The following is a 203,874-nucleotide window of genomic DNA, read 5'->3' as shown; positions in this document are numbered from 1 at the left end:
ACTCGGGGAGTCCAGCAACCACGGTGTCGAATGTTTTAGAGAGATAGGCACAGGGGCGTAAACTACCCCCGTGTTCTTGTGCCAAAACACCAGAAGCCACACCTGAGTGTTCATGAGTGTACAGACAGAAATGTTTTTTGTAATCAGGCAGTTCTAGTGCGGGAGCAGAACACAATGCTGTTTTGAGATGTTTGAAGGCCGCTACAGTTTCTGGTGTATGTGTAACAGGAGACAATAGTGAATCAGAATGTTCCACTACGGCCCTAAGCTGCTTATCATCATAAGAGCAGCATAAGAGCAGCCAAGACAGCCTGTTTGGTTGCAGGTAGCTGAGATGTTTTGACCACAGTTATACAATCATCAGAGAGCCGTCATTGTCCTTTGGAAAGAAGGAAGCCTAGATACTTGACTTCAGTTTGACAGAGCTGTAGTTTGGTTCTGGACACCTTAAAACCCTTCACAGCCAAGTGCTGTAAGAGATGACAGGTTGCAGTCCTGCAGCCCTCTTCTGTTTCCGATGTGATGAGTAGATCGTTTGCATACTGCAGGACATGGGAATCATCAGCTACCTGTAAGTCTTGTAATGAGTCTCTGACCACTCGTGAGAACACAGCTGGTGAGTCGATGTAGCCTTGTAGAAGATGAGTCCATGTCAGCTGGCATCCCCGGTGCGTGAAAGCCAACAGCGGCTGCATCTCCTCTGCCACGGAAACACTAAAAAAAGCAGAATACAGGTCCACCAGCTAAACCATGCATGGTGAGATGGAATTAGGGTTATGATAGTGTGTACATCAGGTACAACAGGTGAAACAGAGATGACAATCTCATTAATCCTACGTAAATCCTGTGTGAATATCCAGGTTCCATCTGGTTTTGGAACAGGATTAACAGGTGTATTGTAAGGACTTACACAGGGTTTTAATACGCCTTGATGTAGTAACGAATTTACAATAACATCAATATTGCAGGCTTTAGATTCAGAGAGTGAATATTGTTTTACTTAAACAGGATTAGAATGTTTCAACTTAGCCTGCTATGGAATACAGAGCACATGCCCTCTTTGCCCTTGTGACCCACCCAAAGAGAATCTGGCAGGCAACTCAACCTCGGATCTGGTGACTCAGAATAAGAAAACAGACAGAGTGAAACACATTGTACAGCTGATTTTGGGTGGTAAACTGCGGTTTCAGAAAGCAGAGACGTAAAAACCACTAATTTAGAGCCAGAGAAAGCAAGGGTTAAATGTAATTTGCTCATGAGGTCTCTGCCTAAGAGATTGAAAGGACACTCTGGCATGTTAACGAATTGAAGTTGAAAAAGTAATTTCGGATCCAAACATGGATGTACAAACAACGGTGGTGTTAAGTAACATAAGAGTAAGGTAGATGAGCTCTTTTTTAACCCTATTGGTAGTGATATCATAGTCTTCTTGAAACATATGGGTTATTTACTGTGTAAGTACAGTATAAATACTGGAGCTTAAGCTCAGGGTATCAGATCACTTCTGAGAATTCTCATCGGTGTGGATCTCGTGTGGTGGAACTGAACCAATAAAGCTGGACCCTTGCTTCCTCTCACTCACGGCTGGTGTCTTTTTTTCTATCTCCAACTGGGCTCAGAGGTAGATGTGAGTATTGGCTTCTATGTTGAATTTTAAGTGTTTTTGGGTAATAGGCTAAATTTGAGCCAACATTTGGCACCCCAGATGGGACTGGGCTAAGATCTATATGTCTGGAATCTCTCCCGTGGGACTTCGCTCTCTAAGCAACAGATAGGCCGTGTAGGAAGAAGGCATTGCAGACGCCTGTTATTTCAAAGCTCTGTTTTAGTGGTCTGTTGTTACGATTGGGAAGCCCCCGGGGTGGGAAGAAAGACTAAGTTGGTCTCCAAAAGAAACTTGAGTGAGTGAGAAGAGGTAAGAGAAGTGTAGATTGTAGAAGATTGTAATTTTGTAATTGTATAAGGTTCATAAGACTGTGTAAGGAAATTGTATATGTGTTGTGTGAGTGAAAGTCCTGCAATACCGCTGGTGAAAGATTCCAGGTCTGATATAGAGGCAGGTGGAAAAGGAGGCCTCAAACCCCAGAGCTACTAGAGCATTGGTGGGGACCCCTAATACCGCTGGTGAAAGATTCCAGGTCTGAGATAGAGAGGGGAATAAATCCTGGGCCCAGGTCCAGGTCGCGCAATACAGCGTGCCCGGTGTATGAATGGAATGTGTACTAACAAATGTGTGTGCTTATAATATATGTGCTTATAATATGAGTGCGGTGTGAGAGCGTGTAAGTTTTGGAGACAGGGAAAAATTTTGTATTAGTGCTCTGACCATGAGCTCCATAACTAAAGAGATATGTGTGTTGGATAAGCTTTAAAACAAAAATTAGTGTCGGGGAGAGTTGGGTTTACTTTATATGACTGTAAGCTTCATACATACGGAGTTGGTGTGGAGGTGCTTTATTTTATGTAATAAAATAAATAGGTGAAGTAGTGTAATAGTGTGGAATACAATGTGTGTATGTGAGCTTGCCGGCGTTGTTGATAGAAAGGGGTGTATGTGTGTGTTCCTGTCTGTTCTTATCTGCGCGTCTGTGTGGAAGTAGGGAGGAAGGGAAAAAAAAAAAAGAAAAAAAAAAGGATTCTGTGTATGAGTGCTCTGCAGAGCGCAGAGCGCAGAGCATTGTGAGATGCCTTGCGGTCTTCGAATGTTTTGAATCCAGTACATACTTTCGGTGAGTCGGCGAGACTGTGTGTGTTATAATTAATTTGATATCAAAAACTGCTGTGTATAATATTTTAGACTAGCAGACTGCCCACTGTATAAATAAGAACTACTAGACCTGTAATATATAACAACATATTCCCAGATTGTGTGATCCAGGAAAAGGAAAACTGAAGGGGGGGAAAGTGTGTATAGTCAGGCCATTATTGAGAAATGACTGCCACAGGGCCTGCACAGATGATGTCCCCAACTCAGGACAGGGAGAGCAGCCAGCTGCGGCATCCACAGGAAAACAATGGAGCCCGTGTAGTGAGGATACAAAACTCCGCAGGAGTAAACGAGATATTGACCTGGATAAAACGGGGTGTGCAAAAAGAGGCGGGTACTGGGATATGGCGCAGTGTAGAAGGGTTGTGTATAGCCCCAGTCAGCCTCCTCCCACGCTTAATCAAAGAAGCCCATGGCGTGGATCACACCAATAAGGCCGAAATTATCCGGAAAATCCGTCAGGAATGGTGGTCCCCTCAGCTGGCCTCTCAGGTGGACCAAGTGCTGAACGCATGTGATGTGTGCATCAACCACAATGTGCGAAAGAACCTTACCACCCCCTTAGGACATATTCCCCCGCCGACGCGACCGTTTCGGCATATAATGATGAATCATGTAGACATGGGAGCGGACCACCAGGTAGAAGGGAAACGCTACCTTCTGGTGATAGTGGACCGCTTCAGCAGGTGGGTGGAGGCGACTGCTACTAATGAGGAGGACGCGGGGTCCGCAGCTAAATTTTTATGTTGCGAGGTCATACCTCGATTCTGTATCCCTGATTTTTTGAGTTCGGACAATGGCATCCATTTCGTAAATAACGTCCTCAAGAATGTTGCATCTGCCTTGGGGATGGATTATAAGCTAGGTTGTGTATATCATCCTGAGTCCCAGGGTATGGTGGATCCAGGGTACAGTACCCTAACTAATAAACTGGCAAAAATATGCGATGACTCTCACCTAAACTGGGTCCAAGCCTTACCACTGGCGTTGATGAAGATACGATCACAGACCAATCATATGACGCACTTGACTCCTCATGAAATGCTCACTGGGCGCCCAATGCCTATGGCGTACACCCAAGGTCCATACACAGGGCCGTCTGTGGCCCAATTGGAGGGCGAAATGCAGGATTATATGCAAATTCTCACTCAAATCCACAGACAGTTATATTCACAGGTTAGAAAGGCAATCCATGGTGGGTACGAGGTACGGGAGGATGTACGTCAAGTGGCACCCGGGGATAAAGTACACATTCGTACGTTCAAGAGGAAGAGCCCCCTCGGGGCGCGTCGGGAAGGACCCTTCACTGTGGTCGCTGCAACAGCCACGGCTGTGAAAGTCGTGGGGAGAGATCATTGGTATCACTTGAACCAATGCGTCCGCGCCGGAGCAGGTACGGGACGGCGAGGACCAGCAAACCCAGGCCCTGCCAATACAGGGCAGTCCACGGAGACGGAGGTGTTAACCGACAGGGACAGTGATTCGGATGCATCATCTATGGGTCCGGCCTACGGCACTCGAGCCCAGGCTAAGCGGCGGGCTGTAGAAGTGCTAGATAGACCGGCCCCGTCTGAGGCCAGTAGCCTAACCGGCTCGCCGCTTCTCTCCTCTCCGTATGATGATATTGACCCTGTTATCTCGCCCCGAGTAGAAGCGGGTGTCGTAGCTGCCGGCCCGCGAGTAACCCGAGTTAGGGTACCTTTTTCACAGGGCTAATAGCATACCTGTTCTTTTTCTATGACCAGATGGCGATGTTCAGAAGGACTAATCATACCTTCATTGTATAATTTACTAATCATACCCCTGACCGCATACAGTTCCATATATGCTCCACAGCATTCTTTTAACTGTAGTTTGAATTCTGTGTGATTCCCTGTATATATAAGCGTAAATATATTCCGGTAAAAATTAAAATCAATCAGTATTTCTTGATGTTATCAGTCCGGAGAGAACTTTAATAATAGTTTATGTGTTGTGGGTTGTGCCACATAGTTTCTTCTGCACAGGCATCTTTGCCTGACTAATGATAAAATCGATCAGCTGACATGTGAACCTGTTCGTTTTGAGTGATGTACTTAACGAAAAAAAAAAAGAAATGAAAACCATGAAAAGTAAAACAGACCCGAGGTTACAGCCTCTGGCTGATCACAATGTGGTCCGTATCAGGCTAGGTCACATCCTCCCTGTTGAGATAATGTTGAGCCTAAACATTTGGTTTTAGAGAGCACTCTACCTTCATGAACTGACTGGCTAACAAGAGCTGGAATAACCATAACTAATTTGTGTATCGGTGATTCCTATACGGGTACGTGTCTGTACATTGTTAAGCAGTGTAAGTGTGAATTCTTCTGGCGTGTGGTATTCATGTTGCATAGTGCTGAATAATTTCTGCATGTTTTCTCTTTAAATGCTGGTTATGTCCAGTGATGTGTAATTAGTAAGATCAGATGGCAGTAGTAGTCTGCACATTTTTAACGCTCTGTAAGGTGTTGTACGCCGGTTACAGATGTGATATCTGAGTCCGTAACAGTAGAATAAGGTGGTGATTACTTAATGTGGAATTCGGGTTTTGCAGGGAGTACGAGTATCTGGATTAGGCAGCCTTGCATAATGGTTCCTTTTGCTGACATGTTGTGCTGATGTGAGTTTGGGAGTTAGCTTAAGTACAGTCCCGTTACAACAGTGTAGTTTGAAGTGAATTGGTTCTCTTCGGAACCGTAGATTGATGAATAAAATAAAGTAGTTGTGTAAATATCAAATATATAGGTGTGGGTATGTATGTGTATGTGTATGTGTGTGTATATATATATATATATATATATATATATATATATATATATATATATATATATATATATATATATATACACACACATATGCTATTCGGTGTGCTATGGATATGTCATACAAAGTATACGAGTTAGTATACGAGTTGCCGTATTTAAATAATACAAAGCAGTGGTCACAAACTCGAGAAATGGAGCATATACTGCACAATCTGTGAAGTGAATTGATAAGTCGTTATACGGTAGCTGAGAACTAGATGCAGGTGTGTGTGATCTGGGAATTGCAGTCCATGGCAGCCAGCCATGTTTGTGGACCGCAGTGCAGGATGGGAAATGTGGTTTGTGACATGATGTCACAAATCGTGACGTGACTTACTTACTATTTACGACTTCTTACTTCTTAATCTTCCGTGTTGTGTGCTGGGAAGCGCGCGGTATATATGCGGACCTGATTAGCGTGTAAACTGCTATCAGCTGGGAGCAATACAGACCCACGTGAATTCCCAACCAATGACGGAACAGGGAGGAGACATGACAAACAAACAAAACACACATGTCCCAATGTCACTACGGTCAACAGCGGAAAAGCAGGTGCTCGCGCATTCGCGCTTAGAGCACGCTGCTTCAAGGGGGAATCGTGACAGAACCCCCCCCCAAAGGCACTTCTCCCGGAGTGCCATGAGTCATCCCATTTCATTGGCGGCCCCAGCCCCCTGGGCTGAATGTCCCGAGCAGAGCCAGGAAACTGCACGGTGTTCTTGGCAGCGTAGGGAAGCAGAGCGACGACCTCGGCGGCGTAGGGAAGCAGAGCGACGACCTCAGCTGAACAGGGAGGCTGAGCGACGACCTCAGCTGGACAGGGGGGCTGAGCGACGACCTCAGCTGGACAGGGGGGCTGAGCGACGACCTCAGCTGGACAGGGGGGCTGAGCGACGACCTCAGCTGGACAGGGAAACAGAGCACTGTACTTGGCGGAGCAGGGAAACAGAGCACTGTACTTGGCGGAGCAGGGAAGCAGGGCGACGTCCTCAGCGGAGCAGGAAGGCAGGGCGACGTCCTCGTCGGAACATGAAAGCGGAGTGACGTCCCCAGCTGAACTGGGAGGCAGAGCGAAGTCCCCTGTAAGGCCAGGGAGAGGAGCGTGGGTCTCCGTGCGGCCAGGGAGAGGAGCGTGGGTCTCCTCGAAGCAGAAGGGGGGAACGCTATTTGCCATGGAGCAAGGGGGCTGAGCGACGACCTCAGCTGAACAGGCGGGCTGAGCGACGACCTCAGCTGAACAGGCGGGCTGAGCGACGTCCACAGCTGCACAGGGAGACTGAGGCTCTGAGGTCACTAGGTGAACCTTGGGCATGGGCGGAGCTTGGCTGGCCGTGTCGGCGGACTGGGGCGTGAGCGAAGCTTGGCTGTGCGCGTCAGCAGACTGTGGCGTGAGCGGAGCTTGGCGGTGCGCGTCAGCAGACTGTGGCGTGAGCAGAGCTTGGCGGTGCGCGTCAGCAGACTGTGGCGTGAGCAGAGTTTGGCGGTGCGCGTCAGCAGACTGTGGCGTGAGCAGAGCTTGGCGGTGCGCGTCAGCAGACTGTGGCGTGAGCAGAGCTTGGCGGTGCGTGTCAGCAGACGGGGGCGTGAGTGGAGCTTGGCGGTGCGTGTCAGCAGACTGTGGCATGAGCGGAACTTGGCTGTGCGCGTCAGCAGACTGTGGCGTGAGCGGAGCTTGGCGGTGCACGTCAGCAGACGGGGGCGTGAGCAGAGCTTGGCTGGGCGTGTCAGCAGACAGGGGCGTGAGCGGAGCTTGGCGGTGCGTGTCAGCAGACGGGGGCGTGAGTGGAGCTTGGCGGTGCGTGTCAGCAGACTGTGGCATGAGCGGAACTTGGCTGTGCGCGTCAGCAGACTGTGGCGTGAGCGGAGCTTGGCGGTGCGCGTCAGCAGACTGTGGCGTGAGCAGAGCTTGGCGGTGCGCGTCAGCAGACTGTGGCGTGAGCAGAGCTTGGCGGTGCGCGTCAGCAGACTGTGGCGTGAGCAGAGCTTGGCGGTGCGCGTCAGCAGACTGTGGCGTGAGCAGAGCTTGGCGGTGCGCGTCAGCAGACTGTGGCGTGAGCAGAGCTTGGCGGTGCGCGTCAGCAGACTGTGGCGTGAGCAGAGCTTGGCGGTGCGCGTCAGCAGACTGTGGCGTGAGCAGAGCTTGGCGGTGCGCGTCAGCAGACTGGGGCGTGAGCGGAGCTTGGCGGTGCGTGTCAGCAGACGGGGGCGTGAGCGGAGCTTGGCTGGGCGTGTCGGCAGACTGTGGCATGAGCGGAACTTGGCTGGGTGTGTCGGCAGACTGGGGCGTGAGCAGAGCTTGGCAGAGCGTGTCAGTGGGTTGAACTGGGGCAACCGGGTCGGTAGACTTGGGCGTGAGCAGCATTTGGTCCTTAGGCTGAGATATTAGCAGAGCTTGGGCCTCAGAGCCTGGAGGCTTGGCTTGGGTGTCAGCGCCTGGAGGCTTGGCTTGGACATAAGAGCCTGGAGGCTTGGCTTGGACATAAGAGCCTGGAGGCTTGGCTTGGACTTGGATCTCAGGGACTGGAGGCTTGACTTGGATCTCAGGGGCTTGAGGCTTGACTTGGATCTCAGGGGCTTGAGGCTTGACTTGGATCTCAGGGGCTTGAGGCTTGACTTGGATCTCAGGGGCTTGAGGCTTGACTTGGATCTCAGGAGCTTGAGGCTTGACTTGGACATCAGGGACTTGAGGCTTGACTTGGACATCAGGGACTGGAGGCTTGACTTGGATCTCAGGGACTGGAGGCTTGACTTGGATCTCAGGGACTGGAGGCTTGAATTGGATCTCAGGGACTGGAGGCTTGACTTGGATCTCAGGGACTGGAGGCTTGACTTGGATCTCAGGGACTTGAGACTTGACTTGGATTTCAGAGTTGCGCTCTGCATGAAGTTGCCTGTAGTAGTAGGTAAACGGCAGGGCAGGTTCGCCTTCCAGACTTACCCCCCTGAGAAGTTGTTCTAGCTCCTCCTTTGCCTCCGGACTCCCGAATCGCATCATGAATTCCCCCACAAACTGTTCTACACTGTCCAGGTTCCTACAGTACTTATCCAGTTTGAGCTGCACCCATTGACGGGCCGGTCCAAAGAACCGGGACCACATGAATCGGAGCCAGTGCTTCTCCTCTGGCTTAGGGTCTGACAGGCTGGAGAAATAGAATTGACAATCTACCAGGAAATACTCTGGGGCACCGAAAAATCCGTCAAATGGATCAGGAAGCTCCATAATTGTCCATTGTGGGAAGTGGACTGAGTCCATAGCAGGGACGGTGGGCGTTGACTTCCGGGTTCTGCGTCTCCTCCGTTCTCCTGCTGCATCCATGTTTCGGCGGAAGATTCTGTCACAAATCGTGACGGAGCAGAGATAAGGCGGATGCAAGTGCAGGATAACAGTTGTTTATTTGTAGAGACAGGCAGGCAGACAAATCCTAAACGTGATCCAAAACGTAATCCATAAACATGCAAGAGGTCAGGCGATTGGCAAACAGGCATACACGGGGCAAGGCAGGAATCTAGGTCGTTAAACAAAACAACACACGAACTAAGGCGAGGGAGTGGAAGCGGATAATCCAGCGCGAACTCGCTTATGGCTATGGCTATGGCTATGGCTCGAACTAAACTAACGCTAAACACTTACTTACTATTTACGACTTCTTACTTCTTAATCTTCCGCGTTGTGTGCTGGGAAGCGCGCGGTATATATGCGGACCTGATTAGCGTGTAAACTGCTATCAGCTGGGAGCAATACAGACCCACGTGAATTCCCAACCAATGACGGAACAGGGAGGAGACATGACAAACAAACAAAACACACGTCCCAATGTCACTACGGTCAACAGCGGAAAAGCAGGTGCTTGCGCATTCGCGCTTAGAGCACGCTGCTTCAAGGGGGAATCGTGACACATGAGTAGATTTAACACTACCTTAATATGGTCAAATACAGTTTAAATGAAATGGATACATTTATAGGACGAATCTTATGCCTTTCACAATTGGGCGCTCAGCAAAGGTAACAAATTGGTGGTAAATTGAAACAAAGTTCATAGATGATAAATTTTATTTTAGACTAAGTTAAATACATATTCACATTCCTCCAAAGTGAGCAACATTTAAATGTCATGTATGAAGGATCTGAGTGATATTTTGAGTGTGGTACAGTTATAAGTTAATAAGAGACAAAGGGGTACATGCATGTCTACCATTTAGACTAAACACTATTGTTGTATACATAAAAATAAACTCACTAGGTTGTTTTGAATAGAAATTAGGGGGATAAAAGTGACTAGAGGACTGTAACTACATATCTAGATCTCAACCTCATTTACTCTATTATTGGGATTATCACTCGTTGGCACAGATGGGATATTAATATGTTAGGTTAGTGTACACCACAAATTAGTAGACTAAAGGAATTTTGTTTTCCTTTCTCAATATCTTTCTGGTAAATGAAAATCAGGAAGGGATAAGAATGTATCTTTGCCAATTGGGTTTGTACGTTTAAAGTCAACAGATTAGAACTATTTTACAGATTAACTAAACATGAGAGTGGAAGACCCCTTTATGAGAGGTGTTATTCGTTTGATTAGAGCAGTAGAGATTACGTTATTAATTTTTAAAGGATTTGATAGACCAACATTATTTAATCTCTGCAGCAATATTTCCTGATTCACTGTGTCGAGAGCCTTTTATAAATCGGCAGACAGGGAAGTGCAGAGGGTACCGTGACATTGTTTTAAGACTTTCAAAACAACAGTTGTGCTGATATGTTTATATGACCTTAGACTTTTTGCAGACTGATAACATGTGAATGGTTCACTGAAAAGGCTTTCTACAAGGGACAGGAGGCTTTAGGATTGGACCGTAATGATCTAATATAGTGGGATGTCCCTGATTTAATAAGAAATAAAATAAAATAAATAAATAAATAAGAAAGCTGATTTCCAAATGTCTGGTATAACCCCGTTGTCTAATGAAAGATTAAAATGATAAATTAAAAGAGATGAAATAATATCAACTGCTAAGTTTAGAAATACAGACTCCACACAATCAGGGCCTTGTGATTTGTTTATATCGAACAATTTGAGTGATCTGTAAACATCAGAAGTCTTAATACGTTAAAAACTGAACTCCTCATTTCGAATTGTTTTTGAATGGCTTTCTGCATTATTAAAATCAGGGTACAGTAAATCACGATAAATATTCACCGTTTTAATAGGCCTAGATCTGATGCATAAATTGAACATTTAATGATGGGTTTTGCAGTTGTATGTTCCCAGTTGTCTGTCTCAAGTTTCCAGTACTATTGTCCTGTAAACAATATCTTCAATCGTCAGAAAAGGATGAAGGGACATGCCCATTTAGTCTAGCATTATTACAGCAAGCTGTGATAACAAATGCGATAAGTTTTGCAATACAACCAACCCACCCAGTAACCATTATTTATAGTATGATGTATATAGAATATATATATATATATATATATATATATGGATATATATATATATATATATATATATATATATATATATATATATATATATATATATATATATATAAGATGTCCCAACTGTAACCTGTAACTGTAATTCCATTCCACATGATATTATTATTAATCAGCGCTTTTTCCAAGTGACTGCATATGAGAGCTCAAGGCCGTTACTCCCCTTAACATGCCTAGATCAGTAGTACACCTGGAAGCGTCTCCTTCGGGGGCTGAGGGCTCCCCTGCGGTGTACTCCTCTGTGGTCATAGACTCCCTTGAATGCTCCCAAGGCCATCAGGACATGATTGGGGTCATCCTCCGCCCCATAAAAGCACAACAAATGTTCCTGGACGTTATCAAGTATGGTCTGCAATGGATCACTGATTGCTCACTACCGGACAACATCCTGAGATCCGGGTGTTCTTTGGACAAGCCTGACATTGAATGGACTTATGTTTTGCACCTGAACTATGGCTTGCAAACTACAACAAAGACTGTGTCTTACCTGTGACTGAAAGGGTTAGGCGCTGCTGGGGGGGGGTCCCGGCTCAGGAGAGTGGGGCGCTTTCAGGGCTGTAGTTTATGTATTGAAAACATTGGATTTGGTGGCACAAGGATTGCCAGGCTGGAGATGCTCTCTTGGTGCGGATCATTGGGAAAATTGCTCTCTCACACATCGATCTTACGTTCATCACACCAGGTCATTTCTATTTTGAAAGAACAGGATATGGGGATATGAGGTTAATCTATGTACCACCCAAACTGAAATTCTTAAACCTATTAGTGTGCCTAACACACCAACTGTAGTGTTGTAATTAATTCTGTGGAGCCAGTCACCAAGAACACTCAAGATTGCCCAGCCGAAATTCATATTTCCTTGAGCTTAAAAGTTTTGGGTCTGAAATTTCACAAACATTATGAACACCCTGTTCTGCCCAATTGGCTGAATTAAAAGCTATCACTACAGAGTGCAACCTGGTTAAGGGTAGAATTGTTAATATATATAAATATATAGATAAATACTGACGTGTAGGCCCATGGATTGTGTCGTCAGTTTGGAGCTGTTTGAATGCAATGTGGTTTTAGAAAAAGTGTTGGAACGCCACTTATCGAGCAAATAGTTTAATTGAATTCTGATGGTACCTTATGAACTCTGCACTCAACGGTGGAGGATCACCTGAAGTGTGCTCAAAATTATTTTTTTTCCTTGACCAGGGATAGGTCTGGCATACCCTGATTTGTGTTTGATGTAATTTGTGCTGATACTAAACATATTTCAGTAGATGCTCTACCTCTTGCACTAATGGCCTATCACATGCAGCAATATGTATCTAACACCGCATGAAATGCTTACGGGTCGGCCCATGTCTATGTCTGTTCCTTATTAAGGACTGCCACTGGAGTAAATGCAGATGAATCAAAAACATATATGAGACCACTAACTATTATGTATGAAGCTATCTATTCACAGGAAAAGAGCTGGGTGCATTGTTATGGGTGAGGCGTTACCACCTCAACGGGGGGAGGTGTTCACCCGGAGGTGGGAGACCCAGAGCAGCAAGAGAATGCTGACTACAGGGCAGCAGCGGACTACAAGAACAAGAACATGCTCAATCCTCCAATGACGAGATGGTGGGGAACACGTGAAGGTCCGGTACGAAGCTGCTGTGTACGAAGCTGCTGTGTACGAAGCTGCTGTCAACGGGGGGGTCTGCTAACTCTCAAGTCAGTGGCAGGCAGGATGAGAAGATGTGAAGGTCCATACCCTGGGTGTACGTGCTAGCCTAACCTCTCCCCAAAGGGTGGCTCTCTACAGTATGAAAAGTGCTTGAGCTGAAGACAACCAGCATTCAGAGAGATACTGCCAACAGAGACTGTCAAGTTGTATTGTTATGAAATGTTATAAAATGTTTGTGATATGACGCACTCAGGCACGAAAAGTATAATGGTGCTGTCGAGCACATAGTGCTGGCAGGGTGGGAATTTTTCCTCATAGGAGGTTTTTTCGCCCACCCCTGACTGCGCAGGATTTGTTTTTTTTTTTGGGTTTGTTTTTTGGGGGAAGCAAGACTCTGCAGGTCCCGACAAATACAAAACTGTGGGCTGACAGGCCTAGTTGAGAAAAATAGGGACATGTAGATCCAAGTAGTTACTGTAGTAACTAGCGACGGCAGTAGTAGTAGTAATGAATGATTAGGGGAACTCAGTTAATCACACTTATAATCGATGTAGGCAAACAAACGTATTATCAAGGCAGTTAGATTCGAAATAAGATATATATATAGTTGAAAGGAGAAGTAAGTTAAGGGTTAAGAGTTATGGCTAGGTACATCTACACATGTCCGGTGCAAAGTGGACGTAGGGGGGTCCTAAGGCCCATTCTCCAGCTGCCAATCTACTATGAGACCCCGGGGCGCACAACGCTAGCACGTCTCCCACCAGGTCTACAAAACCTCCTCAGCTCCTATTCGGATCAGTGTTGCGTAGAAGTGGTTAATGTAAGGGACCCATTTGAGTACGGGGACGGGCACAGGGATTATGGCTTCGTTAGAGTAATCCTCCAACAGCTAGCGGGGTACGGCCATGGCAGAACCAGTTCCTCCACAGATACCCGCTTAATTAAGGTATTGTATGAGGCTTTATAGCCTCAGAGGGGGGAAATGTTGTGGATAAAAAATGTCATAAAATAAACATGAGGGAGACCTAGTATCCAGTAAAGGGGAGAAGAAGAAAAGACGGGCACCAAGACACACAGAAGCGGTGTGAGGAGGATATTGACTGATATTGAATATTGAATTGGATTCACACTTTAAAGATCTTAGATCTTTAAGAGTAATACACTATGGTTTATTAGTCAAAAAGTCAAAAAGAAGTATACGAGCTGAGGAGTGCTAACACACTCACACACACACTCTCGTACAGTCAAGGGCGGGCAAGTAGACATAACACACACACACACACCCACTCTCTCTCACACACATACTACTATAACTTTATAAGAATAATAAAAAGGAGTATTAAGATATTATAAGGGTAATATCTTATAATAATAATATACATACTCTTTAAAAAAACAGAATAATAGGATATGTAGGACAGTAGAAGGGTAATATAAAGATATTATGAAGTAGGAAGTACAGTAAACCATTTTTCAAGCAGTATAACTATATATAAAATAGAGATATAGAGCAAATATGAAAATAAATTATAAACTAGAAATGCAGGCTCGCAAGGAAGGCCTTAATTTTAAGAGAGAACCATGAGGAGCCATTTATAAGGGTGGCTGAGTCAAGCTGCCCCCCCGCGAGGTAACAGTAAGACCAAGGTCACTCTAGATTGTTTTCTCTCTCCACTTTTGATTTTACGGGTAATTCAAATCCCTTGGTTTTGATTCTCTGGGTTACTGAAATCCCTTGGTTTTGATTTTCTGGGTTATTAGAAATCCCTTGGTTCTGATTTTATGTGTAATTTGAAACCCCTGGTTTTGATTCTATGTGTAAGTGGAATAGCCCTTTTTTGGAACATAAGAGTAAGGTAGATGAGCTCTTTTTTAACCCTATTGGTAGTGATATCATAGTCTTCTTGAAACATATGGGTTATTTACTGTGTAAGTACAGTATAAATACTGGAGCTTAAGCTCAGGGTATCAGATCACTTCTGAGAATTCTCATCGGTGAGGATCTCATGTGGTGGAACGGAACCAATAAAGCTGGACCCTTGCTTCCTCTCACTCACGGCTGGTGTCTTTTTTTCTATCTCCAACTGGGCTCAGAGGTAGATGTGAGTATTGGCTTCTATGTTGAATTTTAAGTGTTTTTGGGTAATAGGCTAAATTTTAATATGACGGAGGTCTGATGCCTCCGTCATACTTACTATCAGTAGATGAAACGGAGTCACAGTCCGTGTTCTCGTGAGAGCATACAGCGGCAGCAGCAAGATCAGGAGGCGGAGAAGAGAGAGATTTTTTCTTCCTGGTTGTGTGTGTGGCTTTCGAAGCGCAAGGTTCAAAAGAGCTGTGAAGAGATATAATTTGTAACTGGGGAGAACACACCATTGACCATCCATTCAAACAATCAAGATATGGAACAGTATATAAACCCCCAGAAATGGCTTCTACCCAATCACAAGGAATCATTCCCGCTGACGGATGAGCAGGGGTAGAGGAGGACCCTCCCATGCCTGGAAAAACACTTAACACTGAGTTTACAAACAAAACACTTAACATTGGACTTACAAACAACACAAAATACACTCCCTGGCAAACCACAAAAGCACAAACGGAAAAAAAAATACTATTTCTATATTAAGGCAATGGTGACGTTGCAGAGGAGCTCACAGAGTACAGATTATCCTAAACCTAGACAATCACTCCCATTTAAAGTTTCAGAAATTCACCACACCAGGGAAGTGAACAAACTGAATGATCACTTACCCCTGATTTGGAGAAATCCCACTTCTGACACCATTTGTAGGGATAAAGCAAATAACAGCTTCTAATATCCCTCTTTCCTCCGTCAGCTTTTTCAGCCTTTCTGTGTTAAGAGTAGAGTGTTTCTCTTCTCTATGCTACCACGCGGATGTGGTTTGCCTCATGTGGTTTGTGGTTTTTGCGGATGTGGAGAGAGTCTGATTGAACCACACTGACACAAAGAGTAGTCAAGAGAGACTTCCCTTTATTGCAGATTTCACAGAGATTTATATAGGTACAAATAGCCGGGGTAAGCGTACTGCTGTGTGGAAATAATATGGCAGTTAAACTGTCTGGCCACGTACGTGAAAAACATCTTAGGCAATACAAGAACGTTCAGGTTTGTGAACATATATGGTATGGTTCGCTTAACAGAAAATAGGAAGTTCATATGATGACATTTTTAATGGCATGCACACATCAGATAGGTTCAGAAAAGTTCATGAGACAGAAATTAAACTATAACCTAAACATACTTATACATATCTGAGGGAATAGAGAGTTTCCAACAGTCAGTAATCGTTTAACTTAGTAAAAATCTCTGGATTTTAAACAGCAGTTACTAAAAAAGTTGTAGCTGATTATTTTGTTTGTGAATAACAATAATTGACGTTTTATCGTTTTTGAGTTACTTTTTTAAAGCTACTGAAGACAGAAATCTGAATATGTGAATGTGAAACTAACTTTAACGCAGTCTCTTTCCTATGTAAGTGCAGTACAGAGAGGATAAATTACTGTTCGTATGTTGTACTGTATGTAATTAAATGTATTAGACAATCATAAAAACATAATACTAATGAAATTTCAGCAAAAGGATAGATTACATAGTTTAGATTTGCGAGTCTGCTCCCAACGTTCACCAAAAGATCCAGCGCAAAGTGTTGACTCATTACCGAACGACTCATCACCTGTAATGAATCCTCCTTCTTAAAGTGAAAGTGTTTCTCCCTCAGACTCGACTCCATTTTTTGGAGCGGTTGAAAAGTTTTTTTTTTTTAATCCTTAAGGCAGAAAAGGTGATATTAATGTCACACAACGAGGACTATTGACTAAAGGTGAGTTATTTCTTTATTATAAATGACTTTATATAAGAAGAATGATGATATGTTGTAAAAACAGCTGTAGGATATCTGCAGGGTGTGAGGTGCAGGTACAACTTTACCTGTAAACAGGTTTTTATGACGTATGTACTATATAGGCCTTCCTATAAAAACTTCCTCTCTTCAATTTCTCATGAATTAAACATTCAGAATGTTTGGGGAATATAGATTTATCAGTGTGGAACAAACATAATGTGTTTTTTTTTTAAATATATTTGGTCACATTTAGCGGTCTGGAAGCAGAAGTCATGGTGTGTTTAAAGGCTGTAAACAGGTGTTGTGTGGAGTGAAATCAGAGTCAGCAGAACCTGAACCTGAATTTGTAATGCTTGGGGGGAAATGTGCAAATTTAAGTTTTCTAAAATTAAAGCAGTTTCAAATTCAAAACTAACACCAAGCGATTCAGAGAAAAACATCCGGGATACACAGTAGTGATGTGTCGTTCATGAACGATTCGGTCATTTTGAACGAATCTTTAATATGACTCGGGAACAACGAGTTGAGTCAGTGAGTGATTCGGTCATTATTGAATGCGCATGCGCTGTAACATCCCCATAGGTTCTGTACAGGAAGTGTAGTGGAAAACAATCTTTTCAGCCTAAGCCAAAAAACTTTAGAGACAGAGGGTTTGTAGATGTCAAAAAGTAACTTAACTTTATTGAAACAATAAAGTGAGACAGTCTGCAGAGGGTCTGATTTGTACATGTACAAACATGTCTTTATATACCTCTCTGAAGCAGTAAAATTATCCCTAGGCGGGGCATTCACCTTTTCATTCTAGAAACAAACCAATGTCCATTGCCTTAACTAATTATTAAATGTCCATATGATGCCTTATATTCGTGGCGCATGCATAGTCAGTTGTATTTTTTTTAAAAAGCTTTACCAGACCAGGGCTTTTTACTTTGTCACATAATTTACCCTATATATATATATATATATATATATATATATATATATATATATATATATATATATATATGTATGTGTGTGTGTGTGTGTCCTCCACTAATATTGGCACCCTTGGTAAATATAAAGGCTGTGAAAATTTGTCTTTATTGTTTGATCTTTTCAGAAAAAGAAAATTCATAAAAATACTCTGCTCTCATGGTTTTCAAACAATGCAAACACAGCACAGGTTTATCTAACAAGAAAATCTTTGTTGAATATAGGTGTGCACCAATTATTGGCACCCCTATGAATTCATATATGAAATATATTTGAAGTATATTCCCATTGTTATTTTAAATTTTTTTTACTACACCTGGGTAGCTAGGAACAGGAAATTGTTCAAACATGACTTCCTGTTTCACAGGGGCATCAATATGAGGTAACACATAGGCCAAATTCCCAGAGTCATTCATAACAATGGGTAAGACCAAGGAATATAGCTGTGATGTGCAGCAAAAGATTGTTGAGCTTCACAAAATAGGAAGTGTCTATAAGAAAATAGCACTAGCATTGAAAATGGCCATTTCCACCACCAGGCCAATAATTGAGAAGTTCCAGTCAACTGGAAATGTTAGGAATCAACGTGGAATTGGACGTGTGTCTATATCGTCTCAACACGAAGAACGTGAAGAGGATGGTTCGGGTGGCTAAAAAATCTCCAAGTATCAGAGCTGGAGAACTGCAGAAGTTAGGCGTGTCTTGGGGTCAGAAAATCTCCAAAACGACAATCCGAAGTCATCTACATCACCACAAGTTCTTTGGAAGGGTTTCAAGAAAAAAGGCTCTACTCTCATCCAAAAACAAAGTTGAGCGTCTTCAGTTTGCCAGACACTACTGGAACTTCGAATGGGATCGGGTTCTATGGTCAGATAAAACCAAAATAGAGTTTTTTGCCAGAACATACCAGAGGTGATTTTGGCACACACAGAGAGGTAGCCATATGGAAAAGTACCTCATTCCCACGGTTAAATATGGTGGTGGATCTTTAATGTTTTGGGGCTGTTTTCTGCCAGAGGACCTGGACATTTTGTTAGGATACATGGCATCATGGACTCTATCAAATATCAATAGATATTAAATGAAAACCTGACTGCCTCTGCCAGAAAGATTGAAATGGGTGGTGGTTGGATCTTCCAGCAGGACAATGATCCAAAACATACATCAAAATCAACACAAAAATGGTTTACTGACCACAAAATCAAGGTCATACCATGGCCATTCCAGTCCCTCGACCTCAATCCCATAGAAAGCCTGTGGGGTCAACTGAAGAGGAGAGTCCACCAGCAAGGACCTCGAAATTGAAGGATCTGGAGAGATTCTGTATGGAGGAATGGTCTCAGATCCCTTTCCATGTATTATCCAACCTCATCAGGCATTATAGGAGAAGACTCAAAGCTGTTATCATGGCAAAGGGAGATAGTACAAAGTATTGACTAAAAGGGTGCCGATAATTGTAACTGTAACTGTATGTAGAGTATCTCACAAAAGTGAGTGTACTCCCCTTACATTTTTGTAAATATTTGATTATATCTTTTCATGTGACAATTCTGAAGAAATGACACTTTGCTACAATGTAAAGTAGAGAGTGTACAGCTTGTATAACAGTGTAAATTTGCTGTCCCCTCAAAATAACTCAACATACATCCATTAATGTCTAAACCTCTGACAACACAAGTGAGTACACCCTTAAGTGAAAATATCCAAAAAGTGTCAATATTTTGTGTGGCCACCATTTTCCAGGACTGCCTTAACCCTCTTGGGCTTGGAGTTCACCAGAGCTTCACAGGTTGCCACTGGAGTCCTCTTCCACTCCTCCATGACAACATCATGGAGCTGGTGAATGTTAGAGACCTTTTGCTCCTCCACCTTCCATTTGAGAATGCCCCACAGATGCTGAATAGGGTTTAGGTCTGGAGACATGCTTGGCCATCACATTCACCCTCAGCTTCTTTAGCAAGGCAGTGGTCATCTTGGAGGTGTGTTTTGGGTTGTTATCATGCTGGAATACTGCATACTGATCATGCTCTGCTTCAGTATGTCACAGTACATGTTGGCATTCATGGTTCGCTCAATGAACTATAGTTCCCCAGTGCCGGCAGCACTCATGCAGCCCCAGACCATGACACTCCCACCACCATGCTTGACTGTAGGCAAGACACGCTTGTCTTTGTACTCCTCACCTGGTTGCTGCCGTACACGCTTGACACCATCTGAACCAAATAAGTTTATCTTGGTCTCATCAGACCACAGGACATGGTTCCAGTAATCCATGTCCTTAGTCTGCTTGTCTTCAGCAAACTGTTTGCGGGCTTTCTTGTGCATCATCTTTAGAAGAGGCTTCCTTCTGGGATGAAAACCATGCAGACCAATTTGATACTCACTTTTGTTGCCAGCAGTTTAGACATTAATGGCTGTGTGTTGAGTTATTTGGAGGGGACAGCAAATTTACACTGTTACACAAGCTGTACACTCACTACTTTACATTGTAGCAAAGTGTCATTTCTTCAGTGTTGTCACATGAAAAGATATAATCAAATATTTACAAAAATGTGAGGGGTGTACTCACTTTTGTGAGATACTGTATATATCACTATAACATAACCAGACAGTTCAGATATAGGAGATAAGTGATTTTAATGCACCTTGCAAAAAAGTATTTAGGCTCACCAGTATTAAAAATTATACAAAAAGTGAAAATTGTTGTGAAGTTTAACTGTACATTTGTTTGTGTTTTTTAGGAGTGTGATCCATTCCAGCAGAAGAGATCAGACTCTTCAGGACTCAACTGTGTTTTTGTGCAAATTTTACTAATTTTCAAAGATGGAGACTCAGATCCCCACACTCAAAAACCAGTTAACCTACCATGTCATTGTATTCTAGTCATTAAATACTCATATTTATATCATGGTCTTTCTGAATACTCGATTCTGATTGCCTGGAAGGTGTGCATTCAATCTGATGAATTAGGGGTGGGCGATCTGACGATTTTGTATCGTGATCGATCTTGAAGACATCCACAATCTACTTTTCAAGTGAATTGTAGAGATTGTGACCTTTTTTGTCCTCATAATAATGTTAAAACTACAACAGAATGATTGCGTACTAGATGGCTGTGCTGATTGCCTAAATTATATGACGTGTCTCTATCATGCGTCTTTCATGCGAGACGTATTTGAAAAAACAATTCAACATGAGCTAGCAGCAGGCGAATGAGGAGCTGGTGTGAAAAAAACGATTCGACGTCAGTAATGTGGCAATGGTTTGGCTATGCGCAGTCAGAGATTTCTCAAACCTAAGTTATCTGTAATCTTTGTCGGGCAACCGTCAGCACTTCCGTAATACGACAAATCTTTTCAATCACCTTAAGAGGAAGCATCTGAAGGAACATGCCACGAGTGTGTCACACCTCGTGACGGAGCACAGATAAGGCGGATGCAAGCGCAGGATGAACAGTGTTTATTTTGAAGACAGTCAGGCAGACAAATCCAAAACGTGATCCAAAACGTAATTCATAAACAGGCAAGAGGTCAGGCGATTGGCAAACAGGTATACACGGGGCTAGGCAGGAATCTAGGTCGATAACCAAAACAAGAAACAAACTATGACGATGAACTGGAAGCGGATATCCAGCGCGAACTGACTATGACTATGACTATGACTATGACACGAACTACACTAACGCTAAACATTCACTTCTTATTACTTACTACTTAATCTTCCGCGTTGTGTGCTGGGAAGCGCGCGGTATATATGCGGACATGATTACCCTCGCAACTGCTAACAGCTGAGGGTAATCCGGACACACGTGACTTCCCAGCCAATGACGGAACAGGGAGGAGACATGACAGACATAAACAAAACCCACGTGTCCCAATGTCCCTACGGTCAACAGCGGAAAAGCAGGTGCTTCGAGCACGCTGCTTCAAGGGGGAATCGTGACAGAACCCCCCCCAAAAGGCACTCCTCCCGGAGTGCCATGAGTCATCCCACTTCATTGGCGGCCCCGGCCCCCTGGGCTGAATGTCCCGAGCAGAGCCAGGAAACGGCACGGTGTTCTTGGCGGCGTAGGGAAGCAGAGCGACGACCTCAGCTGGACAGGGAAGCAGAGCGACGACCTCAGCTGGACAGGGAGGCTGAGCGACGACCTCAGCTGGACAGGGAGGCTGAGCGACGACCTCAGCTGGGCATGAGGGCAGAGCGACGTCCTCGTCGGAGCAGAGAAACAGAGCACTGTACTCAGCGGAGCAGGGAAGCAGGGCGACATACTCGTCGGAGCCTGAAAGCGGAGCGACGTCCCCAGCTGAACTGGAAGGCAGAGCGAAGTCCCCTGTAAGGCCAGGGAGAGGAGCGTGGGCTGAGCGACGACCTCAGCTGAACAGGCGGGCTGAGCGACGACCTCAGCTGAACGGGGAGGCTGAGGCTCTGAGGTCACCAGGTGACCCTTGGGCATGGGCGGAGCTTGGCTGGCCGTGTCGGCGGACTGTGGCGCGGGTGGAGCTTGGCTGGCCGTGTCGGCGGACTGTGGCGCGGGCGGAGCTTGGCTGGCCGTGTCGGCGGAATGGGGCGCGGGCGGAGCTTGGCGGTGCGTGTCGGCAGACTGTGGCGCGGGCAGAGCTTGGCGGTGCGTGTCGGCAGACTGGGGCGCGAGCGGAGCTTGGCGGTGCGTGTCGGCAGACTGGGGCGCGAGCAGAGCTTGGGAAACTGGATCAGCAGGCTTGAACGTGAGCCCAGGGACGTGAAACTTGGCTTGGGCGTCAGAGCCTGGAGGCTTGGCTTGGGCGTCAGAGCCTGGAGGCTTGACCTGGACGTCAGGGACTGGAGGCTTGACCTGGACGTCAGGGACTGGAGGCTTGACCTGGATCTCAGGGACTGGAGGCTTGACCTGGATCTCAGGGACTGGAGGCTTGACCTGGATCTCAGGGACTGGAGGCTTGACCTGGATCTCAGGGACTGGAGGCTTGACCTGGATCTCAGGGACTGGAGGCTTGACTTGGATCTCAGGGACTGGAGGCTTGACCTGGATCTCAGGGACTGGAGGCTGGACTTGGATCTCAGGGACGTGAGACTTGACTTGGATCTCAGGGACGTGAGACTTGACTTGGATCTCAGGGACGTGAGACTTCACTTGGATCTCAGGGACATGAGACTTGACTTGGACCTTAGGGACTTGAGACTTGACTGGGACTTGGACCTTCCTGACTGGAGGCTTGACTTGGATCTCAGGGACTGGAGGCTTGGCTTGGATCTCAGGGACTGGAGGCTTGGCTTGGATCTCAGGGACTGGAGACTTGACTTGGATTTCAGGGACGTGAGACTTGACTTGGATCTCAGGGACGTGAGACTTGACTTGGATCTCAGGGACGTGAGACTTGACTGGGACTTGGACCTTCCTGACTGGAGGCTTGGCTTGGATCTCAGGGACTGGAGGCTTGGCTTGGATCTCAGGGACTGGAGACTTGACTTGGATTTCAGAGTTGAGCTCTGTATGACGTTGCCTGTAGTAGTGGGTAAATGGCAGGGCAGGTTCGCCTTCCAGACTTACCCCCCTGAGAAGTTGTTCTAGCTCCTCCTTCGCCTTCGGACTCCCGAATTGCATCATGAATTCCCCCACAAACTGTCCAAAGAACCGGGACCACATGAATCGGAGCCATTGCTTCTCCTCTGGCTTAGGGTCTAACAGGCTGGCGAAATAGTATTGACAGTCTACCAGAAAATATTCAGGGGCACCGAAAAATCCGTCAAATGGATCCGGAAGCTCCATAAATGTCCATTGTGGGAAGTGGACGGAGTCCATAGCGGGGACGGTTGGCGTCGACTTCCGGGTTCTGTGTCTCCTCCGTTCTCCTGCTGCATCCATGTTTTGGCGGAAGATTCTGTCACACCTCGTGACGGAGCACAGATAAGGCGGATGCAAGCGCAGGATGAACAGTGTTTATTTTGAAGACAGTCAGGCAGACAAATCCAAAACGTGATCCAAAACGTAATTCATAAACAGGCAAGAGGTCAGGCGATTGGCAAACAGGTATACACGGGGCTAGGCAGGAATCTAGGTCGATAACCAAAACAAGAAACAAACTATGACGATGAACTGGAAGCGGATATCCAGCGCGAACTGACTATGACTATGACTATGACTATGACACGAACTACACTAGCTAAACATTCACTTCTTATTACTTACTACTTAATCTTCCGCGTTGTGTGCTGGGAAGCGCGCGGTATATATGCGGACATGATTACCCTCGCAACTGCTAACAGCTGAGGGTAATCCGGACACACGTGACTTCCCAGCCAATGACGGAACAGGGAGGAGACATGACAGATATAAACAAAACCCACGTGTCCCAATGTCCCTACGGTCAACAGCGGAAAAGCAGATGCTCGCGCATTCACGCTTCGAGCACGCTGCTTCAAGGGGGAATCGTGACAGAGTGTTTCACTCAGGCCAGTACAACAACCCCACTCATCCCGAAACATAAACAGTTACCACTGACCGACGCATTAGAGCAGTCGAAAAAATACGATAAAAGCAGCAAATGGTAGAAAGAGGTGTCTGAGGCGTCACATTCTATCTGGCCAAGAATATAGTGCTTTTCAAAGCTGTGGACAATGTGGGATTTAAGAGACTGATGCACACTTTAGATGCACGGTATGACCAGCCAAGTCACAAACATTTTTCTCATACCACCATTCCCCATACGTATAGTGAAATCCAATTGCTGCACAAATAAAGCACGGCAAAAATACTTAATGATTACAACTTGAAGCTGAAACTGAATGTTTAGTTTTCTTAGAATGTGTGAAGGTGTCAGAATTTGAAACGTACATTTTGTGTTGTTTACATTTTACTACTGTAATTTTTTCTAGTTAAATTCTGAGTCTAGAAAAATCTTTTTATTTAATGGTTGTGTTATCTATTGACTGATTATAATGTTAATAATTAAAATGAAGTTTAACTCAATAAAAGTTAAAGTTGGACTTTTAAAATAAAATGAAAGATTAATGCAATATTGTATTTTAAATTGTGCAAATAGATAAGTCCATAGGTTTGTTCCGATCTGGTTATTCTCCATAATACATCTCAAAATTGGGAAGAAGATTGCAATTCAGATTGTAGTGATGTAAAGATCGTGATATGATTTTTTGGGAAGATCGCCCACCCCTACGTTGAATGCACAGATGGTTCCAGACAGTTTAATCAGCATTCAAAATTAATGCACTGCTTTAGACAATTGTAACCATAGATACATACAGTTACAGTTGCCTACTGAGTGAGACAGCTATTGTAAACATGTCCTAAACAGGTAATTTACACACATATCATCTCTCTCTCTCTTTCTCTCTCTAATAACTGTTATTAAAATACATTCAAATAATTGTAATCTTATCGAACTACTTTATCTCTGTGTGTGATTTAGAGCAGGCAAAATTCTAGATCTAATAACCCGTATTAATAGCTAACAACAAAAAAAACAAAAACGCTATTTTTTACTTTTGCTTTGTTCACGTTACCAAGTGTGTGTTTTTTGTTTTGGTTTCTCTCCTTTCTCCACACATGTATTGTGATTGGTTGTGTCCCTCATGTGTCATCATTGTCCACAGCTGTTTCTGTTTCCCCCTTTGATTAGTTTGAGTATTTAAACCTTTGTGGAACTTTGTATGGTGTGAAGTAATGTCCTGTGTTTATTTGACAGACATACAGTATCAAGCCTTTGTTTATTGTGTATGTTTCCCAGTTTTTGATCCTGTTCTGATTTTCTTGTTTTGACCTTTGCTTAGCCCAGTTTATGTTGTTTGTTTGTACATCAACAAACAACATGTTTTTGAATTCTGCCTTTGTCTATTGTTTTGGATTTGCCTGCCTGCCTCTCTTTAGAAGCTTTGACTGCAATTGCACTCGTCTGCATTCGCCTTTCATGACCGGCATTATATTGGTGGATCAATTATTTATTTAAATGGATTTTTTTCATTGAGATTGAGTTTTTGGCCCATTACAATATCCCTGTAACACCAGGGGACTATGCAACATTTTTTGATGACATACCTCTTGAAATGTGTATGCTGTGTAAATGTCAGATTCAACAATGGTCCCTGCCTAAAATAACTTATTTAGTAAGTTATAAGTTATAAGTACTATTTAATAGTATTTATGTTAGTAATATCTTTTTCTCCTTTCACTGGCATAACAGATCCATAAAAGTTTTATTTCAAAGAGATAATATATTTTTGCCTTTTGTATATTCATATTGGAATTGTTTTATAGACAATATTGTTTGTAAGATAAGGAAGTATCATTCAAGCTTATACACAGGATCAACCCAGTTAAACATTATTTAGTAAAACTTTAAAGATGATATTGATGCAAGTTGCTGCTTTTGTGACAGTTGTCCTTAAACTGTGGTTCATTTGTTTTGTCATTGCCCATTTGTTAGGCCTTTTTGGCAAAATGTTTGTGAATTTGTTGTGAAGACTGTTGAGTTTGTTTTGTTATGGAAACATTTGTTGTTTGGTCTCTTTGAGTATCAAAGAAGCAAATGCAGTCATGTTTATATGATAAATCTTATTTGTTTAGTGGCAAAATTCCATATTCATAAGTGTAAATTTTCCTGCAACCAGCTTTATGTACTTTTAAAATAGAAATATAACATTATATTGACTCAGTTCGATTTTCTATTAAGCAAGAGGCAATTAAAATTCTGATAATTTGTACTAATATTATTATATAGAAATGTGCTAAGCTCCCCCAGTGTACAAATGATTTTATTATATTGTTGATGTTTGTAAGTATATGTAACATGTGACCTTTGTTAACTGATTAAAAAAAAAAAAAAAAAAACGTAGCTAAATGGTACCACAGAAGTTGTTGGGGACATTAAACATCACACCGAACAGGAAAACTCATTTACTACAGCCTTGGGGTGTGTGTGTATGTGTGTGTGTATGTGTGTGTGTGTGGTTCTTTGCCTCCATGGCATGCTTTAAAATGATGTAATGCACACCTAGCCATGGATTATCCCTTACCTGAGTACTGTATAAATATGAAAGGAATAACTTAAGCAAAGTTTTACTGTTAATGAAAAGCTAACAGTCACCACTTAGTATGAAATAATGTTAGATTCAGTTCATTGTAAGTAAAATTAAGTTCTCATTAAATTAACAAGTTAGATAAAAACTGTAAAGAGTGTATATAATCACGAAAGGACTGTATATAATGTTGTGCAGTAAACTCCAGGGAAAGAAATCAGAATCACCAGCACCCAGCTGTATCTCCATGAAGAGTGATAGGTCTATGGATATTCCTCTGATGCTTAAAGATGGAGACTCCTCACTTCTACACAGGTAACATCTCCTCACTGTTAATGTTACTCCTAAAGTCACAGTTAAAGGGAAATTCCAATAAAAAATATATATATATATGAGGAAATTGTTAATAAGGAGACACCCCTCATATTATTTTGGTTATGGGTATTGACAGTAATCAGTAAGACTGGAGGCCTGTAATTTTTGTTGTTATAATGATTGAACAATTACCGTTGAAATATTAGTCATGATGAGAGACAGAAAGAATACTTGGTACTTATACCAATAGAGGGCGCTGATGACCAGTGGTAGGGGAAAAACACCCGCGAACGCACAGAGCTAGAACATCACTGCTCTGGGTGTTGAGCTGCATGGTCGCAGCATGTATTCTGTTCTTTAATGATTAATATGTCTTGTAATTATTTACATGTAAGCAAACGAATATGAACAGAATGAAATAGTGAGTTTTGTGTGTTAGATGAGTCGTGGGTTACGTGGAGAAGTTGGCCGTAAGCCCCAGTAAGAGATTTTTGGTTGTAGCATTCACTAGTTAGCCGCAGTGCTAAATAGGCTAAGGCTAGCAAGTGTGAAGTATGCAAAGCTAAAAGCATTAGAAGTATAGCTTGGACTGTTTGGTTTTGTATTCATCTGTGTTGAAATGTGGCATGGTCACAAAACATAAAGACAATGGTATTGTTTTGTATCTGTATTAATTTGTGTACATACTGTTCAGGTTGATTTTGTAACCGAGCAAGAACATCACTGCTCTGGGTGTTGAGCTGCACGGTCGCAGCATGTATTCTGTTCTCTCATTAATATGTCTTGTAATTAATTACAGAACATAAATTTTAAACATCATTTTAATGTGTGCAACAAATATCAGTGCCGAAACCCGGGATCAGCGGTGCCATTGAAGGGAAAGTGAAGCAGAGTCGACACACGAGCCATGAAGGAGCTGGAGGAACTGCAGGATGAGCTGAATGAGATCCTGGTGCAGTTAACAGTTGACCAATTAAAAGAGGTGTGTACTCAAGCAAAAGTCCCTACTGGAAATCAGGCAAGAAAGCACACGCTGATCCGTAGAGGATGCTGCTGGACATGCGTCAGTTTTAGCCAGTGTGCAGAAACAGTGTACAGCGCTACAACTTAGCTTTCAGACATCGACAAAGAATATTGAGCAAGAAATAAAATGGCTGACAAATAAATTGGCAAACCAGCAACCTACTCAAGTCATGGTTAGTCAACCAGTAATACCACCTGTCATTCAACCTCCTGAAGTGACCATAAGGCGGGACTTTAAAATTAATGGCCAGATTGGAGAGAGGCATCAGAGAGATAACCTGTCGTGCACAAATTTGATCCACCAAATTGACCTGGGAGTGAAAAAGGGGCACAGTGAGCTTGAGATTGTCGAAGCGGTAGTCAGAGCTATCAGCCCAGGGCTACACCTCCGGGACATGCTGGAGATAAAAGCAGATCTCACTCTCCCACAACTCCGGACAATTCTAAAGGGCCACTTCAAGGAGGACAGCTCTGTGGATTTATACCATCGGTTGATTAATGTCACACAGGACAGCAACGAGTCCCCGCAGAACTTCTTATTTAGAGCCATAGAACTAAAAGAGAGACTCCTAGTCTCCTCAAGGGAGCCTGGCTCAGAAGAACAGTAAAACCCCGATTTAATTCAGAAGAAGTTTCTGAGGGCAATAGGAACTGGACTAATTAGTGATAATGTCAAATATCAGTTAAAGAATTATTTAGATGACCCGACAGTCAAAGATGATATACTGATCATTAAAACCAACGAAGCAGTGAGCCTTGAGTGGGAGAGACATCAAAAATTCAGAAAGAGCAATAAAGAATTAGAAATACGCGAGTTGTGAAGGGAAATACAGCCCACACAAGAAGCCTCAGGAGCAGTGGGTGGACGGGATCAGACACCTTCAGCAAGCTTTAAAGGCCTGAAAACACAACAACCAGCTAATAGCAAGGAGACTGAGCTTTATGCAATGATTAAAGAACTGAAAAGAGAAATGGAAGAAATTAGGAAGACAGTACAGGGAGCTCCTAGATCTCCTCCGCAGGCACAAGTGACCTGGAAGTGGGGATGCAGCAACTGTAAAGCCAAGAATGAAGGAAACCAATGTGACCATTGCTTAAAGTCTGGACAGAGTGCTCATGTATCCAGGGGGTGCAGAGGTCAGAGGAAGCCCACAGGCAGAACAGACAAGGTCAACATGTCAGCAAATACAGTGACTCCTGCAGAAACACCACTCGGCACTCAGACAAGGCAGGAGGGGCCAGCTAGAGATGTCCACAAACTCATTACAGAGGGTATTATGTATTTGAAAGCAAAAGAGTCACAGAAGAATGACATAATAACTGTAAGCCTGCTATCCCCAAAACGCAGGTGAGAAGTATAGAGGAGATTCTGGGACCTGGGACACTAGATGGTAGAGCAGTGAACCAGACACCAATACCGTTCTCTGGGTGGGTGGAGGTAGAATTTGAGGTAAGGGTGCAGGACTAGTAATGTCGGTCCCAGTACTGATAACTGATGAAAAGGGGGTAGCAGAGGAGCCCATTATTGGTTTTTATGTAATCGAACATCTATTGGAGAGGGGAATAGAGCTACCAAGTGTAGTTACTGAGGCAGTCAGTAATGCGTTCTCTTTTGACTGCAAGAGAGCAGAAGTGTTGGTCAAATTGATAAAGAGCAGGGATGATGGGATAGGTGAAGGCACAGTCAAAATGGGGTGAGAGATGTTGATCATTCCAGCAGGAAAGACTAAAGCAGTGAAGTGTAGCGTGAGGTCAGGGGCGCTTCCAGTAACACAAGATGTACTCTTTGAGCCAATGTTAAACCCACAGTGGCCAGAGGGGTTAGGAATGGAAGAAAACGTAGTATGCCTACAAAGGGGAATTTTGTCACACCTGGCAATCCCAGTCACAAACAACACTGCTCATGATATCATACTTCCTCCACGAACCGTCTTGGGAAGAACACAGAGGGCCAAAGCCATATATCCTACAGCTGTTAGACCAATGGGAGCACAACATGCGGAGATATCGAATCCAAGTCCAGAACAAAGGAAGGAAGACCTCTGGGACCTCCCAGTTAACCTTGATCACCTCCCACCAGTGCAAGGACAGCAAGTATAACAGCTGTTGAGAGCAGAAAGTAGTGCTTTTGCAAGGGATGAGAATGATGTTGGGAGCATTCCATCGCTCCAACTCAAGATTTGCCTCAACGACTCCACGCCTGTCTGGCGAATAAATTTATCTCAGTACCAAAGCCACTACATAAAGAGGTAAAGGAATACCCTGAAGACCTACTGAACAGGGGCTGGATTCAAAAATCGAAATCTCCCTACTCCAGTACCATCATTTGTGAGCGGAAAAAGGATGGCAGTCTCCGCCTGTGCAGTGTTTATCGGGAGCTAAACAGGAAGTCCATCCCTGACCGCCACCCAATTCCATGCATACAGGATATGCTGGACAGCCTGAAAGGAAGTGCCTGGTTCTCTGTCCTAGATCAGGGAAAGCCATATCACCAAGGCTTCCTGGAAGGGTCAAGCTGCCCACACCATGGGGATTATATGAGTGGGTGAGAATTCCCTTTGGATTATCTTCTGCCCCTGCAGAGTTTCAACAATCAATGGAGGATTGTCTCGTCAGCCTCCGTGACGAAATATGCCAGCCTTACTTGGATGACAACTTGGTACACTCCAAGACATTCGAAAACCATCTCAAGGACTTAAAGGCTGTACTGTGTCGTTATCAGAGGCATGGTGTTAAACTGATGCCAAGGAAATGTGAGATCTTTAAGAATGAGGTGAGATTTCTGAGGAGGTTTGTAACCAAGGACGGACATACACTGGACCCAGCCGACATCACTCCAGTCCAGGTATTGAAAGAAAGGAAACCTGCAACCATTGGAGAGCTGAGGAAAGTCCTGGGATTCCTGTCATATTACCGGACCTACATTCCTAACTTTTCTAAAATAGCAAAGCCTCTCCATGACATACTTACCTTGGATAAGTCGGTGAAAGGAGATCCAAGACCAAGGACTGGGAGAAGAAAAGAGAAAAGCAGAGACCAACTGCCATCGTCACACCCAGTCACATGGTTAACAAAACACCATCAGGTACTCTGTCAGTTGATAGACTGTATCTCTCAGCCACCAGTGTTGGGATATCCTGACTTTAAACAACCATTTGTCCTTCACTGTGATGCCTCACTGGAAGGGCTTGGTGCAGTGCTCTATCAGAAGCAAAACAACAAGTTGGTGATGATTGCATATGGATCGAGAACTTTGACAGCACCTGAAAAGAATTACAACCTACATTCAGGAAAGGTGGAGTTCCTCACAATGAAGTGGGCAATATTTGAGAGATTCAGAGATTATCTCTATTATTTACCACCGTTCACTATCTACACAGACAACAACACCCTTACTTATGTGCTCACCACAGCCAAATTGAATGCAAGTACACATAGATGGGTGGCCGAACTATCTGACTTCCAATTCACAATCAAGTATCGCCCTGGTAAAGTTAATGGCGACGCAAACGGCCTTTCGCGCATGCCCATGGATATGGAGATGTACATGCAGAACTGCTCAGAAGGGTTGCAACGGGAGGTCATGAACAGTGTGACTCAAGCTGTGGCTGTTCAATTGAAGGAAAGTGGACCATGGCTGTGTCCAGTGAACATATCCACCCTGGTGACTAAGCTAACCAACAGTGAGTGGCAACCAGCCATAGCAGAAATACCCAGACATGAATTGGTGAATAGCCAGAGAGATGATCCAGTGATCAATAAAGTCCTGCAATACATGACCTCAAAACAGTGGCCCAAACAAGGAGAACAAGTTTGCAACAACGATGTAGCTGCACTGATAAGAGAGAGGCAAAGACTACATGTTGATGAGGAGGGACTGTTGTATCGGAAAACAGCAAATAGATCTCAACTGGTCTTACCAACAAAGTTCCATGAGCTGGTTTACAAGGAACTACATCAGGATATGGGGCATCTGGGAGTTGAGAGGGCGTTGCATCTTATAAGGGACCGCTCTTACTGGCCTCACATGCAGAGGGACGTCGAACACTACATCACCCAGGTATGCAGCTGTTTGAAAAATAAGCAACCAAATAAACCAACAAGAGCTCCGCTCACTGATATTGAAAGCACTTACCCATTTGAACTGGTGTCCATTGACTTTTTGCACTTGGAGAAGTGCAAGGAATGATATCATTATGGACCATTTTACACGGTTTGCCCAGGCCTACCCCTGCAGGAACAAGGCTGCAAAAACTGCTTCTGAAAAGATATATCGAGACTTTGTTCTGAGATTTGGGTTTCCCACAAGAATCCATCATGTCCAGGAGGGAGTGTTTGAGAAAAAACTGTTCGCCAAGCTGGAGGAATATAGTGGCGTCACAGGGTCCCACACTACACCCTACCACCCACAAGGGAATGGGCAGGTAGAGCGCTTTAACAGGACGCTACTGGCTATTCTCAGAAACCTAACGGAGGCAGCTAAAGCAGACTGGAAGACTTCCCTGTACAAGGTGGTTCATGCATTTAACTGTACACACAGTGAGGCTACTGGCTATGCTCCCAACTTCCTGTTGTTTGGTCGAAACCCAAGACTCCCGATTGACCTCATGTTTGGTTTAACAGCTAAAAATCAAAGCTCCTCCCACCAAAAGTATGCAGAGAAATGGAGAGCCCGAATGGAGGAGGCATACAGATTAGCCTCAGAATCTGCCTGCAAGGAAGGGGTACGAGTGAAAATGACAGGAAGTCCTATGGTGTTGACCTAGAACCTGGAGGCAGAGTGCTAATTCGCAATATGAATGAGAAAGGAGGGCCAGGGAAGCTGAGATCATTCTAGGAAGAACAAGTCTATGTGGTAACAAAGAGGATACATCCTGACAGTCCGGTGTATGAAGCCTGGAGAATGGCCAAGGACGAATTAGAATAATCCACTGGAACTTGCTGTTGTCATGTGACTTCCTACCTTAAGAAAAGGAAAAGGCACCTACTGAACCCAGAAAGGTTAGAAAGAAGACAGATCATCAAAAATAAAAGAACAAGGAACAAGAAGAGAACTCAGAAGATGAGGACGAATGGAGATGTATCATCAGACATACGCCAAGCAAAGAGGTCGAGGGTCATTTGAGTGCAGACGTATCCCGGTTGGATCCAAACAATGGAGTGGCCAGAGATGAGCATCTGATTGGGGAGAATTACACAGAACAACTAGTACCACCAGATGAAAAGGAGAGTGGGCAGGAGCAGCACAGGGAAATACTAGGTCCTCAATTGAAGATGAGCCATGTGGGGACAGTGACCAAGAGGAGACTGACCATTCATCTGTCCAAGAAAAAAAAAATATCCTTTGAGAATAAAAAAACAAAAGAAGTTGTTTACTTAACATAGATTGGGACAGCCTACGATAGCTGATCGATAGGAAACATGTGTTTGTTCTTTGTTATAAATAAGTTGTGTTCATAATGGGCTTATTATCTGTATAGGGAAGAAGTTACAATTAATATTGTTTTAGCACTAGGCACCTCACACTTGCTTACATCAGCAGGGTTATGTCACAGTATAAATAGGAAGATGCTAGACTATCCTGTTGTTAAAGGAACTTACTCAGTAACGATACAGATACCCACGCTAAAGGCAGAGGCAGTGGTGGACTGTGATCGTGCACAATGACAGCTACTACATACCTATGGCATGAACAGGAGGTAAATGCTATATGGGTTACTGGTTACAGTACAGTATTGTTGGTCTGACTCTTATTTGGTTATAGTCTATGTATATACCTCTGTGGTGTAATTTTGCAAGATTTCTAATGTGGTCCAGAAAGTGCCGTATGTCGGGTCACCATTACATTGTGGAGGGGAGGGTGAGAGGAAATTGTTAATAAGGAGACACCCCCCATATTATTTTGGTTATGGGTATTGACAGTAATCAGTAAGACTGGAGGCCTGTAATTTTTATTGTTATAATGATTGAACAATTACTGTTGAAATATTAGTCATGATGAGAGACAGAAAGAATACTTGGTACTTATACCAATAGAGGGCGCTGATGACCAGTGGTAGGGGAAAAACAAATAGAATAATGCAACAAATAGAATAATGCAAAGGTAAATAATCATGCAACACTGGTAGCTAACATTATGGTAGCTACTTATCCATCCATCCATCTTCTACCGCTTACTCCTTTTCAGGGTCATGGGGAACCTGGAACCTATCCCAGCATCGGGCACAAGGCGGGGTACACCCTGGACAGGGTGCCAGTCCATCGCAGGGCACAATCACATACACACTCACACACCCATTCATACACTACGGACACTTCAGACACGCCAATCAGCCTACCATGCATGTCTTTGGACTGGGGGAGGAAACCAGAGCACCCGGAGGAAACCCCCGTAGCACGGGGAGAACATGCAAACTCTGCATACACATGGCCCCAGCGGGAATCGAACCCTGGATGTCTGAGACAAACGTGCTAACTACTAAGCCACCGTGTGCCGTTAGCTAGCAATGTTACATGATTATTTACCTTTGCATTATTATTATTTTTTTATTAGAATTTTCCTTTAACTGTGACATTAGCAGTGACAGTTACAGTGAAGACACATTACCTGTGTTGAAGTGAGGAGTCTCTATCTTTAAACACCAGAGGAAGATCCCTAGACTGATCACTCTTCATGGAGATACAGCTGGGTGCTGGTGATCTTTTTCCCTGGAGTTTACTGCACAACATTATAGGCAGTTCTTTAGTCATTTATATATACTCTTTACAGTTTTTAACTAACTTGTTAATTCAATGAGGACTTAATTTTACTTACAATGAACTGAATCAAACATTTTTTTTACACTGAGTGGAGACTGTTGACTTTTCATTAACAGTAAAACTTTGGTTAAGTTATTCCTTTCATTATTTCCTATTCAGTAAATAATTTAGGTAAGGGATAATCCACAGTTAGGTGTGCATTACATGATAATAATGCATGCTGTGGAGGAAAAAGAACCACCTGACATGAAGCAGAGGGTGGTTGCCTCCACGGAGTGCATTACAATGGTACAATACACTCCTAGTCATGGAATATAAAGCTTATACCATGGTCACTGCCAGCATTGACAGGTTAACGCTGTCTTTACCCAGCAAACACAGAACGTTGCAGGGAGGGTTTTATTTGTAACAATCTAAAGAGAACTTATACAGAATGTTCTGTAATGGTTATTTTTAGGTGAATTTAGATAATTGACAATTTCTTCAAGCACTTGGAGATCCAGGGGTGGGGCCAGAGGGACACTGGCATCAGCTGAAATCTGATTGGCCCCTGAAGTGCCCCTGTCCTGTCAATCATCGCTGATCTACATCAGAGTACTCCATCAGCTGAGCTGGTTTGTTTAAAATTCAACCCACGTTTCTCTCTACTGCATTTCGTAATGGATGCTGCTCAGGCAGTGTGTTTTTATAGCTCTTGTCCACTTAAGCTTCAATGGTAAGTACTTATTCAACACTTTAACTAACGTCTCAAAGGACATAAGCGTTACTGTCACTTATCTTCTATTTTAACTAATGTTAGGAAGCTAGTTAGCTACAACAACACACTAGTTAAGTCTATTTCACACTACACAATTTTAAGCTGATTTGCAAGTGGCTGAGCTAACCAACAAAAACCTGGAGGCAACTCGGCAGTCAGCGCTCGCCAATCAGCAGTCGATCATTATGTGTGGATTACTCAATGACACAACGCCAAGGTATCGGCTATGCCAGACAGATATTTGGCATGCTAAATATCTGGAGCTGTTGGACGACTTCATATCCTGTGGTGTGAAAAGTGTCATCAAGTGTGATTTTACCCATTCATACACTATGGACACTTTAGACATGCCAATCAGCCTACCATGCATGTCTTTGGACTGGGGGAGGCAACCAGAGTACCCGGAGAGAACATACAAGCTGCACACACATGGCCACGGTGGGAATCGAACCCCGGACCCTGGAGGTGAGAGGCGAACGTGCTAACCACTAAGGGTGGCTACTTGTGTTGTTGCTAATTCAGTTATTTGGCTCAGTGTAATTGTGAAAGATCTACATTTGCTCTCGGCCTCCTGTTGCTCTTCAAATCAAACAAAAGCAACTGAAATAGTTTAACACAATGAATGCTTCAAATGGTTTCCCCAAATTGCAAAGAAAATGCAACTTATAATGACTTCTCCAGTCTCAAAATTATTCAACCCCCTGAATAGAATCCCTCACAGCAGCACAATATGCGAAACAGGTGTTGTCTCGAGCACACCTGATGCAACTAATCCAGGGCTTCATTAGTTGCACCAGGTGTGCTTGAGCTGGAACATATGAAATACCCAAGAATATTACTGAACTGGAGGCCATTGCTCATGAGGAATGGGCTAAGATTTCTCAGGAACGCTGCCAGAAGCTGGTGTCTGGTTATGCATCTCATTTTCAGCAGGTCATAACAGCAAAAGGAGCTCTACTAAGTACTAAAGATGCTTGCCATGAAGGGGTTCAATAATTTTGAAACTGGAGAAGTCATTATAAGTTGCATTTTCAGTTGAATTTGGGGAAACCACTTGAAGCATTCACTGTGTTAAACTATTTCAGATGCTTTTGTTTGATTTGTTCATTGTAAACAGCTGAAAGTCTGTAAATTTTGACAAACCAGATTTGCAATGGGGGTTGAATAATTTTGTTTGCAACTGTATACTTGACTCAGCATTAGTTTTATTTACAACAGTTAATGATTGTGGCCGTATGGCATGACCAAACATTATAGGTTTTATGTGTCAGCCGCTGTATTTTACTTCCCTGAACTGTGCAGCCGTGATCTAATGTGTGAAACCTATAATGAAAAACCTATAGTGAAAACTAATTAGCCAGCTAGCTAGTGACCATCCAACACTGCTTAGCTTTGGTTACTAGCTAATAAACTAAAGCCAACTTCACACTACACCACTTGCTCTCTTGTAATCAGGAGTCATGAAGTCATTTTGGTGTTCACAATACATGATTGCCCGACAACTCTATCTAGCGTAAAGAATACATTTTGTCGGGGTTCGAATTCGGAGTTCGATGGAGTAAGACGTGAAGTTGGAGGCTCCTGCTGATTTCGATTAAAATTGTAATTAATTTGCACTTTTTGGTGATATAATATATTTTGACTTATTCTACTTCTTTTCCTTGTTTGCACTTTTAACTTTGTGGCTCGTTAAAATGTCTGGAAAGAACACGAAAACCCGTGGTAGCATTCAGACACAACTGAGGCCTAGGGTGCGCGCCTCGAGCGAGCCCCCTTCTCCCCCTGAATCCGCATCCGCGTTGCCGAGCGGTGACCCTGATTTCGCTGCACTCAAGCTTGAGTTGCTGGCTTCACTGAGGAAGGACATTGCCAATATTTTTAAAAAGGAGTTCCAGGAGATTCTCAGGGATGCACTGTCTACTATCCAGCTTGACCTGCAGGCCGTGAAAACACAGCAGGCTAGTGATAAAGTTGCTACCGAGGCTACCATATCAACACTGAAAGGTACTGTTGGGAAAATGCAGCACGCTCTCTCCGGTTGCAGCGATGACATAGTTCATATGAAGACTACTATCGAGTCTCTCACTGCGACCGTGACCCAATTAGAGAATAAATGTGAGGATTTGGAGTCGAGGTCACGGCGCAATAACGTTAGGATAGTGGGAGTTCCAGAGGGCGCTGACACATCTACAACTGCTGCTGTAGCGGCCTTGTTAAAAGAGACGTTTGGTCTGGAGAAGGAGCCGGTTTTGGAGCGGTCCAACCAGACCCTTCAGCCGAAGCCCAAGCCTGGTGAACGACCACGAGCTATTGTGTGCAGATTCCACTATCACAGTGACTGTGTTGACATTTTACGCTGTACGAGAGAGATCCAGTGGATTAAAGTGAGGGATTTGACCATCTCCGTTTTCCCTGACTACACAGCCAAGATAGCCCGGGCCCGGGCCGCGTTTAACCAGGTTCGGTATCAACTTCGTGATATTGAGGGCGCTCGCTATGGAATACTTCACCCAGCTCGGCTTCGCATTACATATAACTGTGTCCAGAAGGACTTTATTTCAGCGGAGGAAGCAGGAGACTATGATAAACTCTTGATATCGGGGTGAACTGCATCACCTATATAGTGGAGTATTTTTTTACTTTTCTTTTATTATTTTTTTGCACTCGGCCTTCCAGCTCTACTGAATTCGGATTCTTATTGAAGATATCGTCGATGCATTACTTCGTCTAGATTTTGTGGACTCACTCCTCTTAAATCTACTTCTGTATTAATGTGCTTCTCTGTTTTGTTGCTCTGACTTCAGCCCTGAGATCAAACCCCTCACACCTGAGAGAATTGGATCTGTCTGATAATAATGTAGGGGACTCAGGAGTGAAGAGTCTCTCTGCTGTACTGGAGAATCCTCACTGTAAACTGGAGACACTGTGGTAAGATCATCTCTGTGATAGTCACATGACCTGCTCCTCAGTAAGACACATTCTCTAATAGTGAGACTGAAGCAGAAGTTTTAGGTTCATCATCAATGTCCTGAGGAGGAAGATTGTTTCTTTTTATTTAACAATAAATTATCAGCGAGTAATCTGGTTTTGAAAAGACATGAGTGTTAATCCTCTTCAGAATTAATGTTTTATAGCTTTATAATTTATCCATTGTATCTTTTAATTCATGACAGTGTTTGTTTTTCATGATGATTCAGGCTTTTACTTCCTTAATTCTGTAATAATATAAATATATAGAGAGATGTTAGATGAGAGAAACTTAATATAACACTCAGTATGATCATTTTAATTACCCTGTTAATTATAATAAACAGGTGATATTAAATCCTCAAGTCATTCTGAATAATAAAATCATTTTACAAACACATCATCTTTAAAATAATTCTTAAACCAAGATAAACATCTGTTGATGAAGAGTGTGTCATTGTGTCTCTGTACAGGTTGGAGTGTTGTGGTGTCTCAGATGAAGGCTGTGCTGCTCTGACTTCAGCTCTGAGATCAAACCCCTCACACCTGAGAGAACTGAATCTGTCCTGTAATAATGTAGGAGACTCAGGAGTGAAGAGTCTCTCTGCTGTACTGGAGAATCCTCACTGTAAACTGGAGACACTGAGGTAAGATCATAATTTTAAATCATTAATAATAAAACCTGTTCTAATCTTCATCAAAGTCATAATAATAGACAAACACATTCGCAGTCTGGCTTTAAAAAAGTACATGAACCAGTGAGCTAACAACTTCTCCAAAAACTATTTAGAGTCTGACCCTGTTTTAGGTCTGATTACGGACAGTCTGATCTTCTCAAGAAAGATCTGTTCATGTGAACGCTGATTAAAAAAGAGATTTTGTTGAGATGTGTGAAGCGGGGAAAAGTAACTAAAACATTTCTAAAGATCTAGTGTGTGTTACTCAGTCCACGATGAGAGAAACTGTCTACAATCAGAGGAAAGTCAGTGCTGTTGCTCCTCTGACTGACATCGAGAGAGTGAAGAGTGTATCATTGTGTCTCTGTACAGGTTGTTGGATTGTGGTGTCTCAGATGAAGGCTGTGGTCCTCTGACTTCAGCTCTGAGATCAAACCCCTCACACCTGAGAGACCTGAATCTGTCTGGTAATAATGTAGGAGACTCAGGAGTGAAGCTACTCTCTGCTCTTAAGGATGATGAACATTACAAACTACAGACACTGTGGTGAGTCATGAACTTTTTAGGTAAAATTGTGAAAAAATAAAAGACTAATAAATGAACCTGATTATCATTAGTTTGTACATTTCTCTTCAGTTCCAATAAATATCAGATTACCAGGTTAGGAAATAAAACCAGTTTTAGAAATGTCACTATATTCTATTTAATCAGATTTTGTCTAACAATTGTCTTTAATGCTGTTTCATGTTCAGTAAAGTGTGTTGATTTAAAATTCATGTGAAGGTAGAAGACAGGGAGTTAGACAGAGTCTACAAAATATCACAAACGAGTGCATGAGAGTGATTGTAAATGAACACCTGGTCTCCTTGTGACAGCCTGCTATCTCTGACTTCATACTGCTGCTTTTGTCTGAACAAGATGATCTCTGCTTTTCCCTGTTTCTGATAAGCAGCACACTTTCTTCTCAACTCTCATTAAAGCTAATTAAAATGATTATCTTTTATGACACAGATATTTTATTTACGCAGCAACTTTACTCACTCTGACACTTCTTCCAGCACCCTACCTCCACACCGTGTCTTCTGTCTTTCCTGTAACATTCACCTCGGCTTCTTCTTAAAGTCTGCACTTAAATATAAATGTAGAACAAGAGCTAAATGACACAGTAGTGTTCATTATTTAAAAAACTCCAAAGCCTGTGATTGGATAAGAGCAGTGATGTGATGGGTAAATATCTGCTCATTTTCCTGTTAGAACTTGTGGAAGTTCTCATTTGTTCTCGCTAAATGTTATAACACAGATGTTAGTAAGAATGGAGAAATGTAGAATGATTAATTATAAACAGGAGATGATGATGTTTCTCTTGGAGCAGAGATGATTACATGTTGATCATGAAGCACCACAGTCCAGTTTGTGGTTATTAATTCACATGTTTTTCTTTTATAGACAGGGTGTGATGAACATCTGTGGATAGGAACAGTGGACAGGAAATGTCCAAATGTCCAGAAAATGGACAGGAACAGTTTTAAGACATTGGTGGAATTTTTACCTGACAGGATTGGCATCTGAGAAGTTTATCTGAGGAGTTTATCTGATGAAGCCTCTAGGAGACTCACTACAATTCACATTTTTCACTTTGTCCTTTGGTTAATTAATGTAGCAGTGCTGTTTTACTAAATATCAGCACTCTTGGAACACTGCTTATCCAATCAAATTAATGGACCAGAACTAACTGTTGTATGATAGAGTTTTAATGGTTTATGTGATTTTTCTGTGTTTATGTGAATAATATTTGTTTACTAATTGTAATGTTTTAATATCTTTACACATTGACGTGGCAAACAATCTTTCCAGCCTAAGTCAAAAAACTTCAGAGACAGAGAGTTAGTATATTTTAGAGTTAGTAGGGATTGTAGATGTCAAAAAGTAATCAAACTTTATTGAAACAATAAAGTGAGACAGTCTGCAGAAAGTCTAAATTATGCAAACACACACAGCCCTTTTTATACCTTTCTCCACAGCGTACTCATCTTATTATTATTATTCATGTCTATATGTTATCTTAAATTTGTGGAGTATGTGCAGTTAGTTATTTTTCTTGAAAAGGTTTTATGAGGACAAGTTTTCTTTTTAAAAAAAGGTTTCATTCAGAGAGAGTCTTTGTTTTTTTTTTCTCTCTCTGACCAACACTCCCTTCTTATGTCTCAATGAGTTTCTGTTTGTTTTTATCTGCTGTCCTAGCTGATATCTACCTCCCTTCCTGAGGCCCTCTCCTAACTCATTAATTGGTGTCCAGCCTCAAGGTTATTTACTTACAAAAGCAGTTTCAGCAAATATCTAATGCCAGTTTATTGCTGTGCAGAAAAGTGCAGGCTGATACAGAAAAACAATTATTATACAGTAAGACACAGAATTCATCTAACTCAATACAAACTACAGATATTGCTATATTATCTTCTACAGGGTTAGTTATAAAACTCTCTGGTAATTTAATTTAATTTAATAGCCTGAATTTCACATCTAATATTTTCAACTTGATCAATGAAAAAAATCATTAAATCTTTGCTGCTATATAATGATTGTGTCCCTGTTTCTGTGGTGGTTTTATTCCTAGTTAATTTTGCTACCATGTTGAATAGAAATCTAGAATTGTTTTTGTTTTCTTCTATTAAGGTGGAGAGAGAGACTGATCTAGCATCACTAAGATACTTTCTATAGTTCAGGAGGTTCTCCTTCCATGCTGTTTGAAATATTACCAATTTGGTTTGACACCATTTACGTTCTAATTGTCAAGTGGTCTGTTTTAAGGTACGCGTTTGATCATTATACCAGGGTGCTAGCTTTTTCTCTCTGATTATTTTTCTTTTGAGTTGGAGCCAAAAGAATAGCACAAGATGTTGATAGCACAAGATGTTTCCAGTGCAGTTCTTCACTGCAGCTGGGCCTGCTTGTCGAGTAGGCTGCGGATCTGTTTCTAGATGGCCTCCAATTCCAACAGCACCACGTGCAGCTCGAGCGAGTCCTCAACTGTATTCGAAGGTGGAGAAACAACAGACATATTTGCCTTCATAAACAGCGGTAAATGAGAGAAATGTGAAATGTAAACAAGGCTAGCAGTAAGGTGATGCTAGCAGGCTACGAGCTAGTCGCGGATGTTTGTAAGATCCAATTAAATCTTAGCAACAGCGCAACGTTATGATTGTTTTTATCTAAAATGGTATCTGTGATATTTGTAAATGTTATAAAAGTAAAAAAAATAATATTTTTAAAGTATAGAAATTTGGAAAAGATAGTGTTAGCTCGAGGGACACTGCTTCCTGCAACACTGGTTTTTCTGAGATTTTGGCAATGTACTCCTTACACAGTGGGTACTTAGACCCCAACAATTCTACAGGAGTGGATACCATCTGTCACACTTCGAAATAACAAAAGTACTTAAGCCTAGATAATCAATCACCCTTTTTACTGCCACAGGAACCCCAACTTATAATTTATCTGCCCCAAATCTTAACACTTCCTCGAGCCAGTCTGAGTGACAGATGATGCTCGTATCTGTTTGATATAATTTTTACCACAATTCCCCCTAAAGTCGTGTGTTTATCTGATGACTCAATTCTACCCTCTGCTGTTTGTTTTACCCAATAAACTTGTCTCAGTATTGGGGATGCCTCTATTACTGGATCACTTATAATCTGTCCAGGTTCCCCTCTTCCTGTTTGAAAACCTATTTCTTCCCCTAATCTGAGGTATGGCTCAACCTGGGGAGCTATGGATGCCCAGGCAAAAAACCACAGAGACTCAGGTTGAAAAAATTTGTCTAGCGGTCTTTCCAAATTATTAAATGTCCAGCTATTTTCTATCAGCCTCCACCAATTAACATAGGGAAATTCTTCTTGTACTTCTGTTAGATTTAATATGCTAGTTATTTGCACCAAAAATGTGTTTTTTCTTTGCTCTGTTAAAGGCTGCCTCGACCCTCAGATATCCAAATAAAATCGCTCCTTCCAGAAATGATTACTGACTCCCTGTGTTTCTTTGAGCAATGTAATTAACTCTGCTTCCATACAACACTTTAATTCTTCATTTAATGTGCTTCTGTAGTTGAATGAGTATGTACTCTCATGTGCACGCTTTCTTTTATACTCATAAATGCTCAGCACACCAAAGTGATCCCTGACCTTATGCCCACAAAAATTAAACTTCAGATGGCAGATATTAATCTTTCCGCCTTTCTGTATGGCTTTTCTTAATATTCGGGTGGTGAATGGAGAACATTCTGGTACGCAGGGATTAGCCGTGGCATACACTAATCGGATTGATTAAAGCCAAGTTATATTAGTGAATTATAATCCCAATAATGCAGAGCTGAAAAGTATAATATATGCGGCTGGTATCTGGACATTAAATTAACCCCTTCTCTATTACTGTTGCCCAACTCCAGCCCTAAAACCTAACCAGGGATAACAGGCACTTAGATTAGTGGATAAAAATGTTGATGTCTTACTTTCTTTATTTTCTTCCCTGATATTAATTTCCTTTGCATCAGCCTCACATCAGTTCACTAAATTAGTGACACCCAAGCTCAATTAGTAGAAATGCAACAGATCATGAATTGTTCAACAAAGGCTGTGTCGTCCCTCTTGATCACACAATCTACATGTGGGTATGTGACCGAAAAACCTGTGCATCCAATTTCTGGAAATATTTTTTATATATTACAGGGTTAGAACTTCTGAGTGATCTACACACAGGGCAATCAGACAGATGTCCAAAATATTTACAATGCCAAGTTCCCGGCTGCTTCACTTTTTTTTTTTTTTAATTTAAGTTAATATTGATACCAAAGCAATTATTATAATACAAACAGTTCCACTGGACTCACATCCTCACAGTCTGATGTAATCACGCAAACAAGACTCAAACACTCAATGCAAAAGCAGAAATAACTCCCAAAGTTCTGCGTCACCCAGCTCAATCTGAAGATCACACACACACACACACACACACACACAGCGTGTTTTTTTTTCCTCGTCTTTTCTCTCACTTTCTCTTTCACACAAATGCAGGCATGCACACTCAGACAAGAGCACACACCGGTTCATGCAACATTCACACTGTCTCCAAAACTAATTTTCAGAGCTCATCAATCACACCTGTCTCCTTATTTATGGAGCACATTCACATACACACCTTATACTAGTTCTAGTTCAGTCGCATGTAATAACAGAGTGATATCTTCCTAATGTAAAGCTCCCGGAACGCTGTTCCTCACCTAAGTGGAATCTTGCTTGGCATGGAAAATCCCAACTCCCTCCACCACGCACTCACTAGGGAGAGTATAACAACCGTGCAACGCTGTAGTTTTCGAACCCCACAGGACCACGAACCTTACCACAGGAGAACTTCACTCAAAAATGAAGAGATCAGGCATGCTGATTCAACAGATTTGTTGCGTTCTCCTGCTCAGATCAGTGTGCAGTTTACAATACCTTGGGTCAGTGACGATTGATACGGATCATGCCCACAGAGAGCCGTGGATGGACCAGAACCACCAGAAGCTCACTCAAGAAAAGGCGACAACGACCGTACAGCCCCCAAGTTAGGATCAATCACTCAACAAAAATAATTTACCACACATAACATTTAACAACACAAGAAGTACACCCCAAATGTTTCACACTTGTACACGCCTCTCGCATGACCTGCTTAGAATTTCCCAGGCACAATACTTAATTTAGTTCTGCCTAGAACTTCACATAAACACTTAGGTCTCCCTAGAAATTCACATTACAAAAAAAAAAAAAAAAAAAAACAATTTCCACATATAAATATAAAAATACATAATATAAATACAATAAAAATTATATATATATATATATAGTAAAAATACATAATATAAATATACACATCACTCAATCATTGAGTTGTTGTGATTTGAGGATTCACCCCAGAGGTAAATAAACATTTAAAATGTTTATAAAAAAACAACAACAACAACCTCCACCTACAGACCTTGGCATTTCTCATTGGTCTGTCAGGGAGAGAGAGAGAAATATATTGCTTTAAATCCATTTTGAATGATATATTGTATATTGATAAAATATATAGATTTATATTCTACTAGCCCTTGTCTAGAGGACATATTTTGGGCAAAGGCTGATCTATTGCATTTTAGGGCCTTTATGATTATGCATAATAAAGAAAACAAAAATAAAGCTGGTGAGTAAATAAAATGTAATATTAGTGGCTGTGTGAATCATGTAACAACTTACATTTGGCTGGAACAGGTTTTGACACCTGTTTTTCTTAATTAGAATGAACTCTGTCATCATCTGAAACAAAAACATTTTAGCATGTTTAAATAAAAAGGCAGTTCACAAACAGAATTCATATTTAAAGTCCATAGTTATAGAATTATGAAAGATGAATTAAAGCGCCAAAATACAAGTTGTGTGTATAAAAAATACTGTAATTAACATTTGTGCTCTTCACACAATGGGTTGGCTTGGTTTTTAATTGGAATTTTGTTTACATTTTCATTAATCACTTCAGTACAATTTTGAAAATCTCAAAACTGAACATTGGTAACATAGCTGGCTGTTCCTTCAAAACCGGGAACTATGCTTTATTATTGTGTTCAATTATTGTGAGAACTCAATGAAAACTTTTGGTTTAATCACAGAAAAAGAATAATCTTCTTCTTTCAGTTTATTAATAGATTTTAGCAATCAGTTAATTTAATAGCAATCATAACAAAACAAGAAAAAATGTTTCAAAATGCTCTTCAATGTGCTGACTGAAAATAACTGTAAAGTGCAGTTGTTACATTATAAATAGAATTAACATTATCTAACCAATACATAATGTGTGTAATATCTATCCAGTGTGTAATCAGAAGGTGGGGTCGATGAAAACTGTCCCCAGGTTACATGTCTATTTTCTTTTTATTGTTTATTAGGTAGAATGGAGTATGCAGTTAATGATGTGTACTGTTCCAATTGTGTTAAAACATTTCATGACTTAATACTTCAAAAGTCATTATTTTCCCCTGCTGTACACTGCTGTCTTCTGCATGTCCTCCAGACTGGTTTTCTTAATTAAAAAGAATTTCCAGCGGCTCTTACAGTATGAATAAAATGACCTTTAAGATGAGATCATGAGGATTCTTTCTGGATTTTTTCCCTTGCAGTCTTGTCGGGCTTTTATACTGAGAAACATACACACACTTTTACATACAGTATATACTGAGCTGTGGCTGATGGTAGAGACCATAGCTGCCAGGTTTCTATGATCTACTTGGTACTTACTATGAAAATAGCTCCAAAGCCATTAAATCACTGTAAATGTAAAAACAAAAATAAAAAAATAAAAAAAACAACAAAAAAACCCTAATCATTTTACTGTAAGTGATTTGAACACTTACCATCTGAGGAGATTTCAGTTTTAGCCTGAAATCTCATTGTTTTTTTGTGTGCACTCTTTTTATTTGTTATGATATAGGATATGAGATATATTTTTGTGTGTGTGATGATAGTCAGAGGACATTGTGGTTATAAGTCAGGATTTCAGCAGTGCAGCAGCTTGTAAACGGCTTGGAAGTGACCACTGGTTAACATGGATTCATATTCTATTCATGCTTCCCACTTATACTGATCAGTACTTTCTGTGTCAATGGCTGAGCAGTAGGTCAATTCACAGTATGCGATTTGTACATTCAAACACAAGAGTGTTTTAAGAAAGATATCTTCAATGACTAGTACTGAATGAATGGAAATGTTTTATCATGTACAGCAGTTTCTTTTGGGTGGGAAAAAAATCTCAAGTGAATACAACATTATGTAAAATCTCATTTTGCAGCTCAGTGGTTAAAGTCCAGCTATGTGTATAGGATGTTTATTTTGCCACATTTGGTTTGTTTTCTATAGAAGGTGAAAGTCATGGTCTCATCCTGTCTATGGCAATAATAAGCACTTTTTTTTTAAATAATATATATATATATATATATATATATATATATATATATATATATATATATATATAAACACATACTACATGCCCCCTTTTTGTTGAAGGGTAAAGAGGAATAACATGCAGAGGTTGTATGATGATTGGTCGAAAGGAAGGACATAAAATGAGACCAAGGTAGTAAGGTTACTATTTTACTGCTTCTTTGTACACGTGTATAATACAACAGGATTAAGAGGGGGGCCTTTCCACAGGACAACCAAGGTAATAGGCAAGAACTAAACAAAAAGAAAAGGGTGAATAGAAAAATAATATGCTACATACAAAGATTTAGTGAAGAATACCTAAACTCATCATACAATAGGACAGCAGTGTATTTAGTAGAGATGCACAGATATAAAATTTCTCAGCCGATACCGAATTATTCAGAGTGATATCAGCCAATACCGATAATTCTGCCTTTTATACCTTGTTTTAAATTAATGATTAATTCCACAAATCTGAAGCAAATGCAAATAAAAACTTTATTCTCTCCATTTCAACAAGTTGTTTCACAGTAACTGGTCTCATAAACAGAAAACACATTACACACATTAACATTAACACACTAACTATATTCTGAAGATTAAAGTAAGATTATTAATTTATTGAATGTTATTAATTCATATTAACATTGACTGAATTCTAAAAAACCTCCTGTTAGTCTCACATTCACTCTCCACAAACAAAAGCATTTCTACTTCATCACTGATCATCAAACTGGTAATTTATAGGCCTAATATAAACCTTTTTTGATATTAACTCATTAACTGCATGTGAAATATACTACTCTACAAATATATTTTCTGTGCAATATATACTACTTTTTTTGTCATCTTCATTTAAACCTTTCAACGGTGTACTGGCCCTTTAATTCAGCGCGGGGCGGGTGCAGAGATTACAGAGTTTACAAACTGCAGTTTTGTCATCATTCAACACAAGAGACATCTTTACACACAGCACCAAATCCTTGTGTTTTCATTGTGGGGGGAAAAGAAAATAAAACACTCTCTTCTAGCCCAGTGTGCAGAGCCTCGGAGGGTGACACCAAAAGAGCTAACAAGAGAAACAGTGTAGATATCAAAGTGAAAAACACTACACTAACTTACAGAATCACAAAGTGCAGCTCAAACCTCTGAGAGTACAATAAACCTTACACACACAACACAGCGCTCTCTTAATGTGACTCTCTGACCAGTCTCAGCCTGTTCTAGTCTAGATCTGACGTTGAGTAATCCTTCTTCTTGCTTCTTCTTTTTGTTTTTAATGGCGGTTGGCAAACTAGTAAAGGTACATTACCGCCACCTACTGGACTGGAGTGTGGGCAGTAGATTGGCAGGGAAAATAATTAAAATAAATAAATAAATAAATAAATAAATAAATAAATAAATAAATAATAACAGTAATAATAATAATACTAAAATTAAATAGAAAAAAACACTAATAATAATAACACCAAAACAATACTGCATAAATAAAAGTAAATAAAGAGATAAAAAAGCTATATACTAGTTATTCATACTATAGATTACTAAATTCTCTCACTTATACCAGTACTTTTAAAATAGTTCATTAGGGGGCGGTGCATTTCCCCAGATGTTTCCCCCAGCATGTTCTCTAGTGTCATGTTTTGTTTTCCAATCTGCATCTCTAGCTCAGTTCTTTCGTCCTCATATCTTTTGCAGTCTAACAGAATGTGTTTCACCCTGCTATGCCCTTGTAGATTTACCCAATATGCCAGCATGATCTTAACCCTCCTGATACACAATGGCATCTCTCCTGTCTCAACCTGTAATGCAGTCACTGGTGATGTTTAAATGCTCTAGTACAGATCCGAAGTGCTTGTGCCTGTTCTACATCAAGCTTTTTAAGATTTGATTGTGATGCTGACATATATTCTAGGCAGCCATAATCAAAGGCGGCCCTCTTAAGAGCCTGATATATATTTATGAGCGATGCCCTACTTGCTCCCCACTCTCGCCCGGACAGACATCTCAGAACATTACTAATCTTTTTACATTTGTTTTTAATTTTATCAATATGCAGACCCCAGGTCAGCTTACCTATACGCCTACCAAAATAAGGGTCCTTAAATAATCGGGTAACTCCCACCCTATTGGTCTGCCGAAGCCACACCCCGAGCAGAGCCAATAGGATAGTTAAATCACTTATCATGTCACATTAGTGAACAACTCATTAGTTAACATTAGTAAACAATTAGTAAACATTAGTAAACAACACATTAGTAAACAACAATTCTCTGGATTTTAAACATCAGTTACTAACAAATTTGTAGCTGATTATTTTGTTTGTGAATAACAATAATTGACATGTGTTATCCTTTTTGAGCTACTAAAACTACTGAAGACAGAAATGTGAATATGTGAAAGTGAAACTAACTTTACCGCAGTCTCTTTCCTATGTAAGTGCAGTACAGAGAGGATAAATTGCTGCTAGTATGTTGTATTGTATGTGATTAAATGCATTAGAGAATCATGAAAACATAATACTGATGAAGTTTCAGCAAAAGGATAGATTAGAGTTTAGATTCGCGAGTCAGCTCCCAACGTTCACCAAAAGATCCGGATCAAAGAGTCGACTCATTCCTGAACGACTCATCACCTGCAATGAATCCTCCTTCCTAAAGTGGAAGCGTTTCTCCCTCAGACTCCATTTTGTGGAGCGATTTTAAACTTTTAAAGAAACTAAGGCAGAAACGGTGATATTAATGTCACACAACAAGGGCTGTTGACTAAAGGTGAGTGATTTCTTTATTATAAATGACTTTATATAAGAAGAATGATGATATATTGTAAATAAAACTGGTGTAAAATCAGCTGTAGGAAATCTGCAGCGCGTGAGGTTCAGGCCTTTCAACTTCCTCTCTTCAGTTTCTCCCGAATTAAACATTCAGAAGGTTTGGGGAATATCATTTTATCAGTGTGGAACAAACATCATGTGTTTTAAAATATATTCCGTCACATTTCTCTCAGTTGCGCTCGAAACCGGAAGTTATGGGTTGCGTCGGAAATGGTGAACTACACAGTAGGAGAAAAGACAATAAACAAACATTAAAAACTCACAAATATCCACGTTTACATTCTCAACTTTATTTACACACAAACAGCAAAGTTGACAGTTTGAAGAACCAGTTAATTTAACTTCTTCTTCTTTAAAAAAAAAAATCGAAAAATTAGTTAAACATTTGAATAGTTAAACATCGAAAAACTCGTATTTTGTGCATGTTTGGTGACCTGTAATTTTTTTTTTTTGTATTGGGGCGTCTTCACCACACCTCCAGAAATGACCATTTTACAACCCCAATTCCAAAAAAGTTGGGACGTGGAGTAAAATGTAAATAAAAACACAATGCAATGATCTGCAAATCTCATAAACCCACGTTATTCACAATAGAACCTGGAAAACATATCAAATGTTTAAACTGAGTAAATGTACCATTTTAAGAACAAATAAGGTAATTTTGAATTGGATGGCTGCAACATGTCTCAAAAAAGTTGGGACGGGGCAACACAAGGCTGGAAAAGTAAGTGTTAGTAAAAAGAAACAGCTGGAGGTTAATTGGGAACAGGGCAGTAATATGATTGGGTGTAAAAAGAGTATCTTAGAGAGGCGGAGTCTTTCAGGAGTAAAGATGGGCAGAGGTTCCCCAATCTGTGAAAATCTGTGTCTACAATTTGTGGAACAATTTCAGAATAATGTCCCTCAATGTAAAATTGCGAAGACTATGAATATCTCATCATCTCCAGTACATAATATCATCAAAAGATTCAGAAAATCTGGAGAAATCTCTGTGCGCAAGGGACAAGGGTGAAAATCCATATTGCATGCTCATGATCTTCGGGCCCTCAGGCAGCACTGCATTAAAAACAGGCCTGATTCTGTAATGGAAATCATTGCATGGGCTCAGAAACACCTCCAGAACTCATTGTCTGTGAACACAGTTCTCCGTGCCATCCACAAAGCTGGTTAAAGCTCTATCAGGCAAAGAAGAAGCCATGTATGAACATGATCCAGAAATGCAGCTGTCTTCTCTGGGCCAAAGCACATTTAAAATGGACTGAGGCAAAGTGGAAAACTGTTCTGTGATCAGACGAATCTAAACTTGAAATTCTTTTTGGAAACCATGGACGCAGCATCTTCTAAAGTAAAGAGGAATAAAGAGGAGAGAGACCATCCTTTTTTTTTATCAGTGCATCTCTGAAGGTATGGAGGTGCATTAGTGCCTGTGGAATGGGCAGCTTGCACATCTGGAAAGGCGACATCATTGCCGAAATGTATATACAGGTTTTAGAGCAACATCTGCTTCCATCCAGATTCCATCCCATCCTTACTTTTGAGAGACTCTGCCTCTCTAAGATGCTCTTTTTATACTCAGTCATGTTATTGATCACTTGCCAACTAACCTCCAGCTGTTTCTTTTTAAGTAACACTTACTTTTCCAGTCTTTTGTTGCCCCTTCCCAACTTTTTGGAGCAAATTCAGAATTACCTTATTTTGTTCCGTAAATTGGTACATTTACTCAGTTTAAACATTTGATATGTTTTCTATGTTCTATTGTGAATAACATGTGGGTTCAAGAGATCTGCAAATCATTGCATTGTCTTTTTATTTAAATTTTACCCAGCACCCCAACTTTTTTGGAATTGTACGTCGCGATACTGAAACCCCTGGAATTTAGTGAATTTCAACTGATGGACACTACGTGAATCAAACATTCCCATAATGCAATGGGCTGGTGCGGACAAGCTCAGAAAAAAAAATTGTGTTGGGAAAATGCGTGCCGGCTCTTTTCAAGTATTAAACCTTAAAAGGCCCAGATCAATTTTTGGGAAATCTGACTCCTGTATTTTTTGTTTTTCTAACATATTCTAGCAGTCAGCATCAAGTGCCATATCATTTTAAACAGGATACATTTTTTTTTTTTATCAATCTAGGTCATTTAAAGTGCCAAAAAAAAAAAATCTCTGAGAATGATTGAATTATCTAGTATAATATTTAGAAAAATGCCAGAAACAACTTGTGTTGTTTTTTTTTTTTTTTTTTTTTTACTGTGGACTCAAACAAAACCACCTTTTTTCTTTATAAAGTTATACCTGGATGTTTTAGACTTCCAAATGAAATTTTGTCTTCATCTAACATTCCCTTAGCAAGTTATAGCCATTTATTACAATATTATTCTATGAATTTTTTCAATGAAAAAGGGTATTTTATTTACTGAAAATGTAGATGTGTCCATAAAAGAACATGAACAAATGCAAACGGTATAACAAGTAGTGAAAACTGTCTTGTGCAGCGAAAATACAAACAGTGCAAATGATATTCACAAATACAAATTGAGAAATATACTAGGTGCAAATGAAGAACTGGTGCATATAATTTTCACAAACTATATGAGAAGTATTTACATAATATAACAACCAGAACTGGATTCAGTAGGGACAGTCCTGAGGTTTTATGTGTCACCATGTGACCCCCTGCTGCTACGCCACTAAGCAGCAACAGCTGTTCCTGTTTGGCTCAGAGGAACCAACTGCATAGGACAGTGCTAACATGGTGGAGGTAGTATGTCCGGGATTGTAGTCATAATACACACACATACTGATTAGTACGTACTGTTTCAACAGCTGTGCAGTGTGTCTCTGTCACAGTACACGATTTCAGACGCAGCTGTGGTGTGTTTATAGCCTGTAAAGAGGTGTTGTATGGAGTGAAATCAGAGTCAGCAGAACCTGAATTTGTAATGCTTGGGGAACAACGTGCAAATTCAAGCTCTCAGACATTCAAGAAGTTTCAAATTCAATGACTAAAAAAATAATAATAAACACTGAGCGATTCAGAGAAAACATCTCTCAGAAATGCTCAGAAAAAGGAAAGGAGCCAGGCTCTAATAGAACTCAATCCTAGCCAATCACAACACACCTGTGAGCTCATGGAGGCGGGGTTCATTTATTAGTCATATTTTATAGTGATGCATCAGTTCCCCTGAAGTAGAAGGTAGAAGCTCTGAGGATATGTAGGTAATTTTTTCTGCTCATCGAAGTAAATGGTTTCAAAATAGTTTAAAGCACCTTTTCTACATTCAGACACTCAGTTGTGATGCACAATAGTGTTTTAAGAAAGATATCTTTAGTTTTGTGACTAGTACAGAGTGGATGGGAGAGTTTTATCATCTACAGCAGTTTCTTTATGGTGGGGGAAATTCTCTCAAGTGAATACAACAATGTATTGTGTAAAATCCCATTTTATAAACCCTAGGATGTGATTTATAGTATAGTACATTTACACATTATATTATATATTATATTTGACATTTAAAACATAGTATTTGTATAAACACTATTATATTACATGTTATATAATCTGATTCCAAGGGAAGTGTTTTTATATAATGCTGAGTTAGTGATAAAAGTTCTGAGGATAGTGGTTTGTGTGAGCACTGTGAGAAGGATGGTTCAAGTGGCCAAAAAATCTCCAAGGATCACAGCTGGAGAATTGCAGAAGTTAGTTGTGTCTTGGGGTCAGAAAGTCTCCAAAACTACAATCCGAAGTCACCTACATCACCACAAATTGTTTGGAAGGGTTTGAAGAAAAAAACCTCTACTCTCATCCAAAAACAAACTCGAGCGTCTTCAGTTTGCCAGACACTACTGGAACTTCAAATGGGATCGGGTTCTATGGTCAGATGAAACCAAAATAGAGCTTTTTGGTAATAAACACCAGAGGTGGTTTTGGAGCACACAGAGAGGTAGCCATATGGAAAAGTACCTCATGCCCACGGTTACATATGGTGGAGGCTCTTTAATGTTTTGGGGCTGTTTTTCTGCCAGAGGACCTGGACATTTAGTTAGGATACATGGCATCATGGACTCTGCCAGAAAGATTAAAATGGGCCGTGGTTGGATCTTCCAGCATGTATTCTCCAACCTCATCAGGCATTATAGGAGAAGACTCAGAGCTGTTATCTTGGCAAAGGGAGGTAGCAAAAAGTATTGACTAAAAGGGTGCCAATAATTGTAACTGTATGTAATACCACTGTAATATAACCAGACGGTTCAGATATATGAATGGGGAGCTTGTGATTTTTTTTAATGCACTTGTCAAAAAAGGTTTTAGGCTCACCAGAATTAAAAATTATACAAAAAGTGAAAAATGTTGTGAAGTTTAACTGTACATTTGTTTGTGTGTTTTTTAGGAGTGTGCTCCATTCCAGCAGAAGAGATCAGACTCTTCAGGACTCAACTGTGTGTTTGTGCAAACTTTACTAATTTTCAAAGATGGAGACTCCTGATCTGGACACAGATAATGTTTCCCCACACTCAAAAACCAGGTAACCTACCATGTCATTGTATTCTAGTCATTAAATATTCATATTTATACCATGGCCTGTCTGAATACTAGATTCTGATTGCCTGGAAGGTGTGCATTCAAACTGTTGAATTTGGTGGGCGATCTGACGATTTTTGATTGCCTAAATTATATTTTCATGCGTCTTTCATGTGAGACGTATTTGAAAAACAGTTCAACATGAGCTAGCAGCAGGTGAATGAGGAGCTGGTGTGAAAAAAATGACTCGACGTCAGTAATGTGGCAAGGGTTTGGCTATGCACAGTCAGAGATTTCTGTAGTTTGTCGGGCAACGGTCAGCACTTCCGTAATACGACAAATCTTTCCAATCACCTTAAGAGGAAACATCTGAAGGAACATGCCACGAGTGTTTCACTCAGGCCGGTACAACAACCCCACTCATCCCGAAACAAACAGTTAGCACTGACCGACGCATTAGAGCAGTCGAAAAAATACGATAAAAGCAGCAAATGATGGAAAGAGGTGTCTGAGGCTTCACATTCTATCTATCTAAGAATATAGTGACGTTCAAAGCTGTGGACAGCGTGGGATTTAAGAGACTGATGCACACTTTAGATGGAAACAGGAAACGCGAAGTTTTCCCGAACAGGAAAACTCATCTACTACAGCCTTGGGGGGTGTGTGAGAGAGATATATATATATATATATATATATATATATATATATATATATATATATATATATATATATATATATATATATATATATATATAAAATATATATATATATATATATATACAGTGAGGGAAAAAAGTATTTGATCCCCTGCTGATTTTGTATGTTTACCCACTGACAAAGAAATGATCAGTCTATAACTTTAATGGTAGATTTATTTGAACAGTGAGAGACAGAATAACAACAAAAAAATCCAGAAAAACGCACATCAAAAATGTTATAAATTGATTTGCATTTTAATGAGGGAAATAAGTATTTGACCCCTCTGCAAAACATGACTTAGTACTTGGTTTAAAAACCCTTGTTGGCAATCACAGAGGTCAGACGTTTCTTGTAGTTGGCCACCAGGTTTGCACACATCTCAGGAGGGATTTTGTCCCACTCCTCTTTGCAGATCTTCTCCAAATCATTAAGGTTTCGAGGCTGACGTTTGGCAACTCAAACCTTCAGCTCTCTCCACAGATTTTCTATGGGATTAAGGTCTGGAGACTGCCTAGGTCACTCCAGGACCTTAATGTGCTTCTTCTTGAGCCACTCCTTTGTTGCCTTGGCCATGTGTTTTGGGTCATTGTCATGCTGGAATATCCATCCACGACCCATTTTCAATGCCCTGTCTGAGGGAAGGAGGTTTTCACCCAAGATTTGACGGTACATGGCCACGTCCATCGTCCCTTTGATGCGGTGAAGTTGTCCTGTCCCCTTAGCAGAAAAAAAACCCCAAAGCATAATGTTTCCACCTCCATGTTTGGCGGTGGGGATGGTGTTCCAGGGGTCATAGGCAGCATTCCTCCTCCTCCAAACACGGCGAGTTGAGTTGATGCCAAAGAGCTCCATTTTGGTCTCATCTGACCTCAACGCTTTCACCCAGTTGTCCTCAGAATCATTCAGATGTTCATTGGCAAACTTCAGACGGGCATGTATATGTGTTTTCTTGAGCAGCGGACCTTGCGCGCGCTGCAGGATTTCAGTCCTTCACGGCGTAGTGTGTTACCAATTGTTTTCTTGGTGACTATGGTCCCAGCTGCCTTGAGATCATTGACAAGATCCTCCCGTGTAGTTCTGGGCTGATTCCTCACTGTTCTCATGATCAATGCAACTCCACGAGGTGAGATCTTGCATGGAGCCCCAGGCCGAGGGAGATTGACAGTTCTTTTGTGCTTCTTCCATTTGCGAATAATCGCACCAACTGTTGTCCCCTTCTCACCAAGCTGCTTGGCAATGGTCTTGTAGCCCATTCCAGACTTGTGTAGGTCTACAGTCTTGTCCCTGACATCCTTGGAGAGCTCTTTGGTCTTGGCCATGGTGGAGAGTTTGGAATATGACTGATTGATTGCTTCTGTGGACAGGTGTCTTTTATACAGGTAACAAACTGATATTAGGAGCACCCCCTTTAAGAGTGTGCTCCTAATCTCAGTTCGTTACCTGTATAAAAGACACCTGGGAGCCAGAAATCTTTCTGATTGAGAGGGGGTCAAATACTTTTTTCCCTCATTAAAATGCAAATTAATTTATAAAATTTTTGACATGCGTTTTTCTGGATTTTTTTGTTGTTATTCTGTCTCTCACTGTTCAAATACAACTACCATTAAAATTATAGACTGATCATTTCTTTGTCAGTGGGCAAACGTACAAAATCAGCAGGGGACCAAATACTTTTTTCCCTCACTGTATATATATATATAGTATAAGCAGGAAAATCCAGAGCTAGAAATTTTAATCGTTTAATGCACTCCACTTCGTGTCAGGTGGTTCTTTTCCTCCACGGCATGCATTACAATGATGTAATGCACACCTAGCCATGGATCATCCCTTACCTAAATTATTTACTGAATACATATGAAAGGAATAACTTAAGCAAAGTTTAACAGTTAATGAAACTCTAACAGTCTCCACTTAGTATGAAATAATGTTAGATTCAGTTCATTGTAAGTAAAATTAAGTCCTCATTAAATGAACAAGTTAGTTAAGAACTGTAAAGAGTGTATATAAATGATTAAAGGACTGTCTATAATGTTGTGCAGTAAACTCCAGGGAAAGAGATCAGAATCACCAGCACCCAGCTGTATCTCCATGAAGAGTGATTGGTCTATGAATATTCCTCTGGTGTTTAAAGATGGAGACTCGTCACTTCGACACGGGTAACATCTCCTCACTGTTAATGTCACTGCTAAAGTCACAGTTAAAGGGAAATTCCAATAAAAAAATAAAATAATACAAAGGTAAATAATCATGTAACGCTGCTAGCTAACATTTTGGTAGCTACGTGTGTTGTTATTAACTTCAGTTATTTGTCTCAGTGTAATTGTGAAAGATCTACAGTTGCTCTCTGCCTCCTGTTGCATTTCTTGGTGAAGTTCTTCTTCTGTATGTTCTGGCTCGAACATGTATGGTTGGATGGCACTGTGTAACAGTAATAATAATAATAATAATAATAATAATAATAAACTTTATTTTATTTTTTATAAAGCGCCTTTAAAAGCAGCTTCTCAAAGCGCTGTACACAAAATAAGCAGTACACAGAAAAATAAAACATAAAAGTTAATAAGAAGTCCAGAACAATGCTAAATTTATCTGTCGCTGAAAAGCTGATTAATTCATCTGGTGTCACACGGCTGGATTACTGTAATGCCGTTTTAGCCGGAGTTTGTAAATCCACAATTAACAAATTGCAATATGTTCAGAACTCTGCCGCCCGGATCCTGACGGGAACCAGGAAACGTGAACATATTACTCCTGTTTTGAAGTCCTTGCACTGGCTCCCGGTCAGGGTCCGTGTCGATTTCAAGATCATGATGTTGACATACAAGGCATTACATGGCTTGGCTCCGCAATACTTATCTGGCTTATTAATCCCTTACACCCCAAATCACAGACTACGCTCCTCGCAGTGTAATCTGTTAACTGTTCCACAAACACACCTAACATCTGTGGGTGACGGGGCTTTTTCTGTCTACGCTCCTTCACTCTGGAACTCTCTTCCTCCTGAACTCAGGGAAGCCCAGACTCTTGGCATTTTTAAAGCTCTTCTCAAGACACACTTTTTTAAACTTGCATTCGACTGCTGATGTCTTTTTATGATTGTTTTATACTTATTTTTATTATTAATGTTGTTGTTTTTGTTCTTATTAACTTTTATTTGTTTTATTTTTCTGTGGACTGTGATTTTATGTACAGTGCTTTGAGAAGCTGCTTTTAAAGGCGCTTTATAAAATAAAGTTTATTATTATTATTATTATTATTATTATTATTATTATTATTATTAAATTCGATATTTAGTCACAAATGTCCCCTTCAAAATGCATTAAGTGTTCTGATATTCCACTCCTCTGGAAATTAGTAATTAGCCATAAACTGAACTGAGACACCATCTAAAAAACGCTAATCTGCTTTGGCTATGCTGAACATCCCGCCTCCTAAATTTTAATTGGGCAGTCTAACTTGATTTACTTCTAGCTTTCGAACAAGCCCAAACTCGACATGATTGACCACTCAGAGGCTGAGAAAATCAAGCGCGTAATCAGCACAACCAAACCTTTTACGCGTGCATCCATTGGTCTTGAGTTGTGTGTCAGCGGGTACAGGGCAATCAGCACAGCACTACAGGGCTGTGTAGAGAAACTATCAGGACTATTCGGACTTTTTGTGTGAAATTACACATTGTGTAACAGAGTTCATGCTACTGCCATTTGTTTTCATTTTGTGCCATTTGGAGACGTTTGGTGCCTTTTGGAGATGTTTGGTGCCTTTTGGAGACGTTTGGTGCCTTTTGGAGAGGTTATTTTGTGCCTTTTCTAAAAAAAAATGTTTGCTGTTTCTAGAAGTCTGCAATTTTTAAAGGCTTTGTGCCATTTTTATGAGCTTTGTGCCATTTAGAGAGGTTTTATGTCATTTGGTGCCATTTTGGAGAGGTTTTTAACTGTGTTTGGATAACCTTACACACAATATTAGTGGTTAGAGATAACTTCCTCATATTTTGGGTGTTCATGGAGTACTTGGGGCATGTTTGAGACCAGGAATGGGGTTGATATCAACATTTGCTGTGAAGATATAACATTTGTGTTAAAAGTAAAAAAAAAATGTATAATTAAAAAAAGAAATTCTGAATATATTGCCCCAGGTAGGCTAGGTAAAAGAAGAAATACTTGAAATAACGGGTAATTCTTAAAGTCTGAAGTGTCTACTTTCATATGAGCCATTAACCACTACTGTGGTGTGTGATATCACAAAACAAATCAATGCTGAACACAGGTACCCCCAAAACAGACAAAAATGCCATTTTTTGGCTACCGGTAAAAGAGGTTAATCTGCACATGGGGAACCGATATTAAATTACTGTGATCAACACCAGTATGGAGCAGTTTGTTGGTCTTATGTCGACAGGTAGGGACAAAGATGTCAGGAGAGGATGAGACGATGGATATATTGTTTAGGACGTAGCAATCCAGCGTCTCGACTGATTCTGTAAGAGTCTCTGGCTAGGCAATAAGAGCTCTGTTTTAAATTTAAAAGCTGGCGTGTAGTGTACCTTAGGGCCATGGTCATTGACTGCACACTCACAAGGCCAAGGCGATGAAACTCCGTAGCGCACTGTGAGCACAAAGTCATACAATCCACACACGCAGCTGAACCGAGGCGTTGATTCCGTATTGCACGCTGCAGGTTATTCCAGGTGGAGCACAGAAATAAAAACAATAGTCCAAAATATATAAAATGGCACCACCACATCGCAATCCTAACGGCACTAAAAACAATATAACTTAAAAAAACTCACAGTTATTTAATACAATATGACGTAAAATAACAAACGAAAACAAACAAAACAGTAACAGGAGCAGCAGCAAAACGTGCCAGCGTCCCCTGTCAACCAAAACTGGAAATGATCTCAACTCAAAAACACTCAAACTCACTTCATTCTCAAAAGCACTTCATTCATTGAGTAAAATCTTTCACCTGAGTAAACTATTCAGTCTGTCTAGGGTTGGCAACCATCCACACCTTATAAACAGGATTGTCCTGTATTGAAAAGAGAAATGCTGCATCCTTTGTTGAGTTAATATGTGACCTGATTTGTCACACTTTTTTATACCCATCATTTCATACATACACTGAGTCTACACAGTGGTGAGAATAATAATAGTGAATAAAATCAAACCAGTTTCATAAAAAATAGCAGAGAATCAGAATCTAAACCATTGATATGGGACAGAGAATAACAGACACACACTGTGCACATGAACATCATCATTGTCCTGGCTATGAAGTCTGTGGTTCTGAAAACGTCTTCCAAAATAAGTTTTTATACAAAATTATGTCTGTATTTATCTCTGTTTAGAAAACATTACCTGTTCATTCATATTGATTTGTTACATCATTAACAGCCTACAGGAAATAACCTAGAATACCTAGAATTAAAACAGGGCCAGATGAGCACTGTGTTTTCTGAATGTTAATGCACTCAAAAATAATTATTGTAGCAAAATTAAGGTAAAGGTTTAGACTATAGTGTTTAAGTGATGTCTGTTATAGTCTTTAACAGCTACAGTTTTTGTTCACAGTGTTCCACAGAGAGCAGGAGACAGAATAGAAAAGAACATCATCACAGATACAGGGTAAGATCAGAACCAACAACATGACTGTGACACTGACACACTGGTATTATAAACCCCTCTGCTGTTATTAACTACAGTGGGATTAGATTATAGAAAATAGTTGGACCCCATGTCTCACCTCATCTTCCTACTTCACCATCTCACAGGCACGACCCAGAACCTGCTGCTGTGAATGAATTCCAGAAAAAGTTGAAATTAAATCTGATGAAGAAGTTTGAGTGTTTGAATGGAGTGATAATAAACCTGGGAAACCAAACACTCCTGAACGAGATCTACACAGAGCTCTACATCACAGAGGGAGACAGTGGAGAAGTCAATAAAGAACATGAGGTGAGACAGATCGAGGCAGCATCCAGGAGAACAAGAACAGAGGAAACACCAATCAAATGCAACGACATCTTTAAGCCCTTATCTGAACAAGACGAACCCATCAGAACTGTGCTGACAAAGGGAGTCGCTGGCATCGGAAAAACAGTCTCTGTGCAGAAGTTCATTCTGGACTGGGCTGAAGGGAAAGCAAATCAGGACATCCACCTCATATTTCCACTTCCTTTCAGAGAGCTGAATCTGATGAAGGACCAGAAACTGAGTCTGATGGAGCTCCTTCATGTCTGTTTTAATGAAACAAAAGAAACAGAAATGTCCAGTTTGGAAAAGGTTCTGTTCATTTTTGATGGATTGGACGAGTGTCGTTTTCCTCTAGATTTCCAGAACACAGTGAGAGTGTGTGATGTAACTGAATCAGCATCAGTGCATGTGCTGCTGATAAACCTGATCAAAGGGAATCTGCTTCCCTCTGCTCTCATCTGGATCACCTCTCGACCAGCAGCAGCTGATCAAATCCCCTCTGAGTGTGTCCATCGAGTCACAGAGGTACGAGGGTTCAATGACCCACAGAAGGAGGAGTACTTCAGGAAGAGAATCAGTGATCAGAGCCTGGCCAATAACATCATCACACACCTGAAGTCATTAAGAAGTCTCTACATCATGTGCCACATCCCAGTCTTCTGCTGGATTTCAGCCACTGTTCTAGAGAGAATGTTGGGTGAAGCAGAGAGTGGAGAGATCCCCAAGACTCTGACTCAAATGTACACACACTTCCTCATAATTCAGACAAACATCATAGGAGAAAAGTACTCAAAGAAGCAGGAGAGTGATGAAGAAATGCTTCTTAAACTGGGAAAACTGGCTTTTCATCAGCTGAAGAAAGGGAACCTGATCTTCTATGAGGAAGACCTGAGAGAGTGTGGCATTGATGTGAGAGAAGCAGCAGTGTACTCAGGTGTGTGTACGCAGATCTTCAGAGAGGAGTTTGGGCTTCACCAGAGTAATGTGTACTGCTTTGTTCATCTGAGCATTCAGGAGCACCTCGCAGCTCTGTATGTGCACCTGACATTCATGATGGAAAAGAGAGATGTTCTTATACAGCATCAGGCCTCCAAATGGTGGATGGAAAAAATGACAATCTCAGAGGTACACAAGAGTGCTGTAGATCAGGCTTTAAAAAGTCAGACTGGACATCTGGATCTTTTCCTTCGCTTTCTTCTGGGTCTCTCACTGAAGTCCAATCAGAAACTCTTACAGGACTTAGTAGCACAGACAGGAAGTAGCTCCCAGAGCATAGAGGAAACAGTTCAGTACATTAAGAAGAAGATCAGTGAAGATCTTCCTACAGAGAAATCCATCAATCTGTTCCACTGTCTGAATGAACTGGGTGATAATTCTCTAGTGGAGGAAATCCAACACTACCTGAAATCTGGAAAACAAAGTGAATTCTCTTCTTCACAGTGGTCTGCTCTGGTGTTTGTGTTATTGACATCAGCACAGGATCTGGAAGAATTTGACCTGAATAAATATACCAGTACAGATACGATACCAGAAACTGTTCTTCTGAAGATGATGCCTGTGATTGCAGCCTCCAGAAAAGCAATGTCAGTAAAGCTGAATATAACTGTTCTACTGTTACAGTGTTAGAACGAGAAACTGAAAACACTTTGACAAACATCTACTTTGGGAAATAGATAAATTAGAGATTAAAAAATGCATAAACAAATGATTAAAGAACAGGTGAAGAACAGGTATTAATTAAAAAGGATCTTAATATTATGATTTATTATTACCACAGTAATGCTGGTTTTATGTTGGATATTTGGAAATCTTGTGTTTTTATTTAAATAAACCATGGCAATTTCACACTCACATCTAGAATCTTTAATTTTATCTTTGTAGTTTGAAGATTTCTTTTCTTCACGGTTTTATACAAAATTTTTGTTATACATGAAGTGGAATTACACAGACGCATGGTATATAAAACTATGTTTATTGCTGTAATACAAAATTACAGAGAAACACACATAAGTACCGGTAACAAGGCACAGGTGAGAAGCATCACGCGTTCACTGCCAGTTTCCTTGCCCACTCTCTGTCCACATCTGATGCTCAACCACGCCCCCACTGCCACAGTAGTATTCTGTTATAAAGGACTGTATAACTTACTCTATATATTTTAGCAGAATTCATGTTTTCGTGTCATTTTCAATTTTTCCGGACCCGGCCATCCAATTGATGTAAAAGAAAGCCTGATTCATCAGACCAGGCCACCTTCTTCCATTGCTCCATGGTCCAGTTCTGATGCTCACATTTTCATTTTAGGTGCTTTCAGCAGTGGACAGGGGTCACCATGGGGACCCTGACCGGTCTACTACGTAGCCCCATACGCATCAAGCTGTGATACACTGTGTGTTCTGACTCCTTTCTGTCACAGCCAGCATGAACATTTTCAGCAATTTGTGCTATGGTAGCTCGTCTGTGGGATCGGACCAGATGGGCTAGCCTTCACTCCCCACATGCATCAGTGAGCCTTAGGCACCCATGACCCTGCTGCCGGTTCACCGGTTGTCCTTCCTTGGACCACTTTTGGTAGGTACTAACCACTACATACCGGGAACAACCCACAAGACCTGGAGATGCTCTGACCCAGTCATCTGGCCATCACAATTTGACCCTTGTCAAAATCACTCGGATCCTTACACTTGCCCATTTTTCCTGTTTCCAGCACATCAATTTCGAGAACTGACTGCTCACCTGCTGCCTAATGCATCCCACCCCTTGACAGGTGCCATTATGACAAAATTATCAATGTTGTTTACTTCACCTGTCAGTAATTTTAAAGGTATGACTGATTGGTGTACATTACAGCACAGTGAAATACTTTTCTTCATGTATCCCAGCTTGTTAGGAAGTTAGGGTCAGAACACAGGGTCAGCCATGACACAGAGCCCCTGGAGCAGAGAGGGTTAAGGGTCTTGCTCAGGTGCCCTACAGTGGCAGCTGGCAGCTTGGTGCTAACACTGACAGTACCCCAAAATATTTCCTAATAGCACCTGAAAATGATTCTTAAGTCACCTGCTTTCATAACAACTCCCAGAATTCCACACCACAACCAAACACCTGCACTGAACTCCATTTCCCAGCAGCACAAGGAACTACAAACTTCACCACATGATCAGTCACATGACCCACTTCCCAGATCACGTTCACCTGATTACTAACTCAGCATTGAGAGTGCCCCTGTTACTAGTTAGACTAAGACCCTTTCTTTTATGGTGATTTTTTTCAGTTTATTGTATTCAGGAAAACTCAGTAGATAAAATAAAAATGTATTAAATAGGAGCAACATGCCATATCCTCTTCATGGGAAATCTGAGGTAAAAGGAAATAAGTGATTCACTCTGCTCTTTAGCCGTTCGGACATGATCATCACCTGCCGCCTGCTCCACAGTAAACTGTACAGTTTGAGTGTTCAGGGACAGGACTGTATCCCTTCTCACACCTGTACCTCCACAGACTCTTGTGTTTCACTGGGAATTTGTGTTGAAGACAGTTTTTAAGAACCGAGTGACTGAGTTTCCGTAACCAGGGCAACAATGATGTTGACATGCAAGCTCACACTGCACATGTATATTCTCTTCCTGCTATTTCTTGTGAAATTGGTTTCATTTTATTCACTATTATGTTTCTCACCACTGTGGAGACTTAGTGTATGTATGAAACGATGTGTACGAGAATACGGAGCAAATCACATCCTGTATTAACTCAATAATTTTATTTTTTAATTTTATTCATTTTAATTACATCAACAAGTGGAAGTAATAAAGTGTAAAAATTGACACAAACTAATTCATTAGTCTTTTTTAAATTTATTTATTTTTTACTGGTTTTGGGTCTGTTTCTACTTTTTCTGTGTGTATTTGCCTAATTTAGTACCTAGCGTATAGAAAGAAACAGCCCTGGTGATGTTTACAGCAGATGTATTGATGTTTAAAAATTAGATGTTGGCTGGAGTGTCCCTTTCAGCATATTATCTAACTTGTGTTTGTACTTTTAGCATTTATGAAAATGAGAAGGTTCAGTGAGAGCTGTGAGGACTTGTTTGATAATTTGCACTGGTGTTAGTTCATTATGTATTATTTTATTTCCTTCAGTATCAGGTGTGATTCACTTGGAGTGAGAAGTTGGTCAGCTCTGGTCTCAGCACTCAGCTCAGAAACCTCCAATCTGAGAGAACTACATCTGACTGTGAAAACACTGGATCTGACTGGGAATGAACTAGGAGACTCAGGAGTGAAGAGTCTCTGTGCTGGACTGGAGAATCCTCACTGTAAAGTGGAGACACTGAGGTAAGATCATCTCTTTAAGAAGCTGCATTGAGTGACGTTGCTCAGTAACATTTCTGCGTGGTGTGTATCCGTGTAACAGACTAGTTCAATAAAGAGTTTACCTTCTCTGAAACAGACTCCACACCGTGTCTTTTCCCCCTGACTCTCGTGCACTGTAATCAGAGGATATAATAAGATGAGATGTGTTTCAGTTTGTGTTAACACTGGAGCACGCTGTCAGAGTGGAGATTGGACTCATCTGAGAGATGAAGAACAGAACTGCAGTTGGTTGAGGAGTGCATGGGGCAACGCCAAAACAAAGTCATTTTAACTGTGATAAAAACAAAATGATGTCTGTGTCTGTACACGTCATCTTTAATCACAGGAATTAGAGTAGGCCTGGTTTCCTTTTTTCACTCAAAATCTGAAGACTTTCTGAATGAATTTATTTAATAAAAATCTGATGGGGCAGTGGTCCATTCTGACTATTTCTTCTGTTAAAATCATCAGTTGAATAAAATTATTTTAAATATCACCACAACCAAATAATAATCCGACAGTTATAATGGTTCTCCTAATAGATTTAAAAGAAATCTTAGCTGAAACAGTTTGTGTGATTTATCGGTTTCTTCTGAAACAATATTTTGTCCTAATTTCAGTTCTTAGATATTCCCTCATGATTTAACATCAAAACCTATAAAAAATGTTATGTTTGAATAAAAAAATTCTATGTTTGCACTGCTAGGCCTGTAAATGTTACCAGTTAAGCACAATAAACCTATTGGTCTCTGTCTGCTTATGTAACTACGACACTTCACAGGGTGAATCTGCACAATTCCTCACCTGTTGTAGTCTATGTAGACTAATGTTAAAATGTTGAAAGGCAGTGCAACACGAATTTGTTTATGTTTGTGTTGTTATTAATTGAAAGCTGCCCAAGATGTGTCATTTAATTTCACATAGGCTGCTGTAGCATTTTGGATCGCTGTAGCTGGTGTTTCATTGAAATTGATTTGTAGTTGTCTTTAATGAGAAAAGCTCCTGTAAAACACAGCAGTGCAAACATCTCTCATTTTATCAGCCTATTTTCTACAACTAGTTTCATTTTGTAATTTTCTGTTGTCTGTGTGTGTGTGTGTGTGTGTGTGTGTGTGTGTGTGTGTGTGTGTGCTACATAAACAAGTGACCAAATGAACAAACCTATCGAGTGAAAGACTTTCAGCACTTTGGCCACTTTTTGCAGTCACATAAGTTCTTTTGAGTGACTGCTGGCTTTTGAGTATTATTTTCTAACCTGTGCCCACCCTGTTTTACCCAGGCCCACCCTCTATTCAATTTCTGGCCTCGACACTGAACAGTGGTAAAGTTTTGGTCAGAAACGTAAGACATTTTGTAAATAATAAAATACACATGTTTGATAGTAAGTGAGTTAACGTTACGCTAACCGCTGTGTGTAAATACATAACAGAACAGTAATTTAGTACACCATAATGATTAAAGAAATGATTTGATAAAAGTGGGACTATACCTCTACAGACACACGACGGTTGGTGACAGTGAATTTGTGACTTTGAATACCTGTGTGAATGCGGTGCCAAAGAGTGACGTCATCTCAGTGAATCAAATCTTTTCTCGAAAAACATTCATTTACTGGCCCTTTCTGTAAATTACATCGTTACACCAATACGTGTGAAAAGTGATCGTCTTTCTGTGTGTTGTGACTCATTGAATCATTTACTCAACTGATTTGTTAAAAGACTGAGTCATTCACGACTAAAACGCGTCTTATTATCCTAAAATGAGCGTTCCTACATATCTACTAAAAGAGTGTTTAAGCAGTGTGTTTTTCCCGCTCAGAGCAGATCTACCATCTAATGAATTTTGTCGACTACATAACCTGAAGAATATTTTTTATTTAAATGAAATAAGAAGTCGTCCTGCAGGATAGATTAAGTACTTGGTAACTTTGTTTTATTGTCTCTTGTGATTGGTCAAGAGAGGGCAGAAAGTCCAATATGAGACACGTCGTCATCGTAGCAAATAAACCAAGATAAAAATCTGTTGATGAGTGTGTCATTGTGTCTCTCTACAGGTTGAGTGGTTGTTATGTCTCAGATGAAGGCTGTGCTGCTCTGACTTCAGCTCTGAGATCAAACCCCTCACACTTGACAGAACTGCATCTGTCCTATAATAATGTAGGAGACTCAGGAGTGAAGAATCTCTCTGCTGTACTGGAGAATCCTCACTGTAAACTGGAGATACTGAGGTAAGATCATTTCTCTGAGAGTCACATGACCTGCTCCTCAGTAAGACATATTCTCTAATAGTGAGACTGAAGCAGAAGTTTTAGGTTCATCATCAATGTCCTGAGGAGGAAGATTGTTTATTTTCACTGCACACTGATGATTTATCACAGAGTCTTTGGGTCAGATGTACGTATGTGAGAAGCTGCAGCACAAAACGTGACTTGATGCGACTGCAATGTATCTGAAATTACTGTGAAATTTACTAAAACATTGTAACTAATCACACAAACTGCACCTGGGACACAAACTAAATGCACCGTGTGTGAGCTGAAGGTTTAAAAGCAGCAGTGAAATAGAAATTATCTAAAAAATAGAATTTGTAACTAAAACCAGAAGTTAATGCCATAGGACTGAAAAAGTGAATAATTAAATAAATCAAATGAGATTTTTTAAATAAAAAAAAAAGTGAGGTAAAAGCACTTACACAAATTTCAAGGTACAGCAACAATCCTTTTGTTGTTGTTTTTATTGTTCTTAAAGCTGAAATAGTGTTTATTCTGTCAGTGAATGTTCGTTCAGTACGTCTCTGTCTAGCTGCTATGAACAGGGTTGCCAGACCTGTGTTACAGAAGCAGTTCAATAGACAAGCAGTATTAAAACCATGCAGTTTTCCTCAATAGTTCTTTCATTAAGATCCTACAATGGTCTCGTATTATTAAACATTTTGTGATAAATAAAGAATGTCTATGAGGAAACCCACTGACTCAAATACATTCATATAGTAACACAGAGCTGAAGTTGAGAACAGGATCAATAGCTGTGTGTATGAGAGGAGATCACAGTGCATGCTCACTACTGTATGTTTTAATATACAGATATCATTAAAATAATGAACGTAAAAATGTCCAAACTCCAATCCACAGGCAAAGAAATCAATCAATGCTGGTGAGTCAAAAGTAGCTCAATTCCTCATTAAAACCGGGGACCTGGCAACTGCTCCAACACACATGGTGCTAATTTACACCAGGTTTCAAGAGGAGGACAAAATAACGTGTAAAACTGACGACTGCTAATCTCACAATCTTTATTAAATTGAGCAGAATATGTAACTGTTACACTTCCAATATTTCTACACTTTTTTTTGTGATTTTTCCTCAAATGCACAAAAATCTCAGCACATCTGTCCCTCTGGCTTCATGTTATTCTTCTGTAGAAATTTTATTCACTGTGAATTTCACATCCTAAACCTGTAGAACCTGATGAACCCAATTTGCAGACATTTTTACTCTCCATTAGTTTTATAATCCAGGAATATTTTATTTAACAATAAATTATCAGCAGTAATCTTGTTTAGAGAAGACATGAGTGTTAATTCTCCTCAGAATTAATGTTTTATAAAATCAGTTCTCACTCTCTAGGAGCTGCTGCTTTAAGAAGCTGCATTGAGTGACGTTGCTCAGTAACATTTCTGCGTGGTGTGTATCCATGTAACAGACTAGTTCAATAAAGAGTTTACCTTCTCTGAAACAGACTCCACACCGTGTCTTTTCCCCCTGACTCTCGTACACTGTAATCAGAGGATATAATAAGATGAGATGTGTTTCAGTTTGTGTTAACACTGGAGCACGCTGTCAGAATGGAGATTGGACTCATCTGAGAGATGAAGAACAGAACTGCAGTTGGTTGAGGAGTGCATGGGGCAACGCCAAAACAAAGTCATTTTAACTGTGATAAAAACAAAATGATATCTGTGTCTGTACACGTCATCTTTAATCACAGGAATTAGAGTAGGCCTGGTTTCCTTTTTTCACTCAAAATCTGAAGACTTTCTGAATGAATTTATTTAATAAAAATCTGATGGGGCAGTGGCCCATTCTCACTATTTCTTCTGTTAAAATCATCACTTGAATAAAATTATTTTAAATATCACCACAACCAAATAATAATCCGACAGTTATAATGGTTCTCCTAATAGATTTAAAAGAATACTTAGCTGAAACAATTCATGTGATTTATCGGTTTCTTCTGAAACAATATTTTGTCCTAATATCAGTGGTTAGATATTCCCTCAGCAGTACAAACATCTCTTATTTTATCAGCCTGCAACCAGTTTCATGTTGTGATATTCTGTTGTGTGTGTGTGCATGCGTGCGTGTGTGTGTGTGTGTGTGTGTGTGTGTGTGTGTGTGTGTGTGTGTGTGCTACATAAACAAGTGACCAAATGAACAAACCTCTTGAGTAAAAGACTTTCACCACATTGGCCACTTTTTGCAGTCACATAAGTTCTTTTGAGCGACTGCTGGCTTTTGAGTTTTATTTTCAAACCTGTGCCCACCCTGTTTTACCCAGGCCCACCCTCTCTGTTCAATTTCTGGCCTCACCACTGAACAGTGGTAAAGTTTTGGTCAGAAACGTAAGACATTTTTTGTAAATAATAAAATTAGCCATGTTTGATAGTAAGTGAGCTAACGTTACGCTAACCGCTGTGTGTAAATACATAACAGAACAGTAATTTAGTACACCATAATGATTAAAGAAATTATTTAATAAAAGTGGGACTATACCTCTACAGACACACGATGGTTGGTGAAAGTTGAATTTGTGAATTTGAATACCTGTGTGAATGCGGTGCCAAAGAGTGACATCATCTCAGTGAATCAAATCTTTTCTCGAAAAACATACATTTACTGTAAATTCCATCATTACACCAGTACATGTGAAAAGTGATCGTCTTTTTGTGTGTTGTGAATCATTTACTCAACTGATTTGTTAAAACACTGAATCATTCACGACTAAAACGCGTCTTATTATCCTAAAATGAGCGTTCCTACATATCTACTAAAAGAGTGTTTAAGCAGCGTGTTTTTCCCGCTCAGAGCAGATCTACCATTTAATGAATTTTGTCGACTACATAACCTGAAGAATGTTTTTTATTTAAACGAAATAAGAAGTCGTCCTGCAGGATAGATTAAGTACTTGGGAACTTTATTTTATTTCTGCAGGAGGTGAGCAGCAGTCCTTCAGGAATTATAAAGTCCTGCAGGAGTTTTCCCTTGTGCAGCGAGTGTGCTGGGAATTCCTGCATGTTTCTATTGTACTGCTCCATCCTAAACCCTATAGGAAAATCCTGCACAGTTTGTCAGTGTGTCCTGCAGGATTTCATCATTCCAGGATTCCAGCAAACATCCTGCAGAAAATGAAAATCCTGCAGGATTCCTGTAGAGTTTTTTAAGGGAGCCACTGAACAGTGATAATGTTTTGGTCAGTGATAATTATATCTTGTGATTGGTCAAGAGAGATCAGAAAGTCCAACATGAGAGATACATCATCATCATAGCAAGTAAACCAAGATAAAAATCGGTCGATGAAGAGTGTGTCATTGTGTCTCTCTACAGGTTGTATAATTGTGGGGTGTCAGATGAAGGCTGTGCTGCTCTGACTTCAGCTCTGAGATCAAACCCCTCACACTTGAGACACTTGAATCTGTCTGAGAATAAACTAGGAGACTCAGGAGTGAAGAGTCTCTCTGCTGTACTGGAGAATCCTCTCTGTAAACTGGAGAAACTGTGGTAAGATCATCTCTCTGAGAGTCACATGACCTGCTCCTCAGTAAGACACATTCTCTAATAGTGAGACTGAAGCAGAAGTTTTAGGTTCATCATCAATGTCCTGAGGAGGAAGATTATTTATTTTTATTTAACAATAAATCATCAGCGAGTAATCTGGTTTTGAAAAGACGAGTGTTAATCCTCTTCAGAATTAATGTTTTATACTTTTATAATTTATCCATTGTATCTTTTAATTCATGACAGTGTTTGTTTTCCATGAAGATTCAGACTTTTACTTCCTTCATTCTGTAGTAATATAAATATATAGAGAGATATTAGATGAGATAAACTTAATATAACACTCAGTATGATCATTTTAATTACACTGTTAATTATAATAAACAGGTGATATTAAATCCTCATGTCATTCTGAATAATAAAATCATTTTACAAACACATCATCTTTAACATAATTCTTAAACCAAGATAAAAATCTGTTGATGAAGAGTGTGTCATTGTGTCTCTCTACAGGTTGTATAATTGTGGGGTGTCAGATGAAGGCTGTGCTGCTCTGACTTCAGCTCTGAGATCAAACCCCTCACACCTGAGAGAACTGGATCTGTCCTATAATAATGTAGGAGATTCAGGAGTGAAGAGTCTCTCTGCTGTACTGGAGAATCCTCTCTGTAAACTGGAGATACTGAGGTAAGATCATATTTTAAATCATTAATAATAAAACATGTTCTAATCTTCTGATTACGGACAGTCTGATCTTCTCAAGAAAGATCTGTTCATGTGAACGTTGATTAAAAAAGAGATTTTGTTGAGATGTGAGAAGCGAGGAAAAGTAACTAAAAACATTTCTAAAGATCTAGTGTGTGTTACTCAGTCCACAATGAGAGAAACTGTCTACAACCAGAGGAAAGTCAGTGCTGTTGTTCTTCTGCTTAAGATGAGAGAGTGAAGAGTGTGTCATTGTGTCTCTCTACAGGTTAGAGTGTTGTGGTGTCTCAGATGAAGGCTGTGCTGCTCTGACTTCAGCTCTGAGATCAAACCCCTCACACCTGAGACAACTGCATCTGTCTGATAATAAATAGGAGACTCAGGAGTGAAGCTGCTCTCTGCTCTTAAGTATGATGAACATTACAAACTACAGACGCTGTGGTGAGTCATGACCTTTTTATATAAATTGTGAAAAAATAAAAGACTAATAAATGAACCTGATTATCATTAGTTTGTACATTTCTCTTTAGTTCCAATAAATATCAGATTACCAGGTTAGGAAACAAAACCAGTTTTAGAAATGTCACTATATTCTATTTAATCCGATTTTTCTAACAATTGGCTTTAATGCTGTTTTTTGTTCAGTAAAGTGTGTTGATTTAAAATTCATGTGAAGGTAGAAGACAGGGAGTCAGACAGAGTCTACAAAATATCACAACGAATGCATGAGAGTGATTGTAAATGAACACCTGGTCTCCTTGTGACAGCCTGCTATCTCTGACTTCATACTGCTGCTTTTGTCTGAACAAGATGATCTCTGCTTTTCCCTGTTTCTGATAAGCAGCACACTTTCTTCTCAACTCTCATTAAAGCTCATTAAAATGATAATCTTTTATGCCACAGATATTTGATTTAAGCAGCCACTTTACTCACTCTGACACTTCTTCCAGCACCCTACCTCCACACCGTGTCTTCTGTCTTTCCTGTAACATTCACCTCGGCTTCTTCTTAAAGTCTGCACTTAAATATAAATGTAGAACAAGAGCTAAATGACACAGTAGTGTTCATTATTTAAAAAACTCCAAAGCCTGTGATTGGATAAGAGCAATGATGTGATGGGTAAATATCTGCTCATTTTCCTGTTAGAACTTGTGGAAGTTCTCATTTGTTCTCGCTAAATGTTATAACACAGATGTTAGTAAGAATGAAGAAATGTAGAATGATTAATTATAAACAGGAGATGATGATGTTTCTCTTGGAGCAGAGATGATTACATGTTGATCATGAAGTACCACAGTCCAGTTTGTGGTTATTAATTCACGTTTTTCTTTTATATTCAGGGTGTGGTGAACATCTGTGTGTGTGATGAAGACTCCGGTGTTCCTGCATTTCACTGTTGGGGAATAGAGAACACATTTATAAACACATCACTCATTTAATTATAACACATTAAACAGACTCAGAGACGTGAGAAGTGTGTGTTCATCATGCACAGTGAATCAGACTGCACACGATTCTACACTGAGTGTATAATGACCCCTGACCCCTGGATAAAATTCCCTGGACCTCCTTCTCATTAAAAAAAAACAAACAAACAAAACAAACAAAAAAAAAAAACTTGAGGGATTATTAGGAACAGCAGGTGAAAAAGCACATGACCTCAATCTGAACCCAGACAGTGGAAAAGAGAGCTAAAATGGACAGGAACAGTTTCAAGATATTGGTGGAATTCTCACCTGACAGAATTGACATCTGTGGAGTTTATCTGTGGAGTTTATCTGAGGAAGCCTCTAGGAGACTCACTATAATCACATTTATCACTTTGTCCTTAGGTTAATTAATGTAGCAGTGCTGTTGTACTAAATATCAGTACTCTTGGAAAGCTGCTTGTACATTATAATTAATGCACCAGAACTAACTGTTGCATTATATAGTTTTAATGGTTTGTGATTCTTCTGTGTTTGTGATTAATATTTGTTTAACATTGTAATATGTTTTAATATCTTTACACATTCATAGTAAAGCTGGATACATAATTAAAATTATATTGTATTTAAGCACTTAAAATGTATTGCCTAATTGTACGAATCAAATATATTTTTGAGAAATAAAATACATAACTGTACAATGCTATTATTTTTGTTGTTTAAAATTAACTTGAGAATTTCACAGGAATTTTGTAGCAAAATAATTTTTCAACAGTTCTTCAAAAATAAATTTCTGTTTCTGAGTTCTGTTTAACTCAGCAATTTTAGAGTCGACCTTTTGAGGAGACTCAACTGGGAATGAGTGTATATGAGCACAAACACCTTCTTTCTGTTGTGTATCTTTTTACATGCTTCCCTCTCTCATCTTTTCAGGCAGGTCAGTAGTGGAATCTTTTTTCATATGTACATTGTAGACTGTTTTTGAATAATTGAGAGCGTACTTAAATAAAATGCCTTGTACATCCTAACCTTTTCACCTTTTAATTCTGTGTTTTACTGTACAATAATTGTTCTTCTGTATCAGCCAGCACTTTTCTCCAAGCAATAAATTGGCATTAGATTTTCACTTTTGTAAGTGATTGGTAACTTTTGTAAGTGACTGGACAGCAGATAGAAACAGACAGATGCTCATTGATACATAAGAAGGGAGTGTTTGATCAAGGTCAGGGAAAAAAACAAAACAAAACAAGGACTCTGTCTGAGTCTTTTAAAAAATCTTGTCCTCATAAAACCTTTTCAAGATAAATAACTAACTGCACATACTCCACAAATTTAAGATAACATATAGACATGAATATTTAGTTGTGACAAAGAAGATTGGTCTGAAGAAAGGCAAAACCCTGTGGAGAAAGGTTTGAAAACGGGCTGTGTGTATTTGCAATTTGTTTTGTTTTTTTTAGATTTTCTGCAAACTGTCTCACTTTATTGTTTCAGTAAAGTTGAATTACTTTTTGACATCTAATAACTCTCTGCCTCTGAAGTTTTTGACTTAGGCTGGAAAGATTGTTTGCCACGACAGTCCCCACTAAGATATAAAATCACGCACGCACACACACACACACACTTTTCTTTAAGGTGCGTGCATTGTCAGGTGTGTGTGTGTGTGTGTGTGTCTGTGTCTACTTTTTCTGCTTTTTTGTGGCTCAGTTAATCAAATCAAATTAAGTCGGTTTTCATTATCTTTCACCAAGCATCGCTCATTACAACGAAATGCCACTTCTTCTTTAGTGGTGAAATGCTGAAACAACCATACACATCTACACAAAGTGCAAATACATAACAGTGGAAAACCATAAGCTATACAACAAATACACCACCACAATCCGTTCACAGGACAGTACACGCTGACTAGACACAACAGTATTCTTAAGTAGCCTACAACAGTGCTGAATAAAAACAAACAAACAAACAAAAAAAAACAAAGCAAAACCAAGCACTTATCTGTAAATTACAGGTTTTACACCTTAAGGAATCATTTATTCTTAATGACATCAATAAAATGCTGTTTAAAAAGTTTCATGCATCCTTCAAATTAAGAATAAAACAAAAAGTTTATCCAGTGAACAGGCCCTGAATGCATGCATGAGTTCAGAAGAGACAAGAGTTATAATGTGGACCACAGCACCATAAGGTGCACATTATTGGGCCTAAGATACACCGATCAGCCATAACATTAAAACCACATGCACACCTGATATTATTATGCACCTGGATATCACATTTGTCTCAGTTGGACACTCATATGCTCAGTGGTGAATGCACATATGTCATGGTTATGCTATCACATTCTGCAGAATTGAATTTTCATTAAAAATGTCTATAATAATATTGTAAATAAATTGCTATAACTTGCTATGGAATGTTAGATGAAGAAAAAAAAATCATTTAGTAGTCTAAAACATCCAGGTATAACTTTTGTTTTGTTTGAGTTCACAGGGAAAAAAAACACCAAATTGTTCCTGCCGTGTTTCTAAAATTTTTTGGATAAATCTTCCATTCTCAGACAAAAAAAATAATAATAAAATTGGGACTTTAAATGAGGTAGATTGAAAATTAAAGTGCTCCTGTTTAAAATGATATATGGCACTCAATGCTGACTGCTAGAATAGGTTAGAAAACTAAATACAGGAGCGTCAGATTTCCCAAAAATCAGTCTAGGTCTTTAAGGGTTAAAGACCGTGTTGCTGTTGTTTTTAATGAATATTTTTATGTTCTTAAACTTGTAAGTTAGTCAAGGGCAATCACTAATGTCATCTTTATGACATTCAGATAGGACAAGAGACAGGAGACTATCAACTCACTGCACAATGGGTTAATGGACTGGCAGCAGCAGAAGCATGGGGTTGTCTTAGAAAATCCATTGCAAATAATAGAAATGTCAAATTTAATTAAGTGAAATTATATTAATCTTAATGTTTACAATTCTTATGCACCCTGGCACTTATTTAAATATAGAATAAATAATGTATTTAAAAAAAAAACTTTAAACTTTAAAAACAACTTAAAACACATTTTCATACACAATCATATATATTTTATGAATTTTGACTTTTGCTATGCACTTATTTACAGCAATGGATTTATAAACACATTTCTAATAAACTGAAAAGCATGTCAAGCATTTTGTCTGTCCTTTCCTGCATGTTGTCCTTGTATAGTGTCCATCATGGTTTGCTGTGCTACATGGGATGCTCCAATTGCTCAGAGAAAGGAATATGAATTATGGTTTCCCCACTGACACGGAGTGGAGAATAAACAGTTGGCTCAAATCAGCAGGAGCAATCGAAATATAACAAAACATTACAACACCAAAAATTTGTGAGTTAATAATACTTAAATATACTTGCCACTTTTTCCCAAAGACCACGCCATGGGAAAGTTTAATGTTAGGTTTATTTAAAAAGGAACAGGGAGCCCAGACTCCTGCCGTTATCTCATGTTCTTAGTTGATTCTATTTTATTTATAAGTTTATTTAAATAGGGACTGTACAAAAAACATGATTCCAGTCAAAAGCTGGAAAATATGTATTGCACATAGAGAGTATAGCATAAACTAATTTGCATCTCGGCATCTTTATTGAGGAATATTTCACTAGCATGCTTTAATGTACAAGTTAATTAGATTCTAACAGTATGTGATCTTATTCTTTAAACGCCTTACTTTTTTAAAAGTACCTCAAAAATGGTCTGTTCTGCTGAAACTCTACTGCGCTGCTAGTTTTTAATGCTAACTTCTGAGAACTATTGAGAGGCTCCATGATCCGCCATTGCTGTAAAAAATGCACCAGTATTGCATGGTGCATTGCCTATGGGGAGCTCACTGGAAGAACGAAATGACTTGAAACCGAAGACTCAAAAGGTGAACTAATCATTTCTTTTTCCTGTCCAGAACCAATGGGGATGTTGCAGCACATGCGTGGTCATCACAAAATGAACAAACCACTCTCTGAGACAACTGATTGTTCCCAATTCATATTAAAGATTTGTTCAAAATGAACGAATCGTTCATGAATGACACATCACAAGTTTACAGGTGCAGACAGTCAGCTTCGCTAGCTCAGTAATGTCAAGGCCAAAAGTTCTTCACAAGGTTTACGTGACAAAAAGAGAGGATGGGGTTACAGTACATTTACATTTACATTTATTCATTTAGCAGACGCTTTTATCCAAAGTGACTTACAAATGAGAAAATACAAGCAAAGCGATATATCAAGCAGAAAACAATACAAGTGGTGCTACCATACAAGATCCATTAACTGAGTTCCAGAAGAAGCAAAGTGTGCAGAGTAGAGGTGTAAGTACCAGAGTAAATCTAATTATTTATTTTTTTTATGGGTTGGTTAGGTGTTCACGGAAGAGGTGGGTCTTTAGCCGTTTTTTGAAGATGGTGAGAGATTGAGGTTGAGGTTGGAAGTTCATTCCACCACTGAGGAACAGTTAGTTTGAAATGCAACAGTAGGTTGTAATGCTTTTCATGATCTCGGTAATGTTTAAATTAATCAGGTTGTGCAAATAAATTGGCAGTGAGGTGCAAAAGGCTGGAAAGTATATATTCCCAAATCAGCTAGATTTTCCTGGTGAGGCTACAGGGTCATTTTGTTCATTAGGAGAGTGGAGGTCACATTTCCAAAATTACACAATTTGGGATTCTGTAGCGTAATTTCTCAGTTAAAGCCCAAAGGCATTTGTCCATATTTTGTAGCGAACAACTAACCAACACTTTTTTTGCTCTTTTACAGCTTTTTGGTGTTTGTACTTTTTAATTTTTATTTTCCTTTGTTAGTATTAAAAAAAAAAAAAAAAAACTGTGAATGATTGTTGCTGTGTGTTAGTTGGTTTGTTTTTCTTTTCAATGAAATATTTGGGGGGAAAAAAAGAAATGTTCAGCAGAAATGTTCAGAAGAAATGTTTCAGCAGAAATGTTCAGTAGAAATGTTCAGCAGAAATGTATGAAGTATTGATGTAATGAAGATAAGGAAGCATACAAGTGCAGTTAAGAGCTTTTATTGAAGATAATATAATCCAAACGGCAAGACAAAATCAGCAACAAAGACAGGCAAAGGTCAGGCATTCAGGCAAATAGACTAGAGCAGGTGAGACAGATAATCAGAGTCAAGGACAAAACAGAACCAGAACCAGAATAACACAGCATAGCCTGGAGTAGTAATGACTAGAACAACTGAGTGTTTATTCGCAAAGGTATAGTGAATGAACAGTCTCTTTTAAAGTGTGGTGTGATTGTGAGTATGATTGGGAACATGTGATTGTGATTAGTATTCTGGGAAGGTGAACGTGTCTGTTTTTGTTGGGAGTTGAACAGATTCTCTGGACAGCATAAATTACTAGAAAAAAATAAGTTGTAGCTGATTAGTTTTGGTTTTGAATAACAATAATTGACGTTTTTAACCTTTTTGAGCTACTGATCTAAAGCTACTGAAGACAGAAATCTCAATATGTGAAAGTGAAACTAACTTTAACACAGTCTCTTTCATGTGTAAGTCCACTACAGAGAGGATAAATTACTGCTAGTATGTTGCACTGTATGTGAATAATTGCATTAGAAAATTATGAAAACATAATACTGATGAATTTCAGCAAAAGGATAGATTACTGGAGTTTAGATTTGCAAGTCAGCTCCCAACGTTCACCAAAAGAATTCGCTCAAAGAGTCGACTCATTGCCAAATGGTCTTACATCACGTCACAGTTTTACATTTACTATATACTAATCATGAGTGAGAATAGTGTTATTTTGGCTTGGATGTACAGCAATAACATTGATAGGTTGCTAAACAGAAAAATACATTTGTCAAAACTGGTTTCAAGATGCGTTGCTCAGTCTCGATATCAAGTTAAATCCAAAATGCACTCTCAGAGATTCTAGAAGATACGTTGGCATTCTTGGCAAAAAAATATATTGTTGAGATTTTGTGACGTGAATTGTAAACATGCTCCTCCCCATGTATGTAAATATTATATTACATAACAATCAATTTAACAAAACTTCTCAACAGCCCACTCACAATAACTGTTGTATATTTTTTTGGTTTGCTTTTCAAGAAAATTAACTATAGAACCAAGTATGGGACTAATTTTCCATCAAAAGTATTGCAGTCATGGATCAAAAAATAATAAGTGTGACTCAAACATTTAAAAACACATGTAGAGTATATTGTACAAAACTTGAAAAATAAATGCAAAGCTATCAGAATAGCAAACAACGTGGTCATGGATCGAAAAATAGTAAGTGTGAATCAAAAATGTAAAAATGCATTTACAATTACATTGCACAAAACTGAAAACATGAATTCAAACTGCACAATGGGATGTTTTTTCTATAGAAAAATAGCATCCAAATCATACTCATAGTTTCAACTCATCAACAGAAACAGCAATCCTCAACAGGATGGCACTCATGTCTCAACACGTACTGTGGCTTAGCTACATTAACCAGCAGCTTTCTTAATTGTTATAGTAGCTAGTGTTTTAAATGAACAGTTCTCCTTGGCAGAAATATTAATGAAGAAATTGAGCTTCATTCAGTGACATACATCAGAACTCATCAATCTTTATTTCATCATTGTTATTATTTTTTTCCATGCTACTGGTCACCACTTTACATCTGTCTGTGTGTTTAACAAATAAATAACAAATAAACCTATGGAAGTGCTTTATTAAAAAACAAAAATTTTCAGGGGAGCATAGCAAAAGTTCAAAATCGCTCCTACGCCCCTGCATCGAAGGTCACATGACAATGCTAACACATTAGATGTACTATGCACAGGATTGTAGTCATACCGTTTAGTACGTACTGTTTCATCAACGACCTGCAGTAGGTACTGTATCGGATTCGTATATATTGTCACAGTACGCGATTTCAGATGAGCTATGGTGTGTTTATAGGGTATAAAAAGGTGTTTGCATGAGTGAATTCAGAGTCAGAAGAACCTGAACCTTTTGTAATACTGGGAAAAAATGTGCAAATTCAGCCGTTTCAGATTCAATGACTAAAAAAAAAAAAAACATGAGGTGATTCAGTGAAAACATCTGGGATACTCATCAACAGTAAAGGAACAGGCTGTAATAGATCTCACTCCTGGCCAATCACAACACCTGTGAGTCATGGATGTAGGGCTTCATTTATTAAGGGAGTTGGGGAGTGTAGTCCATGGCCGGCCATGTTTGTAGGCCGCAGTGCTGGATGGGAAATGTAGTCACTGGTTTGCTGTGATATGACATCTACATTCAACACGCAGTTGGATACACAATAGTATTTTCAAGAAAGATATCTTTAGTTTTTTGTGACTAGTACAGAGTGGATGGGAGAGTTTTATCGTGTACAGCAGTTTCTTTAAAGTGGGGGAAATTCTCTCAAGTGAATACAACAATATATTGTGTAAAATCCCATTTTATAAACCCAAGGATGTGATTTATACTATAGTAATATTTACACATTATATTATATTTGACATTTAAAACATACTATTTGTACAAACACTATTATATTACATGTTATATAATCTGATTCCAAAGGATGTGTTTTTATATAATGCTGAGTTAGTGATGAGTTTCTGAGGATAGCGTTTGTGTGTGAGAGAGACAGAGAACTCATTCTGTGCTGTGTATTTGCCACTCTCATATATACAGAAAAAGAGATAATATACAGAAGGAGAGAGAGTAAATCCCATACGTCCACTACATTAGCAGGAGTTTTACATTAGGAGGGGATTTATCAGCAATTTCACACATAATCCACATAATCTGTTTTATTTTAAAACAGATACTTCCGATCCTTTATTCCAATTGGCTGAGCCGTGTTCAAAGCTGTTTAAATAACTTTATAAACACACACCTGTGACCTCATTACATCAGTATTACATAATAAATAAATTGTTCCAAAATGTCAGTTTTTGTTTGCATTTTTCATGCTAATAATACTAAAAAACTAAATAAAAAAAAAATCAAGCTGAAATGTGCACCTACTGGACTGTAGTATACCAGATTTTAAAGAGTGTATAATTTCAGTGTGCTGTGATTTAGCTGTGTCTGAAATCGCTCATGAATTCGGACGCTGACGTAAATACCTGTGTCAGAGAGCAGTCTATCACGGACATTATGGATTGTATCGTAAAACGGTAAAGTTAATTTTCTCACTGTTCATTTGTCATGTTTATTGTATTAGTTGATAAAGGAACAAAAACAACTGCTTGTCATGTTTATTTACTATTATGCTTATTTATTATATTTAATGAATAAATTTACTATATTTAAAAAATATACAATAAAACACTACTGTCTGTCACATTTATTTTATTTGTTTATTCTATTAAAGTAGAAAAAAACAATTTTCACAGGGTTTAATTTTCGTGGGGTTTAATTTTCACAGGGTTTCTTGTCAGTGTCCTCAAGCTGACTCCTGAGGTAAACCTGGTGTAAAATGTACTTGGTCTTGCTGGTTTTGGTTTTGCCGAAACTTCTTTTTCCTGAGGAGAAGAAAAAAAGGCGTATTTCAGAAAGCGCAACAACTTTAAGGCATGCTTTGTTAGCTCAAAGATGCCATCTATCAGGAAGAAAACATTAGACAAAACACATCCAGCTGTTAACTAAATAATTGAAGACTTGATCCTTCCAACTCCTGTAAGAAACAAATGCAACTAAAAGTAACTAATATTCCCCCCATCTATACCTAAATTAATTTAAAAATCATCAATACATTATTTTCTAATATGTATGTCAATACTGTACATACATGTGTTAACTAATATATGTGTACAATCCACTAAATTATCATTTATTTAATTATTTATATGATATTTTTCATATCAGATAATTCAAAAGTTACATTGCAAAATAGTAAGTGGCTAAAAATAAATACTGTGCCAATCAATCAGTAATCTGTATAATTTCATTTAGAAATATATTGATACAGATTATTATTAATTAATAAAAAGTTACACATAAATTTGTAAAGGTTGCCGCCTTCAGTGTTGCTGTCCGCATGTTTATTTTTCTTTTGCGTTTTATGGCCATCTCGCATTGGAGTATGGGAAATAGTGCGGTGGCGAGTGCACTGTAGGTATAAACAAGTGAACGGATGTAGGAAATGAAGTTGTTCACTCAGAATTTGGACACCAATACAAAATGTCCAACACCTGAAATAGTGCACTATATAGGAGATAGGGAGCGGTTTCGGACACAGCAAGTGTGTTGCTGCGTCTGTGTGCTGCTTGGCATCCATTATGCTAAATGTTGCTGAAGAACTACATTGCTTGGCAGAAGAATGATTATTTGTTATCAATAAATTAGTGCATTTTGATGCTGTGTGTTTACTTTATGAAACCTTGCCTGGTATATGTAATAACAGACTTATAAAAGCTTCGATAGGCCGTGATTTACAGTGATACTAGAAGGTATGGGGTTTTAGGTGCTCCGTGTAGTGCCTAACAATGCCCCTTGGCTGTTCTAAAATCACTGTTGTTCTAGGAGATTTGGATCTCAGAAATTTGTAGTCTCAATCCTGCCGTTATTGTGTCTTATTTCTTGCTTAATGTAAATACAAGCTGATATAATATGTCAAGTTAATACTATATGTTATAACTGCCTTGAAATATGTGTTATGACTAAACTATGTAAAGACTCTCAACCTTGACAGCTCGGGAAATACAATTGTGTCAGGAGAAAAAGAGATCCAAGAAGAAAAAAGGGAACAAGCCAGCCCTGAGGTACCCAGTGATATGAAGGAAGACGGATTGGAAAATCTTCCGCTAAGAAAGCTGATCCTGATGTTGTACTCCTCCAGCGAGACCTGCGGTATTTACAACTCACATATCCCCATCGCTGCCGGCCTCCAGCTCCTCCAACCCTACGTCCTCTGCGTCAAACCCGACCTCCACGATCGCTTGTCCTGGGTGCCGGGTAAGTAATTCCTGAGCACCCCATGGCTCGAGGTGCACCCATGTGCTGGTGCTGTTCATGTTGAAATAGCACGGTAAGTGGAGAGCAGAGTGCAGTGGTCGGCTTTCCGGCTGTGCCGGGCCCACATACCAATAAACTGCCATAAGTCTGCCCTGTTTTTCTCGGATAGGCCATCAATATGACCTCTACCTTGTATATAGAGGGCCCTTACGCAAAACCACAAGAACCACAAGTCTGTACTGTAATCTATAACCTGTCTGGAGTCTATTACCTATGCTGTAGTCTATTACCCAGCTTAAAGGACCATCTCCTGTTCTCGCTCGTCCGGTGTGCTACCTTTTTCCCCGTATCCCAGTGGCAACCCTTTGTCCCGCCAGATCATAGGCTCATATATCCAGTCATCGCACTGTGTGTTAGTGGCAAAGGCGTCGTCCACGTCGTGCACCGGTCCTAACACCCCCCCAGTTACGGTGGAGACGCCTCACCCAACAAGACGAACTGGCTTGAAACATTGGTGACGGCAGACACGGCCAGCCTCCTGCTGAAGGGAACGAGACAGCAAAGTAGGAGAGCCCCAAAGCACACAAGGGCCAGTATGGTCATCCCCAGCCGGGTCAACGTCGCCGCCCAGTCAGCGGAAAGAAGCCAAGACAGCCACGAGGGGAGGCGGAGCGGGTGCCAAAACCGGAGTTACTTACATGTTCTTCCTGCAGAGATTTCAATCAGGCCAGAACACGAGTCCGGCACCACGGGCACCCATGTGCAAAGTTATCACCGCGCAACACTCAGGGCCTATCATAGTGCACACCTGCTGGCTCAAATTTAGCCTATTACCCAAAAACACTTAAAATTCAACATAGAAGCAAATACTCACATCTACCTCTGAGCCCAGTTGGAGATAGAAAAAAAGACACCAACCGTGAGTGAGAAGAAGCAAGAGTCCAGATTTATTGGTTCCGTTCCACCACACGAGATCCACACCGATGAGAATTCTCAGAAGTGATCTGACACCCTGAGCTTGAGCTCCAGTATTTATACTGTATTTACACAGTAGATAACCAATATGTTTCAAAAAGACTATGATATCAATACCAATAGGGTTAAAAAAGAGCTCATCTACATTACTGTTATGTTCTAAAAAGGGGTTTTTCAACTTACCATTAGGTTCTAAAAAAGGGCTATTCAACTTACTATTATGTTCTAAAAACGGATTTACCATTAGCTTCAAAAGTGGAGAGACAAAACAATGAGTGACCTTGGTCTCACTATTATCTCGCGGGGGGGGGGGGGGGCGGGGGGGGTTGCAGCTTGACTCAGTTACCCTTATAAATGCCTCCTCATGGTTTTCTCTTAAAATTTGCGAGCCTGTATTTCTAGTTTATAATTTATTTTCATATTTGCTCTATATCTCTATGTTATATGTAGTTATACTGCTTGAAAAATGGTTTACTGTACTTCCTACTTCATAATATCATTATATTACCCTTCTACTGCCCTACATATCCTATTATTCTGTTTTTTATAAAGAGTATATATATTATTATTATTATTATAAGATACTACCCTTATAATATCTTAATATTCCTTTTTATTTCTTATAAAGTTATAGTAGTATGTGAGAGAGAGAGAGAGAGAGAGTGTGTGTGTGTTATGTCTACATGCCCGCCCTTGACTGTACGAGAGTGTGTGTGTGTGTGTGTGTGTGTTAGCACTCCTCAGCTTGTATACTTTTTTTGACTTTTTGACTAATAAACCATAGTGTATTACTCTTAAAGATCTAAGATCTTTAAAGTGTGAATCCAATTCGTCAATATCTGCCTCACACCGCTTCTGTGTGTCTTGGTGCCCGTCTTTTCTTCTTCTCCCCTTTACTGGATACTAGGTCTCCCTCATGTTTATTTTATGACATTTTTATCCACAACCTTTCCCCCTCTGAGGCTATAAAGCCTCATACACTACCTTAATTAAGCTGGTGTCTGTGAAGGAACTGGTTCTGCCGCACCCCATGGCCGTCCCCCGCTAGCTGTCGGAGGATTACTCTAACGAAGCCATAATCCTGCGCCCGTCCCCGTAATCAAATGGGTCCCTTACAGTAACCACTTCTACACTACACTAACAGAATAGGAGCTGAGGAGGTTTTGTAGACCTGGTGGGAGACGTGCTAGCATTGTGCGCCCCGGGGTCTCATAGTAGATTGGCAGCTGGAGAATGGGCCTTAGGACCCCCCTACGTCCACTTTGCTTCGGACCCATGTAGATGTACCTAGCCATAACTCTTAACCCTTAACTTACTTCTCCTTTCAACTATATATATGTTATTTCGAATCTAACTACCTTGATTATACGTTTGTTTGCCTACATCGATTATAAGTGTGATTAACTGAGTTCCCCTAATCATTCATTACTACTACTACTGCCGTCACTAGTTTACGTATGAGTGGCCACTACAGTAACTACTTGATTGGATCTACACGTCCCTATCTTTCTCAACTAGGCCTGTCAGCCCACAGTTTTATATTTGTCGGGACCTGCAGAGTCTTGCTTCCCCCCAAAAAACAAACACCAATCCTTCGCAGTCAGGGGTGGGCGAAAAAACCTCCTATGAGGAAAAATTCCCACCCTGTCAGCACTACGTGCTCGACAGCACCATTATACTTTTCTCGTGCCTGATTACGTCACACTTTGTTGCACATCACAGGTCAAACCCCATTACATATCATATCACATATCACAACATTTTATAACAATCGACATGACAGTCTCTATCGGCAGTATCCCTCTGTATTCCGGTTGTCTTCGGCTCAAGCACTTTATGTACTGTAGAGAACCACCCTTTGGGGAGAGGTTAGGCTAGCACTTACACCCAGGGTATGGATCATCACATCTTCCTCTCACCCCTCAGGGTTCAGTAATTCTGCAACACAGATGAACACATAGAAAACACCAATAGGTCCCGTTTTTCCTCGGATAAGCCCAGTTGGCCACTACCTTGTACAAACGGGTCCTTGCGCCCCTTGTGCTATCCTCGTCATCCTGGCTCAATGTCCCATCTCATGTTCTCGTAGACCCCCCCCGGTCTCGTTGGTGTCGCTGCTGTCACTGCTCATTGTCTCCCGTCAGTTGCTGCTGTCGCTGTCATTGTCTCCCGTCGCATGGTCTCGATCACCACCCCCCGTTGAGGCGGTAACGCCTCACCCATAACAATGTACTGGCCAGAAAAAGGAGGCGGAGGACATCACCATCTGCCATGCGCAGGGGATTCACACAGCAGGCCACCAGAGCCACAAGGAGAAGGATGACGATACAGGGACACTCCCAAGCGGGGCAGGGCAGCAGTCCAATCTCCAGAAGAAACCAGGAGAAGCCACGGCGGGAGGCGGACACTAGACCCAAAGCCGGAGTTAGCCGCTTGCTCCGCTTGGAGGGCCTGTAGTTGACCCAGGACCTTGGAGAGAGCACCCTCAGAACCAGTGTGCAAAGGGATTGCAGCACAGCACTCGGGACCAATCATTGCACAACACCCTTTTCCGGGGCCCACATCTGGTCGAGGACAAAAACGGTTCTGAGCAGCCATGAGGGAAGTGGCATAGAGCTGATCACGAACTAGTCCGAGAGCACTCCACTGAGTAGTTAATGAAGCGTTGCTCGTTGTACCAACATGTAATTAATCCATGCCACGTTGCGGTTGATTCTGCACGGCCGGGGAGCAAAATAGACCTAACACCACTGCCAACGGCCTCCATGGCTCTGTAGCGAGCAGGAAACGCCCCCAAAGTCAAGATGGATGGTCTCATCAGCGGCCCAGTCAGAATAGTTTTGCTGCACCAGCGTCACGGACATAGCCGTCCAACCTAACCGGGGCGCAGCATCCCTGCCATTCTGCAGGCAAAGTCTGGCATACACGTTGGCCCCCACAAACCAGAAAACATCCACAAGGGGAACAGTACCAACACTAAGATCAGGTAGGGGAATTGTCACACTGGGGGTGCCATGGGGAATGAATCACAGAAAGAGAGGGTTCTCAATTTGCAAATCATTAGCGAACAGGGAGACATTACATCGGGCAGACACGTTTCCCACAGGATATACGCCAACAGAGGAGCAGAGGCAGATGGGAAAAGAACAAGGGCAGAGACGATTGGACGTGGACAAAAGTCGACAATTGAGTGGATACAGGGTGAAACAAGCATGAGGAGCTTGCATTGTAAAATCCACGATGACCAAAGTCAGCAGAAAGGGCCCCAAGGAGGCACACAGTAGGAACAAAAAATCAACAGAATAGGGGGTGGTGAGGCATTCCGTGAGGTTCCCCATAGGCAGCATAAAATGGGGTGAGGCTACGATCATGACATACGAGACACGAGCGATCCGTCACAGATCGAGCAGTAATGGACCATCCATGCCAGATACATGTTACTCTGCTCCTCCGTAAGCGAGGTGCTATCGGTGGAGATTGAATTAGTATTGTAATTTCATTAATTTATGTGCGATCGGAGTTGACATCGGGGCAATGAAGAGGGGGTGGAGAGCCCGGGATGCGAAAGGTGACCCTGTACTATCATGGTAAGAACACGCCATAGCCGAGCAAAGGAACGGTAGCCACAGGGGGCCAATAGTGGGCAGCTGAAAGGAGCACCTACTCATCCGTGCCTTACCAGTAATTCTAAGATGTCCCACGCAAATCTCCACAGATCGAGCTTGGGAGAAAGTGAATGAGCCAAATAGGGACTTCTGGCCAATCAGGGACTCTTCATGGGCGAGTCTAAAGGAGAAGCTAACGCGCACATCGAGCTATGTGAACCTACAGTTGAAAGCCAGGGGCCGTCCAGGATCGAAATGCCTAAAACGGGGGATGGGGGCTGTGCGGGATAGTAGCAGCCACTTGTGGGCGTAACGTGTGATAGGAATCCAGGGCATTATTGAAGGTATGAATAGTCCTTCTAAACATTGGGTCATAGAAAAAGAAAAAGAGTGCTATTACCCTGCTGCAAAAAATCAACCCTACCCCATATGTGCTACTATTCTGTGGAGCTTGTGCCACCGGTCCCCTCCGGAACCGGTGGTAGGGGAGTGTGCAAGGATTCATGCGGAGACTGAAGTTCAGGAGTAAGCTCAGGTAAGTTCAACTGTGCTTCTAGGGACTGCAGCGTATCCGAGTCAATTAGGCTCAGAGGCAAAGCGGGGTCGTCAAGGTCCTGACAGAGAGTGGCAAGCGTAGACAGAAAATCCTCCTCCGTTGGGGTTACAAATTCCTGTGGGCTGGTAACTACGACACCCGTCACTTCTACTCGGGGCGAGAGAACAAGGTCCATATCATAGCAAGGAGTGGAGAGAAGCAGAGGGCCGGTTGGGCTACTGGCATCAGACTGAGACAGTGTATCTAGTTTTTCCACAGCCCGCCGCTTAGACTGGGCTCGAGTGCCGTAGGCAGGGCTCAGGGATGCATCCAAATCACTGTCACTATTAGTGAACACCACTGCCCCAATGGGCTGCCTTGTACTGACTAGACCTGAGGTCAATGGTTGTTCGTCGGTAGTGTCTTGCAGTAGCGGTCCCTTACCTGGTTCGTCGCGGCCGCAGTGGTTCAAGTGTTACCAGTAATTCCTCCCCTCAACTTTCACAGCCGTGGGGGTTGCAGCAACCATGGTGAAAGGTCCTTCCCGACGTCCCGCAAGGGGGCTCTTTCTCTTGAAAACACGAATGTATACCTGGTCCCCCGGTGCCACTAGACGCATGTCCTCCCATACCTCGTTCTCTCCATAGACTGCCTCACGAACCTGTGAATACAAATGTCTATGGATTTGGGTGAGGGTTCGCACATAATCCTGCATTTCGTCCTCCAACTGTGCCAAAGACGGCCCTGTGTATGGACCTCGGGTGAACGCCATAGGCACTGGGCGCCCCAGTAAGCATTTCATGAGGAGTCAAGTGCGTCATACAATTGGTCTGTGAACGCATCTTCATCAATGCCAGTGGTAAGGCCTGTACCCAGTTTAGGCAAGAGCTCTCGCATATTTTTGCCAGTTTATTAACTAGGGTACCGTTCACTCGTTCCACCATGCCCTGGGATTGAGGATGATATACACAGCCTAGCTTATGATCTATCCCCAATGCAGATGCACATTGTCGATGACGTTATTCACAAAGTGGGTGCCGTTGTCCGAACTCAGAAAATCTGGAAATACCGAACCGGGGAATGACCCCGCGACATAAAAATTTAGCCGCGGCCCTCGCGTCTTCCTTGGAAGTCGCAGTTGCCTCCACCCACCTGCTGAAGCGGTCTACTATTTCTAGAATGTAGCGCTTCCCTTCTTTCCGGTTGTCTGCTTCCATGTCTACATAATCCATCATTATATGCCGGAACGGTCCCGTCGGCGGGGGAATATGTCCTAAGGGGTGGTAAGGTTCTTTCGCACGTTGTAGTTGATGCACACATCACATGTTTTCAACACTTGGTCCACCTGGGGGGCCAGCTGAGGGGACCACCATTCCTGACGGATTTTCCAGATAATTTCGGCCTTATTGGCGTGATCCAAGCCATAGGCTTCTTTGATCAAGAGTGGGAGGTGGCTGACTAGGGCTATACACAACCCTTCTACACTGCGCCATATCCCAGTACCCGCCTCTTTTTGCGCCCCCCGTTTTATCCAGGTTAATATTTCATTTGCTCCTGTGGAGTTTTGTATCCTCACTATACGGGCTCCATTGTTTTTCCTGTGGATGCCGCAGCTGGCTGCTCTCCCCGTCCTAAGTTGGGGACATCATCTGTGTAGGCCCTGTGGCAGTCATTTCTCAATAATGGCCTGACAATACACACTTTTTCCCCACCTTCAGTCTTCCTTTTATTGGATCACACAATCTGGGAATATGTTGTTATATATTACAGGTCTAGTAGTTCTTATTTACACAATGGGTAATCTGATAGATGTCTAAAATATTTACATGCTCCCCAATTTTTAAAAACACTCATACAGCAGTTATTGATACCAAATTAATTATAACACACACTGTCTCGCCAACTCGCCGAAAGTATGTACCGGATTCCAACATTCGAAGACCGCAAGATATCTCACAATGCTCTGCGCTCTGCATTACCAAGCTCACTCTGAAGAGCACACATACACAGGTTTTTTTTTTTTCCTCCTTCCACACAGACGTGCAGATAAGAACAGACAGGAACACACACATACACACCTTTCTATCAACAACGCCGGCATGCTCACATACACACATTGTATTCCACACTATTACACCTATTTATTTTATTACATGAGGTTTCAGAGTATAAAGCACCTCCACACCAACTCTGTATGTATGAAGCTTACAGTCATATAAATTAAATCCAACTTTCCCCGAAACAAATTTTTAAAGCTTATCCAACACACATATCTCTTTATGTATGGAGCTCATGTTCAGAAAACTAATAAATACATTTTTCCTTGTCTCCAAAACTTGCACGCTCTCACACCGCCCTCATATTACAAGCACATATATTATAAGCACACACATTTGCTATTACACAATGCATTCATACACCGGGCACGCTGTATTGCGCGACACGGACCTGGGCCCAGGATTTATTCCCCTCTCTATCCAGACCTGGAATCTATCTTTTCCCCGCGGTATTAGGGGTCCCCACCAAAGCAGCCGCCACCTCTAGTAGCCGGTATCTGGGGTTTGAGGCCTCATTTCCACCTGTCTCTATTGTAGCCCTGGAATCTTTCACCAGCGTTATTGCAGGACTTTCACTCACACAACACATTTACAATTTCATTACACAGTCTTATGAACCCTATTCATAGCCCTTATACAATTACAAAATTACAATCAGTTCGCACTTCTCTTACCTCTTCTCACTCACTCAAGGTTCTTTTGGAACCAACTTAGTCTTTCTTCCCACCCCGGGGGCTTCCCAATCGTAACAACAGACCACTAAAACAGAGCTTTGAAATAACAGGCGTCTGCAATGCCTTCTTCCTACACGGCCTATCTGTTGCTTAGAGAGCGATTACAGACATATAGATTTTAGCCCAGTCCCATCTGGGTCGCCAAATGCTGGCTCAAATTTATCCTATTACCCAAAAACACTTAAAATTCAACATAGAAGCAAATACTCACATCTACCTCTGAGCCCAGTTGGAGATAGAAAAAAAGACACCAGCCGTGAGTGAGAAGAAGCAAGGGTCCAGATTTATTGGTTCCGTTCCACCACACGAGATCCACACCGATGAGAATTCTCAGAAGTGATCTGACACCCTGAGCTTGAGCTCCGGTGTTTATACTGTATTTACACAGTAGATAACCAATATGTTTCAAAAAGACTATGATATCAATACCAATAGGGTTAAAAAAGAGCTCATCTACATTACTGTTATGTTCTAAAAAGGGGTTTTTCAACTTACCATTAGGTTCTAAAAAAGGGCTATTCAACTTACTATTATGTTCTAAAAACGGGCTATTCAATTTACCATTAGCTTCAAAAGTGGAGAGACAAAACAACGAGTGACTTTGGTCTCACTATTATCTCGCGGCGGGGGGGGGAGCACCTTGACTCATCTACCCTTATAAATGCCTCCTCATGGTTTTCTCTTAAAATTAAGGCCTTCCTTGCGAGCCTGTATTTCTAGTTTATAATTTATTATAAATAGCCACTGGGTGTGTCAGACAACAACAGCACCCGAGTCTTCCCATCCAGCCAGACAGGTGCGCAACAATCCTGCCACTCTGCTGGGAGAGTTTGATGGACCAGATCATCTCCACAATACCAGAAAACATTTGCGAGGGGAAGCGTGTCCTCACCAAAGTCAGGGAGGGAGATCACGACAGACTCCGTGTTGGTGCATGAGTAGTTGGTGGAAGAATTGCATGAGGAGTGAGTAGTAATGTTCAGGACATCAACAGACAACAAGACAATGCAGCGATTAGCAAGGTCTCCCACAGGGTATATCCCATAGGGCGAGCGTAGACAGACTGGAAAGGAGGATGTCAGCACGAACTGGAACAGTCGTGGAATCTGGAGTGTGAACAGGGTGGAACGCACCAGACGAGCTAAGATTGTGCATCCACTCGGGGCCATAGGAGGCTGAAAGAGTCCCCAACAGACAGATGGTAGGACACAAAAAGTTCTCCGCATAAGGCTCAGCGAGGCTTTCAGCGAGGTCCTCCAGAGGGAGCATCAGGTGAGGGGCGTTGATGCGATAATGGCAGACCAGGCACGACCGGTCCGTTATGGAACGGGCTGTGTGGAACATCCAAGCCAGATACATGTTAGACTGAACGCACGTAACTGTAGTGTGGTCACTTGAAATAGAGTAGCACTGCAACTTCATCAACATACATGCCTCCGTAACATCGATTGAGATGCACTGGAGGGGGCGACCCACCGTCAAGTGGGAGAGAGAGCAGAAGGTAGAGCAAGTCCCAGCGGAACACCGAAAGGTGAGCTGAAGAGGACTGTCTGCAGGGGCAGAGCAAAGAGATCCAGCAGCAGCATGAGATACACGAAAGGTACACCAGCCGGTCAAGGAAGCCCCAACGAGCGTGAGGTGCCCAACCCGTATTTCTGTATGGGAATGGTTAAAGAAGTATGACGCCACATGAGGGCTTTGACGGATCAGGGACTCGTGGTGAGCAGAGCCAGGGCACATGACATACCATCTGGAAGGAGAGGGATGAACTGCTCAAGAGGAACTCGTGTGAGGAATCGGGGAGGGCCCGGATGGCAGTAGCGGCCCCTTCGTGTATTCCATGGTGTCGGGGACGACTGCAGAAGCTGCGGAATGTCCGAAATGCCGGGTTGTATAGGAACAAAGCATTTCATCCTGGCCGAGGGGATGTGAACCGGGGTCAGAATCAAAAATGCCTCGCACGAGACATTAGGGGACAAGGTGTCGTTATGAGGCCTGTCACTATGGTTAGGGCTGGGAACATAAAAAAAGAGAAAAACGTCACGAGACTAGCAATGACTGCCACGGCCCATGCGGCCATAACCAGTCTGTCCAAATGAGCGTGCTTATTGAGTGGGAGCCACGCCATGGTCCGCATCTGGCTCGTGCAAGGGGGGAGTATGCAGGCCCCCCCTGGACTGTGGAGCCCTACGGGCACTTCTACTGTGCTGTCGAGATCCTGGAGCGTCCCAAAGTCGCATCTTCATTAATGCTAAAAGCAGGGCCTGGACCCAATTTAGGTTTGATCTCCCACAGATTTTCGCTAATTTACATTTAAGAATGCCATTCGCATGTTCTACCATTCCCTGGAATTGAGGGTGGTATATGCATCCCAGTTTATGGTCTATCCCCAGAGCAGCAGTGATATGTTCAATTGTGTTATTCACAAAATGGGTGCCATTGTCCGAACTTAAGAAGTCGGGGATGCCAAATCTAGGAATGACCTCTCGACACAGGAACTTAGCCGCTCTGCGGGCGTCTTCCCTTGACATCGCAGTTGCTTCCACCCATCTACTACAACGATCCTCTACCACTAGAATGTAGCACTTCTTTTCCTTTCTCTTGTCAGCCCCCATGTCCACATAATCCATCATTAAGTGTCTAAACGGTCCCATAGGCGGAGGTATGTGTCCCAAGGGGGTGGTGAAAGTCTTACGCACTTGGAAACAAGAACCATCCACGAAAAAGGTTCGCTGAGCATCCACTATCGTGTGGTTTTCCAGATCAGGTCGTGCTTTCAGAAACCTCTCTGATTCTATGACGCATTCATGGGGAGTACCATTGAGCAGAGTCATGAGTTTGTCTGCTGGGTTGACCGTAGTACACCGTTCTATGGTTAACTCTGGGGCTGACAAAATAGAATCATACCCCGTACATCGAGAGTTCTTTATCACAAACCTCTGGCTTGTCAAGAGGGCATGTAATGCATGCGTGGTGTATAATGTGATTGGGTGACCCATTGTAATTGAGGATGCTTTTTGATAAGCAAAGGCAGCCGCCGACAGGGAGCAGTAACACGGTGGCATCCCTTTTTCTACATTATCAAGGGCCATACTATAGTAAGCTATGGCCTGTTTCCCCATACCCTGTTGCTGTTGGGTAAGAACGGCAGATGCGTACCCCTTTCTTTCGGACACATATAGGTGAAAAAGTTGACTATAGTCAGGATTTGCCAGTGCCAACGCAGTCATTAAAGCGTTTTTTTTATGTCCCTGGAAGCTGTCAGGGCCTCAGAAGTACAGACAAGGGGGGCATTTGGCTGTGATTGGTCTGCTGCTTTTATTATCTCCCTTAGCGGTTGAACTCTTAACTCAAACTCAAACCAATGGTCGGCTAAACCCTGTCATCCCCAGAAATGCCATCATTTGGCGTACCGTTGTCGGTTGTGGGGCCTTGCTAATGGCTTCCACATGTTTCGGCGCAATTGTGCGGCTCTCCCCTTCTAGTACGTGGCCCAAATATTCCACTTTCTTTCTACAGGATTGCAGTTTCTCCTTACTTAACTTGTGCCCATTTTCGGCCAGCATTTTCAAAATTTCTTTTGCTGGCATTGTTCTTTTGACGTGCTACAAATCAAGAGGTCATCGACATACAGTGCTTTGACACTCTAAGGCTGAGAGGTCACGTGGCAGTACCTGATTGAATATCGATGGGCTCTCACAGTATCCCTGTGGAAGCCTGGTGTATGTGTACTGTTGTACCTCGTACGTGAATGCAAACAAGTACTGGGAATCAGGGTGTAGCGGTACACTAAAGAACGCTGAGCACAGATCTATGACAGTGTACCACTTCGTCCCTTTTGGAATATTAGACAGAAGCGTGTGTGGGTCCGGCAACACTGGTGTCTCTGGTATTACTACATGATTAACGCCGTGCAGATCATGTACTAACCCCCACCTATCTGAATCAGGCTTCCTCACTGGAAAAATAGGGGTGTTACATTGGCTTTGTGTGGGGATCAGCACTCCTGCATCTATTAAACCTTGTATGGTTGGTCTTATTCCCTCTCTGGCCTGCACTGACAATGGGTATTGCTTCTGATTGGGTAACCTTACATTCTCTTTCACCCTAATTTGTGCTAATCCCGCAGATCTAACCATCCCCACATCTGTCGAGTGTTTTGTCCATAATTGTTCTGGAACTGTGCACAACAGTATCTCATTTTCCTGATCTTCCTTTGCTTCTATAACTGCTATTTGGGAACTTTCATGACCTAACGCTGCACAAATGCTAACGCTCGTCGCCACCGTGGGGTTGATTGCCCCTACTGAAATTCGCACAAACTTTCCATCTTGGGAGTTATGTAAGTACGGATTTGCTGTCGGCTTCCACTCCTTTACCTCCCTCGCTTGTTTTACCATGGGTATCAGGTCCTTTGGTTGAAATCCCGCTGCAACCATGAAAGTGACGTGGGGCGCCATCTCTTCCTCCTGTTACCAGTTCATGATTCTGTTTGGGATTTTGATCATGGCTGCCACGCCTTGGGGTCCTCTTATTACATCCAGAGTTTTGATGTCCACTGTTTGACCTTCTTCCATCTCTTCCCACAACTGAGCGTACTCCTGATCTTTTCCTCCTTTGTCATATTTGATGGTGCAGTGTAGGGGCGTAGCTGTTTCTTCGCAGTTGGGCCATAGGTATTGTAGCCATGGTCTCCATTCTATGTATTTCTGCCAGAGGTCTGAGCGCTGTAAGTCCTGTACTTCCAGCCAGTACACTTTGTTCATTTCACGGGTGACAACGTTGGGTTCGTGCAGGAGCACGTATTGCGTGGCTATGGGTTTGGGGGACATCACCCACATTCCTGTTGCTTCGCACTGTATTTGTGCCCCTAACTTCAATTCAATTCAATTCAATTCAATTTTATTTGTATAGCGCTTTTTACAATAGACATTGTCTCAAAGCAGCTTTACAGAAATATCAACATGGTATACAGATATTAAAGGTGTGAATTTATCCCAACTGAGCAAACCACTGAGTGGCGACGGTGGCAAGGAAAAACTCCCTAAGATGTTTTAAGAGGAAGAAACCTTGAGAGGAACCCGACTCAGAAGGGAACCCATCCTCATCTGGGTAACAACAGTTAGTGTGAAAAAGTTCATTATGGATTTATATGAAGTCTGTATGGCCTTAGGAGCAGCCGTAGTCCCAGCAGTCTGGAATTAAAGAAGATTTGAGCTCCATCCAGAGGCAGAAAGGATCTGGATCTCTAGTATCTCCATAAATTCGTGTGGGGCTCGGCAAAAGGAGAGAGGGAGAAAAAAGATAATTATGACTGCGAAGTAGTAGAACAGAATCTAGTCAGGGTAGGCTTGAGTAAACAAATACGTTTTAAGCCTAGACTTAAACACTGAGACTGTGTCTGAGTCCCGAACACTAATAGGAAGACTGTTCCATAACTGTGGGGCTCTATAAGAGAAAGCTCTTCCCCCTGCTGTAGCCTTCACTATTCGGGGTACCGTCAAATAGCCTGCATCTTTTGATCTAAGTAGGCGTGGCGGATCATATAAAACCAAAAGGTCACTTAGATATTGTGGCGCGAGACCATTTAGTGCTTTATAGGTTAATAAAAGTATTTTATAGTTAATGTGAGATTTTACTGGGAGCCAATGCAGTATTGATAATATCGGTGTGATATGGTCGTATCTTCTAGTTCTAGTTAGGACTCTAGCAGCTGCATTCTGGACTAACTGGAGCTTATTAATATTCCTACTGGAACATCCAGACAGTAAGGCATTACAGTAATCTAGTCTAGAGGTGACGAATGCATGAACTAGTATTTCCGCATCATGTAGTGACAATATGTTTCTTATTTTAGAAATATTTATATGATGAAAGAAGGCTATCCTAGTAATATTATCTACATGAGCATCAAATGATAGGCTGGAGTCAATAATCACTCCAAGGTCTTTAACTGCTGTACATGATGAAACAGAAAGACCATCCAGAGTAACCATGTGATCAGAAAGATTACTTCTAGCTACACGTGGGCCTAATAAAAGTATTTCTGTTTTATCAGAATTAAGTAGAAGGAAGTTAGTTAACATCCAATGTCTAATGTCCTTTACACAATCCTCAACATTACTACGCTTCTGTCTGTCCTCTGGCTTCGCTGAAACATACAACTGTGTATCATCAGCATAACAGTGGAAGCTAATTCCATGTTTACGAATAATTTGACCTAGGGGTAGCATATATAAAGTAAAGAGCAGTGGGCCTAAAACAGAACCCTGTGGAACTCCAAAAGTAACCTCAGTACGCATGGAGAAATCACCATTTACATCTACAAACTGATAACGATCGGTCAGATAAGACCTGAGCCAGGAGAGGACTGTCCCCTTAATACCAACAACATTTTCTAATCTATCAAGGAGAATAGTGTGATCTATAGTATCAAAAGCTGCACTAAGGTCGAGTAACACTAGCAGCGAGACACAACCCTGATCGTAGGTCAGTAGAAGGTCATTTACTACTTTAACTAACGCTGTCTCTGTGCTATGATGAGGTCTAAATCCTGACTGATACATTTCATGAATGTTATTCCTATCTAAGTACGAGCATAACTGCTTTGCTACAACCTTTTCTAAAATCTTAGAGATGAAGGGGAGATTTGATATTGGTCTATAGCTGGACAATTGAGACGGGTCAAGATCAGGTTTTTTAATCAAGGGTTTAATAACTGCTAATTTAAGTGATTTAGGTACATAGCCAGTGCTAAGGGAAGAATTGATTATATTTAGAAGTGGTTCAATTACTCCTGGACAAATCTGTTTAAACAAACATGTAGGTACGGGATCTAGTATGCAAGTTGATGAATTGGCTGAAGAGATTAATGTAGCTAGTTCGGTCTCTCTAAGCGGAGCAAAACACTATAAACATTGATCTGATATTGCTACATTGTCATCTAATGGGTTTGTTACAGTACTGTCCGGTTTTAATTTAATGGCCTGTATTTCACATCTAATATTTTCAACCTTATCAATGAAAAATTTCATGAAATCTTCACTGCTATGTAATGATTGAGTGTTTCTCTCTGTAGTGGTTTTATTCCTAGTTAATTTTGCTACTGTGTTGAAAAGGAATCTAGAATTGTTTTTGTTGTCTCCTATTAAGGTGGAGAAATAGATTTTTCTAGCATCGCCAAGAGATTTCCTATATTTCAGTAGGCTCTCCTTCCATGCTGTTTGAAATATCACCAGTTTGGTTTGACGCCATTTACGTTCTAATTGTCGAGTTGTCTGTTTTAAGGTTCGCATTTGATCGTTATACCAGGGTGCTAATTTTTTTTCTCTAATTATTTTCCTTTTGAGTGGAGCCACTCTATCTAGCGTGTAGCGGAGTGCTGACTCCAAGCTTTCAGTCACCTGATCGAGTTCTATGTGATCTGACGGTGATCCAAATCCAATTGATGTTTCTGCGAGGTTATTTATGAAGCTTGGTGCAGTAGCTGATGTGTAGGTACGTTTTACGCGGTAGCAAGGCGAGGTGGAAATATTATGATCAATTCGTATTATGAACGAGATAAGATAATGGTCTGAGACAACTTCAGACTGTGGAAAAATGATAATATTTTCTATATTTAGTCCGTATGTTAGTATGAGGTCAAGAGTGTGACCACCATTATGAGTAGGCCCGATTACATTCTGATTAATCCCTACTGAATCTAAGATGGACACAACCGCTAATCTTAGAGGGTCTTCCAGGTTATCAAAATGAATATTAAAGTCTCTGACGATTAATGCTTTATCTACAGACACAACCAGGTTTGAGATAAAGTCTGCAAATTCACTAAGAAATTCAGTATATGGCCCTGGGGGTCTGTAAATAATAATTAGAGGAATTGACTTATTTTTTGTGGCTACATAACTTATACTGGTATAAAGAATTTCAAAAGAATTCAATTTATGCTTAGGTTTTTGTGTCATGACTAGATTTTTATTATGGATGAGACCAACACCTCCTCCTCTACCAGTTGAACGAGGCTGATGTACATATCTGTATCCAGGAGGACTGGCTTCATTTAATGCTATGTACTCGTTTGGTTTAATCCAAGTTTCTGTTAAACACATTAAATTACATTCCTGATCAGTAATGATGTCGTTAACAAGAAGAGCCTTAGACGCAAGAGATCTAATGTTTAATAGTCCTAGCCTCAGATCAAAAGTGCTGGCTGTGCATTCAATATGATTTAATTTTATGTTAATTAACTTGCACTTGTAAACTTGCACAGGGCATCACGCCCTAGTAAATTCAGAGGTGCTCCAGGTGAGTACAACAGTGGAGCTTGTATTGTCACACCATCGAGTGTAAGTTCCTGTGGCTTGGTAAAACGTAAGGTCTGTACTTTTCCTGAGAAGCCCATTGTTTGAATTGCCTTACATGTGAGGGGGAGCTGTGAGCCTTCTTTCCCTATGCTTGAATACGTGGTGGCCCCAGTGTCGATCATAAAGGGTGTTTGCAATTTGTTTCCGATCGTCACTGTAGGCCTCTTCAACTTTGACTGGGGTCTTGGCCCCCATAGGGGCCATACATGGGGCCTCCTGGGGGCACCGGGGTTTGGGGTTGCCACTGGGGTTGCATCCTGTAATTTTCCTGCATCGGGGTGGAGATTTTGGTTCCAACACCTGGCCTTGTCGCTCGGCCCTATCCACTCGGTCCCCCCAGGTTAGTCTTGGGACATGCGGGCAGATCCTTCTCATGTGATTGGGATTCTCATGTGTCTCCACATTCCCAGCACCCTCCAGCTGCCATACCTGGTCTTTGTGGAAACCTGCCACATTCATATCCTCTTCCTCTTCCCCAGGTGGGCGGCCCTTGATGCATCGGGGGTCCCATGCGGTACATGAAATCTGCTGGGGTGGGTTGCCCCGCTGTGGCACCATTACCAGTACGTGTGATACTTGTGTTTATGGTTAGGCCTTGTACCCACTTGGCTGCGTTGGAGGGGCTGCACTAGTCAGGACAGTTGATGGTTGGGGAGGTACCATCAATGCTGCTTGTTTACTGCTTTCTTTCCTTCGTTGTTTCTCCTCCTGTTCTATCCTTGTTATTTCTCCGAGTTGCGCTTTATAGAGTTGGGTCATTAGGGTCTCGGTGGCATCTTTAGCTTCCTTTTTTAGCCTCCTGTGTTGTTCTACATGATGGGTCACATGTGCCAGAAATGAATTCCATTCCATTGAGCTGAGCCCAACTACTTCCTCCAACTTCTTCTGCACCTACACTGGAAGAGCCTTCTTCAGCAGTAGTTTGAACAATCCCACACTTGTCACTGATTCGTCCCACTTGGCACCCGTTTCATCCCTCCACCTGTCTTGGAACTCTTGTACAAAGGTGATTACATTCTCTTCATCTTTCAACTTGATGTTTTCAAGTTTCCCAGGATCCATCTTTGCAGGATACATGCTTCTTACTGCTTCCGATATCTCTTGTCGGTATATGCCAAAAGGGATGGCGTCGGCCTGGGGGTCATCTATCAGGTCTCCATGTTGAACATTTCTTTAGCCCGTCCCTTACCCACTATTTTGCAGAAAATGGCTTTTATGTCACCGATTGCTAGGTGCTGTCCTGATGTTTTTTCCTCAAATTATGTAATCCATTTCTGCCCCCTTCACACATGCTGGGTAATCACTGGATCAGACCAGTTAGGTCCATGAAGCTCCATGGTGCATAATGCAGAGCTTTTCCTTTGACCATGAGGGGCATCTGAACTGGGGGTTGCTCACTCTGATATAGAGCGGGCTCGGACTGGGAGCAGGAAAGCGATACTCTCTTTGAGACGCTCTGCTGGTATCTCGATGGGACTTTCAGGCTCGCTCTGTTCTGCAATTCTTTGGCTTCTTTGGACTCCACCTTTGTTGTGGGGGGGCATCTGATTCCTCATCATTGCTATCCCCCGTTCGTTTTCTTCTTCTTCTCCAGTCTCAGTCCCCTCACTCTCTGTCCCCTCCTGTTCTCCTACCAGATCCACGTCTGAACTCGCCTGTTTATTCTTCTGCTGTCGTAATTCTTTGTGTACCCGCGTTAGGGCCTTTGAGGCCTCATTCATGCTTTTTAGCTGTTTTCCTGCCGACTGGCTCAGTGCTTTCTCCAATTTCTGCAACCTCCTCATTTCTTCCAGTCGGTGCTTGTTTGCATTCTTTGCAGTCTTTGCTATCTGAGATTTTCCAATTTATCCATTTTACCTGCCCGATATGTTATTCTGCTTTCCAAACGCTTAACTCTGCCTTCTAATTCTAATTCTTCCTCTGTCTCGTACGGGGTGAGCACCACATCCCCTTCTATACGGAACATCCATCTCAGCCCCCCTTCTTCTGTTCCTCTAGTGCGTGAGGCTCCTTGTTCTCCATTTTCAGCCCATTGTTCTCCCTCGTTCTCATTCTGTTCAATTACTACACTGGGCTCTCTCTGGAGACCAACTCAGTCTTCCTTCCCTCCTCGGGGCTTCCCACTCGTGACAACAGAGTAACTAAGGCAGAGCTTTGGTTAAACAAGCGTCTGCGGTGCCTTCTCACTACACGGCCTCTCTGTGGTCCTTGGAGTGTGAAGTCCCACGACAGGGATCTCAGACTTTCGGGTCTTAGCCCAGTCCCTTCGTGGTCGCCAAAATGTGGTACAAATTTTGCCCACTAACCTTCTAACGATTTATACATTTATCATAAATTTTAGTACTTACAGCCAACAGCTCCTTGAAGAAATAAAGTAAGACACGGAACCAGGGAGTGAGAAAAAGCAAGACAGGTCCAAGTTTATTGTTCCACCGCACGAGATCCACACTGCTGAGACGTCCCAAAAGGGATCTGAACCATTCAACATTGCGGCCCCCTTTTTATACACACTTTCAGTTCTAGTTCCCACCCTCTTCCTTTCAAATCCCCTTACGTATGAATTTCAGACCTTATCAAATCCCCTTATGTATGCATATCAGACATTACCACATCCCCTTATGTTCACATTTTGGATATCACAAAATTCCCTTATGTCTGCATTTTAGCTATCTCAAAACTCCCTCAGGTCTGCAATTTAGCTCTCCCAAAATCCCCTTATAATTGGTCCAGCCTAGGCCGCCTTTTTTTAAAAATACCAACGTCTGCATTTGTCATTATTGAGCTGACTTCCACAGAGAGAGACCTTCCAGACTGCTTCTTGTTTTCTCTGTTATGATGGGTTTTAAGCTTACTTTAACATTCTTAAGGATTAACTTCTCTTCTTTATCTGTTCTTTCATCTGTAGTTCTGTGTGTGTGTGTGTGTGTGCGTGTGTGTGTGTGTGTGTGTGTGTGCATTACTGGAGCCGCTGGCCTGAATATTTCTTTTTCTGTGTTTTCTGCAAAGCTGAACGACGGCTGCTGTTCCCTACTTTTGAGGAGTGTGATTTTGACCTCAACACGCACTACCAGCTTTCACATTTGTATGCAAACTTGGCCCTCTTGATTGAGGCTTTGCTAACTCCTTCTGACACCTCTACGTTTCCACCACCTCTCCGATACAGGCTTATTCCAGCCCGAGTGTGTGTGGACGCTTCAACTCAGACCGATCCCCCTCATTCTCCTGAAGGCTCATCTGGTTATAGGGCCGATGACGACATGCCTTATTCTGATACTGGTTCTCCCTTCACTCCCCAAAGGCCAGACTATGCTTTACCTGGTCATATACCTCATTATCAACCATTCTCACCCTATTGTCCCCATCGCCTACCGATTACTCACCCACGAGCCCAACTTTTCAATAAACTAATCATTTTCCTCACACCTTGTTTCCTCGTGTTTTATTTTGCATTTAATTTTACATCCAACACATCCTTCATTTATTTGGTTACTCTGTTCCCAGAACGAGCGAAATCACACCTCGAACTCTGCTCCTTCGGCGGCGCTCATGTTGACCTGCTGCTTCCGCATGGTAGTTGCAGTATTCTGTAACGACACAGAGAGGTGAGGCGGGAGCAGATGCAGGTCAGCGGAACAGATGGTCAACGGAACAGATGATCAGATGCAGGTCAAAGGAACAGATGATCAAGCTTTAAACATGAAAACTGGATACAAGGTATGGAACAGGAACTGGACACGACAATAAGACCGCTTAACACACGTAACGCATTCATCATTACATTTACTCAGTTAACGTAAATACTGCGCGAAGTGTGCAGCCACAAGAGGGGTTTAAATAACAAACATGATCAGACTGAAACATAGACACCTGGATTAAATCAAGACACACCCTCGAAAATCAACCAATGCTTAAACAGAGGGAAAACCAAAACAAACAAAAGGCGCGTGTCCATATATAAGAATCTAGTGCATGAGCGCTCTCTGCAGCAGTCTTTGCACTTCAATGCTACAGCGCCATCTGCCGGCAGGAGTGTAACACAGATCAGAAGTCCTAAAAGTAGACAAAGAGAAACCTATTAAACAAATGAGACAACAATAGTATATTTGGGAATTTATTTATTGAGGAAAATGATCCAATATGACATATCTGTGAGTGCCAAAAGTATGTCAACCTCTAGGATTAGCAGTTAATTTGAAAGTGAAATTAGATTCAGGTGTTTTCAATAAATGGGATGACAATCTGGTGTGAATGATCATCCTGTTTAATTTAAAGACCAGAGATCTATCAAAGTCTCAGGGTATGTCTCAACTAGCTCCCTAGTTCAGTAGTAGTGTACACGAGTTGAGGTGCTGGTAAGGACCCTGGCTCACTACACATTGGAACACTGATAACTGAATTTCCGACAACCTGACTACATACTTGCATTGTGAAAGGTCACCAAAAATTAAATACTTAAATATGTTTAAGTTTTATATGTCATATAAATTTATTAGCTTAATCACACGTATTTCTGTCATAATATGTCAAGTAGGATCGTAGGCTAGCTTGTGGATTTAAGAAAAAAAAATCATTAAACACTTAAAAGTCGTTGGACTCAAACAAACTGTATATAGAATGTCAAATAAAGTTAAAAATTGCTAACATAAGTAATCATTTGAGAGCTACATAAACAATAACAAGCTACTCATTTGTAGCCAGAAGTTGGCTGAATTTTCATTCCCCATTTTTTTCAAGATGATTTTTTCAAGATTTTTTTTTTTTGCAGATTTTGCAACTGAAACAGCCTTTAAAAATGGCCGACTACCTGATCTGTGCCCAGACTACTGACCTAGGGAGATGGTTGAGACACAACCTTAGCTTCATAACATGTTGGTGGAAGTGTATCATGGCACAAACAAAGGAGATTGCTGAGGACCTTAGAAAAAGAGTTGTTGATGCTCATCAGGCTGGAAAAGGTTACAAACCGTAACTTAAAAAGTTGGACTCCACCAATCCACAGTCAGATAGATTGTGTACAAATGGAGGAAATTCAAGACCATTGTTCCCCTCCACAGGAGTGATTATAATGATTATCTATTCTATTTAAAATCTATTTATATATAACCTAATCTATAATATGTTTTATTAATATGTTATATATATATATATATATATATATATATATATATATATATATATATATATATATATATAGAGAGAGAGAGAGAGAGAGAGAGAGAGAGAGAGATAGATAGATAGATACATAGATAGATATAGATATATACATATATGTATGTATAGATAGATAGATAGATAGATAGATAGATAGATAGTTTTTTTTTCTTTTTATGACTTATAAAATTATATAACGGACAGGTATTGAACATGAATTATTAAAAGTGCTTCAACACTATAACTACTTTGACCAAGAGAACTAGGCTGTAATAAGGTGTACTATTTTATATGTAAAACATGTTGCATTACATTTGTATTATAGATAGAGGGGGAGGGAGAGAGAGAGAGAGAGAGAGAGAGAGAGAGAGAGCCAACCAGCCAGCACAGAGCGCAGTGGTATGACAGAGGTCAGTAAAATCCAACTAAAACCTTCAAAAACCAAAATACTTAAAAAATAATAATAATAAATTCCAAATTCTCATATGTGCAAATTCTTTATAAATTTTTTATAAATACTACCAATGAGTGCATTAGTGTGAGTGTGTAATAACTTGCTTGCGTAAATCAAGTCCCACTGACAAGTCCATGAGATTCTTCAGGAGAATGGAGGCACGAGGGTTAACTGTGAGATTTCTTGGTGATGATTTTACCCGTCTGCTTTGAGACCACCTCGCCCTGGCTAGACTTTGAACCCTGCTCTGGGTTTATCCCACTGAAGCGCCTGGAAACACAGCACTATACAAAAGCAGTTGGCGACATTTAGAGTAGGGAAATGAGGCATGCGAAAAACAAAACAAAATGAAAGTTAGATTTAAGTAACAAGGTATCTTACCTGTGAATGAACTCCAAAGTACAAGAGGCCTCCTCCTGGTACTGTAAGTTAAACATTGCGAACAATGTTGCAAGCCCAGTCAGGAATGTAGGTAGGATTCCCTCACAAACAAAAAGGACCCACTGTGTCATTAATGCAAAGCATCAGCACCACTTTTGAATTTTGGCTTCTAAACAGTGAGTGAGTGTGTTTGTGTGTGAGTTAGTGAGTGTGAGTTACTGTGAGCATGTTTGTGAATGAGTGAGAGTGAGCAAGTGAGTGTGGATGACATGCCCAGGTACATGAGGTATTTAACACAAAAAAGATATGTTTTACACTCATTTAATTTTACTGAAATATTACATTATTTAATATATTATATTGCTTTGTTGAATAAAACAAATATGTTTATATGCAAAAGTCTTAGGCAGTCATGAATGTTCTTCTCAAACACAGATGTTATTGTATACATACCGAGAAGTATCAGGCGAGGACCTGCAGGGAGTGTGAGAGTCTTCTCAACATCTGCTGCGGTGGCACTTGCCTGAAGGAAACTAAAAAGATTGATAACCTTAGTATAACACTAAGATTATAAATAAACCTTAAAAGCAACAAAAAGCAAACGCACATCTGCATGAAACACGAGTCCATTGGTATTCTCTTTTGTTTTTAGAAAATAATGTATTGTATACCACAGCGCTGTTTAATACTTGATTCCACCTCGGGTGTGCATTATTTTTCAAATAATCCAATGGCCGGTAGTCAGTCACTGCTTACATATAATAGTGATAAATTGTGACAACTCAGATCCTGTTACAAAATGAGGATTAGCATTAGCAATAGTGAGCTAGCCACTTGATAGTTCAAATGGCTATACCAGCTAAATTGGTACTTTCTTAGTTTATTAGCTTTCTATGACAGCCGTGCAATGATTTAATAAAATGAGGGAGAGAGAGAGAGAGAGAGAGAGAGAGAGAGAGAGAGAGAGATGCACGTGTGCTTTGTGTTGCAGTTATGTTTGTGTGTTTTATGTTATGTTTGAGTTATGTTTATGATTAAACTTTATGTTTATGTTCAGTCAGTTCTCGCCACCTCATTCCCCAACTTTAAGGTTTGTTACAGGAACTAATTGCAGTAAAAATAATTTATGCATGAAGTTATTAACAATACAGTTAAATTTGCCAAAGTGAAAAGTGTAGTACATTCTAGAGAAGATATTTTACTACTTGTTTTGGGTCAATTGGTCAAACCATTTAGAAGCTATTTAAGTTTTTTTTCCCAAATAAAAATTTATTACATTTCAGTAACAAATATAGGCTACCTGCCAAAGTGAGAGGTGTAGTATATTCTATTTTCTGGTGCAAAATATGTCACAACTTGTTTTAACAATAGTTCTGACTATTTAGAAGCTTTTTCCAAACTTAAAAAAAAAAATCTGTAATAGTTAAAACTCACCAAAGTAATGAGTGAGTAGAGAGTATTCAAGAGAAGTACTGCATATATTTCCTCCAAATAAAAATGGATTAAAAGTCAGTAAGAGTTTAACTTTGGTTGTGAATAATTTACACATTTTAACCTTTTGGAGCTACTGTTCAAAAGCTGTTGAAGACAGAAATCTGAATATGTGAAAATATGTGAAACTAACTTTACCACAATCTCTTTCCTATGTACGTGCACCACAGAGAGGATAAATTACTGCTAGTATGTGCAACAATTTGTTCAGTAATTTATTTACAGTAACACACCCACCCACTATTTGGGATAACGAACAGCTTTGCCTACTCTATACAGTAAAATGTGTTGAGAATACAAGACATTACAAGGCCAATAAATAATTACAGATGAACACTTCCTGCACACCACTTCAGTAAATGATCATCTGTGCCTTAATCACTTTTTCCTAGCTGGGTATGGACAGGATTTCTCCCTCCTACTGAAGCAATAGACTATAAAAATAGTCATATTATGTATTGCACTGCAATACCTTAAATATGCACTATATACACAAAACAACCACTAGTGGAAGTGAAAGAGACAATTCGACTAAGCAGAAAGAATAGTTCATTTGTTCTTAAAATTGTACGCTTCTTTTTCAATAAATATAACAAGAGTATTTATGATTTGAAAACTAAGATGAAGTATTAAGTTAGAGCAGTAATGTAAATGTAACTGTGAATAAAAACACATACAAGCCAACAAAATAAAGTTTGGGGTGGTTTATTCCTTTAACGTGTTTGTGTAAATTCTTAGTCAAGGGAATTAATAAATCAGAGCTACTGATTGTCAAAAATAAAATAAACAACATTTGATAAAGAAAATACAAGTGTATCCCTTTTCTTGAAATGCAATATAAAAACAGCCTTCAACTAAGGAAACAATATAACAAAACCTACTGCAGCGGTACATTTGTTTTGTTGTTGAAAAAAAGCCGTTTTTAACCTCCACAACCTCTAGTAGGAAAATCACATGGGAAAACCTGCAGTAACTCCACACACACACACACACACACACACACACACACACACCAACCAAGACTGCAGAGTAACTTTAACACCAATGTACTGTGTGTATTGATGAACAATATTCAATTATCCACCTGGTAAAATCTCCCTAAGAGAAAGCATCGCTCCCCACACTGCGCTTTCGTCCTTCTATACGCGTTACTCTTAATGTGACATCATGGAGCATTTTAAAGGATCTCACACCTAATTTCTCTTAGACATGGCACTTAATATTTACAAACATCAAAGACTTTTAAACTTCACCTGGTTACTTAAACATCAGCGGAATTTAGAAGATATACAGAGAGTTGACTTTACTTTTTCGTAATGCTGTACTGTGTTTGCTCTTTGGAATTTTAGAATACAGTACAATCACTCCAAAAATAGATGATGACAACTCACATACTTCCTTTGTGTTCCTGTTTAACCTTTCATTCAGCAGCCCCTTAAGGATGTGATCGTTTCGGCGTCATGATAAGTCACTGATTTAAAGTCAGTCAGCTGCAGAAAAGTTGCTTTTTTGTATTTTGTTCATCGTACCCTATATCTTCATACATTCAGAGGGTGGGACCCACTTTGAAATGGTGACACATCTTCATACATTCAGAGGGTGGGACCCACTTTGAAATGGTGACACATCTTCATACATTCAGAGGGTGGGACCCACTTTGAAATGGTGACATATCTTCATACATTCAGAGGGTGGGACCCACTTTGAAATGGTGACATATCTTCATACATTCAGAGGGTGGGACCCACTTTGAAATGGTGACATTAACTGTTGTCATTACAGGTGAGTAACAATTCATCTATATCCAATGGACAAAGAGTCTAGTCTTTTCCTGCCTGTCTGGATTGGTGGAATAGTGTATAGTGATGTGACGGTTATGGAGGCCCCACCTCCAAGTCCGAGGCACCAGGCAAATTACCTACTGTGACTATAGGTAGCACAGGCCCTGTGTGGAGCAGTTGGAAAAGTGAAAACAAAATCTTTAAGGCGGAAACGGTGATATTAATGCCACACAACAAGGACTGTTGACTAAAGGTGAGTGATTTCTACATAATAAATTACTTTATATAAGAAGAATGATGATACTGTAAATAAAACTCGTGTAAAATCAGCTGTAGGAAATCTGTGTGAGGTATAGGTACAAACTTAGCTGTAAACAGGTTTTTATGGTGTATGTACTATATAGGCCTTTCAACTTCCTCTCTTCAATTTCAGTCCCACATTTGTTACTGTGGCCAAACAACTCTCTTTGATTCGTCTGTCCAGAGAACATTATTCCAAAAAGCCTGGTCTTTGCCTATATGCTCATTGGCAAACTGTATTCTTGCTTTAATGTTCTTTTTAGACAGCAAAGGCTTTTCCAGGCACACCTCCCATGCAGGCCAAAGTTATGAAATCTCTTTCTGATTATTTTAGTTAGCACAAGTATTGAATTGTGTCTGTTAAAGGGATAAATGCACACTTTCTCTTTTTGTGTGCATGAATGACAGTTATATTGGTTTCCCATAAACAATAACAACCACTAGCAATAGCAACACAAAAAAAAATCATCAAAAAATGAGAGGGATAGGGGGCTACACATAACACACACATGACACATAATTAAGTTTCAGACACAAAACAAATTAAGCCAAAGACATACCGACACAACATTCATTAATGTACAAGGTTGTTTTTTTTTTTTTAATTATCTTTTGGATTATCTCCATGTTTATATATATATGCTAAATAATAAACCTTGATTTCTAACTAAGTTCCTTAGTTCCACTGAGTGTTCAATGATAAACATGTATGTATATATACCAATGTAACAGGACCAGACAGTTCAGATATATAAATGTGGAGCTTGTGATTTTAATGCAGCTGTCAAATTTTTTTAGCAGCGGTATTAAAAATGTGACAAAAATGGAAAATTGTTGTGAAGCTTAACTGTTTATTTGTTTTTGTGTTTTCTAGGAGTGCGAGCCATTCCAGCAGAAGAGATCAGACTCTTCAGGACTAAACTGTGTTTTTGCAAACTTTACTAATATTTAAGATGGAGACCCGCAATAAACTCAAAAATCACTCAAAAAAACGGTAACTTCACATGTCCATGTGTTTTAATCAATCAAATATTAATATCTGAAATATAACCAAAGGTTTTTCTGTTAATGAAAAGCTATCAGTCACCACTTGGTATGAAAATATTTTAGATTCTATTAATTGTAAGTAAAATTAAGTCATCATTAAATTAACAAGTTAGTGAAAATGGTAAAGAGTGTATATAAATCACTAAAGGACTGTCTATAATGTTGTGCAGTAAACTCAAGGGAGAAAGGTCCGAATCACCAGCACCCAGCTGTATCTCCATGAAGAGTGATCAATCTATGGAGCCACCTTTGAAGTTTAAAGCTGAAGGCCCCTCAGATCTACACAGGTAGCGTCTAATCACTGTTAATGTCACTGCTAATGTCACAGTTCCAGCATAAAACTAGAACTGAATATATTATTTATCATGGTATGTAGTATTCTGTTGTACAAACTGTATCACTTAGTGTGTGTTTTAGCAGAATTCATTATTTTGCAATACACCAATATGTAATTAAACCATTGGGAATCCCTACTGTGATCAACCAATCTGGACCTCTGAGTGAGACACATCAGTCTGATGTCTCCCTCTGACGTACATTCTTGGAAACAAAACACAGTGGAATTATAATAACTTGTGGAAACTTGAGTTACAAAAAAGAAATAGCAGGACTTTAGTGATTTTTAAATGCCAGAATCTTTTGTCTAAAATCTCAGATTGTGAATACTATCAAACTTTCCAAGCCAACAGAAGATGGTTGTTTTTACAGGCAGTTTGGAGGAATAATTCTGGTCCGAGTTGTTCTATCGTTGCAGCACACATTTCATCTCAGCTAAGCAGCTAACTATAAAAAATTGTTGTGCTAAGAATTTAACAGGCTTAGCTTGCTAGTAAACTAACATGCCTAATTTATATTGCTTTAACAAACCTGTGTAGCTCTACATCAATCATGTTCTTACTGAGGAGTTGCCTATAATGGACATTTATCTATCTAACTTTGTTCAGCTTACAAAAGGATTTATAATTCAATAATCAATAGAATGTCAAATCATCATTCTTTGCTGAGTCTAGATATTGTTCAAATAACACATTTGTCTAACTACAGAAGCAGGAAAATGGTTTACAACAGCCACATTTTAACAGTTTAACATGTATAACTCGACTTCAAAGTCATGGGCAGGGATGCCTCTAAATAAAAAGCTGCCAAGAAGTCTAGTCCTCCTTGTTCACTTTGACAAACATGTCCTTTGGGATGTTTTGAATTTAAGGTGATACAGGGTGCTAATGCTAACAAATAGATATTGTAAGGGAAATAGCCCGGGGGGGAGCACAGATACGCAGGAAAGTGGTTGCAGTGATACAGTGATTAATCTTGTGGGGGTGTGGCTGGCGTTGCGACGCTCTCGAGGGCGTGTCGGGATTCCCTAGAAGGGGGTGGGGTTTTCCCGTGCCGTCATCCACCGTCGTGTGTAAGGTTACCAGCTGGAGTCTTCGTCCGCACCCGAACCTTCGGGAAGAGAACGAGAGAGAGAGAGAGAGAGAGATTAGAGAAAATATGTAGCCGTATCTGAGGTCGGAATACCTTTAGGCAGCAAAAGAACGCGCACGTGGTCTGCGAGTTAGTACTCTCTCGTGCACGGGCGGAAGAGTGTCCTCTTATACTCTTCCCCCGTCGCCTGAGTGGTGGAATTCGTTGTGTTTGGCGCGAGGCTGTCCGCTTCGTGCCTGCGCGGCAGTCGGAGAAGGAGCGACTTTCTTATCCTGCGCGCCGGCTGTCGGTCCGTCGCGACAATATATAAATACGTTAAAGAATAAAAATTGTATAAACAATTTAATTAGACCGAGGAGCAGGTATTAAATATGTAGAAGCCAGCTGATTTCATCCATCCATCCATTTTCTGTTCCACATATCCTACACTTGGTCACAGGGAGCCTGGAACCTATCAAAGGGGACTTGGGGCGCAAGGTGTGGGACACCCTGTGTGGAGTGCCAACCGATCACAGGGCAAATTCTCACACACACACACACACACACACACACACACACACACACACACACACACACACACACACACACACACACACACACACACACACACACACACACACACACACACACACACACACACAGAGGACAATTTGGAAATGCCAATCAGCCTACAACGCATATCTTCTTCTGTATATTCTGTATATAGAAATCTATATACACAAGGAAGCAAGTAAATTTGAAGAAAGAAAGAAAGAACAAAAATTGAGGTAAAGAAAAATAACTATTTTCAACTTCAAGAAATTGGTCAACAAATAAATTGTACATATAAATAACATAAATAAAATAGATCCAATAATAAATTACAATGCACTTCAAAACTGAAATTTCTGCTTCTTTTAATTTTTTAAGCAAACCATAGCTAACATAATTTAGACATGACTTGGAGAAATATAGTCAAGCTGACTTGAGCTTTAAAATGTAACTGTATCACTTCCAAGAAGAAGCCTTTATTTGTCACATACAGTGTACATTACAGCACATCGAAATTCCTATCTTCACATATCCCAGCTTGTTAGGAAGTTGGGGTCAGAGTGCAGGGTCAGCCATGATACAGAGCCCCTGGAGTAGAGAGGGTTAAGGGTCTTGCTCAAGTGCCCAACAGTGGCAGCTGGCAGCTTGGTGCCAACACTGACAGCACCCCAAAATATTTCCTAATAGCACCTGAAAATGATTCTTATGTCACCTGCTTTCATAACAACTCCCAGAACACACCTGCACTAAACTCCATTTCCCAGCAGCACTACAGACTACAAACTCCACCACGTGATCAGTCACATGACCCACTTCCCAGATCATATTCAGCTGATTACTAACTCAGCATTGAGAGTGCCTCTGTTACTAGTTAGACTAAGAGCCTAATTATTTTATGGCTATTTTTTCAGTTAATGATATTCAAGAAAACTCTTATCATTCAGTCATATATCTAAAAAGAAAAGCACATGACAAACAACATACCATATCCTCAGGGGAAATCTGAGGTAAAAGGAACTAAGTGATTCACTCTGCTCTTTAGCCACTTGGACATGATCATCACCTGTCGCCTGCTCCACAGTAAACTGTACAGTTTGAGTTGTATTCATTGTCATTGACAGGACTGTATCCCGTCGCACACCTGTACCTCCACAAACTCTTGCATTTCATGGGGAATGTGTGGTGGAAGACATTTTGTAAGAACCACATGACTGAGTTTTCGTAACCAGGGAAAGAATGATGTTGAAAGTTGTTAGTTATATATTATTTTATTTCCTTCAGTATCAGATATGATACAATCAGCATGAGAAGTTGGTCAGCTCTGGTCTCATCGCTCAGCTCAGAAACCTCCAATCTGAGAGAACTGCATCTGACTGTGAAAACACTGGATCTGTCTGGGAATGAACTAGGAGACTCAGGAGTGAAGAGTCTCTGTGCTGTACTGGAGAATCCTCACTGTAAAGTGGAGACACTGAGGTAAGATCATCTCTCTGAGAAACACAATAACTCACTAAAAGCAGCAGTTGTATACAGTGTTGTTTTTCACCTGGAATGTTCTGTAACAGTACAACATGCAGAACAAATAGATTAGTCATTAAGTGATAATGATTTCTCTCCAGAGTCACTCATGCATTAAAGAAATAATTAAATGTACTTATAATTTGTAACGTGTGCATTAAAAATAGAGATAAACAGAGATACCTTCTATAAAAACTGACTAATTACTTTTTAAAGCCAGCAATACTTTTACAGATCTAGAACACTTAATATCAATAATTCAACAGCAGCTGTAAAGCTGAATGGCCCACCAAAAAAAAGCACACTTGTTGCTAGGGGCTACACCGTGGTCTTGTTAAAATTATTCACAAACCCCAGTTCTCACTCCCTAGGAGCTTCTGCTTTAAGAAGCTGCAATGAGTGACATTGCTCAGTAACTTTTCTGTGTGGTGTGTAACAGACTAGTTCAATAAAGAGTTTACCTTCTCTGAAAGTAAACCATGATAAAAACCTGTTGATGAAGAGTGTGTCATTGTGTCTCTACAGGTTGTGTGATTGTGGTGTCTCAGATGAAGGCTGTGCTGCTCTGACTTCAGCTCTGAGATCAAACCCCTCACACCTGAGACAACTGTATCTGTCTGATAATAAAATAGGAGACTCAGGAGTGAAGAGTCTCTCTGCTGTACTTGAGAATCCTCTCTGTAAACTGGAGATACTGGGGTAAGATCATATTTTAAATCATTAATTATAAAACATGTTCTAATCTTCATCAAAGTCATTATAATAAAAAAACACATTCTGTATAAATAAAACATATTCACAGTCAATATTGAATAAACTATTTACACATCCACAGTCTGACTTTTAAAAAGTACATGAACCAGTGAGCTAACAACTTCTCCAAATGTTATTTAGAGTCTGACCCTGTTTTAGGTCTGATTACAGACAGTCTGATCTTTCCAAGAAAGACCTGTTCATTTGAACGCTGATTAAAAAAGAGATTTTGTTGAGATGTGTGAAGGGAAAAGTTACTAAAAACATTTCTAAAGATCTAGTGTGTGTTACTCAGTCCACAATGAGGGAAACTGTCTACAACCAGAGGAAAGTCAGTGCTGTTGTTCCTCTGCTTAAGATGAGAGAGTGAAGAGTGTCATTGTGTCTCTACAGGTTGCGTGGTTGTGGTGTCTCAGATGAAGGCTGTGCTGCTCTAACTTCAGCTCTGAGATCAAACCCCTCACTCCTGAGAAAACTGAATCTGTTTGATAATAAAATAGGAGACTCAGGAAAGAAGCTGTTGTCTGCTCTTAAAGATGAACATTACAAATGGCTGGAACTGATGTGAGTCATGACCTTTTTAGATAAATGTTGGAAATAAAATAAAAGACTAATCATTTAACCTCATTATCATTAGTTTGTTTCTCTTAAGTTCCAATAAATATCAGATTACCAGGTTAGGAAATAAAACCAGTTTTAGAAATGTCACTATATTCTATTTAATCCGATTTTTTCTAACAATTGGCTTTAATGCTGTTTTGTGTTCAGTAAAGTGTGTTGATTTAAAATTCATGTGAAGGTAGAAGACAGGGAGTCAGACAGAGTCTACAAAATATCACAAATGAGTGCATGAGAGTGATTGTAAATGAACACCTGGTCTCCTTGTGACAGCCTGCTATCTCTGACTTCATACTGCTGCTTTTGTCTGAACAAGATGATCTCTGCTTTTCCCTGTTTCTGATAAGCTGTAAGAACTCCTCACTGGACTGCGATGCCCCTCCTGGTTGGCAGGGGCGCCTCTCTCCAGACTCATGCTGAACTCTGCTACTCATTAGCCCCCCCCCCCCCCCCCCCATATCTTTTTTCCTTTATTGTTGCTCTTTTCGTCAGTAAAGACTCTATTGTGGATCATCTCTGCCTCCTTTCCTCTGCTGCTCTTTGATTCATTTCTTGGGGAATAGCTTTGCCAGTGACTTTTTGTACATGAGAGACCTGGGTTTGATTACCACCTAAGACAGCCTCGTTACATAAGCAGCACACTTTCTTCTCAACTTTCATAAAAGCAAATTAAAAAGATTATATTTTATGCCACATATTTTTATTTAAGCAGCCACTTTACTCCCTTTGTCACTTCTTCCAGCACCCTACCTCCACACCGTGTCTTCTGTCTTTCCTGTAACATTCACCTCGGCTTCTTCTTAAAGTCTGCACTTAAATATAAATGTAGAACAAGAATTAAATGCCACAGTAGTGTTCATTATTTTAAAAAGCCCCAAAGCGTGTGATTGGATAAGAGCAGTGATGGGTAAATATCTGCACATTTTCCTTTTAGAACTTGTGGAAGTTCTCATTTGTTCTCGCTAAATGTTATAACACAGATGTTAGTAAGAATGAAGAAATGTTGAATGATTAATTATAAACAGGAGATGATGATGTTTCTCTTGGAGCAGAGATGATTACATGTTGATCATGAAGTACCACAGTCCAGTTTGTGGTTATTAATTCACATGTTTTTTCTTTTATATTCAGTGTGTGAAGAAGATCAGCTAAAATGGACAGGAACAGTTTCAAGGCATTGGTGGAATTCTCACCCAACAATATTGGCATCTGAGGAAGCCACTAGGAGACTCACAACAGGTCATGTGTCCTCTGGTTAATTAGTGTAGCAGTGCTGTTATACTAAATATCAGCACTCTTGGAACTTTGTTGTGCAATCAAATGAATAGACCAGAACTAACTGTTGCATGATATAGTTTTTCTGTTTTATGTGATTAATATTTGTCTAATATTGGAATGTTTTAATATCTTTACACATGCATTGTTTAGCTGATTTGCTGGATACATAACTAAAATTATATTGTACTTAAGCACTTAGAATGTCTTGCCTAATTGTATCAATTAAATACACTTTGAAGAGATAAAATACATAAATACAATGTTATTTTTGTTGTTTAAAATTAACTTGAGTATTTAACAGTTTAACAAATTTAACAATTTTGTAGCAAAATAATAGTTCAACAATTCTTCAAAAACAAATTTGTGTAACAACAAAATATTGTTCCACTGAGTGTTTTTGTAGAGAAAAGTGCTTTTTGTACTTAAATTTAAATCAACATGCTGAGTCAACATCATAACCCAGCCTTGTTGAGATAAAACAGTCCAGACTGAGTCGGTCCACATTGTACCCAGCGCTGGATTTCAGAATCGACCAAAACTGGGTTCTGTGTAACTCAGCAATTTTAGAGTGCACCTTTTTGAGGAGACTCAACTGGGAATGAGTGTATATGAGCACAAGCACCTTCTTTCTGTTGTGTATCTTTTTATATGCTTCCCTCTCTCATCTTTTTAGGCAGGTCAGTAGTGGAATCTTTTATCATGTGTACATTGTAGACTGTTTTTTTATTAATTGAGAGTGTACTTAAATAAAATGCCTTACCCATTCTAATCTTTTCACCTTTTACATTTAGTTATTAATTTTTTTTCACTAACTAGACACTCAGTGGTGACATAATCATATTTCCTATTCTGGTCTGGACAATACTCCATAGCACACTTCTCTCTTTCTCCCCATCAGCTGTTACTGTGAGGCAATTTTTGGAACTACTGACAGATTTGTGTGGCACTTTCACTTTGGATGAACTGAAATATTATTTCCCTGATGCTGTATTTTGTGTTTTACACATTCCCATGCAGACGGATTGCATGTTCTCTTTGTAGTTAGTTAACATTACTCATTACTATTCAGCTGGTATCTTATGCACAGTTTGTTTCAGATCAGGGCTGGGACAGATTATCCAATTGGCATTATGGGCACGGGCCCAGGGGCCAATGCGCACTTGGGGCCCAAGCGAGGGGAAGAAAAAAATGCTTTTTCTTTTCTTTTCCTTTTTTTTTTACATTGCTGAAAATAGAGATTGCATGTTTTCTTTCTAGTTAGTGAACATTGCTCATTGCTAGTCAGCTGGTATCGTGTGTACAGCTTGTTTCAGCTTGGGGGTGAATATACAGCACAGCTTGTGTTACGCTGCATGTGTTACCTTATTTTATGTGCTGGCTAGGATAAAGCACCAGAATGTTTACTAATGTAAATTACAATTTTATTTCAGTAAAAGGGTAAAATGTCATTTATTTATGATAGCTGTATGTAATATTTGAGACATGTGCAGATAATTATCCTTGACTTGTTTAGAAGTGATTTTTTGGAGAGGAAAAAAAAATATTTTGGAGAATGGTATCATCGATTCTGCCTCTAACTTTGACCTCGATAACCTAAACTTCCTTTGCACACATGAATTGGTTCTTATTGATGCATTAACAGAACAAATTTATGTTCCAGATGTTACACTAAATGCTCTTTCGCAGCTCCACACATTGGTGTGAGAACAGATGGAAACTGAAACATCACGTATTGAGTTAGAAGTAGCTGCAGGAGTGATGGAACGCTGTAAGAAAGGTTGAAGTCATTTCTAGACATCCAACTGTCAATCCTGTTCATAGTTAACTTACTGGGTGTCAGTCAGAGGACAGTTTTCACAGAATGCATGAATTCTCTGTCACAGGTTTATTGTTGTTCAGTACAATAAGTGACAATGAGCTGTACACAGTAGTGTCCAAAATAAAGGCTGAGATGTCTTGCATCTTAAACATTTGATATGTTTTCGATGTTCTATTGTGAATAATGTGTACATGAGATTTGCAATCATTGCATTCTATTTTTATTTACATTTATTTACATTTTAGACAGCATCCCAACTACGAATTGGGCTTGAATTAGACAGGGGCAGTTTTACTGTAATACTATCAACTGCACTGTTGTGGTGTTACTGAATTTCCTTGAATGACTTAAGGTCTTTGTATTAGGCAGTGTAAAGTGATAATTTCATACATTAATGAAAAAGGGATACCTCAGTCTCAAGCTCCTTGTTGGGATCAGTCTTTTCAGTATCCCAATAAAAAAGTTTGTACAGGCCCACTTTGGAAAATAGTACATGCACACCTTTCCCTGCCCAAGCCTCCTGCACATCTGAAAAAAATACAGTAGGCTGTATTATACTATACAACATTATTAACATCAATATTATAGTACAAGATTTTGTACAAATTACTATTCAAAAAAAAAAAAAAAAATCTATCATACTACCTAATTCATCAACTGAAGTGTGTGCATGTGTTGGAGCTAGTGAGGTGGCTGCTGAGACAGGGCCTATTGAGGCTGGTGCTGCTGGTGAGGATGGTGCTGTTGAGGATGTAGGGAATGCTAATGCTTGGACTGCTGCTGTTGTGTCCACTGACATTTTTGAAAACAGTACTATCTTCTCTCAGCAGATTTTTCACTTTTCCACTATAGTGCCATCACAGTGAAAGGGCCAAGGAAGTTTGCCTCAGTTTGCCACCTTTTCTCTCTTGGTTTCTTATATTCTGTCTCCACACCTGGTTGCCTACATTTTAAGGTAAGTTTAGGAGCACGGTGCTTCATTTACCTTCCTGTACTCTCCTGCTGCTTGATGACATTGCCAATGAGCAATATCCTTAATTTGATTAAGGCACTTTATGTCCTTTCAGCCACAACAACCTCAACACTGTCTACCTGTGAACATGTTTTTACATTCTTTCATTCCATGTTTTCAACACTGTATCGATAGACCTAAAATTATATTTAGACATGAGTTTACTAACCATGAAGTGTTCTGGCACCTTTGTTGGGTACCGAGCCTCTCACCAAAACCTCACAAAGAATGGGGAGAACTGAGTTGTTATTTGTTTTTTGGTCCACAACCTAAACATGACCGCAGCCAAGTACTCGTCCCAATTTTAATTTTTTTGCTACCAGCTTGCTGAGAGCTATCACATAATAGAGGCTGAGACGGAAGCAAGTGCAGGTATGGCAGTTTAATCGAACAACAAGAACTGCAAAGGGTCAGGCAGAAATCAAAGTACAAGGCAGGCTAGGGTCAAATGATCAGGCAAACAGGCTAAACTAGGCAAGGCAGAGAATCAAGGTCAACAGAGTAAACAAAGTCAATAACCAGAACTGCAAACACAATCTAAGCCCTGGAAATATGACCGAGACTAAGCAACTGCAAATAGGACTTCACAAAGACATCGGTTGAAAATGGTCTCTTTATACTGTGGAGTTAGAGTGTGAGATTGGATGCAGGTGTGCATGATTTGAATGAATGTGAGTGTTCTGGGAATTGCAGTCCATGGTGGCCATGTTTGTAGGCCGCAGTGCAGGATAGGAAATGTAGTCACTGGTTTGCTGTGATATGACAAGAGTTCTAAAAAAATATTCATTTTAACTGACAATAGGCATCTCCCAAAAAGATATATTTATGGTCCCACTTGCATTTGCTGCTGTAAATTGAAGATCATTTGGTACATCTGACAATAATGTACATTAAGTATATAATGAATTCATATTAAATCAACCATTTGCCTCATCTTTGTATGGTACTGTTCATCCTCTCTACCAGTCCATTGGTTTGAGGGAGGTAAGGTGAACAATGGCTCCTTTTAATTTCTGAATTGGCACATACATTCTTGTTTATCTGTTAATATAAAGAACATATTATAATATCCATTATGCCAATATTTTCAATATGGTTTTGAAAGAAATTCTTTAAGTGAAGGTGAAGATGTTTGTAATAGGAAACCATGTTTGTAATTGAAGCATGGATCAAAACACAACTAAAATATTTTAGCAACATTTTAGCAAAAGTGCTGAATTCACAAACTCTGTGCCTTGATCTGTATCCTTTTCAGAAACTCAAACTGATGGGTAAATTTAATTATGCATTCAACCACCTCAACTACTGTTTTGGTACAGAGAGGATAGGCTTGTGGTCATTTAGTCACCATGACACATGTACTGTACTGCGTCCACCATCAGACATGTACAGCTTACCTATCAGGACCGTGCTGAGTAGCTCAAATGGATGTGTATCCTGAAAAAAGCAGTACACAATAAAAATATACATTTTATTCTGTATATATTGTTTGTGAGCATGCTGTTGTTTAATAAAATAATAATTCTGCTTCTATCAGTCAGATCTTTCTTCCTTTCTACATGCTCTGCTGAGAAGTATGTAAAGATTTTTTTTATATATTTATATCTGTATGTTAGATATGTTTTGTGATAAAACAAGAGACATTGATTCTGATAATGTGTCAACAACAGCTGCCTTTATCTGGGTATACTACACCTCATGTTTAATAATATTACCAGCTGTTTAAAGCATGTATACATGAAAAAGTATAGGTTGTAGGTGAAAACAAGTAAACATTGTACAAATGAAAGAAAAAGGTTTGCTTCTCCCAACTTCGCTGTGGAAAACACACAGACACAGAGAGAGAGAGAGAGAGAGAGAGAGAGAGAGAGAGAGAGAGAGAGAGAGAGAGAGAGAGAGAGAGAGAGAGAGAGAGAGAGAGAGAGAGAGAAGGTTTCAACATAGCACCAATAACCTTTCTGCTCCCACTCTTTACCCTCTGCAGTGTGTGAAACTACAAAATGTCTTTCGGGAACCTGCACAATGTTATTTCTAAACTTTCTAAACACTATATTTTCTCACAGTCTGTTCCTGCTGCAAATTGGGGGTGGGAGACAAAAAATAATTGGCTTTGTGTGTGTGGCTCTTTATCACAATCAATCAATATGGCAACAAGATTCTCTGAGAAACGAAGACACAGTATACATGCATCAAGTGGAGGAAATAAATTTGCATCACAAACTGTAAAACTCTGTCCCTCATGTGTTGTGTAGACTGGGATGAATATGTGTTCAGTGGGGCTCATCCGTACAGCCATCTTCTATACCGCTTATCCTTTTCAGGGTCACGGGGAAACCTGGAGCCTATCCCAGGGAGCAGCGGGCACAAGGCAGGGTACACCCTGGACAGGGTGCCACGGGCTCATTTATCATTTCCATTAAATACTCTATGTAAAATTTTTCTTTCCAATTTGTTCAGTTCAAAGAAATAAACATCAAACTTATGAAAACCTTGTTTCATCTATTGTTGTAGCCATATTTGTGGCAATATAATTATTGTTCTCTGAGTGGCAGAAGATTATCTTCATATGCGCGTTCCTGCGACGGGGAGCTTTTTTCGGCACAACACCTGATTCCTGTCTCTTTACTGCATTAACACGTGCTCTCTCTCTCTCTCTCTCTCTCTCTCTCTCTAATAACTGCATATCAATGGCTCAAGCCTCCACTTTTCCAGATTGAATTGTGTAAAGTGAGCATGTCATTCACAGAGTATTAACTTAAACCAATTACATTGTGAAATCTTTTGGGGATTGTGTTTACACTCTATGTTATTTCTGCATCCTGTACAACAATACTGAGGTGCAAATAATATCTGCCATTATTTATAAGTATAAATTTGATCTAACAACTCTTTTCACTTATCGCAAAGAACTGCTACTTTTATATAGTGTTAACAGAATATATCTCTATTTATTTTGACTTAGAGTAAATAGAACACGTGCACGAGCTACGTGCTCTTCGGATGTTTACTTTTTTGCTTCTGTTCCGGAGTATTCTGTCACGTCGCGAGACGTAAGGTAGTAGAGTGTGGAAGCAGGTAAAGATGTATTTATTTAAGGGCAGACAGACAAATCCAAATCGTACTCCAAAAAACGTAGTCAAGACAGACAATGGAATGAAAAAAAATGTTCAGTGTTAAATAAATATTTTGAAATTGTAGTTTTTGTAATTGATTTTTTTTCTTTGAGAAGCAAGACAAAATAGTAAAAAGCACAATTTGACTATTTAATTTATGCAATTGTGAAAAAAATGGTAAAATAAAACGCGAAAAAAACGTCTTCGGCTTCGGCCAAGAATTTTCATTTCAGTGCATAAATTACTGCTAGTATGTCGTACTGTATGTGATTAAATGCATTAGAGAATCATGAAAACATAATACTAATGAATTCTCAGCAAAAAAGATCCGGCTCAAAGAGTCGACTCATTCCCGCTCGACTCATCACCTGTAATGAATCCTCCTTCCTAAAGTGAAAGTGTTTCTCCCTTAGACTCGACTACATTTTGTGGAGCGGTTGGAGAAGTTAAAACAAATCTTTAAGGCAGAAACGGTGTTATTAATGTCACTCAACAAGGACTGCTGACTGAGGGTGAGTGCTTTATTGTTTTTTTTTATTTTTTTTTAAATTTTTTATAAACGACTATATAAGAAGAATGATGATATATTGTAAATAAAACTCGTTTAAAGTCAGCTGTAGGAAATCTGCAGCGCGTGAGGTTCAGGTGTGACCTTACCTGTAAAACAGGTTTTTATGGCGTATGTACTATATAGTTCTTTCAACTTCCTCTCTTTAATTTCTCATTTATTAAGCATTCAGAATGTTTGGGGAATATAATTTTATCAGTGTGGAACAAACATCATGTGTTTTTAAAATATATTTGGTCACATTTAGCGGTCTGGAAGCAGAAGTCATGGTGTGTTTAAAGGCTGTAAACAGGTGTTGTGTGGAGTGAAATCAGAGTCAGCAGAACCTGAACCTCAATTTGTAATGCTTGGGGGAAAATGTGCAAATTCAAGCTTTCAAAAATTCAAGCAGCTTCAAATTAAAAACTAACACCGAGCGATTCAGAAAAAAAACATCCGGGATACACAGTAGTGACGTGTTCATGAACGATTCGGTCATTTTGAACGAATCTTTAATATGACTCGGAACAACGAGTTGTGTCAGAGAGTGATTCGGTCATTTTTGACCGCGCATGCGCTGTAACATCCCCATAGGTTCTGTACAGGAAGTGTAGTGGAAAACAATCTTTCCAGCCTAAGTCAAAAAACTTCACAGACAGAGGGTTTGTAGATGTCAAAAAGTAACTTAACTTTATTGAAACAATTAAGTGAGACAGACTGCAGAGGGTCTGAATTGTACATATACAAACATGTCTTTATATACCTCTCTGAAGCAGTAAAATTATCCCTAGGTGGGGAATTCACCTTTTTGTTCTAGAAACAAACCAATCTCCACTGCCTTAACTAATTATTCATGTCCATATGATACCTTATATTTGTGGCGCATGCGTAGTCAGTTGTATTTTCTTTAAAAGTTTTACCAGACCAGGGTGTTTACTTTGTCACATAATTTACCCTATAGTCTCATTTGGGTATTTTTCCTCCTGGAATTCTTATCTTTTCTTTTGACACTGATTTGCAAGCTTAGAGGGCTTTGTTTAGAAACCCAGTTGTGGAATGTGTCTAATTGATTTTTTATTGCCAGAAAGTGAAGCTGCTTTAGACAAACACAAGGTTCTTAATTTACTGTCATAGAGTGAAGCTGCTTTAGACAAACACAAAGCACTTAATGTACACACTTAGAATACCACTTGTTAGAAGTGTTTTATAGTTTTAGATTATGCCTGCTGTGCAGAGGTACGGATTGACACAGAAAACAATTAGGCCTACTGTTTAGTAAGACACTGAATTCTTCTAACTCCATACACACTTATAACTCGATCAACAAGTGTACTATGAATTTAGATAATGCTTCCCACAAGTAATTCTTAACTGTTGGGTAAACATACCAGATTATACCTGATTAACATATCCAAACATTAGTAAATTTTGTAGTTACACACATCGATTACACTTTATGTCCTATAGAAGCAGAAATGATTAGTTCACCTCTTGAGTCTTCAGGTTCGAGTCGTTCGTTCATCATTTCACATCCCCTCTCCATTCAGACTATGGGCCGGTCACGTGATGAACGAATGACTTGAATCCGAAGACTCGAGCAGTGAAATAATCATTTCTGTTTCCAGGGAACAGACGTGACAAATGTGACGTGACAAAATAAAGAACGATTCGGATCAGGAAGTGAGGTGAACTAACAGACTGCATAGCCTGAAGACCCAGATAAACTATTAATTAATCATTTCTCTTCCTCATAATTCGGCCTTGGCTGCATTAGCCTATAGTTTATTTTTTATTATAAATGTGATCAACGTTTGCGTAAGTACTAGATGTTTTGGGGAATTTAACGTGTAACATTTTAATTATATTCTGCTGATAGGAACAAAATGACTCGAAAAAATATTCGTTCATTTTGCTGAACAAGATTCAAACATCCGAGTCGTTAAAATGATCCAAACTTCCCATCACTAATACTCAGAAAAAGTAAAGGAGAAGTCTCTAATAGAACTCAGTCCTGGCCAATCACAACACAGCTGTGAGCTCATGGAGGCGGAGCTTCATTTATTAGTCATATTTATGGTGAAGCATCAGTTAGAAGCTCTGAGGATATGTAGGTATTTTTCTGTGCTCTTCGAATTAAATGGTTTCAAAGTTGTTTAAAGCACCTTTTCTACATTCAAACACTCAGTTGGGATGCACAATAGTGTTTTAAGAAAGATATCTTTAGTTTTGTGACTAGTACAGAGTGGATGGGAGAGTTTTATTATGTACAGCAGTTTCTTTATGGTGGGGAAAATTCTCTCAAGTGAATACAACAATGTATTGTGTAAAATCTCATTTTATAAACCCAAGGATGTGATTTATAGTATAGTATAATTGCAAATTATATAATTTTTGACATTTAAAACATAGTATTTGTATAAACACTATTATATTACATGTTATATAATCTGATTCCAAAGGATGTTTTTATATAATGCTGAGTTAGTGATGAGTTCTGAAGATAGCAGTTTGTGTGAGAGAGACAGAGAACTCATTCTGTGCTGTGTATCTGACACTCTCATATATACAGAAAGAGAGAGAATATACAGAAAGAGAGAGAGTAAATCCCATATGGCAGAGTGTTTACGGTCTTCTAGGAAAGAAGGGTCTTGGAGTGTAGGAGGTGCAGTTAAGCCAACTCACACACGTCCACTACATCAGCAGGAGTTTTACATTAGGAAGGATTTATCAACAATTTCACAAGTAATCAAGATAAAGTTTATCTTTTATTTTAAAACAGATACTTCCGATCCTTTATTCCGATTGGCTGAGCCGTGTTCAAAGCCATTTAAATTACTTTATAAACACACACCTGTGACCTCATTACATCAGTATTACAGCGCCAAATAAATCGTTTCAAAATGTCAGTTTTTGTTTGCATTTTTTATGCTAATAATACTAAATAACTAAAAAACATCAAGCTGAAAGGTGCATTATCGCCACCTACTGGACTGTAGTATACCAGATTTTAAAGAGTATTTAATTACAGTGTGCTGTGATTTAGCTGTGTTCAAAATCACTCACAAATTCGGACGCTGACGTAAATACCTGTGTCAGAGAGCACTCTAGCACAGACATTATGGATTGTATCGTAAAACAGAAAAGTTCATTTTCTCACTGTTCATTTGTCACATTTATTGTATTAGTTGATAAAGAGAACAGAAACAACCGCTTGTCCTGTAAAAAACAACCGCAACTCCTGTAAGAAACCAATACAACTAAAAGTAACTAATATTCCCCTCATCTATCCCTAAATTAATTAAAACATCATCAATACATTATTTTCTAATACATATGTCAATACTGTACATACATGTGTTAACTAATATATGTGTACCATCCACCAAATTATCATTTATTTAATTATTTATATATTTTTTCATATCAGATCATTGCCGCCTCCGGTGTTGCTGTCCGCCATGTTTATTTTTCTTTTGCGTTTTATGGCCATCTTGCATTGGAGTATGGGAAATAGTGCGATGGCGAGTGTACATCAGATGTACACTCGAAATCAGAGTGCACTGTGGGTATAAACAAGTGAATGAATGTAGGGAATGAAGTTGTTCACTCAGAATTTGGACACCACTGCAAAATGGCTGACACCTGATATAGTGCACTATATAGGAGATAGGGAGCGGTTTCAGACACACCAAGTGTGTTGCTGCGTCTGTGTGCTGCTTGGCATCCATTCTGCTAAATGTTGCTGAAGAACTACATTGCTTGGCGGAGAATGATTATTTGTTATCAGTAAATTATTGCATTTTTGCTGCTGTGTGTTTACTTTATGAAACCTTGCCAGGTACATGTAGTAACCATTTTATAAAAACAATAATCCTCGATAGGCCATGATTTACAGTGATACTAGTAGGTACGGGGTTTTAGGACTCCGTGTAGTGCCTAACAATGCCCCTTAGCTGTTCTAAAATCACTGTAAACCACAGCCTCTTGGGGCTTATTGCTTTATTACTTTACAACAGTTATCTAAAAGAAGATGCATCAAAACAAAAATCAATAAATGAGAAGCTCCCACTCATGAACCACAGTCCAAAGGGTTTATTTCCCATATTTAATTAAAAGAAAGAGCAACAAATTAGGCAAAGCTCACAAACTGAGCAGTTTAAGCTTTTGTGAAATCTTTGATGAAAATATGTAGAATAAAGTCCAACCATGTGTATAGGATATGTAGTATATTTTTCTTTAGTTTGTTTTCTATAGTAGGTGATAGTCATGGTCTCATCCTGTCTATGGAGGTGTGAGAGACTAAATACCTAAAAATATTTGTAGATGCAAAAGTAAAACCATACTACTACTCCATTGTGCCTAATATGCGCTTCTGTTGCTACCTTAAATGGGAAAATCAACCGGCCAGTAGATCAGTCCCTCCAGGATTTTGTGATTGCAGAGATTAACGCTAAATCAAGGAAACTCTGCAATATTCAGAGGAGCTTGCAAATTTTTTTCTTAATTACCACAGATTTTCCGCAGTTTTGGGCCAAGATGCGCCATGTGACGTCATCACAACGTGCATTCAGTGAAAGCCCTCTTCGATTCACATGCATCGAACATGAGTACAGCTAAAAGGTCTCATTTCCCAACATACATCACTGTGAAAAACCTTGCAAAACTATTTAGTGAAATTGCAATTTCTATTCCAGTTGAAGTAGTTTTCTTCACAAATTGCACCACAGAATTTGAAAAATGTCACAGCAAAATCAAGCTTTTTGGCCGTAACAATCACAAATAAAAATCCACAAAATCCTGTATGGACTGGTAGATGTCCATAACTCATAACCTAAAGGGTGAATTTGAAAAACATCTATGAAATTCTGTTTCATTACAGAATTAGCATAAAAAATATTTTTTTTGCACAAGTATTTAATGGTGCACTTGTTAAAGTGATAAGTGCACAATTTCTTTTTTTTTTATGAATAACATTTGTATTTGTTTCATATAACTGATAAAACCAATAGCAACAGCAACACAATAACTACACATAACCCAAACACAATTAAATTTCTGATACAAAACAAATGAAGCCAAAGACACACCGACACAGCATTCATTAATGTACAAGGTTTCTGACAAAGCTAACAGTAACTGTCCAATTCTGAATTGCACATGGTTTGGCCTTATAAAACTTGGATGTAGCCTGATCCAGGATGATGTCCTTATCCTAGAACATTATGCTGGAAGACATTATCCTGGAACAGGCTACATCCAAGTTTTATTGACCATTGATAAAAGGGAAATATCTGATTCAAACCATCCGTTCAAAATTGACTTCTTTGCAGCTGTCAATAAGCGCACATTTTCTCAAATAGATTTTGTGAAGTGCCAATGTTAACATGCATTTAAGATCAGAGCATCAACTCTCTGTGATTAATATTCTGTGTTATAGACCCTTACCTGTTTTTTGGATTACTCTTTTGGATTATCTCTCAGTTAAAGAGAAGTTAATGTTTGGTTTATAACTAACTTCCTTAATGCCACTGAGTGTTCAATGATAAACATATATACACAGTGTCCTCCAGTAATATTGGCACCCTTGGTAAATATGAAGGATGTGACAATTTGTCCTTATTGTTTAATCTTTTGATCTTTTGTTTAAAAAAATCACAAATATAATCTACTCTCATGTGTATCAAACAATTGCAAACAGAACACATGTTTATCCAACAAAAAATCTTTGTTAAATATCGGTGTGCACCAATTATTGGCACCCCTATGAATTCATATGAGAAATATATTTAAACTATAATCCTATTGATATTTTAGTACACCTGGGTAACTAGGAACAGGAAATTGTTCAAACATGACTTCCTGTTTCACAGGGGCATCAATGTGAGGTAACACATAGGCCAAATTCCCTTAGTCATTCATAACAATGGGTACGACCAAGGAACATAGCTGTGATGTGCGCAAAAGGTTGTTGAGCTTCACAAAATGGGGCGTGGCTATAAGAAAATAACACAAGCATCCGAAAATGCCTATTTCCACAATCAGGCCAATAATTAAGCTGTTCCAGTCAACTGGAAATGTTATGAATCAACCTGGAAGAGGACGTGTGTCTATATTGTCTCAATGCACTGTAAAGAGGGCGTTTCGAGTGGCCAAAAAATCTCCAAGGATCACAGCTGGAGAATTGCAGGAGTTTGTTACGTCTTGGGGTCAGAAAGTCTCCAAAACTACAATCCGAAGTCACCTACATCACCACAAGTTGTTTGGAAGGGTTTGAAGAAAAAAGCCTCTACTCTCATCCAAAAACAAACTCGAGCGTCTTCAGTTTTCCATACACTACTGGAACTTCAAATGGGATCGGGTTCTATGGTCAGATGAAACCAAAATAGAGCTTTTTGGCAATAAACACCAGAGGTGGTTTTGGCGCACACAGAGAGGTAGCCATATGGAAAAGTACCTCATGTCCACGGTTAAATATGGTGGTGGATCTTTAATGTTTTGGGACTGTTTTTCTGCCAGAGGACCTGGACATTCTGTTAGGATACATGGCATCATGGAGTGTATCAAATATCAACAGATATTAAATGAAAACCTGACTGCCTCTGTCAGAAAGCTTAAAATGGGCCGCGTTTGGATCTTCCAGCAGGACAATGATCCAAAACATGCATCAAAATCAACACAAAAATGGTTTACTGACCACAAAATCTAGGTCCTGCCATGGCCATCCCAGTCCCCTGACCTGAAAGCCATAGAAAACCTGTGGGGTGAACTGAAGAGGAGAGTCCACCAGCGTGGACCTCTAAATGTGAAGGATCTGGAGAGATTCTGTATGGAGGAACGGTCTCAGATCCCTTGCCATGTATTCTCCAACCTCATCAGGCGTTATAGGAGAAGACTCAGAGCTGTTATCTTGGCAAAGGGAGGTAGTACAAAGTATTGACTAAAAGGGTGCTAATAATTGTAACTGTAAGTGTATTTATGCACATACAGTATGTGCACATACTGTCTGCACCATAATATAACCAGACAGTTCAGATATATGAATGGCGAGCTTGTGATTTTAATGCACCTGTCAAAAAAGTTTTTAGGCTCACCAGTATTAAAAATTATACAAAAAGTGAAAACTGAAGTTTAACTGCATATCTGTTTTTGTGTTTTTTAGGAGTGTGTCCATTCCAGCAGAAGAGATCAGACTCTTCAGGACTCAACTGTGTGTTTGTGCAAACTTTACTAATATTCAAAGATGGAGACTCCTGATCTGGACACAGATAATGTTTCCCCACACTCAAAAACCAGGTAACCTACCATGTCATTGTATTCTAGTCATTAAATATTCATATTTATACCATGGTCTGTCTGAATACTCGATTCTCATTGCCTGGAAGGTGTGCATTCAAACTGTTGAATTTGGGGTGGGTGATGTGGCGATTTTGTATCGTGATCGATCTTGAAGACGTCCACAATCTACTTTTCAAGCGAATGTAGAGACTTGTCCAGTTTTAATAACGTTAAAACTGCAACAGTATGATTGCCTACTAGATGGCTGTATCGATTGCCTACACTATATCACGTGTCTCTATCATGTGTCTTTCATGTAGGGATGTCACAATTCCAAAACCCTAGTAGCCGGTACCGATACCACCAAAAGTACTCGATACCAAAGTCGATACCAGGGTGCGGTATAAAATTAAAAAAAGAAAATAAAAAAACTCTCCTGGAGGACATCCTCCTCTGGCTGATACTGGCAAAAAGACAGAGGGCGGGGGGGCGGTTATTTTATTTATCAAACACTGTCTGACAATGAGTGGACGTGCACTCCTAAATGCGTGCGTATACACACACACACACACACACACACACACACACCTTATACTCTCAATGCAAGCTTTAGTTTAAATTCACTGATGGTGGCAGGCCAAAACGATTTATTGAAAGCATGAACATTTGAATAATTATTAGTGACATTAGGCTACATTTAGCTGACAGGACACGGGCTGAATGGCGATGCATGGTGGCCCATTAGGAGGTAGTTTATAACATTGCAATGCGTTAGCGTAGTTAACAAATGGCTGGTTATCGCAAACATTACACGTTAGCTGGTTTTACGGCTAAAATTCAGCTGCCTCAAACAAATATAATATAGGACCGTCTTTCAGGTGCTTTGCCAAATTCCAGGTGTTTCCTCACTTTGTTTGAAATGAACGATAGCATTGGTTGCACACCGAAAACCGATACTAGCTTTCCTCTCTTTTCCTCTGAACGAGTCGGGGCGGAGCTAAACTTGTTAAGCTAAGCTAATCTTCTGTAGTTTTTCCCGTGTGCTTGTAGGTGTTCTTCTTCTTCGCCACTTGTGGACCGACTAAAACACTCGTGTATTTGCTGCCCCCATCAGGTCCAGAAGAATTGCAACCTCGATACCTCCATTAGAACCGGTTCCAACGATAGTGCAGAAAAACAAGTCCCGTCACATTTTAAGAATGTTGGTACCGACGTGGTACCGAAGTATTGGTTCTCGTGACATATCTATTTTCATGCCAGACGTATTTGAAAAACAATTCAACATGAGCTAGCAGCAGGCGAATAAGGAGCTGGTGTGAAAAAAACGACTCGACGTCAATAATGTGGCAATGGTTTGGCTATGCACAGTCAGAGATTTCTCAAACCAAAGTTATCTGTAAACTTTGTCGGGCAACGGTCAGCACTTCTGTAATACGACAAATCTTTTCAACCACCTTAAGAGGAAGCATCCAAAGGAACATGCCACAAGTGTTTCACTCAGGCCGGTACAACAACCCCACTCATCACGAAACATAAACAGTTAGCACTGACAGACGCATTAGAGCAGTCGAAAAATACGATAAAAGCCGCAAATGATGGAAAGAGGTGTCTGAGGTGTCACATTCTATCTATCTAAGAATATGGTGCTGTTCAAAGCTGTGGACAACGTGGGATTTAAGAGACTGATGCACACTTTAGATGCACGGTATGATCTGCCAAGTCACAAATATTTTTCTCATACTGCCATTCCTCATACGTATAGCGAATGCCGATTGCTGCACAAATAAAGCACGGCAAAAATGTTTAAGGATTACAACTTGAAGTTGAAACTGAATGTTTAGTTTTCTTAGAATGTGTGAAGGTGTCAGAATTTGAAAAGTGCATTTTGTGTTGTTTACATTTTACTACTGTAATTATTTGTAGTTGAATTCAGAGTACTAGAAAAATCTTTGTATTTAATGGTTGTGTTATCTATTGACTGATTATAATGTTAATATTTAAAATGAAGTTTAACTCAATAAAAGTTAAGGTTCAATTTTTAAAATAAAATGAAAGATTAATGCAATATTGTGTTTTAAATTGTGCAAATAGATAAGTCCATAGGCTTATTCCGGTCTGGTTATTCTCCATAATACATCTCAAAATTGGGAAGAAGATCACAATTCAGATTGTGGATCATGACGGTGTGTTGTAAAGATCATGATATGATTTTTTGGGAAGATCGCCCTCCCCTACGTTGAATGCACAGATAGTTCCAGTCAGTTTAATCACCGTTCTAAATTAATGCACTGCCTATAAACAATTGTAACCATAGTTACATGCAGTTACAGTTGCATACAGAGTGAGACAGTTATTGTAAACATGTCCTAAACAGGACATTCACACACATACCATCTTTTTCTCTCTGTCTAATAACTGTTTATTATAATTCATTCAAATAATTGTAATCTTATCGAACTACTTTGTCTCTGTGTGTGATTTAGAGCAGCCAAAATTCTAGATCTAATGACCCATAATAATAGCTAACAAAAAATAATCACTATTTTTTACTTTTGCTTTGTTTGTTTTTTGTTTTGGTTTCTGTCCTTTCTCCACCCATGTATTGTGATTGGTTGTGTCCCTCATGTGTCATCATTGTCCACAGCCATTTCTGTTTCCCGCTTTGATTAGTTTGAGTATTTAAACCTTTGTGGAACTTTGTATGATGTGAAGTAATGTCCTGCGTTCACCTTACATGACCGGCATTATGTTGGTGGATAAATTATTTATTTAAATAGATTTTTCTCACTTTTGATGAGTTTTTGGCCCATTACAATATCCCTGTAACACCAGGGTACTATGCAACATATTTTTATGAAATATCTCTTGAAATGTGTATGCTGTGTAAACGTCAGATTCAACAATGGTCGCTGCCTAATATAATTTATTTAGTAAGTTATAAGTACTATTTAATAGTAAATATGTTGGTAAAATATTGTTCTCCTTTCACTCCCATAACAAATCCATAAGAGTTTTATTTCAAGGAGATATTATATTTTTGCCTTATGTATGTTCATATTGAAATTGTTTTACAGACAACATTGTGTGGAAGTTAAGGAAGTATCATTCAGGCTTATACACAGGATCAATCCAGTGAAACATTATTTTGTAAAACTTATATACAAAATATACTTGCTGTGAATATAAAATATGGATTTTCCTGCTTATAACATATTTATATTTATGTATGTATATATATATATATATATATATATATATATATATATATATATATATATATATATATATATATATGTATGTATATATATATGTATGTATATGTATATGTTATAAGCAGGAAAATCCAGAGCTAGGAGTGTATTACACGATTTTATGCACTCCGCTTCGTGTCAGGTGGTTCTTTGCCTCCACGGCATGCATTGAAATGATGCAATGCACACCTAGCCTAGCATTATCCCTTATCTAATTTATTTACTGAATACATATGAAAGGAATAACTTAAGCAATGTTTTACTGTTAATGAAAAGCTAACAGTCTCCACTCAGTATGAAATAATGTTAGATTCAGTTCATTGTAAGTAAAATTAAGTCCTCATTAAATGAACAAGTTAGTTAAGAACTGTAAAGAGTGTATATAAATGACTAAAGGACTGTCTATAATGTTGTGCAGTAAACTCCAGGGAAAGAGATCAGAATCACCAGCACCCAGCTGTATCTCCATGAAGAGTGATGAGTCTAGGGATCTTCCTCTGGAGTTTACAGATGGAGACTCCTCACCTCTACACAGGTAACATCTCCTCACTGTTAATGTTACTGCTAAAGTCACAGTTAAAGGGAAATTCCATTAAAAAAATAAAACAAAGGTAAATAATCATGTAACATTGCTAGCTAACATTATGGTAGCTACTTGTGTTGTTATTAACTTCAGTTATTTGTCTCAGTGTAATTGTGAAAGATCTACAGTTGCTCTTCTTGGTGAAGTTCTTCTTCTGTATATTCTGGCTCGAACATGTATGGTTGAATGCCACTGTGTAACAGTAATAATAAACTTTATTTTATTTTTTATAAAGCGCCTTTAAAAACAGCTTCTCAAAGCGCTGTACACAAAATAAGTAGTACACAAAAAAAAAATAAAAAATAAAACATAAAAGTTAATAAGAACAACAAAAATTTATAATGATAACAATAAAATAATAATTATTATTTTAAAAAAGGCATCAGCAGTCAAATGCAAGTTTAAAAAAGTGTGTCTTTTAAGTTGAGCTTTAAAAATGCTAAAGTCTGATTTCCCCAGTGTTCAGGAGGAAGAGAGTTCCAGAGTGAAGGAGCGTAGACAGAAAAAGCCCCGTCACCCATAGATGTTAGGTGTGTTTGTGGAACAGTTAACAGATTACACTGCGAGGAGCGTAGTCTGTGATTTGGGGTGTAAGGGATTAATAAGCCAGATAAGTATTGCGGAGCCAAGCCATGTAATACCTTGTATGTCAACATCATGATCTTTAAATCGACACGGACCCTGACCGGGAGCCAGCGCAAGGACTTCAAAACAGGAGTAATATGATAACATTTCCTGGTTTCCATCAGGATCCGGGCGGCAGAATTCTGAACATATTGCAATTTGTTAATTGTGGATTTAGAAACTCTGGCTAAAATGGCATTACAGTAATCCAGCCGTGTGACACCAAATGATTTAATCAACTTTTCAGCCGCAGAGAAGTTTAGCATTGAGCACAGTCTAGCTATATTTCTGAGGTGAAAAAAGGATGCTTTAACTGTGCTCTGAACAAAAGAATCGAATGTGAGGCTGGTATCGAAAATTACTCCAAGGTCCCTCATTTTACTTTGGGTCTCTAGAACAGAGCCATCAACAAACAGAGACAGTGGACCAGCTTTGTGAATTTGATGACGGGAACTTATAAGCACAACTTCGGTTTTCCCGCTGTTCAGGCACAGAAAGTTATTATTCATCCACGTTTTTATCTCAGAAATACAGTCAGAAAGGAAACAAACATCAAGGTTTTCACCAGATTTTGAGTGAATGTAGATTTGGGTATCATCAGCATAAAAGTGATAATGGAGGCCGAGCGATCGCAGCAGATGCCCAAGTGGAGATAGATAGATATTGAAAAGTAAAGGGCCTAAAACTGAACCCTGAGGAACACCAGTGAGCACAGAGCTAGTGTCAGACCTGTAGTCACCCATAGAAATAAACTGGGAACGGTCAGTAAAATAGGATTTAAACCCGTTTAAAACTGTCCCAGACAAACCAAAAACACTTTCAAGCACATAAGTAAAAGACCATCATCCACAGTATCGAAAGCTCTAAGATCAAGAAGAATAAGAATGGAAGTACTCCAGAATCAGAGGCCATCAACAAGTCATTGGTAACTTTGACCAACACCATTTCAGTACTGTGAAATTTACGAAAACTTGACTGAAGGGGTTCAAAGAGGTTATTAATTGTAAGATGATTACACAGTTGAGAGGCAACAACAGCCTCAAGCATTTTTACCAAAAACGGAATATTTGAAATGGGACGAAAATTGTTCAAATCAGACACGTAAACATTTTCTTTCTTTGGTACAGGTGTAACAGCAGCAGTCTTTAGTACTGCTGGAACGACCCCAGTCTCCAATGATTCATTTATAATGCTGAGGATATTAGGGCACCAAACATCGAAGCACGATTTAAATAGGTTTGTGGGAATTGGATCCAGCAAGCAAGTGGTTGATTTCATGCTGGATTCCTCCCTTGTGAGAGCCTCGGATTCAAGCAGGGAGAAATGAGTGAAAGAAACACCAGTGAACGCAGATGGACGAAGGAGTGAAGAGGCAGAGTCAGGTGTGACAGGAATTTCTTTGCGAACATTATCAATCTTAGAATTAAAAAACTGAAGAAAAGAATTACATAGCTGATGAGAAACAGGAAAAGTGGTAACAGTATTAACTTGAAGCAATCTGTTTATGGTTTGGAACAATCGTCTGGGATTAGTTTAATTGTTTACAATAGCCTGAGAGAAGTAAGAGGATCTTTCAGTCTCCATTAGTGCTCGATAATCACCCAGAAGATCCTTCCACGCTTGATAGTAGACATTCAGTCCAGTAAGGCGCCATTTGCACTCCATTTTCTGACAAGCAGCCTTTCTAGAGCGCAGATTGTCATTATACCAGGGAGCAGAGCCGGCGAATGTGACCGTATTTGACCTTAGATGAGCAAAAGAGTCAAGATTAGAGCAGAATTTAACTGCAGAACTTTCTCCTCCAGCGATGAGGGATGCAGATCGCTTAAGGTGGAAACAACAGAATTGGATAGAACTGTCTGATCAGTAGACTTCCACTTCCGGAAGGTTACTGTTGGGATGGTAGGCTCACTTGGATGATACAGTTCCAGGTTAAAGAAGACAGCTGAATGATCAGACAGTCCAATGTCAACAGATGAAAACTGCGATACAAACGATCCGTTTGCAATCACGAGATCCAGCGTATGGCCCTTGTTATGAGTTGGGTCAGTTACAAACTGTGTGAAGTTAAAACAATCAATTAGCGACAGAAATTCCTTAGCCGCCACAGAGTCACTCCGATCCACATGAATGTGAAAATCTCCCACAATTAGAATTCTGTCAAACTTCATTCTCAACATTGACAGGAAGTCAGCAAACTCTGACATAAAAGCTGCATGTGTCTTAGCCTTAGGTGGTTTATAGACTGTAGCGGTGATGGTAGATATAGGAGCGGAAATACTCAAGACCAGGCATTCAAATGATCAAAACTGGGGAACGGACAGAGAGCTCATGTTGAACTTCAGGTTGTAAACCATAATAATGCCTCCGCCCCTGCCAGATAACCTCGGGAGATCTAATACTCCAAAGCCCGCTGGAGAGATCTGGTTAAACAGGAGTCCTTCATTTTCTTTATGCCAGGTTTCAGTTAAAAACAACAAGTCCAGCTTTTTATCTGTAAGAAAATCCGATAAAAGCAGCGCCATGTAATTCACGGACCGCGCATTGAATAATGCGGCATAGGCCTGGCTCTGAAGCGGAGACGACAGTGGTTTAACCCCTTTCGCCCCGACACTTGCGCTCATTCCGCCGGCGGAATGGAAAACGACTTATCGGACATTTTCAATTAGTATAAACAAATGAATTATTTTATCGCCGCAGTTCTGGTACAAGATTAGTCAGGACACTTGTGGCTTTCTATGTGTACGGTTTTATGTCTGTGTGCTTAACTGCTAGTGAGCAGGGGGATGGGAAATGGGCGGAGTTTGAGCTGCCCTCTGGGCAAAACAATTCACACCTCTCCACGAAAACATTGAGACAGAGATAAATCGGAGAGCACGACTAAAGCTTTTTTGATAGTAAAACACCGTGTACAACTGCCACAATAAAATTATAACATTTAAACCCAATATCGGACTTGTATAAACGTTTACTACCTTACATTACCTACACAGACGAAAATCCAGTTCGCTTGCGGTTTTATAAATCATGCACATTTCCATCGGTATAAAGTCCATCAGCTTTATTGAAGAAAACGAATGCAATGCTCCATATTTAGTCACAAATGTCCTCTTCAAAATGCATTAAGTGTTCTGATATCCCACTCCTCTGGAAATTAGTAATTAGCCATAAACTGAACTGAGACACCATCTAAAAAACGCTAATCTGCTTTGGCTATGCTGAACAACCCGCCTCCTAAATTTTAATCGGGCAGTCTAACTTGATTTACTTCTAACTTTCGAACAAGCCCAAACTCGACATGATTGACCACTCAGAGGCTGAGAAAATCAACCGCGTAATCAGCACAACCAAACCTTTTACGTGTGCATCCATTGGTCTTGAGTTGTGTGTCAGCGGGTACAGGGCAATCAGCACAGCACTACAGGGCTGTGCAGAGAAACTATCAGGACTATTCGGACTTTTTGTGTGTGTGTGAAATTACACATTGTGTAACAGAGTTCATGCTACTGCCATTTGTTTTCATTTTGTGCCATTTGGAGAGGTTTGGTGCCTTTTGGAGACGTTTGGTGCCTTTTGGAGAGGTTATTTTGTGCCTTTTCTAAAAAAAAATGTTTGCTGTTTCTAGAAGTCTGCAATTTTTAAAGGCTTTGTGCCATTTTTATAAGCTTTGTGCCATTTAGAGAGGTTTTATGTCATTTGGAGACATTTGGTGCCATTTGGAGACATTTTGTGCCATTTTGGAGAGGTTTTTAACTGTGTTTGGATAACCTTACACACAATATTAGTGGTTAGAGATAACTTCCTCATATTTTGGGTGTTCATGGACAAGTACTTGGGGCATGTTTGAGACCAGGAATGGGGTTGATATCAACATTTGCTGTGAAAATATAACATTTGTGTTAAAAGTAAAAAAAAAATGTATAATTAAAAAAAAATCATTCTGAATATATTGGACCAGGTAGGCTAGGTAAAAGAAGAAATACTTGAAATAACTGCTAATTCTTAAAGTCTGAAGTGTCTACTTTCATATGAGCCATTAACCACTACTGTGGTGTGTGATATCACAAAACAAATCAATGCTGAACACAGGTACCCCCAAAACAGACAAAAATGCCATCTTTTGGCAATCCAGCGTCTCGACTGATTCTGTAAGAGTCTCTGGCTAGGCAATAAGAGCTCTGTTTTAAATTTAAAAGCTGGCGTGTAGTGTACCTTAGGGCCATGGTCATTGACTGCACACTCACAAGGCCAAGGCGTTGAAACTCCGTAGCGCACTGGGAGCACAAAGTCATACAATCCACACACGCAACCGAACCGAGGCGTTGATTCCGCATCGCACGCTGCAGGTTATTCCAGGTGGAGCATAGAAATAAAAACAATAGTCCAAAATATATAAAATGGCAACACCACATCGCAATCCTAACGGCACTAAAAACAATATAACTTAAAAAAACTCACAGTTATTTAATACAATATGACTTAAAATAACAAACGAAAACAAACAAAACAGTAACAGGAGCGGCAGCAAAACGTGCCAGCGTACCCTGTCAACCAAAACCGGAAATGATCTCAACTCAAAAACACTCAAACTCACTTCATTCTCAAAAACACTTCATTCATTGAGTAATTTCTTTCACTTGAGTAAACTATTCAGTCTATCTAGGGTTGGCAACCATCCACAACTTATAAACAGGATTGTCCTGTATTGAAAAGAAAAATGCTGCATCCTTTATTGAGTTAATATGTGACCTGATTTGTCACTCTTTTTTATACCCATCGTTTCATACATAAACTAAGTCTACACAGTGGTGAGAATAATAATAGTGAATAAAATCAAACCAGTTTCATAAAAAATAGCAGAGAATCAGAATCTGAATCAGTGCTATGGGACAGAGAATAACAGACACACACTGTGCACGTCAATATCATCATTGTCCTGGCTATGGAGTCTGTGGTTCTGAAAAACGTCTTCCAAAATAAGTTTTTATACAAAATTGTGTCTGTATTTATCTCTGTAGAAAATATTACCTGTTCATTCATATTGATTTGTTACATCATTAACAGCCTACAGGAAATAACCTAGAATACCTAGAATTAAAACAGGGCCAGATGAGCACTGTGTTTTCTGAATGTTAATGCACTTAAAAATAATTATTGTAGCAAAATTAAGGTAAAGGTTTAGACTATAGTGTTTAAGTGATGGAAGTTATCTTCTTTAACAGCTACAGTTTTTGTTCACAGTGTTCCACAGAGAGCAGGAGACAGAATAGAAAAGAACATCATCACAGATACAGGGTAAGATCAGAACCAACAACATGACTGTGACACTGACACACTGGTATTATAAACCTCTCTGCAGTTATTAACTACAGAGTGATTAGATTATAGCTAATAGTCCGACCCCATGTCTCACCACATCTTCCTACTTCACCATCTCACAGGCACGACCCAGAATCTGCTGCTGTGAATGAATTCCAGAAAAAGTTCAAATTAAACCTGATGAAGAAGTTTGAGTGTTTGAATGGAGTGATAATAAACCTGGGAAACCAAACACTCCTGAATGAGATCTACACAGAGCTCTACATCACAGAGGGAGACAGTGGAGAAGTCAATAAAGAACATGAGGTGAGACAGATCGAGGCAGCATCCAGGAGAACAACAACAGAGGACACACCAATCAAATGCAACGACATCTTTAAGCCCTTATCTGAACAAGACGAACCCATCAGAACTGTGCTGACAAAGGGAGTCGCTGGCATCGGAAAAACAGTCTCTGTACAGAAGTTCATTCTGGACTGGGCTGAAGGGAAAGCAAATCAGGACGTCCACCTCATATTTCCACTTCCTTTCAGAGAGCTGAATCTGATGAAGGACCAGAAACTGAGTCTGATGGAGCTCCTTCATGTCTGTTTTAAGGGAACAAAAGAAACAGAAATGTCCAGTTTGGAAAAGGTTCTGTTCATTTTTGACGGATTGGACGAGTGTCGTTTTCCTCTAGATTTCCAGAACACAGTGAGAGTGTGTGATGTAACTGAATCAGCATCAGTGCATGTGCTGCTGATAAACCTGATCAAAGGGAATCTGCTTCCCTCTGCTCTCATCTGGATCACCTCTCGACCAGCAGCAGCTGATCAAATCCCCTCTGAGTGTGTCCATCGACTCACAGAGGTACGAGGGTTCAATGACCCACAGAAGGAGGAGTACTTCAGGAAGAGAATCAGTGATCAGAGCCTGGCCAATAACATCATAACACACCTGAAGTCATTAAGAAGCCTCTACATCATGTGCCACATCCCAGTCTTCTGCTGGATTTCAGCCACTGTTCTAGAGAGAATGTTGGGTGAAGCAGAGAGTGGAGAGATCCCCAAGACTCTGACTCAAATGCACACACACTTCCTCATCATTCAGAGAAACATCATAGGAGAAAAGTACTCAAAGAAGCAGGAGAGTGATGAAGAAATGCTTCTTAAACTGGGACAACTGGCTTTTCAGCAGCTGAAGAAAGGGAACCTGATCTTCTATGAGGAAGACCTGAGAGAGTGTGGTATTGATGTGAGAGAAGCAGCAGTGTACTCAGGTGTGTGTACGCAGATCTTCAGAGAGGAGTTTGGGCTTCACCAGAGTAAAGTGTACTGCTTTGTTCATCTGAGCATTCAGGAGCACCTCGCAGCTCTGTATGTGCACCTGACATTCATGATGGAAAAGAGAAATGTTTTTAAACCGAATCAGTACTCTGGATGGCAGATCTCAAATGTACACAACAGTGCTGTAGATCAAGCTTTAGATAGTCAGACTGGACATCTGGATCTTTTCCTTCGCTTTCTTCTGGGTCTCTCACTGAAGTCCAGTCAGAAACTCTTACAGAACTTAGTAACACAGGCAGGAAGTAGCTCCCAGAGCATAAAGGAAACAGTTCAGTACATTAAGATGAAGATCAGTGATGAAGATCTTCCTACAGAGAAATCCATCAATCTGTTCCACTGTCTGAATGAACTGGGTGATAATTCTCTAGTGGAGGAAATCCAACACTACCTGAAATCTGGAAAACAAAGTGAATTCTCTTCTTCACAGTGGTCTGCTCTGGTGTTTGTGTTACTGACATCAGCACAGGATCTGGAAGAATTTGACCTGAATAAATATATCAGTACAGATAAGATAACAGAAACTGTTCTTCTGAAGATGATGCCTGTGATTGCAGCCTCCAGAAAAGCAATGTAAGTAAAGCTGAATATAACTGTTCTACTGTTACAGTGTTAGAACGAGAGAAACTGAAAACATTTTGACAAACATCTACTTTGGAAAATAAATAAATTAGAGAATAAAACATTTTCCGTTTTTGGAAAACAGAGATTCTGTCTGTATTTAGTAAAAAGCAGAGAAGCTCCATGTCCAGAACAAAAGTAAAGTAACTGAAAGAGAACTTGTTAATATCTGTTAGCAAATTGGCTAACCCTACTTGATTTACCCATGTAACTACTAGTAAGATGACTAGTAAGGTCACTAATGCAAAGGTAAATAATCATGTAACATTGCTAGCTAACATTATGGTCGCTGTTTGTGTTGTTGCTAACTCAGGTTATTTGTCTCAGTGTAATTGTGAAAGATCTACAGCTGCTCTCTTCCTCCTGTTGTTCTTCTCTCTGGTGCAGTTCTTCTTCTGTATATTCTGTCTCGAACATGTATGGATGGAGGTCACTGTGTAACACTAAATCAAAACATCCTCATTCACTGAGTCATTTCTCTCTCTTCAGTGAACCATTCGCTCCAGCACAATTATTTGCATACTAAGCTACGTAACTGATTATTAGCAGTAGGCCGCTAACTATCTCACTTCCCTGAACATACCATTATCTAGTGAGTACCACCCCATTTCTCCCTTCTCGCCCCATACCCTGCCTTCCCCCCCATTCCTCTCCTACCCAATGATCTTAAGGGCCGTTTCTGAACATTTGGGGACCCTAAGTGATAACTTCGTCAGGGGCCACCACCTATGCCAATGATACTATTTTATATGACAGAATGAATAGAAATCTATATACTCAAGGAGTGAACTCTCTAAACAAGTCAATTAGAAGAAAGAACGGAAGAAATTAAGTAGTAAAAATTGTACCTGCATCATGTTTACCAAAAAGCTTTTACTTGTCTCATACATTGATCAGCCATAATATTAAAACCACCTGCCTAACATTGTGAAGGTCCCCCTTGTTCCAGCAAAACAGCTCTGACCTGTTGAGGCATGGACTCCACAAGACCTCTGAAGGTGTGCTGGGGTATCTGGCACCAAGACGTTAGCAGCAGGTGCTTTAAGGGCATTTTCAGACCTGTAGATCTGTGCTTTGTTCCAAAACGGGGATTTAAATTGTTACAATGTTGTATTTTGTCCTTGGCTCAGCTAGCTTTCACAAGGCAACTGTACCAAAAATGTGTTTATACAAGTCACATGTGAGTAAACTGTCCTCTCATTGGTCAGATTTGCACCTGTTTTTGTTCCGAGGTTCCGCTCATAACGGTCGTCCATCAAGATGCCAGCTCCGCAAGCTTATTGTAGCTTTCTTTTTAGCTGTAGTTATTACAATCTATCCATTGAGTGATTAAAGCCCATCTCCTTGAGACTCTCGCTAAACACCTTGTAAACCTCTGTGTTTTTATGAGTTTTTTAAAGTTGTTCAGAAACATGTTTGTTAGACCAAATTTCATTGAGGCATTTTACCTCGTCTTTGGTCCAAGTTAAAGTTTCAGACTGCGAGCCATTAGAAAAACAAACGCTTTTTACGTAATGTAGTTCACATCATACATTGTTATATAGGATGGTTCATTGGTTTGTTTGGTCGAATTCAGGGTATGAAATTAGCACCTGCCAAATGAGGGTGAATTGTTGGCAGAGTATTTCATTATTATTATTTTATTTTAAACGCGCTAAGGCCATAAGCTAAGCTAAGCTAAGCTAATTGCTTGCGCTTTTTCTGCAGATAGGTGGCAGCAATGGCAAAGAGCACACACTGCTTCTTCTTCATCTTATAGGATATGATGCATATATACACTGGTGGATTTTATATACAAACACTCTCCCTACAGAATGTTTTATTTTAGCGGCAAGGAAACTGGTTTGTTGTCAAAAGTGGAATGCTAGTTGCGACACATATGTTGCTATGGCAACCAGTAATAGGAAGGACTACCGGCGACATCATTGTACAGTGTCTGGTGACTTGCAGAAATAAAATCACTGTATGTGTGAACGCACCTTCACTCAATCTCATTTTTACGGGCTGCAAATGAAAACACAAAGATACTTTGACTAATTACATGCAGGTGAGAATTACCAGCCACTTTGGCAGGTGGACAACAAAGTTAATTTCAGACCATGGTCGGATAGCGTTCTCACAACAATGGTTAAAATTTTAGATGTTGGCTGGAGTATCCCTTTAAGCATATTGTCTAACTCAGGGGTGTCCAGTCTTATCCGCAATATGCTTAAAGGGACACTCCAGCCAACATCTAAAATTTTAACCATCGATACATCTGTTGTAAACATCCCCAGGGATGCCCGTTCCTGATAAGATTGGACACCCCTGCTCTAACTGGTGTTTGTACTATTAGCATTTATGAAAATGAGAAGGTTCAGTGATAGCATTGAGGACTTGTTTGATAATTTGCAGTGGTGTTAGTTCATTATGGATTATTTTATTTCCTTCAGTATCAGGTGTGATTCACTTGGAGTGAGAAGTTGGTCAGCTCTGGTCTCAGCGCTCAGCTCAGAAACCTCCAATCTGAGAGAACTGCATCTGACTGTGAAAACACTGGATCTGACTGGGAATGAACTAGGAGACTCAGGAGTGAAGAGTCTCTGTGCTGTATTGGAGAATCCTCACTGTAAAGTGGAGACACTGAGGTAAGATCATCTCTCTGAGAGTCACAATAACTCACTAAAAGCAGCAGTTGTATACAATGTTGTTTATAACATGAAATTTTCTGTAACAGTACAACATGCAGAACAAATAGATTAGTCATTAAGTGATAATAATTTCTCCCCAGAATAATTCATGCTTTAAATAAATAAATAAATGTACTTACAGTTAGATACATGTGCATTAAAAATAGAGATAAACAGAGATCCTTCTACAAAACCTGACTCATTACTTTTAAAGCCAGCAATACTTTAAGAAGCTGCATTGAGTTGCTCTGTTGCTCAGTAACATTTCTGCGTGGTGTGTATCCGTGTAACAGACTAGTTCAATAAAGAGTTTATCTTCTCTGAAACAGACTCCACACCGTGTCTTTTCCCCCTGACTCTCGTACACTGTAATCAGAGGATATAATAAGATGCAATGTGTTTCAGTTTGTGTTAACACTGGAGCACGCTGTCAGAGTGGAGATTGGACTCATCTGAGAGATGAAGAACAGAACTGCAGTTGGTTGAGGAGTGCATGGGGCAACGCCAAAACAAAGTCATTTTAACCGTGATAAAAACAAAATGATGTCTGTGTCTGTACACGTCATCTTTAATCACAGGAATTAGAGTAGGCCTGGTTTCCTTTTTTCACTCAAAATCTGAATACTTTCTGAATGAATTTATTTAATAAAAATCTGATGGGGCAGTGGTCCATTCTGACTATTTCTTCTGTTAAAATTATCAGTTGAATAAAATTATTTTGAATATCACCACAACCAAATAATAATCCGACAGTTGTAATGGTTCTGAATTTAAATAAATCTTAGCTAAAACAGTTCTGATTTATCGGTTTCTTCTGAAGCATTATTTTGTCTTAATATCATTGGTTGGATGTTCCCTCACAATTTAACATCATAACCTATAAAAAACATTATGTTGAATAAAAAAATGTTTGAACTGCTAGGCCTGTAAATGTTACCAGTTAAGCACCGTTTTCCAAATAGTTCAATCTTAGTTTCATCAGTCCACAAAACACTTTGCCAAGACCGCTGTGGAGTGTCAATGTGCACTTTTGCAAACTTCAGGTGTGCAGCAATGTTCTTTTTAGTAAGCAGTGGCTTCCTTCGTGGTGTCCTGCCGTAGATACCCTGCTTGTTCAATGTTTTACGTATCGTAGACTCATGAACAGAGATGTTAGCCAATTCCAATGATGCCTCCAAATCTTTCGCTGTCATTCAGGGTTGTTTCTTTACCTCATTGATGAGTCTTCGTTGTGCTCTTGGTGTAATTTTGACTGGGTGCCCACTTCTTGGTAGAGTAGCGACAGTCCCAAAGTGTCTCCATTTGTAGAATGTTTGCCTAACTGTAGACTGGTGAATTTCTAAAGTCTTTGAAATCACTTTGTAACCCTAACCAGCTTTATGTAAATTAACAATTCTTGATCATAGAGCCTCTTAAAGCTCTTTTTTGGCAAGGCATGGCTCACATAAGCGTGTGCTTCTTGTGCAGAGCAAACTCCAAAAGTTTGAGGGGATTTTATCAGTCAAAGTAGCTGTAGTCAACACCTCCAAACTCATTTTCTTAACGAGACTCCATGTGTGCTAAAACCTGACTCCAATTAGCTTTTTTGAGGTCATTAACTCAAGGGTTTACATACTTCTTCCACAAGCACTATGAGGCTTTTTTGGTTGTTCTCAATAAAGACATGAAAGATCAGAATTTTTTGTGTTATTATTTTAGACACATTATATTTGTCAATACCCTTGACTTAGATTAAGATCAGATCACATTTTATGACAAATTTATTCAGAAAGCCATGAAATTCCAAAAGGTTCACATACTTTTTCTTGCCACTGTACCTCTACAGACACACGGCGGTTGGTGACAGTTGAATTTGTGAATTTGAATACCTGTGTGAATGCAGTGCCAAAGAGTGACGTCATCTCAGTGAATCAAATCTTTTCTTGAAAAACATTCATTTACTGGCCCTTTCTGTAAATTACATCGTTACACCAATACGTGTGAAAAGTGATCATCTTTCTGTGTGTTGTGACTCATTGAATCATTTGCTCAACTAAAACGCGTCTTATTATCCTAAAATGATCAGGCCTACATATCTACTAAAAGAGTGTTTAAGCAGCGTGTTTTTCCCGCTCAGACTAGATCAGCTGTTTTTTAAATTAATTTTGTCGACTACATAACCTGCAGATTTTTTTTCATTTAAATGAAATAAGAAGTCGTCCTGCAGAATAGATTAAGTACTTGGGAACTTTATTTTATTTCTGCAGGTGAGCAGCAGTCCTTCAGGAATTATAAAATCCTGCAGGAGTTTTCCCTTGTGCAGCGAGTGTGCTGGAAATTCCTGCATGTTTCTATTGTACTGCTCCATCCTAAACCCTATAGGAAAATCCTGCACAGTTTGTCAATGTGTCCTGCAGGATTTCATCATTCCAGGATTCCAGCAAACATCCTGCAGAAAAATGAAAATCCTGCAGGATTCCTGTAGAGTTTTTTTAAGGGAGCCACTGAACAGTGATAATGTTTTGGTCGGTAATAATTATATCTTGTGATTGATCAAGAGGGAGCAGAAAGACCAACATGAAAGACACATCATCATCATAGCAAGTAAACCAAGATAAAAATCTGTTGATGAAGAGTGTGTCATTGTGTCTCTACAGGTTATATAAGTGTGGTGTCTCAGATGAAGGTTGTGCTGCTCTGACTTCAGCTCTGAGATCAAACCCCTCACACCTGAGAGAGCTGGATCTGTCTTATAATAATGTTGGAGACTCAGGAGTGAAGAGTCTCTCTGCTGTACTGGAGAATCCTCACTTTAAACTGGAGATACTGTGGTAAGATCATCTCTCTGAGAGTCACATGACCTGCTCCTCAGTAAGACACATTCTCTAATAGTGAGACTGAAGCAGAAGTTTTAGGTTCATCCTCAATGTCCTGAGGAGGAAGATTGTTTCGTTTCACTGCACACTGATGATTTGTCAGAGTGTCTTTGGGTCAGATGTACGTATGTGAGAAGCTGCAACACAAAACGTGACTTGATGCGACTGCAATGTGTCTGAAATTACTGTGAAATTTACTAAAACATTGTAACTAATCACACAAACTGCACCTGGGACACAAACTAAATGCACTGTGTGTGAACTGCAGGGTTTAAAAGCAGCAGTGAAATGGAAATTATCTCAAAAATAGAATTTGTAACTAAAATCAGAAGTTAATGCCATACGACTGAAAAGGTGAACAGTTAAATAAATCTAATTAGATTCTTTAATAAAAACAAAAAAGTGAGGTAAAGGCACTTACAAAAATTTCAAGCTACAGCAACAATCCTTTAATTGTTGTTTTTATTGTTCTTAAAGCTGAAATAGTGTTTATTCTGTGAGTGAATGTTCGTTCAGTACGTCTCTGTCTAGCTGTTATGAATAGGGTATTAAAACCATGCAGTTTTCCTCAATTGTTCTTTCATTAAGGTCCTACAATGGTCTCGTATTACTCCACATTTTGTGATAAATAAAGTCTATGATGAAACCCACTGACTCAAATACATTCATACAGTAACACAGAGCTGAAGTTGAGAACAGGATCAATAGGTGTGTGTATGAGAGGAAATCACAGTGCATGCTCACTACTGTATGTTTTAATATACAGATATGATTAAAATAATGTATGTAAAAATGTCCAAACTCCAATCCACAGCCAAAGAAATCAATCCATGCTGGTGAGTCAAAAGTAGCTCAATTCCTCATTAAAACCGGGGACCTGGCAACCGCTCCAACAACACACATGGTGCTAATTTACACCAGGTTTCGAGAGAAGGACAAAATAGCGTATAAAACTGATGACTGCTAATCTCACAATATTTATTAAATTGAGCAGAATATGTAACAGTTACACTTCCAATGTTTCTGCACTTTTTTGGGAGATTCTTCCTCAAATGCACAAAAATCTCAGCACATCTGTCCCTCTGTCTTCATGTTATTCTTCTGTAGAAATTTCATTAACTGCGAATTTCACATCCTAAACCCGTAGAACCTGATGAACCCAATGTGCAGAAATTTTTATTCTGCATTAGCTTTATAATCCAGGAATATTTTATTTAACTATAAATTATCAGTAGTAATCTTGTTTAGAGAAGACATGAGTGTAAATTCTCCTCAGAATGAATGTTTTATAAAATCAGTTCTCACTCTCTAGGAGCTGCTGCTTTAAGAAGCTGCATTGAGTGACGTTGCTCAGTATCATTTCTGCGTGGTGTGTATCCATGTAACAGACTAGTTCAATAAAGAGTTTATCTTCTCTGAAACAGACTCCACACCGTGTCTTTTCCCCCTGACTCTCGTACACTGTAATCAGAGGATATAATAAGATGAGATGTGTTTCAGTTTGTGTTAACACTGGAGCACGCTGTCAGAGTGGAGATTGGACTCATCTGAGAGATGAAGAACAGAACTGCAGTTGGTTGAAGAGTGCATGGGGCAACGCCAAAACAAAGTCATTTTAACTGTGATAAAAACAAAATTAACTTAAATGAAATAAGAAGTCGTCCTGCAGGATAGATGAAGTACTTGGGATCTTTATTTTATTTCTGCAGGAGGTGAGCAGCAGTCCTTCAGGAATTATAAAATCCTGCAGGAGTTTTCCCTTGTGCAGCGAGTGTGCTGGAAATTCCTGCATGTTTCTATTGTACTGCTCCATCCTAATCCCTATAGGAAAATCCTGCACAGTTTGTCAATGTTTTGGTCAGTGATAAATATATCTTGTGATTGGTCGAGAGAGTAGAAAGTGTAACATGAAAGACACATCATCATCATAGCAAGTAAACCAATTTAAAAATCTGTTGATGAAGAGTGTGTCATTGTGTCTCTCTACAGGTTGGAGTGTTGTGGTGTCTCAGATGAAGGCTGTGCAGCTCTGAGATCAAACCCCTCACACCTGAGAGAACTGAATCTGTCCTGGAATAATGTAGGAGACTCAGGAGTGAAGAATCTCTCTGCTGTACTGGAGAATCCTCACTGTAAACTGGAGATACTGAGGTAAGATCATCTCTCTGAGAGTCACATGACCTGCTCCTCAGTAAGACACATTCTCTAATAGTGAGACTGAATCAGAAGTTTTAGGTTCATCATCAATGTCCTGAGGAGGAAGATTATTTATTTTTATTTAACAGTAAATTATCAGCGAGTAATCTGATTTTGAAAAGACATGAGTGTTAATCCTCTTCAGAATTAATGTTTTATACTTTTATAATTTATCCATTGTATCTTTTAATTCATGACAGTGTTTGTTTTTCATGATGATTCAGACTTTTACTTCCTTCATTCTGTAATAATATAAATATATAGAGAGATATTAGATGAGAGAAACTTAATATAACACTCAGTATGATCATTTTAATTACACTGTTAATTATAATAAACAGGTGATATTAAATCCTCAAGTCATTCTGAATAATAAAATCATTTTACAAACACATCATCTTTAAAGTAATTCTTAAATCAAGATTAAAGTCTGTTGATGAAGAGTGTGTCATTGTGTCTCTGTACAGGTTGTATAATTGTGGTGTCTCAGATGAAGGCTGTGCTGCTCTGACTTCAGCTCTGAGATCAAACCCCTCACACCTGAGAGACCTGAATCTGTCCTATAATAATTTAGGAGACTCAGGAGTGAAGAGTCTCTCTGCTGTACTGGAGAATCCTCTCTCTATACTGGAGACACTGAGGTAAGATCATCTCTTTGAGAGTCACATGACCTGCTCCTCAGTAAGACACATTCTCTAATAGTGACTGAAGCAGAAGTTTTAGGTTCATCATCAATGCCCTGAGGAGGAAGATTGTTTATTTTAATTTAACAATAAATTATCAGCGAGTAATCTGGTTTTGAAAAGACATGAGTGTTAATCCTCTTCAGAATTAATGTTTTATACTATTATGATTTATCCATTGTATCATTTAATTCATGACAGTGTTTGTTTTTCATGATGATTCAGACTTTTACTTCCTTCAGTCTGTAATAATATAAATATATAGAGAGATATTAGATGAGAGAAACTTAATATAACACTCAGTATGATCATTTTAATTACACTGTTAATTATAATAAGCAGGTGATATTAAATCCTCAGGTCATTCTGAATAATAAAATCATTTTACAAACACATCATCTTTAAAGTAATTCTTAAACCAAGATAAAAAATCTGTTGTTGAAGAGTGTGTCATTGTGTCTCTGTACAGGTTGTGTTTTTGTGGTGTATCAGATGAAGGCTGTGCTGCTCTGACTTCAGCTCTGAGATCAAACCCCTCACACCTGAGAGAACTGAATCTGTCTGAGAATAATGTAGGAGACTCAGGAGTGAAGTGTCTCTCTGCTGTACTGGAGAATCCTCTCTGTAAACTGGAGATACTGAGGTAAGATCATATTTTAAATCATTAATAATAAAATATGTTCTAATCTTCTGATTACAGACAGTCTGATCTTCTCAAGAAAGATCTGTTCATGTGAACGCTGATTAAAAAAGAGATTTTGTTGAGATGTGTGAAGGGAAAAGTTACTAAAACATTTCTTAAGATCTAGCGTGTGTTACTCAGTCCGCAAAGAGAGAAACTGTCTAAAACCAGAGGAAAGTCAGTGCTGTTGTTCTTCTGCTTAAGATTGAGAGTGTGTCATTGTGTCTCTCTACAGGTTGCGTGGTTGTGGTGTATCAGATGAAGGCTGTGCTGCTCTGACTTCAGCTCTGAGATCAAACCCCTCACACCTGAGAGAACTGCATCTGTCCTGGAATAATGTAGGAGACTCAGGAGTGAAGAGTCTCTCTGCTCTTAAAGATGATGAATATTACAAACTACAGACACTGTGGTGAGTAATGACCTTTTTAGATAAATTGTGAAAAAATAAAAGACTATTAATTTAACCTCTTTTGTACATGTCTCTTTAGTTCCAATAAATATCAGATTACCAGGTTAGGAAATAAAACCAGTTTTAGAAATGTCACTATATTCTGTTTCAACAGATTTTTTCTAACAATTGGCTTTAATGCTGTTTTGTGTTCAGTAAAGTGTGTTGATTTAAAATTCATGTGAAGGTAGAAGACAGGGAGTCAGACAGAGTCTACAAAATATCACAAACGAGTACATGAGAGTGATTGTAAATGAACACCTGGTCTCCTTGTGACAGCCTGCTATCTCTGACTTCATACTGCTGCTTTTGTCTGAACAAGATGATCTCTGCTTTTCCCTGTTTCTGATAAGCAGCACACTTTCTTCTCAACTCTCATTAAAGCTCATTAAAATGATAATCTTTTATGACACAGATATTTGATTTAAGCAGCCACTTTACTCACTCTGACACTTCTTCCAGCACCCTACCTCCACACCGTGTCTTCTGTCTTTCCTTTAACATTCCCCTCGGCTTCTTCTTAAAGTCTGCACTTAAATATAAATGTAGAACAAGAGCTAAATGACACAGTAGTGTTCATTATTTAAAAAACTCCAAAGCCTGTGATTGGATAAGAGCAGTGATGTGATGGGTAAATATCTGCTCATTTTCCTGTTAGAACTTGTGGAAGTTCTCATTTGTTCTCGCTAAATGTTATAACACAGATGTTAGTAAGAATGAAGAAATGTAGAATGATTAATTATAAACAGGAGATGATGATGTTTCTCTTGGAGCAGAGATGATTACATGTTGATCATGAGGTACCACAGTCCAGTTTGTGGTTATTAATTCACATGTTTTTCTTTTATATTCAGGGTGTGATGAACATCTGTGTGTGTGATGAAGACTCTGGTGTTCCTGCATTTCACTGTTGGGGAATAGAGAACACATTTATAAACACATCACTCATTTAATTATAACACATTAAACAGACTCAGAGATGTGAGAAGTGTGTGTTCATCATGCACAGTGAATCAGACTGCACACGATTCTACACTGAGTGTATAATGACCCCTGACCCCTGGATAAAGTTCCCCAGACCTCATTCTCATAAAACACCTGAGGGATTATTAGGAACAGCGGGTGAAAAAAGCACATGAACTCTAGCTAAACCCAGTCAGTGGATGAGAGAGCTGAAATGGACAGGAATTTTTCATGGGTTTTCACAGGGTTTCAAGGCATTGGTGGTGGAATTCTGACCTGACAGGATTGGCATCTGTGGACTTTATCTGAGAAGTTTTTATTTGGAGTATTTTGTGTTTTAAACATTCCCATGAAGATGGATTGCATGTTCTCTTGCTAGTTAGTGAACATTACTCATTACTAGTTAGCTGGGATCTTATGAACAGCTTGTTTCAGCTCGGGGTGAATATACAGTACAGCCTGTGTTACTCTGCATGTGTTACCTTATCGTATGTGCTGGCTGGGATACAATCATTCTTTATTCTAATATTTTGAGATACTGGATTTTTTCATTTCTGTGAGCTGTAAGCCATAATAATCAAGATTAAAACAAAAAAAAAGGCTTGAAATATTTCACTTTGTGTAATGAGAATATATGAAAGATCAAAAAAAAAAATTTCCACAATATTAAAATATTTTTTAGATGCACCTGTACATAATATTTTACTTGTCTGTTTAATTTAAACCTTTTTGGATCAACTAAATAATAAGCAATTTTAAATGCTTTAAGATTAATAGCAGACCTCTAATTCTGTCTAAACAGAGAGCTCGGGTGCTGCTATGGAGCTCCTTATGTTCCAATCAATCATTTTTAATATTTTTTTCTACAGAGCAGACATTGTAGAACTGAGTAGATTTGTTGTGCACAACTGTGTTAACGCTGTTAATAACACTTGTGGCATTCCCAAGTGGAAGGAAACATTTATCCAAAATGTAAATCCAACTACGCCACCCTGTGGGAGAACCAGGGAAATACTCACAAATAAAGGCACACATAAGTTTTACCACTTGGAGCAAAGAACATGAGAGTGAGACATGAGTAGGAATATAAAAATGACATTTTATTATGACATTTAAGCATCATTAAAACTTGACATAAATATAAAATCCCTCACCCATGAAGCACAATAAGGAATTTAAAACTAAGCACTTCTCCAGGGCCAGACTTGGCAGGGACAAGGCAGGCCAGCTACAGCTCGGGAGGTCATCCAAACCCACCTCAAGTCACACCAAAAATCACACTACCTACACCATAAGGAAGTCATTGTGCTGGCACACTGAGCACGCTGTGAAGTACACACCACCGAAAAAAATGCAGCTAGCCTCCCCATTCCACCAAGACTCACTGGCTCCTGGAGAGAAAGAAAACACCAGTTAACCCAAAATTACACAAACACTAAACAATAAAAGACAAATATTACAGGCACTGTGGTGTGGAGGCTATAACACCCAGGCCCACTCACTCCACCACACGAAATAGAGGCAGTTAACAGCACCTAAGCAGAACCAGAATTATGGTAAACAATACAAAATGGAACATATAGCCACTATAGCATGGAGACAGTAAGGCATAGCATACACCCCACCAATAGTAAGGTGGTTATGTGGAGAAACAACACTGAAAGAACAGGTTAGAGGCTGGAAAATACTCATTTACTAATTAGCCTGTCATGCTACATGTAGTTGCAAAACAAAACAAAAATACATCCAAAACTAAGAAGTCAACAAAACAGACAATAGCACAACGAAAAGTATTTAAAAAAGAGAAGAGAATAACGGTAAAGCAAAACAGATCAAGAAAATGACATTGAAGCAAAACAGATCAAGAAAATCACCGTACAGCAAAACAAATCAGGTGAAGCAAAACAAGAACCGATCAAGAAAAACAGCAGTGGCGTCACATGTAGCATCTTCGGCTAGGGATTTGCCTTAGAGAAGATTTAGATGTTCAACTCCCCACTCTCACCTTAATACAAAGATTAGAGTGTCAAACTAAATCTACCAAATCCCACGGTGAAAAAGGGAGAGGTGTACTTACCACTGGGTTGAACAAACACCAGACGCGAAGTTGTGTGATTACTCACAGGTACTGCGGCTCGACATACATATACATATCATTCAGCCACTGGATAATGTTGTGATCACTGAACGCGATGTCCGGCGCCAAATCGCCACAACGCATGCGCCATCAGTGCTGCTCTAAGACTATAAATAAACAAATTAGCCTTGAGACATTCACCTCATTACAGCCTGAGCAAAGCCTGAGCAAAGCCTGAGCAAAGCCTGAGCAAAGCCTGAGCAAAGCCTGAGCAGAAATGGGAACTGGAAATGCCAGGGGAGCGAGGAACTCTGAATCACCAAGACACCTATGCACCTAACAAAATAAGGGTCCTTAAATAATCAGGTAGCTCCCACCTTATTGGTCTGCCGAAGCCACACCCCGAGCAGAGCCAATAGGATAGTTAAATCACTTATCCTGCCACACACTGTTAACTGGTTTAATGCTGGTTTTACACTGGACGATATTCGGCCCAATTTTGCTGTTGCAGACACAAACACACATCACGAAGGATAACATTTGGTCATGAGTTGAGATCAGTGGTCTTGGAACCTATAATGTGACAGTCACTGGCGGCCACATTAGTCTAAAATCTAACCGTAGGAGGAAGGCATATGATTATTCAAAACTCAGGGACAGATACAAACATGGTAGTACAAATGTAAACAAAAGATATTGGATTTAAAAGAAAAGCAGTTTGTTGAATTGCGGCAACAGACAGCGTGTCTCTATAACATGTCTCATCATATTATATCATAACAGGACAAAAAGTGACATGACCTGGAAAGAAATAGAGGATTAATGACAGTTTACAGATGTGTAGATAGCTAATTAGCACACAAACAATCTGTTCATATAGTTTACCAGTAGCACGATGTGAAGCACGATGTGAAGTTTTCCAGTTGAAGAGCTACAAACCTGTGCTGCATCACTGAGCCAGTAACGCAGAACATAGTAATTATCTTCATCATTTAATCTGACATAAAGGACATGTTATTGTACAATCTGTTACAGAATTCTTATTGGGATCATCTCATATAAGCCTTTGTTGAGAAATGAATGAGACAGACGCTCAGAATGTGGAGGAGAGAGTCCATTTGGACCTTTCATTTATATCCCATAAATTAAATGATAATAAAGGGTTTCTCCTTTTATGCCTCGTAAGCAGAAAGATTAAAAAAAGAAACAAAAACCTAGATCAACTCAAGTTAACATCTCTATTTAATATTTTTCTATAGGCCTACAAGGAGGACTTAGCCCAGATTATAGAATCCATGGCCAATTTGTGTTAGTAATGTGTCGTTTGCGAATGAGTCGGCTCTATGAGTCGTCTCCCGTGTTAGTTATTTTTGTGAATTAATACAAGACAGAATAATAGGATGATCTTTTCGCCACACTTCACGGTCACGTGCACTTTCTGCACTTACTGACTGTTGTGTTGACGCATATGTGCGTGTGACAAATCAAGTGTGATAACATTCTCCATTTTAATACATTTAATACATATATTTTAATAACAGACAAAATAAAGGCAAAATGTAGAATCTGTAAGGTAAAAAATATCATATGGAGCAGGCTCTACACTCTAAAAAGTTATTCAGGGGAACTATTACCACAACTTAATTAAATGTGTGGTTGCAAGATAAAAATTCTAATTTATTTATTTATTTTTACATTTATTCATTTAACAGATGCTTTTATCCAAAAGCGACTTACAAATGAAAGAATACAAGCAAAGCAATCTATCAAGCAGAGAACAATTCAAGCAGTGCTACCACACAAAATCTATTAATTGAGTTCTAGAAGAAAGTAGTAGAATAATGAAATTAAGTCTTGATAACTTCAAGTCACTAATTTCAAGTTCCCTCCCGTACACATTTAACATGTCTGGACAAATTCAGACAGTTAAGACTGTGTTAGAGTACCTGTAGACTGAACAAATACTATACAAAGGACATTTCAATGTGAGTATCATTCACTTGCAAATAAATTCTACTAAAGCAATGAATTTGGGACATATTCTCAATTGTGATATGACCAACAGTGGACTCGTGAATAGGTTAGGCTACACCTGCTAATACAGTTGATGGACTATTTTGTACTACTACCCGTAGCTAATGCTAGTCATATTTAGCAGTGTAATTTGAATATCTACTCTTAGTTTACCATGGCAGTGGATAAGAATGATAAAGTTTCATTTGACAAATCTTCTCACCTAGAGAGGGCTTTTCATTTGTGCTATAGGAAACAAAAGCATAATTAAATTTCTACTTTTTTATGTAAACGTCAACTACATTGTGTAGTAAACTAATTTCATGTATTGACACATTTTTAAAAAATCTCTTCTCATTCACACATACAGCCTTCTAGCTCCTTTTTAGTCAGTTTGCTCTTTGAGCAGAATTAGCAGCCTTTGGACTGTGGATAGTTCTATGTGAGGGATAAAAGTAGTAGACGCAGAGTGTTTCGCTTTTGTCTATATTGCTCATTTCATTCAGTGCTTTTATGTCTATAAAACCTGCAGAAATGTTAGGTATGAGATTTGTATTGTAAATTACACTTACATTTTGGTTACTACTGTTATACAACTTAAACTTAGTAATTTCTCCAGGTTTAAAAGGCTGCGTTCTACTGGAGAAAATCTAATTGGAGCAACTTAATTTTTAAAATGATTGTCAACTTAGCAACTTGTGTTCATAATTATGGTAATTAAGTACATAACACTTAAATTCCTTTTAAATAATGTGGAAAAAAACAGTTGGAACAACTTAATTTTTAAGAGTAATCAACTTAAAAACTTGTGTTTATTATACAAATTATTAATTAAGTTTTAATTGAAAATACATTTGATTATAGAGGAAAAGGTCATTACCCTGTCCAGGGTGTACATCACCTTGTGCCCGATGCTCCCTGGAATAGGCTCCAGATTCCCTGTGACCCTGAAGAAGGATAAGTGGTATAGAAGATGGATGGAAAAGGTAATATCTCTAATTTGGTGTAGTTCGTTGGTTGAAAATAATTTCATTAGAAGTTGTCATAACTCAAAATGATTGATGCAAACTGCTGTGTTAATGTTTTGTTGAACATTTGTTTTTAGAGTGTACTGACAATCTTCACAGCCATATTAGACCTATAGTTCAGCAGTGCAGTGAATGTGATTTGCTTGTAATGGTTTGAGTTTTGGATAGATCAAGCTAAATAAAATGTTCAACACACATGGGTAATAATGTTTGATTTTTTTACATTATTTAAGGTTTTTATGCTAAACATAATTCAAAATTATGTACAATTAAAGGTTAGTATAATTAGCCTATACTGAACAATTTAAGTGATATATGTACACATGTACTAATCACAGGTCTAAATATTGCTAAAGTTGGCTGAATGATGAATAATTTGCTACATATTTCTTTTTAAACACTGCCTATTTCCAATGATGAAAAATTAGCAAGATTTGATGGTAATATTAGTCTGCACTAATTTTCAAACGTTTTGTAAAGTATTTTATTTCTATTACAGATGTGTTATCTGAGTCCTTCACATTATAATAAGATGGTGAATTGTTAATATTGAATTAGGATTTTGCGTGGAGTACATGTGTCTGGATCGGGCAGCGTTGCATGTCACATGGTGGTTTCTTTTACTGTTGATGTGACATGTTGTGCTGATGTGGTTCTCATTACAGTGACGTTTGTTAGTTTAGTTCAATTACAGTCTCTTTGCAACAGTGTAGTTTGAGTGTCTTGTTTCTTTTCTGAACTGTGGACTGTTGAATAGAATAGAATAAAGTAGTTGTGTGAATATACAAATATATATTATATACGGTGTTCTATGGATATGTAATAAAATGTATACGGAACACAAGTCGCAATATTTAAATGATAGTGCAATGGTCACAAACACGAGGAATACTGTGCAATTTGTGAAGCAATTGAAAGTCCCTTCATACTGTAGCTGTGATTGTGTTGTGAATTGGATGCAGGTGTGCATGATCTAGGAATTGCAGTCTATGGCGGCCATGTTTGTAGGCCACAGTGCAGGATGGGAAATGTAGTTTGTGACATGAGTAGACTTAACACCAACTAATGATCAAATACAGTTTAAATGAAATGGATACATTTATAAGGGGAAATTTTTATGCCTTTCACAAATGGCGCTCACCAAAGGAAACGAATTTGTGTTAAATTGAAACAAAGCTCGTAGATGATAAATTTTATGTTAGACTAAGTTAAATACACATATGCATTACTCCTAACTAGATATATTTACAGAAAGTGAACAAAATTTAAATGTGTCTTGATTTTTGTGGTTATTGAAAGGGAGACTCTTTTCTAGCCAAATGGAGAGGAGATGTTTGTTTCTGTTCTCTACGGGAGAGTGGTTTCAGGATTTGGGTCATTGATAGATGGCTGACGTGATCTTGCATTGATCAGTAGTTAGTGTAAATGAAGGGACTGGATTGTGAGATTACTCTCTCGAGCTCGGTGGGATTTAGTAAGTCCCAGAGGGGAAAATATATAGCAAAATATCTATGAAGTGTAATCAATATGTGTAACTAACATTTGGATATGCTAATAAAGTGCAATCAATATGTATGATGAACATTTAGATTTATTACTTAAGTATAATCTATATGTACAATCAATATTCAGTGGCATAATCTAAATCCATAGAACACTTTTTGATCAAGGTATATTCTAAGTGTGTATTGAGTTAGATTAATTCTGTGTCTTACTGTACAATAATTGTTCATCTGTATCAGCTGGCACCTTTCTGCAGAGCAATAAATTCACATTAGATATTCGCTTTTGTAAGTAAATAACCTTGAGGCCAGATACCAATAAAGGAGTTAGGAGAGGGCCTCAGGAAGGGAGGTAGATATCAGCTAGGACAGCAGATAGAAACAGACAGACGGTCAATGAGACATTAAAAGTGAGTGTTGATCAAGGTCAGGGAACAAACAAAACAAAACAAGGACTCTGTCTGAGTGAAAGCTTTTTAAAAAAATAATAAATATTGTCCTCATAAAACCTTTTCAAGAAAAACAACTAACTGCACATACTCCACAAATTTAACATAACATATAGACATGAATATTTAATTGTGGCAAAGAAGATTCATCTGTTTTTAATGATAAAAGGCAAAACCACGCCTAAGATGAGTACGCTGTGGAGAAAGGTATAAAAAGGGCTGTGTGTATTTGCATTTTTTAGACTTTCTGCAGACTGTCTCACTTTATTGTTTCAATAAAGTTTATTTACTTTTTGAAATCAGCCATAACTATAAAACCACATGCACACCTAATATTATTATGCATCTGGATATCACATTTGTCTCAGTTGGCTGCTCGGATGCTCATTAGTGAATGCAAATATGTCATGGTTATGCAATAATTTTCTGCAGAATTGAATTTTCATTGAAAAACGCCTAGAATAATATTGTAATAAATTACTATAACTTGCTAAGGGAATGTTAGATGAAGAAAAAATTTCATTTGGTAGTCTAAAACATCCAGGTATAACTTTCTAAAGAGTTTTGTTTGAGTTCACAGTAAAAAACACCAAATTGTTCCTGGAGTGTTTCTAAAAATTTTGGATAAATCATCCATTCTCAGACAAAAAAATAAAATTGGGACTTTAAATGAGGTAGATTGAAAATTAATGTGCTCCAGTTTAAAATGATTTGGCGCTCAATTCTGACTGCTAGAATAGGTTAGAAAAACAAAATACAGGAGAGTCAGATTTCCAAAAAATCAGTCTTGGTCTTTAAGGGTTAAATACTGTGTTGCTGTTGTTTTTAATGAATATTTTTATGTTCTTAAACTTGTAAGTTAGTCACTAATGCCATCTTTATGACATTCAGATAGGACAAGAGACAGGAGACTATCAACTCACTGCACAATGGGTTAATGGACTGGCAGCAGCAGAAGCATGGGGTTGTCTTAGAAAATCCATTGCAAATAATAGAAATGTAAAATTTAATTAAGTGAAATTATATTAATCTTAATGTTTACAATTCTTATGCACCCTGGCACTTATCCATTAAAAAAATAAAAAAAACTTTAAACATTAAAAACAACTTAAAACACATTTTCCTACACAATCATATATATTTGATGAATTTTGACTTTTGCTATGCACTTATTTACAGCAATGGATTTATAAACACATTTCTAATAAACTGAAAAGCATGTCAAGCATTTTGTCTGTCCTTTCCTGCATGTTGTCCTTGTAAAGTGTCCATCATGGTTTGCTGTGCTACATGGGGATGCTCCAATTGCTCAGAGAAAGTAGTATGAATTATGGTTTCCCCATAATCATAACTGACACGGAGAGGAGAAAAAACAGTTGGCTCAAATCAGCAGGAGCAATCGAAATATAACAAAACATTACAACACCAAAAAATTTGTGAGTTAATAATACTTAAATATACTTGCACTTTTTCACAAAGACCACGCCATGGGAAAGTGTTAGGTTTATTTAAAAAAGGAACAGCAAGCCGAGACTCCTGCCGTTGTCTCATGTTCTTAGTTGTTTCTATTTTATTTATAAGTTTATTTGAATATGGACTGTACAAAAAACATGATTCCAGTCAAGACCTGGAAAATGTGTATTGCACATACAGAGTATAGTATAAGCAAATTTGCATCTCGGCTGCTCTTGTGTGTGGGAAATAAACTCAAGTCACTCTGCAGGCACATTTTGAGGCAGACCAGTTTGTCAGGAACAAAAAGGTTAAGATTAGGCTGAGACCAGATGTTATTCGCACCATCTTTGTGCATCATCCTGTGGTCAAAAAGAGGAGGGCCCTTGCACCATGATGCACCCCTGGACCTACAAACATAGAGCACATTGCTGCTGATCACTGCTATAGATTTGCAAGTCAGCTCCCAACGTTCACCAAAAGATTTGGCTCAAAGATTCGACTCATTGCCAAATGGTCTCACATCACATCACAGTTTTACATTTAATATACACTAATCATGAGTGAGAATAGTGTTATTTTTGGCTTGGAGGTACAGCAATAACATTGATAGGTTGCTAAAACAGAAAAATACATTTGTCAAAATTTGTTTCAAGATGCGTTGATCAGTCTCGATATCAAGTTAAAATCCAAAATGCACTCTCAGAGATTCTAGAAGATATGTTGGCATTCTTGGCAAAAAAAAAAAATAGTGTTGAGATTTCGTGACGTGAATTGTAAACGTGCTCCTCCCCATTATGTAAATATTATATTACATAACAATCAATTTAACAAAACTTCTCAACAGCCCACTCACAATAACTGTTGTATATTTTTTGGTTTGCTTTTCAAGAAAATTAACTATAGAACCCGAGTATGGGATTAATTTTCCATCAAAAGTATTGCGGTCATGGATCAAAAATAATAAGTGTGACTCAAACATTTAAAAACACATGTAAGAGTATATTGTACAAAACTTGAAAAATAAATGCAAAGCTATCAGAATAGCAAACAACGTGGTCATGGATCGAAAAATAGTAAGTGTGAATCAAAAATGTAAAAATGCATTTACAATTATATTGCACAAAACTGAAACATGAATTCAAAGTTCTCTAAATCGCACACAAATTCCTTGGTTTTATGACTCGCGCTCTCTGACATTTTCTGACATTTTTTTTTAACGCTTGTTTCCACATTCTTCGCATGGTTTTCCAATCAGGGTGGACCACTACAGCTCCTCCTCTAAGAGGAATAAAATTTACTATACTTACTATGAATAAATTTACTATATTTAAAAAATATACAATAAAACAGTACTGTCTGTCACATTTATTTTATTTGTTTATTTTATTAAAGTAGAAAAAAAAATATTTTCACAGGGTTTAATTTTTGTGGGGTTTAATTTTCACAGGGTTTCTTGTCAGTGTCCTCAAGCTGACTCCTGAGGTAAACCTGGTGTAAAATGTACTCGGTCTTGCTAGTTTTGGTTTTGCCGAAACTTCTTTTTCCTGAGGAGAAGAAAAAAAGGCGTATTTCAGAAAGAGTAACAACTTTAAGGCATGCTTTGTTAGCTCAAAGATGCCATCTATCAGGAAGAAAACATTAGACAAAACACATCCAGCTGTTAACTAAATAACTGAAGACTTGATCCTTCCAACTCCTGTAAGAAACAAAAATGCAACTAAAAGTAACTAATATTCCCCCCATCTATCCCTAAATTAATTTAAAAATCATCAATACATTATTTTCTAATATGTATGTCAATACTGTACATACATGTGTTAACTAATATATGTGTACAATCCACCAAATTATCATTTATTTAATTATTTATATGATATTTTTCATATCAGATCATTCAAAAGTTACATTGCAAAATAGTAAGTGGCTAAAAATAAATACGGTGCCAATCAATCAGTAATCTGTATCATTTCATTTAGAAATATATTGATACAGATTATTTTTTTTATTAATTAATAAAAAGTTACACATAAATTTGTGAAAGTTGCTGTGCGCATGTTTATTTTTCTTTTGCGTTTTATAGCCATCTCACATTGGAGTATGGGAAATAGTGCGATGGCGAGTGCACTGTGGGTATAAACAAGTGAACGAATGTAGGGAATGAAGTTGTTCACTCAGAATTTGGACACCACTACAAAATGTCCAACACCTGATATAGTGCACTATATAGGAGATAGGGAGTGGTTTCAGACACAGCAAGTGTGTTGCTGCGTCTGTGTGCTGCTTGGCATCCATTATGCTAAATGTTGCTGAAGAACTACATTGCTTGGCAGGAGAATGATTATTTGTTATCAATAAATTAGTGCATTTTGTTGCTGTGTGTTTACTTTATGAAACCTTGCCTGGTATATGTAGTAACAGCCTTATAAACGCAATAAGCCTCAATAGGTCATGATTTACAGTGATACTAGAAAGTATGGGGTTTTAGGCGCTCCATGTAGTGCCTAACAATGCCCCTTGGCTGTTCTAAAATCACTGTTGTTCTAGGAGATTTGGATCTCAGAAATTTGTAGTCTCAGCCCTGCAGTTATTGTGTCTTATTTCTTGCTTAATACAAGCTGATATAATATGTCAAGTTAATACTTTATGTTATAACTGCATTGAAATATGTGTTATGACTAAACTATGTAAAGACCCTCAACCTTGACAGCTCGGGGAAATACAATCGTGTCAGGAGAAAAAGAGGTCCAAGAAGAAAAAAGGGAACAAGCCAGCCCTGAGGTACCCAGCGATATGGAGGAAGACGAATTGGAAAATCTTTCTCTAAGAAAGCTGATCCTGATGTTGTACTCCTCCAGCGAGACCTGCGAGATTTACAACTCGACACGCTGGATGTGAAGAGAACTGAAGAACTAATATTGGAAAGTAATCATTTAGTGAAAAAATGTGATAGTATGCTGTGTGTCTTGAATCAAAAGGGGGCTGAAGCTGCAGAGTTAAGAGATCGAGCTAAATATAGACATGCTGAAAACATTAGGCGACTAAATCCGAGATATGGGCAAAAATACACTGAGAAAATGAAAAAAAGAAGCACATATCCGTGTTGAGAAGCCAAAACCCTCTGCTTTTACCACACAGCTGGATACATTGGAAAGATTGATAAAACAAATCGATATAAAACTAAAACACGCCAGTGAAACATGAAAAAAAAAACATGCATCCTGTTTCTTTCAACACACACACACAGCTTTGAAACCAGTGCTCTGTAATAATAATCTGATCTGTATGTTTTCTGTGAATGACTGCTATATTCTATTTTTCTCTTCAGCAAGTGAGCTAGCACATTAAACCACATTCTGTCATCTCTAAGAAAGTGAGCTGGCGCACGTAGCAGCATGATATTTTGAGCATCAGCTTAGACCCTAGAGCCTGAAACCGCAATAGAAAAAGGTATAAATAATTTGAAGAAGCCAGCATAGAGTTGCCACTTCTCGGGGGAAGGTCTTGTCATTTTAAGCTCTTGTAAAAGAAAACCACTACTCAGATCCTGCGTGGTCTAAGGTTTTTTTTAGTTTTTTCTTTGTTTCTTTCTTTGTATTCTGAGTTAAAGATAATTGTAATCCTTTTCTTCTTTACTAAACCGAAGTCCATATAAAGGATGATTTGTATATCTCACTGCAAGAGTACGACTTCTTTTGTTATCAAAGTATTCAGAGAAGAGAAAGGACTTCAAAAGGTTCTCGAGCCCAGATGCACGAAAGCTTCACTTCCTAAGGAGGTAAGACGAAGTAACTCTATAAGCTCTATCAGTTGCATGATAAGAGTAGCGGGTAAAACACAGAACACTGGGATAAGGAATTCCAGGGAAAAAACTACATGGCGCTCCAACGTGGGGCTCGAGTAAAGTAAAGAACACAGACAAAGGGATTAAATTACAATACGAGCCAGAATATAGAAGAAACACACCTCGGACATAACGGGTATTTCCATAGCTATTACACCAATAACGGGACAGGCATGGGCGCTTAGACTCAGAGAAGATCTAAATAAGACCTGATAATCCCAGTATTAAAAAACCTGCAAGAGTATGCCTGAAACAGGGCAAGACTATACTCACAAAGTAATCCATGTAGGCATTACATGGCCCTACCCTGATAGAGTAGAGGCAGATAATGGCAGATTACAATACCTAGGTGAAAATCACTGGCAAATAAATGTAGAGGGCAGACAATGGCCATGGCCAGAGTTAATAAGAGCACTTACCGGAAAGGAAGTGGCTATGTTCCTTAGAGAAGGGACCCTATGGCCCTATGCCTAGACTGCCATCACCCATAAATCCATACCCCAAAGTACCTCAGGTAACATTCAAACCATGGCAACTGGAAGAGCCAGGAATGATAAATTGGCCCAAACAGAAACAAATAATGAGAAAAGGGGAGAATATAATTCAGCCACAAAAGCCCTTCCCTACGTATAAGCCTACCCTGATTTATCCTATGGCTGAGATCGGTAACGTACAATATAGGATGAGGCAGCCAAAGCTGACAAAATGCTGTAGCCACATTGGCCCAGCAGGTGGTGCCACCAGACCACTATCAATATTACTATAATGAACCAAATGCTAGAGCAGATTGGGATAATGGGCCAAGGCCGAACCCAAAGACAGGAACTTGGAGAGATCCAGATCTTCCCCAAAGGCCCCCAAGAATGCTTCTAGCCTCAACTCCCATACCACAACCAGATTTTGATGAGGAGGAAGAATATATAGACAGGGATTACTATGCACCACCTGATACAGATGAGGTTATAGATCAGGCAGTAGAACAGGCAGGTAGACTGAGAGTTAGCACTAAAAAGTCAAAACCAACTCCAATAAAGGCTAGCAGAACAGTCGCGAGACAGGAATAGGAGCAGGGAGAGTCAGGGAGTGATATAGCAGAAGACGAAGGAGCTAGAGGCCTGTGGAAATTGATGACCGAGGATCAGTGGATGAAGGAATGAGAACAGCTTAAGTTTGATCCAAAGCACTCTCTCTTAGAGCAGGCTAGAACAATATTCAAAGATGGAAAACATGCAAAAATCCCAGAAATAGTAATAGAACAGTTTATCCAATTAAGAATAAACTGCAGATTCACCAGGGACATGTTAGAGATCCATAAAGCCATAATACCTGAAGCTGAGGAAGAAAAGAGGCAGAAAGAGTTAGTCCACTCGGTAAAAACCCTAGGAATGTTCATGACAGCCAAATGGATAGCAGAGAAAGGGGAAAATACCTGGGGTATCTTAAAAGCCCTGCAAAAGGCTGTTAGACAGGGATACATACCTGGAGGAAGGGAATTTCTCCTGTTAGGAAAAGAATGTCATGATAAGGTTTTATCAGATCATTGCATGTGGTACGACAAGAATACTGATTTATTAAAAGAAAAGCAAAACAGAAGTGGTGATCAAGCCCAACACCCTCCCCAACAAAGGAAAGGAAGGCCCCAACAAAGGGCAGCTGCACAACATAAATATATAAAACCAGAGGAAGGCCAACAATAACCATGCCCAGGGTTGGGAAGAGAAGGGTCATAGGTCCTTTAACCAAAGGCGTAAAGGGAAACCAGAAGATAGATGGCTTAAAGGATTCAAAAAGACCTATAATATCAACAACAATCACAACAAACCCAACAACAACCTAAACAGACAGGAGGAGGACAGGGCAGAAAACAACCCCAAAGTAAGCCCTCCAACTGGATTTCCAAAGAAGAGTGGGAAAAGCTTACACCCGAGCAAAGAATGCAACGGAAGAAAGGCAGTGGAAAACCTCAAAATAGTCAGATCAAAAGAGTAGGAATGGTTAAGCAAGAAACCCCAGCTAACCAATCGCAGCCACATACCCCAGAACTCCTAATACGATCAGTCCCACCTGAAAATAACAGGAGAAAACCAGACTATGTATATCAACAATAGGAATCAGCGGCCTCGCTGAAAAACCTGCTGACCTCAGAAAAAAATCAGAGAAAAGGAGAATAACTTATATGTAGAATATGAAGGGACAAATTTCAAAGTAGACACGGGGCGGACATTACAGTAGTTAAACCAAGCGAGGCTGGAAATCCCTTAGAGAAAAAGGTAATAGTCCAAGGATATGATGGAATCATGACTACTAAACAGTTACATGAAAAGGGAGAGTTAGAATGTATAATAGGCACAGAAATCTTGTTAGTAGGGAAAGATGTCAGAAAAGTATGCTGGAACAAAGAGGAAGATCAGGAAGCTGAAATACAGAGCATATTAAGAGAATCTACAGGAAAGAATAAAGGGAAATTAGAAGAAATTTTGAGGAAATACAAAAACTTCTATGCAGGATTCAAAAATGACTGTGGAAAAGTAGATCCAAAATTTAATCATAAAATTGAAGGAGGGACTCATCGTCCACAGAGACAATATCCCTTAAACCCCAGGGCCGCAGAAGAGATTGATCAAACTATAGATGAACTAACAGAATTAGGAATCCTAAGAAGGCTCGACAGAAATGAGTCAGCACCTACTAACTCCCCAATACAAGCAGTAGCAAAACCAGATGGAACGTTGAGGTTAGTCACGAATTATAAAGCTCTAAATAAGGTCACAAAACCAAGTACTAGATATCTGATAAATGCCTCAGATGCGATTGATAGCACTCAAAAGGGGAAATATCTGACGAAAATAGACCTAGCGAATGGGTTTGGTCAATACCGCTAGATAAAGAAAGTCAGGGGAAGACAGCTTTCACTCACAAACAAAGTCAATATGAGTACACAGTACTTCCTAAAGGATTTTGTAACTCACCGAATGTGTTCCAGGGATGTATGTTAGAAATACTGGCAGGATTGCCAGTAACAGTGTACATAGATGACGTCCTGTTAATTACTCAAACTGAGGAAGAGCACTTTGACCTACTGGATCAGGTGCTAGATAGACTGACCAAAGGAGAGCTAAAACCCAGCCTTAAGAAGGTAGAAGCCTTACGTGATAGTGTAAACGGTGAAAGGTGAAATGTGTTATGTATAAAATGTATAATGTGTGAGCATTGTAGTATATAGTCAAGAGAAAACAAAAAGCTGGGCCGAAAAGATGAAGAGGAAGGGGGAAAAGGGGAAAAAGGACGCATAAAAAAGGAGGGTGGAACGGGAGCAACCAGATAAGGGAAACACATTTGGTTGCCAAGCATGGCTGCTGAAACAGGAAAGGGAAGGACAGCCCTTGTTATTATTGTGGAAAAACATAAGGCAGATGAAAAAGACATTAGACATTATTGCAAAAAATGGAATGAGAAGACATGTGGACTTTGGAGATGGCCTAAGACAGGTACGTTTGAAGAGAAAGAGTGTCAAAAGATGAAGGACTGACTTGTCATTTGGGGAGAACAAAAGAAGGGACAAAAAGCGAAAGAGAAGCAAGTCAAACAGGAAAAGATAGCAGACTGGTTTTACCGAGAAGGAAGAGAAAGGAGGGACCGAGAAAAGGCATGGAAGGAGAAAGAGGAAGCGGATGTAAAGGAGAGAAGAGAAAGAATGGACAAAGAAATAGCAAGGAAGGTGCAGGAGACGATGGAAAAAGAAAGATCCAAAATTAAAAAGGAAGAAGAAAGCAAAAAAGGGGATGTGGTACCCCAAGCCGAAAAACAGGGAGAGCGAGGACCCCCGCCCCCATACAACCCACAATTCAAACCTTAGATAAAACCTAGGAAAAAGAACCCGCCAACGGGAATATACCCACTGTTGGAAACAGGATTACGGGAAGAGGGGGAATGGGAAGAAGCAGAAGTAGAAATGCAGGGAATTTTCAAAGGATTACAAAAGAGAACTACGTCAACCCAAGGAGAACAAGTGGTGGCTGAAAAGGTAGAAAGCAAAAGAAACATACACGGAGCCACTTGTGTAGAGGAGTGGAGCATGGACCTTAGCATACCAGACTTTGAGGATAGAGAGAGGCAGAAAATGGTGGAAGATTACGTCAAGAGCCAACAAGGAAGGCAAAGGGAACAAGAACAAAAGGACAGGTGTGAGCAGTATTTACGGGAGGCGAAGCAACACGAACAAGCACAAAAGAAAAAGGTGGAATGGTACCTGAAAGAAGTAAAAAATGAGGATACCCCTAGGCCAGGAACGAGCTATGGGGGAGGGCCCACTAGCACTCCGAAGCTTAGTGGTCAGGATAAAAGAGGGGAAAAGGGACAAGAAGGACAAGAGGATAAAGGAGGAAAAGTAGTCAGAAGACGTGAGGGGCGACAGGACTTTGTGGATGGAGCATGGGACAGAGCGATAGAGAACAGATGGATGAAAGGAAAAGGAAGAAAGGTGAGGCTGGAGGGAGATGTTATGATAAATCCCTACATGGGATCAGATGACGAGGAAATGGAAGATCGAATGAGCAGAATGGAAGAAGTAATCTTATATGATGAAGAAACAAGAATGGAAGAACTGGCCAACCAGTCTAAGCAAGTGGCGGAGGTGGTCGCAGGGCTAAGGGCCCAGCAGGAAGAAGAATTCAAGAAGTTACAGGAAATAGAGCAGGTGCTGAGCCGATCTATGGCCCAGCAAAAGGAAAGCCTGGAGGTGACGGTGGGGGGAAGTGAAGGAAGGGACCGATTTCAGCCAGTGGCAGAATTGGATGTGGAAAACAGGAGGAATGTTGTACGAGAAAGTATGGCAAAAGACAGCAAGAGAGATGAAGACGAGTATGAAGGGACCCAGGGAGAAACATCAGAGGAAGAGGAGGATAAAAAAGGGAGGCAACTGAGAGACCGAAAAAGCCTGAAACCTCCACTCAAAAACCGCAGGTATCCTACCGAAGGGGAATACATGAGCAACAGACCAGGGGAGACATCAATAACGCAATATCCCTTGATGGTTAAAGGAAAAACCTTACAGTATACTCCATGGAACTTCATGGATCTGACTGGACTAATACAGAGGTTACCCAGCATGTGTGAAGGAGGTCAGAAATGGATCACACAGTTTGAGGAAAAAACAGCTGGGCAACACCTGGCTGTGGGGGACATTAAAGCTATTCTGTGTCAAACAGTGGGGAAAGGACGCACAGAAGAAATCCTGAAAACAGCCGGTATAGACGACTCCCTGGATGACCCGGCAATAGATCCTGTACCTTTCGGCGGATTGCGGACAAAGATCTGGGACGCTATTCGAGCAATATATCCAGCCAAAATGGACCCGGGGAGACTAGAAGTGATTAAGCTAAAAGAAGACGAAAACATTTTAGCCTTTGTCCAGAGTTTCCAGGACAAATGGAGAGATGAGACGGGGGCAAAATGGGATTCCTCGGTAGTGAGCGTAGGGCTGTTCAAGATGCTGTTAAAGAAAGCCCTGCCAGATGAGGTGCAGAAGAAGCTGGAAGAAGTAGTAGGGTTAAGTTCAATGGAATGGAACACATTCATGGCACATGTAATGCACCACGTAGAACAGCATAGAAAAATGAAAAAGGAGGCTAAGGATGCTGCAGAAACCCTGCTGACTCAATTATACAAGGCACAACTTGGAGAAATAGCCAGGACCAAACAGGAGGAGAAAGAAAAAAGAAAAGAGAGTGCTAAGCAAGCGGCTATGATGGTGCCTGCACCGCCCTCAGGCCTTGCTGGAACAGCAGTAGAAGCAAAGGGGGTAGACACCCAGGGGTATCCCCAAGCACAAGTGACGCAAGGGCCTGTGATGATGCACCCAACCCCCTATGACCAGACGTATCAAATGGGTCCCCCCATGTATTTCGGACAGCCATATTGGAATAAGGGGAGGGGATACGGCAGGGGTAGGTTCATGCCCCGAGGAAGCAACCAGACTGAAGGATGCTGGGAGTGTGGGGACCCTAGCCATCTGCGACGAAATTGCCCACATCTCCACAGACCAACATGGGGGGAAAGGGTGGACAGGGCTGAAAGGCAAGGACAGGTGTTGGGACCTAGGGCTCCCCAGCCTATGCCTGAAGTTGATAGAACACAGCCACCCTGGCAACCCCAGGCTCCAGCACCTCCAGGAGGTCACATGTACGGTCTCAGTGGAGGTCAGGGACCACACCAAAGTTGAAGATGCCCAGAGAAGTCAATGGGGGAACTGATGCAGTATGCCACCACACTGCACCCCGAACAGGAACCCACAATAACGGTAAAAATAGGAAATATGTTTAGCACATCTTTCATGATCGGTACAGGGGCCACCTATTCGAGTATCGGGAAAGAAGGCTCCAAGCTCCCCCTTTCACGTAAGGCAATACAAACGATGGGCTTCTCAGGGAAAACACAAACCTTACGATTCACAGAGCCTCAGGAACTGACATTGGATGGGGTAACAATTCAGGCCCCACTTCTGTATGCCCCGGACGCACCTGTCAACCTGTTGGGAAGAGACACTTTGTGTAAATTAGGGGCACACGGTGTGAATACGGTGTGAAGCGACTGGAATATGGATAACGTTTCCAAAAACTGGAGCTATGCAATGCCTCATTGTGCCTGAGGGAGAGACTGTAACACAAGAAGTAGACAAGGTGTACTGGTTGGAAATCCCAGACTTACATCAGTCCGAATTATGGAAAAAGTATCAAGAATGGCAGCCATGGGTCCAATATATGCGACCAGAGTACCGGGAAGCGAACACTCCGCTACACTGCACCATTAAATACGACAAAGGTGGGCAAGACCAGGACTACGCACAACTGTGGGAAGAAATGGAACAAGGACAGAAGATGGACATTAAAACGCTGGATGTGGTCTGTGGGCCCCAAGGGGTGGCGGCAGTGATTAAACTCCCAGACAGAATAATGAATTGGTATCAGGAAAAAGAAGCTGCTCCCCATGTCACCCTTATGGTGGCACACTGTTTTGAGCCAAAAGGCCTCGGGCCCATGGTGAAACAAGCAAAGGAGGTACAGGAATGGAAACCTACCCAGAACCGATATCTACATACTTCACCAAATGGGGAATACACCCGCATCTCAATAGCAGCCATTGACACAGTAGTTGCAGGAAGTATGGAAATACACCACAAGACGAAGGGACAAAATAAGCAGATGACTGTAATGGAGTCAGGCAAAGACACTGCACAGGAGCTGTTACAGGACATCCCGGAACAATTATGGACCAAGCACGCAACGGACGTAGGATTAGTAAAATCAGCGGGGCTGGCAAGGATAAAAACCAGGGAAGATGCAAAGTTACCCTATCAGCGACAATATCCACTCTCGGAGCAAGCCAGGGAGGGGATAAGGCCAACCATACAGGGACTACTGGAAGCCGGGGTCCTCATTCCCACCTACAGCCCCTGTAATACACCCATTTTTCCGGTCAAAAAGCCAGGCACGGACAAATGGAGACTGGTTCACGACCTACGCGCCGTCAATCAGATCACCAGATCACCAGAGACGCCAATAGTGCCGGATCCCCACACGTTGCTGACAAATATCCCAGAGGGGACAAAGTGGTACACGGTCATAGATTTATGTTCAGCTATTTTCAGTGTACCCTTGCACCCTGATTCGCGGCACCTGTTTGCCTTTACGTATGAGGGGAAACAGTACACCTATACAAGGCTACCACAAGGATATTGTGAAAGCCCGTCAATATTCGATCAGGTGCTGGCCCAGGATTTAGCCACGCTGGACTGCCGAAGCACGGTCCTGCAATATGTCGATGATCTCTTGATATGCAGTCCTTCGCAGGAGGACTGTCAACGGGATTCACTAAAAGTATTATGGTTGCTGGCAGACAACGGCCACAAAGTCAGTCGGGAGAAACTGCAGTTTTGCAAAACCAAAGTGGAGTATCTGGGTCGGGTATTAGAAGGAGAAAGCCGTACAATAGCTCCCAGGCATGTGGAATCCATCAGCAGGGCCCCCTAGGCCACAAACGGTAAGGCAGATGTTGGCCTTTTTGGGTATGGCAGGATTTAGTCGACCGTGGATATGTGAGTTTGCTCTGAGGGTCCAACCCCTACGGGACATGATTAAAGCAGCAAACCATGCACAACCAAATGCCAAGTTAGAATGGACACCTGAAGGAGATGCAGCTTTTATAGATATAAAAGCAGCATTGGCTACGGCACCGGCCCTAGCCAATCCAGATTACAGAAAACCGTTTCATGTGTACGTTTCAGAAAGAAAGGGGTATGCGACCGCCGTACTGACTCAGCAACAACAAGGGAAGGGGAAACAGGCTATAGCCTACTACAGTATGGCCCTTGACAATGTGGAAAGAGGCAAGCCACCATGTTATCGGTCATTAGCGGTGGCAGCATTCGTCTACCAGAAAGCATCTTCAATTACGATGGGGCATTCAGTCACCCTGTACACAACTCATGCTCTTCATGCCCTTTTAACCAGTCAGAATTTTGTGATAACTAATTTGCGACGTACAGGGTATGACTCCATACTCTCCACCCCGGAATTAACTATTGAAAGGTGTACTACGGTTAATCCGGCTGAGAAGATGATGACACCCTGGATGGAGAACCGCATGAGTGCGTCAGTGAGTCAGAAAAATTCCTGAAGGCACGACCCGACTTAGAAAATGATGCCTTACAGGATGCAGAACGCACCTTCTTCGTGGACAGATCCTGCTTCCGTACCAATGACGGAAATCGGGCAGGGTATGCCGTGATAGAGGCACACAAAGCTCCTTTGGATTTTAGGGTAGTGTTGAGTGTTCCCCTTCCACAACCGTGTTCGGCCCAGCTGGCGGAAATAAAGGCCTTGACAGCTGCTTGTAAACTGGGCAGCGGCCGACGTTGTAATGTATACACAGACTCCGCTTATGCTCATGGGGTATGCCATGTTTTCGGTCCGATATGGGCACAAAGGGGATTCCAACGAGCTGAAGGGTCTACTGTGACACATGGAGGAGTCTCCAGAGACACAGAGACATGATCTCTGACTTATTGTATGCGATGACCTTGCCATCAGCAGTAGCTATTATTAAATGTAAAGCACACAAAACGGACGGCTCTTTTATCACCAAAGGGAACGCAGCAGCAGACGAAGCCGCCAAGAAAGCCGCGGTGGGACCAGCCCAGATGATGGCGCTCATGCAACCAGAAGAAGTCTCGGTCCGTCACCCAATGGAGGACAACGTAGCGCAGATAGTGGAAGTACAGAACACAGCCGGTGAAGCAGAACTTTCTACATGGATAAAACGGGGGGCAAAAAAGGATAGAGGGACTGGCCTTTGGCGTAGCATCGATGGCCATGACCCTACTAACAGGGCGGAGACAATTCAGAAAATAAGACAGGAGTGGTGGTCACCGTATTTGGCAAGCGCGGTGGACCAGGCGCTCAATAACTGTGAGACGTGCATAAGAAACAATGTGTGAAAGAGTTTTACCGCACCCCTGGGGCACATTCCGCCACCAACGGGCCCGTTCAGGCATCTAATGATGGACTATGTCGACATGGGGGCCGAGAATAGGAAGGAATCAAAGCGCTACATATTTGTGGTGGAGGACCGGTTTAGTAGATGGGTAGAAGCCACGGCCACCTCTAGAGAAGACGCTAAATCCGCTGCCAAGTTTCTCTGCCGTGAAGTCATTCCCCGATTTGGTATCCCGGACTATCTGAGCTCTGACAACGGAGCGCATTTCGTTAATCAGACCATTGAATTGATAACCAAGGCACTGGGGATTGAACACAAATTGGGTTGTGTGTATCATCCCTAGTCCCAAGGTATGGTGGAACGGGCTAACGGCATATTAAAAAGTAAGTTGGCAAAAATTTGTGACAGCTCACGACTGACCTGGGTACAGGCCTTACCCCTGGCCCTGCTAAAAATGCGCTCCCAGACCAGCCGCGTGACACACCTCATGCCCCATGAGATGTTGACAGGGTGCCCAATGCCTATGGCATTCACACGTGCCCCATATACCGGCCCCTCATTAGAACAGTTGGAGGGTGAAATGAAAACCTATATACGCACCCTCACACAGATCCACAGACATTTGTATTCACAGGTCCAAGAGGCGGTCCACGGCAAGGAGGTGCCCCGGGTGAGGCAAGTTGATCCGGGAGATCACGTGTGGATCTGAGTCTTCAAGAGAAAGAACTCTCTAGAACCACGAAGGGAAGGACCGTTTGAGGTGGTGGCTGCCACACCGACAGCAGTAAAAGTAGCGGGACGACCCCATTGGTATCATCTGAACCACTGCAGCTGGGGAGGCTTTGGCAAGGGACCATTGCTTCGTGGAGCTGGGAACTGCTGGCGCCCCTCCCCACGGAGGTCGAAGACCTCAATTTCATCTCAGCCGATTTGGCCTCTATAGTGCATGGCCTGGACGACCCACCTGTTCAGTCCCATATACCGTACGAGACTATAGAGTTAGCGGATTTAGGCGGATTGAGCCCCCCTGCCGTACTTCCGGAAGACGCAGTGGAATCTTCCCCTGTCCGAAACGATGCCGAACTCCCGGGGGGCTGCTCCTCCATATAGACTCATGAGTAATGATAAGGCCATCATTGTGGTGTGGGCCGTGGTTCTGGTGGCTGGACTGACTATGGCTCTTTTATTAGTGTATGCACCCTTTCCAAAAAAGCCTGATGACACCCATGTTTCTACCCCCACACATGATTGTGCCCTGACAAATGCCATGTCACCTGGAACCGAGATACCTGTGACAACCCCCATTTCCCCTTCTGACTCACTCAGGCCGCCCCGGCGACGTAAGAGAGACATGCTAGGCGCTCGTTTCTCACTAGGCTTCCTCGACGGTGATGATGACCCGGTGGACCGCCTGGCAAACCGCCTAAAGGAAAAAGTGTTCTCATCCTCTGCGTTTGGCCACAAGATGGACAGTCTCGGGACGCGTCGCCGTGGGGGCCGACCTGACGGGGCAGGTCGGCCGGGCAGTCCCCGTCCACCTGTGGTGGAGACCCCTCTCTTGTATGTAGCCTCCCTATCGACTGTCCACTCCCGAGAAATGTTTTGTGCTCTGTCTTTGATCACCCTCGCCTATCAGGCGGCCTTACTTCGCGGTAGCCCGCATGTAGCCCTCTATGAGGCCGGACAAGATTCCCTGTACCTCACCATAGGCCACCTCCAGATTACAGGGGCCCCGGCCAGTTGGTGGTGCCAATTCAATCAGTCGCTGGTTTGTCACGACCGTGTATCCACGCCTCATTTCATGTTCCCCCTGGGTGACCTCGCTGAATGCCTCTCCACCCCATACACGGAGCAGTTCCTGTGCCCCACAGTCTGTCTGTTGGGATCCCTGTCTATAGACTATGGCCCTGACTGGATGCGGAACGCCAGCTCTTCATGTCTTTTTAAGCCACTGCAGACTCAGGATACTGCTGTGGTGTCGGTCCACCAGGAATTACCCCCCTTCTTTCCCCTGTGCATATGTTCCCCATTTGGTACCTATGACGTTGGTAACCTGTCGGCCCGATGCAACCTTACGCTCCCCTCAGAAGACTTGCGTATCCCTGTGCTTCTGTCGTATAACTCCACGCTGGACAACTCTAGTACAGCGCCGGCCTATGAAGACATCTCTGTTCCGGACTTGGTGTATGGCACCAGGGCAGTGGCAGATGTGTTTTGGTATTGTGGTGGGGACCGGGCCCGCCAAATGCTACCTACTGAATGGCAAGGGTGCTGCGCCCCTGTCCGGCTTGATGGAAAGACCCGTGTTATCGTACCACTTGACCCCCCTGGGCCTGCTCCACACCGCACACGCCGTGATACTGTACTTTGGGGCCAATACCTTAGAGATGCGGACACTATGAATTACACGGATTGGGCAACTGACACGGTGGTTACTTTGAACTGGGTGGGCGCCCCAGTAAATGTCCCAGAGAAGTACAAGGCTATGGGATCAGTGGGGAGCGGGTTTGCCGCCACCCTCCTCCCTGGAGTGCAGGTTGTTCACAACACGGCCTGGATCAACTATCTGTGGTACAATCAGCAGAGGTTCATTAACTATACGTTGAGCGCTTTAGGACTTATCCGGGACCAACTTCATGCTACATCTCTGATGGCGGCCCAGAACCGCTTCGCCCTCGATCAGATGCGAGCCCCAGAGGAGGGGGTGTGCACGATGATTGGCCCAGAATGCTGTGCGGCGATTCCTCTCCATACGGGTGAAAAGGGGACTTGTCTAAGGTGCTCGCCTGCCTGCAAGCCTTACAGAGGGAACATGTGGCCAACTCGGGGCAAGGCGATGCGATACACCTTCCGTCCTGGCTTTCCTGGATGATGTCGGGCAGCTGGATGGCAACGATTGCTCGTATCGGCACGGCACTGCTGGCGCTGTTTCTACTGCTTGCTTTCATCACCTGCTGCATCATACCGTGCACTCGTAAGTTGGCCGTGTCTGCTGTGACTACCAATAATATTTCTGGCCAGTACGTGGTTTTGGGTGAGGCGTTTCCGCCTCAACGGGGGGTGGTCTGCAGGCGACAGAGCCAGAATGAGGCAGAAACTGTGTATGTTGACATGCGCCCTTACGTTCCCACCATGGCCACAGAGGCTCCTCCTACTGACCTGACGGCATCTGACCAAGTTGCGCCCGATGTGACCCCTGCAGCACCCACCACCACCACGGAATCTGACAGTGAGCACAGCGTGACATGAGAGGCGTGCTCCGACATGTAGGATAACCACAGTAGGACAACCACGAGGGATACATACAAGAGATACAGTCGAACAGTTCGAGCACATCGAGCTAGAGAAGACACATAGTCCCTGCTAATACAAGGTAGAGGCCGAAAAAGGGCCTATCCGAGAAAAAGCGGGAATCCACGATATGACTTCGTTCTGGTATACCAGTCCAGGACAACCAGACCCAGGTACGCTACGATCGATTCTACAGTTACCCTGCACGTTTTACATGCACAGCTGTAGCACCACTGTGCGAGAACATAAAATTATCCTGGATTTATTAAAAGCCACTCCAGAACAAGCCATAGTCCAGATTGAGCCCACAGAGGAGGGTTTGGGTGTAGACGAGGAGGATCAACACCTGTGGGGACACGTAACAGTGACAGTATGCCAGTGGTCAGTGCAACAACAAAGAGTATGAAAAGCTGTGTTTGTACATAAATACCCAAAGAATTGATCAACTGTAAGACACATGATTAAGAAAAGGACCATTGCGAAGCCACTGGACCTTTCCATAGAGTAATCCAGCACTACAGAAAAATGAAAAGAAGACGAGATGAGCCATGCCCTAGGTGTAAGTGCTAGCCTAACCTCTCCCTATGGATGGCCCTCAACGGTGTGTAAAGCACCTGGGTTGAAGACCATCTCATCACCTACGGGGAAGAAAGGACATTAAAAGGACTGTTGTTAACTGTTATATATGTGCCAAATAACAAAAATATGTAACTAGTGTATTCAGGCAATTGTTTTGAACGCTGTCGAGCATTAAGAGGCTGGCAGGGTGGGAATTTTTCCTTTTGATTGTAAGGTTCCCCACCCCTGAATACCGGTAACACAAAACTGTGCAAAAGACACTAAAGAAACGAGACCCGAAGGATACAAGGCTGCAGGCTGTGAGGGCCTGGCTGAGAAACCTAGTGAACCACGTTCTTTTCCAGACAGTATATATGTATAACCCATGTGATTATAAAGTGTATAGACATAATCTATGTGAAAGTAGGGGTAGTTCTTCAGCAACCTTATATAATCGGCAGACAATCAGCATTTAGTAGTGACTATTAAGCATACTAAAACGAGGAAGAGCATGGCGAGATATGTATACCTAAAATCTGGGCAACGAGGAAAGGGTGTGTTATCGCCGATTCTCCAGTTTCCAATTTACTATGAAGCCCCATGCCATATCGCCCTAGGACATCTTCCCCAGGCACATCAAGATCTTTTAATAGCCCATCCAGATAAATGTAGTGTGGAAGTGATGAATGCAAGGGATTCTGACAGTGAGGATAGTGACTCAGGAGAGGAGGAGGCGTATGGGCAGAGGCAGTACGGCTTTGTAAGGCTGACCCTCCGACAGCTAACCCAAAACGGGCAAAAGGTGCGTCAGAACCAATTCATACATAGGTACCCTCTGAATTAAGAAGTGAGGCTTTCCCAAAAAGCCTCAGAGGAGGGAATGTTGTCAATTATTTAGTATAATAAAGAAAATGAAGGAAATAACCACAGGACGAAGCATCACCACATTTATTGGGAATAAGGGGGACTGGTCGGAGAGTAAGAGGGACTGCTAGGGGAATAAGAGGGAGAAAAAGGCGGATGGTGGGGGGTGTGCCCTGGAGAGGGAATTGGACTCAGTGGATCATCAGAATAGGCAGTACTGGGGGAATCCATTGCCTCATAGTCATCAGCAGAACACAGAGGAGTATTAACAACAGGACCAGTCTGAGTAGAAGCATCAACAAGGGTAGCAGCTGGGCTCAACCGATACCGTAGTGGAGGAGGGAAAGTGGAAGTCGTAGAGGGCGTGCGTAAGACATCAACCAAAAGAGCGAGGTCCGCAAATAAGTGGGACAGCTGGTATCTAGTGTTGAGATCAAAGCCCTCCAGTCCCTCCAGTGCAGCGAAAAGGAAGCCAAGTCCTGCGTTGTGAGCTGCATATAAGGAAACATAGAGAGGCATGTAAGAAAAGGGGAATTCACCATGTGCACCTGGTTACTAACAGCTAAAATGACATACAGCATTAAGCAGCCAATGGACCGCCAAAAAAGGAGGGGAACGAGACAAAAAGCAGGAGGCTATCTATAGGTTTAGAACACACACACACACACACACACACACACACACAAGCACATAGCCAGAAGCTGAGATGTATGAAACTAAAACCAGAGAAGAGAAGAAGTAAAATGCACAAGTCACAGATAATTAGGTAATATAACACACTTACCCATGATTCAAATGATTAAATTCTATATCCAAAAGACAGCAGTAGAGATCCTCTCTGTCCAACGGCCAGAAACCAAATGTTGAACAAAATGGGGAGCATGGTTTTAAAAAACCCAAACTGGGCTGGGTCGGATTTAAGGGGATTGGAAAATATTGATAAAAGGTACCTAAGGGGTTAGGAAAATGAGTAAAACACGATTATAAGGGTTGCTGAAAAAGGACAATGATGTGACATAAGGGTTGCTGGAAGGTGTGCAAATATGACATAAGGGGAACGGGAGGCAAGAATAGCTAAACATATTGGTATTTGGACAAAGGAACAGGGGGCGGAGGCTCAAAGGACAAATTGTATAAAAAGGGGAGCCCCGCTCCAGGACAGATCAGTTCACTCTTTGGGATATTCCAAACGGTTTGGATCTCATGTGATTGGGCAAAATGAAATTGGACCTTTGCTTTTCCTCACTCACTGGCTCTGTGTGATATTTTTCAAGACTTGAACGGAGAAACGACTGAATTAGCATAAGTATAACTCTGCTGAAAATTCTTAACTTGTGTTATACGTACTGTTTAGTGGACACAGAATTGTTCCACAGAAGAGAGTTCCAAAGTGAAGGAGCGTAGACAGAAAAAGCCCTGTCACCCATAGATTTTAGCCGGGTTTGTTTAACAGTTAACAGATTACACTGTGAGGAGCGTAGTCTGTGATTTGGGGTGTAAGGGATTAATAAGCCAGATAAGTAATGCTGAGCCAAGCCATGTAATGCCTTGTATGTCAACATCATGAGCTTAAAATTGACACAGACCCTGACCGGGAGCCAGTGTATGGACTCCAGAACACTAGTAATATGTTCTCATTTCCTGGTTCCCATCAGGATCCTGGTGGCAGAGTTTTGAACATATTGCAATTTGTTAATTGTGGATTTAGAAACTCCGGCTAAAATAGGCATTACAGTAGTCCAGCCGAGTGACAGCAAATGATTTAATCAACTTTTCAGCCACAGAGAAGTTTAGCATTGAGCACAGTCTAGCTATATTTCTGAGGTGAAAAAGGATGCTTTAACAGTGCTCTGAACAAAAGAATTGAGTGTGAGGCTGGTATCGAAAATTACTCCAAGGTCCCTCATTTTACTTTGGGTCTCAACAAACAAGCCATCAACAAACAGAAACAGTGGACCAGCTTTGAGAATTTGATGACGGGAACTTATAAGCATAACTTTGGTTTTCCCGCTGTTCAGGCACAGAAAATTATTATTCATCCATGTTTTTATTTCAGAAATACAGTCAGAAAGGAAACAAACATCAAGGTTTTCACCAGATTTTGAGTGAATGTAGATTAGGGTATCAGCATGAAAGTGATAATGGAGGCAGAGTGCCAGACCTGTAGCCACCCATAGAAATGAACTGGGAACGGTCAGTAAAATAGGATTTAAACCCGTTTAAAACTGTCCCAGACACACCAAAAACACTTTCAAGCACATAAGTAAAAGACCATGATCCACAGTATCGAAAGCAGCTCTAAGATCAAGAAGAATAAGAATGGAAGTACTCCAGAATCAGAGGCCATCAACAAGTCATTGGTAACTTTGACCAACGCCATTTCAGTATTGTGAAATTTACGAAAACCTGACTGAAGGGGTTCAAAGAGGCTATTAATTGTAAGATGATTACATAGTTGAGAGGCAACAACACGCTCAAGTATTTTTTGCCAAAAACGGAAGATTTGAAATGGGACGAAAATTGTTAAAATCAGACACGGAAACATATTCTTTCTTTGGTACAGGTGTAACAGCAGCAGTCTTTAGTACTGCTGGAACGACCCCAGTCTCCAATGATTCATTTATAATGCTGAGGATAGTAGGGCACCACACATCAAAGCACGATTTAAAAAGGTTTGTGGGAATTGGATCCAGCAAGCAAGTGGTTGATTTCATGCTGGATACCTCCCTTGTGAGAGCCTCGGATTTGAGCAGGGAGAAATGAGTGAAAGAAACACCAGTGAACGCAGATGGACGAAGGTGTGAAGAGGCAGAGTCAGGTGTGACAGAAATTTCTTTGCGAGCATTATCAATCTTAGAATTAAAAAACTGAAGAAAAGAATTACATAGCTGCTGAGAAACAGACAAAGTGGTAACAGCATTAACTCGAAGCAATCTGTTTATGGTTTGGAACAAGTGTCTGGGATTATTTTGATTGTTTACAATAGCCTGAGAGAAGTAAGAGGATCTTTCAGTCTCCATTAGTGCTCGATAATCACCCAGAAGATCCTTCCACGCTTGATAGTAGACATTCAGTCCAATAAGGCGCCATTTGCACTCCATTTTCTGACAAGCAGCCTTTCTAAAGCGCAGATCTTCAGAGAGGAGTTTGGGCTTCACCAGAGTAAAGTGTACTGCTTTGTTCATCTGAGCATTCAGGAGCACCTCGCAGCTCTGTATGTGCACCTGACATTCATGATGGAAAAGAGAGATGTTCTTGATCATAATCAGGTCTCTAAATGGTGGATGGAAAAAATTACAATCTCAGATGTACATTATAGTGCTGTAGATCAGACTTTACAAAGTCAGACTGGACATCTGGATCTTTTCCTTCGATTTCTTCTGGGTCTCTCACTAGAGTCCAATCAGAAACTCTTAACTTCCTTAGTAACACAGACAGGAAGTAGCTCCCAGAGCAAAGAGGAAACAGTTGAGTACATTAAGATGAAGATCAGTGAAGATCTTCCTACAGAGAAATCAATCTGTTCCACTGTCTGAATGAACTGGGTGATAATTCTCTAGTGGAGGAAATCCAACACTACCTGAAATCTGGAAAACAAAGTGTTTCTCTTCTACACAGTGGTCTGCTCTGGTGTTTGTGTTTTTGACATCAGCACAGGAGCTGGAAGAATTTGACCTGAATAAATATATCAGTACAGATAAGATAACAGAAACTGTTCTTCTGAAGATGATGCCTGTGATTGCAGCATCCAGAAAAGCAATGTAAGTAAAGCTGAATATAACTGTTCTACTGTTACAGTGTTAGAACGAGAGAAACTGAAGAAAATTTGACAAATATCTACCTTGGGATGTTTTTAATTTAAGGTGATACTGTGTGGAATTAATGCAAATGGATAAATTAGAGAATAAAAAAATAAAACAAATGACAAAGGCTGAAGAGCAGGTATTAAATGTGTGGAAGCAAGCTGATTTCATTTGAGAAAAAAAAAACACTGAATTCTTGAAGTTATGAAAAAATGAAAAGCTTCTTAAAATTATGATTTATTATTACCACAGTAATGTTGGATATTTGGAAATCCAGTGAAAGTGTTTTTATTTACATAAACCTTAGCAATATCACCCTCACATCTATAATCTTTTATTTTATCTTTCAAGTTTTTTCAGAAAATTTATGTTATATATGAAGTGCAATTACACAGACACATGGTATATAAAACTATGTTTATTGCTGTAATACAAAATTACAGAGAAACACACATAAGTAGCCGATTGGTAGCGAGGCACAGGTGAGAATAATCACTTGTTACCTGCCGGTTACCCCGCCTTCTTTCCGTTCACAGATGACGCTTGACCACGCCCCCACTGCCACAGCAGTATTCTGTTGTACAGGACTATATCACTTACTCTATATATTTTAGCCGAATTCATGTTTTGGTGTCATTTTCCTTTTTTCACCCGAACACTACAATACCCAGAATGCAGTACACCAATACATAATTAAACCATTGGGAATCCCTACTGTAATCAACCAATATTATATATATTTACACCTGTGCAGCAGCACTTCAAATCAGAGGATTATAAAAGAGATTTGAAAGTGGGTTTCTGGGTCTTCCACTGGAGAAGATGATAAAGAAAAGAGAGATTCTGTCTGTATTTAGTAAAAAACAGAGAGCAGAGAAGCTCCATGTCCAGAACAAAAGGAAATTAACTGAAATAGGAGAACTTGTTCATATCTTTTAGCAAGTAGGCTAACCCTATTTGACTTACCCATGTAACTACTAGTAATATGGCTAGTAACGTCACTAACGCAAAGGTAAATAATCATGTAACGCTGCTAGCTAACATTATGGCAGCTGTTTGTGTTGTTATTGTAAACTTCAGTTGTATGGCTCACTGTAATTGTGAAAGATCTACAGTTTCTCTCTGCCTCCTATTCTTCTCTCTGGTGCTGTTCTTCTTCTGTATATTCTGTCTCAAACATATATGAATGGAGGTCACTGTGTAACACTAAATCAAAAAATCCTTATCTATTGAGTCATTTCTGTCTCTTGAGTGATCCATTCGCTCCATCACAATAATTTACTTACAAAGTTAAGTGACTGATTATTAGCAGTAGGCAGCAAAATATTTCACTTCCCTGAATATGTCATTATCCAGTGAGCACTGCCCCCCCCCCCATTCCCCTCCAATGCAATTATACACCATAACCGGTGTAGTTTTACAAATTTTGCATCCACGTCCAATATACATAATCAGGAGGGGGGATCTTGAGAATTCAATCAGGAAATATCAGTACAGAGTTGCTGCGTCATTGCTGTAAGACACGAGTAGCAATGTTCAGGGCTGATTCTGAACATTCTGGAACAGTAGAAGTGTTCAAGAAGAAAGAAGGAAAATAAAAATTAAATTAAAATTGAGGTAAAGGTAAATAACTATTTTCCACAACTGCAAGAACAACTGGTCAATAACTAAATTTTACATATAAATAACAAATAAAATAATATAAAATAAATCCAATAATAAATTACAACGCACTTTTAAACTAAAATTTCTGCTTCTGTTATTTTTTTCAAGAAACATTAGCTAACATAATGAGAAATGACTGGGGGAAATATAGTCAAGCTGAATTTAGCTTTATTTAGCGTTCAGGGACTCCAAGAAGGCCGAGTACTCTGAACTGGTTTTCGGTGCATATGCACAGACAACAGTCAGATTCCCTCCCCCCCAAACTGTAGGCATAAGGAGGCAACCCTCTCGTACTCCGGGGTAAACTCCGACGTAACGGCGCTCAACCGGGGACTTGTGAGTATCCCCACACCCGCCCGGTGCCTCACACCCTGGTCAACCCCAGAGTAGAATAGAGTCCATCCCCTATCCAGGTGTACGGTTCCAGAACCGAGACAATACGTAGAGGTAAGCCCCACCAGATATAACTGGTAGCGCTCCACCTCCCGCACAAGTTCCAGTTCCTTCCCAGTGAACATCCAGGTGATGTTCCATGTCCCCAGAGCCACCCTCTTCCGCCCAAGTCTGGTCCGTCGAGGCCCCTGACCTTCACTGCCACCCGTGTAGCAGCGCACCCGACCCCCACGGTGGAGAGGGGGGTGCCACGTTGCTCTTTCGGGCTTTGCCCGGCTGGGCTCCGTGGCAAACCCAGCCACCAGGCGCTTGCAGTCGGGCCCTCCCTCTGGGCCCGGCTCCAGACGGGGGCCCCGCGCTTCCTCCGGGCAGGGTAACTCCTCCTCTCTTTGCTTTCTTCATGAGGGTTTCTTTGAACAATTCTTAGTCTGGCCCCTCCCCTGAGACCACTTTGCCTTGGGAGGCCCTACCAGAAGCACAAGGCTCCAGACAACACAGCAATCAGGTTCATAGGGACACACAAACCTCTCCACCACTATAAGGTGATGGGTTCCCAGAGAAGAGCAGATCTACTGTTTTTTCAAATTAATTTTGTTGACTACATAACCTGCAGATTTTTTTCATTTACCAGTAATAAGAAGTCATCCTGTAGGATAGATTAAGTACTTGGGAACTTTTTTATTTCTGCAGGAGGTGTGCAGCAGTCCTTCAGGAATGATTAAGTCCTGAAGGAGTTTTCTCTTGTGCAGCGAGTGTGCTGGAAATTCCTGCATGTTTCTATTGTACTGCTCCATCCTAAACCCTACAGGAAAATCCTGCACAGTTTGTCAATGTGTCCTGCAGGATTTCATCATTCCAGGATTCCAGCAAACATCCTGCAGAAAAATGAAAATCCTGCAGGATTCCTGTAGAGTTTTTTTAACGGAGCCACTGAACAGTTGTAATGTTTTGGTCAGTGTTAATTATATCTTGTGATTGGTCAAGAGAGGGCAGAAAGTCTAACATGGAAGAGACATGTCATCATCATAGCAAGTAAACCAAGATAAAAATCTGTTGATGAAGAGTGTGTCATTGTGTCTCTCTACAGGTTGCGTGGTTGTGGTGTCTCAGATGAAGGCTGTGCTGCTCTGACTTCAGCTCTGAAATCAAACCCCTCACATCTGAGACAACTGGATCTGACCCCTAATAATGTAGGAGACTCAGGAGTGAAGAGTCTCTGCTGTACTGGAGAATCCTCTCTGTAACCTGGAGATACTGTGGTAAGATCAACTCTCTGATAGTCACATGACCTGCTCCTCAGTAAGACACATTCTCTAAGTGAGACTGATGCAGAAGTTTTAGGTTCATCATCAATGTCCTGAGGAGGAAGATTGTTTTTCACTGCACACTGAATATTTGTCACAGAGGGTCAGATGTACGTATGTGAGAAGCTGCAGCACAAAACGTGACGTCATGCAACTGCAGTGTTTCTGAAATTATTGTGAAATTTACTTAAACATTGTAATTAATCACACGAACTGCACCTGGAACACAAACTAAATTTACTGTGTGTGAGCTGCAGGGTTTAAAAGCATCAGTGAAATGGAAATGATTTTAAACAGGAGGGACAGGAGAAGATTTTTTGCAGTTTTGTTTTTGGTTATAGTGGTGTGGAGGTGTGATCTCAGTGGAGGGGTTGTACTAGGCTTTTCACATGTCTCTGTTTCTCTCTCGGTGTGGTTTGTGGTGGTGGAGAAGGGGGTCAGGGGATCACTGTGACACAGGTTTCTGAGAGAGGGGGAAACCTCTACAAAAGTGTTGCATCATTACAGTACTGTCTGGTACAGGTTAACTGTTAGGAAGTTGTGTCCTGAGTTTTTTTGTTTGTTTGTTTTGTTTTTACAATATACAAAAACGGGAATTTGCCGTCCCTTACAGATGTTTAGTCACATGTTTAAATTGAGTATAGATACAGTGGGGGAAATAAGTATTGAATGCGTCAACATTTTCTTATTTCCAATAAGAATTAACTCATGAAATCTGAAAATATGAAGAAATCCAAACATTAAACTCCATAAATGAAGTTATGTATAATAAAGAGGAATGACACAGGAAAAAAGTATTGAACACGCTAACTGAAATTTATTTAATACTTAGTGGAGAAACCTTTGTTTGTAATGACAGCTTCAAGACGCTTCCTGTATGAAGAAATTAATCAGCCGCAGTATTCAGGTGTGATTTTGTCCCATTCTTCTAAATATATTGTCTTTAAATCTTGTTCAATTGGATTCAAGTCAGGTGATTGACTGGGCTATTCTAACACATTGAATTTATTCTCTGAAACCAATTGAGAGTTTCCTTTGCTGTATGCTTTGGATCGTTGTCCTGCTGGAAGGTCCACCCATGTCTAATCCTCATCATCCTGGTGGATGGCGGCAGATTCTTTTCAAGCATCTCCTGGTAAAGGGCTCCATTCATCGTTCCTTCAATTATATGAAGTCTACCAGTACCATGCAATGAAAAACAGCCCCACACCATGATGCTTCCGCCTCCAAACTTCACTGTTGGTATAGTGTTTTTAGGGTGATGTGCAGTGCCATTTATTCTCCAATCATGGTGTGTAGTATGACAGCCAAAAAGTTCAATTTTGCTCTTGTCTGATCAGACTACACTCTCTCAGTATTTCATAAGTTCGACCAAATGAGTTGTAGCAAACTTTAAACGAGCTTCGACATGCCTTTTCTTTAATAACAGAGTTTTGTGGGGTGAGCATGAGCAATGGAGTGCATTGCCTATTGTTGTCTCTGTGATGATGGTACCTGCTGCCTCCAAGTGTTTATGGAGCTCTTTCCGAGTGGTCCTTTGCTTGGGCTACTCTTTTGACTATTCTTCTGACTCCCTGGTCAGAAATCTTGCGAGGAGTTTCTGTGTGTGACCGGTTGATGATGGAGTGGTGATGTTCCACTTACGGATAATGGCCCCAATGGTGCTTACTGGAGTATTCAGAAATTTTAAAATACGTCTGAATCCGATTCCATCAATATGTTTTGCAACAATAAGGTTGCAAAGGTCTTGGGAGTGCTCTTTGCTTTTACCCATCATGAGATGTTTCTTGTTTGACACCTTGGTAACGAAAATCCTCTTTATAAGACCATCAATTTACTAACCCAGCTGATATTAATTTGCACAGATAGGAGGTATACTTACTTACAGATTTCAGCTGGGTCCTTGCCTTACCTTACCTTGGAGAACTGCTTTTTCTTAGTGTTCAATACTTTTTTCCTGTGTCATTCCACTTTATTACACATTATTTATGGACTTTATTGTTGTGAATTCTTTATATTTCCCAATTTCTTGAATTAATACTGATGTCTGGTGAAAATTTCCTGGAAATATATTTACTGAAAAAATATTGCCATGTTCAATACTTATTTCCCCCACTGTAGCTGAGTGACAGTGGCTTTGGTGTGTTCAGTGTGAAAGAATGGGTTAGTTGTGGTGTTTTTCCCATTAATTAGAGTGCAGTCTTTGAACAGTGTCTGGGTTTTCTTTTTGTGTTTTAGGTTTGTACTGCTGTCTGCTTCATTGGCCATTTCAAACAATGTGTCAGTATTTTGAATAGTGCAGACAGTTTGACTGACTAGCCCCAGCAGACTTAGCAAGTTAAAGATAACTGCAAGTTAAAGATTTCCTTGTGTTGTCTTCTTTTCTTCTGTTCCTCCTTTCCTTTTCTGACTTCTTTTCCTTTGTTCCCCTTATTTTCTGCCAGTTTAACTTTGAAGCTAGCCTGTTGTAGGTAGCTGCTATTCGATAATTCAGTATTTTTGCTACAGTGCTGTGAAAAAGTATTTCTTCAGTTTGTTTGTTTTTTATATCTCATACTACATTGTTTCAGAAATTAAAACAAAATCTAAAATACAACAAAGGCAATCTGAGTAAACACAAAATACAGTTTTAAAATTATAACGTTATTTATTGAAGCAAAAAAAGTTATCCAATACCAACTGGGCCTGTGTGAAAATGTATTTGCCCTTGTAGTTACTAAGTCCCTAAATCTATGAAACTGCATTCATAATGGGGTTCAGCTGGACTAGACGCATCCAGGCCTGATTACTGCCAGCCCTGTTCAATCAATTCAGCACTTAAATGGAACTTTTTCAACAGCATGAAGTTGGTTAAAAGGTCTTACCCAGTAACACAGTTGAAAAAAATTCCAGAAATTATGAAGAAGAAGGTGATTGAAATAAATAGGAAGGGTTACCAAGCTATTTCAAAGTCTCTGGGATGCCAAAGGACCACAGTGAGAGCCATTATCTGCAAATGGAAAAACTTGACACAGTAGTGAACCTTCCCAGAAGTCGCCAACCTTCCAAAATACCTCCAAGTACACAGCAACTTCTCAAACGGTTAGTCACAAAAGAGCCAAGGACAACATAAAGGAATATACAGGCCTCGCTTACATCAATAAAGATATTCTGTTTATGACTCCACTACCAGAAAGACACTGGGCAAAAATGGCATCCATGGAAGAGTGGCGAGGTGAAAACCACTGCTAACCCAGAAGAACATTAAAGCTCTTCTGAATTTTGCCAAAACCCACCTTGCTGATGCTCAAACATTTTGGGAGAATGTTGAGTGGACTATTTAGTTGAAAGTGGAACTGTTTGTAAGACAGGAAAAGACACAGAATTCCAAAAAAAAATCATACCAACAGTCAAGCATGGTGGTGGAAGTGTGATGGTGTGGAGATGCTTTGTTGCTTCAGGGCCTGGGCAACTTGCAGTAATTGAGAGAAACATGAATTCTGCTCTCTAACAGAAAATTCTAAAGGAGGATGTCTAGTCTTCAGTCCGTAAGTTGAAACTCAAGCGCAACTGGATTATGCAGAAAGACAATGATCTAAAGCATAGGAGTAAATAATCTCTGAATTGTTAAAAAAAAGCAAAGTTAAAGTTTTGGAGTGCCCTAGTCAAAATCCTGAATTGAACCAATTGAGATACTGTGTCAGGACCTTAAATTGGCAGTTCACATGCGAAAACCCTCCAGTGTGGCTGAACTAAAGCAGTTCTGCAAAGAAGAATGGGCCAAAATACCACCACAGGGCTGTGATCTCCAGTTATCGGAAGTGTTTGGTTACAGTTACTGCTGCTAAAGGTGGCACATCTGGAATTTAAGCTTAAGGGGGCAGTTAGTTTTTCCCATGGGTGATCGGTATTGGATCACTTTTTTTTTTGCTTCAGTAAAAAAAAAAAAAAAAAAAAAAAACTAAATGAAAACTGCCTTACGTGTTTACTCAGGTTGCCTTTGTTTTGTTGTATTTCATTTGATGATCTAAAACTATTTAGTATGAGATTCACAAAAACAGAAGATTTCAGGAAATACCTTTTCAAAGCACTGTATGTTCTGCCTGATTTAATTATTTTCTAATTTAATAACTTATCCTTCAAATTACCTTTTAAGATTACACAGTGGTGCTAGAATTTTCTATATATCTGTATTAATATGACCTAAAACATCATCAGATTTTCACACAAGTCCTAAAAGTAGATAAAGAGAAACCAATTAAACAAATGAGACAAAAATATTATACTTGGTCATTTATTTATTGAGGAAAATGATCCAATATTACATATCTATGAGTGGCAAAAGTATGCGAACCTCTATGATTAATAATTAATTTGAAGGTGAAATTAGAGTCAAGTTTTTTCAGTCAGTGGGATGACAATCAGGTGTGTGAGCGCCGTGTTTTATTTAAAGAACAGGGATCTATCAAAATCTGATCTTCACAACACATGTTTGTGGAAGCGTATCATGACATGAACAAAGGAGATTTCTGAGGAGCTTTGAAAAAGAGTTGTTGTTGCTCATCAGGCTGGAAAAGATTACAAAACCATCTCTAAAGAGTTTGGACTCCACCAATCCACAATCAGACAGATTGTGTACAAATGGAGGAAATTCAAGACCACTGTTCCCCTCACCAGGAGTGGTCAACCAACAAGGATAACTCCAAAAGCAAGATGTGGAATAGTCCACAAGTTATTTTGAGCTGAAACTTCACAGACACATTCTAGGGACACCTGAGATTTACATTACATCTTGTAAAAAGGGGCATAATAGGTCCTCTTTAATAAAACACCAAAACCAAATCGTAGAGCAAAACGGAAAACATTAAACAAGCAAGGGTCACGTTATCAATAAACAGACTGTATGTGTGTGCGTGTGTAATTGGCAGCAGGTGTGTGTGATTAGAACTCCGGAGACTGAACATGCTGTTCTCCTGGGTTGGGAGTCTGTTGGGAATTGGTGTCCCTAGTTATCTGTGACATTACAGACAACCACCCCCCCCATCCCCCCCATCCCCTGAAGGGCTCACTCCGGGAGCACAGTTCCTCCTGGGTCTACCCCTAGACCGTGGGGCTTGACATTTGGGATTGCTTGAATAAGAATCTCTACATAATTTGGCACAAGAAGTTTTGGTGTACTCTGCCTAAGGTATGATTTGGGACCCAATCTTCAGGGTTAGTTGTGCAGAAAATGCTAAGAAAATAGCTAACCTCTTGGTTAGCTCACTCTACTTGGCCATTGGCCTGTGGGTGGTAGCCTGAGGTTAGGTTTTCTGTCACCCCCAGCTTGTCCATAAAGCTTGCCCATACCCAGGAAGTGAACTGTGGGCTCTGGTCACTGACAATCTCCTCCGGAATTCCAAAATACCTGAACACATGACTAAAGAGGAGTTCAGCAGTAGTAAAGGTGATGGAATGGTGGGAAGTGGAACCAAATGTAATGATTTGGAGAAGTTATCAATAAAGATGTGGCCATTAAAAATGCGCATCAAATGCAACGAGATCCTACGATTTCATGCGGCATCACGCAGAAACACACAAACACGCACATGCTGCGGGCACAGGAAATACAAGACCAGTAGGGGCAGTCATGTTTCATTTAAATAAACACGGCTTGCTAGTAGATACAGTTCCTGCCTGGACATATACTGCATACACAGATTCTTTTACCAACCAAACTGTGTTGTTTCTTGTACTGAAGCCCATGATCTGCTTGTGCTTGGCCCGCGTATCTGTGAAGGTCTCTTAGAACTTTTTGCAACAAGCAGCAGAGCACATTAAATGTTGTTAAGCCTGAAAAATGGAATGTGTGGTCATTTAGAATTAAGAAACAATATTACGTATGGTTTACATAAAAATATTATGTTTCTTGTGAACACTTACAATAAACCTAGTTTAAACAAGTTTCTCATTGCAAGAGTGAACGTGGTAATGTAACGTAGTATAGCTAACTACATTAATGTGTGTTTGGTATGTGTACTTGGGTAGTGCAGTGTTAACATGCAGGTTTAGTATGCCAGTGGCCGGGGTTTGAATCTCAGCTCAGTTTAATGCTTTTTAAATGAGCAGTTATTTTCACTGTAGAAAGTTGAATGAGTTCCATCTTCTCCTTTCTTTCCAATGGAAACTTTTGTTCTTAGATGAAAAGTTATTTAAAAACTGGTTTAAAGTGAACACAGAAATCCACACACTGAAAAAATATCTCATTGAATTTACTTAATTCAAATTCCTACATCGGGTCCACATGATTGAATTGAGCTATATTGTACTGTACTGTGTGACTCGATCAAAATTAAACCTAATATTGAAACATTTTATGTATTCATTTAAACATGTGGCAACATTTATCAAATGTGTTACAGTAAGAGAATATTCACAAGGTGATTTACATATCCTGATTATCACAGACACTCTGAGGTGGGTAGTAACGCACTACATTTACTTCATTACATTTACTTTAGTAACTTTTTGAAAAAAAAAATACCTTTAATAGTTAACTGGCCATACTTATACCCTTACTCAAGACCCTGCCGTGATCTGACACAACAACCATCATCATCATGTTTTTTAGCGTCCTGGAGAGGGGTAGAAGTGAGCATGTCGGAGCGCGCGCACACACACACACACACACACACACACACACACACACATGCAGAGTTCTCCATGTAGTCTGAAATTCAGGATTTTCCCGTGATTTTAATCAGATCCAAAAGTAACTTGTAACTTTCTACTTGAGTCATCTTCTCATCGTATACTCTAATACTTATTACACTTATTACACTCAAGTAATTATTATTATTATTATTATTATTATTACTTTAACTTTCTACCTTCGCGTCTTTATCTCCACTGAGCAGTTGCTCTATGAGGGTTCAGCTCTACCTGACCTACATGTTGGAGGTGTGAAAAGGAATGTGTGAAAATGTCTTGGCCAAAACAATAGCAGGAATTATCCACACCCAACCACAAGCACAACTGCAAATGGGCCATAACCCTAGTCCCACACAAATCCAAAGTGTGAAGGCCATTCCACTGAACTACCCAAAAGATATTTCAAATGAAACTGCATGAAAAGTATACAAAAACAAGAAACTGACAGAAAATCCAGAGACTCAATTTGCAGACATCCATAAGGATGGCTCCATCAGCAACGTGATTTTTCACATGAATAAACCCCATGCATGGCACAGGGCCATAATTTCAAACATTCCCTGTGCTGAAAGAAAAGGCATCTGTGGGGGTTTCCACGTAAACATAAAATATGAGGAAGATACAACTGTCAGCATCAACATATAAAAGTTGTGTAAAATGTAAACAAAAACAGAATGCAAATCTCATAAACCCTTAATTAATTCACAATAGAATGTAGAAAACATATCAGATGTTAAACTGACGAAATGTACAATTTTAAGTGAAAAAATAAGGTAAGTTTGAATTTGATGGCAGCAACACGTCTCAAAAAAGATTGGTCCATATTTCCTTAAGATATTGTTTTTATACCCAGAATTTATACCATATTATGGACAGTGCTGGAAGGGGAACTGGTACAGCTCAGAGAAATGTCCTTCTCTCTATACAAGGGGTACACAATTAGAATTCAAAGAGGTCCAGTGTCAAACATTTTCTCCCCCTAAAGGTCCAAACCATTAAAAGATCTAACATGCACTATGATTTGGGGGCATATGTCATTCTTGTATATGTATAGCTTATAAACAAAGTACTACATTTCAACAATATTTATTGCACATTTTCAATGCAGACACATTAAAATGAGGTAAAATAAATATGCAGCCTAATAATAAATAAATGTAAGCCTATCACAAATGTTCTCATTTCAAGCAAAACAAGTTTTGCGGGAAGAATAAAGGCAAAGAAAAAAATAATGGATGGCCACTTAGGGCTTCAGTAAGATTGGGTTCAGCAACAAAGAAATTCTTTGTGTTTTTGAAGAGGATGAATCCTGCAACTTTTTTGCCAGTTACTTATTGATGCGTGGATCATCCCTTCCACCAAGTACTATCACCTCAAAGCAGTGCTTCTCTTTCAGTAAACTGTTTTTGCCTCCATTGCTGTGTCGTAGACTGCAACTACGTACAAATAACTTGACCTGGATAGAATTTATGACTCTCCAAGTTTTATGCTTCTGCTCTTCCCCTTCAATTTCATGAGCCAAAAGATAAGATTACTTAAAGATGATAATTGCTTATTAATCGCCCAGTACAGTTGCATGTGAATCCAAAGCTATTCAAGCTACAGTAAGTGAGCATATGCATTTTACTCCCTAGCTTGCCCAATGAAACAAACGGAATTCCTTTTCTAAAAAAGATTTTAAAAAGGTTTTAAAAATTTTGTGGTACTTTCACTAACTTAAAAAATTCTTGGTCACAATTGTAACTGGTGGGACAGTGAAATAGGTCAGTAATAAATGATCAGTTACTCAATAAGAGCCATTATAAAATGTTATATATTAAATTTAAAAATGTATATAGTTTTCTTGAATGTCTCTGCAGCTCATCAAAAAATGTAAATGGAGTGTCCATCAACTGAAAGCACTGTGTTTTTGTATTTAGTTAATTTTGTTTCTGAATAAATAAACATTATGACATCTAATCACAAGTCTGTTTTGATTTGATGGTCGGAAGCTGTACTAAATAACTTTATATTTGCAATTTATTGGATCCCTAAAATAAAAAGACAGCTAAATAGTGAAAAAAGTAAATAGTGAGCTAAATAGCTAAATAGTGAAAACATGATAATTGTTGGAATTATACGAATGAATGACAATAACTTGCTAATAGTCCTTACCCTGAATCTTTCTAATTGGCATGGGCCAGTGGGGGAAAAAAATGCTCATTTAAAAAACAGCCAGTTGAGCTGAGGCTTAACCCTGGTTGCTGGTATAGCAAGCCTGCATGTTACCACTGCACTATCTTAGCACACATACCCTACCACGTTATTTTATATACTATAGTTATTGTACCTGTACTACAAAACTCGATCATGCTCACTTTAAATTTTACAAAATCTTGTAATTAGAAACTTATTTAAATGAGGTTTATCATAAGTTTTGATGAGAAACGTAATATTTTTATGTGAACCATTCGACCACACACTCCATTTTTATTGTGCTGTGTTCAGCTACAGTGTGGTGTTCCATGCACCACCTGGTGGTTATTGTGTGAAGCAAAACAAATGAATTTAAATTCTTAGAACCTTACCTGCAGTATCCAGCGTGATCCAGGGCTCTACAGTAACAATTTCTTTTAGGAGCACTTGTGCACCTAATTACAAAAATTTAGGAGCACAGTCAAAAATTTTGAAGCATGGTTGAAGTTTAGATTGTTTTTTTATTTATTTATGTTTTTTCGAAATGGTAACATTAATGTGCCACAATATTTATTTACAAACTGTATGCAAAAAAACAACAACCGTTAACCTGTTCCACCTCGTAAACAAATACAATAAACCTCAATGTTCAGTCTTTGAAGTCTGCTACTCTTAAATATATTTAAAACTACACTATTATTTCCACTGTCATGGTTCTGGGCTGGAGCCAGTTCTTGAACCGCTCTGCGTATATTGTGTATATATCTAAATAATCTCATAGGATGTGATTGGGTGAGTTCATTTATCCGCCAGATGCAAAGCACTTTAGTTTAATGGTGTTCATTAGGGATGCACCGATCAGGATTTTTACAACCAAAACCGATCCAGATACCAATGTTTTTTTTTTTTGTTTAAGCTTTAATCAGGAGGTCTATCATAAACAGTAAATGTAAGCTCTCTGCTCATGGTCACTGTTAACTGAGTGAAAATAATAGCAATAAGAAATACTGTTGGAAAATTGATAAATAAACAGCATAGAATATTTATTTTAAAATATCTTAAACAATAAAAAAGTCCTAATTAAAATGTAGACTAACAAAAAAATTATCCATATTAAGAAAAAGGCTAATAGCCTTCTAAGGAAATGTCAAAATGATATTAAATGCAACCCATAGTAAGTAAACATCATTTTATGATGTTTTTAAAAACAACATTTTATTTATATTTTATGAAGCTATTATTATATCTATTTTATTATATTAAATGATTTATTTATAACTAAGCACATTTTCTGTCTCTACATTTAAGTAGTTTTATTTTTGTGTGTTTATCAGTTTTAGATGGGTTCCCCCAGTACAGTGTCTGCTGATAATATTGTGTTTTGGTCGAATAAATCAAAACATGGAAAGTGGATTTCACATTTCTAGTGATATCTGGCAACCCTGAGTTTAAATGAAGTGAACAGAGTTGTGTATTATAGTTCGTGAAGAGAGAGCAGCAGCGTACTGTATGTTTACAGACTGAACAGTTGCGACTCTTGATTATGATTGGTGAGGAATTATTTAATAAAGAGGTTTGAATTAAACCCACCTTGTAGCATTAACATTATTATTAATTTACTTAGTTCAGCTCTTAATTGCTCAAGGACAAAGTATTTGTTCTGGGGACTAGAACGAGGAATTTGCTTTCTACTTTTTTTTCCCAATAAAGTTTTATTGAGAAGAAAAACAAACATATATATATATATATATATATATATATATATATATATATATATATATATATATATATATATATAAACACACACATACAGTATCTCACAAAAGTAAGTACACCCCTCACATTTTTGTAAATATTTGATTATATCTTTTCATGTGACAACACTGAAGAAATGACACTTTGCTACAATGTAAAGTAGTGAGTGTACAGCTTGTGTAACAGTGTAAATTTGCTGTCCCCTAAAAATAACTCAACACACAGCCATTAATGTCTAAACCACTGGCAACAAAAGTGAGTACACCCCTAAGTGAAAATGTTCAAATTGGGCCCAGTTAGCCATTTTCCCTCCCCGGTATCATGTGACTTGTTAGTGTTATAAGATCTCAGGTGTGAATGGGGAGCAGGTGTGATAAATTTGGTGTCATCGCTCTCACACTCCCTCATACCGGTTACTGGAAGTTCAACATGGCACCTCATGGCAAAGAACTCTCTGATGATCTGAAAAAAAAGAATTGTTGTTCTACATAAAGATGGCCTAGGCTATAAGAAGATTGCCAAGACCCTGACACTGAGCTGCAGCACGGTGGCCAAGACCATACAGCGGTTTAACAGGACAGGTTCCACTCAGAACAGGCCTCACCATGGTCGACCAAAAAAGTTGAGTGCATGTGCTCAGCATCATATCCAGAGATTGTCTTTGGGAAATAGACGTCTGAGTGCTGCCAGCATTGCTGCAGAGGTTGAAGGGGTGGGGGGTCAGCCTGTCAGTGCTCAGACCATACACCGCACACTGCATCAAATTGGTCTGCATGGCTGTCATCCCAGAAGGAAGCCTCTTCTAAAGATGATGCACAAGAAAGCCCGCAAACAGTTTGCTGGAGACAAACAGACTAAGGACATGCATTACTGGAACCATGTCCTGTGGTCTGATGAGACCAAGATAAACTTATTTGTTCAGATGGTGTCAAACGTGTGTGACAGCAACCAGGTGAGGAGTACAAAGACAAGTGTGTCTTGCCTACAGTCAAGCATGGTGGTGGGAGTGTCATGGTCTGGGGCTGCATGAGTGCTGCTGGCACTGGGGAGATACAGTTCATTGAGGGAACCATGAATGTCAACATGTACTTTGGAATGCCTTCGGAGACTGGGCCGCAGAGCAATATTCCAATATGATAACGACCCCAAACGCACCTCCAAGACGACCACTGCCTTGTTAAAGAAGCTGAGGGTGAAGGTGACTGGCCAAGCATGTCTCCAGACCTAAACCCTATAGAGCATCTGTAGGGCATCCTCAAACAGAAGGTGGAGGAGCACAAGGTCTCTAACATCCACCAGCTCCGTCGTGTCGTCATGGAGGAGTGGAAGAGGACTCCAGTGGCAACCTCTGAAGCTCTGGTGAACTCCATGCCCAAGAAGGTTAAGGCAGTGCTGGAAAATAATGGTGGCCACACAAAATATTGACACTTTGGGCCCAATTTAGACATTTTCACTTAGGGGTGTACTCACTTTTGTTTCCAGTGGTTTAGACATTAATGGATCTGTGTTGAGTTACTTTGAGGGGACAGCAAATTTATACTGTTATACAAGCTATACACTCACTACTTTACATTGTAGCAAGGTGTCATTTCTTCAGTATTGTCACATGCAAAGTTATAATCAAATATTTACAGAAATTTGAGGGGTGTACTTACTTTTGTGAGATACTGTACGTAACCATCGTTCTATTGCATTTCTACTGACCACCAGAGGCGGCGCTTTCAGCACCTGGATGACTAATATCAAGAAGTTCACGAGGAAGTTCTACGTGCCCCTTAACAATGGCTGTGAAGCCGGGGAAAAAATGGTTACAGCCACTGGCTTGTGAGAGATCACAATCACCCTATAAAATCTTGCAAATGTGCAGGTAGATGCCCATGACACAGTTGCATAAAATATCTGAAAGAGGGACCCCTTGTAGGGCTGCCCATGAAGTACACACACTCCTGGTTGGGTGACCTCGAACCTGAGGAGGGATCCGGAGGCCCCTGCCCTTATAGGCATAAATGATAGCCTCTACAATCCATTTTGACAGACGCTGCTTGGACAAAGCATGACCTCGCCTATGCCCCGTATGGCAGACAAACAGTGAATCAGACTGCTGGAATTCAGCAGTCATTTGGGTATAACACTTTAATGCTCACACTGGGCACAACAGACTCGCACTTGACCCCTGCTCATCCTCCTGAGTTGGGGGCTCAAAAGCTGACAGACTGAGGGGCTGGTTCGTATAAGATGAAGAAAAGGTCTTTGGGAGGAAAAAAAAGAAGGGTTCGGCCATAAAATTACCCCTGTTTTCCCAGAACTCCAGTGTAGGTACTCTCGGATTACTGATAAGGCGTGCAACTCACCTACTCATTTAGCCGATGCCATGGCTAAGAGGAAAGCTGTTTTCATAGACAGCCATCTCAATTCTGACCTCTCTAGAGGTTCAAATGGAGGCTGACACAGTGCCTCTAATACGAGAGGCAAGTCCCAATAGGATACTTGGTTTCGTTGAGGAGGTCTCAGACGTTGACCACCTTTAAGGAAGCGGGTCACAAGGGTGTGGGACCCAATCATTACGCCATCTACTCTATTATGCATGGCTGAGATGGCAGCTATGTATACCTTGATGGTCGAGGCTGCAAGGCCTCCATCAAGACTTGACTGGAGAAAGCTGAGGATTACCAGTATGGGACAGTGTGTTAGTTCCTGATTTTGTGCCTGGCACCACTCAGAAAAGAGCTTCCATCTGTTAGTGTACAATACATTGGTGGGAGGTGCACAGGAGTTGTGGATGGTCTGAACAACTGTTGGATCACACAGCCTTAGTAATGGCTCTGGCCTTTCAGAGGCCAGATCCAAAGTTGCAGCCGGGATGGGTTCATGTGCCAGATTCGACCCTCAAGCTGTGAGAGGAGATACCTCCTCACAGGGATGGACCAAGGCTCCCTGTACAGTAATCTGTGTAATATTGGAAACCACACCCTCCCTGGCCATTTGGGGGCTACTAGTAGCACCTTGTGATTGCTCCTGAGGATCCTGTCTAGGGAGGGCAGTATCAGCAGTAGTGGAGGGAAAGCATATAGCAGTTGATTTGGCCACACATGGGCCAGCACCTCTTGGCCCAAGGGGCTTGTTGATTCCCCAAGTGAAAACCAAGGGGGACAGTGTGTCCTTGGCAGTGAGGTGAGAAGGTCCACCTCCGTCCTGCCATGTCTGTGCCAGATCGCTTGCACTACTTCAGGGTGCAGCTTCCATTCGCCAGGGTGGAGGCTGTGCCAGTCTAAGGGAACCCCTGGGTAAAATATGCTCTTCTGAGGAGAAGAGCATATTATACATGGGCGTAGGAACCCTAGCCCACTGGCAGTGATTCTGACCAGCTTGTGTCTGTGTTGATTGGGATGCAAGCCGAGGTCATTCAGCCAGATCTGGAGAGGCCGTAATGACAGAAGGCCAAAAGGGACCCCCGAAGAGGCTGCTGTGAGAATACCTAGCAGTCTCAGAAATGCTTTGAGGACCAGAGCCCTGCCTCTTCTGTGACTGATGAGCTGGAGGATGTTGTTGACTCGCCGTTGAGAGGGGGTAGCCATCATCAACTGGGAGTTCAACTAGATGCCAATGTCTAGATGTCAGATGTCAGTCTTCGCTGACTGGGCATCAGAGAGCTCCTTCCATAATTCACTGTAAGCCCTAGCTTGGTAACATGGGAGTCCAGCAATGCTGATTCTTTGAGGGCATCTACCCTTGGCTGGGAACAAATCAACCAGTCATCCCGGTACAGGAAAATTCGAATACCCTGGCCAGTAATGTAGACAGTGCCACTGCTACACACCTGGTGAAGACCCCTGGTGCCAGTGAAATCTCGAATGGGAGCACACAAAACTGGTAAGCCCTTCCCTCGAGGGCGAAACAGAGGAATTGCCTGTGCTGGGGCACGATTGGAGCGTGAAAATATGCGTCTTTCAGGTCGATGGTTGTAAACCAAGCGTTCTGCTTGATGCCATGCAGCACGTCCACTGTACATAGCATGTGGAACTTGAAACCCTTGAGGTGTGTGTTTGGAGATCTTAAATCCAGAATGGGGAGGAATCCGCCGTCTTTCTTTGCGATGATAAAATAAGTGGAATCAAATCCACTGTTCCATAAAGCTTTGTCTAATTGCTCGATGGCACCCTTTTTCAGGAGAGCCTGGACCTCCTGGCATAGGGCCAGAGCCTTGTTTGGGTCCTTGACTAAGGTCGTTTTGACCTCCTGGCACCTCAGCGGTCAGCGTCTGAATTGAACGTTGTAGCCCTGTGACAAGGTTGATACAACCCAGGGGTCTGATGTAAGAGCTTCCCAGCATCTGAGCTACTGGCTGTTGAAGCACCCAACCGCGGGAGTGGTACAGTCCTTGTTTACCTCTTCGCACCTTATAATTTCTGGAAGGGTGATGGCCCGAAGGCTGGCCTCGCTGTGCCAAGCAAGGGGGCTGGGTGGGGGTTGGCTGATAACACCCAGAAAGGTTTCGTGCTCTCGGCTGGGTAATCGGCTGTGGTACGTACTGAGCCGTATTTGTTGGCCTAGAAGGTCTTTGTCTAGTGGGACGTTCACGACGCAGACTAGCAAACTGTTATCTGGACTGTGTAACCTGTAGGCTGCGCTCCAGGGCTTGCTGTGCAGCCCAGCTGAACAGTTCCCCAGGAATAACCGGGAGAGAGCGGAGGGCGCTCCTGCAGGGCTCCAAAAGTGGAGACTGGGCCAGCCATATTTGGCGTCAGGCGTGTGCCCGGACACACGATAATGGATAATGTATATCTTGTACGTGATATGACTGAACTGTGTAAATAAAATCAATCTTACAATCTGGGTTTTTTTTATCCATGGATCAAGAAAAAACCTTTTGATAGAGTATATCTTGCATATCTTTTAAACACACTAGATGCCATTGGGCTAGGAACAAGGTTTTTTTTATTATAGATTAAACTTCTATATTCTAAGGCTAGCATTATGCTCAAGGTTGGGGGAAGACTTATGTTGACGATGTAATGGTCTTCATTACAAAGCAGGAAGGCGTTCAAGCTTTTACTCATAGTCTAGCTGTTTACCAAGGGGCATCCTCTATACGAGTGAACTGGAGTAAGTGCAAAAGTTTTACTGCAGGACAGTGGCAATAGAAAGAACTTCCAAAACTGACAAAAAAACTTATAGTGGAAAAAATACTTGGCCGTCCTGTTGGGAGAAGAAGAATACCTGCAAAAAAAACCTGGGAGGGAATGGTGGAGAAGGTATCTGCTAGGTTGTCTAAGTGCACTTGGGTCCTGCCCCAGCTGTCCTACAGGGGGAGGGTGCTGGTCACCAACAATCTGATCACCATCATGCTGTGGCACAAGTTCACAGCCCTTAAGCCACCAGAGACATTAGTCATTGAGAAAGATCCAGAGGAGGATAGTGGACTTTTTTTGGAATGGACAACACTGGACAGAAGCCCCTGTCTTATACCTGCCAGTACAGGAGGGATGTCAGGGCCTGATTGACCTGTCCAGTTGAATAAGGGCTTTTCGTCTGCAGACAGCAGAGACTGCTCTACAGCATAATACTGACATGGACTACTCCAGTGTGTCTACTCTTACATAAAGTAGAGAACATGGCATACGACAGATACTTGTTTATCCTGTACATAAACGAGGTCGATGTATCAAGGACAACTGTGTTTTATCAGTGAGTCCTAAGAGCATGGTCTTCCCTTTTAAAGGCAAACAGGACAGGCAAACAACCATGCTACTGTGTAAACAAGAGCCCTTATTTAACAATCCACTGATACCAGCTGTAATCCTTACATCGAGGAGTGTTCGCCAGTGCCTTCACAAAGCACAAATAACCAAGCTTGGAGGCTTGAGAGCCGTCAAAGCCTGGAAGTCTCACGGCACTGATTGAGGAGACAGGAATCCAGTCCCATTTGCTCCCATTTGATGCTGAGAGAAGTGATCCTAGCACTGCCTCCAGAGTTTAAGGAGGCTATAGTGCAGGGATCTGTAGGAGACTGGCAATGCTTCCCCTCCCTCTCCATTTCTGCAGCGGTTGAACAGCAGGAGGAACCCTACTCTATTTTAGCACACCACAGCTGACCAAAAAGGCCTTGTATGCAGTCATTGTGAAAGTCACCCATCAAAACTCTCTGGCTGGTGTGAAGGAGTTGAGGTGGTCAGACCTGCTGGTACCAGGCTCTCCTCCACAGGGCTATTGGAGGTCACTGTACAAGTCCCCTATAGAGAAGCTTACATCTGATCTACATTGGAGGGTTGTGCATGGGGCCGTGGCCACAAACAGACACATGGCGCATATCCACTCCACTATAGCTACAACATGTCCAATTTGTGATATAGAGGAAATGCTATACCACCTTTTTAAAGATGTGACAGACTAATAGCAATGTTTAATAGACTCGGGAATTTGGATAGGGAAGTTGGGTCAAATACCTGTTCATTTTTGGTCCTAAATATTTAGTTGCACAGAAAGAAAAGATCTGCATGCTTAATTTTATAATAGGCCAGGCCACTGTAGCTACCTGGGTCACAACAGATGAGAGAAACTAAATATAGTGCACAGTATGATAATTTTAATTACATTGCTAATTAGAATAAACAGGTGATATTAAATCCTCATTTCATTCTGAATAATAAAATAATTTTACAAACACATCATCTTTAAAGTAAGTCTTAAACCAAGATAAAAATCTGTTGATGAAGAGTGTTTCATCAGTGTTTCACTGTGTTTCTCTACAGGTTGTATAAATGTCGTGTCTCAGATGAAGGCTGTGCTGCTCTGACTTCAGCTCTGAGATCAAACCCCTCACACCTGAGACAACTGGATCTGTCCTATAATAAACTAGGAGACTCAGGAGTGAAGTGTCTCCCTGCTGTACTGGAGAATCCTCACTGTAAACTGGAGAAATTGGGGTAAGATCATGGGGTAAGAGTTGCATGACCTGCTCCTCAGTAAGACACATTGTAATAGTGAGACGGAAGCAGTTTTAGGTTCATCATCCCTCTTCTGAGGAGGAAGATTGTTCCATTTCATTGCACACTGATGATTTGTCACAGAGTCTTTGGGTCAGATGTATGTATGTGAGAAGCTGCAGCACAAAACATGACTTGATGTGACTACAATGTGTCTGAAATTACTATGAAATTTACTAAAATATTGTAACTAATCACCCAAACAGCACCTGGGAC

General features: G+C 40.4%; 1 protein-coding gene across 2 annotated transcripts; it reads left to right on the top strand.

The window, feature by feature from the left end:
• The first annotated feature begins 16,298 nt into the window (after positions 1–16,298).
• On the top strand, positions 16,299–153,017 carry LOC128623002 (NACHT, LRR and PYD domains-containing protein 12-like). Of its 2 annotated transcripts, none has more exons than XM_053649830.1 (12): positions 16,299–16,591; positions 54,327–54,461; positions 57,196–57,312; positions 60,730–60,783; positions 60,930–62,714; positions 65,268–65,462; positions 67,534–67,707; positions 71,083–71,256; positions 150,033–150,206; positions 150,718–150,891; positions 151,166–151,339; positions 152,233–153,017. In XM_053649830.1, the coding sequence occupies exons 2-12, from the start codon at positions 54,409–54,411 to the stop codon at positions 152,237–152,239; spliced, it is 3,081 nt and encodes a 1,026-aa protein (XP_053505805.1). In that variant the 5' UTR covers positions 16,299–16,591; positions 54,327–54,408; the 3' UTR covers positions 152,240–153,017. The 2 variants fall into 2 exon arrangements, with proteins under 2 accessions (XP_053505805.1, XP_053505803.1); XM_053649828.1 differs by lacking the exon at positions 16,299–16,591 and adding an exon at positions 48,555–49,871.
• Positions 153,018–203,874: the final 50,857 nt, after the last annotated feature.

Source organism: Ictalurus furcatus, chromosome 19, assembly GCF_023375685.1.
Source record: "Ictalurus furcatus strain D&B chromosome 19, Billie_1.0, whole genome shotgun sequence".
In the NCBI taxonomy this organism is placed as follows: domain Eukaryota; kingdom Metazoa; phylum Chordata; class Actinopteri; order Siluriformes; family Ictaluridae; genus Ictalurus; species Ictalurus furcatus.
This window is presented reverse-complemented; position numbering and strand designations above follow the sequence as displayed.

Coding starts and splice junctions, on each gene's coding strand:
- LOC128623002 (XM_053649830.1), top strand. CDS start 54,409: ATGGAGACTCCTGATCTGGACACAGATAATGTTTCCCCACACTCAAAA. Junction 57,313..60,729: donor GACTCGTCACTTCGACACGG/GTAACATCTCCT, acceptor TTTTGTTCACAG/TGTTCCACAGAGAGCAGGAG. Junction 62,715..65,267: donor GCAGCCTCCAGAAAAGCAAT/GTCAGTAAAGCT, acceptor TATTTCCTTCAG/TATCAGGTGTGATTCACTTG.